Below are 239,943 nucleotides of genomic sequence, written 5' to 3'. Positions count from 1 at the left end.
GATGCACCTGGAAAATTCCTAGAAAACATGGGGCAAACACCAGACAAACTCCTAGGATACACTCAGAAAATACCTAGAAAACAGAAGAGAAAATAGAACATTTCTAGGAATCATTGGCAGAAATTCCTACAAAGCAAGGAAAGAAAACTTTCAGAAAGCACCATGAAAATTTCTATCAAGCCTAAAAAGAAATTGTGAAAATTCCATAATAGCACAAGGGAAATTCCCAGACACTACAGTGGGAATTCCTTGAAAGCATTTGGGAATATTCCTAGGAAGCACTGGGAAAAGCCCTAGAAAGGTGCAAGACCATTCTACATAAACCTACATGGTTTATGTAGAATGAAATTCTACATGAAGTTCTACAGATCTAACATGAACCATGTGATGGATTTCCTCCTTTTCTTTGTTTTGAACAAAGGTCTGAGTAGCATCAGTTGTTCTGGCATTGGAAGAGACCTTTAAAACTGGCATTTCCAATCCAAATTACAATTTTGCAAACCTCTTACACGGCCACCTCAAAGTTTTTCTCCTGTCTTGAGGAGACACAACCTACTTTTAGTCATTTCCTAGATTTAAACCATTCCATACCTTTGATAATTCTTCCTACCTTCTCTGAACCTTTCCCAGTTCTAATATGTATTTTGAGGACACGAGAAGTATAGGGATACCACAAACACAATGGGATTGGGACAGTTTTTGTTATATTCTTGGTTCCTTTTTAAATTAAGGCTAACAAATTATTTGCTTTTTGCACATCAAGCAGTGAGCTGACATTTCCATGGAATCATCTATCCTGATGCTATAAAAGTGACCCTTCCCTTTGACTGTTCTTCCCTTTCTTCCCTTTGTTCTCATAGCTGTATACTGAATTTAACATGCCACTTTGCTGCTAAGTGCCTCAGGTTTGTATGGCCCTTCTCTAATTCTCAGCCAATCCACTCTCATTTCTATACCGAACACAACACAAGGATTTAACTTTTACATATCCAAAAGAAGATTTAGTGAACCACTGGATTTTACATTTTGCTGAAACAGATAACCAAGCATCCCTAGGCAGTAATGAAAAGGTGTTATAGACAAACACTGACAAATTGAAAAATGTACCCTGTTAAATTACCTGTCCATTCTCCCTTCTTTGAAAAGCTTTCACCCCAAAGTTTCAAGAGAAGGGAATGTGCAGTTGGGACCCCAGTTACTCCCAAAGAAATGTAGAGCCTGAGCATAAAATCCTCTCCTTGGCAACTTAAGGGAGTTTCCCCTGGCAGGCTGCAGGTGCAGGCACACATTTTCCTGATGCACCTGCCAGGATGGCAATGACTTCTGCTAGAGATGCACACCAGTGGTGTCCACCCAAGGTGCAGTGACTTCACCAGAGCTTCTGTCAGCAGGCAGAGATTTCCACACTGTGAGGCCTGGCCTGACCCACCCCCTGGGCCTTGCCCATCCAGATTCCTGACTGCAATGGAACTTTTTCCATGTAAAGATACAAGACTGGATGCTCACTAGAAAATTAAGTAAACACATTGAGGGTGGCCCTCCCAGAAAGACATGCAGACATACAAAATGTCTTTCCATTCCATTTTTAAGCATGTCTTTACTATTTATTTATGAGCTTTTTTTATAACAAAGCCTGGTGTTTGAAATGTGCAATATCTGGCCTAAGTGTAACAGAGAACTTATACTTAGTCAAAGAACCTCCACAAATACAAAAATCCCACCCTAAAGAATATACATGCCAGCTACTCATTTTGAACAATCCTTATTTGATTAATAAACAATCAGGCCACGTCTTCAAATCCATCTACCACGAAAAAAGACCGTGTTAAAAACACAGTTAACTTGTCAATTTAAAATGAAAATTTCCATTCCAGCAATAGATAGGGTAAAACCTAAAAAAAGAATCAGTTTAATATTTTATTTACTTTGTATGCAGGGAATTGTTGTAACAAGACAATTATTTTATTTCTTGAGTTATAATAATTGGGAATTTTGAACATTAGTCCACCAAAACCCACTACATATATAAAGGGAAAAAGAACCCAATGTTATTTCTTTTTAGAACCGTTAATAATTGTATGTTCTCCTGTAAAAGAAGTTAGTCTGGTGCACTAAATATGGAAAAAAAAACCCAAAAAAACAAAAAAAAAGGAACATGATTCCCTAGAAATAGAGAGCAACAAGCCCAACAAGAAAAAGTAATGAAGCTGAAAATTATCTGAACATTGACTGTGCCAGTTTCAGTTTTTCAGTTTTGTATTAGAAATGGAGTGAAGACAATGCTGGATAGTATCTGATTTCTCCAAGAACTGATGATTACTCCCTCCAAATTATCAGATCTGAAAGGAGAAATACAGCCATTCTTGAAGATCAGCTGCCATCTAGTGAACAGTGAGAAAACTGTTTAAAACATTACTTTCAAGTTTTTGTCAATTTAAACTAGATTCTTGGAGGAATATTGTTTGCCACTTTGTAAATTTTGGGATCTGTAAATTATTCAGGAGCATGGCTACTAAAAAGGATGCATTTGACATGAGGGCAATGTCACTCAGCAAACTTTTCTAAGAAAATATATGAATAATATACATGTGATTCCACAATTTGTTCAAAATAAGCCAATCCTCTGTCTTTCAATAGGACATAGTAGGTTTTTGGGACCTTCACTATACTAAAAAGAACTAAACTATCAGTGTCTTAAAGTAAAATAATCAGTGTTACAGCAATAAAATACAGTAAAAACTTAAAGAAGTTTAAGTAAAAATTTACTGAAATGTGTTCATCAAGCAACAATAGCAGAGTTTTGACATTGGACACTAACTTTTGTCACCTTGTTACTTAAGATTAGATTTGCAGGTGTTTTCCTTCTCATAAGAAATCAGATATTCCAGATACAATAAGTCTGTTAGAGGGAACCACTATATATGAATATAAACCACAGAACTCATTGCAAATATTCAATTTTCCATACTTTCCTTTCCTAAACACAACTTTCTAAAACCAAGCAGGGAGTCTACCACTTACAGTTTGAAACTCTGAAACAGAAATCTGCCATTTTAAACAGAGTATGTTTTTTGTTTAATCCAGTATGTACTTGAGGGCACTCATGTTTATGAGAACCTTTGATGGAAAGAAATAAAACAAGAGAACATGTTTATAAGACATTGGCTTGAAAATACATTTGCCTTCTTGGAAGGAAAGCTGCTTATAATCTTTTGTCTGTACATTCTCTGGACAGACATTAGTAAGTCCTACACCAAATACCTGGTAAGTCTAAATATTCCAGATGAGCATATTCCATGTAAACATTTGTGTATGTGTGCAGTACAGAACCGTGCCATGAAAAGAAAGATTAAGTAGATATCCAGGAGTAGAGGAATAGAAAATAAACACTGAAATGAGAAAATTTGGTCATGAATTGAAAGGAAGTCTATTACAGGTCCTTTTGCATATAATTAGGCTTAAAGAGAAGGCTTGCTGCTTTTCACACTACACAGCCCTACAAAATTTTGTGAGCTCCTATTCAGCATTTAGAATTATTATGAACTGGTTCTCTTAACACTGCCTGCTTTTATTAATATGGCTTACTTGTGTAGAGCCTTGGTTCAATAAGGCATGTGATTAACCAGGACACCATCACAAAGGTTTTCTTACACTGTCCCTCCTGACACCTTCAGGATACAATGCAGGACAGTTTGTAATTGTGCTGTAAACCCCCTTCTCTGGGTTTTCTGTGAATTTAACTGTGTCAGACTGGCATCAAGCACTTGAGATCCCAATTCTTGTATGTCTGTGGTCTCCAAGTCTGTGTGTAATCAGCACATATGACTTTATTTAAAACAAAGCTACTTTCCAGAATAAAACTATGCACATACTAAATTTTATCTTGTAGCCCACAACGCTGACAGACCTCCTGGAAAGATTTTATAAAAGCATCGCACAATTCATGGCACAATCTAAGAAGGTGGGGGACCAAAACTTTTCTTAAATGCTGACTAAGCATTTGTCAGAGCACATACTGCTACAGGTTTACCAAGTGTTGAATTTGTTTCTGTGTCTTAATTACTTGTATCAACAGTGTCTCAAGGCAATGGTGCGGCTCCCCACGTTCTTTGAACCAGTACTCACAGCTGAATCAATGGCGACTGCTGGTGACAGAGGAGCAGAGGGAAGCACTGGCAGGGGCACAGGGATGGGGATGCCCAACATTTGGGAACATGTTTCAGAAGCCCTGAACAAATGGGCAGTGCTGAGGAGACAAAAAGAAGGCAAAGAAATGAGGGTGGCAAACAAGCCCTGTCATGACCAGCTGCGTGGAGAACGAGCCAGATGACAATTAGAAAGGGGGTCAATGTATTTCATCGATGGGATGAGGGTATAAGAAGTCTCCAGGGCACAGCACTCACCTCACAGGCATTGCTATGTCAGCCCTTCAAAAGGGAAGGCCCAGGGCAGTGGCTGAGGGAGGGCGTGAGGGAGCTGGCGGACATTGAGTACTGTGGCCATTTCTGGGCCCTTCAGTTCAGGAAGGACATTGAGGGCCTGGAGCAGGTCCAGAGAATGCCAAGGAAGATGGTGAAGGGCCTGGAGCACAAGTCCTATGAGGAACGGCTGAGGGAGCTCGGAGGGCTCAGCCTGGAAAAAAAGAGGTCAGGCAGGACCTTAAAGGTCTCCACAACTCTTTGAAAGGAGGCTGAGGCCAGGTGGGGTTTAGCCTCTTCTCCCAGACACGACAAAAGGCCACAGAACTCAAGCCACACCAGGGGAGGTTTAGGTTGAACATTCGGGAATAATCCTTCGCAGGAAGGGCGACTAGCTATTGAATGAACTGCGCAGGAATCCGTCCCGGGCTGTGTTTAAGGACAGACTGGTACTGAGTGCCGCGGTCAGACAGATACGGTGGTTAAACACAGCCTGCATTCGCTGATCTCGGAGCTCCATTCCCACCGAATTCATTCCGCGATGCTCAGGGGGCTGAGGGAGGGCGCAGTGCGCGTGCTCCGCTGCGGCGCATGCGTGGTGCCGGCTGTCAGCGCGCGAGCGGCTCGGCTGTGCTCCGGCCCGTCCGCTCCCTGGCCGGGGTCTCGTCCCTCCCGCCGCGGGTCGGCAATGCCGGGCGGCCGCGGTGCTCCGGGCGGTGGCGGAGCGGGAGCCCCGCGGAAGGGCCAGACGCGGTGAGTAAGGAGCCGACGGGCTCGCGCAGAGCAGGGAGGGTTGCTGCCCTCCCTCTCGGAGGCAGCGATGGAGGCGGCAGTCTTAAAGCTGCTCCCGCTGGACCCGCGAGATGAGGGCACGCAGCGGTGCCGCTTGGGACCTGCCGCGCTTTCCTTGCTGGGAGCCAGGATCGGCGCCCCGCTGAGGGTCTCCTTGCCCGGCGGCTGCTGTGTGTGCACGGCGTGGCCCCGGCACGACCTGGCGGACGGGTACCTGCAGGCCGACCTCAGCTGCAGCACGGCGGGGCTGCCGGGCCGGGAGCTGCGCGGGCTCTCGCTGAGCTTGGACCGACTGCGGCTGCTGCTGCACGGACCCCTGCGAGCAGCGGCCCTCAGAGTGGTCCTCAAGAGCGCCGCGCTGAAAAAGTCCACTCCCAGAGCGGTGTTGCAGGAGACTATCCGAGAACTGCTAAGAAATGTATATGTTTCGCCTGGTTATGTTGTTACTGTCGCCCCAAGTTCCGAAAATCCCGTGGTGTATGTTGAAATACTGTCTGCGTCTCCTTTGGAGGAGGGAGCTGGATTGATAACTCCCCAAACAAGCATAAAAATTAAGGAGGTGATCACTTTAGAATGGTACCGACATCTATCAGAAGACGCTGCCAAAACTCAAATTGCAGGACTGGATGATGTGGGGAAGTCTTTGAAAGAAATGATTGATTTGCCTTTCCGCTTTCCAAAAACTTTCAAGAAGCTGGGTCTTTCTGTCCCGAATGGAGTGCTGTTAATTGGGCCCCCAGGTGTAGGGAAAACGCTCCTGGTAAAGGCAGTAGCAAAAGAGCTGGGTGCGTATCTGCTGGGCATCAGCGGCCCAGCCCTCCATGGTTCAAGACCAGGGGAAGGTGAAGAGAATTTGCGAAGAGTCTTTGAAAAGGGCAGAGAGATGTCAAACGAGGGCCCGACCATTCTGTTTTTTGACGAGATTGATTCTTTATGCCCAAAGCGAGGAAGTTCAAACAATGCTCCTGAGGATCGGATTGTTGCTCAGTTGCTGACGCTGCTGGACGGTGTGGGGAGTGAGGGCAGGATGGTCATTGTGGCAGCCACAAACAGGCCTGATGCCCTGGAGCCTGCGCTGAGGAGACCCGGCAGATTTGACAGAGAGGTAAATAAACCCTGCTGATCATACACTCGCATTTTTCTTTCCTTATTGAGGTGGAAGGGGGCTGTTAATAGTTTTTGTTAATGTCTTCTAGTCATGTTTCATAGTGGGATTTTACAGGTTGGGACAGGTGTCTTGTTTCTGTCTGTAATTTGCTGCAAATTTGGTATGGTTATTTTGGGTTTTTTTACTCAGAACACTGAGAGCTTCATATACGTGAAAATGGATGGGAGGAGTCTTTTTATTTCTTTATCATAGAGACCTTGACCTGATCTTCAGAGGGTTTGTTTGTTTACAGATGCTTAGCTTTACAGGATTGGAATTTTTCCATTTACATCCTAGATTGAACATTTGTGTATTTCTCTGTAAAAATTTATGGTGACAGAGAACTAGTAACCTGTTGTGTCAAAACTTCTATTCAGGTTTCAGTAACAGAGGTTGGGTCTACTCTGGAAAACTTCCATTAGCCTAGTAGTCCAAAGAAGAAAACCACATGCAGTTATACAACACACAGTGCTTGTGCTTGTATTGTTTATTTTCCTGGCTAAACCCACCCCTAGGTCACCAGTTTAATCGAGTTCTTTAATTTTATGGGGTTTCTAGATTGTTGAGATGTATTTTTATGATGAAGTTTTACCAGGTTTTCAATAATATATGAATGATTATCTATTTCATTTTTTCCTATCATATTAGTCTAATTTAGTGCTTGTGATATAAAGAAATTATTATTTCAGTGTTACAGGACTTGATAAATGCTATCTGAATGTCTTATCAAAAACTTTTTATGCAAACACTGTTCCCTTGGAAAGTAAATAGCATTTTAAATACTTTGTATAGTGCTGGCAATAGGTTTCCTGTAAAACTCTTTAGTTGGGATATAAGTATATATAAATTTTCAGTAGCCAGTATAAAGGGACAAAATTGCTTGCTTAGGTCTGTAAGATAAATGCATATGGCAAATTATCTACTTAAAATTTTTGTTTATTCTGTTTGGTTTAGGTTATTATTGGGACCCCAACAGTTACACAGAGAAGATCCATCCTGCAGTTGCTGACATCTGATATGCCCATTTCTGCAGAGGTTGATTTGGCTAAGCTGGCAGAAATGACCACTGGGTATGTTGGAGCTGACCTTACAGCATTCTGCAGAGAAGCTGCCATGCAGGCTGTGTCCCACAGCTCTTGGGTATGCTTGCAAATCAGTCAAGAACAATGTCAGTAATATTGGTACTGCCCTTTCCTCATTAATAATTTACTTGAAAAGCTCGACAAGTTGAATACTCACACCAAGCATATTATAAATATAAATATGTTATTTTTGCTCATCCTGTCAGTTCTCACCTTAGTTCTGTTACTGCATCTGTGGTTTAATAGTAGTATTTCATATGGTTTAATAGTAGTATTTCATAAGCCTGTTTGAGATAAAATTTATTACATTCTTCAGTATGTGGTTAAAATGGATTTTGCAACTTTTTTATTTCTATTCATAAGATTGTAGGATGTGATGTATGTTAACCCTGAAAGCAACTATTTGATTGAGCAGATCACTGCCTAATGGAGCTATAGTTTAGAGACTAGTAGTTTTCTCTGAAACATTAATTTCTGCTAAAATTAGGGGGTTTTCCTGTATAAAAACTTGCTATTAAAGAGGTTATATTTTACTTTATGTTGCATTTTTGTGTCTGCAGTGTTTAAGCTCATTAGGTCAGGAATTTACTTCCTTAATAGTTGCATTTAGCCTTATGTGAAGCTTTTTGCGTATTAATGCAGCATTTAAATATTGTATTAAAATGTTGTTAATATTCTGTATCTGGGCTTATTTTTCAGGATTCAGCTAAAACTGAAAACATGATTACCATGGGAGATTTCCAAGAAGCTTTTAAAAAAATTCAACCATCTTCTTTTCGAAGTGCAGTTGGACTAACAGAGTGTAAACCTGTGACTTGGGAGCAAATTGGTGGTCTTGAAGATGTGAAATTAAAGTTAAAACAGGTAATGTATTAAACTTATTTAGATAAACAACTAATTTCTAAAATGTACTCCAAGGTATTCTGTACCCTACATTATGAAAAGTATTTATTTTGCAAATTACCTGATTATAAATTGTATTTTAAACATTATTACAGTGTAATCTTGTAATCTCAGGATACCACCACCAAGCATAATAATATGGGAAAATAGGCGTGTTTTTAGTAGCTGAAAAATACTTGTAGCCAGATAATTTGTCCATTCCTGAATATTTATCCAGGGATGGCTCTTGGCTGTTATCTCTTCAGGTTTGCTTTTAGTTCTGTTTCAAACTGAAAGTTTAAGCAGGGGGCGTTATTTGAAAAAAGACTAAATCACTATTCTCTGATTTCCAATTAATGTTTGTATCAAGGAGAGGAAATTATGTACTTGGCAGTTTTATTGATTGCTTGTTACTGAGAATTTCATCTCTTTTTTTATGTCCTGCCAGAGTATTGAGTGGCCTATGAAATTTCCTGAGGCATTTGCCAGGATGGGCCTGTCTCATCCCAAGGGGATTCTTCTCTATGGGCCCTCTGGGTGTGCCAAAACCACGCTGGTGAGGGCTGTGGCCACGAGTTGTCACTGTTCCTTTCTCTCTGTAAGTGGTGCTGACCTCTTCTCACCTTATGTTGGAGATTCAGAGAAGATTTTGTCTCAGGTACAGTTTTTAATTTATATAAAGTTCTCTAGTCTGTTTTTGGTTGCTTTTTGTAAAGTATTAGTTAGACCTTAATTTTGTTGTTGAAAAGATGATAGTGCTCTCATCTGATTATAAAATAGAAATGGCTTAGAGATTCACATGTAGATAAAGAGAGAAACTACCCCTAAAATTATACCAATATCAAATTTCAAATTCCTACCCTTTTGTTTTCAGTTCATTCAGAAATATAAACAAGAAGCAGAATTTGCCAAAGGTAAATGTAAGCCAGAACAGCTCTTAAGAATTATTACAAATGTACCTTTAAAGCTAAGTAAAATACAGGGTATATTCTGGGATTCTTTTTTCAGGCATTAATGTTTTATTTTATTACCATTTGTTGAAAAGGTTTTTCGCCAAGCAAGAGCAAATACTCCAGCAATAATATTCCTGGATGAGATTGATTCCATCTTGGGATCTCGGGCACTCTGCAGAACTGGCCATGGTGTCTCAGAGAGGGTTCTCTCTGTGCTTCTCAATGAATTGGATGGGATTGGGCTGAAGGTTACAGAAAGAAGAGGAGGCAAGCTACAGCTTGAGGCTCAGTGCCAAGAGCAAAGTGACGAGGAAAGAAAGGTATTTATGCTCCCTTTTCTGTACAGGAAGAATGAGAAGTGCTGTCCAGTTATTTCAAAAATTTTAGTTGTTTGCATTCACATTTTAATCTTTAAATCTTTGGACTTAAAAACATGCAAGAAGCTGTTTTACACTGTCATAATTACTGGTTTTTAGAGGATACTGTATATAGGCTGCTGATTGTTTTTACATACACTGTTCCTCAGTGAGGCTTTGTTTGACCAAAATACCCACACAGGCATTACTAGTTGAGTGTTCATCTTCTGTCACAAAAATCCTTTTATTGGCACTAAAGTAATTTTTTAGATTGATTGTGTGATTTTTACTCTTAAGTAAGTTCCTCCCTGAGCTTACTTTTTCCAAGTACTTCTCCTACTTCATTTGCAGCTCTTTCTCACACATGATGCATACAAAAGCAGCACAGTTATGATCTGTTAGTTACTTAAACACAAACTTGTACCTTCCCTTGTCAGTGAATTATTCACAACATTTAATATTTAGCTTTTTTGTATATAAATTCTTTCTTATTATGATACTCTTTGGGGGAATAATTGTAGGATACTAATTTTTTTTTGCATATAAAATGTTCTTCATTACAATCTGGCCAAAGGAAAGTCTTTATGTATTGCCAAGGCAGATACTAACTATATTTCTTCTTTGTCATATAATCTGCCCTGCACCAAGGCATTTTTTTACCTCAAAAAAGATAAAATACTAATATTGAAGGGAAAGTAAAATGTAAAATTACATTCTCTTTTTGCCCTTCCCCTCTTCTCATTAGTAGTTAACTAATGTATTTTGATAATATCTATCTCAACCATGTTGCACTAATTTGTTTACATGATCTCTTACTCAGCTAGAGTTTCAGGAAACTTTGAACAAAGATTTCATGGTAGTTGCTGCAACAAATAGACCAGATATGTTGGATGATGCCTTGCTCCGTCCTGGAAGGCTGGACAAGATGATTTATATTCCACCTCCAGATCTGAAGGTATTACACATCCATGCATGGCTTTAAAGGGAGAGGTCTTAATTGCCAGCATGCTTTAAGAGCAAAGGGGGTATATTTCTGTAACATCCTTCACAACTGAGGGGTGTTTCACTGGAGATCAGTCAACAAATTCAAGGTACAATGAAAAAAAATTTAAAAGTAATAAAGATATTTGTATTTTAAACACCAATAACATTTTAACTGGTGTAGGTAGTTATCATATTGCATATGGAAAATAGAGAAAATTTATATTTACAAAATCAAGCTACAGTTAAGGAAATATCAAAATAAGTTCTGTCCTTGCTTCAGATAATTTTTGTATACTGTTCCTAAGGCTAGTGTAGCTATTTGTCCTGAGCTTCACAAAAAAAAGTTGTCCCAAAACATGCCAAATCAGGCCTGTTCAGCCTAAAATACTGTGTTTTCATGAAGCAAGGAGTGACTGTGAATAATAGACCTTAAATATATGAGACAACCAGAAGTGCATTATCTCCATTAATAGCATTTTATTCTTCCACCATAAGCAGGTAGTTTTGGTGCTTTTCTGGATTTTCCTTGGCTCTAATTTCAAGTTTGGTACTGCTTTGGAGAAAGATTTATTTTTAGTTTGTTGGGTTTTTTCTTGCATAATATGCACCATTTTGCAGGGAAGACTTTCCATTTTGAAAATCTGCACTGAGAAAATTCCATTAGAAACTGATGTGTCATTAGAAGATGTGGCAGTCCTGACAGACCTCTTTTCTGGAGCTGATATTGAAAACCTGTGCAAGGAGGTAAGAAATATTCCTGGCTCATCTGTGAAATAAACTCTAAATAACAACTTTGAATGAAAAAAGAGCTAACTCATAGATGTTACTGAGCCATCTGTAGTAGAGATGCTTTGCCAATTTGCATTGAAAATCCAAAGAGAATGGTTAAAACAGAAGAACTGACCAAGGGTTCATTCTTTAAATAAAAAGTTATGGTAACCTTACCTGGATCTTTATCTCTTGTTAAATAACCATAAGTTATACAGTGCTGTTTTCAGATGCTTTAACTAATGATCTGTTCCTTGTAAAATATTTTAGAGTACTTACAGTATTCTTTACAATTTAAAACATGATAAGGGCTAAGTTGTTTTTCTTTTTCTTTTAAAGGCTGCTTTGTTGGCATTGCAAGAGAATGGACTCGAAGCAACTGCTGTAAAACAGGAACATTTTGTGAAATCATTGCAGACTGTAAAACCATCTTTAACCATAAAAGACTTGGAATTTTATGAAAAATTCTCTAATCAAGAATTAACCTCTTGAATCTATAAAGGAGTGGCATAACTCTTTTGAAATATATTACAAAGATTTTGAAAAGGTTTGCATCTTTCCTGCTTTTTAACACTGTACTTACTGTAGTTTTCAGGGAGTGTGAAATACAGTAAAGTGTCACTTTTAAAAAGTTCTGTAATTTAAATAATGAATAATAAATTAAAATCTCGTTTGCTTTGGGTAGGTTTGCATCTGATGAAACAAGTAATTGAAATACTTAGATAAAACACTCTGGAACAGCTTAGTATTACTGTAGATTTCCTACTTTTAAGTACAAAAAATAGCATAATAAGAAAATTTTAAATGTGTTGTGAAGTCTTCAAAAGACAGCAAATACATAGAAAATAGAAATGCCTTCAGGAAATTAAATAGGAAGAAGTTTCACTCTATATAAAATGTGTTTTATATGTGCCTATCTAGGCTTACATTCTTACAAGCAGATTCCAAAATACAGTGGCAGTGAAAGGGGTGCCAGTGCTTAACTCCTTGGTGTAGGTCTGGAAGTCAGGGGTTTGGGGAGTAATTTTGGATTAGTTATTGCTTACTGTACAAACATTTGGATTGAGTAAGCAGATACCAAGTATGTAATCAACTCAGACTATAATTTCTTCTTTAGAAAAGGGAGTTTGCATAATGACGATTTCTGCAGAATTATTTTCCCCACCCAGCCATTCCTGGTCAATACATTTTTGTGGGTTGCCTTCTAAAATACACAGACACTTCTAAGGAAATTGGTATTACATGTAGGTAAGTGTGCATTTTCACTTACTAGAGGGAAGGTTTTTATTATTTTTTATTACCTTTTCTTTTTCCCAGTGAAAATGCTCGAGAACAAAGTACACCACTCTCAAAGACAGTTCCGTATTTTAGCCAAGGTTCAGAAATTATAAGCCCATTAACAATTATTTCTTTCTCATAACAGGCACACTAGGGACTGCACTGAGTGTGGTTTATAGTGAGATGGATCACAAAAGGAACTTCCAAGGCAGTTGGTGGCTGAGCAAGGCGAAAGGCAGTAGTAGAAGCTGTTGTAACCTAGGAAAGGGCTCAGATACAAACAACTGCTCTACAGCTTGGCTTTCATCACCAATTTATAGAAGGGACCATCCTGTAGATTTATTAGTAGCAACAAATAGAGAGTGCTCATAAATACACAGAGGTTTCTCAGCAGCAGTGCTGAGAAAAAGTATGAAAGCTGTTTTGCTTCCCAGTGTTTGAGAGTTTGCATTGGAATTGCTGCATCTCAAAGTTGTTACAGTAAGATGTTGCCAACTCTTCCAAGATGCTGCTGCTGAATTTCCACACCCGCTCCCTAGAAGGACCAGCTGAGCTCCTTGTGCCCTATCATGTCTGTTCCTTACTGCTGGAAGTAGCAGAACATGCAGTGCAGGCAGCCTCTCCTTCCTCTCACTGCTTTCCTGTGGGCAAGGGAGAAGGGGAGAAACCAATGGATGGAGTCACCTGCTCTCACCTCCAGCCTGCCCCTGGTAGTTTTGCTCAGAGAGGGATATTAGGAAATGATATTGGGAAGTGAGAGGAGCTGTGGAACACAGGACAGTGATGAGAACCTGGGCCTGGGTTGAGCTTTTGCTGCAGCGCGAGGGGACGCAGTGACACCGGGCTCCTCTTCTGGTCACTCTAGGCAGCTCTCCGAGCTCTGCAGAGGCAGCTCTGTCATCACCTGGGTGTTTGCCTAGATACCTGTAGGAGGGGACAGGCAGGGGGACAAAGGAGAAGCAGAGAAGCCAGGTTGGAGTGCTGCAGGCACGGGGAGAGAAGGGCTGGGGCGGGACCGGCACGGGCTCTGTCCAGCCGCTCCCTCCGGCACCTGCAGGGGGCGCTGCCGGCCCGCGGGCCCGCTCCGCGCCGTGCTGCCCCTCAGGGCCCGCTCTGTCCGGCCGCCGGCGGGCGCGCTGTCCCCCCCTCAGGGCCCGCTCTGTCCGGCCGCCGGGGGGTGCGCTGTCCCCCCCTCAGGGCCCGCTCTGTCCGGCCGCCGGGGGGCGCGCTGTCCCCCGGGGGTGCGCTGTGCCGCCCCTCAGGGCTTCGGGCTCAAAGAGCGCGGGGCGGGTCCGGCCGGCACCTCCTGCCGCAGCCAGGCAGAGCTGAGAGCTGTCTGAGCCGCTCCGCAGCCGCTGCCAGCATGAGCAAGGGCATCTTGCACACGCTTAGAACGAAAAGAGAAGTGAGTTGGCCTGAGGGGTCGGGGCTGTGGTTACCCGCCCGCCGGGAGGGATGCGGGGGGCTCGGGAGGCTGCACCGGGGTTGCCGCTTGGTTTCCCGAGGAAATGGGACACGCGTAAAGTTCATGTGTTAAAAGTGAGGTGTGGAGAAGGGTAATGTAGAGGTAAAAGTGAAATTCACATATTAAAAGTGAAGTGGTGTAAAGAGGAATATAGAGGAAATAGACAGGAACAGGTAATCCCTGCCGAGTTCTGTGTAACCCTTGCTCCCCTACTCGTGGGTCTGTAGCTGGGACATAAGATCAGCTCTTTTCTCTATTTTATCTTTCAGCTCATTCCCCTGGCCGGAATATTGTCCTTCGCAGCAGCTGGGGCGTTCTCTTTTTGTATCTATTCCCTATTCCGCAAATCTGATGTGATGTAAGCAAAAACTTATTGCTTGGAGCTTACCCTAACTTGTTTTATTCAACCAAATATTTGACTATCATGTTTTACACACAGGGGGAAAAAAAATTGAGAGAAAAAAATGAGCCAGGCACATGTTCCAGAGTACTGGGAGTATTGATAATGACTAAAATATCTGGAGATTGTAAATAGTGAGGAAAATAATTAATTTGGAGTGTAGTCCAAGTTATTTCCTAACTTTTGATTTAATAATTATGGGGGTTTTGCTTTAAGTATAAGAAGTTTTAAATGTTATAATTAAGAATGTCATATAATCACATTGGTAGATGAGATGCACGTATATTGCAACCAGGCTATTGACTTGTATATAAAGAACAGTGTTTGATAGTATTACAATGGTTTGGCTGATAATTGGAGCCAAATCCTATACTCTTAAAGGTTTTGGGAGTATATTTATTTATTTTAAAGTGATTGGAATAAGCATTTAAACTGTTAGGGTAAAAGCGTTAGGGTAAAAGTTCTTTGTGTCTTTATTCAGTTTTGATTTTTCAGCTTGCTTCCCTCACAATGATATGTGAACAGTGCTGGCTTGCTTGGTGCTTTAGAAGCTGCAAATAAAGCAAGCTATCATTGATTCCTATCCAGATTTTAAAATACAGTGCCCAAACCTGTAAACTTGTGTTTTAGGGAGCTCCTTACTAAAGTGAATAGCTCTACTGACAATAGGCTGCTCAAATGAAAATGTGTTCAAGGACACACCTTAAAACATAATGCCTGTTTTATCTTCTTTTAAAGCATTCACAAGATTGGCAGTTCAGAACCATGGGAAACTATTGATCCTGCCAAGCCTCAGAAGGTAATTTGTACATATAATATATGTATAAATAGCATAAATTTCCAACACAATTAATCACTTTTTTCAATGTGTAAGAACTAGTAAAATATGAACAAGAGAACAAGTGTAAAGTTGATGTGTATCTAGTTAAAAGTGGAAACAAATACTTATTTGATTACTTTATGTCTTCACTCTATTAGCTGATGATAGGGACCTCTTACACTGTAGGTCTGATCTTAAATTCATACTGCACTTCTGGTTGTTGTGCTATGTCCATTCCCACCCCAAACATCCATTTACTCCATTCCATTGATAACAGTGGAAACTTGGAGTATAAGGAAGTGCTATTTACTTTTAGCTTGTTCCTGAATTACAGGATTGAGTAAGAATGTTTGGGTACTGTAGCCTGAAGGAAAAATATCTTAATTTATTAGAGCACTTAGGATAAGGAAAAGTAAAATTATTTGTGTGATTACTTAATTAATATCCAAGTGATTTTGTTCAACAAATTATTGTATCATCTCCTGCATATTTCTGAAAGGAAAATGTAAAGCCACTAGAACTTCTTCAGCAGTAAGCTGATCTTTGATATGGGGAGATGTGGGAGTGGAGTAAATGCTCACTGGGATTTTCCTAACTTTCATATTTTCCATTTCTTCCAGCTGGTAACAATCAATCAGCAGTGGCAGCCTATAAAAGAGCTGGAAGAGGTCAAAAAGCTGACGAAGTGAGAAGTTTCTGTTGCCTCCCAAAGGTACCCTATGAATCTAGTGGAATCATTTCTGCACAAACTTGACTACTGAAATCAGTGTGCGGAAATGCTTCTGCTACATTTTTAGGGTCTCCCTACATTTTTTTGGCCTCTGGATGAGGAGTGTGATGTTGCTTTAGAAGCTGGCATACAGCATCCACATAGTCCAAAAATCTGAATCAAAATACTCATTTTCAATAAGCATTTGATGTAAATTTTTGAGTATTCAGATGGTGATTATGGATCAAAAAAGCCTTCATAGTTTTTGTAGAATTTCAGGATTTGTTTCAAAACACATTAGTTTTGCCATTTTATTAATTTTTAATAAAATAAATTCTAAATTTTTACATTTCTTGCAAATTCAAAAGCCTTTCTAAATTGGGAATTCTCATCTCCTTTCAGAGATACAGAACTTTCTGTTCTATACTTCAATGTTGTATGAAGACTAAAGGCATAACCAGAGGATGTCTTTGTATGGCAGCATATGTGGTCATACAGTACACTTCCATTCCTTCTCTCTGTTAGATGTGGGGACTGATTAACAAAACCAATGTTGTGCTGCAAATATTGAAACTTACCCACTGAGGAGTCCAATAGGTTCTTTATCCTTCTTATTTAATTCTTATTGTATTTGAAACTGCAGATTTAGAACCTCAAAACCTAAGGGTTAACCATGGCTAGAAGGAAAATGAAAATCAGGTAAATATTGTTCATTATTAAATTTTTTTGAAGTTACTAGAATTAGAAAATCTGCATCATCCAAAACTACACAGTGTTAATTTCTTCTTTTTGTGCAAGGCTGTTCAAGTGCAAGCTGCAATGTACTGCAGAATTAGCAATATTTTTAAAGATTTCTACATGCTATTAGGAATATCTCTTTTATCAAATAGAAACTAGCTGATTAAAATTAGGAATGATTCTATGAAGAGACTCTTTAAGCTTCTGTGTGTTTGATCATGGGTTGGCCAGGGAAAGAATGTAATGGGCAGGGTCCCAGTAAAATCATGAGACAATAAGTGCATCCAATGGCAGAACAGTCCTTTTGTAGATATTTTCTGTATGTGCTCTCTTCCAAGCAGTTTCTCAATCTATTCCACAGTTTATTTCACAGTGAATGGTCAGAATTCATAATCCTTTCTGTGAGGAAGGGAGCAAAAGTGAAGCAACTGCTAATTGGGAAAAGTCCCCTTAAATGAGTAATAGTCAAGTGCTTTAGTTCATTCTGCTGCAGCAAAGACAAGCTTCATTTAGAAAAGCTGTCTCCTTAATTCCAAGGTAGCTTGGCTTCAGAAGCTGTTTTCTTCAACTGAGAAAAAAATAATCTAAATGTTGCATAAATATTTGTTTATCTAGTAAGGATGACTCAGCAGCATTTATGTTTTAGATGAGAGGATCTACTAGTCTTCAGAATAAGCTTGTGTTTAAGGAATGACATTACAAGAAGATTGAATATCATAGAACCACAAAAATACAGAGCTCTGAGGAATGCAAGTTTTAAGTGTTTTAAAACAGAAAATATTTTAAAATCTTTCTCTGTATTTCCATATTTCTACTGGACTGTAGCAAAAACAAAGTGCCATGCTCCAAGTTGATGCATTAATTGTTCTTCAGTAAGTCACTTTTTTTGGCTCCAAATACTATGGCCTAAGTATCTGTCAACATTGGAATAATAAATGTAAGTAAATTTTAGTTAACTTTTGTATTTAGCCACATTTCAGTGATGTTTCTAGTAGCATATTAAGCAGTGTGACTGCTGTCACACTGTGTGACTGCTGTCATAGGTTGTTGCTTATTTCATCATGTCCTGAAACATAACAGCTGTGCTAATAAATCTGTTTTCCTTTGTAAGCTGTTCTGTTTTTCTTTATTAATATGGATTTCTGGGCAGGGTTTTCACACAGTCTAAGAAATCAAAAAAAATTTTTTGGCAGTTCAAAAAGATTATGAGTATTGTTAAAGCTCTTAGGGTTTTGTGTCTTTTCTGACTGTCCCTAAAAATGTGTCCTGCATAGAATATTTTTTCTTATAAGTAGCATACACCAAGAGCAATTACTGTGTCTCCCCAATCAGCAGCTCAACATAAATCCATAAAGCAATGTACAAGTTATTTCCTTGTTCTGCAAACAGTAAAGATTCAACTGGTTGAATTTTATGAGCTGATGTTTATGAGAACAGTAAGGCTTCCCTGATCTGTGTCATGCAAACCCATGAGTCTTAATTCCATGAACAATTTTGAGGCTGTTGAAATTATTTAACAACTTTCTTATTTCTCTCTATTTCCTTTGCTGTCTTTAGTCTCCTACTCCATTCTGCTCTTGATTTTGGTTTAGTTGATGTTGACTTTTTTAACAATCACTACCTTTGCTCACCCTAGCTAGTACATTTACATGGAACTATATCACTTCCAAATTTCATATTAATTACTAAGTTTAATAAAAATGGTCACTAGTTTGTTAGAGTTTCCAGTATAGATTGGAAGTCATTAGAAATGTGTTTTAATAGTTCTAATCACTATTAGAAATCCACCATTAGAATTTATGGTCATGCTTCTCTAAATTTTTCTATGTAGTCTGTATGTAAATAGCTTTCTGGAAGAAGAGAAGAATAGAAGGCTGCTTTTTGCAGTGTATATACAATGAATTGCTAATTTTTGTTATTACAGTAGTTCTTCAAGGCCTTAAATCTGCAGATCTTGTGGTGGTGTGGCAGAGTGTGTTGGGGTTTTTTGTTTCTTTGCATGTGATAGCCCCAGTGTCAGCATTTCTCCGTCTGCCCCTCTGCATTCCTCTGCCACAAGGTGCTATTAGTGCAGTTCTGCACTGTCTGGTTCCTTCAGTGCTGGCTTTGTGCAGAAAACAGTAACTTACAGAGGGGGCTGATGCACCTGTTGAAGGAAATGGTTCATCCTGCAGTTGTTGTCTGCCTTAGTGCAGAGGGTGGCTGTCCCTAGGACTGGCTGTGGAAAACAAACAAGAGTAATGGGAATGATTCACTGAATCCAGCCAATGTTTGGTGTTGGACACTTCTGGAAAAGCTTTCAGCTTAAACAAACATGGCACAGTTTTCCTTTGCTGTCTGAAGCCTTTGCTGTCTGGCACATCCACATGCCATACAGGAGCACACAGACAATGAAATCCCATAAAAAGTGTAACTGAAATAGAAATCAAAGCACTACAGCTGGCTTGGCCTGGGGCACTGGGTTGGTGGGTGTTTCCCCCCAGTGCTGATGTGAACAGGGAGCAGGCAGCTTGTGTGCCCACAGTTCTCTCCATGGGGCAGCAGCCATGGCAGTAATGGCCCCTGGGAAGCCGTGAGGTGACACCGCATCCAGAGCACCTCGGCCTGTGCGCCGCGCCCGGGCCAAAGATCACACACCCTCACCAAGCTGTGCCAGCCCTATTTATGCTGGACCTTGCCCAGGTGAACAAGGGGTTTAGTTTAATTAGCATTTACTTTTAGATAATTTTGTTGTGCATACGTTCTGGCCAGAGCCATTACTGGGGAGGTGTTGCCCTTCAGGGCTCACCCAGGACATGGGAGAGCCCCTCACAGCACGGGGAGCCTGGGGCTGGGACAGATTTCACCCTAACAAGAGAGAGTTGTCCTACAGCATCACCGCCGTGCCTGTGTGGGGACTGAGGGCCATGTGAGCAAGGTGTGGGAGTGGGGTGGCAGAGCACTGCTTGGGAGCCCTAGAGACAGTTTTTCTGGGTACCAGGATATAGGCCAGTGCTGGCCTTTGCTGCCAGGTTACCAAATAGTTTAAATAAACCCTCATCTCTTACCAACAGGGGTATGACAAAGGGTTTGGTTTGGTGTTGTTTTTCACATTTAAGATTTCCAAGACTTCCTGGTGTGCCAGGCTGGCTCTGTGGCCTCTGTTCAGGGGTTGTGACACTGCACAGCTCTGTCCTTTATCTGATGCTGCTGCTTCACAAACAAGGAAGTAAATGCAGAAAGTCCTGATCCCTGGTAGTAACAGAAAAATCTTATCAGTTTTCCAAAGAAAAGCAGTCATCTACTGCTAATAAATCACCAATTTACTGCATTAAAAGAAAGGGAAACATGTTTAAGCTGTTAAAACTGTTTCATTTAATGATGCATCTTTCCCTTCTGCTGTGACTTTTATAATTCAATAAAGGCTAAATTTTTTTGAAGACTGTTAGCACTGTGCTGCCCATGCTGTTAACATTATTAAATATGTTAGCATTATGCTGCCATTACTGTGTTTAGTTTTCCTCTTGGCAAACTTTGAATGAAGCATGCTATGGTCAGAAAAAATTAATTCATCTTCAAGACTGCAGTATCCACCTCACTCCCTAAAGCAGAAATCCAAATCCACAGCACAATCCCAGTCACAATGACTTGCAGTTCTAGTCATTGCCTCATTGCCAAACTTTTGCCCATAATTTCCATGTTACAATAGCATGTTTTACAAAGTAGATGAAAAAACATCAGTTTGAAGTTAGGTGAATGTTTTATACTGATTTCAGGGAGGCATGAAATTAATACAGTAAAGTTTGCAGTGGTTGTGTATTTGTACTAGTATGTGTTTTTTGAAAATTCTCTCTCAAGAAAAATTAAAACATTTAAGAACTGGGCATGTCTGTGCTCAAGTTCCTGTATTTTTATTAGTTCACAGAGGAGGCGTTTCCACTACACAAATCAGGGTGTTACAGGGAAGTTGGTGTTTGAGGGTGTCACTTCTCAGTAGGTGTAAAGGGCACAGGTGTACACCCTCTGCAATAAACAGAATTACCCCCAAAGTCATAGGTGGGTTCCCTCAATAAAGAACCAAAGTGTTTGACCTTCCTGTCTGCTTTTAGAAATCCCCACACTTGTCTGGCTGGCAGTGCCACAGGTACAACCTGCATTCCTTAAGGAACAGTACAGCACAGGGTATTGCTGTAGCTACAGTACATTTGTTGAAAGGAAGTGTAATCATTTACAAAAAGCAAGGGCTAAATGAAGTTCTTTATCTACTGGGATTTTTTCTTCTTCATTAAACAGATAAAAGAAAGTATGGCAACCCAACAAAGCAGGGCGATGGGGGAAACGCCAATATTCTTTTTTCATACAGTAATGAAAGTCTTTGATGTGGGCTAGACAGGTAAAATATGCCTTGTTTAGGAGAAAAGTGACTGTAAAACCATCAGATGTCTTAGTTGAACTGTAAAGGAAATTAGTATTGATTTCATTTCTGATCACCACAATTTGCTCCAGGTACAGTAGTATGTTCCATACTTGGTTGCATGGTAGTGTGATGAAGTCCAATGTTCCCCAGTTGCTATCTGCACTACCCACATGACCTGGCTTTATATTTTCTTCTCTCCTTCCTTCTTTTGTACACAAACACACCTTGTATAATAAACAAAATATGAACTCTTAAAAAATAAAAAGAAATTTTTAAAAAGCCATGCAAACAACCCTGCAGTATTAATACCCCTGCTTAGCCATAGCAGGGGGTGGGCTGATTAGTAGGGTTTAATTTTGTTATTACTCCAACTCTGTGAGCAGCTTCCTTCTAGCTCTGACAGCTAAAATTAGGAACTAGCTCTTCTCTTGACCCTCTCCTCAGTGCAATCTCAGATGTAATAAGTCTGTGGAAGAAAAATATTCTGCTTTCATTGCTGCTTTACAAAGACAGTTAATAGAGTTAATGTAACGAGATATCCTGCATAGCTATTCACATCTAAAACATATCTTCATTTACAGCTAAATGCCCATGAACCTTTAACATTTGATAAGCCGAGAGTTACTGTACTTTGATTTTTCTATTATATGACTTGAACTTTGCTCTGTGGCAAGTTGAGGAAGCTAGGTTGCTTGAAAACCATCCTCATTAATTCCATCTAGGTTCCGTTTCAAGCAAATAGAAAGAAACCAGTGTGTAACTGGTTGGGCAATTTGTTTCCAGTTTAAGGTGTGTCTCTTCTGCAATAGCTTAGAAAATACAGAATTGCTTAATAGCTTCAAGAAATGAAAGACTTTACTGGAAGGATGTTGTGGTCTGAGTTCATCAGCCTCCCTCATCTGTATTTTCTATCTCTGAAGTCTGTTCCGCTAAATCCAAAACCACCACTGTACTAGCAATTCCAGAATGTAAACACAACAATATTTGTCATTTCTAATTGTACCTGCCTATTTTGAAACAAAATTGTTTCCCTCGGTTTATGTTTTTGATTGAAAGTGTCCTCTGATTCTTCAGAAAAAAGCACAGTCAGGAATGTTTCAGATGGAAGCATCTGTTGTCCTGGAAACATGAATTCAGCACCCCAAAGAAGGAATACTTATTTTCATAGAAACAAAGGGCTTGCATGATAACTTACCTTGTTAAGTATTAATATTAATTAATATAATCTAATTACATTTCAGATATCTGTAGCCTCAAATAATTTCTATTAATATGATTTGTTTCCTTAGATGTTTGTAACTGGAGGAAAGCACTGGGGCTTGTATTCCATGTATTTACCCGTATATGCCTTCAAGAAGCGTCTAAACTCCTTCCCAGTAATTGATCAGGCAGTCTGTGCTAGGTTTGTGCTTTTCCTTATTGCATCCATTAAAAGGTTAAATCCCCTGTGCCTTTTTTAGGAAAAAATAAGAGGGTTTGGTGAGGGTTTATTTTAGGGGGGGGCGGGAGTGTTTTGGAGTTGTGTTGCTGTTTCTTTACTGACTAATAAGACATTTCTAGGATGTGTAATAGAATGTATTCCCTTGGCAGCGGGAAGTGCCCGTGGCTCTGCTCAGCACTCAGCTCTCGGTGAACGCCGGGAGCGCTGCGCCATCGTCTGGAAAAGCCGGGAACGGCCTGGAAACCCAACAGGGGAGGAGAGCCTTTGTCCATACAGGTGTGTCACACTTGTTCTCACAGGGGAAACAGGAGCACGAGAAATCTGTAAAAAAATGCAGAATAATTGTGTGCTACGTTGAACTATAGAGCACCATCATGTTCATGTTCATGTTCATGTTCATGTTCATGTTTCATCAATTTATTTAGGGATTTATTAAATAATTTCTTTGTGTGTGTGCTTTGGGAAAGGAGATAGAAAGATTGCAGGGACTTGGGTGCTCTTCATGCACCTGGGATGAATGCAAATTTTTAGTCTGCTTGCCATCTGAGTCCTTTTGTTTATTCATCAGCTGAACTAAAAATCCCTGTGTGTATCAGGACTTAGTTTGCTATGTAAAACAATGCAAAACACACTCGATACAGACAACACTCATGATTTATATGCCCTCATGTACTGGCTGATAATGGTCCTGGAGAAACAACTTATCTTTTTACCATGTATAATAATAAGGCAATCATGAAACAGTCATCTTAAGGACAAAATTATACTTTTGCTTATGAAATGGCACTTTTTTTCCCCTATATAAATTGATGCCATAAAAGGTATAAATGCTTCATTGCTGTAATAAAGACAGTTATTTTATCCTGCATATTTAGCACCAGTTGCTTTCAAACTGTGCAATACTGAGAGAAAACAGAGATAAAAGAGCAAAAATACTCAAAAGAGCAAATATAATGATGAGGATATCATCATTTTACAGCTTTACACACAGAAGGCAGCTACACGTGTGTTTTAAGAGCAGATTGCTGTGGTGGCTGCAAAACAGAAAATGGAAAGGATCCATAATTATTCTAGTAGCTTCCAAAGTTGTGTCAGGTATTTCAGAGAATGAAGGAGCATGTAGGGTCCTTTCTAGAGCATTCAGCTGTGGAAAATTGAATAAGAGTAGACCAGCAGGGGATTTTCCAGCTCCAGAGCACAGACACTGTCAGTGCCCAGCACGCTTTGTTGGAAAGGGGAGGAGAGGGTGAAACTGGAAAGGAAATTAAGAGTGGAGAATGTGGAGGACGTTTATATTATATTTTATGGTAGAAAGGAAATCTAGAGGCTTTCAAATTAGGTCTTTCCTGTGAATTAGGAACTTGGTTAAAAGGCTTTATTTTATTGATCAAAAAGGAAATGATCTTGGGGCAAAGGCAGGTCTGTATTTGAACAGCAGAGTTCTTGGGGTGTGTTCCACCCCTGGTGCAGTGAGAGAAGCTCCTGGTGACCCTGGAAGCAGCAGTGCCCAGTGTGTGAGCTGGACATTATTAATGAAACTGTGGAGAGGACAGGATATGGCAAGAAAACAGAGAGGGAAACTGAGAGCAGTGGCATAATGCAAAGAGTTTGTGAAAACTGACATTGGAGATATGTGTGCTCACTTGTGGGAAAACTGAATGTGTTTGGAGCAACCAGCAAGAAAAAAGACCTTGGCAATGCCCTTTTGGATAGGGGGAAGTGAGCTGGATACTTCCAGGGGTTGTCCCCTTCTCTTGAGATCCCAAGGGAACTTCTTCTCTGGCAATGGATTCATTTATTGGACTAGGAAGCTGCTGCAGAATGTACTATGTCTTTTACACAAGCACTCACTTTTGTTCATTACACTTACAGTGATTTGTAGAGAGAAACAATGCTTTAACAGCCCTGCCTGTGCAGCATCAGTGCAGTGTCCTCATGAGATCCCACCAAAATACCTGAACAGAATCCTTGCCACTCATTACTTGATGGGTGTCTTCTGGGGCTTTTGCTTCTATGTCAGAAAATTACTTTTAAATGCCAGCCTTCTGCTTTTCTGAGTCACTCTGCCACTTGGGAGTGATTCTGCAAGAAATAGCAGATATGTACAGTAGTGAGATAATTGAAGACCAGATTCAAGTATGACATTTTAAATGGTAATTCTGCTGGTGAAGAAAGAAATGCTGCTGGTATTGGAAAGACAAAATGTCAACACAATTAAAAACAAAAACCAAACCACATAATTAAGCAAGGAAAACATTCAGAAACAAAATATGTTTCTGATAATTTTCTTTTTAGGATAAGAACACTTCAGAAGGGAAGAGTAGGATGTGAGGGTTTGCAGTCTACTCATATGAAAATGTTTAATTGACTCATATGAGTAGGTTGTCATCAAAACTGTATCTATGCTTCAGAAAAGGATGGGTGACAATCACAGATTTAGAAAGGAAAAACCTTCTCCCAGTGTGGACTTTCAGAAGTGGCAGAATTTTCTTGGGATTTCATCTGTTCGGTCAGCAAGAATATTCCAGCACAGCTCTGGAAACCAGGGATGCTGGTTGTGGAAACCTGCTTGGATCTTGGAAGTTTTTTGTTTGGAAAGAAGTTCTGTCAAGTATATGCATTTTCATTTCAGGCAGAGGATTTGTAAGAAGGAAAAGAATAGTGTAAGAGTGTGAAACTATCATAACCACATTAAATAATCTAGCTTGGAAAAACATGAGACCTTATTTATAATAATGCCCCTTTCCTCTAAGCTGATACTGAAAACAATCTTGGAGTATCCATAAAAGCTTACTGATTCTTTTATTCTTTATTCTAATTTTGTCTTCTGTTGCCTTTTCTCTGAACTTCCAGTCTACAGACCTTGGTAGCAAGGGCCCCTCAAGGGTGAATGTAGGGTTTCAGGAATGTTTTGCCAGTTGCTTTATGATAATCCTTCACCATGCTTTGTCAGCTTACACTTTCTGAAGTGCAGTTATTGCATGTGAAATCACAAGTCTTAAGTTGTTCTGACTAAAGGCAGACTTAATTAATTCTATGTATAGCATCTGCAAACTGAGTTGAAGCTGAGTGTTCAGACATTTCAAAACACAGCTGCCCTAAGAATCAGATTGCTGTAAGAATTCAAAGATGATGAGAGAGAGAAATACAAATAAATATTTTATAAGACAATGTGAAGTTTAATAATCGATTTAATAAAACCCACAATAGAACAACACACCTTTTTTCTTCAATTAAACAAATGTATAGTAAATTATTAAAAAACTGCAAATACAATACATGTCTACTGTACTTCAACATCTAATTACATCAACTGTAAACCTCAATTTAATTAAAACCCATTTGAGCATTAGTATGTGCAAAATACCTGTTGTTTGTGGTTTTTGCCAGTAAGTTTGAAAGGATGGGATGCACATTTTTAATGAACTGTGATATGGCTTAATTGATGGTAGTGTTTGTATTGCAGCATTACCTTCCCAAGCACAGTGCTGCTTTTCAGCTGCACACACTCCCATGCTGTACACCAGCCTTCCTGTTCCTTACCCAAACAGATACAATCTGGTGTTCTGTGCACTCTGTCCAGATTCTCAATGTGCTGTCAGCTTTCATCAATAAAAATTCATCATGTGATCCCTACCTCCAGAAAGAGAGGAAAAGAAGCAAAAATTGTTACCTCCAAATCAGCCTTATAAAAATGTGAAACTAGCGAGTTTCAAAACAGAAAATAGCTAAGTATTCACAGCTGAATATCACAATAACCATAACTGGGCAAAAGCTTTCCTTTTTGATCCATACAGAGAACTACTTTCCATGTCAGTGGAAGTTCTGCATAAGGTGAAAGTACAGAATAAACAAAAAATACTTGAAGCCAAGTTCTTGCCATCTTCTGAACTTTGTACATCATGTTCTTGCTGCTCTTAGCTTCTTGAATGCCATTGACGTCAGAAGCAGGTTAAATCTGGCCTTGTAGGTGAATGATAGCTTAGTGTAAAGATTTGTTATCTTGGGTACAATCACAATACAGGGGTTCCACAATGAGGCCAAACAGTTCCATTTTTGGACTCTGAGCTGTCCAGATGAATACACAGTCTTTCAGGTTGCCTCCTCTCTGTAAATACAAAAGGGCCTTTCTGCCACTGTAGGTTGTTATGATATTGTTGTCCAACACCTTCAGGTTACAGAGCTTGCTTGGATTTTGCTTTATCCATAAGCTAAGTAGTGGGAACTGCTGTCACAGTGGCATTCCTGTCAGGATGCTGCCACGCTGTGCTTAAAGATGAAAGGTCAGAGATGGTGATGGATGGAATTGTGCATGTCTAAAACTTCTGCTCCCCACTTTCCTGTTGGATGCACATATCTGTAGATTGCATTTGAGAGTATTTCCAAGTCAAATAGCACTTTTATCATTTGACCTTTCTTTTAAAACAAAACAATCATGGAAAAAATTATCAATTACAGGACATTTATTAATTACAATTAGAACGCATGCTAATCAACTGGTCTTTTAATGTGAATCAAATGATAGTTTAGACATTCAAGATTATTAATAATAAATTCCTCTTACAACTCAAAACTTTATAAAATAAATAACCTGTTTCTAATATATAAATCCTATTCTAAAACACATTAAAGATAACTGATCACTTAAAACACTTTGGGTCCAGTGTTGGGTCTCTAGATAAATACCAGAAGTCTGGGCAAGGATCTTCCTGTCTGGATCTCTGAATGCCCAGATTAAAGCTAACTTTCTGGTCTGGGTACAGTAAATTCTGTAATTTACAGTCTCTCCAAAGAGACAGTTTCCACAAGAATTCAACTTAATGTACATGTTAATAATTTGAGATACTGTGTGAAAATTACTATTGCAAAAATACTGAAGAATGAATTTGGGGATCATGATATATTGTGCAACCCTGGTATGATCAGCTTTAGAGACTTTTGACTGAAATACTGAATGCCTGATGCTCCTTTTGGAGTGCAGGTACTTTGTGGTACATAATGTTTAAAGGACAATATTGGACTGTAATTTGTGAGGTATCTGCAGAGCCACGTTCCAGTTTGTAAACAATAATCCAAACCCAGCTTTGTCTCAAAACCATAATAAATTGAATAAACCAGTACAACGGAGAGAGTGAAATAAATGTTCTGTAGGGCAACCACTGCACTTTTTGCAGCACCACTTCTCCCTGCTGCATGTCCCCCAGTACAAATCCACATATTAATGGTTACTATTGGATAATTTTCATTTTGCATTTATTGCTCTCAGTCTTTGACTACACAAGGTAAAGAATAAGGCAGCAGTTCCCAAAACATATGAAATTAGGCACTGGAACTCTGACAATTCGCACAGGTTTTGCTCATTTCCTGTTTGTAGCTCTGAAGCTGGACAGAGCACTTGTACATTCCAAACGTGTTCAGCAGCAGCTGCCGGGCCTTGGACTGAACGTCCTCCCATTTAGATGAACTACCAGGAACTGCAAAATTAAGAAAAGAATTAATAAATTCACTCCTTGAGAAACCTGAGCAATGCAAATGTTCTCAAACTTATCACAGTGCCACCGTTGAGAATAATTTCTGCTCACACTTTATTAATTTAATATTGTTCTTGTGGTCACTGTGTACTCTCTCTTCATCATTTTATACCTCTCTTGATAGAACTCTGTGTGTATTTGATACTTTCCCCCCAAAAACCTGAGCTTTCCTACTAAGAACTAATATTCATAGTATAGTTAGATGTCTGAATCAGCACACATTTTGGGCAAAACATTTATTTCTCATGTGTTGATTGTTCCACATTAGAACTTCACCCTTTCTTTCCCTAAACATGTAAGAAAATTTCTGAGGAGAAGTTTTATGTTGGTTTTTTTCCCTACCCAAAGAGTCTGCATTAGACATTTTGGTATACACATATTTTATTTGCACAGTTCTCATTTACACCATGTCTTTCTTGGCCAAGGTATTCTATTCCTTGCTGTACAAAACCAGAGTTAGTAGATTTTCCTTCCCCAGAATGGTATTTCTTGGTTCAATTTAAGTAACAATATGAAGAGGAAGTGGTGGGGTTTTCCTAAACTTGGATTTAATTTAGAATTATGCTATCCAGCAGCTTACCTAGTTGCAAGTGGACTATGGCAGTTGTTTTTCCTGCAGTGAGAGACCAAACATTTAAATCTTCTATAGAATAAACATCCTCAATTTTCATCAAGTCTTCTTTGATGCGATCCACATTTAAGTGCCTTGGAACTCCTGTGACACCAAACATGCGTTAAAGTTAATTCTGTCTTCTGCAGAGTCTCAGTAGCCTTTAAAATGTTACAACAGATCTCAATGTCAAAGAAATTAGAATTTGTGCTGTTGGAGGTGATTAGTAACTTCCATGTTATCAACAGAAAACAATATGGAAATGGGCCAGTGAAGTCTGGTATGGATACAGAAGTTGTACAGGAACTGCAGAGCTGTCTCAGTGGAATCTGTCCTGTCCAGAATCCACACTCTGGCAACAGCCAACAATACATCCTTTGCAATGATGTGCTTTTGTTGACAACTTCACTGCACTTCTAACCCTTAGTAACTGCTTAGGTTGGACTGTAGGGTCAAAATCTGTTAAAAAAAAAAAAAAAAAGCTAGGGCCTGTCTCCTGAAGCTGCATTTCAGGTACCTGGGATCATGTTGACAGGCTACAGTAATCTGTGTGCAGTGGTCAACACAGAGGACTGTGTTTTACAGAGTGTCCTCTCTGCAAATCAGAGATCAAGTCCTTTTGGTATTTTCAGCAGCACATCTCTAACTTACCACCATATCCTTTTTCTGTACAAAGGGCAAAATCAAAATTTTAGATTATCAACTTGGGTCAAAAACTAATGCAAGTACTGAATAAACTCTTTCTGAGTAGTTTTGATGCTACAGTAGCTTTTATTGCTTATCTTCTAGATTTATGGAGTTTATGTATACTGTGAGGAGTTCAGCAACTTGCTTCTCAGATTTCTTCAGACTTTGCATAACTTCTCTGAACCTGGTGCCTTACTGTCTCTTAAATTACGTTATTTCCAGCACTGTCTCTTTTGAAAGTTCAGTGTCTAGGACTACCTCACACGAAACAAAATTTTCCTTCTAGTGGAGACCATCAAAAATTATTTAGCTGATAAATAACTAGCTAACTGTCTGGTATTTGTACAGCTTTCTTTTTCCCAAGAAAAATGGACTTAAATTCTAGTATCTACATCATACTTGTGATGAGCTTCCATTCTGCCTTATAAATCTATATTAAAAGCTAGAATCTCATTGCTTGTGTTGGACAGTTATTTATTTAATTTTTTAATTTAGCATTCTTAGTATAATGAGGAAATGGAAGTTAATACCAAAAGTTGATACAACTTCAAGGGCCTTGATGTTGCAGCAGCAGTTTCCAGCATAAATGCAAGTCCATTCTCTGGTGATTCTGAATTTGAGTTGGAAAAGTTTCCTAGCATGCAAACAGCCCACATACCATCACTTTCAATGACTTAATTAATATGGAGATTTTTATGACAACTGGGATGCCGATGCAAACAGCTACAACACAAAATATCTGGAATCTGATACTTCATTAATTTGTCTTATCAGTTTTCTTCAGCTAAATCTGTTGCCTTGGAGCTAATAGAGGATTCTGCAAATTTCATAATTTTTGCTTTCTCAGTGAACTTCTACTTTGTTAGATTTTTTTTTAATCTTATGTGACAGCAAAAGCACTTAACTGAAGATTCTGAGGTTTCTGATTTAAACTTGTTACATAATAAAAGTAAAGTCGATGGTAATTCACATGAGACAGTTAGGAATGTGCAGTTAAAACCTAGGATTTTTCTCCCAGCCCTAACATCTTCATTTTATAAAGTAATAGTACTAGATCAAGCAGTAATAGTTGCCATGTAAGCTGTGATAAAGCAAAGGATGCTGCTGACATGTTTCCCTCTATGTCACACAAGATAAGATCCTTCAGCCCATGTTCAGCTTTTTCTTCTCTTTTTTTTTCTGCATTTTACATCACTCTTAACTTGCAGCTTCCCCTATGGGAAGAGCAGATACACAAGTAATACAAAGGCACTTGTGGGAAAAGGGAAGACAGGACTGGCATGAACCACATGTCCAGCCATTTGCCTGTGCTTGGTGCCTCCTTTTACCTGCATTCACATTCACTTTGACTGTACAAGTAATAGAAGTGAGAGTGTAGAACTGAGTCTGGGCAAATGTTCACTTGATTCAGCTGAGAGTCACTGCAGACACACAAGAAAGTTCTGTACATTTCACATCTGCATCTCCTGATGGTAAAGAGTGTGCAGATACAGGACTTGTGTTGTTCTGGCCACAGTGAAAGACACCTAAAAACTGCTGCAATTTAGAGGAGCCATAAAGAACCACCAGACTAAAGCAGCACCAAGACAGACAGGTCTCCAGGTACAATCCACATAGAGATGGGGATTATGATGTCAAGAAATCTGGTATTTTCCATGTAAAGCACTGCAGATTGGGCACAGATCTTACCTTCCAGAATAATAACTCCCGTGTCACACAGAATTCGAACTGTTGTAAAAACCACCAGTATGGAAAATACATATGTACATATAGGATCAGCAATCTTGTATTCTGGCTGCAAAAGGGAAATTTCACAATGTCAAAGGATGTATGAAAACAAGATCACTTACAAAAATGTGACTCAGAAGACACAGTTACTTCTGGTTCCAAGTTTCCAGGTTTGAATAGTTACAATATATATAGTAGAGACAGTCTTGCTTATTTTGCATGATGTACGAAGCTTATCATAAAATATCATTAAAAAGTTTTTTTTAATAACTTATAAAAACAGGTCCCTTTTGACTTTAACCACCAGAGTGAACCGCCAAGATTCCCCGTGCTCCAGGAGAGGCCTTTCCTTACCTTAAAGCGGATGATGTAGGCAGCTACAAGCACCCCAATGCTCTGCACCAGGTCCCCCAGGGCGTGCACAAAGGCTGCTCTCACTGCCAGGCTGCTGTGCCCGTGGCTGCTGTGCCCGTGGCTGCTGCCCTGGGCTGTGCTTGGAGAGCTCGGCTGAGGTACGTGAGAGTGAGCGTGGGAATGGGAGTGGGAGTGAAGGTGGCCAGATTGATTCAGCAAAAACCCCATTCTGAAAGGGAAAGGAGAGAAATGCTTCAAGAAACAGGCTTTAGGGTTTTTTTCATTTTTAACCAAATAATTGAAAAATAATACCTGGTGTAATTTCTTGTCTTATTTACGAAAATTAAGAGGTCCAGCAAAATTACATCCCATGACAGAGTTACAGGCCATGACTGAATTAGCAGCTTATTGAGAATACATTTATGAGGGTTAATGGAGAGAGAGATCTTACATTAAGTTAACTGCAACACCGACGGCTGCTGTGATGAGCATGATATCACCATTTATTTCATAGTCCATATGGATTGTTCTCTGAACAGCCTCATACAACAGGAATGCCATAAGGATATAGACCAGCAGTACACTAATGATGGCTGACAGTACTTCTGCAAGCAGAAAGGAAAAAACATTATAAAAATGTGCCTCAGATCCATTTCTATTTCCAAATTAGAATGTGGACAGGGCCTCATTTTAACTATTTTATCCATTTCATACCAATATAAACAAACAAGTTGTGTGATATATAAAACTTGTAAAATAGGATTAACCAACTGAGTTTGTTCTAATAAACCCCTTCACATGTCTCTGTCATCAGTATATACCTCAAATTACGTTTTCCCTGCAAACTTCTGCACAGGTAATGATCCTGACTTCTTCAGATACTCAGAACATTTGCCTGAGAATTCACAGGCAAAGGCCTTGTCCAGGGATGAGGAGGACAGGTGATCTCAAACATTACCAGCCTACCCACAAATAAGGGAAACCTTGATTTTAAGTGTCCAGAGTATTAAGCTGGGTTTAGAAATTATTTTTATATATCCTTTTTTTTTTAGTTAGGATGGAGAAGAAATTACAAAAAGTTAAAGAAATCAAACAGTACAAATTTGTCACACACTATACTCTTAAACTCCATGACATATGTGTTCATAAGTGTTATCTGAGGCAGATTTCAGCTACAAAGGCTTGCTTAATGTAAGTTTCTGTATTGCTGTGATATGCTGTTCTAACATTATCTAGTATTTACCAAATACTATTATTTAACAAAAAGCAAAAGCATCAGGACTATTATTTTGGCATAGGAATTTTATCTGATCAGCAGGGACTTTCAAAAGGAAACACATATCTAAATAAAGATAAAAATTGCAAAACTAATAAAAACTAGTATTTCATTGTTCTGTGCTTTCTGCTGCCATTTACGTCTGTGGAATGTGGTTACAGTTCTCTATGAGATTCCTGCTGTTCAGATGGGAGTAAACAGGGCTCAATATTTTATAGGTCGGGACTTCTGTGCTGCCTCAGTACCCAAGTCATGAAATTGTGCTGGTAACAGCACACAAACCTGAGAGGGATGAGTCCACACTACAGTTTTAAGGTCCTACTATAAAGAAAATAGGTATTTCCAAAAAGGCCACTAGATTGCTTTTATCATGAATGTACTTTTACCCTTTAGCTTCATATTCTGAAAACTATCGCCTGCAGCAGCTGAAACTTAAAAAAAAAGGCAACACAGCTGGCAGAGAAAACATTAGCCCAGTTAAAGACTGTCTCAGTTATAATCAAGTTAATACAGGGCTTTACAAAAAGCCCTGGGAAAGCCTTAATGCTTGCTCCATTGTATTGCATATAAATCTGCAGCCATGCCTGAGTAATCTGTAATCATTATGCATAATGCTCATTACTGTCACTTGCCAGATGGATCACTGGGATCTCAGCCTTCCTCTGTGAACTCAAAGATCAGAGGTGGAATTAATTTACTTGGAATTGTAATGGTTGTTCTTCCCCCTAGTTCCACACATGTTGCCCTGATTTATTCCCCAGTAAGGGCAAAATTCTGCCCTTGGCTGTACCATAGTTCTAAGAATACTCATCTGAGAATTGCCTCTCTTCTTCCTCTGCTTTCAATCTGTCAGCCTGAAGTACAACTTGGGTTACTGCAGATGTCTTCTCTAACACAGAAGTGTTTTAATTTTATTTATTGAGTATTACAGCTATATCAGCATTTTAATGTCACCAAAATCAGTTGATCCATGCACTGAATTATTAATATCATTATGGGAGAAGAAACTCACACCAACACATTCAGCTGCTGGGTAGTGTGTCAGTGCCTGGATGAGGAACAGCACTACCAGGCAGTAACAAGGCTCTGAAAGTCAACTGTCATAATCTGAGATGATTTCAGAGCTACTTAAAAATCCTGGAAATAGCCACAGAAATGGAAATTATCTTTACAAAGCTGGCAGATTATTCAGGGCAACAGTCCTAAAAATACACAATACTTCGCTTAAAAGGTTTTCCAGAATGCTTTTTTAAAAACTTGTAAAGCCATAGCACATTAGCATTTACCAGAGAAATAATATAGTGTGCTTTTACAATCTAAATCCATATTTTCTGCAATGGAAACCAGTGTTTTCCTTGCAGTTTCTTCCAGAGTCACTGTCATGTCAGCATTGTAGATTTGTGCTGAGATCTTTCCCTTCTTGTGAAATGAACTGTGCACAGTCTCAGTGGACTGGCTGATTCTGTCATTACTAACATTGTCTCTGCAGCAATGGACGAGTGCCAGGTTCCATATCTGTGCTTAAATCTGCTCAGTGTCTTGCTGAAAAGGAGGTATGGGGAAACTGAACTATTTTTGGCTTCAAGAATTTAATTCTTCTTTAACATGACTGCAGTTTCCATTATTTTGTCTTCACTTTTCTAACCTATTCCTGAATCTGTCAGCTTCCTTTTCACAACTGAAAATGGAATAAAACTGAAGATGGAACTTATATATTATGTATTCAAAGAGAATTCAAATAAATGAGAATTAGTGCTCACTTCCTTCTGGAATTTGACTAGACAACTAACAGGTCTGTTGCTTTTACGAAGTGAAATTTATGGGAATAATTGAAAATTCATCACTCTGCAAACAAAAATAATAACAAGTACCAGAAACATTGTTCATTAGAATGTTTTCATGACTACTGAATGGATGGATTATCTTAAAACCTAATGCAGAGCAGGTCAGTGATGACACAGTTCTTGCACATATTCCCAGCTTTAAAGAAATAAACCACATATTCTTCTGTGACAGATACCCAATCTGTACCCTACTTCTAACATCCTGACATGTTTTAACATCTCTCTTGTGAAGTTTAAACTATTGTTGAGCTGATATTATTTGCTGGCAAGCTTCTTACATATAGGTTACTTGGAAAAATGTGTTACAACAAGGATATACCCTAGAAACTGCTTTGTTCCATTGCCAGCACTCACTGATGTGTGAAACTGGGCCCTCAGGCCACAGCATTCAGACTGGGTGCCTAAAATCAGGCAAATAAATTTCACAAATGTGATTTTTAAAAAGACTGTGTGTAGTAATTTTGAACCATCAGATCTTCTGTACTTTGGGGGTCCCTGGCAAAGCCTTGACTCACTTCCTCTTCCTTCCTGCAGCACAGAAACTCCTTCCCAGCCCCAGGCTCTCCTGCTGCTCATCCAGAGAGCTGCACTGCTGCTGCTCATGCAGGATGGCTGAAGTGGAAAGGAACCCCTGGAACCTGTGCAGTCCTGCTCAAAGCAGGGTCAGCCACAGCAGCTTGCTCAGGGCTGCTTCCACAGGTGGGTTTCATCTATTTCCACTCCACAACCTGTTCTAGTCTTTGACCACCTGCTGGCACTGGGAGCAGAAAAGGAGGAGCAATTGCTGCAGAACTGAGAGGCTGCTCCCTGTAGCTGCTCCTAGAGAGAAGGGCAGTACAGATTAATTTTATGGGCCACATCTGGCCCATGAACCACCACTGGATCAGTCTGGCTCGTTCATGACTAGTATTTTTCCTGGCAGTAAACTGGAAAGGAAAAAACATACAGAAAATGAGGTGGCAGGAATCCTCAGGGATTTCTTCTTTCACATTAATTGAAAAGTCAGCAAAAATTTACAGAACTGAGAATATTTTAATGGTTAAGTAAGATCCTATTATTTTTTTAAGATAAACCCCTGTTTTAAGCTAGGCAGGTTCAAGGTATGTGCTATTTGATTTTAGAAAAGTTACAAAGACATGTAAACTGCCCAAATTATTTTGAAATAGGGTTAAAGTATGTATAAATGCTAACATCCTTCTGGAGAGTATGAGCAAATGCCAGGGGCATACCTGCAAGGTCAGGTTTCAGCATCAGAGGAGCTCCTATCACAAAATTAAAACTTCATGAAAGAAAAGTTTGTAATGGGAAATGCTGGCATTGCTAATGCTTTCTTGCTAGAGCCCCAAAGAGCTTAGCTAGTGTACAGAGTTATGCATTCATGCACTAGTGACTAACTGATGACAAATGACAAGGAGTGATGGAGTTGCTGAATTCTACTGCTGTTCTAGCAGCCAAAATAAGAATTGCAAATATTGACTACACAAGAATGAAATTCCTTGAAAAATGTATGCTATAGAGTGTTATAGAAAACAGGTAGAAAACTGGGACACTAGAAATTATTTCATGAAAAAGATACTTTGAAATTTTTGCTAAAATGTCTACAGACCTGCAGCTGGGTATTATATCCAGTTAGCAACCACATGAAAACACCCTTTATCATCATTACATTTCCAAACATGAAGTAATAAATCCTGAAAATATTCTTCCAAGGGTTAGTCCATAATTCTGTTTATACTTCTTTTTAGAGACACCTAAACTGAACAGAGGTTAAGTAACTTGCTGTATTTTGCAAACCATGGGGCATTTTGACCTCAGCTTTCTGTGGTTTGGGGAATGCAAGAGGAATCCTGATTTATATGAGCTTTGGCAGGGCAGAGCTCTCTAATAATATGTTCTACATAACTTCTTAGCTGTGGATTAAAATGTAATTTTTCACATTGAATAGGACCTTTTTCCAGTATCACAATTCTGCTGAAGTCAACAAGATTTTTTAACTCCTGGGCACTGGCAATAATCTGTTGTGAACAACCACGGGCTGACATGCACAGCTCCTGCACCAACAATGTCACCATGAATTCAATTCCCCAGCCTTCCTCTTCAAGAAGGAAGATGAATCAAGCATTCAGAATTTAACTCAATCTGCTAAGTGCCAGTCCCACAGAAATGGAGGGACTTGCCCTGCTCCCAGTGAATGAAATTCTGCCATCAAACTTTTGGCCGAGTTTGGTTTTTTTAATCTATTCACTTGTAGCAATACAACCTAAGCAGTGTATCCCCAATGGCCAGTGACAGGACTTGGAGAGTCAGTTAAAGCAACTCTTAGGCTTGTTGCTACTTTCTTTCTAGCTACCTGTTCTTCTAGAAGTAGGTGCTCTTTACAGTCTTTGCTTCAAATACTCTTTACCAGCAGAATCTGATAGCTACATACCTAAGCGATGAAATCCAAAAGTGAATCTCTTTGTTGGAGATTTTGCAGACAGCCAGAGAGCCAGGAGGGTCAAAATAATACCACTAAGGTCAGTGAGCATGTGAAGTGCATCTGTCATAATTGCTAGGCTGTTAGCAACATAGCCACCTGAAAACATAATAGGAAAAGTCAGGACATAAGACATTTTTAATTATTTTACATAATATCCTCTTGCACAGCTTACAGTTATTTCTTTTCAGAATAGTATATGAGAGCCCTTCTTATACCCACTAAACATGGAGGGGTGTTTGCCATTACAAGCAAAATGCCATGCTGTAATTTAAAGCTACCATAGTTAAAAGTGCAGTCAAGTGTGCTTTCTATTAAGAGTAACATAAAAAGGATTCACTCCTGTTATTCTAACAGAGACTACTTGCATCATAATGTTTGCAAGATCAGGTCCAAAACAGTTTTGTATCTTTTCTCTTCATATTACTGCACATGTGTTTAATCAACTGATTCTTTTGTTAAACTGTTACATCTGTTAAACACTCTGACATAACAGAACGGGAACAGAACTCCATAGATTCGATGACCATGAAATTTACCCTGTCACCTTTTTATTTTCATTACTTTATCATTTAACGTTAATTATTCCCCATCCTGGCAGAAGTGTGGAAGTTCTTGCAATATCTATTGCAGACAATGACTTTCACTTGTACAGCATTTTTCTTTGTTATTGATTACCATAATTTTTCTTGTAATAATGAGCTGCATTGAGACAAATAACCTGAGATCAGAGGTTAATATCTTTGTTCCAGTTCACTTGCTAGAGCTGCTGCTGGATGAGTGAGAGATTTAAACAATGCACCTCTCACCTAAGTATCCCTTATACAGAGGGGAATCAAGGACAGGCTGTGTTGTCTCCCATATGCTTGAAGGTAAGCCCATTATCTCAGAAAAGATCAAATCTTCAGTGTCAGCTCAGCTAATATTTGGTTTCTCTTTTTACCTTGAGATTGTCATGCAGCCCGTAAATTGTACTGAGCAAAGTGTGCATCTGGTGTGCCATTTGGCAGGCTTCAGGCTCCAACTAACATTTCAAATAAAGAAATCTTCACATACAATTAAAATTGTCTTAGTGAAGAGGCTGACCAGAGGAAATAGCAAAGGGGAATTCACAACTGGCTGATGGCTTTTAAGACTGGTCATAAAACCTCTGTGTGTGTGTGTGGCTGTGGGTGTTCTTATGTACACACCTGCAGACAGAGCTACTCTCTCCTCCCCGGCCAAACACAGAGCACAGCTGCCCTGCAGTACTGTTTGTGCTGTGGCCACCTACCAAATGCACTACATTTCACACAGCTCCTTTCCTCCAGCCCCTTTCTTCCATTGGTCAGAAGTTTCTATGTCAAATTCTTCTGAGGCTGAAATTCTCCAAAAGGCCATCGCAGCTCAAAAACAATGACTTTTTAAGATTTAGAAATTCAGCAGCTTTTTGAGTAAAATGAGTTATGCCTTTCCTTTCTGGATTAATTTGTGTTCTCCCATAACTTAAAAAAAATATTTAGAAAGTGCAACTCAACCTCTCTTATAGTCAACAAAGAAACAATATTTTATATGTAAGGACATTTAGTTCAGCACTTTACATATATCATTATTTACAGTATATATGTTAATTCTTATGTATTATTTTGAGCATCACTTCATCCAAGATGACTTAATTCCACTTCAGCTAGCCTCCCACTTTTAAAGATTTTCAAAACATAAGTATAAGGAAGGAATTCAGATACTGAAGCTAAACATAATGCAGCATGTGGATTAAGAACACATAATTGCCATTTAGGAAACCCTGAAATCAAAGGTTCTCTGTTTCTAAAGGTATCAGTTCATCACGTGGTTAAAGGTATTGCCTAGGGGCTGTTTAGATACAATTGGCAACTTGGAAAAAAATACATCTGTAACCTTTACAAATAGCTTGATGGCTCACCACTGCTTTCAGTGACCCATGAAGGACAGCAGTTCTCCTCATGGATGATCAATTAGAAATCTCTAAACATAGCTGAAAACATCAAAACCCTGTGAGAAAAGCTAATAAGGACTTGCAATATGTTTTTCATTTCTTGATGCACAATGGTTTCCCCAAAGTGTAAATTGTTATCTAGCTGGTCATCAAATGAAGCAACAAACACTGAGATAGGCTGAAGTAATGAGTTTGGAGAAAATATGCCAATCAAGATCTCACAAAAAAAAGCTGCTGAAACAAGATTTCCTTCATCTTGACATTGGTAACAGACGCCAGAAAGATTTTTACTGCAAAAATTTAATTGTCTGATAGAATCTTCTGCCTTTCATTTAGAAACTCAAATCTGTCAGAGATCATAGAAAGAAGTCAGTTAAAATATCCTACACGATCAGAGTATCCCAAATACCTGAGCTTCAGATCAATTAATAAAATTTGGAAATTTCAAACCAACCAAAGACAACACAGTACAGGGCTGGAGTGAAATAAATTAAACAGGTGGGACACTGAGCCAGGACTTGGGGGCTGTATCTCTAATTACTCTTCTGCTCATTATTACTCGCCCTGTGACAAGTCATTCAGGTCAAGATCCACAGAATTACAGAGATATCCAAACCCTCTATTTATTCTCTGTGGAAGATGGATGCCTGAATAGTTGATGGGTCTGAACTTCAGTGCTCTGATTCTGTGTCCAAAGAACGAAATATGGCTGGGAACAGCACACCCAGAGCTGAGGAGGATGAGTCCACAGTACAGCACTAACACCCTGTGCAGACAAATCCAGCCTGCCCAAGCCCTCTGAGGGAAGAACAAAGATGATGTGACAGTGATCAGAGTATTTTTACTCTCAACATCTATTATTTCTAGAGCTCTCCCTGCACTAGCTACGGAGAGGTCTCCAACAGCAAGAATTGGATCCACAGCCCCAAACAGAAACACTCCCAGTGACCTGAGCATCAACCTGCCAACAGCTCAGACATTATTCAGTATGAGGCCCTTCAGATGAACTAAATTCAGTGTACATCAAAATTCTGACACAATCAACTAACATCACTCTCATGTTAAAGGATGTCTAAGCCTAAAATACAACACTATTGCTTATCAAATTTACCTGAATTCATGCTGAACCAAAATCTCAGCCAGAGGAAAAACATGGACAGGGGGCAAATGGAGGCATTCAGCCAAATCCCCACAGGTTTGACACATACTGCCTTAGCCATAATAAGCTGATATATTGTGGCCTGTTATTAATGATCAGCCACACACTGAGACATGCTGAAAGGCAAAGCCACTTTTTTCCATTAACCCACATTCCTGAAATAAGGCCCCAAATAAAACTGCTGCAGACACAGGCAATATTATGGTCTCTCTCTGAAAAATGGAAAATCTATTGTAGGGGTTTTTTCCCCCTACATCTGTGGGACAAACTGCAATAGTTGTCCTCTAGCAATTATTTTGTTCCCTATCCATCTTGCACAAGTTTGTCTTAAGAACACGATTCACAGTTGTCCTAGCAAAAGCATCCAAGAGCATGAGCTCACTTCACACAAGTACTCAATTGACTCAATTTGCAGAAGTCAGGAGGAGGATGTAGATCCCATGCTGCTGTTCTTCACTTCCAGAAAGTTTTTATGATTTGATTTTGTGTGTGTGCTTGAATTATGGCAAGTAATTAATCTGATTAGCTCTGATTCAGACTTGAATGTTGAAATTTAAGACATTTAAAAGCAATTAATTGCTATGGAGAGACCTGGCTCAACATACATATCAAGGTACTGGCAGTGAGCAGTGTTCCTTACAACTTCAAATCAGGGGACAGTGCATGAGAACATTAAAGCATTTTTCAGGAGGCTGAGTCACACCCAACAGACACTTGCACTGCATGGCTGTATCCAAAACACAGATAGCAACAGGACACAGTAAGTGAACAGAGATTAACAGATAAATACTGAACTTTGTAAAAATGATAAGGCAAGGGCATTTGAAATCTTAAAAGGCATAATATTTAACAGCTAATCCATGCATCTCAAGGACACTCATACTTTATTTCAAGTCTATGCTGCTATAGCCTATTTGATAAAGCATAGTTGTATAATGTTGGTGTATAATGCACATGTTCTCCTCATCCTTCATCCTACACAGCATAGCTATTGGGAGGGAGCAATAAAAGCTGAACTTGAGAAATGGGTTCATTCTTCAACAATCAGGTGTTTATATTGGGAACTAATTTTCAGGTAAAACCCCATTATACTTCTGCAAGTACTAACAAAAACCACAAGTAATTTAATGCAACTACTTGGTATTCTTATACGTTGTAGCAGGAAGCATTAAAGTAATAGTCACTTTAAATGACTGTGCTCATATGATTTATGTCTGGATAAAGCACATGCTAGTCCAGAGCACAGCAGGACATCAACAAGTTCTCAAGGGAGTGATGTCTCCACTGGATTGCTGTTGACAGCTCAGGACTTGTCTTTTTAGTTCTAAGTAATAGTGTGTGTTGCTGTATCTGGATAAAGACAAATACCCCCGAGTATTACTTTCATTATTATGGTAAATGTCACATTTAAAACTGTATTTTCCTCTTCTTCTCTTGCTGCAAGCACAGCAAGACTTTATGGCCGTTGATTTAAAAATATTGCAATTGAAATTGTTCATGCCACTTCTCCTTTGTTAAAACAACTTAAAAACTTACAAGAAGAAATAAAATCCATTAGACAAAGAAAAATTTGTATATTTTATGCCACTCCGGGGAATTGATGAGAGATTCGGGTAAGGAAAGTTGCAAATTCTTTCAAGGAAAATACAGGCGGACTTAATTCCCTCTCACTCTCTGCACGTGCAGCTCATCTCTGTGGTGTCTCTAAAGGACTGATGGTTCAAGGCCAAGGCCAGAGCAGCCTAACGAGCTGTGAGGCACCGCAGGCCCCCGACTCACCTATGAGCTCCCCCGTCATGAAGAGGAGGTAGAGGAGGGCAGCGAGCGTCAGCCGCTTCTTCACCTTCCTCTGCTTGGAGCGCTCCCGCCGGCTGCTGCAGCCGCTGCAGGGGTCCGGCCGGCCGGCCCGGGCGCTGCGCAGGGCGATGTCCCGCTCCAGCAGGGACTCGTCGTCGGACGGCAGCCCCGGGGACGCCCCGTTCACCGGCGTCTCCGGGGCCGCCTCGGAGCCGTCGTCCGCCACCACCACGCGCAGCTTGTTAAACCTGGGGAAGTCCTCATCCCCCACCTCGTCCGAGAAGTCAAAGGCACTGGAGTCGTTCAGGAACAGAGGGTCCTCGCTCTTCCCTAGCAGGGACTTGATGCTCGCCCAGAGCCCGGCCCCAGCCATAGCGGCGGCGCTCGGGGGCCTCGCCGGGCGCGGCCGACCCGCCGCGGGCGGCTCCGCTGGCGCAGCTGTGCCCTCGCAGGCGGCGTCCCGACCGCTCGTCGTCCCGTCAGGGCATGTCCCCTACATCGCCCCGCCGGGCCCCGCGCAGGTCGGACGGAAAGGGGCGCGGGGCTCCGCCGCGGAGCGCCCCGGCACCGCCGGCCCGCAGCTCCGCCTCCGCGCCGGGCACCGCGCCGCGAGGCGCTGTCACCGCCCGAGCCCCGGTCACCCCGCGCAGAGCTCAGCCGGCGCGGCCCCGGTCACGCCGCGGCCGGGCAGGCGGCGCCCGGCGCGGGGCCGCCTCCCTGCCGGCGCAGGGGGAGCGCCGCCGCCGCCGCCATGCGCGTCACATCCCTCCGCTCCGCGCTCCGCCGCGGCCGGGCAGCGCGCCGCCCTCGCAATCCCCGCGCGCTCCCGGGGCCGCCCCGCGTGCGGCGGCGGCCGCAGTTGGTGGGAATCGCGTCCCCTGCGCGCCCGCGGACCCCGCCGGTACCGCGCCTGCGCCGCCCGCGCGGGACGGCCGCGGGTTCGAGTCCCGCCGCCGCCGCCCCGCCGCGCCCGCGCTGCCCGCGGAGCGGGGGGACCGCGCTGCGGGCTCGGGGGGCGCAGGGGCCCGCCCGGAGCGGCGGCGGCTCACGCGCGTCCCTCGGGCTGTTCCCGTCCCTCCGTGCCTTTGTGTTCAATGGGTAAATGCCATGCGATGTAGAGGCTAAGAACTGCCAAAGCCATACAATGCAGGTATGGTGGTCCCTGATAGGCAGGAAGCTGTGTTCAGTACGCTGGAAGCCTGAACTGCATAGTTCCGTGCTCTGGCTTCAGATTTTGAACGGCAGAAGTTTGCATTGTATTGCTTTTGTCTTTCTCTTCTGTCACGGCACAGCTCTTTACGTTGTTTCAGTAACTCTGTTAAGGTACAGTCGTAGGAAGTTTCAGATGCCTTTCTGCACATTCCTTAAAGGATGTAAGGAGAAACAAACCTCAGGGACCCTGTTGTTGTATAATTTCTTTCATAGCTGTGCTCTAACAAAATAGCAATTAGATTCTTGCCTTTATTAATTTTTCTGAGAGGTTTTTCCTGCTCCTCATGGTCTGAGTATTTGAAATTTTCTTCTGAGTTTCAGCCTACACGTGTTCTGCATCAGTTTGTACCTATGGTCAAATTCTATTACTGTCTTCAGTCAGTTTGCTAAGCCATAAACGTTTCTGGGAAATCATGCCTGTCAGAGAGAAAGTACATATCTTGCTTTGTTACTGGGTTGAAGGAAGTTACCAAGGGAAGACTTTAGAGCTGTACAGAAGTGCAGGATTTTGGAGAAGGGCACTCCTTTTCTGGCCAAAGGCTGATAGCAGATTCTGGTAGGCATCAGGGTAGTGCTGCAGGACAGGGAGTGAGCCCCTTCTTGGAACTGGCCCCGTGGGGAGTCCTCTGTGGTAAACTGGCCTTGGGTGGAGGTTGCTTATTGTTGTTCTCTTAATGATGTCCAAAAATAGACAGGTATGACTCTTTATCTGAGCTCCCTTGCCACTTTACAATGTGGCTGTCTTCCTGAGCATGAATCTCAGGTTATTTTTCTTCAAGGGGCTAAAGTGGTGCCATCTCCTGCCCTTTGAACCACCTCATGATTCCCCCAGCATTGTTACCAGCACAATTGTTCAGGGGCCAGACAATGCACTGAGTCCCTGAAATGGGTCAGAATTAAACAATGCATATTGGGAGGGTTTTGGATATATTTGTATGTGTAACTGAGACTGCTTGCATGATCTCAGCTTGCACAGACATCCATATGACGAGGGGGCAGCGAACAGTGTGGGAGTCAGAATGAGCAGCCAAGGACGGGAACCAGTTAAGCCAGCCTTGCTGCCCAGGAAAGTGCTCCCAGCTGTGTTCCAGTTCACCCATTTTGGATGTTTCTGTTCTCTCTGCGTGATTTAACTCACTCTGTGTTTCAAGAGTTTCACCACTTGTACCAGCACAAAGTGAGTGAAGGACACACAGGCATGAGCAGCCAGGAGGCACCAAAAGAACTGCATTTAAAACTGTCTTAAAGTGTTGGGCTTTACACTGGAGCTTTGCCACACCTACAGGAACAGAAACTTCCAGCACTGAGGAAGGATATTTAGCTGGGGGGTTGACACAGTAAACCAGGACACCAAGGTTTGCCAGCTCACCTTTTACTGAATAACTAAGACCAGATGTGTTATCAAGTCAAGAACCAGCTCATGCATTGGAAAGATGAGCCTCTGTTCTCTGAACAGAACTGTTTGTACCAGCTACACTCAATTTCTTCATTGTAACAGCCAAGGCTCCACTCTTTCTATAGTCTCATTTACTTAATGAGGACAGAGAGTCTCTGAGAGGTTACCTATTAATGTGAAGTATTTCCTTTTCATGTTGTCATCCCTGAAGTCATGTGGCACCTCCAATGCTGATGGTTTAAAACATCCCATTTGCTATACAGTTCAAGCTAACTTAACTCCATTTTCACTCACACTTCTAGGGTGGGGCATGGTTACAATAGATGTAACTGCTTAAATCAGTTGCAAACAATAAAATCCAAAATGCCTATGTGACAGTGTTCATTAATGGTTTCTGAATACAGTTGCTACAGCATAAAATGAAACACAATTATGTGCTGTTAAAAGTATTACAAACATAGGCACTTGGGAAATAGTTACTGTGAAACAGAGGACATTTTGCAGAAGAAAAGGAACAAGAAAAGTTTTCTATCATTCTCTTTTTTGGAACATTTGGGTTAACAAACAGTTAAATTTTAATTTGTCTAGAAAACCAGATAGCAGTTTTCTATTCCAATCCTTAGTCTATTTCTGCAAGACGTGGGAAGGCCTGGAACAGGCAAAGCAGGAGCACAAATCTGAAACTCCCACATCTCAAGTGAGACTATTTCAGAGTCATTATCTCACTTGTTCTTACTAGAAATTCCATCTGGAAACTGCAAAGTCTTTCCCAGTGAAACTTTCAACAAAAGTTGTGGGTTTTCCCCCCTACCAAAAGAAACTTTTAAGTAAAATGGCTGACCAGTTGGAATTAAGTATTTGAGTCTCTTTGAGTTAATTAACAACTTCCTCTTGTTGCTCCTTTTAAAAAGCAGAAAAATGGGTCTGTAATCTGATGATGGAATAGTGACATAATTGTGAGCAAAAGTTAATTAGAATATGCATAAGAAGAAAAATGCAAATTAATTTGCAACAATCTTGCTGTTAGAAATGTTAGTTTTAAGGTTGCCAGATCACCTCAAAAGGCCCTTTTTTGCCTCAATCTGTTTCTGAAAAGCATTAGGGGGACTGCCTGAATTGAATTTAATCTTTAAGGTTTGGGTATATATTAAAATACAGCATTAATTTTTTTTTTCTGAGTAGTCCTTCAGTTTTTCTATAGTTGCACCTGCATTTCCTGAAAAGACCTTTATAGGTAAAAGAGGAAAAAACCATAAATCCTACCATACAAAACTGATTTTCATTAAAGAATATATATATATACTTGCAAGCTGGTCACGGCAGGGTGCTGATAACACCAAGGTGGCAGTTTGATCCCCGTATGGGCCACTCACTTAAGAGCTAAACCAATGATCCCTCTGGGCCCCTTCCAACTCAGAACATCCTAAGATTCTGCGTGAAGTGATTCTGCTTTTGCACACTGTTGGGGGGATGCAGAGACAGACACACAAAAGCTACAAGTACTATAAAGTCTTTTCACGGTTTCTGGCGAATCCAAATCTATAAAACACAAGAGCAAGGATGTCCCTAGGAAAGGGCACCGGCGGTGAGTGTAGGTGTTTCCTGTGCGGCAGCAGCTCCCTGGGCCGCGCTGCGCTGCTCCCGCCGGGCAGCCGCTGTCCCGGGCAGGCCGGGACGGGGCCATCGCGCCCCGCTCGCTCAGGGCCCGGCACCACGGCGGGGTCTCCGCGGGGCCGGAACCTGCGCAAGGCGAGGCTCGGCCCCGACCCCAGCGGCTGCTCCCGGGGCCAGGCGGCTCCCGACCGCTCCGGGCGAGTCAGGCACCCCAGGGAGCGGCGGCAAGGAGCGCCCGGCACCGCCACTGACACGGCCCCAGCGGGCGGGCGCGGCCCCGCTGCCCGGCGCCATCGTCACTCCGCGTCACTTCCGTGCCCGGCGCGGCCCAGGCCCGGAGCGCGGCGGCGGCGGCGGCTCTATGGTGCGGCGGCGGCGGGGCGCGGGCCGGGGGGCGCCGGGCCGGCCCGCTCGGTGAGGGCAGCCGGACCCGCCTGCCGCGGGCTCGGGCGGCCCTGCCCTGCCGTGCCCTGCTTTGCCCTGCCAGAGGGCGCCGGGAGCGGCGGCGATGAGTGGCGCGGAGGGGAAGGAGGCGGCGGCCGCGGGTGACCCCGTGCGCTCGCTGGGTACGTGAGGGGAGCCCGGGCCGGGCGGGACGCGGGGAGAGCCGGGGAGAGGCGGGAGCCGCGCCGGGCCCAGTCAGAGCGGGGCGCCCACCGAGAGGCTCCCCCACAGCCGGGGTTGCGGGCGGGCTCGCTCCCAGGGCAGGGGCTGCCTCCCGCAGCGATCTCCCCTGTGCGGGGGCCTGTGAAGGGTTTTATCTGCCACCAGAAGACAAAAAATAATCATAGCGTGCCCCTACAAAACTTCCAGGCTGTGAAGTTCAGTTCTTGGAGTTGGGCATGGACTCTTCGTGTTTGGAGTGACAGGTGAAGACCTTTCATAGCCTGGCTTTCAGATTTTGAAAGCAAAGGTTGGGGGCTGTTAATGTTTAGGTACTCTTGATACATAGTTAGAACACTGATGTTGCCCATTTTTTTTTCTTCAGTAGACTGGAATACTCAATTTTTTTTTTAAGATATATATGTAACAGTTATATTTCCCTCTTTCTATTCTGCTGCTGTTCACATAAAAGGGTTTACCAGGAAGCCGCTGATACAGGACTGAGAATGAGGAAGGAATAAAGAAGAGGAGGAAGACGAAAGTCCAGTTTAGTTGAAAAAGTGCAGAGAATTTTAATGTGATTTAATGCATTTCATTTTTTGAAAAGTAAAATATAGTTGCTCTAGGTGAAACTTGAAGTGTGTGCTGACCTGTCACATTACATTCAGCCTTGCTGTTCTTTGGTGTAGGTCCTGGTGATGCGTCTCCAGATGAAGGAGTTGTAGAAGATCTGCCTTTAATCGATGAGAAAGCTGTGGAGCAGCTGACTGAAGGATTGATTTCCCACTATCTGCCTGATCTTCAGCGATCAAAATCAGCACTGCAGGAACTTACGTAAGCAGATTTTTGGAACCAGCTTCATACTTGGTTTGCTGCTCTTTTCAATATAATGTGCCAGCTCCCTTTAACTGGAGGTTAGTTTATCAGCATTTCTGTATCCTGACTAGAGCAGCCTGAATAATGCAGATCTGTGGGAGTAGCAGGGGGTGTGTAAGCTGCAGTGCAGCCTGTGAGCACTATGGCTGAAGAAGTGTAACACTAGAAGAGTAAAATCCCCTAAGCCAGGCAGAACAGAAGACCTAGATTTCTTAAATGATTATTCACTTCTGTAGTGGAAAAGTGTGCTATAAGCTGGATTGATTTTGGTTGGAGACATGCAGTTTGTATTCAGGGAAGCTTGTAGTGAGATATATTATTTATTATTCAGTCTCTAAACCATATTGCAAAACACTTGAAAAATACAAGTAGGGAGCTAAACAGATAAGAGTTCTTTGTACACTGATGTGCTCTTGGGAAGTGTGTATTGATACTGTTTTGATTAAAAGTCTATTTAAAGGGCTGGTTGAAAAGCAAATGTGGTGCTGTACTTTGGGTTTATGCATCTTTTTTTTTTTTTGTTTTAGACAGAACCAAGTGGTACTGCTAGAAACATTAGAACAAGAAATTTCAAAATTCAAAGAGTGTAACTCCATCGTTGATATCAATGCTTTGGTAAGTATCAGGTAATGCCCTTTAAATTCTAGATTAGCATAGATTTTCTTGCTGAAGCATTCCTAGCAACTTGTGTCTTTTCCTTTCTCTTAATGACCTACAGAAAGAAAACCAGCTCAGATATTAGGGACAAACTGGAGAGAGTGGAAAGCAGCATGTTTCCCTTAAATAGGAAGGGCAGTGGGAAGATCCAGGCTCAGGCAGGCAGCATTGGTGGCACTGGCTGTTCATAGGAAGCAGCCAAAGCAAATGTACACATTTTTTCAGTAGGATTGAGATTCCACCATGGGCTCTGTGCACCTCCCCAGACTAGCAGGAATGGTGCATGAAATTGTAATATTTTTGTTCTTTTTCATGAATCTTAACTCAGTAGATTACTGTGTGCAAGTGTTGAGATGTAGTAGTTTTCTATATTAATATATGTGATATGTAAATTTTATATATAAACTTGAACATGTTTGTTCCATTATAAAACTGTTCTGGTAATCACTGTTTTTGATTGCTATTTTACTGTGTAGCTTTAGAAAACAACTGTTCTAACTTGACAGTCAATGCTTTAACAGTTATTATGGTTTTTAAGTTTTCGGAAGCTAAACACTATCACAACAAGTTAGTGAATATTAGAAATGAAATGATGATGCTGCATGAGAAGACATCAAAGTTAAAAGTAAGTGGGATAAATATCTTCACTTTCCAATACAGATACTTACTTACAGATACTTAACTTTTATTTTGGATGCATGCTGAAAATTCTGATTAAAATATAATTTTATCTTAAAATTATGTTTTCAGTAGCTCCAAGCCATGTATGTTTTTGACCTTTCACTTGCTCCTAATGATGCTCAAGCATCTTACACATCTGAACTACTCTTTCAGTGTAATCTTCATGTTTAGGTGGTGTAAGAATCATGCCTTGTTCTGTTGCTGTAGTCCACTCCATTCCAAGCAGTTCTCTTTGTTGTTTCAGTTTCATTTCAATGGAAACTAGATTGTCACCAATGTAAGAATTTCTCCTTTTGTTTAATGTACTATGAACAGTGGCATAAGTTCACTGGTTTCATGCTCTATAGACAGCCTGGTTACATTCTGGCAAGATTAGTCCGTGTGTTCAACAAGAGAATTTTTTCTTGGAGGCAGTAAATTGCATGGTAAGAACTTTTTCAGGTATACCCAAAGGGTGACTTTTAGTGAGACTGAAGGGCTCCAGTTTGTGTTTTCCCAGTGTGGATCACAAACTTCCCATTTCTGAACAGTAAGCTGAAAGTGGGAGGGATGAAGCAAAAAGGAACAGTTTATGCTACATTCAATCATAAGGAGGGTGTGTTGGAGCGAGGCACAATGGGAGGGATTTTGTTTGTTGCTTCAAATTAAATATATCTGTAAAACTTACAGTTATTTTCTTGTCTTTTCTGTTTAGAAAAGGGCACTTAAGCTGCAACAAAAGAGGCAGAAGGAAGAGTTGGAACGGGAGCAGCAACGTGAAAAGGAACTTGAAAGAGAGAAACAGTTAACAGCAAAACCTGCAAAGAGGACCTGAAAACAGAGCATGCAACAACTTGTCTGAATTAATGATTTCTACATTCACTGGAATTAAGGCAGACTTTGCTTAAATGGGGCTACAGCTGTTGCTAGCAACAGTCTACTCTCTGGTATTATAAATTCCAGAATGGTAATAATAGAGTTGGTAACATTCACGTTTTTTAATTTCAGCCATTCAAGTTGCCTTCTTTTGTAATGCTATGCAGTTTGATATTATAACGTAAGTTAATTTTTATATATATGTATATAGGAGAACTAGGCATCACAGTTTTAAGTATCTATCCATTTTTGTTGTCGTCTGTTCTTTTGGTGTTTAGAATTCTGAGAGATTTGATGGCTGGCACATTTTTTTCAGACAAAATGCAGAGAACTTTTTAAAGTTCAGTTGTCACACCAGACTTCAGCAGCTGCATTTTCACTGAAACTGCTTTGTTTCATGCAGTTGGGATCTGTCTTTGATCATAAATACTGATTTCTTGTGCAGCCTCAGTTTGATTCATCTCTAAAGAACTGAGGAAAATAGCAGTGTATTTTCTTAAAAGTTCACTTCATTGCATAAATCTTTTTTTTCTTTTTTTTTTTTGTCGTCAAGTAACTTTAGAACATCTTTAAGGTAACTTCTGAATAAGTTCCTAAGTTCCCAGCTGAAATGATTGGGAGGGGAGAAGCAGAACACTAAAGATTGTCATAATTGATGTGTGCACTATGCAAAGATTTCTGAATTTGTGCTTTCACAAACATTTAAGTCAAACCAGGAAACTTTTGCTTCTCTAATGGTTTATTAGGAAGACTTGTGTGGTCTAAGCATATTTTTGTGGGATTAGAAGTTTTAATTTCTTTATCTTGTGTGACAAAATAAAACATAAACAAAACTAAACTTTTCCACTTCATGTGAAATTCAGCCACTTGTGGGAAAACTACTGCATTTAGTGTTTTTTCCTTAACAAATGAATCATTTGCACTTCAGGGCTATCTAAGAGATTTTTTTAAGAGTCCTCACCCAGAATGATGATCATATTAGTGTCTATTGATGAGAAATTTGGAATGGAGGTTGATACCCATTTCTCTGAATGTAATTCCTATCTTGCAGCACTTGGTGTGGACTCCCATTCAAATGAATGTACAAATTGTCTAGACTAGTGAAAGAGCTTTAAATTATTTGTTCCTACAGGCTAACAAACTAGTTATTTTATAACTGTGTTTCTTTTCAAGTATATCTATGTTTCTTCTTAAGTAATAATGTAAATTATGTGTTTTGAAGTGAGATAAAGGGTAAGCTATGTAAAGTTTTCCTTAAAATATGTATAGCAATGTCTTACAGGGGCACAGTCAATTTTATTTTCCTTCTGTTTTAGATGACTCACACAGTGTGCACCTGCCTGGACTTTCTGTACTATCATTTTCTGAACTCCTAATTTCCTGTTCTTAATGTTTGTTATCTTCTTCTGTGAAAGACATACTCTAACAAGTACCCAGGCATCATGCAAGGTAAACTGGGTTAATGTTTTGGGACAAAGAGAACAAACTGAAATGCTATTAGTGAAGCAGTATTAGATTAAAACTTTCCCCAGGTATTTTTCCCTGAAGTTGACTCATGGCTGTTAATTGCCAGTGGATTGTTGGCCTCTGCTGTGGTTTGTATGTATTTCTAAGAGAAATGTAAAGAATTTCCACAGTCCAGTTTTTGGAGCAGAATGTACATAACTAAATGTTGTCTAAGTATTTTATTTTGTAATGTAATTTCACAAGCAAATTCTGGGAATTAAAATTGTTCTCATTAAACTATAACATGAAAGTGGATGCCTCAGTATCCAAATCAGGATTGAATTCCTTTGATATTTCTTGATTTGTATGCCCTCGTAGAATCCACTTTACTGTATCAAGTCATATTCTCTCTCTCTCTGTCAAGAACTGTGTGGTTTTTTCCGAAGAACTGTGGGGTTTTTTAGTTTTTTCAGTTTTCTTTTGTTTCAAAAAAATCGTTAATTTAATTAAAACTAGAGAATTCTAAGAAATTCATAGAAATTGATACTTTTGAAATTTGGTACATTTCAGCATTTGGATAATTTCCAGTCAAAGGAGTAAAAGCTGACAGTGCTTACTTGAGGAATCACATGCACGTACATAAAAATGAGATAGATTAATTTTCCCATAAAAGCATGGTAAGATCTGGGTTTTCTATGAATAAGGACCTAATTTTATTAAATGACCTTTCTGTAATAAAGGGGGAAAATTAATAAAAATGTATAGGATGAAGTTTGTTCCATTTACATAACTTCCATTAATGTGTTCCTAAATTACTTCAGTGAAAACTATAATTCATTATAGTTTGTTCTATAGTTTGTTCTACATCTATAGGATGTTCTACCAAATACTCTTGTAAGTCTTAATGCATAAAAGTAAATGCTGCATTGGATGAAATTAACAATACTGACGTGTAAAAATATGTGCTTGCATCATCATGCACAGCCTGAGTGAGCAGTTCTGTTGCTGTGTACACTCAGTCATGCTTGATTTTTTAAAAAGTTCCTTATGGAGTAGATAAATGTGGTAGTCCAGGGTTAGGGTTAGGCAGTGTGTGCCCAGCCCTCACAGCAGCTCCCACCCTCTCATCCTGCCTGGACTTTGGAAAGGTTGAGGCAGTGCTTGTTCCCTACGGCTGCTGGAGGCCTCTGTGCTGCAGGTGAGGAGTTTCATCATGTTTGCTTTGTGAGTTTCTGAATTATGGAATTCATCTGAGTAATTTTTAAAATTTAAACTGCAGGCTATATCTGTAAGCAGTCTATGGGGAAATATGCATGGGAGCTTAAAGAAAATACTGCAATGTTTAAAGGCAGTCTTAAAAATACATGTTTAAAAAAACAGGCCAACAATTTTCTCATGAACAGAGATGAGGATCAACCTCTTAGAACAAAAAATGTGGAAAAAAGGCTGCACTATGATTATACAAAGGCAGCTGGAAACAGGAAGTTGAGAAACTCATAAAAATTATAAAATGGTCAGTTTGGGTGTTTTAAAGGGTAGAACTATAAACTCTGGGGCTTTTTTCTCTTTAGAGAAGTCTCTGTATTAACAAAAGGTCTGATCTCTATGACACCCTTTAAAAAGTACTGATTTGTGTCTTCTTTCAGTACATTTTCTGTCCAGTGAAACCCAGGAACTCTGGGTGTTAGCAGCTTTGAAAAGAGAGCCTTTGCCTATCACTGGGGGATGCACTCCATCAGAGCTCATTTATTATTAATTATTGATCTGATCTAGTAAGTGTTTTGGTGTTATTTTACTAAGCTTAGTAATTTTGCTGGTTTTCTATGTCTATGGAAAAGGGCTCCTAGATTATAGCTTAGGGCTGGCGCTCTCAGGTAAGAGAAAGAGATATTGAAGTATCATTGCTCCCTCCATGAAAGTTGAGCTATTGCAGTATCCGTGTTCCCCCCATGGCCGGTACTGTATTAGCGGTGATTCTGCTGTCGGTAACGGCGATGTGAGTGACCCGTCCCGTGCCGTGCCGTGTATGTCCGGGTGGGAGTGCGCTGCTGCCTGGGACGGAGGCCAATGCCCAATGCACGGCTGGGTTACCGGGGATTGGCAGGGGGCCAGGTTAGGGCTGGAGTTTCAAAACTTCGGGAAGCACGGGGTTGGAGCTGCGGGTGCCACCGGTACCTGCCCCGAGCGGAACGCCCGGCTCGGCCGCTCGCGGGGGTTCCGCGACCACCACCGGCTGCGCCACCCGGCCCGGCCCTGCCCTTCCCGGCCGGACCGCGGCCTTTGCCCGCCGCTGGGCAGCACCCGGAGCCCCGAGCTCCGCCCCGCCGCTCCCGGCACCGGCGCCGATCGCACACGGCCGACGGCGCGGTCCGTGCCCGCCCTGCTCGGCGCAAGGAGCGGTGAGTGCGGAGCGGGGAGCGGGCCCGGGGGGTCCGGGCTGCCGTGAGAGAGCGCGGCTGTCGGCTTGGGCCGAGCCGGGAGGCGGCGGGGGCCGTGCCGGTGGGCAGCCTGCGGGGAGCCTGCGGGCCGCAGCGGCCTCGCCCAGCGCGGAGCGGGTCGTGCCCCGGCCCCGGGGTCAGCGCCCTGCTCCCCCGCCGGGCCGGGTGCCTCCGCCGCGGGGCTGCGGAGCAGCAGCGGCCGCTGTGACCGCGGCTGAGGGGCTCGCAGGTCTGGAGCCGGCCGGGAGCTGCCCCCGAGCTCGCACACGTGCATGGGTGGAGTCACTGCTGATCTGGGCTATCTGCTAAAGAATAGTTGCAATGATCTGTACTTCTTGTCAGTAGGACTTGTCTAACTTTATTTGTTCCAACTTCCTTCAATAAACTGGTCCGATAAAGTGGGCAGTCTGAGCAGCTTAGCATACGGTAGGTGCCCTGGAGAGGCAGAAATTGCAGTTGTACTGAGCAAGAACTCTGCAGGAACTGCCGTGCTTGGGTGACGTGTTTGTTTAGGCTCTAGTTGAGATACTGAGGTACTGAGCTCTCCTGCTCAGCCTTAACTATGATTTCTTTAAAGTGCCTTTTCTTCATTATTAAACACACTTATTCTAAAAACATGCAAATAGCCTTAGAGTGAAAGGTAAAAGAGATCTATAAATGGAAGTGCACATTTTTAAATTGCTGTCTGCGCAGATGATAAACAGCCTTCTTAAGTTAAACTAACTTCCCGTGGATTTGGGTGTTTTGTTCTGAATGGGTAGGGGATGAGAAGAAAATATTTGCATCATGTTTTGCATCTGCAAAACAAAATTAGTAACATTTGTTTTACAGTGGAAGCCTCTGAGATTTTTTCCCTCTGTGTCCTAAATTGTAACTATAAGGATTAATAACGGGGCATATATTATAAAGAATTCATGATACGCAGACATGAGGGATGTCAAGATAGCACATAAAGGTGCAGAATGAGTTGCTGAACTACATCTAGTGTAGTGGAGAAGTTTTGAAGCTGACATTGGCAGATTTTCTTGAAAATATTTTAGGTTTCAGGTGTAATTTTGAAATTCCAGTCTGTAAGTAACATAAATGAGTAAATAAATGAAAAAGCTGTAATTCTTGCCTGATGACTTGAAGAATTTATTATTATAATTTTTGCCTTGAAAACTAACCCAGGCATTTAAATAGATATCAGTTCTGTCTCCTGTAATTGTTACTGGTGCCTTTCCTTATCTCCTAGCTTCCCACTTAATGAAAGATGTCAGCAGTTGGAGCAGTGTTCTCCTGCTCCTGTCTCCGTTCTGGTTTGTGGCTGCTGAAACCAGGAATGCAGCAGATGAGCTCCTTACACACAGCAGCCAGGTGTGCTGTCAGGGATTATTATGAAGTTCTTGTGTTGGGCGGAGGCGCTGGTGGCATCTCCATGAGTGCTCGCATGAAGAGGAGAGTGGGGGCAGAAAATGTGGCTGTTGTTGAGCCAAGTAAGGTGAGTGTCCCTCTGCTCTGAAGCACTGTAAAGAATAAGCATTTTACATGTGACCAGATGGGTCTGATTCTCATCCCTCTCCAGCCCTACAAGTTTTTAACTCTGGCAAGTAAGCCAACTAACCATCTTTCAAAAGATTATATATTACACTTTCTTTTTTGTGAGATTTGTGCATCCCTGCAGCTTTGGAATGGAAAAATCTTGGTTGTTCATACAGCTTCTTTTGTTAAGAATTGTACAATGTTTAGAGCACATTGCTCCCATTTGGAGTGATGTGCCTTTAAGTCCCTTTTAACAGTTTTGAAATGTCCATTTGAACTTTTGTTTCAGACTCATTACTATCAGCCCCTGTGGACCCTGGTTGGTGGTGGTGCAAAGCAGCTGGCAGCTTCTGCACGTCCCACGGAAAGTCTAATTCCTTCAGGTGTTGAGTGGATCAAATCTCAAGTTACAGCATTGAATCCAGATAAGAACTATGTCTGTCTGGAGGATGACATCAAGGTAATAATGAATTTTTTTTTTTTTTATTTTATGTCATGAGTTCTGTCCCTTTCCTGCAGATTCCCTTAGAACTGCCTATTGAGCAAGGCCTCCAGCATCTAGGAGGCTGGCAAATTCCAATTAGTCTTATATACTTGATCCTAAAATCTTTTTCTAATAAAAACTGTGGTAGATAACTAGGTTAGAATAACATCAACTTAAAATACTATTATCATAAGCCTTTGCCCTGTTTATGGTGAACTGAAGAGAGAGAATATTTTTGCTCCAGATACCTGGATCTGTGTATAACAGAGGCTGTGTGAGTAACTCATAATGCAGTTAGCATTTTAACTAGAATTTTTAGAGCCTAATTTATGCTACTGATGCTCCCTGTATCTCCTTCCTTGTGACTCTGTTGCTGTCAGGTAACTGAAATTTACTTTGATGTAATGCTTTGGTTTCTTTGTCTAAAATTCTTTTTATTCTTTACACAACAGGTATCTTACAAGTATCTGATAATTGCTCTTGGAATTAGTCTGCATTATGAAAAGGTATTTGTTTTACAGAATCATATATTTACTAATATTAATAGCATCATGTACATTCATAAAAGTAAATGGCTTTTCAGAACTGTTTATACTGCAAGGTATTTGAATACTATGAATTAGAGCTAGAAGGCAGACTAATGTCTTTACTCCTTCCACAGATCCCTGTGTAATAATCCAAATTACCCTTGGGAAAGCCTTTTGTGACAACTTTGTTGCGTCTCTGTAGCAATATCAGCAGATGGGGCAGTAAGCTAAATCCAGAGCTTTAAGGCCGCTGTAATAATGAGATAATAAGGTGTGCTGACTGGAATCTGAGGCATCTCTGATGTACACAGAATGAGGAAAACAGAGCAGTCAGTAGAATCTGACCTGCAGAATTAGTTTGAGCTACCCTCACCTTTCTTAAAGGATGCACTTCAGAAGGAGCCAGCTGAGGTCCCAGGCTTGTGTTTAAATAGGCCCTGGGGCCCTTCCCTTTGAAAGGTTTCCTGTACACTGCACACAGTGACACTCTGAGGAAAATGTTGGTGCAAGAATGACCACAGTGATATGTAGGAGGAGGAAAACACAAAGGCAAGATGTCTGAGCAATTTGACTCTTGTGGTTTTACCCTGACCTGAATATGATGTAGTACCTGACAATATATTTAAGTATCTGTTTGAAAAGCTTTCAAGATATATGTCAAGCAAGAGCTGGTCTCAGTTAGCTACAGTCACAAATAAGCTCTGGTGATTAGGTCAGTGGAATGAGGAGTTGCAGCATGTTCAGTGACCCTCCTCTCAGTCTTCATATCCGTTGGTTCAGTACGAGCTGATAAAAATAAATTCAGTGTTCACTAGTAGAAGCCATGTAACGCAGTTAATCACACTCTAATGCAAACTCATAGTAACTTTAAAACAAAAGTAGACTCTTGAAAAAGGGGGATGGTTTCTCTTCACCAGCAGTGTATTCTGGTGCAGACTGGAAAGCCCCAAACACATGGCAGTGCATGTAACATGACTCCATATTTTCACAGAATTTCTGCAATCCATTGTGTTGAAATGGGTACCACTTCCTTTCTCACAATCACATGCTCAGGTCACAGTAGGAGTATTAGGGAAATAATTACTGGATGGAGATTGGTTAAAACAAAATGATCCTAGGCAAATACAGGTATCTGCAACTGACTACAGAAAAGTTTTATTCATCCCATACATTTTCATAAGGCTTTTTTTTAACACTATTTTTACTTGTGATGATGGGGCAGTGACTTTATATATTCTTACTCTGAATTTCAGTCAACAAAAACTTGGGACTGGGTCTGCACTGAAGACTTAGGCTCAGATGTTGCAGACCAATTTCACTAAATGTACATCTACAAAATCATATACTAAATTCTAAAGGAAATAACTGTTTTATTGCTAGGCCTATTTTTAAAAATACCAAGTATCAAGTAAGTATGGACTTTCCTATTGATAGAAACTTCTTATGTAGTTATTTCTCAGTCTGTATTTAATACTTGTCAATGATGACAAAACTTCTGCCATCCGTACTTGAAACCTTGATTTCTCTTTTTCTAGATCAAAGGCTTGCCTGAAGGTTTTAAACACCCTAAAATAGGTTCCAATTATTCAGTCCAGACAGTAGAGAAAACATGGAGAGCTTTACAAGATTTTAAAGAAGGAAATGCTATCTTCACTTTTCCAAATACTCCAGTGAAATGTGCAGGGGCTCCTCAGAAGATTATGTATTTAGCAGATGCATATCTGAGAAAAGTAAGTCTTTTACCCTCTCTGCCAGTGCTTTTCCTCACAGTTGGAAGGAAGGCTTGTTCTAAGGGTTTCATATTATCTTTAAAACAAATATAAAAGACATGAGAGTGCTGTGACTCAGGATTATTGAAGTGACTGAGTTGGTTTTTCATTTTTAATATGTAAGGAATGCAGGTAAATGGATTGTACATAAATATTTAGCAAATATTTAATACCAGAGAAACTTGTAGAATTCAGAAATTCAGTTCAGAATTTCATAATGAAATAATGGCTTGCCCTGCATCTGGTGAGCAGCAGATACAACTGTTCTCAGCCTAATTTATTACTATAAATGGTGCAGCAAAAGAATGCTGGCTGGAATTACATCATTCTTGTTACTTTAAGTACTTCATACCTGTTGCCATTTGTCTACTAGTCTGAAAAATGGCTATGCTTGTTCCTTGGGGTGCATTGTCTCAGCATCAGGAGGAGTCTTAGCCAGGCTGTTAAAGCAAGCTTAGTGGAAGCAAAAGACAACTTCAGCTTCATATGTGTTTAAGTTTCATGAGCTACCTGGCTGGATGAGTACCTGAATTATGCACAGAAGTGAAGATTTTTGAAAGCTTTTTAACACTAAACTGCTTCAAGAATTTAACCTGCATACAGCAGTTCCTCAGTGCTTTGCAGCCACTTCTCACGAGTTGTTTGTGTGAGGTATCTTCAGTACCTCATGCTGAAAGAGTCTACCTTCTAACATGCTGTGAAATATTAATTAAACATTCATTAATAATTGAACTGCATGAATAGTTCTATCAGCTCTTTAGTAGTGCAGCACAGTTCTTTTGTCTCTTCTTGTCACAGTTTCTTAATAGAAAAGGCTAATTGGATCTCCTCCTGCAGACAGGAAAACGTTCCAAAGCAAACATCATATTCAACACCTCACTTGGTGTGATTTTTGGTGTTAAGAAATATGCTGATGCATTGCTTGAAATAATAAAGGACAAGAACATTGTTGTTAACTACAAGCGCAACCTCATCGAAGTTCGAGCAGACAAGCAAGAAGCTGTGTTTGAAAAGTTGGACATACCTGGAGAGACTGAAATTTTTCAGGTCAGCTTTCAGACCCTTCATTTGGTTCTATTTCTTTTCCTTGTGTATGGCAAAGTAACTTTTACATTGTTAGAACACAGTCTGCCTCATTGTGCATTGCTGTTCCCCCTGAGAGTACTATCTCTAACTTTAGCAGAATATTAAAAATTTTGAAACCAAGGTGGAGAGAAGAAAAAATGTCTCATAAATAATGCCTGAAGTCCTGTATGCCATGGGAATGTCTCAGGTGTGTATGGAGGAAGGCAAATTGCTTCCAAATGGAGTTGCTTGATAAGGTTTATGTTAATTAAAGGATGCACTTGAAATTTGAGGGCAGATTTTCATTCTATATACTTGTGTTTAAAAAACCAAAACAAACACAAACCCAAGAAACCCTCTCTCCACGCTCTGTTTATTGCCTTATACCAACAGGTAGTTTGTTCTGATGAACTAACCATTGTCTTTTCTTTCTGTTCAGTATGAAATGCTTCATGTCACACCCCCAATGGGGCCACCTGCTGTACTCATCGACAGTCCTGTCTCTGATGCAAGTGGCTGGGTGGATGTGGATAAGGAGACTCTACAACATAAAAAATATCCTAATGTCTTTGGTATTGGAGACTGCACCAACCTTCCAACATCAAAAACTGCTGCAGCTGTAGGTAAAGTGGCATGTGTATGTTTGTGTGTATAAGTGCCCACAGCGGAGTCAGTAAGCTTTTTGTTTAGTTTGCTATTCCTGAGGTCATGACTTCAATTTTGAGCTTTCCAAAAGACCAGAGGCTCCTGGGCCAACTGGCTACCTACATACCATGTTGATGCCACTAACCCAACAATTCTGTTGTTCAGATGCCTCACAGATTAACTAATTCTACTTTTTGTGTTCATAGAATGTCACATAATGAATGACGTGTTCTTGTATTACATCATCATTCAGTAATGGCCCATTCTGCTTTATCTTAGCTCCTCATGCATTTGCCACCTAACTGATAAGTCACTATCAAAAAGTCACATGTTCTGGCCTTGTAGCCACAGGTTCCACAATTAAAACACTTTAAGTGTATGGTCTCACAACTGATAAAATCCAAATAAGAGTAGAAAAAACCCCAGGCTATACAGTATGTTCTTGATGTAATCAAAGGGTGGGATACTTAACTTCAGTAAATGGGTCTACAGTTACAGCACTCAAAATGAAACACAACTTCAGTGTGCCAGAATGTCAGTGTTTGATAAGACTGAGCAAGTATAATTTATCATAGCAGAATGAGCATAGGCTAAAAATATCAGCTCAAGTTTCATTAAGCTTTAACATGTTTGAAACAGTGAGGCCAAAGCATTAGTCCTTTTTTTTTTTATCTGGGACAGTAAATTTACATGTAATTTCAATTGCAGCTGAATTGTCCAACAAAATGCCTGGCTAATACTGTTTGCTTTAGTAATGACAATTGTTGGCTGAAATAGTACATTTCTATTTCTTTCTTATTTAGCTGCACAGTCCGGAGTCCTTGACAAAACCATTTCTCTGGTAATGAAGAACAAGTTGCCAGTTAAAAAGGTACTTACAGTTCTTGTCTTAGGGAGAAATTCTCTTGAATGTTTTCTCCCTTATGCAGGAAGTCTTGCAAACAGCTGAGTGTGTGAACCAGAAGGCAGGGAAGGCTTTGCCTCCCTAGTTGTGCTAAATGGTTACTTGCTGCATGTCAGAGTAGTAATGGAATTGCACAGTACATCATACTGCCATTGAAAGTATTACCTCCTTGAAGCCCTGACTTCTGAGTTGAGAGAAGGTTAGAGGCTGATTAGTCAGGGTTTTCATCAGTGCAAGTGATTTACTTACACTGTTGAGGTAATACCTGCTCCAGAAAAACTCTTGCAAACTTGTTTCTCCTGTGAGGATATGATCTTCTAAGGAGGTAAACTGAAGCTTCTGTACGACAGCTGTTAAGCCTAAATTATGTTCAAATTTGTCCTTGAGCCTTTACTTTTATTTTACACATGGCTTCCTTGGGGGCACTAACCTGAATATCCTGAGAACTTCTCTGGAAGTTCTCACTGCAGTTCCCATTGCCTTGTTGAAGCAAACACCAGCTCTCACCCAGATCTGCTGGTCACCAGTTCCACTGGTTACACTGACCAGCCATTAATGACATTATGCCCTGTTTTGTTCTAGGTTATGTCTAATTTAAGCAACGTTAAGCAGATCTAAATTTGAAAGAGTGGCTTAATATTACGGGTAATAAACCAGAACAGGCTTAGCAGCTTTCCAGTTTCACTGATATTTACACTGGAAATGCTGAAACCTCCTAGAAAGTTATTTTGAAATGTGAATGTTAACCATGGCCTTTAGGCTTTGGTCAGAATAATGAGCAGTGGGTATATTTCATTGCAGTATGATGGATACACATCCTGCCCACTAGTGACAGCCTACAACAAGGTGATTCTGGCAGAGTTTGACTACAATGGTCAGCCTTTGGAGACCTTTCCCATTGACCAGAGTAAGGAGAGAACCACCATGTACCACATGAAAGCTGATATGATGCCTCTGCTCTATTGGAATGCACTACTTAAGTAAGTATTGAAAAAAACCCCAATCAGGTATAGACACCTGTCCTGGTTTAGTTCCTTGCTGGAATACAAGCTAAGTACATCCTCAGTTGTGATCAGAGCAACACTCTAATGCTCATCTCTTCACAGTACAGTATCTTATAAGAAAAAAACCCTTTCCCCAGGCCCTACTTTGATAGTATGTGAAAGAACTTTCTGTTTCCAGGGGATACTGGGGAGGACCAGCTCCTGTCAGGAAGATGATGCATCTGAGCTTGAAGTAACTGCTGCTTCTCAGCATTGGTCAAAACTTTCCAAAGAAGTGGACTGGTTTCACATGGGATCAGTACATATCTTCCCTCTTTGAATACCTGGCAGACATTTTTTTTAAAATCAAGCTTTGGTCAATAATTTACTTTTCCTCCTACTATAGATTAAAGCCTCTTTAGTGCTCTTTTCATGCTCTTTTATGTCAACTGAGGCCTTGAACTATTTCTGTATTTGCACAGGAATCTGACCTTGCCTTACCTTACAGATTACTACAGGAATTGCTACAACAATAAATACTTTCAAAGCTATTCTGTATGCAAAATTTTCTTCCTGAACCTAAACTGATTTGTCTGCATCCAAAATCAATGCATGCACTGGATTTAACAGTTATTCAGTGCTAGTAAAATGGCCTGAAAGCCTCCAGTTCTCTTATTTTTGAAGAACATAAATCCTAATCTCTAAGCATACCTGCTACCTAATTCTTAGAGGAATGCATGCTGAGTTTTGAAAGCAAAGAAGTCAAAGCAGTGTGTGTATATAGACACACACACTCTCCTAAGATAGCTGAACCACTTCACATCAGTTCCACTATAATGTTTTAACCTGTGACATTAAGAACATCATGAAGAGTCACCTGAGAAGGCATACTAGACTGAAGCACAATTTAGGATCACAGACAAGGGGGAAGTGCTTTTTAATTATGGCCATACAGAACTCAGTTTTCAAGGGAAAGGTTGAACAAAGTTGAATTTGGGAGTTGAGTCTTCACAGAAGCTGGAACTTTAGAGGCAGTCAGGTAGACAGCGTGGAGCAAACAGGAATTATCTTCACGCACAAGAATCAGCAGCAGCTTATTTCTAAACAGAAAAATAGATGTGAACGTATTTTGAGTTGCAGCTTCATACTTTCCAAAACAGGTTTTAAAAAGTTTGCCTTTGATTTGCAACATAACCTGGACATATACCTGGGTGTTAAGCAGTTCCTCAATCTTATTCTGGATCTGTCCATACACATCATTAAACAGCTCCTCCTTGGATTTTGTCCCATTCAAATGCACTTAAAGAAAGTAAAACAAGAGAACTATAACAATGTCTCTGTAAGCTTGCCAGATCCTCACTTAAAAAGCATGCACCCAGCTGGTATCAGAGAAATATACTCCCTCCACCTGCCTCACCTCCTCTCATGCATCTAACCAGTAGTATTGCACAGGTTTGAAAAAAATCTCATAAAGTGCTTTTGTCATTAAAGACTTACCCACATCAACTCCAAGTTCTTCCATTATCTTCCTGTGCTTGATGTACATAGGCCAAACGTGGCCATCAAACAATCCAGGTGGATCCGGTACAGTGTAATTCCTTGAACTGTAAGGAATTGTAACAATTAAGGCATTGTTACTCACAAGTACTCCAGTAACAATTCAGGGAAATGACAGATCCTTCATTGGGCTTCTCTACACATTAGCCTGAGCCCATTGACTCCAGTTTGGTTTCTGAGCTTATCAGAATTTTGTAGTTAGCAAGAGCTGCAAGCATCAACTTATGCAAATAAATTGAAATTTGATGTGCAGGGCCAAAGTGATTAAAATGCAAAAAGAGTTCCCAAGACAGACTGATCTAAATACTGATCCATAAACTCTTAAAAGCTTTAGCAGAACTTTGGGTAAATTAGCTGTCTTATTCCTCTTGAAATATAATTCAAGTTTTCATTTGCAGTAAGAACAGTGTATGTGTGCAACAACACAGCCAAATGTAAAAGCTCAGATAGTTTGAGACCTGGGAACTGTGTAACTGGAAAACCAGCATGGGAGAAAACTTAGTGGAAGGTGTGTACAGAAACTGAGTGTTACATACACGACACAACAGCTTGGTGTGAAGTCAGAGGAAGCTACAGTATTGTAACTCAGCAGCTACATTTGCCTCTATCCCATCTCATCTAAAAGCTTCAGAGAAACAAAGTCTTGAATGGCTAATACTAAAGTCTAAATTTTAAACTCTTTGAAAAAATTACTTGAATGAGTTAGATGGTATTGGGCTAGAAATCAGGCAAACTTACCTTCTTCTCCTTTTACACTCTTCATATGGAATGGAAAGAAAGTACCGATGGTGGAACACATCAATCAGTGGCCTGAAAGAGACACCTACTTGATTATACCTCAACTAATTAGAAGCAAAACCCAGAAAAGTAAAACTTTATCTGTTTCCTGTACTTAGAGCCACCTTTAGACTTGTGACTCCTAAACTTGGCAGTAGTCAATGCCAGCTACTAACTCTTGGTTTAGAAATGTCTTTTCATTCCCTTGGAGGTTTGCCCATTACATAAAATGTAAAAATCAGAATGTATGAAGGCACAATTGATTACCTGTAGGTGTAAAGTAGGAAGCCTTCAACAATAAGAATGTGGACTGTTTCATCTCCTCCCTCCTTATCGTCCAAGATCTGGGCATCCAGTGTGTTATTGATCCCATGAGAACGTTCAAACTTGACTGGGTTTTTTATCCAAGCATTTATGGTACTCATCATAGCTTCCATATCTAATGCACTAATCACTAAGACAAAAGAGACAACTCTCATTAAGCAGCAATTAAATATCATCTAGTGATAGAGTCAGTACAAAGCAGTGCACATAAAGAATCAATATACTCTAAGATTTTGAGTTATGCTTTGAAAACACTAACAAAGGCTTACCATCATACTGTTTAAACCCATCTTCAACTTCGATCTCATCTTGGGGCTGAAACAGTAACAAGGAAAAAAAAAAACCAAACCAGCTTGGTCAGGACAACTACTGAGAAGCTCAATACCCGTTTCAAAGCAAAATTCAAGATCCAAACCCTGAAGCTTTCAAGGGGAATCTTAACCCTCCACCAGGTTCCTTTGCGTGCAGATAAAAGGAGCGGTACGATAAAGCCGCGTGCTGCTCTATCTTCCCACGGACACGAGCGCGGAAGCCGCGGGGTCCCGCTCAGCGCAGCCTTATCCGGCCCCGCCGGGAGCGCAGAGCCGCGGGCAGGGCGGCGCAGGGCGGGCAGCGCGCCAGCAGCGCGGGCGGAAGCGCAGGGGGTCACCCCGCGCCCTGCCGCGGCCTGCAGGGGCCGGCGGGCCCGCTCACCTTGAAGAAGTCATCCTGGTGCACCACGCTGCAGTTGGGCAGGGCCCGCATCAGCCGGCGGGTCAGCGTGGTCTTGCCGCCGTTGGTGACCCTGCGGCGAGAGCGCGGCCGTCGGGAAGCGCCACGTGCGACCGGTCCACCCCCCCACCCCCACTGCGGCACCGGGAGGGGCCGGGACGAGAGACCCGCGCTCGTCCCGCGGCCCGAGCCGCCGTCCCCGCCCGGTCCCGGCTCTCACCCGCCGATGCCGATGATGATGTTCATGGCGCGTCCGGCGGCCGCCCGGCCCGACTCCTACTGCCTGTTTCTGAGGGGCGGGGGGGACCCGGTGTCTCCGGTACCGGCCGTCTAGGTGCCTGAGCCGGGACCCGGGCAGAGGGAAGGAAGGGGCCGGAGAAAGAGGAGAAGGTGGAGAGGGGAGAAGCCAAACGTCAACTGCTGGGCAACGCCATGGTCGCTCAGAGCAGCAGCAGGGCCGGTCCGCGCCGCGCCGCGCGCTCCGCAAAGGGGGGCGGTGCCCGCGCGCGCGCGCCTTCCCCTCGTGCTCCGCCGCGCCCATTGGGCGGCCGCCTTCGCCGTGCAGCCAATAGGAAGCGGCGTGACGCGAACGGCTCGCGGCCATTGGCTGGGGCGCGCTCAGTCACGTCCGGCCGTGCTAAAGCGCGACCGCTCGGGGACGCTCGACGGCCTCGCGCCGGGGAAGGGCGGAGGCGGGACCGGTGGGGACGCGGCGCCCCCTGCTGGCTCCGGGCTGCGCGCTCCCCTCCCGTGAGGGCGGAGTTGCGGCAATGCCGGGTGCTCGAGCCGCCGGCGGCTCGGACGGGCCCCGCTCCGGACACCGGCCCGGTTCTGCAGTGAGGAGCTGCGCTGGGGCCGAGAGCGGCCGTGGCTCCCCGTGAGGGCGCGCGAGGCTCCTGAGGGAGCGGCCGGGCGGGAAGGCCGCGAGCGCGGGGGGCGCCCCCTGCCGCTGTCCCGGGCAGCCCCGCCAGCATCGCTGGGTCAAGGTCACGGCGCGTCCTCGGGCCAGGCCGGGGCCTCGGGAGGCTCGGGGAACACCGACGGTGAAAGCCACACCGAGGGATTCTGTCCTGCAGCCCTCTCTAAATGGGAGCTATTCCTGCTTTTCCTGCTGCCCTCATAGGCTTTTCCTTGGCCGTCGTGTTTGCTCCTCTGCTGTGCCTGAGGAACTCTGCCTTTTCTTGTTAAGGCTTTTTTTCCTTCTGTAAAGAAGGGAAATTTATGATCATAGCTTTTTTTTAGTAACAGTGAATTTCATAATTTACAAGCCACTTAATCCGTTCAACATGTTTACATTATTGTCGATGTGTTGCCAACCATTTGCTTGTTTTTCTTTGTTTTTACTGGTTTTTCTGGTAAAACTGCAAGCAAACCTTAGTTGATTTCTCTTGCAGTTGTTTTAACTTCCACACAGAACACATACTTTGGTCTCTTGGCATTTCTTCTTATTTTAAGGACAACAGACACTTAGTCGAAAATAAATTTTTATTTTCAAGATTAAGGTAATTTAGCTCATTTTCACTTTTAAACAGAGGGACTGCCTTTGTGGTTTGGGGGGTTTTATGTGTGAGGAGGTTTTTTGGTGTTTCTTTATTTTTGGTTGGTCGGTTAGGTTTTGAAGAATTATTTTTTAAATCTCTGTCTACTTAGCTTTGGGAAGAAGGGTGTCCTCAGAGAGTACATCCCAATTTCTTAGGTTAAAAATCCTACACAGGTAGGATTCTAAAATCCTGCACAGGTAAAACCTTATTCTCAGCTTTCTGCAAAGCTCCAGGCAGGTAGACCAGTATATAAATTTATGATACATAGTGGCATTATTATTATATAGTTTGAGGAATGCATCCCTGTAATCTGTGTTTTACATACACTGGTAAAATCAGAATGCTATTTACAGGCAGCTAAGTTCACTCTATAGCAGCTTTTAGCTGTTTTGGCCCCAAGGTTCTTCCAAATTCTTAATAATTGTTTTGTACTCTTCACCTTTTTACCAAGCAAGATGCACTCTCCAAACTTCATTCTCAAAACTAATGCAAGTTTTGCTGTCTTTTGCCACACCTTGTCATTCAAATACGTAAACGTACAACAGTTTGAGGATTTTAACATGATGTTGATGTCAAGTGAGCAAAGGAGGGATAATGAACAAATTAGAAGCCTGGTGGTTTTTAGAAAGGCACTTAGGCTGAAATACACTGCTCCTTGCATGAACTCGGTACTGACAGAGCTGGAATGAAGTGGGCCCAGCAGTAATCCCAGTTTAACACTGTTGTAGGGCAGGGGGGTGGCAGCCTGAGACAATATTCACTAACTGTACCCTCATTGTCCTGCACTAACAGCTCGAGGCAAGTACTTTGCATGATCTGTCCTTCAGTCTGAAGGCCAGCTGGGAAGAATAAATATGTTTAGTGATGTTATTTACCAACACTACCATGTGTCGCCCCTGTCTATGTAAAGAATCAGGTTTTGGTTTGATTCAGGCCAATATTTTCCGTTGATATTTTACAAGTAAAATACAGCAAGACTTTGAATACTTTTTAATACACAGCAGTGGTAGAAGTTGATTGTTACACTCAGGAAGGTTTATCTCAGCATTCCCAAAGCTCTGGGGCACTTTAAGTCCTGGGCTCCGGCAGGGCTGTTCATCCTGCCAGCACATCCAGGGCCGTGTCTGCGCGTGCTAGCCATTCCCAGGCCCTTTGTCTCCCGGCCTGGATGATACTGCTGCCATGGTGAAAAACAGAGGGAAAGAACAACAGGATATTGTCCCATTCTGGTCTGTGTGCCAACTGTGACAAAATGTTGTTTTCTCCTCGCTTCGGGGATTCTTGTTGGCTTTTACTTGTCTTGGGTGAGCCTGAAAACATTCAGATGTTTTTAAAATTCTTCTGGTTAGTGTGGAAACCTTGAGTCTCTGGGAGCAAGGTGGTGTCCCCTGCCCTGGCACAAACGTTCCTGTCCTGGGGGATGATTCTCTGAGTCATGCAGAGGAAAAGAAGCGTTCTGATGTAAAAGACAACAGGAAGGCGTTCAGCACGCCGTGTGCCAGCAGGACACCTGCAGAGCTGCCGCAGGGTGGAAGTGAGCCACAGGCTGCATGGGGAGTGCTGAGAAAACTGCACGGCTGCACAAATCTGACGCCAGAGCAGGGCTCTATTTTTGGTCTCCTCTCTGCGTTTCTGACACCTGTAGGGACGCGTGAAGCGCACAGGAGACTTGTGCAGCACCTCCCGGAGCGGAGGAGCCGCCGCAGGGCACGGGAGCGCAGCGGAGCGTTCTTGCTTAGCCAACAGGACTAATTATAACCCAGGAATATGAACTGTAAATGTGCTGAAGCTGCCAAGACGGGAGCTGGGAGTGTGCCAGCGCTTGAATGAGGACACACCATCCTGTCAGGACTCTCCGGGAGCAGCAGGCAGCGCCGAGGTACGCACGGAGCCCCACGCAGGGAGATGGACGCGCGCACGGGGGTACGGCAGGAGGACGGTAGGCGTTCAGCTGCTGCTTTGGGAAGGGCAGGGGTCCATCAGTCACTCTGCTTTGCAAATAGGTGATCCCTGTGCACCGACACACTTAAGAAAAGCTTAGCTTTGATGTGGTCTCATTAACATGCAACAAACCCCAGAAATCCGCAGTTAATGTGAAGTGCTGGCAAAAGCTTTGACTTGTGCTTGTCTGTAGGTTGTGTGAACTGCTGTCCCTCCCGGTGGTGATAAAGACCATTGTGAGGGCATGAGGTGAAAAATGATAATTGAGGCAGATAATGAATTGTATTAAAACCACCTAGGACAAACTGGAATAATATAAGACATTCTGCAGAAATGTATCATATAGACTACTTAAAACAAAGGGGCGCACATTGCATGCTTTGAAAGATAAATCGCAGAAATTTTAAAAATCTGCCTGAAGTGAGACATGATGAAATGTTAGAAAACCACAAAAGTGAAAGAAATAGATGTGGTAATTACATAATTGTGGGACTACATAAGAAATGCCTATGAAGGAGGAAATGCCTCTGAAGCTTATGCTGGTTTGCTGTGAAAGCTTTAGTGGGGGTTCAGAAAGACTGAATTGATGAAATTATACTGTTTAACTTCTGTTAAGCTGTAAGCTTCAGAAAAACAACAAAAGTTTCTTTAAATGAACATGTTGTGATATTATTTTAATGATCTGGGGTATGGAACATTTGATAGCAAAGGCTAGTTTGTAACCCAAGGCTTGCTTTGAACAAAGATACATAAAAAAAAAAAGAAGTAACTACTAAAAGTTGGGCTGTGTCACGGTACTTAGAGTCAGTGAGTTTCCTGGTTGTGTCTCCAGTTCATGATTGCTATGTTAATACTTTTATACATTCTGGGAAGCTCTAGGCTCTGATGCATGGTTTTCTTGCTGGTATGCAAGGCTCTTCTTTTCTCTTTTAAGGGCTATTTGGAATTGTAGAAGGCTCTTTGCTTTGAGCTTTTCCCTAAGTAGAGTAACCATATCACATGTAAGGCCTCAGTTTGTTAATGTTAGCAGATAAATCTGTTCAAAGCTGATTTCTTACAGAAAAGTTTCATGACTAAAATTACTTATAAAAATAATTCATAAGTAATGGTTAACTTTGTGTACAATCAGATCACAGACTGTTAAACAAGACTTAATTCTAGTATTGATTTTATCATATTTCTATAAACAACTTGCAGTACTCTCTGTAAATATGCAGGGTTCTTAACCCTGAGTTCTGATGTGAACATAGTAATTTTAAATTGATGCTCCTCTTCTCTACAGGAATGTTTAAGAATGTAACAGGTTTGGTTTAGTCTTAGGAACTGCCTATTGCTCAATAACTGTTACAAAACTTTGATATATTTTAATATAAATTTAAATATTAATCTCTTTGCAGGTATACTTATCAGATGCATTCTGTGATCTCTACCAGTGACCCTGCAAAGCATTTCCTTTCTAAGCTCACTCTAGGAACTGCACTTGTCCTTGTACTGCTCGAACTCCCAGAGAATTACACTCAACAAGACCTTTTTACCTACTGAGAAATATAATGACTGAGTTCCTGGTTTGTTTTAACTGGTGCAATGGTGAACAGCCCCCACCGGTAGGTAGATGCACAACTGCCATCCCTTATTGGATTTGAAATTTTGTCTTCCAGTTACGTGGGAAACACTTCCATTACTGTTGTTTTGATTAGTTTGGGCAAAGTAATGCAAAAGCTAAAACCAGTCCTGTTAAGCTATGTTTGAACTGTGTTCTCTGCCGGAAACTTAGACAGTGTGACTGTTTGCAGTTCTCAGGCCCTGACTTTGCAGCAGTAAAGAAAGCTTCTGCTAGAATTCAATTAGCAGGAATAAAAGTGACTTTCATAGCGTCCTACTGTGAACAGTCTGACACTTCAGCCTGCTTGCCATGAGGTGTCATTTGGGGTCAGTCCTGGCTATCTGTTTTTATCTTGGCTACTTGTTTCTGGCTGAAAGCTGCTGATGTTTTCTGAATAGAGCCCTAAGATATTTTATTTTCTCATAGAAGAGGCGCCGGAGACTGGACCGGAATATGATAGGAGAGCCCATGAACTTTGTGCACACCGCGCACGTCGGGGCCAGGGAGATGAGCAGTGACTATTCCTCAGTAAGTGTGCACCCCTGGGGGGGGAGAGGCACACCTCTCCCCTCAGTAACCTGCAGAGCAGGTAGCTAATAAAATACTAGGTAATTATAACACAGAGAAAAATCTTGAGTTTTTTTTTTTTTTATTAATAGAGTAGCATCAGAACAGAACTGTCTTTTGGTTTGTAAATATGAGATACTGTGGGAGATACTGAGGAAATGAGCATTTCATTCTCAGTGTATCTTTACACGCTATAAGAACCTTTTGGATGCAGATTCTATGGATGCACTTGATGCTAGAACCAAATCACCTTGAAGTCAAAGCTGTGGAGGGTGAGGGATGTAAGAATAAGTGGATTTTGTATAGCAAAGTGGATCTCAAAACTGCCTTAAAATAGTATTTAACAGTCCTGTCTTTAGTTATTATTTCTCCCTACTGTTGGGACTCAGCACTGCAAACATATGGCCCACCTGCCCTTTCAAATTGATGCCTTTAATAATTGCTCTGCCTACCAGAATTTATAAGATGTCTACTAATAAGCTTTTTTTTCCTAGGCTGTGTCAATTCAGGACCACATGAAGTCTAAAGGAGGCTACACAAATGGCACTTCTGCAACTGTTGAAATATAGAAAACTGAGAGAACACTGAAATCTGCTCTGTCTTATGAGGACCCCTTGGACTGTGCTTTCATATTCTCTAAAACCTTGTTGTCATGGAGTAGGGAGAGCACCTGAATTAAAAATAGGTCAGTAAAAGCTTTGGTGTTCTTTGCACAATATCATCTGAAGGACTTATTGTAAATTATCCTTAAAATGGTCTTTCATGGTAGTGTTGTAGTAACAACTGTAATTTGTCACTGTGGATGACTTCCTAGCTCTGTCCCAAAAGCTTCTCAAAGCTTTCATATCAGTTGGAGGTCAGTATGAATTGTCTGGGATTTTGGCATCTTTTTCTCCTCTCAGGAAATGCAGAGGATGTTTAATTGGAAGGTGTCGCATTATTTCACTTCTTACATGGGCTAAACTGAGTTGCTAAGTATGACCTTGTAGCTGTCAGATAACTTTGGATCTAGTTTTTTGATGCTTTACAACTTAATGCATAAATCTTTGGTATTTTTTAATGCCTTTTGATAGTGAATGAACTCTAATGTAGGATACTTAGCTGAGTCTGCAAAACACAGTGAAACTTCTGCCTTGCCGAGATAACACTTTTGTATCTAAAAATGAAACTTTTGCAAACATTCTGACTCTCAAATGAGACTGAGAGCAAGAGCTGTGTCCCTCAGTGACTGGGCTGCCTCCCATCCATGCACACACACTGCTGTGACTGGCAGCTGTTACTGCAGCACAGCTAATTGTACCTGCCAGTTAACTTCCAGTGGTGCTACAATATGCTCACAAGTGTGTGTTAGTTGTGCTTGACTACCATTGAATTTTAAACTAAACACGTTTAAGATCCCTTTCTTTGTTACCTCTCTGTAACAGTAACCACACAAGACTTCAAGGGGTATCTTGCTTGTCTTTCTGGCTCCTTAATTTCAAGATTGTCTGTTTTATATGAAATTAATCTTTTCTTGCATGTGGTGTAAGTGATACGGCCATGTGAAGGACACACATTTAAAGAAACTTGTGAAAAGTTGCAGGAGAGTATTAAATGGGAACAGCATTTTGCAGAGTTCCAGCACTTCATAAATATTTAAATAAATATCCATAAATATTTAGACATACTCAAACTACAGTTTATTACTTAGTTCTTATTCATCTTTCTATTAAGTGACATGACAAAACTGCTGAAGCAGAACTGGGTTTTTCTCTTACCCAATCACTGACAATTGTTCCCCAGCTCAAAATTCTGTATGACTGCTGTTGTAGAAACAGGAAATCTGCTTGCTCTCATGGGATTAACTAATTATAAGTGTTTAAATTGCTGCCATATCAGCACAAGTTATGCTGGAAGTCAGCAAACTCTGCCCTTCTCTCGGCAGAAGATCAGTTACAAACTTTTCTCCATTAAAAAAAAAATATTATATATTATAGCAAATCTTTTAACTTGTATGATTCTGTTTATAGTTGTGATACTTCTTAAATCTAGGCTGCTACCTTTCCTGAATTGTTAGGCTGCCTTTTCTGAGTATACTTGGGAACATAAAACATGAATGGTAGCTCTGTGTTTCTGAATTAGTTCAAAAAAACAGCTTTTCCCCTCCCCCCTATTTTATCTTTTAGTTCCAAAAAGGAAGAGGGAGTATTGCTTTCTGTAACAGTCAACAGCTGATCATAGCATTCTGTAACCACATAAGAGAAATTTAATATCCATGTCTTGCTAGATCCCTATTCTTGAATTAGAATGCACACCAGATATTAATATATTTTAAAATTAGCATTGTTAACTGTACATTTAGCTTTTGCAAATTTTTTACATTTCTGTCTTCTAACTTGAGATATATTCTAACAGCCTAGTTAAGATACAGAGTTTAAAGAATCTAAATCCTGTATTGTGTTGAGGAAGCAGAAAGTGGCCAAGTTGTTTGAAAGAATAGACTCTAATTAATCTGCTATTACACAGAATTAATGCATTCAGTCATCTATACCTGCCCAGAAGAAGTGGGGATAGGGCACTTGTCATGTAGAAAATGGGCTGTGTTTTGTTAACACTGTAAGAAAACACATTGAATGGGAGTTAGGGTTTCTTGAAGACCCATTCAGCAGATTTAAAATTAGTGCTAGAACTAGGAAATAAGGAGTTGGTGAATATTTCAGTTCTTCTCTCTAAAAAGAAATGAACAGAAAATTTGTTATTAAACACTTAATTTAGAGAAAAATCATAGTTTTGATCATGTAAACCAAGTAGCACTATCTTGTGTGAAAGTAACCTATTTTCATCAGGCTATATAGTATTATATAGGATCATAATAAAGTGCAACATTAATAAAAAGAAATGTTTTGCTATTACATTAAAAGTGTCATTACTTTAAAAAATCTAACAAACATAAGACATGTCTTAGGGCTTAGGTATTTTTTGTTCTATATTTAGAAACCTTATGTACCTGTAATCTGTCATGTAACTCATTATGAGCCTATCTTAGCTATAATAAACACTTTGAACTGGGCACTGGTGCTCTTTTCATATAGTGGAAAATGTTGATACTTTCTCTGCACTGAAAATCTGTTGGTTAAGTGGATGGATCAGCATGGCTTGAGTTTTTATTGCACAGAATGAAATTTCTCCACTAGAGAGCACAATTTTACATCAAGTCTTCTCTGTTCTATGCAAGCTCTTACTCCGTTGCGGGGTTTGGTGGATTTTTGAGCTTGAGTGAAATAAAATACAGAAATAATAACAATTGATCAAACTTTTTAATCTACGTTGTAGGCTGTGAAGACCTTACATCAAGACAATCAAGAAACACTGCAGCTCTGACATGATGCCATTTTATGGTTTCCTTTTTTTAGTCAGAAGTAAAATAACTTGCAAGCAGAGCAGGATCAACTGGTTTTTATGTAGTCTGGCAGAATCTTAGCACTGTTTGCTTCCTTGGGAAAAAGAATTTGGGGGAGGTATTTTCAATTCTTGCTGTCTTATTCCTTGATGTTCCTGCTAGGCTTTACTGACTGTTCCATAATAGTGCAGGCACCTGTGGTCAGTATATAGAAAATATATTTGTCTTTTTCACAGCCTAACATGTCTTTTTTTGTTTCCTGCAGAGCAGCTTTATACAATTACAGGGTGTCAGTGCTATGCTCCAAGTTGCCTGTGATATGATGACTTGCAACCCACACACGTGGCACTATTCCTTTGTATGCTCTTGCCATATTGGACTACCTGGTGCTGTTATAGCTTCCACTCTGTAGAGACAAAACATGTTGAGAGATTAATAAATACTTACTCTAACTATGCCAGTAAGAATAAGCACAATTCAACAGTGTTAAAATCCATGTTCATGAAATTCATTATATGCTACTAAATATAGTATCACTGGAAAAAGAAACTCCAATCTGTCAGTGAAAGATGATTAAATGGCTGCTCCTGACCATGCTTGGATTTACTTTGCTGTCAGCACTGTGACATTGCCTTGAAAAGCCAACAGTTGAAGATGAGAACAATCTTGTCTGCCTTTCATAATTGCTGTGGGACTACAGGAAGAAAACAGTGCTGCTTTACAGTGGTGCTAAGATATTCTCTGGTGAGTGGGTTCCTATAAGGCTTCCAGATACTTTGTGGTTAATGCTTAAAATTCAGAATTTTAGCTGCTTACCTATAAAGGTGGAGTCCTGAGTGCCTAAAGAGATGCTGTAAGTGGTTGGTGCCTGGACTTCTACAGATCAACTGCTCTTCCTTCATACACAGAGATTTGTCTGACACAGAAGGCCCAAGGTACTCAGACCAGTAATTCTCCTGTAAATATTTATGTGGTTACACTGTACACATAAAAGGTTTCTCATCCTGTACAGAACAGGTCCTCTCTAACAACTGCTCTGTTGGACAGTTGTTTCCTCAACAGAGCATTAAGCTGTGGAATTAAACTTTTCCTCACACACAGCTCTAAGCCAGTCTTTCTTTGCTATGGGAAAGCATAAAATCCCCTTGTTATTGCTTAACTCTTCCCACTGCAGGGAAGGTGTTGAAGAGCCAACAGGCTGATCAGGAGCTACAGAAAAAATGAGGTATGGAAGTGAGGGAGATTTAGCCACAGAGAGGCAATGTGGTGCACATTAATGAGGAAGGAGCAGAACATGCTCATGTTGACGTTTCTTATCTGCAGTGCACAAGACAGCTTTGATATCAGTTGGAAAATACCCATAATATGTGCATAATTGGTATATGGAGGAAATTAGGCACTTAAATGCATGACTAAGCTGGGACTTTGAGACACAGATTGCCAATATAACTCTAATGAATGGCAGTATCCTCTTCCTGCAGTGGCTTACAAAGCTGTTTTCAGAAAGTACAGAGCCACCCACAAACGTAGCTCTGCTTTCAGCAGTTGCAGACTGATGTCACATTTATGTTTGAAAGACAAGAGGGATTTTTCTCTTTTTTTTTTCTGCTGTCTGTGAGGTTGTAGATGCTCTAAATGGCAAGCCTTGCTGCACCCACTGGAACAGTAGCCAAATAAAAACTAACATTAATACAAATTAGCAGTAGTAAAAGGGTATCTGCCTTTGGTCCACTGCAGTTCCAAAACTTCAGGGAAATGAAGTAGATCCAGCTGATACTCAGATTCCAGGTATTGGGAGGATATGAACAGGTTGGAGTGAAATGTCCTGAAGAATTCCTTGTGCCTGAGGAGGGCTGGGTGACAGTTTGATGGACTCTGCAGACTGAGATGCCAGAAGGTCACCATGGCTATACCAGATTTCCATTAATACTTTTTCTCCTGCTGTTGTGTAGAGAATGGAAAGATGAAACAGAATAGTGAAAGCACTTTGAGTAGACAGGGATGTTACTGGTACGTGTTCTTGTGCCAAAAAATCTCCCAGCTTGAGGTGCTTGATACTGAAGCGCAGCTCCTGTCTGCACCTGGGAGCTCAGAGAGGAACAAGCTCACAACTAAAGCTGTGTCCCTTCAGAGAGGATGAGGCACAGGGCACCCATGGCACGCTCTGCTTTGGCCTCTGCACTGCCTAAACCCAGCTTATCAGGCATTGCACGATGGCTACTGAGCACCTTGTGGCTGTCACTTGCTCCATACATCCTGTTTGTGTGCATCCCATTAGCATGACCAATTCCTAAAATGATACCCAAAACCTTAGTTTAAGTGGAAGTTCTCTTAACCTGCTTTTAATGTAAGAGAGTTGTAATGGTTGGACAAGAACCACAGCTTTGAGGTGTCTATTGAGACCTCTGCAATGAATTACTCATGAAATTAAGGCTACAAAACTGTGTTGAAACTGCTTTATTCAGTGAACCTTTGAAGTTTTTTGTTGTTATTAAAACAATATAAAGGGGAAGAATATTCTAACAAATGTTAAGTTTCCTCTAACATTTGCATATGAATATAAACTGTACAAAATCAAGGTTATTATTACTAAGGGCCTATCCTAATTCAGAGAAAAAAAAAAAGTTGAATCATGTATTTTACTGTTTTAATATATATGTATATATTTAGACCATCTTAAGTAATGTGTAAGGAAATAAGCCATTCTTTTAAACTGCAATTAGTATGATTGCTCTGGCTTACTGAAAAGTTTTAAAATTGACTTAAAATCTACATTTAAATCATTGGAAGAGAATTGAACGTGCTTTTAAAGCTGACATTGGCTTGTACAAGTGGATGACTAATTTTCTATTTCTTCATCAAAAAGCTAGAAAAAGTGGTTACAGGATTCTTTTTATTTTATATATAATAGTGTATTTACATGCATCTGATCTTGCTGTTGCTTAAGAAATAGGTGCACATTTTACATAACTTACATGAGTCTAAATGTGAATGAAGACTGCCCAAATAACTGGTAATTAGTGAGCTGTGCGTTATTAAGGATTCACAGATCTGACAAAACAATGGTATTTATTCCAGTCAGAAATCTGTTCTTAAAAAATTGATCAAATATCTGCAAGTTTGAAAGTCTGGACTCAACATGAGCTGAAGCTGCAGATGAATGGTGAAAGAAATACCCTTTTAAATGCAGTCACCCACATTTACCCCTGCAGTCTCTACCACCAAGGAATATTAAAACCTGACTCAATGCCTTTGAGGGTGTGACTTAAGAATGTAATTCAAAAGTAAGGTTCACAGTGCTTCATTAATGCATGCTAATGGTGCCACATAATGGTATATGAGTCAGGCTTTCACTCATTTCTTTCATCTAGTTGAAACATTACCTTGAAAATACATTTCAATTAGTTATTCTCTCTGCTGCATAATATTCAGTGAACTAGGGTATCTCTTCCTTGCAGAAATTAATATTTACTGGTGTGCAGATAAGGCTGCTGGTACATGGGGAAAAGTTGCTGAACATGTGTTTGTATTAATAAATAGTTCTTAAGTGCTGTCCTTCGTATGTTTTGGATCAGTCTCTTGCCAGGAGATGCAGGTCCCACGGGGCTGTTGCACATGTCCCCATTGCTGCCATGTGTGCCTGTCTCACAGAGACTGCAGGCTTCAGCAACAATGTTTCCTGTACCCATTTCATCAAGAGGTTTCACTGTGCTATTTTGCTGTTTGCCTCCAGACTCCAGCCAAAAAGCTGTGAAAATAATGGGAAGAGTAAAATGTTTTTTGGTTAAGCTATTTACTGAAAAGCCAAGAGGCTGTTTATTATGAAAAAACATAAATGCAACGTTAGAATTAGGAGAACAGCCCTGGAAATGGTGCTATTTTGGATTTCTTTCCTTGTGAATGAAATTATTTGTGTTTAGAAGTGTGTGTAAGTGGTGGAAAACTGCAGAGGGAAGGAATTATTCATTATGCCCATGAAGAAGATTTCAATATATGCATAGTATTTCTAACCCACACAGTCCCACTGGACTGCAGAATACGTGTTTAGTGTAAAAATGTTTTCACAGTATCTTTAAACAAACATCAAGGCGGGGGACATCAAACCAAACATACACTTTTGAGAGAGCAATTTCCTTTTATTCAGAAGAAATTGTATTCCTTTCTCCTTGGCCCATTTTTATTTCCATCTGTAGACAGAGTAAAAATTGCTGTGTTTTCCTGGGGAACACAAGGAGAAGGATTAGTATGTGGCAGGACAGGACATGCTGCCATGGAATCTGATGCTGGGAGCAGCTACGCACTTGTAATTCAAATTAAACACTTCTTCCATTCCCAAAATACAGTGCAATGTACATACCCATAGCCCATAGCTCATTACAGATCACAGAATGGGCAGATTTATTGAAGTAAATCAGTATTCATTTGTCATCCAGATCTTGTTAGACTCAGAAGAAGAGATAGTAGTTGGCGTAAAGTGTCACGGTTACTCTGACAACAGCACCAGAATAGAAACACACAGATGGACAACGTACTAGCCTGTTTTTTAAATACCAGTTCTGCATAGAATATTAATTATTAGCTGTGTCCTCGTGTGCCATTATCTGTTTAACTGTTTAAGCACATGAAATTGTTAGACACACTTTTGCAAGTCAGCAATTCTACAAGATGCACAAGACTGTTCTGTTGCTGATCTAATGATGAATTGCAGATTGTCACTGAGTGAAATAAAAAGCCTGTCTGTTACCATCAAAATATCAGTACTGATCATAGCACTACTTATGTACAGGTATGTAAACATTACTCAGTTTTTACAGCAACAGAACAGCTTCTTGACAATTTGCCATAATGCAGTGGGGGAATGTTCTCTGGAGATGTTCCATATTCCTTTTTCCTTAAATGCAGAGAGAGGGGAAAAACCATGCGCGCAGGAATCTCCTTCCTCAGTCGTAATAACTAATAAACACTTTGTTTGTGAGCAACTCAAAACTGAGTTACCCACTCAAGTCTTTCATTTACTGATGTTGAAGTTGAGCTCAACTCTCCTACTCTCACGTCTCCCTTTCCCTCACACCTCGGCCGTCTCAGTCACAGCCACGTTCCCTTCTTCCTACAACAATCTTTCTTATCTTCACCCCTTCCTGCTCCCTGTGCTGGCTCTTGGGCAGGGGAAGGGGAAGGGGCAGGGCGCGGACCGCGGAACCAGGGCTGGAAAGCCTCCATGAAAAAAGGGATCTTGGGCAACTTCCTTCGCTGGTAAATCACGGAGCTGCTTCAGCCCGTCCCCTTCCTGGAAATCCCTGCTGGTTCCTACATCTGATGCATCACAGCCCTTTTAATACTTTCGAAACCTGGAAGACATCTCTGAAACGCGCTTGTTGGGTTGTTGGTTTTTAGGCGTTTTTTGTTTGTTTGGTTTGGTTTTTTAAGAGCAAACAACGCAACTTCCTCAATCTAGGTCACACTGTTCTGTTTCTCATACTCGTTGCTCTCACGTACGACACCCTGCTATCCTCACCACACCTTTCCCGCGAGGCGAAGCACTCGGGTTGCTTCGTGCGGGGAGACGTGAGGCAAACGCGGCCGTTTCCTGTTACTGATGGGGCTCTGAGGAGTTTCAGCGAGCCCCTCAGTGCCTGCAACACTGGGAGCTGCTGGGCGGATGCCGCTGACAGCCACGGAGCCCCGCGGACCGCAACGAGCGAACGCACTCTGTGCGGGCACCGAGGCACACACGGACACCGGGGGCGGGGACGCGCGGCCCCGAGCCCGCCCGGCTCCCGCAGCACCGCCCCGCCCCGCCCCGCCGGCAGCGCCGCCCCCACCCGCCGTGCCCGCGGCGTCCCGGGACCGGCCGGCAGCGGCGGCCGCCGAGGACGGAACAGGAAGTGGCGCCGCGCCGGGAGCCGGTGAAAGGCTCCGCGGGGGCGTGCGGAGCCCGAGCCCAGGGAGGCCCCTCCCCGAGCAGCCGGCGGAGGACGATGGGGGCGGCCGGGCTGCCGTGGGCCGCGCTGCCGTGGGCCGCGCTGTGGGCCCTGCTGCTCCCGCTGGTAAGGACGGACGCGGGGCCGCGCTGCCGCGCCGGCCGGGCCCGAGCGGCGCCGCTGGGGCCGGCGCTGGCGGATGGCGCTGCTGTCGCTGCTGTTCGCTGCCGTTCGCTGCCGGCCCAGGGGCTCCCTGTGCCCGCCTTCTCCCCCGGGCCCGTTCCCGGGAGCTCGCCTGCCGCGGCGGGCAGGGCCCGCGCAGCTCCCTTCTCCCGCGGCTCGGCCGGGCCGGGCTGGGCTGGACTCCCCCTGCCCCCGAGCTCCTCGGGGTCGGGCCGGAGTGTGGCCAGTGTGGCTCGGGGGCTTTGGGTCTCCTGGGCGCGCCTCGGGCGAGGCTTCTCGGTTCCCCCCACCGGGCCCGGGGAGCTCAGGCCGGGCCAGCTCCGGTCACGCCTTGGGAGCTGAGATAACAAATCTCACGGGTGCCTTCGTGGATAAACACGGTGTTTAAATTCGGATGCGGGGAAGGGGGAAGCTCCTCGTGTGTGTGCGTGTGTATCCTGACTTTTGTCTCGTTCAGCTTCAGTTTTGGTTTCGGTGTGGCACACATTCGCAGCCTCTCCCTCTCCACAGGTGTACATTGCCGTGGAAATCTGGCTGACCACCTTCTGCCAAATGGGGTAGTGAAATGGGGAAGCCAGAAACCTCCATAATCTGCTTAGGCAGTATAAAGGACACGAATGCATTAAATGCTGTTCCATGAAATTGTTTTGTTGTTTGGTTTTGGTTTTTTTTACTTAATTTTAACAGAATTTGTCTTGTTTTAGTATGACAGGATGCAGAATACTTCTTTCCTGTGTAGGAAGTCACCACTGGATATGCTCAGCAACAGGTGCCCAGCAGTCTCTTAGTACCTTGGGAATGCCTGTGGGGGCAGTAACTTGTCTCCCTGGCTTTTCCTGAGTCCCACGTAGCTGTCACTGGCATGTTGGTGTTTGGCTTTGCCCTTTACCCCAATGGTTTGCTGCTGCTGACAAGGGAAGGGGCTTCTGCCCTCTTATAAGAGTCCAGGCCGTGTCCTGCCTCCTTCTTTACTCTACAGATGCAGTTGTAGCGGTGGTGAGCATTGGACCCGGTCATTCTGCCTCAGGAGCAGTCTTGACATGAACAGTGTGGGGAGTTGGGTTTGGGGAAGGGTCACTGCTGCTCTCTGGGCTTGGGCTCCTGTTCTCCTGGGTCACAGTGCCTGGAGGGAGGGAGAAGGGCTGTTTTGTGTGTGTCACAGGGCCACTGTCAGCACAACAACAAAATCATGGTTGTTCTGTTCATGGCTATTTTCCCCCCCTGCCTTTTTATGTTTCTGTGGGTTTTATGTTGTCACTTGCTACATACAGATTACCTTCTCCCTAGTCTGTACCTGTGAGTTTGTCTATGGCTTATTTAGGTACTAATTGTGAGGGATGTTGTAAACATAAGGCTTGGCTTGGTCTCTGTGTCTCCTGGTTCATCTGATTTCTTGTATTCTGTGTGGTGCAGTTACTGGGACGCTCAGCAGTCAGCCCAGGTTTATATCCCTGCAGTGACTGGGACACCTTTGGAAAATTAGGGATTAAGAGACAGAAAGAGACTTCTTCTCTATCAAAGATAAGGAATTATACAACAAAAATTTAAAGGTGATAAGGGAAGGAAATATGATGAGAGAACTACCTGTCAGAAATAGGAAGGAATGTGTTTGGAAGTTATTGGGAATTGTCTGAACCTGAAGGCAAAGGAGATGGTGATGCCCCTTAAGGACAGCTGTCATGCCTCTTCTCCATTGGAATGCTTTTATGCCAGAACAAATCAGCCTAGGGAAGCAAGTTAATCTTTTCAAGAGATGTTTTTGTGATCACACATTTAGTTTTGTTCTTAAGTAACAAAATTGAAAATGTGCTTGGTGAGAAATGTGTGTGTACTGAGAGTAGGATTTGTTCAGTGGCACAGCTGACTGCGAGGCCACCTACCCAAACCTAGCCCTTGTCTGTTGTGAAAGGACACTGAAGCCATTAGAAAGTAACAGGACTTTAGCTGGATGCAAGAGGATTTCCCTGGAGATGTTCCAAGTGAGGCACCACATATCATGTGGTGTTTCTTTTAATTTTTAACTTGTCAGTGCTGTCTCTGGAGCTCAGCATGAATAGGTGTGGCTGCACGTCACGCTCAGGTCCTGCCTCCCTCCACCTGATGAGGATGAATTGTGTGCCCTGATTAATCCCCAGAGCAGGGAAGCTTGCCAAACAAAATATGCATATCATGTAAGCAAGTAATCACTCCTTCTACGTGGATTTATCTTGTGTAGTGTTAACACTTGATTTCCTGGAACCCAGAAAACACTTCTTATTCTACTTGGTGAAGCAGAAAGAGCTTTTAATGGATGTAAACCTCTGGGGCTTGCACCTGTTAGAAGTCTTTACTGCTTTTAATTCACCATTAGCTTGTACTTCTAGGTGAATGCATTTAAGAGGGCAGCTTGATCATTTTTGTGCTGATCATAAATCACAGACCAATTGATTTCAGCTGACAGCTGAAGAGCTGTTCTGTGTTAAACAGTTAATGTGCTCAGGCCCTTTGACACAGTTCTCCCAGCAGATGTTCATGTGCTGAGGCCAATAGAATGGATTCCTCTGAAGAAGGGGTTTTGCTATTCAAACCAGGCAGACATAAACCTCTGAAACAATATTGTCACATGCCTTTATTTTCTCTCCAGCTCTCCCTTGCTGCAGAATACAGATCTTCTAGCTGCAGGAGAAATGCCTCTCTAGCACTGTTAATGCTCAGCATTGTGTATCTAACTGTTTGGGCTTCTCCCCCATACCCCTGCCTACTTCTAGCTTAATATGTTAGTGGTTTTTCTCTATACATCTGAGATTTACAGCAAGATTTTTAAATTTTCTATTTACTCTGATGATGCTTCCTGCTGTTGAGGTCAATTTCAAAACAAACAGTTGAAGTAAGAACATCTTCCAGTTTTTTACGGGTATACTTTTTTGAGATGCAAATAATGTTTATTTCTTTTCACTGCTTTGTAGCTGTAGCTGCATCTAATCTTTAGTCTGTTCATTTATCCACTTAGATACCTGACCTTTATTTATGCCTGGGGAGAAGAATATATTCCGAACATTATCACAAGTTTTAAAATTCAGCTGTATTTGTAAATAAAAGGAATCATATAATGTGAGGGGCTCTAATCTTAAGAAGCACCAGTATTTCCTTGACTACACAAATTCTTCTTAAGGTGCACTATGGTCTCTTTGTGTTTACAGTTATTTGACAAAAAATACTTGGGGAATTGTCATATGATATATACACACACACGCACATATATATATATATTTGTATCATATGACAATTCATATGTTCATATATATATATATATATATATATATATATATACATATTAGTAGGGAAAATTCTAGAGTCTGTGAGGAAGGAAGACTCTAGAACTTCACCTGTTTTCCATATACTCTTCTAATTGCTTTCCATGTAAAATTTTACACTTAATGGAAGGCACAAGATAATCTGAAGTCATTTTCTTTGGTTTATTGCTGGTATTCTGCTTGGTGACATGAACTGTACATGTCATAAATACACTGTATTTGCAAAGAGGATAAGCAGCATTATACAGTAACTAGGTTCTTACTAGATTTCCAACCTGCTCTCAAGCTCCCCCTCTCTCATGGAATCAGTTACTATGTAAAATAATGAGTTTAATAAATTTCTTTTCTAACAGGTCTTTCCCTTCATGTGCTTTTTAGAAGAATGGTTGCTAGCTGATATTCTGAACTTGGTGGAACTCAGAACTCTGTGATCTCTTGCAGGTGGCTGCTGATGAGGGGATCCTGCACGCCTCTGGAAGTGGAGTGCCTCCAGTAACTAAGGATTATTGCATCATTTACAACTCCAATTGGGTATCTCTTCCAAAAACCTTGGACAATGCTGTAAGTAGCTTGTAGTCATACTCTCTAAGAAAACTAGAATGCAGTATGAATTTGAGTCAACTATAAATGGTCTTCAAAACTTTGAGTTAAATACGTGCTACACTGAATATTTGCTGTTTTGCTTCATGTTGTCCCCTTCCCCTCAAATCACCCAAAAAAAAATATCTATAGTCAACATTTCTATCCTTGAAAGAGTTGGTTTCTAGAGTTGACAAAGGGAATACTCTCTCTGTGCTTAGAACCAATTTTTGTATTTGTGTTTATTTATTTATGTGTTTATATATTCATTTTGTCCTGTTAATTTTTTTCCCTTTGAATGTTATCCTTATGTCTGAGTTCTGTATTTGGGAGTTAAATTTCTGTTTATTTGTTTAAAAAAATTGGTAAACTTCTGAAGTTTTTCTTATATTGGCTCATCAGTTTCATGTACTGTTTAATTGTCTTGAAAACAGGTGATTTTTCTGTGTAATCAGTTTCTTATATTTAAATAACAATACCAACTACTGTGAAATTGCACTTAGAAATACCCAGATTATTTCAGCTCTGTGCTGCTCTAAATGTTCCTCACTATTGCAGGCTGCAGAAACTGCTGCTGTGATTTTATATTCCTGAATTATTCTTTTCTGTTGCACCTCTTCCTGGCAAATCTCCAGTTAAAGAGCATAGTAATGTTGTCCTCTGGATGAATTTGTTTGTAATATCAAATTTCCTACTTTAATCACATTCCTTTTGTCCCTCTTTCTCTGCAGACTTTCAGGGCTCTGGAAAACCTGACTTCTACAGTCCTGTGCAGTTCAGCTGAAGTTCCTTCTGGCTCAATGAAAGACAAAGCAGTTGTAGTGATGAGAGGAAACTGCACTTTCTTGGAGAAAGCAAGAATTGCACAAAGCTTGGGTGCTAAAATGCTGCTGATTGCCAGTAAATCTAGGCTGGTAAGTGACAACAAACAGGTTTCTTCTCTACTGAAACAGTGTCTTGTTTTGGTGCCATGCAGTGTTGTGCAGGGTAAGCTGAGAGAGGCCCCAAAAGCAGAGGAGCCTGAGCACGTGTGGGATTGCAGCACAGTCATTTACCCTCCCCACAGAGCTGTGCTGCCTGGGCTGTGCAGTGCTGGCTTCAATCAGCTCAGAGGAGCTGCAGAGCTGGATTTTTAAATGCTCCTTGTAGCTTCAAACATGTTTCTGAATGCAGATACTTGTCTTTATCATTCCCTAATTTAGTGCATTCTGAACTCCATGTAAACTTGGGTGATACTGTTTTATAGATGTGTGTAATTAAAATAAGCTAGGGAAATGTAATCCAAAACTGGAAATTAAAAAAGGTCTTGTGAGATCTCATTGCTTTTTTGTTCTCCATTGCAGCTGCAAAGTGTATGCACAAATATGTACAGTTCATGAATTTGTGTGATCATCACCAAAAGTTCATCTTGTTTTAGAAGTGTAGAAATTAAAACCAGTTTTGATTATCCCTTGTAATACTATAAAAACACAACAGCAGTATGAATCCAGATGTGTTGGTATTATCACCTGTTTGATTTAAGTGCATCTATCTTTTTTAATCTTTGCAAAGGGTGATGAATGAGCTTTTTGGTTTTTACCTTCCTACAAATACACTGAAATTGAAAGAATAATCTGCTTTTAGGGATCTAACCTACTTTGTAAATAGGTTCAACATACTTACCACTTACACTTTCTCTTTTAGTCTGCTATTTCAGATAACAAGACTGATTTTGAAGATGTGACTATTCCAATTGCTCTTATAAGATACAATGACATAGTAGATATGCAACTGGTAAGTAACAGAACTTCAGCATGTTATGGTAGTATAAACTTAGGTATTTGACCACATAGTTTAGTTTCAGGTCAGGTCTGGATGTCTGCCTGATTTCAATGTGCTTAGATGCTGCTTTCATTCCTAACAGAGGATGGACATATAGCTGTGAAAGTACTGGTCTTCCTAATTAGGTGAACAAGAGAGATTGATTGATTAGAACACTGAGAATGGGAAACACAATACCTGACTGGAAATGGGGAACCTTAAAAGTTTCCTGCTGTACAAAATAAGCTGAATTCCAGTAGACATGGGTACAGCTGCAGGTGCCTGATACACATGAAGAGCTGTAGCCTGAGAGTGCAGAAGTTCTTTAGTGCTACAGCTGAGCTTGTAGCTGCTGGCACCAGAGCTTTCAGGCAAGCAGCACCTGGGCAGGTTGGATCTTGAGGAAAGACTGAGAGTTTTTTGCCTTTGCCAGATGCTGTACAATGTGACAGCATTAGCTGAAGAGTGGTTAGGCTGTGTAGTTTGAGTTTCTGCTGGTGAGATGCCAAATGCATATTATTAAAATACAGCATTTATGCTATCTCCTACACTTTATAGGCAGGAGAGTTTGTTTTTGAAGTATTTGGAGTTTATTTTCCTTGGCATGTAATATTAGGATAACAAAACATTGCACAGGGTTTTAAGGAAAACAGTATATTTTCATCAGTGTGGCTTTTTCTGTTGTTATTATATTGTTGTTTTGGGTTTTTTATTTAGTGTTGAATAGTTTTGCTAAGCAGGAGTTGAGTTGCATGTTTTTCTGGGGATAGCAGAGGCTAGCACTGTGTAGTCTTAGCTTCTTGAGTTGAATTTGCAAGCTCACTTCACCATTTCTGCTCTTAACCTTCAGAGCTGCCATGGGAGGTTGTCTTAGGTGAGTATGCAAGCTGGAACTGCCTGATTGGCAGGACTTTGGCTGTTTGCTGTCGTCACTGCAGATAGGCACTGGCATGACTGAAGGTTTGTGCTGTCTCCAGACTGCCACAGCCTTGATAAATGCTCCAGCTGGGTTCAGGCTGTCCTCTGTCAGATTTGTTTCTTCAGTCAGATAGGTGTTGTTTGCTTGCTGGAGTGATTTTAAGATGCTCTCCTGACATGAAAGGGAACTAGAGCAGGTTAGGTCTGGGTCTTCTCTGCACTTCTTTATTGCCCAGTTATGTGTGGAGTGCTGTGATGTGGAATCACTTCTGTACACTGGAGTAACTCACCAAAGCACCTCTGCTGTAGGTTGGTGTGCCAGGTGATGTCTCCTACTGCTGCTGAATCAAATAATTCAGTTTTGTCTTAGAATAAGACTGCCTTCATAAAAGTAGTGAGGAACACAGCCTAGACTACAAGTGATCTTTCCTGGTTCTGCTCTGCTTTTTTGCCAAAGCCTTCTGTCCTGTCACTGGCAGCTGTTATTTTGAATGATATGCACTGTTTGGAGTCCAGCAGCCATTGTACACTTCCAACTACAGTTGTATTTCTTGTTTAACTCTCTTTAAAGCTTCCAGCTTCCTCCTTTTTTTAGAAGAGAGAGACAGCACCAGTCTGAGGGAAGTAGTTTGTATAAGCATTCTTTTTACTTGACAAGTAAATAATCTCTGTTAGCCTTCACCATTAGAGCCAAGTCTGTTACGAGTTTTGATAGCAATAGCAGAGTGTTAGAAACCTTTTAGTCAGTGCACAGCTCTCTTGCAGGTTTGTTACTTGATGCAGTCTGTTTCATTCTAGTGCTCCCTGTGGTGGGAGTTGAGACTTAGGAAGTTTTTAGTGAAGAGAGGAACAATAGGAGCAAAAGGAAACAATTGCCCTAGATTCTAATGTGAATTATACTTTGTAAGATTTATGAAACTTCAAGGAAAAACTGGATTAAGATATATTGGAATGGAATACTAAAAATGTATAAGCCTCTTAGGGTTTTTAGCCTCTTTTTGATTCTTTGTGGTGTGTGTTTGGGGTTTTGTGTGTATGTGGTTTGTTTTTTTGTTTGGCTTTTTTTTACATAGAGGATGCTGTAATTTGAATAGGTTTTTTTTTTCCCTTTAATGTTATGTTCCACTTCATACAACTACAGTGTTTCACTAGAATTTAATTTTATTCCTTGTTTTCTGAACTTCCATAACTTCAGGCAAAAGGAATGATTCTGACTTCTTTAGCCTGCAGAAAGGTTATTATCTGTAATTAGAAAATTTAGATGTTGAAATGATTCAGCTTTCTTCATCTGTGGCCACTGTATTCCATTCTACCACTGGCCTTCCCATTCAGCCTTTTTAGTGCCAGTTTGATCTTTCTGAAGCCAGACCCATCTGGCATGTTCTTCTCCCTCTTGCTTTTATCTCACATGCAGACTGTAAACAAATCTGGGGTTTTTTTCTGCATCTCTGAAGTCTGTTCTCACTGCACAATTACTTATGATGTCTGGACTTACTTTGACTGCAAACTTGTCTTCCCTACTACTTTCCATTTCCTGTCAAATTATCATCCATTCTTTGTTTTTTTAAATCTCACCTTTCAGTTAAATGGAAGCACCTTGGTTTTGCTTTCAGGGTTTTTGTACAATTCAGTACCAGTTACATCTCAGTGTTCTCTCCCATTTTCTTTTGTGTACTTCAGCTGATTGGTTTTTTTCCTTAGCTCTTAAATTTTTAAAATAGTGTGAAATTGCTTTCTTTTCTTTTGAATCCATCTCAACACATGTTTGTGTTAAGCTGTTGGTAAATAACTTCCTGCCACCTCGAGCTGTCACTGGTGTTCTGTCTGAAGCCTCTTGTCAGGCTCTGAACTGGATTCTGTGGGTTTGAGAGCCAGAGGTAGATCTGCTGGTACCTCAGTGGAACTGTGAGTTGTGTTTCAAGGTGATTGAGTTAGGTGTGCTTTCCTGCAGAGCAGATGTCTTCAGTAGCACTTGGTGTATTTTGGGGAGGTGTTTGGGTTAGAGGCACAACCTCTCAGAGGTGTGGGAAGAATGCAAATAGGTTCCATTTTCTCTTGTGGTATCTCTGGATTTGCACAGTGGTAGATTTGTTTCCAAACCTGACCACCCTGAAAGGCAGCATGGGAAACATTGTGCAGTGAGTTAAAAATTTCCTCTCAGCATTGTGTAGATTAAGAGTAGGCAATCATGATGTACATCTTGTTGGAAAATAAGCAATATAATTTCTTTGTTCCCTTTATGAACCAACATGTGTGTTATATTTCAGGTGCTTGGAAATGAAGTTAATGTGACTCTGTATTCACCACCTTTGCCAGAGTTTGACTACAGTATGGTTGTCATCTTCCTAATTGCTGTGTTTACAGTGGCACTGGGAGGCTACTGGAGTGGAGTAGCAGAACTGTAAGTTGGTTAAATGGAACTGCTTAAATTACATGGACTGCAGAGCTTGTGAAAACTGTCACTATGATCAGTGAGAAATTACTTTCTTGTAGGTTGGTAGTTAAAAAACTAGAAGACCTAAGTGCAATTAGCTGCTTTGTCATTAAATGTTTGAGCACTGTAACCTTTGAAAAATCACCAGAGGACTTTGAGGAACCTCAAGCACAGATTGTAAAAGTTCCTGAGGGATAGTGCAGCTCTTGGGAGGAGGCATGAGTTAACATTTTGACAAATTACCAAACACTCTGTAACTAGCATTATAATTCTCCAATATCCACAACAGAAATTAGGTATTTTAGTTACACTTTCAAGTGCAGTGATTCAGGAGGTAAGTACATATTGTTTGTAGTGTCTGCATTGGTAGGGATATGTTCAGCTGCTCCATCCCAGCTGGCTGTGCAGCACTGCTGTCACTGGGAGCAATGGGAAGCACAGTTTGGGTGTCTGGCTGGCTCCAGATAAAGTCCAGCCTGGCTTATCTGCTTCAGCTTTTTATTTTATCTGCTGGAGCAGCAGAGCTGGGGCAGCAGCTCTAGGACTGGGCAAGGACAAGGAGGCAGCAGCAGTCCCTGAGCAGGGAGGAGGGAGTGGCAGTGCACAGTGTGGCAAAGGCAGAGGAAACTGGGGGTACTGGGGGTTTCTACTCTGTGCTTGAGGGGTGTGCAGCTCTAAGTTATTACTCTGGGGTTAAACTGGTTGTAGCTGGCCTTTGAGAGCATGGCATTATTCTGCAGTATTTCTTAAGGGGCTGTGTATGCTAAATGTGTTGCTACCTTCAGGGTCTCAGTGGTGTTGTGGTGCTTTGCTCCCCAGCACAACAAGGAGAGGATTGTATGTGATAACAACAGCTTCCTTTTTCCCACAGTTATGCAAATGAGCTATTTTAAAGAGATTAAAGAAGTAGGAGGAGGGGAGGTGTGTGTGTTTCTTTTTTTAAAGGTTGGATCTGATTATGCTTCTTTTTCACCCTGCAGTGCTGCAGGGTGTGGCTGTACTGAATGCTAAAATAACAAAATGTGGTGCTGTCTCCCATATTAAAAATACCTAGATGTAATTTATTAAACTGGTTAAAGTGCTCTTTCATAAATCTGGGACAAGCTTTTTTTTTAAAAAAAAAAACTGCTTATTCAAAGCATGTCTTCTGAGAAGGTGATTCATCTAACAAGGTGCCTTGCTCCTGTGGGTTGCTCTCTTTTGAAGGTAGCTGTTTCAGTGCTGAATTCAGCATTTGGCAGGTAGGTCTTGGGATTCCTCAGGAGCACACTATCTGATGGGCAATTTGCACCACGTCTGTACTAAAGAGTAGAAGGGCTCTCTGCTCAAAGAACAAACACAGCAATTTAAGTCTCCTTATTTTGCATGGTGAGGTGTAAATATGGAGTATGCACAGGAATCTTATTCCCAGTGAAAAATCCCCAGTTATACCACCTCTCTTTCACTTACTCTGCAATTATGAGGTCTAAGAGTAAAAGAACTAGTACTTAGCACGGTTCATTCTCTAACATAAATGGGTTTTGCAGACACTTAATGTCTAGATGAGGTTTTAAGAGTGTGCAATACCTCTGGTTTTGACTTATTGTGGACATATTTATCAGATTCTCCACATTTAGCCCAATAAATTTTCTAGTCAGAGGTGATGCACTAATTGAACTCAGTGTGTGCATCCTGAAAAGCAGTTTAAGAGTGCAGTACTACTTTTCTTCACATGGGTCAGGGTTTTGGTTGGGGATGCTCCCTTAAAGTTGGCAATTACCACACCGTTGGAAAGGAGCACAGTTAAGAATCTTTTCTTTGTGATCTGTGCTAGGTTGGAGGTGCTTATCTTCCTTAAAAATGGAGAGAAATTCAAACAATAACCATACAATTTTCTCTGGGTTTAAGTCTAATGATAATGTGCGGGACTAAACTGAAACCTTGTCAGTCTAAATGTTCTATAACCATCAAATCTGGTCATAGCAAAACATTTTCATAATCTGTCATCTGAGGTAAATGTGTTTGTTGTTTTCTTATAACAGTGAGAATCTGAAAGCAGTAGCAAGTCCAGGGGAGAGAGAAACACGATGGAAAAAGGAAGAAAATGTTACTTTCACTCCTGTAACAGTTATCTTGTTTGTTGTCATCTGTTGTGTCATGCTGGTCTTACTTTATTTCTTCTACAAATGGTTAGGTAAGAAACAATAAATAATCTCATTTGACTTACTTTTCTACATGATATTATGAAGTGTTTAAGTCTAAAAAGCTCGATTTCTAAACTAAAATGAATATAACTTTTAAAATTATTCTCTCCATGCATGAGTTCAGGGTTGAAAGGATGCAGTTGCTACTTAAAGGAAAGGTTTCTTCAGCTGTCTTTCAAAGACTGCCTTGACAGTGCTTGTTCTGAATGAGGTCATGTGGGAGAGAGGTGACTAATGATGAGCAAAAAAAAAGAAAAAAATTTATGTCAACATTCTTGGGAGGATGGCAGTGACAACCTAGTAGTGTTAAGAGTTTGCTTGATGGGAGCATTTTTTGCTAGTCGGGGTTTGGTGTTTGGTTTTAGTTTTTTGGTGAGGATCTGGCTAGAAAGCAATTCTGACACTTCTGAGTGAAGTTTTTGCTTGATGAGAACTTTGTCATGGCAGAGACACTCAGAATTCAGCATTTTCTGTACTCAGGAGCTGACTGTGGTCTCCAATGACTGTTGAGCACTGCTCTAACTGTTAGCAGTTTATAGTATGGAATTATAGAATCCTCAAGGTTGAGAGAGACATTGAAGATCATCCAGTCCAGCTGTCTACTCAGTACTGTCACTGTAACCCTTAAACCACATCACCCAGTGCCAGTCAGACACCTCCTGAACACAAAATATCACATGTATGTTATTGTGTTTATTTGCTGTTTTCTATTTTTTGGCCCTGATTCCTGCCTTCATTGTTTTGATTTAGTTTATGTCATAATATCAGTCTTCTGCCTGGCATCTGCAATGAGCCTGTACAACTGTCTTGCAGCATTAATAGGAGAGATCCCATTTGGGCAGTGCAGGTATTGTGCACCTTTCACTTATTAAAAATGACAGGCTTCCTCTGGGTATTTTCTGGTTGCTACACAAGGCACCATGGAAATACAAGAACAGTTTGAGTTGTTTCCTGTTTTAGTGTGTGGGGTAGTTACAAAATAAAATTACAAGTTGCTTTAATAAATATTAAAGGTATCTGTAGCATAATCAACAGTTAAAATAGTTGTAGATTTGCTGCATTACCTTTATTTGAAAGCATTCTGTAATAGAATTTGCAAAACTCTGGTTGGCTGTCTGAGCTTGGTTTCACAAAATTCTGGTTGCCTGTCATGTGTGCTTACTGTGTTCATCAAGGGGCTCTGTAAGGGGAGGATCCTGCACATTTGACCCTGTTTGGAGCAAGTACTGCGCTACAGGCAGCAGAGGAGTTGGGTTGAGAACACCCTGTCAGCTTAAGGATGTGTGATAGCACAGGCATGTGTCTTGGCTGTTGCAGGCCTTCTCTTTTAATTCAATTATTTTCTTTTAGGATTACGTGTTCCAACAAAACCATTGAAGTGAGGCTTATTTTCCTTGCTATATTCTGCATAGCAGCAGCTGTTGTCTGGGCAGTATTTCGAAATGAAGACAGGTAAGTTGTGCATTCTACCTTAAGAGTAAGGTGAATAATTGGTGTTAATGAACTTCCCAGCATACAGCTAATCCTGGAGTGCAGCACCCTTCTTAACTCCAGTGCCAATTTCAAAAAAAGTCATGAAAGTATTTTGAAGCTTAACAAGCATGGGAGTAATAGAGAACAAAGCAATGCAAATGAGCTGTGTGGTAATTTGAAGTTATAAAAAACTATGAAGATGAGGAAGAACTAGCTCGATTACTAATGATTGCCACAGAAGAGGTGCAGAATAAATAGCACAGGGAATAGCTCTGCTCAGCAGTAGCTACAACATCCCTGTGATATCAACAATGTTCCCAGCACAAATCCAAAACAGCCCTTACCGCCCTTACCAGCTATTGTGAAGAAAATTATCTATCCCAGCCATTACCAGCACAGTTACCTGTTTATGATCAGAGGTTGGTATAAATTGACCATCTTGAAACTAGGACTTTTGTGGTTTTGGTAGCAGTAATTCTGAAAAACTAATTAACTTCTGAGAAATTTTCCTTGCTATTTCCAGAAAAATCTAGATTCCAGCAGCAGTTTGAACAACCTGTAAAATGTTTTGTGTTTTTTTTCAGGTGGGCTTGGATTTTGCAAGATATTTTGGGAGTTGCTTTCTGCCTAAACTTCATTAAAACACTGAAAATGCCCAACTTTAAGGTACTGTAAGTTGCATAACTTAAGATAATATTCTACTGCCATGAATCTGCAAGTTTACTATCAGGAAATACTGTCTTTTCAATATGCAAGAAATATGTTAAAAAACATAAACTATACCATTTTTAATAATTATTAAAAGAAACTAATCCTGTTCTAAATGTTATGCCAGATTAAACCACATGGTACTGCAATGGTTTCAGAGTCTAGCTGTGTGATACTTGAAAACCCACAGTAATATTTTCTTCTCTTTTTTTTGCCAGTCCTGTGTAATACTTCTAGGCCTCCTCCTTCTATATGATGTGTTTTTTGTCTTCATAACACCATTTATCACAAAGGTATGTCTGAGTTTACAGTAAGAACAAAAATGTCTGCTCATTGGGAGAATATTTTTGTTTAACAGGTCAGTGTGTGCAGTGTTCTCAAGGTGGAAAAGCTGATTTCCAGTTTTCCCATGTAAGACAACAGTGGCCTGAATTTTTATGGCAATCACATGGTCAAAAGTAAACCATTCCCACTTCATGTGAGGGCTGGTGTGATCATGAGAAATTACTGCCCTCCAGTTTTTGTCCTTCTTTTGCTTTAAACACCCATTTATTGGAATATGCTCTAGTACTTTCTGCAGTGATCACTTGCAGTGTGGTATGAACTGTGTGCAAGTGTAACCTGCTTTTATTTTGAAGCTGAAAGCTCATGGCAGAAAAAGCTGACATGTTTTTACCTAAATTCCAGCTACATCTAGTGGACTTGTTGTTTGGGGTTTTTTTAACATTATTTTAGGCTGGACTACATGTTTTTATTGTCAAACAATGCAGTATAATACTGTACAATACCAGGGCATTCCCTTTGATATTCAGGATTTTTCCAATCCTGAATTGTAAGTGGAGGTACAAGCAGCTTTTGTCAATGTAGTATGAAAGTTTTGGTTCATTAAACCACTAATTTTGAAAAATAACTTTAATTTCAGAATGGGGCAAGTATAATGGTTGAAGTTGCAGCTGGTCCCTTTGGAAACAGTGAAAAGGTATGAACAGTCATTGTAATAAGTGCAGCAACAAAGTACTGACTCTGTGTAGCTAATTCATAGTGTGCTTTTCAGCATAACTTTCTCACAAAATATAGCCAGCTTCTGCTATTTTCTTATAAGTATTAAATGCCTGTTGACTTGGGTTTGATCCTAGAGTGATGGAAACTTGGTGGATGTCCCTACTGAACGCTCAGCTCCCCATGAGAAAGTAAGGATTGTATTTCAGATACTGGATTTTTAAATTATTTCCTCTGAAAAGACTGTTCTTTTGGGGAAAACCTTACTGTCCAAATTTCTCTTTAGGGCCTGGATATCATTGATCAGTATTCTATAGTTAGGTTAATAATCAAGATTTGTTACTCCTGTTACATGGTTAAATATTGTTTTAACTTTTTTTTTGTGTGTTCATATTATTTGTAAATCTGAAATTCCAGCTTACCAGTTGCCTTAAGCTTTATCTACTTTCTGTGTTGGTTTCTGGTTTTTACTTCAGGTTCTACCTATTTTGAAGTCTGCATTAACAAGAAATTAATTATATTTACTGGTTATTAATTGTTTATTGTTTATTTACTGTTTATTAATAACTGTTTATTAATTCAAGCAACCAAAAATACCCAGAACATCAGAATGCTTTAGATGAGATTTATGTGGCTTCTGCAATAATGTTTTCCAGTTACCCGTGGTTATTAGAGTGCCTAGACTTGAACACTCTGCATCAACACTCTGTGATTTGCCCTTTTCATTGTTGGGTTTTGGAGACATCATTGTCCCAGGTGAGCAAATGGCTTTGGTAACCAACTTATGAATAAATATTTTGGGTTTTATTCTTAGCTGGCTTGCAGAGTTTATTCACAGGGTAATTACTGAATCAAGTGCAGCAGTTTGCCTTGATCAATCAGTGCAGAACACAACAAAAGCCATAGGAGAAGAAGCTCACTATGCTGTAGAATAATTAAATAGTGAAAGGTTTTTCATTTTCTGTTGTACTGGATTGAGTAAACACAAGTCCTGTAGGTAAATCCAGTTGTCATCCAGTTGTCAGTTGTAGGTAAATCCAGTTATTAACTAAATATCATTAAAATCTCAGGAAGCAAATAATCTGTGACTTTGTAGGATTTTCATATCCTAGACTTATGTAATTAGAGGTGAGGTAATGTAAAATATTTTGCCAAGTTTTTCCATCTTTCTCAGAAGAACTGAATTTGACCATAATTGGAGTCTTGAGCAAATTGCTTTAATCAAGAATGTGCAGACAAAATTGCTGAATGTTAAGAGTGAGCATTAGAATCCTATTGAAGAAATTAAAAATAGGTTGTTACACTTCTGTGTTAGAAAGCTGAAAATAGCACAATGTAATTAGGTTGCTTGAAAACCCCAAACCTCTAATTCCAAACTTGCTTGGCTCATGTTTCCATTATGTTTTTTACTACATTTACTGTAGGATTTCTTAAACTGGTTCTTGCCTTTACAGAAAAGATATTGGAAGAAGATAAAATACCATAATGTGAAGTCTTACTATAAATTCTTTTATGCTGCTTTCATTTGGATAATTGGGGAGGAAAAAAATAATGACTAAACATTTCATTAATCCTCTTCCTTTTTAATTTTTTTTCTCTTCAAGGCCTTCTGGTTGCCTATTGTCGAAGATTTGATGTTCAAACAAGATCATCTTCTATATACTACATTTCCTGCACAATAGGTAAATTGTGATATTTCAGCATGCTTGATCTTCATGGTAGCTTTTTTAGAATGGCAGATCTAGATGGTTTTCTTCAGGTAAGGTTCAATGTTGTCAAGAATCTCAGTAGAAACTCTTTTTAGTGTTCCTACTTGTACTTAAGGTGACTTCTTTATGGCAGTGAGTTGCTCACAAATATAGAGCAACTTATTGTGTCTCTTCAGTTATATTAATGAGGAAAATACTGCTTAAAAAGAAATTGTCTTACTAATCTGAAAATTCTCCTGTTCCTGACTGTGTATGTATGAATGTCCCTTTATAGCTTATGCTGTTGGCATGGTGCTGACTTTCATTGTTTTGGCACTGATGAAGATGGGGCAGCCTGCCCTCCTCTACCTTGTACCATGTACACTCATCACGAGCTCCCTGGTTGCCTGGAGGCGCAAAGAGATGAAGAAGTTTTGGAAAGGAAGCAATTACCAGGTAGGCTGGAGGCCTGGAGCATTCTATTTATTCTCTTGGTAATTCCTTTGAGTATATGCTTCTCTGAGAACTTGGTGATAGATCACCTGCAACCCAGTTTTTGCAAGTTTTCCTGTGGTCTTCTGGAACTAATAAGGAAAAGTAGTCTTTACTCTTAGAAAATCTTAGTCTAGTGGTTGACATGGCAGGGGAAAGCTCGAGGGAGATGAAATAGCTGCTTCAGTCCTCAGGGAGGAAAAGTAACTTGTTCTATTTACTTGGAAATGTTTTCTTGTATTTTAACATTCCCCATCTATCATCTTGATGTGGTATAACATGAGTCACTGAACTAAGCATGCAGACTCCAAACTGCACTAGTTCTGTATTTAGAGACAGTTCCAAAAAATTGGTGATAACTAGAACTTGAGAAACTTTCCATGCATCACTGATGGCCTATCAGGATTGTATGGAGCATTCAGAAACAAAATAGCTGGGTTCTGTAGCTGTTTCCTGTCACAGCACACACTGTGGGCACTCTGCCTTGGATATTCTGTATGACCCCTTGGTTATGTCTAACACTGCCCAGGAATTGCAGTTTTTAAACTCTCACCTGTTGACATGTGCACGTTTTCCCTCATGAGATGTGCTGTAGTAACTGGGTGTGCCAGTAACCCTTGTGAGTTGGCATTTGTCATCAGACAGAGCAGTCTCAAGGTTATTCTGTGTTTTGCTTGAGACCTAAGTTCAGTATTGTTTGAATTTACCATCACCTATATCTAGGGCATGTTGAACTTGGAGCTTGGATAGTCTGTTCTGGGAAAAGGTGGGTGTCATGTTCATGGTGGATAGAAGCAGCTCCTGCTTTTTCAGCATTGGAAAATTTAAGTGGATCAATGGAAGTCAAGAGTAATTCTTGTAAAACTACAGGCACCAGCTCCTAAAGTATTATCAGCAAAATGCTACCTTTTATTGATCGAATACACTACACCTGCTTCAGCTGGAGGTTGGCCTAGGTGTGAAATTACTCAGATTTTCAGCTTTAACTAAATACCCTGTCTTTTTGTTTACAAAATCAACTCCTCCTTTCATAGGTCCAGTGAATAGAAATGTTCCTCTGTAGGTCAGAATGAATTTGGTTTACTGTGCATTTATATATAAATTGGTCACTATTTGCTCTTGTAAAATAAACAGAGTCACATTTATGAAGCCCAGTAACTCTGGGTTTGTTGTGGGGAAAACACTTTGCAATTTATTTTCCTCACTTGAGTTCTGAGTAAGATTGGCCTAAGTAAATTTGGCAGGTCTCCTTAGCAACAAAAATTTCTTGTACTTCTTGTAGCAAAACTCATACTTGAAAGAATTATGTTGCCATAGTAGTTATTTCATGTCCTTTCAACTGGTTTCTTGAAGGATTAAAACTACTCTGAACTTCAGCTTGTTTTGAGTTAGATTACTTCATTTCTAGCAGAATTTAAAATGTTGATTTCAACCCCCCACTCCACCATCTCTGAGTTAGACTTGTCTGAGCCTGCAGTTGAGCTCTGTGTAACTTTACTAACTTCTATTTTTCTATAACTTTGTGAAGAATATTTTTATATTAATTTTTTGTTCTCAGAGAGTATTATTCAAGTGTCACTCTTGAAAAGCTGCAGGGTCGATCTTTCTCATGTGTTGTCCTTCTTATCTAAAACTGTATTTTGAGCTGTCCTTACTGAACTTACAAACATGCAAAAAAATCCAAGCAAACAAACAAAACCCCAAACAGCCCCAGCTCACACAGCTCCAGGGTTGAAATCCCTAGCTTTCAGTGCTCACTTTGAGGAGGAAAGACATGGAAAGGTGTCAGAAGACAATTTTTTTGCTACATCAGTGGTTGAGGCTCAGGCAGAGCTGCTCTTTTTGTAGAGGTTTGCTTTGCCCTCATGGGAACAGAAAAACCTTGCAGAGTTGTTAGAGCAGAGTGTCCTAAGAATAGGGGTAGAAGAGCATGTAGAGTGTGTCAGGTGACTAAACTTCATAATAATAGTCCATTAGTTACCTTTTTGGAGTTTGGGGTTTTTCTGATTTTTTTTGTTGGTTTTGTTGTATATGATTTTAATAATGGAATGAATTTTATTTAGGTATCGGACTCCTCCAGGACGCCTTTACTACAAGGTGTGATTATGGCCTTCTTTTAATGCAACTTTATTAATTGTCTTACAGTTCCTTTTTTCTTCTTTTTCCCCTTCTGCTTCCTCTTTTCAGTCTTTTTTTGCATCTAGCTCTTAATTTTGTTTAAATTACTTGGTAGAAGAGGGTAGAACTGAAGACAAGATACAAATCTGTATTGACACTTAGGTGTGAATAGGGGTCACACTTAGCTCTTCTGGGGTTTTTCTTTTTTAAAGGAGTGCAGGAAAACATAATATTGAGTAGCAATGAAGCTGTGATTCCTAAGCCTGAAGGCAGATTTTGTTTGCTTCTCTACCCTCCAGCTTCCCAAACCCTAGGACTGTCTTCAAATATTTGCAGTTGGTGTTAGTTGCTCTTCTGTTACCTGTGTTGCAGTCCTTCGGCTGATTTTTCTGTCATAGCATAGATGTGAAAACCTGCTTAGTGCTAATCAGCAATTTTGTTGTCTTGTGTTACAACGCTGAGCATTATGAATTTGCCTTCAGTAATCACGTCTGCAGCTCTTGTGTCACCCTCCTGCTCCACAGTGTCCTCCCTGCTGTCCTGTGTGTCCCTGGGCTGGGGAGCAGGGGCTGGGGCCGGCTCCCTGCCACAGCTCGTCTGGGCTGCAGTGAGCTTTGACCTTTCTTGGCAGCAGCTCCTGACTGCTAACACTGATGCCATTTATTTTTGCTGTCCACACAGCTTGCAGAGAGCAGTGCAAGCTTTCAAATTTCAGCTTCTCGTGGAATCTAAGCACTTAAGTATAATCTTGAATTATAGTTGCTGGAGTTATACATCTATTTATAAAGCGTAGGGTGTCTGCTCTGCAGACAGTTTGAGCTGGTGAATTCTGCCTGACTGTATCTTAAATTCTCAAATAAAAAGTACTTTTCTCATTAGCTCCTTTCTTCTAAGAAAGAGTACTTTAATAATCTAAGTTTTGTTAAAAAGCCTTAATAATAAAGAAATTAGGTATAAACCAAAGATGATATTAGGAAGTGGGAGGGGTTAAGTGCAAATTAAAAGCAGATGGCCAGACTATTTTTATAACTTAGAATTCTTCTGTCCTGCTGTGCACACTCCAGTTCTTGGATAGGTTGGTTAAAATCACTTTGTTAGTTTCTGCTTTACACGTATGACAAATGCTTGACTCCCCATGATAGCTCTAAGGTCCCATAATTCATAGCTGAGGTAATTTCTGTTTCTGCATAATGATGCAGTCTTAAATTCTAGTTATGTTCAGTGTGGCTCTTTTATGGTGTAGTCTTGAGCTGTAAAGAGTTGCAGCACAGAAAACATTTTAACTATTCACTAAAGTGCAGAGATTTCTTGAAAGAGTAATGTACTTACTTTCCTGACATCTAACTGGCAGTATTGCTGCTGTGAAGTGTAAAATAATTCTGGATTGCTTATACTCCTCATGGATGCTTTCATGATAAATTAATTTCATACTTATTTTGAGAGTTATTGATTTAATTTTAGAATACTGGGTTTTGTATCAGTGCAATCTTTGAAATAATTTTAGCAAAATCATGGAAAATCTAGTGGCCTAAGGCAACTTTGAAGTCTTCTACATGGAGTAGTCTTGAAACTTGTTGGAGTTTGTCAGTTTGAAGTGTTTAGCGCTTCTTATCTGTCTTTGAAGTAATAAATCAACAGATTTGTCACTGGCATGTTATACAGCATGCACCTGCTATTTAGTAAGTTTTATAATCACTTTTTTAGATTCTTGAAAATTCATCATAACTGGGAGTTGTTAAGAATTCCATGAATGCAACATTATTGCCATGAATCTTGAAAGCAACTGTGTGCATAGGTGTCCATACTGTGTGCTCTTGCAGGGAGAGACTTGTACTGCCATTTCTAGTTTGGCTCTGTGGAAGTGGATTTTTGGGGGGTGAGTTTGCTGGTTTTAGTTTTTAATGATTCACCATGTTAGTAGATAGGTTAAACAAAAATGGTTTTGTTGCAAAGCTGTCTTAACACCTCCCCCTTAAAAACTGTCAGAAATTCAGATGTGAGAGCAAAGCTTCTAAGTCTCCTCCACTTCAGAGATGTTCATGAGCTCTCCACAATGTACAATCAGATTGCTTTGCCTCATTCTTAGCTTAAAACAGCAGCTTTGTCCAGGAGTGTAGCCAGGTGCCTCCATCCTGCAGCTGGGTATTGTAAAGATTCCTGCAGCTTCTGCTGAGGCTTTGAGGAAGGGGCTGTCCTGAGAGCATCCACAGTGGAGACACCTGAGTGGACAAAGCTGCTCAAATGCCACCTTGTACTTTGAGAGAGGCACCTGTTGTCCCCAGCTTGAAGTTGTGGGCTGTCCTTCTGTGTGGAGGAGAGATTAAAAGTGGGGTGGGGTGGCTTTTTTAGCCTTGAAACATTTATAGAAAAGACACCCCCCTCCCCTCCCCAACACCTTTAGAGTTTTACAAGGCATTTGGTTTTAAATTTAACTTCAAAATCTGAATATTAAGTGGAGATTTAGATACAGGTGCTATCTCCAGCATTTGTACAAAAAAGAACATTTTTACTGCTTAGTGTTGTAGGATTACCAGAAGAATCTTTGACTTTGGAATACACTGAATTATTGCAAGTATTTTTACCTCTCATTTCTAGAAGCATCTTGTCAATTGCATAGGAAAAGACTGTACAAAAATGCTTAGCAAGATTACTTTCTCTATGCCAGCCATTAGATGATCCTCCCTAGGCTGAAGGGAGATATATGGCATGACTTGATGTAATATGGTACTGTGGGGAGAGGTTGTTCTTGTTTTATCCTGGAAATGAATACTTTAATCCTCATTCAAAGGGATGGTTTGAGTTCTGTAATTGTAGGGAGTGTTTTGATTTTGGTGACTTTTGATGTGGATTTTGGGTCAATGTAGAGGAAAATTCTGGATATACTGAAATAAATGCAAGATTGTCATTAGCACAAGAGCTGGGCATTCACTGCTGGACTGAGTGTGTGCTGCTGTAACTCGGTCCTTAAGCCTATTGGCAAGACTGGTGCCTGCCTTAGTTCTTACTGTCATTATTGTGGAACATGAAGGGAGGGTTGTGAAAGGCCTTTTCTGGTCTTAGAGGGATATTGTGGCCACTGGGCTCTCCTAAACATTCCCCAATCCCACTGACTTCTTTTTTGGAACTGTCATCTTGGTTTAACTGCACAGCGTGCTGGTGTGGCTGGACTGTGAAACAGCTTATTTAAGCAAAAGTGCTTTTGATAAGGTATGTTTGTGTACTTTCCATGAAACAATTCTGGTGGCATAAAAGAAGGAATGGCACAGAGCTGGGTCATAACTAGAGGAGAAGAGAAAAGTTAATGGAACAAGTCTTTTTACCCTGTACATAGAGTTATACCACACTAAGTGTGTACAACACAGCAGTCTCAGAGCCTGCCTTTGTCCTGGCAAGGATTCTGAGCAGGTGCTAGTAAGACAAGAAAATAATTGTGTGGAAATCTGCCCACCTTAGATCAGAAACCACACAGTGAGCAGCTGTTGCACAGAAAGACAGGCAGGATATGCCACTATGGAAGAACAGAAGTAGGGTTTTCTACCTTTTGATGCTTAAAGCATTATCTCGTGTCCTAATAATCCTGCCACTCTGGGTATGAGATCCTTGGCACATTTTGTTTTTTCAGCCTTAATTGTACCATTCTGTGTCTTCTGTCTCTGGCTGTCAGCTACCCAAACTGTGCAGTTCTTGGCCCCTTGTTAATTATGCTCAATTCTGAAGCCCTCAAACTGATGGGCTCAGTTTGTCACACTAACAAATGTGTGTATTACCTCTGTCATTCATTCAATGCCTTGTCCCAGGAGAAAAACCAGAACCTTCATTGCTTCCAGCAGTACAACAGTGGATAGGGAAACAGGCTGCTTTTTAGTCAGGGCAACTACAAATTTGGTTTGAGTTATTCAGGCAATCCAATCAGTTACATCAATGCCAAGTAGAATCAGTCTATTTAATAGTCTAGTTTGGATTCTCTCCTGATGCAGGACTTTAGTTCCATTTCCTTTATCCTTTCTGAAATAAAAGGAAAATTTACAAAGAAATGTGACACTACAGTTAGTTTTGACTAAGTGTAATATAGGTAGCCTTTACAGCCATGGCAAGAGAAAGTCTTTTCTGATCAAGCTATTGCTTGAATTAAATTCTGTAAATGTCAGGTAAGCTCCTAGAGTTTACTTCCAGTTTTGCAAGCCATATCTTTGAAAAATTTGCTTAACCTCAATTGTTTTTTGTTCTCTGTATTTAATAATTGAGATGCTTGTGACTCACAAGTTCATTTTCTTGTAGAGGACTCGTGTCCTTGGTTGGAGACTCCTTTTGTAGTGGAAAGCATTAGCTAATATAGCTTTGATTATTTGGCTTAAATACTTCTCTGATCTATAAAGGACCTCCTAAATGTACGCTGCTAAAATGCACTCTAACACATGTTTAATTATATTTCTCTTAGCTAACAAATACTTTAGATCAATGGGGTAAAGCAGTATTTCTTTATAAAGAGCCATCTCTTTTCCCTTTTTTTTTCCTTTTTTAGATGATGGAGCACCTGGATTACACAGGCAATGAAGAAAGCACAGCATCAGCCACTGAACAGCCTGGAGGACAATAATATGTGGGATATCCTGAAGTAAAATAGCATTTGAATTTTTGACAGCTGAATTACAGTAAATTTGGTGAAATTTTACAATAGAGTGTTTCCCACTCTGTGTAAAAGGGTTTTTTATTCCTGCACCTATATTTTTATGGAAAATACTGTTAATAACATAAAAGTAATCAAAATAGAGTTGCATTTTTACAGCCAAACCATAGCTAGTAAAACCGTGCCTTATTTCAATTTAAATAAAAGGATATTTTCTATGCAATTTTCCAACTGTGTTTCTATACAGTATATTTTTATAAAAGTTGTTTGCCCATATCATCATAAGTGAAATGTTCTTTTAAAGTTTTGATTAAAACTAGTTAGGTTTCTTTGAAAAAAAAAATAAAAAATAAAGTACCCTTCATATGTTTTCATTCCAGATTTTGAATGCAAAGTTGGATAGTAATGTAACTATAGCAACTGAAGAATGAAACTATAGTTCCATTACTACAAGTACTTCAGTAAACAGTGTGTATGTTGATGTACATTGTGAGCCATGAAATAAATAACAGGGCAAATTAAGTGTGGGGCTGTGAACTCTTCCTCCCCACTTCCCCTCATTGTATCACTGGCTTATGCCTTAATTGTGAAATTTGTTAAGCTTTGATGCAAGTGTTTGGATTATATACATGTCCAAACATTTAAAAATAATAAAAGAGGGGAGGCACTTACACATAATCCTGAATACTTCTGTGCAGCTCCTGGAGTAGTTGACAGACAAGATGGTGTGGCAGGCAAGAGGTTTTTTGCTCAGAAGGTGCTATTTTAAGGGATGGGATAAAATGTTAAGCACTGGCCTGGTTCTCTCACCTGTTGAGAGTTGGTGTGTATTTGTGGTCTTCATTTGGCTGTGGATCAGTTCAGAGGGATAGGGGAAAACAGGACAGGATTTTTTTTGTTGGTTTTTTTTTAACCTTTTGCATCTGCACCATACTTTTTTTAAAAGTATTTTTGAAAATTCTTTGCAACTGATAGACAAAACAGGTTTGAATAGTGCAAAGTAGTACTTGTGTTAGCTAAGGCAAATGCATGTGTTTAACTTGTTTAATCTTAATTTGTTTTTGCTTTTGAAGACTTGGAAAAAGGATAAGTAGTTTAAATCATTAGTTTGCATTTAGAAGAGTTTGAGTTTGTTTGACACCTGGTCTTTTTTCAGGAAACTGCAAATTGAGGGGATTAGGCATAGAAAATTTGTATAGCTGTAATGCTAACACTTGACACCAAAGAAAACTGGAGAAGGCAACAAGGGGAGACCACTGAGTTCACTTAGTGCTCATGTCAGGTAGTTGTTAAAACATTTTTCCTATTCTTTAAATGAATGTCATTCCTATAGCAAGGACAAGTTCAAGAACCCTGGAGAAAAAAACTGAGTAAGCACATGCTGGGCAGTGGCCATGGAGGCTTCCCTGCAGTGCCTCCTTTGTTTGAAGGTCACCTCTAGACATTTCTAGTCAGTTTGGGGCATGTCAGCTCAGGAAAATTTACCCTGATTGAATCTAGTTTAGCTAGATTTACTTTGGAAGTATGCTAATTAAGACAACTGAAAATCTATATTGGCAGTTAACAAAGGCTAACTGCAAATTTACCTAATTTATATCAAGTTTAAAGTTTTGTTTGCAAGAGTCAGGAGCAGACAGAGGACAGCCTGGATATCAGTTGTTGCCATTCACAGAGATTGAGTGTGGTGCCAGTTGATACGGGTAAGATAACTCACCTTGTTTGCAGCTTCCCTAAGAAAATAGAAATTAAAAGCAGTTTTTGTATGTCAGTAGTTCCCCCCTTGACTCGAGCTTGAACTGACAGCCTCAGAGTACAGTGGTCATCTTCTGTTTTATTTAACTGGCATTTCATAATAAATTAAAGCATACCTCAGTGTTTTAATAGCAGACTGAAAATGTGTCTTCTGATGTGTTATGCTTTTTGACAAGCCCAGTATCTGCCAACGTTCAGTGGTTTTGAAGAAGTTTCTGGAAATTCCTGAAGCAGATAAAGAAGTCATAACTCGTTCAAAATCATGTACAATTGAAAATCCTCAGAAGCTTCACAAACCTATGTAAGATGACTTCTTTGTCTCTTTGAAATCTTCCACATGGAGCATTTATTAAATTTTCAGCTGTAAGTGATAATGGAATTAGTATAAATAAAAAAGACCTTTGGCAACATAAGTGTATTCAGCAGCTGGCTGTGGAAGCTGTGTCTTGTTCTGTGCCTAATAATACTCCATGCCTGATCATGCCTGAGGTTTCACACACGTGTTGCCATTTAGTGGGATGTAAACTAACTTTTTTTTCTTTCAGATGCTTAGGTGCTTTGTTTACAAAAATTATGAATGGAGTTTAAAATTTTTTATAAATAGTAGGTTAGTATTGACTACTGAAATGAGGTTTTTATAAGTTCAGTAGAACTGATTGCAACACTTCTAGCAATTTTGAATGTTTTTAATATTATATTTGGTTGAGCTAAACACTGTTAAAAGCCTTGTTAGTCATACTTTAATAGAAAAATCTTACTACCTTTTCATTGTATGTTTACTGACAACTGCCCCCTTCCTTATGACTCTTAAGTTATCACCTTAAAAATGTTATTAATAAATGTTACTTGGAAAAAAATAGTTGAGTAATTGCTTTGTTCTAACTCATCCTTTTCCTACTATGAATGTTCATGGCAGAACAATTAACACTTCATAATACCAAGTTAAAAATCCATAATGCACCCCCATGGATTTGTAGTTGCAGTTTTTCTCAATGTATCAAAGTTATGATTCCACTTGTAAGTACCTGTGTGATGCATTTGGTACATTGCTTTTCTCTGTTTTCTCCCCTGGGATGAAGAGGGAGGAAGTGAAGTGAATTGAGCTACATCAGTTTTCCTGGTGTGCATCAGGAAATGCTTGTTGTACATTTGTTAGTGCTGAGGATCCCTGGAAGTACACCTGAGAAACAGTGAGCTGGAGACTTCACAGCTGCCACGTTCTTGATGGAAACAAGTTCCCTGCAGTCAGCCAGGAACGGGTGCTGCAGAGGCATGGCTCAGCTGAAGGTGCTTAGCCATGAGGGCAGGAAACAGCCAAGCCTCAAATTTTGAAACCCAGGCTGGGTTGGGAGTGTTGGCAAGGAAAGAGAAAAAATCACTGAACCTGAGTGCACTTGATGTGTGATCCTTGAGCCATCTCTACCGCCCTGCATACAGTGCTTTGGATGTAACATGTTCTTAGGTATTTAAAGTCTCTTTTGCTTGTACACTGGAGGTTCCAGTAGCTTTGAGTCACAGTAAGGGAGTGCTTAATGGGGAGAGAACACTCCAAAATGTTCTTTGAATTTACTTATTTTAAAAAGTAGAAGTTAAGAAGAACAGACATAGCTGCAATCAGCAAACTTGTTTTTCACTGTCTCTTCCCCATGCAGTCCATTATTAAGGCTGCTCCCTCTGACACACTGGCTAAACTGTAAATCTCAAAATTGCAAGTAGAAGAGACAGTTTCTTCTAAACTTGACAGTTTAGATCAGTCCAATCTTTACAATACAATTCCATTTAGACACAAAAATAAACTTTCCCCTGTGAGTTTGGTCAAGCACTGGCACAGGTTGCACACAGAGGTGGTAGAGTCTCCATCCTTGGAGACAGACAAAATACAAGTGGCCACAGACCTTGGCAGCCTGCTGGAACTAGGCAACCCACAGAGGAGCATTCCACCTCTACTGGTCTGGTTATAAAGTGGTTGTTTTTTTTTTTTTTCCCTTGTTTTCCAGCTCCAATGATCTGCATTTTTTTTTTTTTAATTCATGGACAAACTCAAATTTTATCACCCCAACATGAGTTTGAGGAGTTTTTTTTTGGTTTTTTTTTTTTCCATTTGGAATAATTTATACTAAACTGTCAGATTGAAATATATTTAAAAGTTGTCTTTGGATTTCTAATGCTATCAGAAGCTAAAGTTTTGTTTTCAAGTAGCCCATACAGCACATTTTCTGGGTGAATGCTTTATCTCTACAGTTTTTGAGGAAAGAAGAAGGGCAACTCAGCCTGTTATCCTTTTTGTCAGTGGTGAGCAATCAAAGTTCAAGGTTTTGTGTTCTTGAGAAAGGTTGATGGTGGAAGCTCAGGTATCTCTGGAATTCCTCTTACTGATAAAGAATGTGCAAGATCCTGTTTCTCTGAATACTCAGGACATCAAATAGCTGAGAATAGGTTTTTGCTTGCAGCTCAAAGACCTTTTAACCAAGAAGGTGCTTAGATCAAAGAGCTTTCAGCTTTTTTTAGGGGTGTGCTCCTGGGTATTCTGCTGTCTGGTTTCTGTGCTCTCTCCTTGCCCATGAACATAGGACCTCCTTTATTTCCTCTTTTCTATTTGGAGCAGTACCAACATGATTTGAAGTGACTTTGCACATAATCTTGGACAATAATATATTCCTCTGCTCCAGTATGGAGACCATTAATGAGGAGGTTTGATCTTTTGGGCTCTGTGAAAACAAACACGGCCATCGTGCCCACCAGCTCAAGCCACCAGTAACAGGAACTTGAAACAAGCTGATCTTTTGCATGTGATGGTCCCACTGACTTTCTGGGGTTCCATTAATGGTGGTGTAACTGCCAGGCTTAGATTTGGAAACAAAAAAAGTAAGGGTTTTTGCAATTTCATCAGGCTGAAATGTGTTCATGCTGGTTCTCCCGATATTTTGCGAAAAGGCTGTTGGAATTTGTGAACTTGGGTAAAGTAAATTTAAGTAAATTTACGTTATAGTAACAATGGAACCAAGAGCAAATTGCATGCCCACTGGTACCTCTTTCTCTAAGAAATGGAGGAGCAAGCTTCTGCAGGACAAAGTGACATTTTTGTCATGGTCACGATCTCGTAAGAATTTCGAATTGTACAATTATGACCTGTCCCATTTATAGAGTCACATAAAATTTTACGTTTTGACTATGGGTTACCTATCCTTGGATTTAAAAAAACCCCAAAACATCAAGAAGCAGAGCTCTGTGAACTTTCTCTTTTTGTATTGGTAAAATTCAGGTACCTTCAGCTGCTGTTGCTTTCCCTGCTCAAGGTTCAAGCAGCACGGTCCTGGAAGGAGGTGCTGCACCTCTGTGTCTTGCACCTGGATCATCTCTGTGCAAAGGCCACCTCACTGCTGACCATCTGCTCAGCTGCCAATAAAAACACAAGAATTTACAGGCTCAAAGATTGCAGCAGAAACAATTTTCACAGGGAAGCTTTTCTAAAACACTAAAGGGAGGAGAAGGTTCAGAAGGAATGAAACTGAGATAAAGTCATTTTCTTGTATTTTTAAAGGCAGGCAGTGATAAAATCTTGCAAAGGGTCACCATTATGTTGTAAATGCACCCATATAGTTCCTGGCAGCTACTGATTTTACACATCTAAATAGAGATGTGTGGAGGCACACCCTTGGCAGTTCTGTGCAAGGCTGTGGCCTATGTTGGTTAAGCTCTCACTATTTTCTGAGCAGGAAGTAACATATCATATTCCCAAATACAGGATCTGCTTACATTCTGCTTTAGATGATGGGTTGGGTAATGTATCTCTTTTTGTGCACTCATGGAGCATGTAAAAGAACATTCTGAATTGCCTGTGCTCAATAAACCTCATTAACTTGATATCCCTTGCTATTACTATGGAATATCTTTAATGCAGGTTTTTAAACTGAAAACCCACACTCTCTGTTGCCTAATTTGGATGTGAGGAGTCCTAGCACAAAGTCGAACTGGAGTTACTGGTTTTGCATTCTGAGCTCCGTGTGTTTGGTCATCGAGCCCTTTGTGCAGCCATCAGAAAGCAGAAATCAGAAAGCCACCCTCCAGTCCTTCCCTGGGTTAGTGGGGATTTGCCATTCCCAGCAAAGCACCGGACAACTGAGAATCCTCAGGTGCCATTCCCTGCATCTGTGTCCCCAAGCCTCTGTCTGACTTTGCCTTTTGCTCTGGCCCTTAGTTAACACTTACATGCAGTTGACAGAGAGGAGCTGAACTGCACTGGTGGCCTTCAGGTGACAGCAGATCAGCTCTCTTATCTCCAAAGCCATGCCCCCCTCTCTGGGGCTGTGTGGTACAGAGATGCCAATGTTTTAAGATTTTAACACCTGATCAGTTTTGTTACTTGAATTTAAAGACATCTATTGTCTGTGAGATTGGAGTCTGAATCAGTCACAGGGGATAATTTGTTTAATGACTGTTAAATATACAAAATTAACTTTTTGTACATTATTCTCCTGGTGTATCTTGAATTTACCTTGCATTTTATGACCTATTTCTGTATGTCTGTTTCTTTTGAGGGAATATATCTCAGCTGTAAAAGCTAACACATTGCTTAGCCTAACTGCTTTTTGCTTTTAAGGAACCTTGATATAATGCAGAGAGATTACTAAAACTTCAGGAGCTCTTCAGAAGATGTGTGACTCTGAGTTGTACCACAAACCAACAAAGTAACTGAAATAACTAAACCATTTAAAAACTGTGAAGTTACAAATTTTCTAACTTTTATTTTCCCCAGTTTCAATGGCAAGAAGCCTCCTCCTGGCTGTTTTTACTTCATCCCATTCTGAAATGTTATATTTTGAATTGTTGCCAAGTTATGTGATTGTGATGTTATTTGGTATATTATATGAAAGGTATTGGACAAATGTTGTCACAAAAAATCAGCAACTTCAGCACAAAACATCTCCACAGATAATGGAGGGGACCTACAGATCCCATTAATCTGTGTCATTGTATGTTTTTTGCCTTACTTGACAAACTTTAAACTTCCATGTGGGGGAAAAAAAAGTTATCTTCAGTTTTTAGGAGTAGCAGTCTGAATGTAAACTGCTGAGTTACCACTACAGCTGTAGCTGGAGAAATTATTTACCTGGGTAAATCAGAAAAGGACAAACCTGTGGCCATAGAAAAAATAAGGCATTTGGGAGAATTCACCCCTGTTTCAAAAATATGAAAATATGAAAAGTGAATAAATAATAACTCTCTTCTGCCACAGATTACTTCACTGTGGGACCAAAAAAAAAAGTTTTCTACAGAGAATCTGTTTGGCTTTGAGTGGGACATTAACTAGATCTCCTTATCAGTTAGCATTTGCAACTTGTTTAACTGCTTGAACTGCAGAACTTATTTTGAACAACTACAGAGTTATAGCACACATCTAGTAAAACTTCCAATAGTGTCAAACAAACAAAATCAAAACCAGGTCACTTTCATTTAATGGTAACTCATTCAGTTTCCCATCAAATGGAATGCTGTGGTTTTTTTTCCCAAGCATGAGTCAGTGTTTAATCCATGTGAGGGTGAGCAATCAAAGGGCAGCATCCTGGCTACTGGGCATTGCAATATTGAGATAAGAGCTTCCCAAGAAAAGTTTCTTATCCTTTAGCACTTACATTGAAATCCAGTTACAGTTGGTTTAATGGGATATAAAACCTATTGCAGCTGACATCACAAACTCTACTAGGTCTAGTGATGATTACACCATAAATGTGTCAAGGACAGACTGATAGCTTGATTTGAGATATCAAAATAAGATATGAGAACTGCTGGAACCACATAACAAAAGGAGTTTTTTAAAAAAACAGTTATTTTCGATCTGAGATAGCAGAAGCTTGCTTCAGGTTAATGGCCCTTAAATGCCATAAGGTATAAAATAATATACCTTCATTATTTCCTTGTCATTCACAGCTGACAGATGTTGATTTGGAAGGAGATAGAGGAATTTTGAGTTGACTTTTGGTGAGAATGAAAGGTAACACTTAGAAGTCAAGTAGCAAATACAAGATTTAACATCTGAATGTACAAGAATTCACCTTTTGAATGACTAACTGCTAGTTTAGGGTCAAATCATGCCATGTTCTGCACGGGCTGATCAAGGTAGGAGGATATGAGGTGACTGTGCCTCAGTGCCGGGTCACAGGGATGTGTGTCACTGCTGCCGTGTCCTTGCCTCCACAGCACTGAAGGCTCACGCTCCCCCAGACAGCACGAGGCACAGAGGATGTTGATGACTCATTTTCCTTTCATTTTCATCCCAAGCTGTTCCTGAAACAATGTGCTCTTTCCAACTGAGCTTATCGCAGCTGAACTCTGAAACAGTTTGATGTTGATCTCAATTTTGCAGGATCAACAGGAAAACAAGGCATGGAAATTCCTCACCTTACACACATTCTCCTAAACTAATAGCTTGTACCAGAGAAGACTAATATCCAGGTTGGTCTTCAGCTATTTTTTCCTAATTTCCTTGCTTCTTCTAGCTCTTGGATTTACAAATATGAAACTTAGAGGCCAACATGATAATCATGAGAATCAAGTCAGTGTAGCCCAAGTATTGCTGTGAGATGAGGTGAAGAATCTTGTAACAGAAGAACTGACTCATTCATCTAATGTGGGATGTGAGCTTTAGATCAATTAATTAGAAAGGGAAAAAGAGGGAGAGGGAGAAGGAATGAGGTGATTTCTCATAAATGCTTAATGGTATCAACTGAAGAATTCAAAAATCCCCCATTTTCTCTAATTTGGAAGATTCTTGAACCATTTAAAAAAAAAATTCTACTGGTCTTCCACTGCTCCTTCTGTTCCTGCTCCCTAAGCCAAGAACTAGCACATGGGAATCTGGGCAGGAACAAGTAGTGGCAGATCAGCAGGCTTGGGACTTCTACACAGTAAGAGAGTGAATGGAGCCTCTTTGTTGTGTGATCTTGTACTCAGAACAGTTTTTCCTGGAAAAGCCTAATTTTCCATTTCTATGGAAATTGAGAGTCCTAAGAGCCTAATTTTCATATCTATGTAAGATAGCAGGAATTCTTCTGAAGTTAACTTAAAACAAGCATTAGGAGCTCCCCTGCAGCTGAGGAACTCCCTGCAACACCCTAATTTGAGCTGGATGCCTCAGCTGCTGGGGCTTCCCAAATTTGCACCTATTGTCTGCAGCAAAGGTGTTCTGACACAGAATTTACAACTGGACTTGCCCTGCTAAATGGCTGTTAATGCAAGAATGCTTTGTTTCTTGTTAGCTACAGTTGTGTTAAAAAAAAAAGGCTAAAAATGCTGCAAATTAATGCGGGGTTTGATTTCTGATCGTGCCTGTCTGATCATTGGAGTGGACTCTGTTACCCTATGATGCACAAGCCCAGGGTCCAGGTGAGAGCACACGTCAGCTCAGCCCAACATTAATGCTGGCATTCTGCAGCAATGGGAGAGAGATAACTCACAGCTGAAAATTACGAAACCTGAGTATGAAAAACCAAAGGTTTTAAATAACTTTGAATGTTTGGATTGAGTTTATATATAATTACTGCTCTTGTATGGTCATGGTATTTCAGAAAGAGATGAGAGATTTTTCTAGGATCTCTTTTTTTTTTTTTTTTTTTAATATAAGGGACACAAATAATTTACGCCAAATCCAATCTCTTATTCTTCCGTTACAAATGCCGTTTACTCTAGCACAGAGGTTGTTGCAAAAGCTGTATAATGACATATATAGCAGAAATTATTGTATGAAGCTTTTCATTTGTGGAACTGATTCTCCTAGTTTGCAGATTGCACACAGGGACAAAGAAGACAAGGTTCCTCCCCTGGGCACTTCCTAATTTAAACGGGAAAGTGAGTTGACTGAAGTGGAAGAAAAGCATCCTCGTTTTCCCTCCCAAGCGGAATTTCCTCCAGTTTGGCTCAGGCCTGTTAGAAGATGCCTCCGACGCGGAGCTAATGGCGGCAGTGCCATGTGCGAGCAGGGCTGGCAAGAAAAGCGTGAACTAATGTGAGCTGAGACTGCTCGCTGCCCTGCGGCTCTGACAGGAGCAAGGCCGGGTCCCCTCAGGGGGCAGAGCCCACGGGATGGAGCCGGGCCGAAGTGTGCGGTCCTGCGGGCTCCGTGCCCTCGGGAACACGCACGGCAGCCCCACGCGAGCGAAGCCGCGGGGCCCCTCTGCGAGCCGCGCCTCCCCAGCCAGCCGGGTTTCTCTCTCGGAAGCTCCATTTTTAACATCTCCGCCTTCACCTCACCGGCAGCACAGGGCGGCACGGCCGCCTGCCCGCCCGCAGCCGCTGACGCCTTCTCCGGGTCTCTCGGGACCCCGCTCGGGGCTCACCGGTGCTGCGGAGCGGCCGAGCGCCCCCCCACACACCCCCGGCCGGTCCGGCCCGCCCCGAGGGGACCCGGGCGGGCAGCACCGCCCCGCCAGCCCCCTCCTCCTGCCGGGGGCGGTGCGCGCTGACGCGGCAGCGCCGCGGCTCCTCCGCCGGCCGAGTCGCACAATTATGAGAAAGAGGCGCCGGGCCGAGACCGCCGCCAGCCCTGAGTCCCGGTGCGGAGCCGAACCAGCGCCGTCCTCCGCGTCCCGCGCCTCCCTTCGTCCCCGGAGCGTCGTCCTCGCCCGGCCGCTCCCCACCCAGCCCTCCGCTGCCGCCGAGCCCAGCCCCGATAGATGGAGACAGGCCCCGCCACCGCCGACGCCGAACCACGAGCAGGAGCTGCCCGGCGGGAGGAGAACCAGAGTCGGCGCCGAGACCCAGCCCGGCCCTGAGGAGAATGGTGAGAGCCGCGGGCTGCGGGGGTGCCGGGGCGGCGGAGCCGGGCGCGCCCGGCGGGGAGGGGGCAGGGACGGGGCCGCCGGATCAGACCTGTCCCAGCCGGCTGCTGCGGGTCCCGGCCGCCTCCCGCCGCCGCCGCGCTGCCCGGGCCGGAGGGGACGCTCGGGCTCCGCGCTGCCGGCCCCCGCTGCTCTCCCGCCCGCGGGCCCGGAGCTGCCGGCCGGGAATGCCCCGCGCCGCCGGGCGAGGCTCCCGCCGCCGCCCTCATCGCCGTGCCCGGGGCAGCCGCCGCTCCCGCCGCCGCTCCCGCGCACCCTCCGCGCCCCGAGCGGAGGCACCGCAGCGCTTAGAAACGAGAGCTCCCCGTTAGTGCTGCCTCTGTTCGCCGTGGTGGTCTGGTCTGAAACCGGAATTCGCACGGTGTATTCTCTGGGCTGCAGCAGTCCTTCCCTTCTCATCCTTACACCTATTTCATTTTTGCAGTTACAACGTGTTATGCATAAGGGAACATATATATACTTAGAGATGTATGAGTGCCTGCAAAGAAAACAATTTAAAATCCAGCTCTATATTCTGGCTGTTAAACGGTTGTTCATCCCTAGAAGTTTGTTCCGTAATATTTAAAAAATTTAGGGTGGTTTATCGCATCAAGTACTTTCAAGTAATTTTGAAAATATAAGCGACAAGTCTAAATATATGGATTTCTACAGTCTGCTTGAACTTCTAGTAAGATGCTTTGTTTCATTTTAAATATAGGTGTTTTATTTCACGGCGTTTTCTTAAAAACCATGGGGATTCGTGCCTACGAATCTTTCATTTCTGAGTATATCTGTGAACTGTGTGGAAATGTGGGTTGTGTTCTTCTAGAATCTGCAAATCCAGCACTCTTCTAGGAAGAAGCTGCAAATGCAACCTTCCATTCTGACTTGGAAGAGTGCTTGGCATCTGCCACTTGCGTGGTACTTGCTCTTCTCACCTGAAGTGGTTTGGTGTTGGGTTTAATTTTGAGGAGTGGAGGATTTGGGTTCTTTTATTTCATTTTTTTAAATTTATCTCTGGTAGATGTTTTTTTTTGGTGCTGACATAGCCTAGAAATGTACAGATTGATTTAAACCATCATGGTTCTGTAAATTTGAGGCTCAGCAGCCTTTCTGGCAATGTAGTGTGTTTGCAGGGTTTAATATTTGCTGTGTGTTTACCAAATGTTTTGAAACCTCTGTTAAACAGGTGCTTTGGTTGAGATGAATATAGGACATTTTATGCAAGCTCATTTTGCTAAAAATTTCCCTGCTGCTCCATGACTATTTAGCAACTTTGAATAATTGCTGGACGGTGTCCAACATTAAATCAGGAATTATTCTAAGGAATGAGTCGTTCAATGTGGCAATTCCGGCTGTTCAGTCTTAAAAAAAATGTGTCTGTGTGGGTGAGATAAATGTCTGCTAGATCATCCTTCATACCTTCTGGTAGGAGGCCATTCTTGACTTTGCTATTTCAAGGCAAGAGGGGGGAACCTTTGTGCATGTGGAGCTCTTTAGGCTGAGTTTGGACTGTTTGTACCTTGGTTTCCTGATGTTGTACTTTGATACTTTTTTGCTTGCTTGAGCTCAGCAGTGGAAGGGTAATGTTCACTTGTCATACAAAGGCACCTTGAAACATCACCTTGCATTTGACAGTTATCTCACACTATCTGTATCAGATCATCTATCTCCCCACGTGGATTGTCTTGGAGAGAGTTGCTCCATTGTGTTTTGAACTTTCATTTATTTTCTTGTCCCTTGAGGCTCTGCCTAACTAGTCTTGCTGCATTACCATTTTCTCTTACCACACCAGCCCAGCTTTCTCTGCTCTGCTGGTGATAGACTGCAGCATCTAAAGTCCTCTCTTTTTCTCATCCTTATCTTTGCCACTTGCTGTGCTTCCTTTTCCTGGAAACTTTGGACCAACACCCAAATTTTTCATGCCTCTCTTTCATGGCCCATTCATGAGGTGCATTTCTGTTAACCATTCAATCCTTGTGGACAGTCATGACAGATGAACTTTTTCTAAATAGAAAACGATTGTTTTGAACTTCAGTAACTGACTCTGGCACAATAGAGTTTGGTTCTACTGTTTTGCTCTTTGACACTAGAAATGTTGCAAATAAATCTCTAAGAGGACTTGTCAAAAATTGTGTGTGAAGAGAGATGCTTGATAGAATTTTGCAGTCTTGAAAGGCTTCACAATGGATTTCTATATTGTAAGGCTTTGAAATACTAAGACAGTATGAAATCATCCTTCTCATGCCAAAATATTTAACCTGAAAAATGTCTTTGTCTTTTTTTTTTTTTTTTTAGCTGATATTTATTTCTTTTGGAATTTCAAGTTTCTTTCAGCAACGTCTAAGTTGGCTGTGATATTTACATGCCCCGTTTATTTCATGAAACTGTGATATTTTACATGCCCTGTTTATTTCATGAAACGGTGATATTTACATGCCCTGTTTATTTCATGAAACGGTGATATTTACATGCCCTGTTTATTTCATGAAACTGTGATATTTTACATGCCCTGTTTATTTCCTGAAACAAGCAACATTAGTTCTGTTTCCTTTCCTCACTTTTTTAAGGGCAGACTGATAGTAAAATCAGTGTGTGTGTTTTTCAGAATTGAGATTTTGGTTTTGGGGTGAGGTTCATTGTGTCTGTGAGTAATTCTGTCTTGGTGCATTTTACCTTCAGTGGTTGAAATTTCAGCAGCTGACTTTTCATCAGATAAATTACTGATTAATCTCATTCTCTGTGTGTATTTGGATAAGATACTTGCATAATTATTAAAGCTATGTCACTTTTTACCTCTGATACTGACAAATGGCTGTGGCCCCTGGCCAGTGAGTCTGTGCTTCATTGGTTCTACAAAAAATACTCCACTTGACCTGTGGTAAACTTGAACTTTTGTTGCACACTTTCTTTGTATTCTCTGGCCTGAAGCCCTCTTTCCTCTATTGTAATCTCTGCAGTCTTGTTATTGTCTTTTTTTAAAATTTAATCCCTTTGCTTTCCTCACATAATGAGAACATAGAGGTGGTGGTGTCATGTATTGTGATACAGCCAGTACTGAAAGTGGTCTGTCTAATCTTTGCGTTCTGTTATTTTTATTATGGGAAGCTTGGCTTTTCTTATGCTTAAATTGTAGGTGTTTTTGTGTTTTAAGTAACAGAAAACGAATCTAACAAAAGAACAGAAAAAGTAAACTCCCAAAACCTTAGTGTTGGCCAGCTTTGCTCCCCGTCCTGGCTCAGCACAGGATTAGCTGGGCATCCCTGCTGCTGTGCAGGGGGGCAGGGAGGATGGGCAGGAGGGCAGGGAGGATGTGCAGGTGGTTATTTGAGTTTTTGGTAGCAGCCAGTCATTAAGCAGCTGAGCAGCTGCACCTTTACTGGGTGGGACCACAGCCCTGAGCAGCAGTGGGGCGCCAGGAGCAGTCTCCATCACAGCTGTTCCACTGATGGAAGGAATGCTGGCTTTCTTGAGGAGTGGTGAGTTTCTTTCAGCCTTTACACCTATATTTTGCTTAGCATGTAGAGTGTGAGCCACTTTCTTTAACTGAGCCACTTCCTTTAACTGCCAGGTGTGCTGGACCCACAGAACAACCTGAGTTTGATTTTTTTCCCCAGCTATTATAATTTTTTGCATAGAAGAAGGGACCGCACAGGTAGTCTAATTGCTGCTAGGTGAGCAGAGGACAGTTTTTACTCCTGTGTTCTTTCCAAGAAGGAAAGACCAGTGAACTCCTGATGGGATAATGAAATATAAAAATACAAGAGAGAAACTGTATACGACTTCTTTTTCCTTCCCAAAATTGGGTGAAAAGTGTCCTGAACATATGGGGAATACAGGGAGTAAAATAACTGTATTGGTAATAGTGGTGCTGGTAGTTCTGAAAACTGCTTTATGAAAGGGCAGAATATTTAGCTGTGGCAGGTGGTTTGACAGCTTATGGTATAAGGATGTTGCAGGATTAGTCTGTAAGATAGATGTGGTTAATTGCCAAGGAGAAGTTTAAGTATGGTACCAAACCAACAGCACATTCAAGCTTGGTTTATAAGTTGTGCAGTTTTTGCCCCTTAATTAAGCCAAAGTTCAAATTCTACTGAAATTGTAGGCTTGGATTGAATCTCAATTATGGGGATTTCTGTGTTTCTTAAGAAAAATCCTAAGAGTTGCATCACAGTTAGTTTATTTAATCTTTATGTTATTAAGAGCAGTATAAGTTTTTTTTCCTGAAGATTTGTACAAACTCATTCTAGCTTGAGCATTTTGTTGTCACGATTTCTGCAGTGTTTGAACCCTGTGTGTATTGCAAATGTGCAATTGCTGAGTTAATGTATGTCAAGCCATCTTTGTTTCATTTGTTCTCAGCTCAAAGAGGATGGAGTAAGATTTGTGTGATGGTATATCTGTTGATTTTCTATAGCTGGAAAATCAGAATTGTAGAGGCTGATTCAGTAATCAAGTTAGTACTCTGCTGCATGTAGTTGGACAACTGATGTTTTTAGGTCATCTAACTTCAGAAACAGCTATGGTAAACCCTCTGTGAAGCTTTAATGGGACTTCATCTTCAGCCTGTCTGTGGAGAGCCCTGATTTACATCAAATACAGTCCAACACCAAGTGCTTATTTTGTTTAAATGCAAATCATGTGTTTTGCAAGGAGCATGCACCAGGCCAATACCCAGGTTCAATGAGTGTAGTTGTGTGTTAATAGTTTTTGAAAACTATGCACCTGTATGTGAGTCTTACCAATGTCTACACTTACTGGTAGGAATTTACTAGCAATTTACCAGCTCCTCTTTGATTTGGTGAGTATTGCACCTCTTTTTCAAGATCTGTAACAGCCTGGTCTAGTTTTTTTTCTTTGTCATGACTCCCAGTGCTATTGGATTCTGCCTTTAATTGTTTACTGCTAAACTGAGGAGATGTAAAAAAAAAAAAAAAATAAAAGAAATTGTAGTTTTGAGAATTGGCATATAGCGATTAAGTTCTGGTTTGCTGATTTTAATTTTTTTGTTTGATTTTTTTACTGACAACCTTTTGGGTGATTAATGAAGTATTTTTTGCTGTTTTACACTAAATCATTCTTGCTTGAGAATATTGTCTCAGTTACAACTGTAAATGAGTTTAATCTAGGTGTTCAGCCTTTCACCATAACTCTGTAATCCTCAAAGCCTGGGAAAGTGTCTGTTACAGCTCAGTCAGTAGTAGCACAATGGTTTTTGTAATTGAATCCCAGCTTTTGTGCCCTGTTTTGTTCCCACTTACCTCTACTCATTTTCTTTACCTTATCTACTTGATTCTTGTCACCTCTGCTCAGAACTTTCACTTTGTAGTCCTTGTCCCCTGGCTTATGCTGAGTTGAATTTTGCAGGCTATCCCTGGCTGATGATTCTTACCCAAATGTCTGCTATTTTTTTTTCTCTAATGCTGCAGTTTTTGGAGCATTAGATGTGAGATGTGGACTTGAAAAATTTGGCTGTAAAAGTTTAAGTTTAATAGACAAATCTACATTTATGCCTTCTGCAAATGGATTTCCAGATGCTTTTTAAGGAAAACTTAATTACACAAGCACTTGTGCTTAAAAATTTCTAGAGTTGGGCTGTCCTAGAGCTAGTGTTATTTAGCAGCCCAGTCCTTCCCACTCTTACTCATTTTATTGGCAATATATTTTCTGACTGACCTGGAGTGCTCGAGATGTGTTGCAGGGTAATTACCTCAGGGTAAGGGTTGCTGTTCAAGCCCTTTGCTAGCTGTCCCCATACGTGCCAAAGCTCTTCTTAAAGGTGTGTTGTAATCCAGTCAAAACTCCTATAAAACCTGGCTGTGTCCCTTTCACCTGTCCCTTTGTGCTTCCTTGTGCTCAGTCACTGGGGATCTGAATTGAATAAACTTCCCATCACCTCCTTTCCTTTTTTTTTTTTTTGGTGGATTATTTTGTCGGTCATTTCCCTGAACCAGCTTCCATGTGACTGCACAAATGCTGGTGCTGGTATTAGATAGGTTGGGATCATGTGCAGAGGCTTAGGAAAATGGGCTTGTGGCACCCCAGGCTTGACAGGAGCTGTGAGGCTGGATTGAAGCTTGCTCCCAGGTGCCTGGGATTTGGTTTGTGCTATTGCATTAGGGAGTGTTCAGTTCCTCTGTGCATCACCCACGGCACATGGGTGTTTTCTGGGTTTCCGCCTTGTGCACAGGCATGGATGGAGCTGTACCAACACAAGTCAGGTTCCATGGCCTCTTCAAAGTACAAACCAAATTGCTTTGTAGCCTTAATTGTACTGTGAGCACTTGGTGGCTATTCATGAGTACTCCTGTATCTAAATTATCTAAATCATTGTTCACAGAGGATGTTTTTCTTGACCTGCTTTTCTGAATGTGTGCTAGCAGATTCAGGATCACTTGTTTTTACCAGATGTGCTGTGCTCCATTCTGTCTCTGGACTGAGCTGCACCAAGATGACTTTGATCCCTCCCATCAGGTTTTTTCTGTTGGGAAATGATTTACTGCTGGTAACTTGTCTCGTGTAACAGAATATTGCTGGATTTTTTTCCAGTGTTCTTAGCATGCAGCATATTTGATTTTTGTGCTGTTCCCATTCTTGTTTGACTTTCTCAGGAGGCTGAACCTGTTTCTTTTGAGTTAGGAGAAACCAAAGCTGCATTCTACTAATGTATGTGCCAGGGCTCAGCACAACAGCCATGTGGACAGGTTCAAAGGCAGTCATGGTGCTGTAAACATTATTAAAATTGCACGTAGAGTGGCTTTGTGTTGTGAGTGTAATGCAGTATTCTAGATTGTGGCTAGATCCACTCTGAAAAAACTGTTTCCTTTCAAAGCCTGTCCCTGGTGCTGCTGCAGGTCATGCAAGTCTTTAGGCATAACTTCAGTCACCTGGCTAGGTGAAATTATGCATGTGCTTAAGTGACACATGATTAGAGACTAAAAATACCAGTTGTGTAATTACAGAACTGTTAATCAACTTTCTCTTCAATTATAAAAATCAGTTAATCTACACGAGTAGGTGCAGTTAATGATGTTTTAAATGTCAAACTCTTACCAGTTTCTCCTGTGTTCCCTGGCTGCATTATTGTCTGTAGTTTGCAGAATCCTGTTAAACAGAAAGTTTTAACTTCAGCTGTAGTTTATGAAGGAGATTAGAAGAGTGTATATGGCTGAAGGTGATCTTTTGGATGAAGAGTTTGAGAGATTTATCTTGAAGGAACTCCTGCTTGTGGTAGTAACCTTGCACTAGGGAAAGAGCAATGAATGACTGATACCTTAGCTGACAAATGTCCCAGAGAGCTGTCCAGGAGCGTGGCAGTGTCTGGTGAGGAATGGCTCTGGCTGCAGAGCTGGAAGAGGCTCAGTCCCCCTGATTTCACAGGCTCCTCTTTGCTGACCCTGTTACTGCTGCAGGTGTTCCTGGTTTGCTGCCCTGGGGACAGCCCTGTGAGCCCTCACCTGGCCTCAGCCAGGGCCACTAAGCACAGATGTGGAGGTTGGGATGGACTTTTACCTCTTAAACTGGCATCAACTGGCTTTGCAGCCAGAGGCACTGAAAAAACAGAAATAGCCACTTGAATAACCTTTGCCCTTCTCCTTTGTGCAACTTCAGAAATGCTCTTGATGAGGATTTATGCCCATGCCTCATTAAGCAATTGGTCTGTCTTAGTCTTGGTTTCTTTTATAAAGGTCTTGTGCAGAAAAATGATTGTTGAATTTTCAGCTGTAGAAAACCCATGGTTTCTGTGCATGCAGTTTTCAGTGTAAATTTTACTGCTCCATGTGCAACTCCGTGACTCTTCACCATTAAATTCCCTGTAATTGTTTCAAATGCTTTAGTGAAACAAAGTGGCCTTTTATGTTGCTGATGTAGGGAAAGAGGGCAGAAACCTCTCATCACTCTTGTCCTGGTTTGGGCTGCCAGCTTGAGTTACAGGTGAGCCTTCTGCGGGGCTGAGGGCTGCTAACAAACCAGTCATTGTGTGCATGTGTCCTCTGCCTTGCCCCGTGTTCCCTGGCCCTCCAGAGGAATATTTGGTACTGTAACATCACAGCTCTCTGCTGGACAGCACAATGCAGTCAGCTTCAGGCCACTGTGCTTTCTTCCTGGTGGAGAAAATGTGCAAGAACAAAGCTTTTCTGCCTTCAGATGAGTCCTGTTCTAGGCTGTAGGAGGAGGTTTTCTGGTCACAGGCAATCTGCCGCATCCAGGTAGACTGTGCAGAGAGGGGAGGATTATTCACAAGAGCTAATTAGGCACTGAGTCCCCAGGCTGGCTCAGTGGAGACCAGGGGGTTTCAGAGCAGCTCTTTTCTCTCTGCAAGGAGGATGTAGAAAAATTAGCACAACTGAGATAAAGCTAGTCATTTTGACTGTCCTCTTGAGTGTCATTACTGGGGTTTTGGGGGTTTTCTGACAAATATAAAGATCTTGCATGTAGGACAAGAAAAATCTTTAGTAATTAATGTATTAGAAGTTGGATGTTAATTATACCATGAATTAGAACAAATCTTCAATGCCAGATGAGAATGGTGTTCTTAAACACAGGGTATCTGCCCCTCCAAAATGTGACCTTAGGCAATATGTTCTTGCTTCATTGGCACCTCTCTGAGAAATAAAAAATACAGTCTTAATTTCCTTTCCTTGCTGAATGTCAGGATGTGTGTGCATTAAAAAAAATGAATCTTTTTGTGTGATAGATCTGTAGTCTCTCCCTGTGTGCCTAGAGCCTGTGTGCTTTTGGGGATTATTTTGATGTACTTTGGCAATATGCTTAGATCAGCTCAGCTCCTCTGCCAACCCAGTGTCTTTCTGCTACCAAAGGGGATGTCCTACTTCCCTTCTCCCCACCCTGATCATGGCTATGTGATTCTGTCTTGTGCTTTAGTTTTCTGTCCAATTTACATCTGAATCTGTTCATTCTGACATTAAAGCTACCTGTTTTTTTCCCCTGAGGGTAGTTTGCTGCTTTGGGGAGCCCAATCAATTTCCCAGAGGCAGAATGCACAACTGCAGGTGGGGGAGAAGTAGCAGGAGAATGGGTGGGAGGGCAGAGCAGGAATTTCCTCAGCTTGTCTTCTCTGACTGCACCCTCACTTTATCATTTGAAGAACTGCATCTATGAAAGCCAATATTTCTCCTGTGTTTCTTGGCTTCGCCAGGACCTCCACCTCCCTGCTGCTGTCTTTTGTTTCTCTAGAATGATTGTCTTCACTCTTCTCCCAGCAGGCCAGGGAGGAGCCTGTCCCAGGTATTAGTCCAGAACAGCTTGGACAGGCCTTTGTGCCACATACCACACAGCATTGGTGAGTTTTACTGGCTTTTAGTATGCTGGAAGAAATTGCCATAAATAGAAAACATTTTCCATGTGAAGTCGTGTTGTGGTCTGTCAATATTATTTAATTAGTTGTTTCCACTATGCTGGAAAAAAAGAGACAGAAAATCAAAAAAACCCAACAAACCAAACAAAAAAAAAGAAGGTACTTTATTTCTAAAAATAATATATTTAGTTTCTGAGTAATTATTTAGACTTGTGGTATTTAACATAGAAGAGCCTCTGAAAGCATCAAAAGCTCAAACAACTCTCAAAAACAGGGTGGAATTTTTTAAAAGTGCCTAAATACACATTGTATATTATTTCAAACAGTAATTAGCTGCTTTCACATTTCTTTAACAAACCCGGTTAAGTTTCTTCTTTGCACTTTTCTAGTGTAGAAAACAGAAACCACTTGAATAGTTTCAGTGGGGAGCTTTATCTGCTGACAAGTGTTTAGGTTCATGGGTGTCTCTCTCATGCTGTCAGGGTTCTTGTGCCCCGAGGTGGGGCTGCAGTCAGCACTGGGCAGCTGCAGGCTGAGGGAGGGGAGCTGCTGCTTTGTCTTGACAGGAGTGCAAGTGTAACTGAATCCAGCAGCTCTTTGTTATGAGCTGCATTTAAAAATGCTTAAGTCTTTGTAATTCAGCAGTAGGTGAGCTATAGCAAATTCTTGTTTTGGCTTGCTTTGATGCCGGCTCATCCTACTTTCTCCAGTTTATTCTAATTGTTCAAGAACTCTGATCACTTCAGAGCTGACCAAAACGTTTGCTTCCTCTCCTGTGCCTAACAAATACTGGCACATTGGTGTGCACGTGTGCACGGGCAAGGAGAATCCAAACTTCCAGACCTGTTTCAGCTGGGTCTTTGGTTGTGTGTTTGCAGATGGGTCTCTTTCCTAGTTTCAGTAGTTTTGATTATAACAATAAAGTTGTTTTCCTAGATACTGTGTCTACACATAGGTTCTGTGAAATTTCATAATCCTTAGCAGTGTTCTGCTTCCATCTCCTATATCATGTGCCCACTAGTATGTTCTGTTGCTCTTCCTTCTCACTCATGCTGTTCAGAGAAATATTATTGATCTGCCATAATTAATGTGGGCATAGGCTTCCTTTTATTTCTTTAATAGATGTTCAAAGAGTTGTCTGAGGCCAGCTATGTCAAAAATTCCTTAGTGATAACAAGTTTCCATTTCTCTAGTGAGTTAATAATAGCCTACTTAAGTCAGGAGGCACCAGAATCTTTGCTGTGATGATAGAGAAGTGTCTTTCTTTGTACGACATGAAAAATCAGTCAGATCTGTAAATTGAACAGCTAAGAAAGTGGTAGAGCAGGACAAACAGCATCCACCCTTCCAGTCTTCTTTTGTAGTTGTAATGTGCTTCAGCACATACTGAATTAATCAGATGTTCATGCACTTCATGAACTGGAAAGGGAGGACTTTGCTTAAATCTGCGGCTCAGATATGGCTGGAGTACATCCTTTGCACGAGGTGAGGGGTTTGCAGCCTCTAAAGCTGTCTAGGAACAGCGGCTGCCAGAGCCGAGGTTTCTCAGCAGGGAACAGAGCAGAAGCAAATTGAGGGCAGGATTAATTATTTGTCTGGTCACAGGAGCCCTTTCCCACTGCTCTGTTTCCCGAGGTGGCCACCACTGCCGCCTTTCTTGCACCTGTGACTTGTATTCCCTGTGTGAGTGGGGAAGGCACTGGAGGAGGACAGCAACTGCATCCAGACTGTGTGAGTGGCTTCACTGCTGAAACCATGCCCCAAGCCTCATTCCTTGCAAAAATAAATCCAGAGTTTATAGGATTGTCTGTTCCTACACCCTCTGTGGCACGTGCAAGGTAAGCCCAGCACTTGCCAGAAATGTGAGGTTTGAGCCAAACGAGAGCTTTGATGTAGATCTGGGGTTCAGCAGGCAGCACAGAGTGTCCATCTGTCCCTGCAGAAAGGACCAGGGACAGGCACCAGCCCTCAAACCCACAGAGATGTTTTGAGTGACTTAAAAAGACTTGGCACCGTTCTGTGTGTGTGGTGAGTAGGAATGCTGACTCTGCCTTCCTGCTGCTCCTATTTGAGAGAGTGTGTAGGCTTGCAATCTGCATCTGGTAGGGTCAGAATGATCACAGACTGCAGCAAAATCTCTGGTGCTGCGAGAGGTGAGGAGCATGCAGACTGTCATTTGTATCACTGGATGAGGAAGGGAAAGGAGGCTGGATGTTTGAAAATGCAAGAGATCTGAGGTTGGTTTATATGGGTCATTCAGCATTATTAAAAGTGGATTTTAAGTGAGGATCCCTATCAGAAAGAAGCAGGGACTGTATGACAGGCTTGCAGACATTCCTATGTACTTTGCCATGATTTTTTTGTTTGGTTTTTATTTTGTTTTGAACAAAGTGAATATTAGAGTGAAAATGTTGGCTGAAAAGCTGTAGCTATATTTCTTGTAGTTACAACCACACACTCTATCCTTTTCTTTCATCCATGGAGTTAAGTTTTAGGGAGTAAAGAATTATTTTCATCTCCTTTGTAAATTCACTAGTTTGTTGCTTCTAGGTCATAAATTCAGTATATGCTTTGAAATATTTTATGGAATGCGTCAAAATGTGATTGGTCTGTGAACTCAGAGGAAGTAATTTATAGATTCTTTAGCAGGAGTGAAATTTTTTAGCTTGGTATTTTATTAGCTGGGGAGACTGTGAATGTAAACTATTTAGAAATCAATTTACTTCAGCTCACAGCAATGAAACTGGTTTACCTTCTGTTGTATCTTCTTTTTCCTACCAAAATTCCAAATTCTGTCAATGAAAGTTGTTGGAAAATAAAAATGAAAATGCATTTCTCTCCTTGCTTCCCCTCGGCTTTTCCGAAGGCATGTTCAGGAACAGTTTGCCATCTGCTGTGCTGACACAGTCTCAGGGAGTCTCTGGTTTTGGCAAGTTTAATTACTGTAGCTGGTATAGTTGGACACTTAACCCTGAAGGTGTTTATTGTTACATCAGCTGAGAAAAAGCCAGTGTGAAATTACACCAGTGGGTGATTGTCTTCTGAAATCAACTGCTGGTTCATCCCATAGTGACCTGAGCCATCTCATACTGTAGAATAAGTGGTGAAATATTTTCTAGGTGCATATTAATATTTATTTTATGCCTTGTGTGGATGGTGTATGCATTTTCAAATTTAATACTTTCTGAAAAAGAGGAGTGATTTTATGGCTGGTCTAACTGCAGAACAGCACAGACCTTAAACTATTAAGTAAATAAATTTATTATTTATTTTAAAATATGCATTTACTCTGAGCTTTCCACTGAAAGACCTGTATTGCAGTTAGAAGATAACTTTCCCAACAAGATGGGTAAAGTTGGTTGAGTTTGAATGTAGTAAAAATATACCAAAAATATTGGGTCTGTGGATTCTATTCTGTGCATCAGGGTTAAAAGGCACCAATTCATAGTGCTAAATGCTGTTCATGAATTTAGGGTATTCTTAATTAAATGAATCTGCAGAAAAATATTATCCCTAAACAACTGAATTATGTGCTTTGTAATTGTACAGTGAAATAATTCTCTCAAAACCAGCCTGTTCTCCAAATAGCAGATTGGAATAATTTTTGTCAAGTTTGAGAGAGCTGTAAAAATCCCTTTTGACAAATCCTGATTACCCTTTGCATCCAGATCTGCACGTGGACTCAGGGAGTTCTGTGGTGGCTTCATTACATCAGAGAAGAACTTGATGAAACAATAGCTGCTCTGTTACAGACCTGGATTGCTGTGAAATCTGTTCAGGGCAAATCTCCTGAACTGTTTAATAAAAAATAGGATTGTTGAAGGTTTGTTTTCAGCACTAAGGGAGCCATTGAGAGGAAGATCCTTATCTTTGCTCTCTGGCTCACTTGAGATCTGCTTCCCATGTGCAGAATTGACAGAGGGCTTTCTCTGACTGCCCTCTTTCCTTGCCTGCTTCAACAGTTTTTTATTTAACGTAAACCCAGTCTTTTTTTTTTTGCTGTCAAACAATCTATTTTCAGGACTGTGGTGGTATTTTCACTAGAAAAGTTTTTCAATCCAGAAAATGGGAGCTGTTTGCTTTCTTAGGAGTCCATTGAAGCCTGGTGAGCTGTTCTGTTCAGAGCAGGACCCCTTTTGTGCATGATGGGTCTGTCTGTCTGTCTGAGCTGGGCACATTCTAGGACAAGAGATGCCCCAATGCATGTGGGGAAAAAAGAAAAGAACCAACATCTTGTAAATGAAGCTGGTTTTAGACTAATAAGTAATCCTGATGAAGCAGGTAAAATATCCTTGCAAAAATTTTCATTTGTAGTGGATTAAACAACAATTAAGATCACAGCACAGTCCTTGTCATTAGGGTGACATTCTTCACAGGGATACATTAAAGCACGGCAGAAATATCTTCTGGCATTGGGATCATGTCTGAGCCTCTGTCTTTTGAGTATTGCACATATCCATACTTTCTATAGAAGTTAGTACAAAAAGTTGAGGTTGACTGATACTGTAGATACCGATTCAGGTGCTCTGTGTGTGTTGTGCCTTGTCTGGACAGATTGCACTGTTATTCTCTGTCAAAGTCTTTTAAATATAGTTCATAATACTAGCTGGCCAAATGCTTTGTTTTCTCCACTCTCTTTTAAAAAAGAAAACAAAAACCCCCAAGCTAAAATTATAGAAGTATGTAACTTTAAATTGAAGGGAGAGCCAGTAAATTAAATGCCTGGGGTTTGACAGAGCCAAGAGTTTAAAACAAGTGGTAGCAAATATATGGCATTAAAGTATCTAACTTTTTTTTCCCTTCCATCTGCTTATTTGCTTAGTTAGCTGAAGTTTTGAAGAGTTTACTCAAGTGATAAATATTTCCTTGAGGAACTGAGATGTGCTCTGCTGATGTCTTTAATACAAAATTATAAGTGTTTTCTTTGGTAGATAGATGTAAATGTCTTTCAGCTAGCTCTGCCCCCCATACACATTGGCTTGGCTACTCAGCTCATCCTGGGGTGCACATTTTCAGTATCATTCAGTTAATTTGTCCTAAAAACAAGTCCAGGTGCTTTACATGCAGTGTGGTTCTTACTGCCTTAAGGATTTGAAGCACTTCCTAGAAATCTTTTCAGTGAGCTATTGATGTAGATGAGGCTCTGTAACATTATTAAAACATACTTGAAACTTTTCATTTGGTGCATTTTATTTATGGCTCCTCTTCCCACAAGAGGCTTTCTGAATTCTAAACTTCTTGGTACGCATTAACCTAATTGAATGTGGTATTTATCAGGGCTGTTTGGCTTTATTCAATGTATCTAGCATAAAAGCAATGAGATAGAGGTTTGTCTGGAATTTCTGCCTTTCAGCTATAGCTGCAGGAGCCCAGTGCCTGGCTGGGGCTGGTTGTCTGGGCAGGGATCACAGGTCAGTCCCATGGTGTAGCACGTGCTTGGATAATGGAGTGGGTTTCTCAGATAAGAGATCCTCTGGTAAGTCACGAAGGGTGCTGTGGTATGTATAGTTACATAAGGAGCAGTAACTTCAAGTTGGAACAATGTCAGTGGACAATTCCTTGAATAGACAAGATAAAGGACATTGTTAGTACAGTATGTCTCTTAGAAATGTTTTGAAATTTATCTGGTTGGCTGTGAGTGACCTGGGCAGACAGGACTGCTCTGCAGCAGCGTTAGCACGACGGTTCCTGCTGCACATAGTTTCCACTGTGCCTTCTTGTTTTCAGGCTTGAGACTGAAAACTCTCCTGTATTTTCTTCTGTCCAGATGGAAAATAAACATTTTGGAAAATTTGAGGTGGTGGAGAAAGAATATAGAGTCTATATTAGCTTTTAAATAAAGGATAAATGAAATTGTCGGATCTTTTCCTTGAGGAAGTATTGCGTGTATTGAACTGCCATATGCCATATGCCATACTGCAATCTCAAGCAGAGATTTGAAAGATGAAATATGAGACTGTGTGGAAAGTGATATGATTTCTAAATTTGAAGCTCAGTTTATGCTATCAGTAACTAAAATCCCCTTTACCAGCCCTCCAAAAAGGTCACGGTTTAGCAAATTATTTATTAATTCAGGTCACTTTGCTGATTCAGTGGGGAGCTTTATTGAAAAACTGTACGGAGAACTGCTGGGCTGGTATGCACTGTGGCAGGCTGCAGGGCAATATAGTTGGGAAAAGTGAAATTTTAGTTTTGTAACAAACATTGTTACAATATTGTAACTTTTTATCTTACAACAGTACACAGTATCACAAAAGAGTAGGAAAAAATAAACCGGGATCCCTTTGTGCATGAAGTAGTTCAGGATTGCCAGCTACAAATATTATTTATACCTGCCATATTTATGTTACTTGAAAATCATGAAAGTAATTTTGAGATCTTGGCAAGCAGGCAGACTTACTTTCTATAGAGAAAATAATTCAGACCAAACTTGTTGAATAAACTTTGAGAATTTCACAATGGCTTGATAAGGCTTTGCCATATTGCCAATGTATCAATTGCTAGAACTTAATTGTCCTTTTATTTTAATATATTAAATGAGAGGCTCTTAGAACACATGAGCTGAAGGGAGTAGAGTGGTAGGGGTTGTTTTTTATTTCTGAGACCTGATCTCATACTGTTCTTCAGGGATGGTTTCTCTTTTTTTATAAATTTTCTTTTTTTACCTGCTGTATACAAAACCTGATTGTGGTAAAAATTTCATTCTACCAAGAGACTTGCTGAAGTTATCCAGTGTGAATTTCAGTAAAGATAACACATGAATCTTGAGCAGGTACATTTAAATAATCTCTGTTATTGGGGCTTTGGAGTGCTAATGCTATTGGTATGTCAAACATAGTTAATAATAAATGGCAAAGGTAAAACTTCCACCTTTTACAAAAGGCCATGGGATTATCTTGGCATTTAAATACTTCCAGAAGTTGGAAATAATTGGGCATGTTCTCTTGAGTTTGTAGTTCAGCAAGTACTTGTGTAAGTTGTTTCACATAGCAATTAGAATTATTTCACTACTGCTGAAACTGTTGGAAGAGAACGTATTTCTTTAAAATAGTGTTTTATTTAGCTTGAGATATTGAGAATGCACAAGGAAGAATATGGGAAGCTAAGGTTTTTTCTTCCACAATTTTGAAAAGAAAGAAAGTAAATAGTTGAAAAGTAGATCTTTCTATGTTGATGCTGCTTGTGCCTTTTGCTGAAAGGCTGCTCACCCATGTTACCCAGAGCCATGGTGTAAAGTGCATCTTCTAAAAATACACTGGGAAAACAGAGCACTTGGAGCAGCAGGAGCTGCCTCTTACTGGAAACAGTTTGGGGGTGGGGTTGTGTATCCTGTTCAGATGATGAAAAAGCTTTAATAAGAGTTGGCAATTTTTCTTAAACAGTCTGATAACTTGCATATTGATTTTTGACTTGAGACTGGATCTCCTATTTGAACTTAATCGTTAGCTCATGAGGAGTATTTCTTAGAGGTAACTGCTGCAACTAATTTATACTCAACAGTGTCCTCATAGCATCTTCCTTTTTCTGGTCATCACAGGAAGATTATGTAATAATTGTTCTTATTTACATGAAAGGCAATACTTCCTGCATTTTTAATGTGATTTTTACCCATTTATGGGAATTGTCTTTCACTCAGTTCTCTTCTCTTCTTGGTTTGTATTTTCTTTTTTTTTTTTTTCTTTTTTTTCTTTTCCTCTCTCAAAAGAAAACAAGACTCTGGAATTAGCAAATTCTGTATAAAATCTTCTGCAATAAAGATTAATTAGCATACAGGCATGCTTCTAGAGGGAGTCTAATTTTACCAAGAAGCTTCAAGTACATTTTAATAACATTACAGAGCTTCTACATAAGTAACTGACTTGGGGTGACTTTGGGGTGACTGATAAAATAGTAGTGATGTGACAGTAGTTGCACTGTTGAGAAATTGAGAGAAATCCTTGATAAGGGGTTAAAACTACGTTCTTTAAGAGGAAAATTGATGAATGGTTAGTTGTTTTATTTTGGGGGATTTTTCTTTTTTCTTTTCTGTTTTGGGGAAGTGTTTATTATTGTTATTATTATGAAAAGTGGTGTTGCACATTGTGAACCAGAGTTCCTTGTCCCCAGCTTTGATCACCACTCAATAATAAAACAATATTGCGTGGAGCAATTGACGCAATTGCTTGTGGTTTATGTTCTTTGGATTTTAACATCTAGCGTGTTATGCCTGTGATCTCTTGCTTCAAGGTGTGGTTTTAGCCAGCTGGCTGAAACATCTAAGTATTGAATTACCCTTCTGGATCTTTTTATATTCTGCAGGACCTGCAGAGTTAAGCTTAAACTACTGCAGTTTTAAAGTAATGCTCTGTTATTATCTAAACTGATAATGTTTTACTGTTATAATCTTAAACTGATGTTGAAGTTACAGTGAGTGAAAAATTCATCCATCTTTGCTTAAGCTTCTTTTATAATCTAAAAAAATAAAATCTTAATTTCTTCATCACTTCTGCAGACCTCTGATTAGATACCTGTGAATAATATCCATCAGTCTTTCCCCTTTCTTGTAAAATAAAACTGTGAAATAAATAAAAGTTTTCTAAAGGTAAAATGTAAATGTAGAGCATTGCTGTTAGCAATGAAGTAATTTTTATGTCATCTCAGTAAGGATTTAAAGTAATGTTGCATAAGATGCAAATTAGCATTCCAAGATTTTTTCATGTTTTTAATTTCTAAAAGTCCTGTCTGTCTTTCCCAATGTATTGCTGAAACGTGACATAGACGTTACACATTATGATGTTGTTTAGCAGCTAACTTAAGATTATTATGTGAGATAATGTTCATGTGGTTGTTTAAAGCAACTGAAAGAAATTATGTCCAGTGATTAGAATAGTAAGCATTTGAAGTAGTGAACATCCTTAATTTCATGTTTCAGAACATGTTTCAAGTTTAACCTTAGAATGCAGTTCAGAGATCCCAATTAATTTTACTTACTAGAATGAAAAGTGTTTTGATGAAGAACAAAGGTTATGACCTATTTATTGTAGTTGAAAAGATTGCCTGTGTTGTTAGAAAGCTTCCTTACCCACAATTTCAAGATGAAAATTTTACTTCATTAAAGAGATAAATAAATAATATTAGTGTTATCTCAGTTTAGTGCACGTAATTTTTTTAAATTTTACCTGATTTTTTTTTTCTTAGCAAGATAGAGTAACAGTGTGTCTTAAAATTGTTTATGGGTTGGTTTTTTTTGGGTATATATTTATTTATGTATTAAATTTTTGCTATTTATGTTAGCTTTGAAAAATATTACTTCTAATTTTAGGTGATTTATGTATAAATTACATAATGATTTTGGTTGTCTCAACTTTTGGAGAGTTGTGTGAGATGCTTTTATAAGGTCATACATGGTTTTGTTAGTTTTTGAGAGAGCAAACCCCTCATATTCTAGCTCTTGCTTCCTTAAAAAGCATTTTTCATTGCAAAGGTATGTGATTTGTATTTTATAATACTATTGAATTCTTTGTTTTTCAGTCCCAGAAATCCTGGATAGAAAATACTTTCACAAAGAGGGAGTGTGTGTACATTATACCGAGTTCAAAAGACCCCCACAGGTAAATGAGAAATGATGCAAGAACTCATTGCTGCTCTTTAATATTTAAAAAGTCAGTATTTTCTTGAGTGTTGGACTGGTTTTTTGTATGAAATACTGTCTTGGGTTTGTGCATTTGTGGCTGGACATTGTTGCTCTGTGAATTGGATTTTCTTTTTCTGGAAGGACTTTGGCATTGCAGAAATCTCCAAAAAATGTTCTCCTGTTCCCTTTGCTGCTTCTTACCACTCCTACTGATGTCTGTGATCTGTTTATAGTGAGGGCGGTGTGACAAAGACATTTCTGAAGTCAGAGAGTCTCATAAAGATGTCCTCTACTGGAATTTAAAATACACCATTGTAAGTGTAGGGTGAAGTGTGAAAATCAACCTGACAGTGTAGAAAAAAAGGGTGAAGAATTCATTGAAGAATTCATAGAAGAATAAAGGAAACCAAGAATTGGGGTGGGCAGAAAATTACAAAAAAATAATAAAGGCTGAAAAAAATACTTGCTTCTAGGGAAAACAGATAAATGGGAACTGTTCAGATTTCATATGATGTGTAATAATATTTCATCCTTAAGTTCTTAAAGGAGAAAAAACTAGGCTGAAAAATGGGGTAATATATTTCTAGAGGGGAGGCTGAGGCTAAGAATATTTAGCATATCTCACATGCTGTTTTTACCTTATCTTAACTTAGAGGTGTGAAATCAAGCAAGTTAGTGCTAACTCTAGTGCATATCTAGCTGACTTTCACCAAGTGTTATAGGTATAATTTAAGAGTTCCTACAGGGATTGAGTTTGACATGCATAGTCATGACATTTGTGTCACAGATAAAATAAAGACAAAATGGAAATAGACTTAAAGTTGGTATTTTAGGCAGTTTTGTCGCCCTGTAATATTTACTGTTATAATTATGGATTTCAAATCACCATTTTTTCTTAAACTTCACATTTGTGACAGCAGCTGAGAACCCTTTTCTGAGATTGAGAAAACTTCTATTTCACTCTTTTCCTTAAAAAACACTTGTAAATCTCTTTTGTTATACTGGGGCAGGTTACTTTTTTTCATTTAAGTACATTGTTTATAAACAGAAAAGGAACTAAATGCTGTAGAATTTTCAAATTATTGTAAATAATTCACCACATTCCTTGAAATCATGTGACATTAAAAGCTTTTAGAATTTATAGCCACAATTGCAGCACATGGAAAATTTGCAAATGCAAACAAAGTAATTAGGAAGCTGTTAAAATTTCCAGAGCATTTAACAAGGAACAGAATGGTCTTCAACACTTGCCCTTTCAGTTTAAGCTATTTGTAGCTTACAATGGACTTTACAACTTTCCCACTACAATTTGTCCTTCAGTTTCTAAGGATGGCCTATGGTTGTTGGTGAATTACTGTGTGAATTATGTGAGAAGTTTAAGTCATATCTTTAAATATTTCTTACAGATGCCTTCCAGGATGTCAGATTTGTCAGCAACTTGTCAGGTAAAAAGGTCTTTGTAATTACAATATTTATGAGTATTTTCTCATTAAGTGCTTTCATAGTAGGGTTTTCAAAAGTTTTGATCAATATTATGAGTGACAAGTTGGTGAAAGGTTAGCTGTAAAATAAATATAACTAATGTTTAAAGAACTGTCTGCAATAAGTAGGTCACAGATTTATAAATGTTATATAAATTACTTGGCTTCAAAGAAGTAATTTCTCCTGGCCTGCAGCTCGCTGCCTTAGTGAGCTTCAGTATTTTGCATAATAATATGTATTGTAATTGACTATTGCTGTAAATATTTATGACAACAAGGCTCGCTGTGGAAAAGAGGTTTATGTAATGTCTAGAATCTTTGCTTTCTGAATCTGTTCTGTTGCTGTTCTCAATAAAGGCAGTTTTCTCCTGCAATGGCAGTATTTACCAAGCATTGTCCCTGATGTGGGTGCAGGTGCTGCTGTGGCCGCCTGGTCAGACAACATGCTTGTTTCACTGCCAGCCTGGCCATGAAATACTCCGATGTGAAGCTGGGTGAAAACTACAACCAGGACATAGAAGAGTGGTCCGTGGAAAAACACACAGAACAGACCTCTACTGATGCTTATGGTGTCATCAACTTTCAAGGCGGCTCTCATTCTTACAGGGCTAAGGCATGTATGATGTTTTGTTGTTTCTTTTTTTCTTACTCTCACCATGCTTAATTCAACTTCTGAAATTGAAGGCTGAAAATATTAATACTTCTATTGTGACGAACCAGTGCCCTCTTCTATTCTAGCATTTTTTTTGTGATTTGAATTCTTTCTAATTTCTATTTGTAAAAGATTTTTAGTTGTGGTAGGAATTATTTAAGTTTATGCAGTTACAGGCTACAGGGAGTGCTTGTACAGTGTGACTTCTGTGGTCAAACCAAAGTGCTTGAGTGAGGAGCTGTGTTCTTTCTGCAGCTGGCAGAAGCCCCAAGGACAGTCCAGTGCTCCAGGTCAGATCATCTCTTGTGAGAAGAGGGCCCTTGGCACAGTTCTTTCATATTCTTAATAGCAGTGTATGGTTCCTTTGTACTAAGTGTAGCTTAAAATTGCTGTGAACTCTTTTCTAGGAGCACAGAAACACCAGGCTGCCCACTCTTATTCTGCTTCCTTCTGCAGAGTGCAAGTGGGATTGCTCAAACCAGTTTAATGGAGTAGTGTTGTTTTGTAATTTAGAACTTTATTCAGGAAGGGTTCTATTTCTGCCTGTTGTCCCCATCCCTATTCAATAGCTCAAACTGAAAATGTGGCAGCATTGTAGCTGATCAACCATCTACTTAATCTTATGCTGTTAAACATAGAGTGTTAAAAAGCTGCCAGTTTTGAAGTTTTCTGTTGAAAAGTGTAGGTTTCCTTCCCACCAGGAACAGGGAAGGAAAACCAAGCAATTGGTTTGCAACTCTTTGCAGGGGACACAAAAACCTCTCCCAGCAGATGGCAGAGCTTTATAGATACTTCTGAATTTCATCTAGTTTAGAGATCATCCAGTGCTTTCATAGAGTCATTTTATAGGTCAACTTGCCAGTAGGATGGAATACCATGATCTTTCTGTAGCTGTTTCCTTTCCAAAGCTTGCTTTCAAAACTGTCACATCTGGACTACAGAGGATATAAAGGAAGCTTGTGCATTTATTGCATCTGCTGCGTTTTGAGAAAGTGAATTACAGTTTCCATAGCCAGGAGTAGGATAATATATCCTGAAATGCATCCTGGTTCCTCTTTTTACACATCTGAACCTTTTAACTCTGTTCTTGTGCCTGCAGTATGTGCGGTTGTCATATGACACTAAGCCTGAAGCTATTCTACAACTTATGCTCAAGGAATGGCAGATGGAGTTGCCAAAGCTTGTTATATCTGTCCATGGGGGCATGCAGAAATTTGAACTTCACCCACGCATCAAACAGTTGCTTGGCAAAGGTCTTATCAAAGCTGCAGTGACCACAGGGGCCTGGATTATAACTGGAGGAGTGAACACAGGTAAGGAACTAGCAAAGGTTGTGCACAATTAACTGGATTGCAGTTTTATAAGAGCCAAAAGATTTAATGTATGGATGCATTGCTACATCCTAAAACAAAGAAATTTGAATGAGTTTGGTCAAATGAAATTTAATATAATATGTTTTGAACATATGTATTTGAAAGTGGGCTACTGTTTTGTATTGAAAAGAGAAATAAGATATAGAGGGACTGGGTTTTGGGATTTGATTTTTTTTTTGTTTGATTGTTTTCTGGGTTTTGATTTTGAAACAAGGAAGAGTGTAATGTGATTAAAAGGTACAGTAGTGTGCTGGAAACTCTTTAGTTCTTGCTAGGCTAATATTTGTTTTGTTGAATGACTTGGTTTCCTCCTAGTAGATGTAGCACAGTGCCTTTTCTTTGGTAGTGTGTCACTAAGTTTCCAGCTTCTTAAAGGCCCGGTTATCTAAATAAAACAGTTAAACACCTAAATAAATATTTGTATTCTTAGTAAGATGTACCATTCAATGCACTGGAATCTTTTTTATGCACGAACAGGTGTTGCAAAACATGTTGGTGATGCTCTAAGAGAACACGCTTCCAGATCATCTCGAAAGATTTGCACTATTGGGATTGCTCCGTGGGGAGTGATTGAAAACAGAAACGACCTTGTTGGAAGAGATGTAAGGAGGAATTACCTAACTGAAATAATGATTTACCTCATTTACTTCTGACACATCTGCTCAAGCATGTTTTTCCCTTGCTTTGCATCATTGGAATACTTGCTTTGCTATGAAGATACGCTGACATCTGTGACTTGTGCAAGATCGTTACTGTAAACAAGTTGCAAAATGCAAATGTGCTACAGGAGGAGCTTGTTCTTAAGTACAATCCTTTTTCCTCCCCCACTGATACTATTGAATCAAATAACAAATATGCCAAAGTATTACAGAGAATTCATGTTTAGAGAAGCTAATAAGTTGAAAAATTTTGATGTGGAGTCTTTAGAAGTCACAAATTTTCCCCAAAGACATCCTTTTCAAAGGATCTTTGTTACCCTTCAGAACAGCATCCTTTAGTGATACAATTATCTGCTTCCCTGCACCAAGTTCAGAGCTGCAGCTGTTGGTGTATCCTGATCCAAGGCATGCTTATATGTGTCAGTGCTTCCTTATATGTGTCAGTGCTTCTTGTTGAGCCACCAGTTCTTGTGTCTAGTTAAGTTTCACAGAAACAAGTGTGAATCTTTGCAAGTAAAAGACATTTGTTGTGTGCTTGCACTTAGGTGGTTGCTCCATATCAGACCTTGTTAAATCCATTAAGTAAACTAAACGTCCTAAATAACCTCCATTCCCATTTCATTCTGGTGGATGATGGAACAGTTGGAAAGTATGGAGCAGAAGTTAAACTGCGAAGAGAACTGGAAAAAACTATTAATTTGCAACGGATCCATGCAAGTAAGTAATTCTGGTGCCTGAGGGTTGTTACTATGGCTTAATGAAAAAGGTGTTTGCACCAAACTTCTGAATGAGAAAATAAAATAAATTAAACTGTTGTTTACACTTCAAGTCTTAAACTGCAAATTTCAGCAGCTGCTCTGGACCCTAGTTATTGCTGGTAGATTGATGATTTCTCTGGGTCCACAGAGGAATCCTTTATGAATGAAGTTGTCTATTTACTTTGTAAAAACAAATATAAGTCACTTCAGGTCTTGTCACCAAATGCTGATTGGTCTGATTAATTAATGGTGTTGTCACCAAGTCCTGATTGGTCTGATTAATTAATGGTTTTGACGCTGGCAGTTTCAGAGTTTGCAGTATGGTGTTTTCCCAGTTGTGGAGCAACACATGTACTTTGACCCTTACAGGAATGCTCTTGCAATATTTCCCATCAGTACAGGGTTCCCATGTACCTGTGTTCAAACTGTGTATGTGTTGTCACCTTTGGAAATTATGGGGGGAAGTTGGAAGAGGAGATTCAAAAAGAAAAATTCTTCAGTTTTCTGCATTAGTTCATGGATGTTTCTGTGAGGAATCTCTTCTGTTTTGTAGATTGTATCCTGTTGTATTGACCAGCTTGGCAGTGCTTGTGTCCCAGCCCAGAACATAAAGTGCTTGAAACTGTGCATTACCAACAGCTAATGTCTGGCAGACAATATTTTAATGCTAATTTAATAGGACAAACCTAATTTATTAAATATGTAAAACTGGCCTTAGTGTTCACTATACACTTACAGCATTGTCTGGATTTTATCTTTGCCATTTTCCAGGAATTGGCCAAGGCGTGCCTGTGGTGGCCCTTGTGTTTGAAGGTGGCCCCAACGTCATCCTGACAGTTCTAGACTTCCTTCAGGAGAGCCCTCCCGTGCCCGTGGTGGTGTGTGAAGGGACTGGCAGGGCTGCAGACATCCTGGCCTATGTTCACAAGCAGACAGAGGAGGGGGGGTAAGTGCCAGCAGTGCCAGACTGGACAGAAGCACTGAACAGGTCAGGTGTGAAGGGACCCCACAGTGGGTCATCCCAGAGCACATGGCACAGGATTGTGTCCAGACAGTTTTTGTCATACACACATAAATGACAAGATGTACGGATCCATGGCACCTATATGTGTCATCCACAGATGAGTTTTGAGACCATTTCTTCCTGAATCTGTACAAAAGCTTTTTCTGTTTAGTGCAGAAAACACATGCCTGTTTTGAGTGTAGCTTCAAATAATAAAAAGGATGTGCTTGAGCTCCACAGTACTTGGTGATTTGGTGATTTCTTGTTAGTTGTCAGGCTTGCATAAGTCCCTTAAACACACTGGGTCCTTGTTGCAGGGGCTGCCTCTGAACCTTGGGAGGCAGGGATCTAATGTAGCTGTAAACCAAACAGCTTTGTCCAGGCTGAGATCACAAATGTGTCTTACTCAGATGACTGACTGCTTATTATTTTGTGCCAAAATCTTCTGGTTGAGAATATCTCAGAACTCAATATAGGAAGAAAAAGGAGAGAGAGTTGAGTTACTTTTAGGAGGCAGTAGTATAGAACTTGTAGGTCAAGTAGCTTGTAGTTCTTTCTAAAGGTTACTCAAGGTTTTGCCACAGCAACAGTAATAAGCTTATAGATAGCAGGACTTCGAATGGACATGTTGAAACTAATTAAATGCATTGTTGTTATTACTGTTCATCTAAAACAATTGTTTTCCTGTGTGTTTGTTTCAATCTCAGGAATGTTCCTGAGGGTGCTGAGCCTGAAATCATTTCAACCATCAAAAAGACATTTAACTTTGGTCAAAGTGAAGCAGTTCATTTGTTTCAGACACTGCTGGAGTGCATGAAAAAAAAAGAACTTGTAAGTAGATCTTGCCATAAACTTTTCTATGCAATGTGCATGCATTTGTGGATATATGATATGATTTTCTTCTTTTATTGGATCTTTTAGTTCTGACTACTAATAAATGTATAGTATCACTGCATGCTTAAAGCAAAACCACTTTATAGAGGTAATGTGTAGCCTGAGTTCAGGGACTGGTGTCTCATTTGAACATCACATTGTGCTGTTCTGAGATAAAAAAAATGCCTTATTCAGCTAACCATGTCTGCTGGCAGGTTAATCTCATGATCTGTAATGGACTGGAGAGGTAAACAGGATGCTGTGTTATAGAGAGCAGTGAATTGTAATCGTGGGAGGAAAAGAAGTTCAAATTAATTGAAGATTCCCACAGAATGCACACTAAAAGTTTAATTTGAACATAGGCTTCAAGTTGCAGTGAAGATGAGGTGTCTTTTATGTCAGGAATTAAAAAAGATTTAAAAGACTGAATAACTTTTGCCTGAAAATAACTTTAAATATTTTTTCCCATTTTGCTATTTTGGACAGATTACAGTATTTCATATTGGGTCAGATGAGCATCAGGATATTGATGTTGCAATACTTACAGCATTGTTAAAAGGTGAGACTTAATTTTTTAAAATGATTTGGAACCTCCAGCTATTATTGATTACTGTTTATGTGATGGATTTATAAAATATCAATAGGAATCGTCAGTTTTTAAAAAAATATCTGTGTTCTCATTGTATCAAGCTATAACATGACATAAATGATGACATATACAGCATAATTCCGTGGTGGATTGCTTGATTTGGCCTTTTTAGGAAGCAAGAATGTTTATTATCTTATAATTAATTTTAAATTTTCTTCATTGTGTTTGTTTCTTAAGGCACGAATGCATCTGCATTTGACCAGCTTGTTCTTACACTGGCATGGGACAGAGTTGACATAGCCAAAAATCATGTTTTTGTTTATGGGCAACAATGGCTGGTATGTAATGGTCTCCTAATAGAGAGAAGCACAGTTTAGTGTAAAAGATTAATCTTCACTTTTGTAGGGAGACACTATGGAATACTGATGCATTTATTTTGAGACAGTAATTTGGGTGTACTGCATAGCCTTAAAGCTGTTTTGCTGTATTTGAAAATAGTGAAAAATTTATAGAAATGTGCTAACTGTTCTGAATAACTGGCAGAGAAAACACATTACAAAAGGTGGAAGCTGAATTCATGTTAGTCAGATGCTCTTCCTTCATTACAGTTGCATGGCCCTAGAAAGTTCTTAAGAAGCATCTGGTAAAATGCACTCTTGGCAGCACTGCAGTGTCTTTTGAGGGAGGGACAAAATGTCTGGGTTTTGTAATTTGAAAATGAGTTTAAGAACTACCTGGTGGCTCTTGCCTTTTCTCCCTGTGTAAAAATAAAACATGAGCTTACTGAGTGTGCATTCAGAAGTACATACTGTGTAAGGCTTGTTGATTGCCATGATGGTTCTGACATCTTCGAACCAAATTGAGCTTTAGAAATTTTGTCTTTTTTTCTTTTATCCAATATCAGCCTATGAGAACACTTCAGTTATGTTAAACCAAATGTCTCCTTAGTCCCGCTGACTCAGTAGGCAGTACCTAGAGAACAGTTCAAGTCTTCAGGGTATTCTCCCATCTGTAATTGTGTGAAGTTCAGGGGATATTCTGAACAGAGGGTGACATCTGTACGGACATGTGAGGTTTTTCCTGCCCTCTAAATGAAGGAGGTTGATACAGTATCTAAGTTCACTTTTTTGCTGGCTCTCTCTAGGCTCCACCTTTTTGCTTCTTTCTTGTAGGTTGGCTCCCTGGAGCAGGCTATGCTGGATGCCCTTGTGATGGACAGAGTTGCATTTGTGAAACTTCTGATTGAAAATGGAGTAAGCATGCACAAATTTCTTACAATTCCCCGGCTGGAAGAACTTTATAACACAGTAAGTAAATGATTGCTTTTTAAGCTGTTTTTAGAGCAGCATTTTAGTTGCTCAGCCTGTTGTGTCCTGGCTCTTGTGCAGCAGTCTGGAGGTTGTGGGGTGTTGGTAGGCACAGCCCCAGCAGCACCAGAATTGTCTGTCAGCACCAGAATTGTCTGTCAGCAGGGTGTTCATCTGTGTGTGATGGTGGGGATGGACACTAAAAGGAAAATTGCAGCTCTGTGGACACACAAAGTGTGCAAAACGCAGTGGGGAAGAGAACAAGAGAAAGTGACGTGGGTGAAACTTGTGCCCAGAATCTGAGCTCTATAGGGCTTCATTGGATGGGTTCTGTCTGTAGCAGCTAACATCGTAAGAGTTCTAGGAAGAGTTTAATTTGCCAACCTGCATAGTTATAATTATTACTTAGAAAAACTTTGTTGCTGTAGGTGTTGATTTAAGAATTCCAAGGTAATTTTGATAACAGTATCCCAAGACAGAACAAAGCACCTTCCACAAAAATTAGCTGATGTGATTAGTACACAAATATGGCTTAGGCTTGTGTTAACAGTTTTAGTGTCTGCTTTGACAAAAAAAAAAAAAAAAAGAAAAACATAATTCTTTAGCTAATAAAGCTCTGTAGAGAAGCCTCCTTGAGAAGTTTATTTATTACATTTATTTATATTTTATTATGTTTTTATATTCTAAATGAGTTTTTAAAATTAACCTCTTATGGGGCTGCTCTTGCATGCTAATGTCTCATTCCAAATTTTCCCTCTCTTTTGTTATAAAGAAACAAGGCCCAACCAACCCAACACTATTTCATCTTGTTCGGGACGTCAAGCAGGTATGCTCTCAATGTAAAAATCTGTCAAACTAGCAGTTATTTTTTGTTAATAATTTCTTGTGTTTGACTGTCAATTTCAGTTGCAGCTTATTAATTGAGTTTTATTTAAAGTATTAAGCTACCTCTGCAGACATTTTGGTAGTTTTCAATATTCCTGTTCTATGCTTGGTGCCCTGCTGCCTAAAAGATGTTAAACCCAGAGTGTTGTCTTTCATTTTTCTTTTGATTGTTTTCCTTCTTGGGGGGATTGAAAGCTGATGCTTCCAGCATGGAGAAATTTTGGCTGGTAAAACAATAGACAAAAAACCCCAGTGCCTCCTCCACCAATGGAATAAGTATCTGTTCTGTTAGGGGAGTTCATGAAGAAAAGATATAACCTGGACTTTCTTTAAAAATAATAACTGTTGAGTCATGTAGATACTTTTTGGGTTTTATGTTGGAGGGTTTTTTAATCATGAAAGGCTTATTTTTTTAAAAATTATTATTTAGAGCTGTGATAAAACATGTAGAAACACTCTAAGCAAGTTTACTATTATACATTGAAAAAGTAAAAACACCTTTTGTATTCCTAGGGAAATCTTCCTCCAGGGTATAAAATCAACCTGATTGATGTGGGACTGGTTATTGAGTATCTGATGGGAGGAACCTACAGATGCACATACACCAGGAAGCGCTTTAGGGCGATATACAACAGCCTCAGTGGGAACAACCGGGTACGTGCACTGGGGAACAGCCATCTGTTCCCAACTGGAAACCCCAAACCTTCGTGTTTTGTGCAGTGATTGAATCCATGTTGGTTTGTTCTTCTTGTCAATGGACTGGTTCTTTTAAATGCAGTAGTAAGGTCTATGCATTTAGACCTTATCTAAAGGTCTAAATGCATAGACCTTACAACTATGCATTTAGCATGTAGTTAACTTCCTGGGGTTGAGGGCAAACAACAGGTTTTGTTCCCCTCAACCTTATTCTAGCATATCATAATTCCTTCTCTGTGATTTCCTCTTTTCCTGCTCGTAGGGAAAGAAAGGACACTACACATGCAGATTCACCGTGGCTTGGGATTCAGATATTTTAGCTTCTTGTGCAAGCTACGCTAACCAACAAGTGTAACTGCCCATTTAGTGACTTCTTAAAAGCAATGAAAACAAGCAACAAACCATGTTAATATCCAGTGAGAATTCTGGTTGTGCTGTTTAAGTTCATCCATGTTTCAGTAACCAGACCCCTTTTCCTTGTTGCAGAGATCTGGGCGAAATCCTTCAAGTACCACTCCTCAGATGTGTAAAAGCCATGAGTCTTTTGGTAATAGGGCAGACAAGAAAGAAAAGATGCGCCACAATCATTTCATCAAAACAGCGCAGCCGTACAAACCAAAGGTGAGGGCTGTGAGGGGAGCACAGTGGGGTTTATTTCAAGGAGCTGAGTGGGGAGCCTGCTGGAAAGCCAAGTGCCACTGGGGTATGAGTAGCAGCAATTGCATTGACTTTGGTAAAGCTGGAATTTCAGCCTTGCTTTTGTACTGTTTCTAAACTGCAGATTTTTTACAGGATTCTGTAAAGGTGTTTCTCTTTCTGTATAGGAGTCTTGTGGATAAGCTTTGATATGTTAGGGACCAAAAAGTTTCTCTTTGACAGAGTTCTAGGTGGGACTCACACAGCTTGGTAGATAGGGCAAGATTTGGCCATGCGTTACTTCTACAAGCAGTTACCGTGAATTTTTTTATTTGTATGTAGGTGTATTACAGCTTTTCTTTGACCTATAATTCAAATTAATTCAGTCTCACAGTTATTAAAATGAATTGTACTCAACTGAAGTTTTCGAACAAAAGTTCCAGCTGCTTTTCAAGTTCTCAAAAATTTTCTTTTTTCTTTTTATAATTATAATTTATAATCTGGCATTTGATCACTCAGCATTTTATTTCAATTTACATAATGACCAAGTATAGCGATTTAAAATGTGACTTTGTGATTTTATTTTAAAGATTGACACTGGTGCAGAAGAGGGAAAAAAGAAAAGAACCAAAGATGAAATAGTTGACATAGATGATCCTGAAACGAGACGTTTTGCTTATCCTCTGAACGAGCTGCTGCTGTGGGCAGTGCTGATGAAGAGGCAGAAGATGGCTCTGTTCTTCTGGCAGCACGGCGAGGAGTCCATGGCCAAAGCCTTGGTGGCCTGCAAAGTCTATCGGTCCATGGCATACGAGGCCAAACAAAGTGACCTTGTTGATGATACTTCAGAAGAACTGAAACAGTATTCCAAGTAAATTACATTCCTGTTGTTCAAAATATTTTCTTGACCTCTGCGATAAAAGTAGTGGGCTACTTATGAACAAGACACAAATTGTGGTGTTAGCACACTTGAAGACAATTCTGTTTTGCAAAAAGGTTTAAGTAGAACTCTAGTAGAAGCTTTATATTAGATATTGCTCTTTCTTGAGGTCTTGTTAAAAGTCTTGATTTATAGTCAAATTAGGAGGAAACTCAGTGTACCATTTTCTTCTGTGTAGTTTCTGTACATGTTTTAATAGCTGTTCTAGCTTGCATATGTTTTTAACAGAAGTCACAGATTGATGTGTTATGGTTACAAATTACAGCATATCTGTACAGGAGGGACAAATAATAGTCCCTTCAAGTTGGGAATTTGTGCAGAAAAATTCTTGCTAAACTCATGGCCATTTCTATAGATAATATTTTGTTTTGTTGTTTTTTTCTTCATTTTAGCGAGTTTGGTCAGCTGGCAGTTGAGCTGTTAGAGCAGTCCTTCCGACAAGATGAAACTATGGCCATGAAATTACTGACTTATGAACTTAAGAACTGGAGCAACTCCACTTGTCTGAAGCTGGCCGTGTCCTCGAGGCTCCGTCCGTTCGTCGCACACACTTGCACACAGATGTTGCTGTCGGATATGTGGATGGGGAGGCTGAACATGAGGAAGAATTCGTGGTACAAAGTAAGCACTGTTGCAGTTTATTCATGTAAAAATGGTCAGTGGAGTTTATGTTTAAAGGGTAGAAAAGTGTGTGTTTAAATGCTGTTAGTGTAAAGCTTTCACAGCTATAGCTTTTATTAATAAATCCTGTAAACCAGTCTCCTATAACATAATCAAAACTGGAATATTTGTTGTAAACTTGCTTCTTTTGACACTCTATTATCTTTTCAAATAAGGTACAGAAATATAGAAGGCAAAAACCAGGCAAGTAGCCTTTAATCAGAGGCTTAAAGAGATCATGTGAATACTAATCCACTACTAAAAACATAGTAGTAACAATCCTTAACAGATGGAAAACCTGTTGTAAGACTGTAGTTTCATGCATTTTGGCTTTTTACAGGGAGCACATAAGACTTGATGTAAAAAAGCTTTGTGAATATCCTATTTTGGAGGAACTGAGCAAAAGCAGGGCACAGAATGAAACAAGGGTAGGCAAATTTGGGACAGGTTTTCCAGTGGTGCCCTTTGTGTGATATAGATCAATTATGATCTAGACAGAGGTAACTGATATAGATCAATTGAACCAAAATATTTCCTTGAGAAATTAGGTACCAAAACTTAAATGTTGCTAGAAATAAAATGAAAGAAAACTTTCCTACAAAATACCTACAAGCATCATTTAACTTGTGACCTACTAAAATCCTCTTTGATAACTGATTAACTGTTTTCTTGCTTGCTTTGTAACAGGCTAATGACAGTAAATAGCTTTCACTTACTCTCTTCATCTGTACCTTAGCTCATTTTTTTACCATAAATTGAAAAAAAAACCTCCAAACAAAGCATACACCACTCCCCTCTCCCCCCACAAACCACAGTCTGGTACAGGTTTTTAAAATACACTTTAACAATACACCGTTCCAAAGCTTCTGGGAGTGGATTAAATAACAGAGTGTGAACAGAACATCTCTGTCTTCAGGCTTGGAGTACATTCTTTCTAGTAGCTTTGAATTTTGGAATTTGTTGGTTTTTCCCATTTCCTATGTCTTCAAGTCAAGAAACACTCTGTATATGTGATCCTAAGCTCTTAGGTGTTTATACAAGTAATAACAACTAATTATTTTCTACATTTTCCCCCTCAATAGCAAGCAAGTGAAATTTAGATAATACATTTCCAAAGGCTATTCTGTGTGTTGGTGTGTTCTGATGCTTTAATGGAGTTGTGAACTATTTACGCTTAGTCTTCATCTTTTCCAGGTGATACTGAGTATTCTACTCCCTCCTGCTATACTGCTGTTGGAATATAAGACCAAGGCTGAAATGTCACACATTCCTCAGTCTCAAGATGCACATCAAATGGCAATGGATGACAGTGAGAACAACTTCCAGACTGCAGCAGATGAAATACCTATGGTAAAGTGGGGCAGAGGGAGATATTAAAAACAATATTCCTTGCTTAAATAATTACATTTTTAAGTCAAAGAAGTGAAATTTAGTGCCAGAAAGCATTCATTTTTTGTGTGGGAAGTTAACAGTTTTTTTGTTTTAGGAGGTTTTTAAAGAAGTGAGGATCTTGGACAGTACTTATGAAAAGCATGACATGGAGACTCCAGCAAAACCTAAAAGACTCCCAATAACACAGAAGTTTTATGCATTTTATCATGCTCCAATCGTGAAGTTTTGGTTTAATACGGTGAGTTTTCTTTTGTACAATGTGTATTTTATTTGGAAATGTAGCACAGATTTTTGGGTTATTTTCCCAACATGTAGCTCTGATTGAGTCAATGTTAAGCACTATCCAAAATGCAGACAGAAAACCCCTTACCTTGCTGAGCTGGAAGTGAGAAATACTTCATTTTATGAAACTGCATAAGCACATGCTGTGCCCTGTGGTTTGGGGTTTTTTAATACTGTTTTGAGTAATTCTTTTCATCAGTTGCTAGCAGGAGCTCTATAACCATGTATTAGTCTCAAGTGCATGCACAGCTTCGTTTCAATCATTGTAATAGAAATGCTAGAATTTGTTTTAAAGGAAAATAGCTGTAATAAGTGCAAAGCTTTGCTAACAATAAATAGCTTATTACAGCTATTTTTCCTTTTCTAGGATGAAAATGTTTGTATCCCCTTATAAATAATAACTTGTCTGTTAAAAAGGGTAAATATAGCCTTGTAATGCAACTTGAAACTTTTATTGTATACCACATCAAAAGATTCCATGTACATCTTGAAAGGATCCTTCAGTAATTATATGTATATGTTTTATTTCATTTTTTAGTTGGCATACTTAGGATTCCTCATGCTCTACACGTTTGTGGTTCTTGTAAAAATGGAAGAATTACCATCTGTTCAGGAGTGGATTGTTATTGCTTACATTTTCACATCAGCAATTGAGAAAATTCGTGAGGTATGGCTGTAACAATCTGGGATTTTGGCCTCTTGGTGTCAGTTAAAACAGTATGCTCTAAACTATGATTCTGTAAACAAGAAAACTGAAGAAACTTCAAGCATCAGAGTACCAGAGTACAGCTTTATCTTAAAGCTTGGTATAAATTGTTAGATGGAGGCCTTGTAAAATGTGTATTTATTTGTCAGGCAGGCTCTACCACTGTGCTATGACAAAGATATCAAAACAAAAAAAAAAGGCTTTAGTGACACAGGAGAGCCATCATAACTACAATGTTCCTGGTCAGCAAGAGACTGTATGGAAGTTCTGTAATCATTTTTGAATGGGAGAGATGAAGTTAGTCCCTTAACCTGGTACCTCAGGCTCAATTGAAGGCTGATAGGGTTCATTTTTGTCACAGTAACTGCCTCAAAAGAAGTAAAAACATCACCAAAACCCACTAAATCCAAAATTCCTTAATAAATTGTTAAGTCAGAGCAAAGCCCTCCTTTCCCTGTTGTGAAGCTGGCACAGTTAAACACTGGTTTTGATTGCTCAGCGTTTAAGAGTTCTCTATTTGAATAGCTATTTTATTTTTGCAAGTATAAAAATGCTGGTGATTCACCTATTTTACTGTTGATCCCTGTGCAATAAATATGAGCTGTCCTGACCTCCATTTCTTTTACAGATTTTTATGTCAGAGGCTGGGAAGATTAATCAGAAGATCAAAGTGTGGTTCAGTGATTACTTCAATATCAGTGACACAGTTGCCATTGTCACTTTCTTCATCGGGTTTGCGCTAAGATTTGGAGCCAAGGGGAATTTTGGAGAAAACACTTACAGGGAAAATTACATCTTTGTTGCTGGAAGAATAACATACTGTCTCAATATCATTTTTTGGTATGTGCGATTACTGGATTTTCTAGCTGTAAATCAACAGGCTGGCCCTTATGTTATGATGATTGGGAAAATGGTAAGTACTATGTTTGTTACTGTTTTTTTTTTTTCCCCCCAACTGAATCCATTTACAACTTCTCTCAATAGTTTTATTTAGTTAGAAGTTTCTTTTCCTTCTGTACTAGGATAACAACTTGATGTGCAGAATTAGCCAGCTGGAATATACCTTAAAGGGTTTCAAAAGAAGCACTGATTAGAAGGCTTCCTTTATGGAGCTATCCCTGTTACATAAATGTAAAAAATAGCAAATCTTCCTTCTCTGGTCTGTTTTGTTCTCAGATGTCAGAGACTTAAATGAATATGATGAAACCTGTCTTGATTCAGCTTCCCATTTAGGTCTGAAATCTGTAGCCTTTGTGTTCTTTAGGCCAAAAGTTTTAACTTTAGTGTCCTGAAGCACCTTCATTGTTTTGTGCCATGGAAAACTGGGAATAGATTGTGCTTCTTGTCATCTCCCACAAAAAATACTAAAATTGTGTAAACTTAAAATTAAATAACCTATCTCTACTGTAAGTAGCTATTGTAAATGTTAAAAACCATTTTAAGGCTTCAGAGCTGTGTATATGAATGTGGAAGGGGCTTTTGTGTTTCTTCCCTCTATACAATTGTTCTTACAAATACCACCCTCTCATTCCTTAAAAACAAGAGCATCAAGTTGCTAATTTCTCACTTTCATTTCTTACAAGAGGTATAGGTTCTCTGTTCCTGCCCTTGGAAATCTACCTCTGTTTTTTATGCAACTGTTGAGTACCTTTATGAAGGAATATTTCCTTGTGTACCTAGTAGTGTTCAACTTGAAAGGGAAAAATGCTCAGTTGCCTTTGGCCAAGGGTACTAGATACATGATAAAAAAGGACAGGAAAAATGTGGGTTTTTAAAATTATTTAACAAAATTTTCTGAGTGAAATATTTGTGTCCTGGACTCTTTTCTTTATATAATACATAGAATTTCTCAAGTGTAACCTGTCACTGTAAAAGTTTTTAGCATTCTGAGATCAAATTTATGGCCTTTTGGATTAACTGACTTTTTTTGTGTTAACAGGTGGCCAACATGTTTTACATTGTGGTGATTATGGCACTTGTACTACTTAGTTTTGGTGTTCCCAGGAAGGCGATACTCTATCCTGATGAGGCACCCTCTTGGACTCTTGCTAGAGATATTGTGTTTCATCCATACTGGATGATTTTTGGTGAAGTCTATGCCTATGAAATTGATGGTAAGAGACTGCAATTATGAAGCAAGTAAAGAGAGAACTTACTCTGATAAGGTCTTATCAAAATCATATGAAATTCCAATTTTATCAAAGTCCCAGTACTGTTAGTATTGATTCCATTCTATGGAATATTTCCCTTTTGTGGATTGCAGCTGTATAACTATGTGACCCGATTCTTCATTTTCTTTTTAAAAACTTGTTTGGCTAAGAATGAAAATTACATAATTACAATTTCTCTCAAGGCTATTCCTAGCAAGATTTTGGAATTCTGCCCCACAGCTATCATGACAAAATTCTGGCTGTGATGATGTACTATGCTTTTTTTGAAAAGCCAATAATATGATTACAGCATAGTATCAGCCAAAAACATTGTCTCTGGTATTTTTCTACCATGTTCCTAAATGCCTGGAGACATTTCAAACTGCAGAACCACTGCATGATAGTTGCTTGTTGCAAAATGTAAGTGACCTTTGGGGGTCTTTTTGTGTCTGTACCTGCTGGGAGTTCTAAAAGATGTAGGTGTCTTCTCTGTGTCTTTTTTTCCCAACACAGTGTGTGCAAATAATTCTGATGAAAAGGTTGCTCATCTCTGTGGCCCAGGAACATGGCTGACCCCATTTCTTCAAGCTGTCTACCTCTTTGTACAGTACATAATCATGGTTAATCTCCTGATTGCATTTTTCAAGTAAGTGTGTAGATAGTAGTTAATTTTTGCTAATAATTGGACAAGTGTCTATCTCACTGCAATAAGATAAGATCTGATTCCAGATCAAAGCAAGCCAATTTCCTGGAAGTTTTTTCATGTTCTAAGGCTGGTCTTTGTGTCTTCCTCACTGCAAGCCCATGACTGAGTTAGGGAAGTGTGTGATGTGACCGGTTTATGTCACATCTGTGAGCTCAGGGGAATCAGAAGTTCGAGGAAATTTGAAGGCATTTTGTACCTTCTCTTTGTCAGAAAACAAACAAAACAAACTTGTTTGTTTGTCTTAATTGACTGTTGTTCCTAAATTCATTTATTGTTCTCCAGTTGGTTGGGTTTAATTGTAGTTTATAGTTCTCTGAAAGTGTTTGATTTATGGGCATAAGCAGCATATGGGCACAAACGCTGAAGAAGGCAGACTGCAGAATTAACATGGTGTGATATAAAATTCTGTGTTTAGTTAGAAATAATTAATTTTTTTGTTCAGCAAATTTAAAATTTGATCTCAGTGTAACTTATTTCTGAGTAAAGATACCGAGCTGTTACCTGATGGGAGAATTTCTTTAGCCCTCTCCTTGCTCTGGATCATGGTGCTCTCTTGAATGTGTTTCCAACTTGCATAAAAATAATTTTGCAGCAAGAAACGAGTTTATGCTTTCGTCTCTTAACTGGCTTCAGAATTCAAGATTGTTATCAAAGTGTTAAAAACCAAACAATCCAACAACCACTAAAGAAACACCAACAACTCCCCACCACCCCAAAAACACCTTGATGTGTTAATATTGTTCTGTTCCCTTTCAGCAATGTGTATTTACAAGTCAAGGCAATTTCAAACATCGTGTGGAAGTATCAGCGCTATCATTTCATTATGGCCTACCATGAAAAACCTGTTCTGCCTCCACCACTGATCATTCTCAGCCACATGGCTTCCCTCTTCTGCTGTATATGTAAAAGAAGAAAGACAGACAAGGCTTCAGATGGGCCAAGTATGAACAGTTACCCAAAAAATTCAGTAATGTTTTCGATATGGTTAAAGCCAACTGTCAGAAAAGCACCATGTTCTTGACTATAATGTGTATTGTAAAGAAAGTCAAAGTGGGTCTTAATTTTATGTGTTTTCAATATTGGTAATTTTTTTTAAAATCACCATGGTTTTCTCAAGAGTTTAATGCTAACCCCTAGAAATCTCCACTAAAACTAACCTATCACACAAACAAATAGATTAGATTTCTTGTTATTTGTAATTGAGAAATATTTTTTTTCTTTCTGCAAAACTTCTTTGAAACTTTAAAAATAAAATCCAGCTAAGGAATCTAGCTTCTGCCTCAAAGGGAGATTAAAGGGTAGAGTGTAAGGATTGATAATATTGTGTACAGATCCTCTCAGAATTACTATTTTCATTTTATTTTATTGTCAATCTTTGACCTTGAACTTATTTTTGCAATGAGAGAGGAAGGATCTTAGGTGGCCCTCTGGTAGGATTTTTTGTGATTTTTTTTTTAAGTTTTATTTTTTATTTTATTGCAGAGTTTTATTGTTAACATCTTTTTTAGAGTTATGACTATTAGTTTTCAGCACCTATACAACTTCACTACATATGTCATCTTAAATGTTGATCTCTCTTTAGAACTCTACCTGACAGAAGAAGATCAGAAGAAACTTCATGATTTTGAAGAGCTGTGTGTTGAGATGTATTTCAATGAAAAGGATGATAAATTTCATTCTGGAAGTGAGGAGAGGATTCGAGTCACATTTGAACGGTAGAATATTTACAATTATAATTTCTGAATAGAGAATTAGAACTTTTACAGGTTTTTTTTTTTTATGTACTTTAAAGGGGGAGAAATGCAGCTCAAGAAAATAAAGTGTTTATGCAAATTTTATATGGTATCTTTCCATTGCTGTGCAGAAACTGATAATGTGATTGATTCTTCTTGATGTATGGGAGCACTCAGTAAACTGAGGCAATTGTATTATTTAATTTCTCATGAAGTTTTAAGAAACTGATAGATTTCAGAAAGTGCTGTAGGCCCTCAATTGATAGCTATTTTCATTCTGTGATTCAGAAGTATGTACAAATGTTGTATTACAAAACAGTCCAATGCTATCGTATTATTGTGACATTTAAAAGTTATTTTTCCTCCTGATTAAATGGACAGAAAGGGGTTTTTGTATATTGAGAAAAATACAATTCATATCTACTTCATAATTTGATTTTTCTTAGGGTGGAACAAATGTGCATTCAGATAAAGGAAGTTGGTGATCGTGTCAACTACATTAAAAGGTCATTACAGTCTTTAGATTCACAGATTGGCCACCTCCAGGATCTGTCTGCTCTAACTGTGGATACTCTGAAAACACTGACTGCCCAGAAAGCTTCAGAAGCCAGCAAGGTTCATAATGAAATCACCCGGGAACTGAGCATTTCAAAGCATTTGGCACAAAACCTCATTGAGGATGGCTCTCTCAGATCATCTGTGTGGAAAAAGCACAGCATTGGAAACGTCTTTGGTTCTTTTCCACAAGGAGGCCTTGAGAGTAACAATGCTTTACTCTGTAACATTTCCATCCGTGATGACAAAGAAGTCCAGCATAAGACAATTGGTCAGGAGTTGGCTCTGGCTCCCCGAAGAGAAGAAAAAAACTTCCAAGAGGCAGGTTCCTCAGGCAGTGCCTTATTTTCAAATGCTGTTTCCCCTCCAGAACTTCGCCAACGAATACAGGCTGCAGAGATCTCAAAATCCACTAGTAAAAGTAAAAAATTAGGCAACTCATCCAACAGCATGCCACATGTAACATCCCCAGCAACAAAGTTTTTTGTTAGCACTCCATCTCGACCCAGTTGCAAAAGTCAGCTGGATTCTTCAGCAAAGCATGAAGAGACTGTTTTCTCTAAGGCTACAGAAGGAGATAATAATGTAGAATTTGGTGCATTTGTGGGTAAGTATAACAAAGTAGATTCTGAATGTCCTGAAGTCATTTTTAGCTGCTCTTATCCTCTTGCTTCTGGCTCTGCTTGCCTTGCTTTCACCCAACCTTGTGTTGAAAATGGAGGATACGTTAATTGTGGTTTTATTCATGATGAGAGTGACACTAATGATAACTACAGCTGCAGAGTTGACAAAAGTGCTCACCAGTCCCCTGCCAAGTTAGAGAAGAACAAGCCCCAAATGAAGTTCTCTTTGTCAACGGGCGACTTGATGGCAACAGTCAACCGTGGCGGCTCGCATGGAAAATTGAATATTAAAGATGGACTTTCCCAAAGTCAGCATGTCCATGCAATGGAACTGCAAACCCGAGATTTATGTTCTAACATCCTTATGGGACTGCTTCATAAACTGTGGACCAAATCTAAGCCACAAGGTTTGACTTATCAAGAATTGTATGGTATTTTGGGTGTATTCCGGTTGCAGGTGACTTTATTCTACCATTTTGCTCTGCTTTTTTTGCATTTAACATCTCTAATTTCCCTATGTTGCTTGAATGTTTTTTTTAACTGAAATGATAATTTCTCCATAATTCTGTCACATAGACAATATTTTTCTGAAAAACATTATCCAGTTGTTGAGTCTAGCAGTTTTGGGCAATTAGCAGCTCTACAACTTGGTACGGGCGCTGTAGACAAACCTTTTGTGGCTCATTATAAAGCTCCTGCCTTCTGATTGCATAAATCAAAAATATTGTCTATTCCTTGACGTAATACAGAACACTACTCAGGCTGATGGAGTCCTGGACAAATATCTTTGTGGTATCTGTGTCAAGCTGAGGGTTCCTCCTATACTTTATTTCTAAACACTGTTACAGCTGGGATCTTCCACTGTTGCCTAGGCTAACCTGGGTTGGGGCTGGCATTTTGGAAGCTTCCAAAGTCCTTTAGTTCAATACAACATTTTGCCTCCCCTCAAGTTCTGCTTAACAGTAAAAAGGTGGATGGTTTTGGTTAGTTACTTATCTATTTTAATGGTAAAACAGTGGCAGATTCATTGCAAAACACAGGTGTGGGTTTACTAACTGGTCCCTGTAAAGTACATAATGCTTTAAATATGCTTAGTGTTTAGTAGAAGATCGTAATCTGGAATTGTCAGGTTGTCTGCAGAGGTGTTGTCTTGCTAAAGTTCTTTAGGGATGTCTCAGTGTTTTTCAGAGATTTGCTGAGGTTGTATAAATTTAAATCTCTAGACAAGAATTTATTCTACTGCTGTGAAACTTGGATTTCTAAGTTACCTACATTAGCTATTTGTGTATAAATGCCTCATGGTTGAAAAAAGAAAGCAAGGCTAAACAGAAGTTATGGACAGTGATTGTACAACTCTTATCTAATCTTTAAATGTAGTTCACCACTAATAACTTTGAATACTAACTATACTTATTTACTGGAGCCAGATTTTTTTGTATATGGTCCTCTGACATCTCTAGCATTTAGAACATACCCTTCATTCTTACTGTCCACAATTTGCATCACTTGTGATACCATGCAGGTTTCAATTGTGAAGCCAAGTAGATTTTCGTTTTGTGTAAAACCACATGAATGGGAAAATTCTGAAAAGTATTCTTTCAACTGGGAGGATGAAGGGTATATTGTAAAAGCTACCTCCAGGAAACTGTCTACTTTCCCTTCATTTGTCAAGGATACGTGAAAGTGCCGTAATCCAGGCCTTGTTCCTTTCCTGTGAGGAGCATACACTTGAGTGAAAATTTAAAATATTAGCTTTACTTTCTGAATGGTGGTGCTCCACACCTCAGTGCAGGAAAGGCAGTAGTTTGATGTTGTTACTCTGATCTTCACTTTAGCATGTTTGTAATGTCTTTCCTAGTGCAAACAGGCGCACAGACCCTAGGTGGTTTGTAACCCTTTGCTATGGTGATGCAGACTGTTGGCATGGTCAGAACGTTGGAGGTTGCCTTTGATTTTGAATACTGTTTTTGAATTCACTGTGTCAAAGGTCACAGAGACAGCATGGACCTACAGCGGTTCAAAGAGGCAGCCAGCAAAATGAGGGAGAGAAGTGCTGATATTGAGGTGAGCATGAAAGGCTTTGTCAAATGTGTTAATGGGGATCATTTTCTTTTAAACTCTGATGTCACAGTATGTTTGGAAAAAGGCTAAGACCAAATATAATCAAAAAACTTACACAATCATTACAGACTGCACTTTGCATCTGTTTCATGATTAAAAAAAAAAAAATCCAGTGAAAACTCATGTAACCTTAACTGCCATCAAGTACTGTTGCTTCATAATAGGATACTAGTGAAATAAACAAGCTCTGAGGTTATGAAAGCTAAGATGACTACAACTGTGAATGGAGATAAAATTAAGTATCCCATAATTAATGTTTAACTAAATATTTTACACGCATAAATTTGAAGATCAGCCTTAAGACTAGAGTAATTTATGTTATAATTTATAGAGCAAGGTGACAGTGAATATAATTTTCAAAAGTGACAAAAATTGTTCATTATGCTTCCAAGAAGAAAAAGCTCTTTAATAAACTAAAATGAGTCATTTCCATTTCCTTAAAGAAATTTCCTTAGAGAATAATAAAAATTACTCAAATGCAAAGTAATTAATCATAAACCTACCTTCCAAGTATTATAGTGTGTGTGTCTATATATATGTATATCAACACAGTTTTTGCCATGTAGCTGTTGAGTTAGTACATACAAATTTGCAGTTATGCATTCAGGGGAGAATACCCCCGAGAACTGCATTATGACCATTTGAAATGCTTCTATTCTGCTAAGCTGCTGCTTCTGAACCTTTCAATGAGTATAATGTGTGACCAAAAAGCTTTTTGTATGTATTTTTGGCACAGTTTTTTTGGTGTTATTCTTAAAAATTTGCTTTGTTTCTTTGATAGGAGCAGCAGGAAGACTTCAAAAAAGCTATATTGGAGGGTATAGAGACAACCAGACTTCAAGTAAGTAAAGTTAGTTTCCATTTATTAGGAATCTTATTTTCAACAGGTACTAAAAGTATTCTTTCCAGTAAAGACAAGGGTCTCTGTTCTTTTCTGTAAACTGGATGTCTCCTTGGCAGAGGTCTAAGACATTCTAGTGTTTAGGGATGTAAAGAAATAGTTTTTATGCACACAACCACACACCAGAAAGGCATTTTGGGCACACACACTCAGAGGTCTGTGTATGTTTATGAGTGTGGGTATATTCTGTAAGAGGAAGGGTGAAAAAGGGTGGCAACAATCCTAACTGTTATGATTTCAGGAATCAAAAGCAGGGCACAATGAATTTTTACATTTTATTCACCACTGGAGTTAACAGATGAGTAAGCCCTGTGCCACTCTACACACAGTCCTAGTTTGTGATGAAACTACCTTTCTCCTTTTTTGCTAAAGAAATATTTTCTTGTCAAACACTGACCACCTCAGTACATATTCCAACAGTGTGTAATTGCTATGGAGGAGTATGTCCATAAGGAAGTTGCATTCATAACCCACAGGTTTTTACCTGACAGGAGTTCACTACATTTTGTTGCTCTTTTAAGTGGGTGCAAATTGAAATTTAGTTTCTGCCAGAGCCATATAATTGTATAAGAATTCATAGCCAACAAAAGCACAAAACAGATGAGCAGAACATGGTACTTGTAGGAGCTCAGTGTAATTGACATTTCTGTAGTTCTATGCTATTGTAACATTGCCTTGCAAAGAACTCTTTTGGTGTGGGTCAAGAGTCTTAATGTGTGTCTGAAAATATTACAGCTGGTGGCTACTGTGAGAAGAGCATTTTAATTGTGCATACACAGTTGAATTCATGCACTCAACTTGTGCATTTCTGTGCAGTGAGGTATTTGAAGTACGTCCAGAAGTTTTGAAGAATCCTGGCCAGTCCTAAAAAGAAAAGAAAAACTGGGCAGATTGTGTTCCCAGAGTAGTAGTTGAAAGCAATAATGGTAATGATGACTGATGGTAAATGTCATTTTTTTTGTAGGGTCTTCAGACTGACAGTGATCTACAGCAATCCAGTTCTTGTGGTGGCTTCACTGACCCTCTGACAGCCCACGCAGAGCAGTGTAAGTCTGGGCTCTGCTCAGGTCCCCTAATGTTGTCTCTAACTTGCCTTGCTAATGGGTATCCTAAGAAGATGCAAAGGGAACACAAATGGTTAAATAATCTTGAAATATTTTCATGTTTGGTAGTACTTGAATCTTCTGCTTCTTGTGGTTCTCCTAGCCCATGCCAGCTCAGTCCTGTTACCGTGGATTTACCACGTACAGCCAGAGCTGTAAAACACCAAGTGCTCCAGTTAGGACTGCAAACTTCTGCTAAGCTGTGGGTCTGCCTTGTTTCATGAGAGCTTTGTTGAGCTGTCTGTTTGTTCACTGTTAGGAAATGGGTGACAGTGACAGCTGCCATTCTTTGTCCAGTTACAAATCTCCTTCATTTGCAGTGTACAGCAAGAGCAGGAGAGCATCCAGTGAAGACACACAGCAAGTTGACTCCAAAGCAGCTTTACTGACGGTTTGTATCAACCTTTTGTGACATTCTAGAGCAGAACTAGAAGATGAACAAATAAAGGAGAAGAAACAGATAGAGCAATACTGATTTGTGGACTTGCTTGTTCTAGGAGGCAACAGGAGACCTGTTTTCACTAAGGGAAGAAGTTGTGTATGTTCTCACTATGAAAATCTGTGCTGTTTTCTGTTTGTAGAAATAAAATCAAAATTCTTTTCTTATAAGGAAAAGAATTACTTATATAATCTATAAACAGTAGTGAATATAGAGCCTTATTTATTCTTTTAATTGTAGTTACCATTTCTTGGTTGTATTTGGGTCTCTCCATTCAACTGCAGTTCAGTACAGCCTGGTTTATTTCCAATAAACAGGCTGTACTCCAAGTGCTTAAAACACATTATACACATTACCACTCCACCTCCAACTGAGTAAACTGTGCTTTCCTTACAAAACTGAAGCCCTCTTTGTTTTTCCTCTCCTTTGTTTTTAAGGATTGGCTACAGGGCAGACCTTCAAATAGCAGTCAAATGTAAGTAAGCTTTCTACTAATGGAGCAATTTTATCACTCTGTCTGTTGATCTGTTTTTCTCTTTGGCTATAATGGTATTTAGTTGCATTTAATGAGAAAAAAACCCATGAAGTTTGATTTTTTTTTTTCTTCTGATAAATAACCGAATGTATTCATTGGAATCATAGGATTGTCATAGAATGGTTTTGGTTGAAAGGCTCTCCCAGCCTGTCTCTGGAGCAGAGGGGCTCCAGCCCTCCCAGTATCTTTGTGGCCCCTCTGGGCTCTCCCCAACACGTCCTTCTTTCCTTGGGGGTCCCAGGGGTGGCCCCAGCTCCAGCTGGGTCTCTTGCAGAGTCCCCCCCTCAGCCTGCTGGCCACTCTTTGGGATGCAGCCCAGGGCTGGGTTGGCTCCCTGGGCTGCAGGGGCTCATGGAGGGTCAGGCTGAGCTCTCACCATGCTTTAGCAGGTTCTGTTTAGATTAATGGTGTCACACATTGGAGGGCAAGCATGAGAATGTGTGGACACATAGTGAGCAGCTCCCTTCCTGGTAAAGGTCTTTACCCAGCCTTTTCAGCTGTAACCACCTCTGAAATTATGCATTGTTAACAATTACCCCCTGAGTTAACTGTTAAAGCCATTACCTTATTATTTATCTGATAACAGAAGGGTAAACTGTTATGAACAAGTTTTAATTAAAGCACCTCTGTGGGAACGAGCTCTTGTGATTCAAACTTAGCATAATGTTGTGCATGACTTGGAGGTATTTAAAGTGTAGCTGTAAAAACATGAGATTACTTAACAGCTTTCCATTACTATTTAGTAATTAAGAAACTTGTACTGCCCTTGAAAAATAGGATAACAGGATAAAAGTGGTACTGTGAGGTTAACAAGGTGACCTAGGATGAGGTGTCAAAATCAGGGAATGCAGAGTAAGTTTGAAGGTGACTGTTGTGTTTGGCATTTGACAGGCCATCAGAAGAAGATGCATTGAATGGTAAGTTTTCTTTCTGCTCTGAAGGTGAGAGATTTTTATGTATAACCAACTGCTTGGGTTTGTATGGGAATGTATTTAATTGATGGTAATTTGGAATTTATTGGACACACAATACTGTGATTTTAAAAAAAATTTTAAATAAGCAGCCAAGCTTTAAGCACTACATTTTTCCCCCCCTGAGGTACCATAGACTTAAGCGCAATATTTCATTATCTTCACAGCAGATCCTTTTCAAACTGTAGTGTGGTATTTTAGTACATAAATTAGTAGCTAGAGTATCTCTTTTTTTCTTTTTTTCACCTTAATCTCTTTTCAGGCATTGCTTCTCCTTTCAAGCCTATCATGGATATCAATTACTATTACTCAGGTCAGTCCCTCTTACAAACTAATGCTTGTATTTTTATTGGCATTTATAAGATCCTTAAACTTCAACAAATGCTGTCATTTTCCTCTAGCTGTAGAAAGAAATAACCTGATGAGATTATCACAGAGCATTCCATTCACTCCTGTGCCTCCAAGAGGTAAGAATTGTATTTCTTCTTGCTGGTTCACTGTGGTCTTTTGGGGAAGAAAAGCAAACCTTATATGGATTCTAATTTGGTTGGATCCTTCTAATATAGAAGGATCAAGGATATATATTATATATATCTAATATAGAAGGATCAAGAAGGATCTGATATAGAAGGATCAAGGCAAAGTTCACAGTTTGTCACAGCAACTGTGAAACTGAAGTCTTAATGAACTAAAAGAAGTCTGTCTTAGAACACTCAGAAATATATGTGAGTATGACACCTTTTCTAGGGCAACTCACTTGATTATGAAATGTGGATTTAATTATAGTTGTCCTCAGAAATGGTGTTACAGTGATGGGAATATTGTACTAACAGTTTTATAACAAACTCTTCTGGAAGGATTGCTTTAAATTGTCTTCACTTGTTTAAACTTTGAACATTTATTCAGTATTCTTAGTGCTGTTTGAACAGGGTCCTTAATAGTTCTAAACAGGAGGACAAATTTTGCAGCTCTGTGAGAAAAGCTGCAGAGGGGTCATCCCACTGGGCAATTTAAATTTTTTGTTAATTCAAGATGTTTGTAATGACTTAACACTGCAGCTTGTTGTAAGAAGTGGTGTGTTTTCAGTGCTTTTAATTTCAAACTTGGCAAGTTCAGCTCAGTGATGGCTTTTGTGCTGTCTGCAGGTGAACCAGTCACTGTGTATCGCCTTGAAGAGAGTTCTCCCAGCATCCTGAACAACAGCATGTCCTCCTGGTCACAGCTGGGGCTCTGTGCTAAAATCGAATTCTTAAGTAAAGAGGAGATGGGAGGAGGTTTACGCCGAGCTCTCAAAGTTGTGTGCACGTGGTCAGAATATGATATCCTGAAATCAGGACATCTTTACATCATCAAGTCTTTTCTTCCTGAAGTTGTGAACACTTGGTCAAGCATTTATAAGGAGGACACTGTGTTGCACTTGTGCTTGAGAGTAAGTTCTGTCTTTTGTCAATTATTAAACATGGACAGGCATTGTATGTTAAACAGGAATTATTTTCCCACCTGTAAACTAGTATATACTTATTAGAATAAGAAAAAAAGTTAGTGTGGGGTTCTGTATGAGCAAAAGTGTTAAAAACTCTGCTCCAGGTTGGCTTATTTAATCAAAGAGCTCAAATTCTTAAAATATAGATATAATTTAAAAAGCAAGTAATCTGTTACTCTGCCTTGGGGGAATAGACACTGTTCCCACTGCTGGTCCCTGTTCTGTTAAGCAGCTAATGAGGTGTGGGTTTGACTCACAGGAAATTCAGCAGCAGAGAGCAGCACAGAAGCTCACCTTTGCATTCAACCAGATGAAGCCCAAATCCATCCCATACTCTCCAAGGTGAGTGTGTTTAAAATGCCATTGTATTGCATGCTTTTGGCTCAGGGCGATGCCTACAGGATGTGAATAGATGCATCACATATATTAAAATACTGATATGTAGACATGTCCTGGAATATTGCTGTGAATGTGGCAAGCAGAATTGTCCCATGCAGTATTTTCCACTGATATTTTCTGCACTGATTCTAATCTAGTGAGATAATCTAAATGGCTTTGTGTAATAGTTTAAAAGTATTTAAATTGTTAGTAAAACAAATAAAAATCTAATAGTAATGCTAGATTCCTATTTTGGAACTATATTAATTAAGTGTATTTTTTCCAGGTTCTTGGAAGTTTTCCTGTTATATTGCCACTCTGCTGGCCAGTGGTTTGCAGTTGAAGAGTGCATGACTGGAGAGTTTAGAAAATACAATAACAATAATGGGGATGAAATTATCCCAACTAACATGCTGGAGGAGGTAATGCTGGCTTTCAGCCACTGGACATATGAGTATACAAGAGGAGAACTGTTGGTATTAGATCTGCAAGGTAAGGCCCTGACTTTGAAACTTGCATTGGGGCCAAGGTCTATGGGTTTTTCTTTTGATAGCATTTTGTTAAGGATTTGTATATTTGTAATAAACAGCATTACTTAGTGCTGCTTCTTCTAGTTAGTTAGGATCTATGATTTTCTTATTTAATCATATTATGATAAAGATTGGAAAGGACCTCTAAAAGCATTGAGTCCAACTTTACCCAGCACTGCCAAATCCAGCACACTCCATGTGCCCTGGGGCCACCCCAAACAGCTTTAAAATCCCTGCAGGGATGGTGACTGCACCACTACCTGGGCAGCTGCTCCAGGGCTTGGCAGCCTTTTCAGTGAATATGTTTTACCTCATATCCAACCTAAATGTCCCCTAGTGCAACTTCAGGCCATTTGCTTGTCCTCCTGGTGGGGACTGGCCCCCACCTGGCTACAGTGTCCTTTCAGGTAGTTCTAGACAGTGATGGGGTCTCCTCTGAGTCTCTTCTTCCCCAGGAGAAACATCCCCAGCTCCCTCAGCTGCTCCTCACAGGACCTGTGCTCCAGCTTTTTAGTTCTAATATAGTATTAAATCTTACAGCAACACAGAAACTATAAATATATACATTTTCCTAATGAAATGTGCCGTAAAAAATGCTATTTTTTGGCACATTTGTGTAGTGCCAATGTGGGAAGCTGGTTTTATCCTGAATTCTGTGCCAGATATTCTGCAGTGAGAACTGTATAGGAGATTTTTCTCATGGGTGAAAACTCAAGCTAGGAAATGCAAAAAATAGATAGAAGAAATCTGAGAAGCACTGAGTGCTTGCTTAGGAGCAATTTTCTAAGGGTAGAGAATCATGTTTAGTTTGGGTTGTGTTTGTTGTGGGTTTTTTCTTGTTTTATTCTTGGAAAAGCTGAAAAGTCATAGCTAAGGATTCAAGGCTTTTTAATATTAATATATTTATGTAATCAGAAGTGTATCAGATTTAACTTTTTCTTCATGTGCTGTCTGAAGGTGTTGGTGAAAATTTGACAGATCCCTCTGTGATAAAAGCTGGGGAAAAAAGGTAAGGGTTAAGAAAGACTGGAAGTATTACATAAAACTTTCCCTGGAAAGAGAACACATGCCAAGTGATGTTTATGTGCACTTTCTTTTCAAGGTCATATGATATGGTGTTTGGGCCAGCCAATCTGGGAGAGGATGCAATAAAAAACTTCAGAGCAAAGCACCACTGTAATTCCTGCTGCAGGAAACTGAAACTTCCTGGTAAGAGCTGCAGGACCCTCCTTCTGAGACACTGATGTCATGAGATGTTGTGTGATACATAATGAAATAGTCAAGGCATGCTGTGAAAGTTTAACAAGTCATAAACAGCAATTATGTAATTTGACTTTAGGCTTCTGATTGCACCTATGATTAAAAAATCCCTGTTTTGATAGTGCATATCCTGAAATTCCTCTTCAAAAGTGCATTTGCATATCCAAATCTTTGCTAGACATTTATGCCCCATTGATTCTACTAGCTCAAGAAATAGTAATCATTATGACTTTGTTCTGTTTGTACAGATCTGAAGAGGAATGACTACACACCTGACAAGATCATATTTCCTCAGGACGATGCCCCTGAACTGACAATTCAGCCTGGAAGCTGCACCAAAGATTCTGATCCGGCCAATTCCATCCGTCTGATGCTCTGATGATGTGACCAACTCAGTGGCTTCGCTCAAACTTCCTGGAACCTCACCAAGTTGTCACTTACCTTTCCCTCACTATAATGAAAAGAAAGACTTGTCAAAACAAGGATTACTGTATCATAAGTGGAATTTTGGCTGGTCCATAATCTAAGGATTTTACCTTGTGATAACCATCTACAGAGCAGCTTGGCAGCTGATCCTTCTAAAGGTGGAATAATGACAAGTATTTAAGATGTGTTTTTAAAGGGGCTTTTTAAGCAGAAAGTTTTATTTTTTATTTTATTTTGGTTTAGTGGAGGATTTTCTTCCTGTAGTCCTGTGGTGGGAAATATGCCTTCCACCAAAAGGATTTTGGTAGTTGATGTTTTAAGGTAAAGCATTTGTCTTTTTGGCATTTGTCTTACTGTCAATGAGCAAAACCAGGAGAAAGCACCTACCTCTGTAAAGCCAGAGTATTCTTAGAGTGTTTTCGGAAGTGTTCCACTAATATTTTCTCACCAGGTGTCTTTTAATCTGACCTTTTGAAGAGGACAGAGCCAAATGAGGTGTATATAGGATGCCAATAGACTGAAGTTGAAGGTAGGAACGTGATCTGTTCCAAAAGAGAGAGAGTCTCCTGAATCAGGATTCTTTCAGCTTCATGACTGTACAACTGGGCTTGGTTGCTTTTGTTTTGTGAAATAGAGCCTGAATTGTGCATAATGAAATTTCTTGTTTTACACATTTCAATTTTATCAAGTCACTGTCAAATAGTAACAAAGCCATGATAGACTGGTATAATCATATTTAATAGAAGAATTAGTTTGTGCTGGTCCAAATAAGTTGCCTTGTAAGAACACAAGTTGGAAGTGCTTTCCCTTGTACGTACGTAGTGACTGCTTCAGAAGTTCTGCCTTCCAAAGATCTCCTAAAACCAGTGTATCAAAGCCGAATGTACACATAACTTGTAAATGTATTTAAAATTGTGTAGAAAACATCTTTAATGTTATGTTATTTGTGGTACTTACTTAAGAGAGACTAGGGTTGGATTACCATTGTGTAAAGTACGGGAGATTGCAATGCACCTTCATGCCAATAAAATGTAATTTAACTGTCCCAAATATTGTTGAGCATTCAGCAAGAAAAGAACCTGTTGTCCAACTGAAGTTTCATGCTGCGATTTTTTTTTTTTTGTTACATAGGTACTAATTTGTAATTTTTAATTAAAAGGGCAGTATATAGCTCTATAAATTTTTTATTCAGTAGTGTATCTTATAGATACAGACCTAAGGCACGAACACAATAGTTGTTTAAATGGTGTTTTATGTTTGATGGGGAAAGGTAAAATGTTATAAGGATATAATACTGTATACATTTTGTATATCATTAAATCTTTAAAGAATCTAAAATAAATTTATTCTTGTTTACAGACTTCTGCTCTCCGTCTCAGTCTGAAGGGTTATTTTGGTGAATTTAAGTAACTCTTTATGCAGAAAAGTAGAATTTGCCACGCTGGATCAAAGTAGCTCTTAGCCTTTGAGGTATCACAACTTGGGCCAACACCAGAAACTAGGGAGGTAAAAAAGTGAAAACTGTCATAGCTGCCAAACACATGTGAGGGGATTCATGAGTAAATCAGTCAAAAATAGCTCTTCACAATGTTTAATTCTTCTGACTGCATCACCTCCTGTTGCTGGGAGGGAATGGGCAGATACTCCAAATGTACGTGCGCCTTTCTAAAGTAACAGCAGCACTGAGTCTGTAAGCGTGACTGGCTCTGCAAATTGAGAGAGATTTCTAGAGGAGTCTCTGGTGTTTTGAAAATGTGACCAGATTTCAGTGTATGAAAGAAGAAAAACATTTTGAGAAAATTGCAAGTAAAACCTGGGAAACTTTGTTTCTTGACAAACACTTAACTACGCACAGTTATTTTGTAGCTGTGTTAACTGCTCTTCAGTAGTTCTGCTTGTGACTCATTTCTTAGCAAAATAAACAGATGTGACCACCTTGTGATGGGTGTGAGTGATTATGGGGAGTGCTCCTTCTGCTCAGTCTTGCAGTGACTCAGGCCTGAAGCTTTTTCAAGGCCAAAAGGGACAAAAGTGGTTGGGAAATGCCTGTAAGATTTGGAGTGGTTACCACTGTTCACATTTCTGTACATCTGCCTGGCATGAGCTGTAGCTTACTCTGTGTGATTTACAGCTTGAATTACATGAGAAGTGTTCGTCTAAACTGACTGAGAGGGGAGGAATGTGTAACTTCCAGAAGTGATCTGCCTCATACTTGCTGGGGAAAAAATCATAAATGTCAAGTACCCTTTAGGGAAGGAATTGGAAAACTGTGGTGGCAAAGGACAAAAACAAGTTGGTTTGAAAAAGAAGCCTGACTCTGTTTGAACAGTGCCACATCCTGCTGATGTTGGGCAGTAGGAACATGAAAACTATTCCATGGAATTCTATTTGTCTGAGAAGATCAAGTGTGGCACCTCTGCTGAAACCTCATCAATCTAAAAATGCTCTATAAATAGGGAAGTGTTGTGATCCTTTAGCTTATAAATTTTCTTTACCAAAAAGGAGGAAAGTGATGGAACTGGAACTTCTGATAACTATTCAAGAACAAAAGTATTGGCATATCTTCTTAGAACCTAGCTTTTAAATAGAGGGATATAATTCAAACCCTCTCTAATTATTTTTTAGTCAAAATCTGAAATGCTTTAGTGAATTTCCAACTAGGAGGGTATTTAAAAGGGTATTTTTCCTATAGAGAAATTTATATGCTTCATAATTTAGACTTTGGTGGATTAATTAAAAGTCATTTGTTGACTGCTTTCTTGCAGTATTTAGGTGGTGAAACATTTCAGAGAAAACCAATCCTAAATGCACTGTGGCAAAATATATACAACCAGCTCCTGGGGAACTGGTTTTTTAGCTGCTGCTCAGCAGCCTTGTGGTTTGGAAAAGGAGGGGTTTGGTTTTTATGCCTGACAGTGATTTCCTACATGTTAAATCTTTGTGGTTGCATTTCACTTAATGCCGTAACTCTTAACAGTGTAGGAATTTGGAGAGGGGAAAAATACTACAGCTGTAGATTTGGTAGTATCAGTTCATATTAAATGTTCCTAAAAGACCAGTTGGGAAAAAAATAGGACTTTTCAATATGTAACAAGGCCTCTGAAAAAAGTTCTGATGATTTAATATTTCTTGATTAAGACTTTTCCTTGCAATAATTTACTTTGTGGTGAGAGTGGTGGCAAAAGTTAATTCTCAGCTGCAGACCTTGCAGGTGGTGGCACCCATGTGGATTTGTGTATTGTGCTACATCAAAATAGTAAGTCAAAGTCTTGATTCAGATTGCACAAAATGTGGGAATAAACATATCCAGTTCCATTTACAAAACTGAACCAGATTTTGAGGGGTCAATAGCAGTGACACCTGTCCCAGGAGTGCTGGAGACATCCCTTGAAGTTTTACAAGATGATTAGGAGGTGTTTTACATCACTTCATGGGCCTCTTCTGTGGGTACTTGTTACATTCCAGGTTGTCTGTTACAAAGAGGGAAAAACTGCTGCTCTTCAGTGGCATATGGAATTTAGAGATGAACTGCATTAACATAGCTAATTAAAAGCCATCTGCCATACCTTTTTATCTTTCCTCAGGAAAATCCTCATAACACCAAGAAGCTAATTCATTATGATGTTTTGAGGTAGTTCCATCCCTTTATGATCAACACCCTTGGTCATCACTGCCCTTCCAGCAGAGCATGGCAATAATAAATCCTAATCCAAGTGAGCAAACACGGATAAAGGTGTTGGGCCAAAGTTCCCTGCTCAGTGGAATGGAGCTCTCTTCCCAAAGTTTTCTGTTCTGGCTGGCACAGAAGGACACAGAGGCAGGTCTGGCCAGGTGTGTTCCCTGGCCAGTGTTACCAGGTGACATCACAAGGCGCTGGGGCAGGAGATGCTGGGGTGACAGGATGGAACACGGGACTGAACACAGGGCACTGCTCGTGTTTTTTCTACGGAGATTGCTGCGGGTTTAGAGTTCTCTGCCCTGCCTCAGAATACAACATCAGCCTCTAAACAAGAACAGCAACATTGGTGAGCAGGTGTGGGTGGTGTAGATTCTGTGTTCAGCATCTCAACTGTCTGATTGGGGATGGGGACACTTTGGCCCAGGACAGACTTATGCAGCCAGAAAACAAAAGTACTAAAATTTTCCTAACATGAATTAAGTAACATTATATAGCAAAAATCTGAAGAACAACCTGCTTCTAGTAGCATCTGGACTGCAACCTATGGTTTTAGAAAACAGGTGAGTACTGTACCCAAGGAAATGAAATATAATGTAATATGCAGTATTAAGCATTTTGCCCTAAAAATGGCTATTCACAAGTGGTGGTAGTTTTTGAGTAATTGTGTATGGAGTAAAAGAGTGAATAGAATATTAGGAATAACTCTTAAAACCTTAGGTGTTTAAATAACACCTCATAATGATGCCTCTTACCATACTGGAAAGAGCTTAGTGGGGAAGATGAAGAGTCTTTGCCACTATAAACCTGGTGAAAATAAATGTGAACGTAATTTTTAAAGAAGAAACTGTAGCATTTTAGATTCCCACTGGTGTGGATTTTTCTCACAGTAGGTGGAAGGATGGCATGGAAATGGAAGTACTCCCCCAAGGAACAGCTGGAGGATATGAGCAGCCTGCACCCGGGGCTCACAGGGCTGCAGAACCTGGAGAACACGTGCTACATGAACGCGGTGCTGCAGTGCCTCTGCAGCCTCACCCCGCTCGTGCAGTATTTCCTCTCAGGGAAGTGGAACACAGCCCTGCACCAGTGAGTCGGTTTGTTCTCAGTGCTGAGGGCTCTCTGCTTGGCACTATTTTACTGCCAAAGGATATGTGCTGTCATGAGACTGTCCAAGGCACCTGCCAGCTTCCCCCAGGCAGTTCCAGTCAGATTGACCACCAGCTGGTTTCCTTCTCCTTTGAGAGCCCAGCCCTTTTCCTTGCTGGTCCTTCAGCATTTCTTCCCATATTGATGGTAATACCTGTTACTGTTGTCTTGATCATGATTCCTACCACTTTCTGGGATCTGCAGAGTCCCTCAAGCCAAGTGACAGCTGCCAAAGCTGTACTGTACCAGCATCTGTTTTCTCAGTTTCTGTATTGTGCTTCCATTTGAAGGCAGGCACTCTTTTTTCATCCATCACCTGAAACTCTCCCCTTTTTTCCAAGGGAGATCGGAGAGTCTGCGACTGCCTTTGGCTGTTTGGTGTCTGACATGTGGCTTGGAGAGTTTGACTTTGTTTCCCCTGAGGCTTTTCACTCCGTCTTTGGGAAGCGGCACCCAGCTTTTAGCAGCAAGACTCAGCATGATGCACAGGAGTTCCTCATCTGTGTGCTGGATGACCTCCATGAGGCTTTCAAGCAGGTGAGAGCCCAGCTGTGGTGTTTTGGGAACTACAGCTGTTTCCTCTGCATGACTTGGCATTCCATGTAATAATTGCCTATCATCCTCTTCTGAACTCTATGATGGGGCCACTAATAACTTTCCTTTTCTACCTTTATTTCAGACCCATGGACACACAATTATTAATTTGCTTCTTGTCTAATGCTCCATCAAATTGCAGCCCCATCTAAATGACAATGCTGGTGTAGCTTCACTGTCCTAACCTCTGCCTCTCCTTTCTCCTTCCACAGTTAACGTTCATCCACTTTCTCATCTGCCTGAAAACTTCACATCTGCCATGCACCCATGACTTTCTCCCCTCCAGAGCCACTGATAAAGAGCTTTTCAAGCAATTAATGCTATCAAATGTCTGACTTGTTGTATTTTTGTTACTTTTCTCTCAGAAAATGAATCAATCTTACTCTACATGTATGAACCATCAAGTAAAGTAACAGCATTTTAGAGCCATGTTCTGTGGCACGACTAACAACTGATCAACCCAGGGAGTGGGCAGCATGTACTGAAACTCAGTTGAAGGCACTTAACAAAACAATTGCTTATCTACATTTTGTCAATCTTTCTCCTTCTGTATAGCCAAGCCAAGAAAGACGGAGCGCTGCTGCAGGAGCAAGCACAAGGAGTAGCAGTGGCACATCTATTATAACACACTTATTTGAGGGACAGCTCAGTTATGCCATCAGGTGTCTGACATGCAAAGCCCTCAGTGACAAACCCGAGAGCTTCACCGTCCTCTCCCTGCCCATCCCCTCCACCAGAGTGTGCTCTCTGCAGGTACAACAGCCAGCACCTTCCTGCTGCTTTCTGCTTCAGCTGGGAGTAGAGCCTTAGACTAAAAGGTTTTATTGGAAAAATGCAGGGCTTGCTTTAGTTACTTTGGTCTCCTGAGCACTAATGGATATTCTTGGATCTGGTCCCTAGAGAAGTGGGGTGTCTTTACTGGTCTCAGAACCATGGAGGCTGGTAAGGTTATAAGACCAATGCTCAAGAGTTGCCAGGGGATGAAGGATATTAAGATTATTCAATAGCAGACGTGAAGGTTTTATTCCAATTATCCAAGTATTTCTGCCTTGGTGGGGAGAATGGAAGCCAATGCTGGCTGCTTTGTCTTGTGAATTTGTAATGTCAGCCTTGCTGCATCACACTTCAGTTAGGGGGAGCAAATTCATCTCTTATTGCTTAACACCTCTATGGGTGGAGGAAGATCTGTTCAGTCAAGTCATGATTGGATTTTTTTCCTTTGACAGGACTGCCTGGAATGCTTTTTTCAGCCAGACACACTGACTCGGAACAACCAAATCTACTGCCACTGGTGTGGAAGCAACCAAGATGCAACAGTAACAGCCTCCATAACCAAGGCACCACAGATCATAATTTTTCATCTAAAGAGGTATAGTCTAAGTGAGGTAGGACATGGCCAGCCCCTGGGCAATGTGAGTCATGAAGGACAGTCACTTGTGTTTGCCTGAATGGAAACAAATCACTGCAAATAAGTGGGTTTAGTACTTTAGATACCTGAAAGCTAAAAGGGCCTTTACAGAAATACACCTGTCAAACATGCAAGTTGCAGTCCTGAATTTCATGTACGGTGCTCTGTCCTGCAGCCCAGCAAATTTCTCCCCATACTTGGGATCCCCTCTCCAGAGGGAAGAGAACAGCACCAGGCAGTGACTGACTACAGCCCAGTGCAGGGGCTCATCCAGTCCCTGAATGATCCCTGTGAATCAATTCCTGTGCCTTGGGTTCCAAAAGCAGGACTGACAGTGGTCTGCTTGCTGCTGCTGCAGTTGAGACACTCTGCTTTTGTTTATCCCTTTACTAAATCAGTCCTAAAGAGAGTGGTGCCTCAGCAAAGGAGCACCTGGGTTAGCAGATTTCACTAGCCACACATAGCCAGGCGCTGAATTTATTCTAAAGAAATTTTTTTCTTAACAACTTTCCACCTATAAAGAAAACTACTCTGGGATGATTTGACTTCCCAGAACTATGTTATCTGAAGTTCTTTTTTAATTTTCCATTCAGCATCTGCTTTTCTCAACATTCTCAAAGGACGTGGTCCCCAGCTGCAGCTCTTGGCCACACTGTGAATGTTTAAAAGTGCAGTGATGTACTCAACGTTACAGAGGGAAGAGGGATGAAGTCTGGCATGAGAGAAGAGCTGACACTGGCACTGCAGTCCAGTCCAAAATGTTTAGGACACAGAGAGACTGATGGAAAGATATGACTTCAGGCTTTGACTGAAGGATCAGGAAGCAAGAGCTTTGCTTTTCTTGCTGGACATGTCATGAGGGTTTGGTGCATTTTTTGTGAGTTTACTACAATACAAAACATTACCAGAGATCTTTCTTTCAAATGCTGGGCAGTCAGTTGTTGGCTTTCCCTCCTCCCAGGAAAGTCAGTTAAGCAATGACCACAACACAAACAGAAGTTGAGGGTCATTTAAAATCGTCCAAAAATTCATTTCAGGTTTGCCTGGCAGGACAAGAACAGAAGGAAACTCTCAACCACTGTCTGCTATCCATTCAGCGATCTGGATCTCTCTCCCTACATCTCCACATCGTGTAACAACAATACAGAGTACAGCCTGTGTGCTGTAGTGGTAAGCTTTGCCCTTCCAGCTTTTATTGGGAATGCCCTGGCTCATGGAGCAGATGAAGTCTGTGTTGGTGTGGACTGAATGTATAATGAATTATAATTTAATGTATGTTTTGTTGTACGCTTTTTTCTACCAGCCATGGACGTAATCCAGTAACAGTATGTAACTGAAGGACAGAGACATTATTTCTCCTTCTTCCCCAACATCTCAATTTTAAAAGAATGCTCTCCTGGCACATAATGCCTCTTCGGAGTAAACTTGCAGGCTGATCCAGCATGAATCCTGGTTTTAAATAAGGCCATAGCTCACAACAATGGGGTCCTCTTGTAGTGTCCTGTATTAGGGCTAATAGTTGGATTGCAAATGTAATTGCAACATAAATAAGCATGATCATAATCCATTAACTCTGGTTGAATGAATTTATTTGAATTAACATTCCCTGTCCTAGGCCAAAAGGGGCTAGAACCCTCCGTGCCATCTTTTCCAAGTGCACACATGAAACCATTGCCAGTTCCTAGCTTTGCCTGAAAGGAGACAGAACAGGAGTCTGGTTTTAACAGACTGTGTTGTTTGTTACAGAACCATGCTGGAGATCTGGATTATGGCCACTACACGGCCTTCTGCAAGCACTCAATCACCCAGCACTGGTACAGCTTTGATGATGCACAGGTCACCAAGATCCCAGACTCTGCAGTGCAGGCTGACACAGCTTACCTCCTCTTCTACATCTCCCAAGGCTACTGACACCCTGTTAGTCTTGAAAAGGAACACTAGGTAGGGCAGCACCTAGAATTCACCAGCAGCATTAGCCAACTCCTGTTTCATCAATAAACTAGAGCATGTGCACCCTGATCAGCTGTTGTGGTCTTTCAGGAAGTGACTCCTAGAAAGGACAGTTACAGCCCTAAGCCATGAAGGAATGTGCATCTGCTCCATGTGCACAAGGGCCAGGGTTGTTTTCCATGACACCCTTCTTGCACCCCTCAAAACAACATGGATGTTGAGCACACGGATGCACTTACTTGGAAATTCTTGTTTTTCTGCTGGCTAAGTACAGTAGGTTGTTCTAAGCTGCCTTTCAGGAACTAACAGAAGGATACCAAAGTGAAAGCACACAACCAGACCAGACTGTGCTACAGAAGAGCGGATGGAGTCACCATTAATACAGAAGAAAGAAAAAGGCATTGCTCTACTGATGTCATTTTTGTTTCTCCAGCACTTTAAACTTGTTTGCAGCTTGCAAGCTTCTGGAAAACAATCAATATTGGTCTTAATTCCACCAGCAAGACAGACACAGACAGACAGGTAAAAGCTCAGAATGTAAGACTTTTGAATGCCAACCTTATCAGAAAAGGAAAACTAACCCTAATCCATAGTAGAGAAATATGTAAGATGCAACTAAAAGAAGTTTTTAAACTAATCAGCTCTATGCAAAACAGCATTTTTATCTGGAGAACCTTTAAACTGTGTGAGTATGAGTCAGACTGTTATTATGTACAATCTTGATCATTACATAACAGCTGAGAAAGAAAAACCAAACCCAAACATACATTTAACAGGATATATTTTTAAATAATTTCTTCATTAAGGTTTTTAATGCATGTGTACATGAAAATTTATATTAAAAAATTAAAAAGGAAAATCTTGTTTAGAATAACTCTGAAGTGCACAAATATTGACAAAAGCTAACAGAAAAAGTAATACAGCTCTGCTTTTTTATTAAGTAGTGTTGCAATTACTTAGAGCTGGCAAATAAATGCAATCCTCTGAGTTTTAGAGATTCTCACAAAAAGGACAACATTTTATTATATACATAATTCTGATGTGCAAGTATGCAATCAATATGTACACTTACATTCCTAACTGTTTACATCGTTCTAGAGTATTCACAGTAGAGTCAAGCTTAAGGTTAGAAATGTGAAAAGGCCATTAACAGTGAAAGAAAAAAATAAACCAAGATATGCCTTGGGATTTTAAGACATTTTAAACTACTTGTTAATAGATTTCAGATGACTAAGCTAGAATTTAATTTTGGAGCAGACTAAAAATATAGTTCTTTTTTAAATAAACAGTAATGCAAGTATGCTTGTAAATGGTTCCACAGATGGCAGTATGACCACAAGCACTGCCCATCAGTCTGATTGTGAAGCACTGCCACGGCCCCAGCGAGCCCTGCTGGCAGACACCCTGCTCCTCCCACTCCAGTGACTGTGTCTGCTGCACTTCTGCATATTTGTGTGCATTCCCAGGCCTACTCTGCTCTTGAAGAAAGAAAACCAGTTTCCTTAAGCCACATCCCTTTACGTGGCCATGTCTACTGCTCGCTGTTCATAGGAAGTATAAAAGAGAATGTAAGCAGCTGAGGACTTCACCGAGGACGCCGAGATCTCGGACACTTCGTGGTCATCAAACTTAAACCAGCGCTGTTTTGAAGCGTTTTTGCAGTAGGCTGTGTAGTGCCCCCCGTCCAGCCCACCGTAATGATTCTGTGAATGTAAGGCAAGGGTTAGTGGCCTTCAAAGCTGCCATTTCTTCCCTGCTTAGGGAAATAATCTAGAATGTGAAATTTTTACTAAATTGTTCTTTTTCAGAATGCAACTTAATCTGTAACTACAATGCAGCCTGGCTGAATCACACAGGCCACCCTGAGTCCTGGCATAAAGTGCAGCTGGAGTTTGAAATGTGACTGGTTACTCACCGATACTGAGAACAGATTGTATCTCTTCAAGGAAGTCTTTGGACCAATAACATACTGAGAGAGGTCAAGAGTTTCCAGGGGAAAATCTACTGAAGTTTGAAGCTTTTGTTTCCATCTTCCATCATAGGAAAATCTAGAGAATTAAAAAGCACCATGAAAAGCTACAGGCTGTTCAGAAGCTATTCCACTGTATTAAGCATGTTCGTTTTCCCTGTTTTTAACCAGGATGTGATCTCAACTAAAGTCCCCAGTTCTGTTAACATTTGCTCATGTGTTTCTTAGCAAAAATAACAAGAGATCACTTGTGAAAGTGCCTTGGGAGTTACAGCCTTATAAAAGAAGCATCAGATGAAAATCAAATTCTTGCAACATTACAACTGGTAATGTATCTGTGACCTTCTCTAAGGTAAAACGCTCAGCCACTGCCATGGAACAATCCAGTTCCATCAAAGCCTGGTCATTTAATCCCCAGTAATATCCACCAATCACCATTTCCTTACCGTTTCAAGTGCACAAGAAGAACAGGCGGTAATTTCCAAATTTCTATTTTTTTCAAAGAATCCCTTCGAGTTTTGCAATGGCTACAGTAAAATCTATTGTTATCAGTGAGCTTTTCTTCTTTGGAGAACAATCTAAGGCATTCCTAAAACAAAATACAGAGATTGTGAATAGTAGGTGTTTTTGCAAGTATAACAAAAATGATTGTTTCCCATTTGGGTTGTTAACCTGCATTGGTTATCTGCATCCTACATTTCACTGAGGAAAAGTGACTTAAATCTATGTGTGGAAGCAAGTTTTACTGCAGATATTAATTAGTGTCCTTCAAAATGTACAGACAATATTTTGTTTAAAACCACAGAATACTTACATTGTGACCTACCAAAGCAAATAATATACATGCTGCTATTGCAGCTTCAGTATTTCCATCCTGCTTCTAACTTAAAACTTTTAAGTTTATTTCTTTAAACTTTAGAAAAAATTTCAAAAAATGCAGATTCGGATCTGTTCATGTTTCAGGTCAATGCAAATTAAGCAGAATGCTGACCAACCCCTCTAGCAGAGAGTGAACAGCAGCAGCACCACAATGAAGTGGCACTTTGCACTGCAGGAGCAGTTTCTCTCCAGTTGCCCATACCTGCAGAGTGCATTTGCTGGAGGATGCAAGTGGCAATGACAGATACATGAAAGCCTCGAAGGTTCGGGACCGCTTGTGACACGTCAGACACTGCACGGTGGATTTGAACTGCCCTTGGAACAGCGCCACAATGATGGACTCGTTGAGCTGCTTGTGCTTGTGCCAGGCTATTTCTGCTGCACTTGAGTCATCCAGGTGATCGTTATTTTCTTCCTTGTATCTTTTCCTGTTGTCAGCCTGGGTAGCAGAAGTTTAAATACCACAGCAATATATTAACATGTATGTAAGTAAGAAATCTCACACAGGCAAGCATATGATTGATTATTCACAAGAATATTTAAACATGTCAGTGTTGCCATCCAGTTCTTGTCTAGTGAGGCTTCTTCTGTGACTCCCTCCACCACCTGATACCTACTACTTCAGAATTCCTACTTTAATTCTGAATAATCACATCTCTTTCTATACAAGGTTGCAGTACCATAATCTTATGGAATAGGAAAGTATTTTAAAAATTTCTCTTGATCTTCTGACAGATATATAATTTGTTTTAAGTGTATTGCTTACTTTATTTAGGTCCTCATGCAAGCCATCCATTAGAAAGAGAAGCAATTCTTGGGAGTCCTGTTGGCTATATCCTGCAAATTGGTCATTAATTTTCCCAATTGTAATTTTGAAGTCTTTTGGACTGATATATTTATACTGTCCTGCCCATAAAGCTTTCATTATTACACCAAACTCTTCAGCCACTTCACCTTTATGCCCCAGGAAATTTGACCTATAAAATAAGAAACAAAAAAAAATCTGAGCCATTCAAATAACTGGGTTTTAATATGAATGTTTTTAATTCAAAACATGATCCCAATTTTAAAATATTTCTTTAGACTAAGGAAAACTGGCTATTAGACTGAGTTAAATTTTCATCTATGTCAGCCCTGTAATTTGGTACCATATTCCAGATGGAAGGTACAGTATGTTTTGTGAACTATTTAAATATTCAGTTTGGTTTTAAGAGACTCTAGCACACATGTATTTTATGAATGTGGTGACCATAATTTAATTATCACAATCAAGTAAAACCTATTTAGTGGCACACATGAATTTTGAAAATGTCAAGGTGCCTAAAGTTACCATTTGCCTCCTACTTAAAAAAACAGCCCCATTAAGTCATCTTATCTTCTTGAATTGGCAAGTATAAAGGCAGGTGAGAGACTGCTACCTGTTAATATCAGCTTGATACAAGTTTCTGTTGAAATACTCAGCCAGGTGAGGAGCATTGCACAGACACTGCAATATGGAATTCATGTAGCAAGTGTTCCCTAGATTACGAAGTCCGGTCAGAGCTGGTCCCGATCCCCCAAACACGGGATTGAGATTGCGAATCTGCGATGCAGAGAGCCTGGAAATTTCTGCTTTAGTGTAACACGCAGGTCTATAAGCAAAAAATTATTTTTTAGGAGTTTCAGACTTGATAAAGTTGTTCACATAAACCAACAGACAGCACACCTCACCCCACCACCCACAGTGATTGGACCATCCTGGCACCAAACACCATCATTTAGGGCACTCAAAATCAGCCAATGCAACAGTGAGAAATCCATATACACTGGCCTATAATGAGGCTGAGTTTTAGGCACCATCAGCTGTGAGACTGATATATTTTCTTCCTTTATTTCTTTAATTCACAGATGAAGAATTAGCTGTTTAATACAGTCTAAAATGTGAAAACTCGCATTTCACAAACTGCCAGAAGACAGACTTTTACTATGATAACACAAATAACAGAACTCAAAAAGCAACTGTCATCCAATTAATAGACTGTAACCTCTGAAATTCCTGCTAATACATAACTATGATGAGAGAACTGCTCTATACTCTGTACTATATAACTGCTCTATTGAACTTCTAGCAATGAAATTTCAGTCTATTACTCATGCATCCTTTCAAACCCACTTAGAAAACAGTAAGGAATTTCAGCTGGTTAAATACCAAGAAAGTCCTTTGTGCTGTCACACTGCCTGAGCTGTGATCTAAGTTATCAAACAAACATACTTATTGTCACGATTGACTGCAGGAGTGACAGGAATTCTTTTCTTGTCTTCCTCCTGGATGGCCTGGGTGATATCTGGGGACGAGTAGGAGCGCTTGAGCTTGGAGTGCTCCCTCTCCCGCTCAGCTGCCACCTTTGCCTTGGCTTTGCGCGTGGGAGGGGTGGATGGAGGAGTGGCTGCAGGAGCCATTTCTGGTGGGTACATCTGAACAGTGTTGGTTGGAGAGTGATAGTAACGATAGGTTCCAGTGATGTCATCCAGGAACTTGGGGGAAAAAAACCAAATAGTTTCAAACTCAAGTGAAAATCCATCATTAACTTACCTATTAACAACAGCACGAGTTTTTCAGACATTGGGATATTAAGTTGTGACTGGCCTCAACATTCAATGGATTAAATTTAGTAGAAGGGGAATTTTCACCAAAATGCCTATTAAACAGCAAAAACCAGGAACAGCACATGAACTGTCCTAGTTTCATTAGAAATAATATTAAAATTCAGAAAGTAAATGTGTGGAAGTTAAAGGGGAGTAAAAAAAAATGAAACAAGATCTAACTTAGAAGTAAGACACAACTGAAATACAGGACAAAACGACACAGAACAGTTTGATTTTCATTTCAGAAGAGGAGTTACCTTTACCCAACCTGCAGGCAGCCCTGGGACTATCCTTCCCATTTCCTCACTTCGTGCTCTCATTAATGGCTCCCGCTGGGACTAATAAACAAAGAGAAAAATAAGGTATGTACAGTTCCCTATGCACAGCAACGAGCTGCCTGTGACTTCTCTATGGAGTTACATGATTCAGTGCAAACAGTACAATAAATCCTTGATTACAGATAGAAATAAAATGTATTGTAATGGTAATTTAGTATTTTCTATTGCTCAATCTAAACAAAAAACACAGGAACCTAAACAAAACATTTTCTGACACATTCCAAAAAAACAAGAAACAAACCAACCATTTAGTCTCATGAAAGTCATAAAACTCAATTTTTTCCCTGAAGAATCAGGAAACAGTAGGAGTATAAGCTTCTGTTAAATTCATAAGGCTGAGCTTTTTTCTCTCTTAAAGTAGCACTTGAAGGTGTGTGCATGAGATGATGAATGCATGGAGAATGTTTGTTAGTGCCACCAGAAACACATCAAGACTTCTAATGGAAGTTTCAAGTATTTTTCATTCAAATTTGACAAGTGGAAAAAAAGCAAATGAACACTGTGAACATGGCATAGTCTTAAGATGGTGACTTTAAAAACTGAAATGAAATGGAGTTTAACATAAGAATCATTTAGCATCTGTGCTTAATTATTTTGACTACATACAATACATTTGTATTTACTTTAAGTCTTTCAGTATCTTGTTCAGAATCCTCTCTAAGGGGTCCTGGCATTTGAGCTTCACTGTCTGGTTGTCCTTTAACCCCCATTTGCTGCAAAAGATTTTGAAAGAAGGCTTCAATTTTCATCTGGCATGTCAGTAAAGAATGCTGATAAAGCAGAGTTACACTTTCTTTTTTGGTTGTTAAATGCATGTACCACAACAAAGTGGTTAAAGCAGGTGATTTTTATTCCTTCTGCATACTCTAGACAATTCACTGGAATAGTTTTTGAAACTGAATGTTGTATTACAGTTTGTTCTGTAGTTTCAGCAGCTCAGAAATAAAATGCAGATATTCCACCTATGCTACTTTCCACCCTAAAAGTTGTGAGGTTTATAATTTGTTGTTAAACTTCAGGCTTTTTTCCCTTTTGCTCCTCACTTATCAAACCTCTCCATGGAAAAGGCAAACTGTGAAGCCAACATGAATTTGGTTGATCATAGGTCATCATTTTGGGATTATGTGACATTTCTCTGTCAGTCAAAAGCTCATGAATGACTGTGCTAAATTTGCACAGGAAGATTTATTTTTGCTTTTTTGTGCATCTGGATTAAACAAACATCAGAATATGATCAAATCACAACTGCAATCACAAAAGCAGAGAAAAATATCCTAATTCAACTTCTTGAGAAGTGGTTGTAAAGACATCTGTTCCATTGTTAACTTAAAAGTGGCTTCTGTTCTATGATCAGTTGATTTGTGCATTGAGAAATTTTGCAGTTTTTTTCAAGAATGGGGAAAGTAAGAATTGTGACTCTCCTCCCTTCCCCCCAAGGTTTGGAACTGGACTGTTTTCAGCAAAAATCCTAGATGAGGATGTTGCTTTGCTTCCTGTGTCAGGTAACAAAATCCTGTTCTGTCAGAGTTTCTACAGCTGGGGGCACTAAAGGGTTCCTTATGACACCATCGTATCCTTAACACCACATACAGGACCAAGCTGGCACAAGAGATTAAATACCACCAGGCTTCTATTTTTGAAACAGAGGGTTGCAGTCTATGAACCATCATCCCTTCTAGCTCCATGTGAGTGGGAAGTTTTGTTATCCCGTGGGGATTACATGCTGCCCTCCTACAAGAAAGAAACAAGCTTGTCTTGGGGAAAAAAAAATCTATTTGTGTCTTGGTTTTAACTCTCTCCTCTACTTTTATGTAAAATGTGGTCTAAGTACACATCCAATTATGTATTTCAAATTGCTAGATTAAAACTGGACTATTCAGAATGATTTAAGTGCATAACTACTTCAACATGTGATGATGATTTTCTTTTCACTGACCTTGCCTGGAACAGTCACAAAGGTCTGAGATGCATCACCCAGTGCCCGTTTCTGTGTTTCTGGTGTTCGAGTTCCCTTTTCTCTTTCTTCCATGGATATTTTGTCAATCTCAATCCTTTTTGCACCAATGTTTTCTGGTTCATTTTTATTTTGCTTTTTTGCTTCTACTGCTTCTCTGTGTGCTCTTTCTTGTTCCTTTTCCTCCTGCTCTCTTTTTATTTGTTCATCCCTCTCCTTCTGCTCTCTGTCCTCTTTAGATTGCTGTAGCTTTTCTTTGTGTTCCTTCTCCTTCTGTTCCTCTTTTGCCTTTTGTTCTTGTTCTTTTTCTTTTCGTTCTTGTTCTTCTTTTTCTCTCCTGAGCCTCTCTCTCTGTTCGTGCTGCTGCCTCTCCCGCAGTTCCTTTTCCCGTCTGTTTTTCTCTAACAGAGCAGCAGTTTCTGCATGGACCCGACTTTTTTCTTCTTCTGTCAGAGTGCTCCTTCCATCATGCGCAGGCTTTGTGGAGCGGTCTGGAACTATTCTTCCACTCTCACCAGACTGGCTGTCACTGATTGTACTTGCAGGTTTTGCTCTGTTATCACCGAGGATTTTTAGTGAAGGCTTTTTAGAACGATCCACCTGTAACACAGGTGCAGAACACAGAGTGCAGAACAATTCACTACAGCTACCACTACTCTCTTTGCTAAGCTCTTCCTGAGTGAGATTTGTAACAGAATAAAGATTATATCAAGTTGACTTCAGCCAGAGAGAGAGATCTTTCAATTTCATTACATCTTCTCATTCAAAGTGCTTGTTAGTAAAATTAGGTATTCATTCCAGGTGTGAACTAATAAACAAGCCCTGAAGAACCATAAGGACAGCATTATGCACTGATTACCACAACCCTCTATTTTTGAGCTTTCAAAGGTAAACATTTTGGGGCAATCAGGCAGCCTAATTTGGGCTTGGCCCTCTCAATCATGTGACAAAGCACATGTTTAAGGCAGATCTGCTTGATGGGAAGGGGTATTTAAGAATGGCTTATACTCAACTGTTGCCAGTAGGTTGTTTTTGAGGTTGGAGTGAGTGCTCTGAAGAAATAAAAGCTCATCTGGTTCAGGGACAAACAGAAATAAGATCTCTAAATTTTACAGTATAGGGTCTCTTGAATGAGAGCTATATTAAAGGCTGCATCTAGAAAATGAAGAGCTTTTAGCCATGTCTACTAAGGTAAGTACTATTTTAGTGTAAGAATTCTACAAAGGTGTTTTTATGAAGTCTTATTCACATGAAAGGAAGAAACAAATTCCTATACTTTCACTACTGGGCCCAGAGTGACAAAACACCTAATGTTTTATTATTTGAATGAAGATGCAGTGGCTGGAAATCAGACCTGTGGAACAGCTAAGGTAAACCATGGCTTGTCCTCTCTGTATTTCATCCTATGTTGCTTTAAGTAGAAAGGTTACTTATAAACTTTCTGAATTAGTGATCAATTGCTGACCTTGAATTTCTCACATGCTCATATAAAAACATTTATGAAAAGTTCTGCTATTCTGTTGAATGTATTTAGTTCCATATAATTCTGTAGATCAGTTACCACAGCTTCACAGACCACCAAGAGTCTCTGTACCAATATACTCATGTACAAGGCTTAAACAAATGTATTGGGTATGTTTACTTGTGGATTTCAAGTTCTGGGTGCGGTGGGCCTCTAACACATTAACCATATACTAACTGAAAAAAAGGAACAGGTCAAAAAGCTTACCTCAGGGATACTTCTTGTAACTGACATGGGATTAACTACAAAGGAACTGTCAGATTTTGGAACAGCAGCATCTTGTGTGTTTGGTCTGTTAAGTGATTTTAGTCTCTCTTCCAAATTATCTCCCATTTCTTCATTTTCAGCAACAACAGGTAGCACAGGAGCTGGCTCTTCCAGAGATGGATATGTAAAATCCACTGCAGGAGGGGGGACAGGAGGGAACCATAAGAGAATTCTCAAAACAAAAGCAAAATAAACCCTCCATTCCAATCCAAAATTTAGCTTTTAGCCATAACAAGACTTTCCTAAAAACACCTGAATGAATGAAAGACTCATCCAGTAAGTAAAAATGCTTGCTGGAGTGTTATCCTTTGTACTTACAAGAAACAGTCACTGCTTCAGTCCTGCCATGCTGGGGTGGAGTTACTTTAGCATTTGTTGTGTACTGGGGAAAACAAAGGAGCCAGTTTTCATAACCTCCCTCTAGAATTAAAGGTTCATTCTGCAGGATGGTTTTGCTTTCCCACTGCATGGAAAAAAAAGTTTAAAGTTAATTGATTTAAAAATAGAAAGTAGACTTTTACAGCTTAATAGTGTTGTTTCAATTCCTGTGCCTAGACATTGAGAGATTGTTTTTTGAGATTTTTAAACAAGAATTAGTGGTTGCAAAAATAGGGATCCTCTCTGTGTTTGGAGAAGGCCCAGCACAGTTGGTTCCTGGCTTTGTCTACAACAGGGTGTGAGTATTTCCAGTAGAGAAAGAACTGCTTACTGCTACTTCACATAACAATCTTCCATGCAGAAAAGTATTTTTATTACAGTATTTGCTTCAGTTTCTTATCTGGTATGTTTGCTGAGGGATTAGTGATTTAGAAAGCATAACACTGACTTTCTGAAACCCCTTGAGAGTTCAGGGTTCAGACTGCCCTCCTCCTGCTGTCCTCAGTACTTGTTCAGTACTAGTACATGAACAAGACAGTCTAGAGAACAGTCTCTAAAGCAATTAAGAAGGAGAACTGCTGAACTATCTCTGAATCCCAGTGCTGAATGTCAAGGTAACAGAAAGATTTGCAGTCTTTCACAAGAGCCACCACTGTACAGAGGAGGGACAACACAGGCACAGAGAATTTGACTCGAATGTTGGGCATCTGCTCACTGTGGAGTCTATAAGCTTCCTGCACTGATGAAACTCAAATTTAAATTGATGTTTACCTAAAAGTTATATTCAAAAATGCAGAAAAGTGAACTTTGCTGAAAATATTTCTGGAGCCTCCTTCATTGCAGCCCATCCACTGTGGGAAGTACCTGGCTGATAGGACTGCAATGTAGGTGGCCAACCAGTTTCCAGGGATAAGGAATTACTGTTGCTAATATGGGAGGGAAGGTGACTGTTCCTGGGAAACAGGGCTAAAAGTATTTTCCCAAAGAACTGTAAGTTGATGAGCTGCTTGTTGAGGAAGTGAGTTGAATCATTCTGCTGTTTACCTGTTTAATAAATTATACTGTCATCTACTAGAGTACAGTATGAAACTTCAAACTACACTTCTGCTATCAAAACAAGCAGGCTTTGAAAACTCAACCAAGTGTCATTAAATATAAGTGCTTCAAGGCCTTATTTACTAAGATGAATTAATTAATGAATTAAAAGATGAAATTTGCCAACCTTAAAAAGTGCATCTTTCAGGCTCTGTAGAGTTGTTCCCAGCTTTAAGTCTTCAGCAGAACTAAACCAGTCTAGCAGTATAACATAATGGAACTGTCCTCTCCTCTTCCATGCATCCCTAGACTCCTCTGGGAGTCTAGCTTCAATCAGGTAAGCAGTATCTCTGAAATGAAATAACATGCATTCAAAGATTCATGTACAAGTAACATTCTGTCCAACAATATATAATCTATAGATGTTTATGTGCTTGGATAAAATAAATATACATTATGTTGAAGTCAGTACATGCAAGAACAGAGCTGTGCAGATACATCTCACCCACTGGTACGCAGCAGGGATTCTGACACTAGGTGTACAAGTTTAAAAGCATGTACTTTTTTAGAAAATTAAATATTTTACTCTCATTTAACATCATATCTTACCCAGGATGGATAGCTTCTTCTGGGACACTGATGGATTTTGGAATACAGGATTCCTGATAATCCTTTGATTTTCGAGCATCCATTATAAGCAATTCAATATTTTTGTCTGACATCATTGCAAACAGTCTCTCAGGTGTGACTGCTCCTTGAGAGAGAGAAATAATTACATGTAAGAAGCCACATTATAAATGAAGATAGCTATGAAGGGCTATGGTATCTGACTGGTGCAATCAAGACTGCAAACAGATGAAACAGAACTAAGAATTCCCACAAAGTCATGGAGGTGAGACATTACAGCATGGGCCTTTTGCTCCCACTGCTGTAGTGATCAGCACCTGATCTGTTAGATTAGACAATACTGAATATTTCAGTGATAAACAAGTTTAATGTACTGTGGTCTCATTTAAATCAAGCTACATAGGCAAGCATTTGTGAACTACATGCTGCAGATATTCCTCTTAAGAACTCCAGAGAACATTTTCATATACTCATTACAAGAACAAAAAGCAGAAGGTTGTAAGGAGAATGGAAAAATTTTGTATTTAGCTGAGTAAGCTGTCATATTTCATCCTTGCCTATCAGCAGTAGAGCTGTTTTTCTTTCTAACCTGACCAATTCAGGACTAGTTCATCTTCCATTACTGAACAGTTGAAAAACTAACTACAGATCTCTAAGTTTATGAGAAGTAATGAAGGCTTTAATACAGAGTTTAACGAATTACTGATTTGTTATAACTGAAATGCAGGATACTAGAATTTAATCTAAATATTTTAACTGTGAAATAACTCCTGAGAAGGACTGCAGCTGTGAGGTGATTAGTGCACAGTCATACAGAAATCTTTTTCACATTAGTGCAAGCACTGCATCTCTTACCACTCAGGCTATCAGACTGATCTTTTCTTTCCAGTGAATGCTTTGTCTCACCATTGATCTGGATAAGGGGAAAAAAAAATTAGCATGTAATACTGAGAACTGAGGTGGCCAACAGGCAATGACTCTCACAGAGCCTGAAGGAAACTTGTCAGACAATTAAGCCACAGGAACAAACACAGCACAAGGGAGCTGCATCTGAAGATGTGCTCACAAATGATACTCAAAAGATACTGAGGTTGCTGGCCTGCCTAGACAGAAAATAGTTACAAAGGTAACACAACCTAGGACACCATCATCTAGCAGAAGAAATTCTTTAAGTATTTGTTGAGAATTAAGTGTTAATTGTTTCCACACTACCGCTAAAAAGTCAACCTTCCCCTAAAATGGGGACATGTTATCCTTAGTATCAGTTTGTCAACATTACCTCGGGTTTCTTGCACTAATTCTGGCATAAAACAGAATTTGACTTAGTCATTCAGCTCAGTCTATCTTAAACCAGACTTGGAGGCTACAAGGACTTCACATATTCCAAAGAAATGTCAAAGAAAGGTTATGGAGAGTGTACATTACTTCAAAAAACTCCCACCTTGATTCTGAACTGGAAATAGCTACTAGTAGAGACTAAATTGAAACTATACATTCAGATTGAATTAGAGTTTGTAAACATCTTCACTTACCCTTTGGCTTTTTCCTTTGGAATCCACAGCACTTTCTGAGGAGTTTTTGGCTGAGCTCTTTCCATCATCTTTTGGTTCTTGCTTTTTCTGCAGCTCTTGTCTGTCCCTCTCTTCAAGTTTTTTCCTAACTTCAGCTTCCTCGTATCTATTGGGGGCAAAAAAATGCCTTTTTTTCAGTATTGTGGTTTTGGCTAACCTTGGATTATTAAAATCAAAATCACTAAGTCTTCGGTCAAAAACTTTAAAAGAAGGATTTAGAATTTTAAAAAGTTAAAGTATTGCCAGTTTTTGTATTCTGACGAACTCCATATTGCTTCCTAACTATGTGGTCTTATTTCTCCAACTTTTGGGTAGGTCTTCTTATTGCTAAATCTTGCTTTGAGTCCTATTACATAGCCACTGATTGTAAAGCTATTTTTTCTTCAAACCTGGTGTCATGCTTAGCTATGGTGTCTCTGAATGTTTTTCACTTTCCATTGACAACTGTATGTACTGGCAACTTACAGGTAAACTCCAATATATTATAACAGTGATCCCAGGTATTTTATTTCATTTTGCAATGGAGCCAGTGAAGAGTAAGTTAGCTCAGATATCTAAATTTGCGTTTTCTGGGAAGTTGGATCAGAACTACTTGTACAGTAATCACCTTCAGACTGTAAGCTGACTCTGTGATGTGCTCACCTGTGTGCCTGGTGCTTGTTTCAAACACTGGGCCTACAGGGAAGCCAATGCAAGAACTGTGTTCACTCAGGAGTTTTGGGGGATGAGGTCTTGCATACAACTGTCCTTTTCATAAAGCCTCAGATTTGAAAATTACCCTCCCAGCCTTTCACCACTGGAAGGACAATCATGGTATTGTAAAGCAGTGATCTCCAAACTACAGTTTTCAGATCACCCACTGGAGGTTTCTACAGTCACATCATTGTTCAATAGTATTCACTTATATTTAACATAACTGAGTAGTTTAAGGGTTACTAGTATCATAAAACAAAAAGAGAATGTTTGACCTAACAATTTGGATCTGAAGCAAGAAGTAAAACATGAACTCAGAATTGTGTTAGTAAGTGCTCATTTTAACCAGATGTTGTATAATGAGGGTTAAAATAACAATGACAATACAGCTGTATGTTAATAACCTAGATCATTCAAATTCCACCTCCAAGTCTACTAATTGCCCACTAAGAGGAAGGAGGCAGCAAGTCTGTAATTTTATTTTTAAACAGGTTTCTTGATTTGGCACAGGCGTTATAAGTTAGAACTGAGCATTTTGTTCCCACTTGGAGTTAATGACACTAAAGCATATTTCAGATTTTAGTTTAATTTGGTCAGTATGAAATATTTACCCATCAATTTCCTATCTATACCTCTGAAGCACGTAGTAGGTCATTCATGCAAGCATTCCTGCCCCTATACAAGTTTCATCACCTCTACTTTTAGTTAACAATTAACATTCAAACTATTTGCTGGCCTACTGCCTGGGGAAGAAATTATACAAATAATTTCCTTGAAACTACTTCTGTAGTTACACAGGAGTCATGTTTCATTTCTGTTACCTTTAAATATTTACACATTTTGCCAGAGTAGTTAAAAGTTACTGCATCAACTCCAAAACTCTGTTCCTTTCATAAAAAGACATAAGTTACTTAAACAAGTCTCTACATTTTGGGTTTCTCTGACTCTATCAATGTTTACTTTTAGAGTGAATTTATAGTTGTGTTTAATTGTAAGACTCACCTAAACAAAGAAAATCTAAAGATTGTTTCATACACAGCGTCATGAGATCTTTGTGAAGTCAGTCTTCACATACATGTAACTACACTCACAGTTCACCTAAACGAACTTTATAGATTTAGCAGTTTGGAGGTATAAAATACACTTTCACAAGAATACTTGGGAGGAGGGGCTGGGACAAGACACTTGTGAAGGGAAATGTGCCCAGCTGCAGAAAGAGAGTTAAAAGAGTGAGAACATCGCTAAGGATGCAAGAAGCAGAGAAAGCTGGAAATAAGAACTACTGTGCTAAATATCACCTAAAGATAGACCCTACCTTACAACTTCTTACTAACACAATTTCATGGCTTATGGCACAAAGATGTAACTTGTCAGCTGATAATCAGGTACCCAAAAGGCCATTAGCATCTGCTCATTTACATACTGGCAGAACTGTGCATTCCACACACATATCTGCAAGTGGCTAAAGAATCAAAGCCTGGCATTTCTTAGTGGAAACTACATCCAGACTAGGGGGACTTTTTAGCATATCTGATGATTAGGAATGTTCATTAATGTATTATGTTAAAAGGTTGAGGAAGAAATTGCTCTTGATCATCTGTCCTGTTTATGTACTTCAGACCTTGCGGTTTCTTTTTATTAGTCAATTAACAAAACCCGGAGGCACTGTCAACAAACAAAGGAATTAGCAGAAAGTGTACAAAATGACAAGTTATTGGAGTGTGTGGCAGTGAAAATTATCTCTAGTAAAAGACTTCTGGGAATAAATTTAGGCTCTCAAGAGTTTCAGGTACCTATGGTTTACTCAAGTGCAATTGCTTACTACTAAAGAGCACGAAAATCTGCACTTGGCACAGATACAGGCTCGAGGTAAAAGGAATAAAGTCTTAGCCATCAACTATATTACATACCTGAGTTTAAGGCTGTCTGACAGTATTTCAGCTTCATCAAGAGCTTTTTTTAAATTTGTAGGTCCCAGAATTGAATGAAAATAATCCTAAAATGACAAGCATCACATAATATAAATATGCAGTTTAACAATGCTTACTTCTATGCATGTCAAGAGTCACTAATGTATGGAGAGCTGATATTATAATATTAATGCTAAAAAAAGAACTAGTTTGAATCAAAACATTTTCCATTCAAATATGAGTTTGTAAGAAAGACTGAAGTCTAAGTCTAAGACTTACTAAAGTCTTACTTGTCTAGTCTAAAGACTAGACAAGGCAACTTCACCAAAGAAGTCTGACTGATAAAAATTATGGGAATACCTTTCCATGAAAAAATATTCACAGATCTGACAATTTGTATAGTTCATACATAAAAAAGAAAACTGTAAAAAAAATTAACATCAGACTTCTCAAAATCAAGAAAGAAAAAAATAGCACCATAAGTGAGACAGTTTACTTAATATCAGTGTGATCCTTTGAATGTGTTTTAGTGTAATTCTCTGTACTTCTCATACTTTGACCAATGCAGAAGAGATCAGACAGAAATCTTTTATACCTGCTGCTGCTTAAAATCAGGTCTCTTTCTAATAAGGTTATAAACAGCCACATATTTCATGTATAGGATGTAAGCTTTTTCTTCATCTCCATCCAGTCTGCTTTCCTCTGCTGCCTTGAAAATCTTAAGGGCACTCTGCACATAACTGAAAGCAAAGAAGAGGAGTAAAGCACGTAATTGTTGACTTGTCCTCAAACACCTTTTCATTACAAGATGCCATCTTAAGTGTTTACAGACTTCATCCATATATTAAGCATTTGCTTTTACCACCTTAATATCAAGCTTTCATTAAATATGAATTGCAATCATGTTCTTCCAAATAATGTTTATCTTTGCTAGTCTGTTTACCAGCCTTATTTAAAGTCTTCCATAATTAAATACCATAGTGAGATATGGAAAAAGGTACTTTCCCCTTCTAAGAATAACTTTCTTTCTAGGAAAAATTAAGTTATAGTAAGACAAAATTAAATCATCAATTTTCTAAAAATGCTAGAGGCAAAGCATTCAGACACTTGCAAAAGATTTTGTCATTTTTACAGGTCTGCATTTATGTAGCCTTTCCTCTAAGCATGTGAATTTTCACGGGCATTGTGCTCTGTCCAAGTCATGTTTTGGCAGTATGCCAAGTGGCTTCTGAAGGCAGTAAGCACATCCAATGTGACAGTCGAGAGCCACATATAAGACTATTGGAGATTTTGTATCTAGCAGAAATAACGAAGGAAATTTAGATCCTCAACAAATTTGTTCTGGGACCACAAATATTTTAAGTATTAATTCAAAATCAATTATAACATATATACCTTTTTGTACTGGTCTTTTCAGGTTTTACTTCTGTCTTCTTGTTGAGATCTTTCAATGAAGTAGAGAGGTACAGCTCCTTAGGTACGGATGCCACAGCAGGCATGTTAATATTGTTACTTATGTCCCTTCTAGGATGTTACAGCTTCTTAGAAGTTTCTACCAGTATTTTTCTGGAGGAGGAAAAAAGGCAGGAAGAGCCAAATTATATTCCAATTCCTTTTAGTACAGTAGTTATAGTTACCTGTGTAGGTTTATTACCTAATTTATCTCACCTTATGTGAGCTAGCAGAGTGTCGGAACAATTAATAGTATAAATTAATATTTCAAAGTGACAGAATTATTTGAAATCACTTCATGTAATTGATCAAGAATGTTCAGCAATATCCGTGCTAACAGGAAAATTTAAAAAAAAATGCTGACTCATGAATGTTCAAAATCATCATATCCAGCAAATTTATTCTACTGAAATGCCAGCAAGTATACTATCAAAAAATAGCTGACTCCTCTGTACTCTGCAAATACACATTACTCCCCCTGAAAAATGAGACTTCTAAAGTCTTGCTAAGAGATAAGCTGAGAACAGGGAGGCTGCTACCATTAAAGTCCACTGAAACATCTTGGACATTCTGTAGGTCTTCAACCCCTTGGTGCCATTGACTTTGTGCTTTCATTTGAAAGTGGTTTCCAGGCAGCCATGAAATAGTTAAGCAGAATTTGGTCACAAGGGACTGTTACATCATGTTATCTGAGACAGGGAAGTCCAGGAAGTCTCCTGCAGACAGTCCAAAACTCTTTGCATCTAGTACACAGTGAGCTATTTTATTTTAGCCTTGGGGGTGGCAGGGGAGGAACTGAGCTCCCTCACAAGGAAGAGGGGAGACATTCAGATGTGAGCAATACTGAAGGAATGAAGGGGGACTCAGTAGAAGACAGACACTCAAATGGTATCAGCAAGGAAGTTATTTCCTAGTAGAGAAAAGCCACATGGCTTTTGAGAAGATGAAGGTAGAGCATTTCTCTTGTACTCTCAATGCGATCAGCATCAAGTGTGACCAAAAAAAAACAGACAGTGACCTCAGAGGGAAGCTTCACCTGACCAAATTGATCAGTAGCCACTCAATGAAGTAGTCCCAATTTCCCTCCCTCTTTCTCATGCTGGTCTGGTACTTCTCCAATCTCTTCTTGGGCCAATTCATCCTGCTGAAGAAGCAGAAAGGCGACACAGCTTGTGCAAGGGCAGCAGCTGGGATGTGCAGTCAAGAATGAGAGGCTAAGGTGGGAATGGGATCCTTCCCAAGGCTCAGAGCTGCTTACTCCCTGAAGTATTGCTGCACAGAGTATTGCCAGGCCGACTCTTGTTGGGCTGGGAATTGGTTATCAGACAAAACACTGAGTTAACACAAGCCTTTGGTCTAAGGTCTGGTATGCCAAGGTCAGACTAAACAATATCCAGCAAAATAACTTACTGCTTCAACACAGATGCTGTACTTGCTATTTTCCTTGATAACTAGCTATCAGCTTTTTAAAACTGAAAAGTTTGTTAAAAATCCTCTCTTAGTGGACTGATTTCCAGATAATTCTATAACGTAAGTACTGAAGTCCTCAAATACTATCTTTTAATACATACAATTAAAAACATATCCCATACCTAACTCATCTTAAAACCTTGTCTTTTCTATATGATGTGTCATTCATCCAATTGTGACTTTCAGGGGGATACTTAAGAGCTGAAAACAAGGCAGATAATTCATTAGAACTGCATGCAGTAGAAACAAAACACAGACATTCCCTGCCCCAACGAAGACCTTTCCAGTACAAAAGCCTTTTAGCCTAAAACAAAGACATACTTTTTGCAACCTCATAGAGAGAGGCTCGCTCTTATGAAGATTTTAGTATTGCTTCTCTCATTCTACATTCAGAGCATGTCTTTACCTGGCTTTTTTTTTTCACCATGGAACTGTAAATAGACTTTTCCTTTGAAGCTTTTAAGTCCTTTCCAAATATATCTTCAATGTTTGCTCTGTTATGTAACCAGTATTTTCTTAATCTTAAGTGGCAGCATTTGGTTGTGTTCTGACAGAATATTGTAACTAAATACGCAGTCTGAATAAGATATGCACATAGCATTAGAGTGCTGTGTGCATATGAGCAAAAAAAGCTCAAGATTATGTGGAAGATGAACCATTTAATGATGTCAGTAAATTCTCAAGTGTTGCTGACACACCTTGAAAAGGGCAGATCTTCTGGAACATCATCTATACAAATGCAGAACTAGTAAGTAAAAGCCACCTCTGAACTTTGGCCTGAAACAAAAATTGTCTTTCCACATTTTTCTGTGGTCACTAAATTATAACTGCAGGTCTTTAAACTGCCATGCAAGTTCACTGCTGAACTTTTATTTTCTGATTATAAGAAATTTCTATACCTTTCTTAAAACATGAGCTTCTAACCACAGCAGCTGATGAATGAGGTATTACCCTTTGACCTCCCACAACATCACAATTCATACAATATGCTGCAGTGAAATGAGAAAGAATGGATAAGGAATAGCATTTTCTAAACTTTTTAAAAAATCAAATTCTCAACCACATACTTAATTGAAATACACACAGCATATGTGATAAGTTGATATGAGATTTCAATTGTAGTTTCTAAAACATTTTTCTATGCAGAATTTTAATTCTGGATCTGTAACTAACATTTTCAGGTTTATGCATCACAAATGCCCCAAGTGGATTTTAGTTACTACATACTGACCATTGCTGACTGCTCAGTCTTAGCTCCTAAGGACACTTAAAATTTCTTAAGCTTCTAGTAAGTTTTAAGATGTGCATTACCTTAATTTTCCTCATACCCAAATGAACATGGTTTATTTCCTTAATTTTTGAGCAAGCTTTGGAAGACTATAATTTCAGAGTCCAAATCAGCTCCTTCACTGATAAATATTGCCATCTGATTTTGAACACAATTTTTTTGCAGATATCAGATTCCTAACTGGCCTAGTCTCAGTGGAGGAATCCAGCAAAATCCAGTTGCACAAAACCAGTTTGGAACTAGTCGGCATCAAAGAAAACTGGATCATAAAACCATGAATAGAAGGGACTGAAAAAGTTGTAATAGCTAAATCTACTATTAGTCGACCCTATGAGGAAGAAGCAACAACCTATTTCAGGTTTGTCAACTTTTATCTTAAAAATTAAGATCAAACTCAAAACCTGAGATCTGTTCTACCCCCAGCTGAAGTATTATCTCTGGCTCTTTTTTCATACCTATGAGTGTTGAAAACAAGGCCAATATCCCAAAATATAAGTGAAATCATGCTTGTATGATTATAGGCATTTGACATACTTAGAATGGATAGTTTTACCCTGACAGAGAAACATACCTGTTGGTAACAGGTTTTTCAACATGTAATTATCATGCCAGTTTTACTAAGGATGTGAGTAAGCTTTAAGTGGAATGACTACAGAAAGAACAATGCACTGAAGCAGTTACACTGCAAGCACTGCACACACTAACACATTGAGAAATAGACACAAGTAATGTGCATCACCAATTCAGGTATGTAATAATGTATTATTCACTTATTTTTCTCTCTAGCACTTGAGCAAGTGAGAAATGGATTTCTCATGAGCATTAAACTGCTCAGCCTTCTCAGAATTAAGCTGTACTGTCTGCACTTAGTACACAAGAGTTGGTTTTCTTTAGGATTATCAGTTTGAGTGTAGAGCCTGAGAATCTGTCAATGACTGAACTACACAATCAATCAGCATATTGAGTTCTGGGAGTCCTCCAGCTCTCTTCCAGGTACTGTTAATACTACAGGCCTTGGTCCTGTCACCTAATGTGCATAGGATGATTATAACTATTGGGGCTTCTTATGGCAAGTTCATTATGCTCACAGAGAGTACCCAAACTTTCACTGTTCTGTTTCCAGGGCAGTAACCCATCACGGGTCTCTCTCGGCCATGTACCCTGCTGGAACCCGCACCAGCCCGCACTGCCAAGCCTCGCAGGGACTCTGTCCACGCAGTGAGAAAACGCTTTGACAGACAACCATCCCACACTATAAAGTTTCTCAAATACACTGCATTTTCTGCAGTAAGTTTCGAAGTTATTCTAAGTAAAACCACAAATAGTTCCACTTGTTATTTAGATAAATGAACATTTGCAAGGCGTAGGCAAACAGCAGAGGTGATAAGAAGCCGGGGAGGTGACAGGGAGGCAGAAAACTCCTTCAAGTTTCCGAGCGGGCGGTCAATAGCGCTGCGGCGGCCCGGCCGGGCTGTGGCGATCTCCATGACACCGCAGCTCGCCGGCCGCAGGAGTGCGGCACTCTGGGAAGCGCCGCTTCCCTGCCATCTTCCTCCGGCCGCTCTCGGGCTCCGCCGGCCCCGCTCGCTCCTCACTCGGCCGGGTAAGGCTGGGCGGCTGCGGGCCGCCCAAGGTCACAGCGCCGGCTCCCCGCTGGGCCAGGCCCGATCCTCCCCGCGCGGCCCAGACCGGCTCCCTGCCCTCCGCAGCCCCTCGAGGGCCGCTCCCCCCGCACGGCGGGGATGGGCCCGGGGATCCTCCAAGGGCGCCCGCCCCTCCCGTCACTGCCGGACTCCCCCTGCCCCGCAGGCCATGCTCCCCGCCGGCCCAGAGCCGCCCCGGCCCCGCACTCACCGCCGCGGGGACTCGCTGCCTCCGCCCGCCGGCCCGGGGCAGGCCCATGTCCGAGCGCGGCTGCCGAGGAGACGCTACGCGGCCATGGCTGCTAGGGCGGAACTCGGCGGCGTCCCTCCCTCCCCGCTTCCCTCCCTCCTGCCGGCCTCCGCTCCCCGCGGGGGCGGGGACTGTCACGGCCCTATCCGTGCCGCGGGGCCGGCTCGGGCCGTGCGGTGCGGGACGGCCCTGCGGCTGTCCTGCGGGCCCTGCGGGGGCAGCAGCGCTGGGGCGGCCGGGGGACGCAGACCCACACGCCGTGGAGCCGCCTCGGAGCTGGGGTGGCTCCAGGGGCGGTGTGAGGAGGGAGATGCCGTGACCTCGCCCAGCAGCACCGTCGGCCCTGGAGAGCGCTCCGGGTTACCTGCCGTTACCCGCCGTGCCCCGCCGGCCTCCACGGGCTGCTGCCCGCCGGAGCTCGCTCCTTGCCTCGGGAGCGCGAGATTTGTCACTGTGGCCAGGGCACTAACAGCGGGCTCTGGGGGCTGTCACAGTCTGTAGGACATGCCAGCGTTTGTATGGGGTGTTAAACTGCCACTGCACTGTGCAATCTGGTGTAGGAATGCGAGACACCTCGCTTTATAAAAATATCCTATTTTTAGTTTAGAGAAAACTGGATTGCTAGGGGACACTCCAAGTTTTCTGTTGATGGCAGTGTTTTCTGTGCACCTTGTGTTACTACCAAGCATCGTGTCTCAGGGATAGCAGGTATGTGTGGACGTGCTGGTACAGTCGTGCTGGGAAAAGGGGAGAGGCTGGTCCTGCTGTGGAGATCTTACACAAATGGAGGAGATGATCTGTGCTGCCACAATCCTGACCTGTCCCCTAACTGTGTTGGAGGGTGAGGGGATTCAACAACTACATTTCAACTCAGTTTTGCCAATGGAAATGTCTTGTGAGCTGGAGCAGTTTCCATCAGTGACTTTAGAAAACAGGGAGGTCTTGGAGCCTAAACAGGGAAGTTTAGAAAACATGGAGATGCCTGTCTTCATGTAGCCTTCCCAAATACTTCTGATCCCTTGCCCAGGAAGCTGAATTATATCACAGCCCCTCGCACAGTAACGTTGGTTGGTACTAGCCACATGAAAGGCACAGACAATTTATCTTTGCAGGGTGTGTGAGTGATCAGGCATGTGAAAGGTTCTGGGAGCAATGAGAACAGTGATATGTCTCCTTTATTGTGCAGAAAGGTGAATACCAAAGTAAGTCAATAGATTCCAATAGCTCTGAGCTGAACTGAGTATCAATAACACCATGCTCTCGTAAGTGCTTTTTCAGACCTGCTCTATGTGTTTTAGCCAGGGTGGGTGATGCCAAAAAGTTATGACAAGATGGAAGGGGTGAGTCCACTGATGCCAGAGCTTGAGATGTACAAATTAATGTTGACTCTCATACTCACTGCTGTCCAAACTGGACTCAGAGAACCCTTTTATTGTTTCTCTTATATGAAAAAATTGTGTGATACAATCTTTGGTTTTACTTGTATGGGCACACCCCAGCCATATATAGAAAAGTATTTGGGGAAGAGTTGCCTATGCAATTAGCTTTACCCCACTCCAGAGCTTGTTAAAACATGCTAATAATGTTGTTTAAGTTATAACATGCTGTGGTTGCCTCAGGTTAGAACACATTTCCCTATCAGCACATGTTCTTGTGTAGCAGTATAAAATAAATAAAGAAATTAATTTTAGTAGAAATTGGTGTGCTTTTTAGTAGAATGTATTAGATTTTTAGCTAAAAAACATTTACATTTTCTAAAGCAGGGTAAAATAGAAACCATGCTTTACAGATGTGAAAGATGTTCTGACTGCCTACATCAGACATCCAATGTCTCTCTCTTACAATGGAGTTTTGGTGAATGCCTTAAAAACCTAGACATGATTATTTTGGGATCATAATAATGAACTGATACACAGTGCTAATGGACTAAATGTAGACTGCATTGTTCACCTCCATGAGAGATTGTCATTAATATGGAAAGCTTGGCTTTTCTGTAGCACTGCTGCTAACACCACAGTCTTCCTGTTTTGCTGGCACACGCCTGTGAGGACATTGTAACATTTTCTGTGTCTACCGCTACTGCGTAAATGAAAGCCATAACATGACACCCTAAATCCTTGTTGAGAGACACAGACACTTGTCAGCAACAAAAGAGAAGTGTGCTGAAGGTTGGATTCAAGGGTTCCATGCCCTGCGTGACCAGTGGCAGCCCTGAGGTGCTTGGATTTGTTCTCTAGTGCCGCCTTCTGGCTGAGCATGCCCAGAAAAACCAGTCCACAGGTGACAGGAAGAAATGGTTACTGCTTGGAATAATGTTATTTGTATTTTATGCAAAGCTGCATTAGGTAGGTCAAAGGCAAATAATAATGGCTCTGTAAACAGCATTATAACAGGTATTCCTCTAATTATCTAGTGGGTATTATAATCTCCAAAATAACAGGCTGGAATTTTGTCGTTGGTATGTTTTCCTGAAGGATGACGATTATGAGATCCATGCTTCACAGTAGCAGATGTATGACTTGGAACAGCTTTGGGGAGAATGTGAGCACAGCCATTTTGCATTGTTGAAGCAAAACTGGGAGAGAAATGTTTTGGGGCCTGAGCTGTCAGGTTCAGTATGAGCCTGGGACTGAGGGCCAGAGCCCTCTGAAAGAGCAGCAACAACCAAAGGCTAGTTTGGAGCTGTCATCCTATCAAGTTGTATTTCTATGATCCCAAAGTGGAGCTTCCTCTGTATTTGCAACTGGTGAGGCCACACCTTGAATACTGAATCCAGTTCTTAGACTCTTAATTTAAGGACATTTTGGGGCTGGAGCAGGTCCAGAGAAAGGCAATGAAGCTGGTAAGGGACCTGGGACACAAATTCAGTGAGGAGCAGCTGAGGGAGCTGGGAGTTCAGTCTGGAGGAGGCTCAGGGGTGACTTTATGCTCTCTACAACTCCCATATTGGAGGCTGTGGCCATGTGGGAAGGAGTTGGTCTCTCTCAGGTAACCATCACAAAAACAGGAGGATAGAGTTTGGAGTTCCACCAGGGAAGGTTTAGGTTGGACATTAGGAATTTGTCCACAGACAGGGTGATTAGACATTGGAACGGGCTGCCCAGGAACGTGATGGAGTCACCGTCCCTGGGGGTGTTGAAGGAAAGACCGGACCTGGCACTCAGTACCGTGGCTCTAAGCTGACACAGTGGTGTTGGGTCACACGTTGGACTCATGATCTCTGAGGCCTTCTCCAACAGACTTGATTCCGTGATTATCTCCACAGCTCTGCCTCACACAGGCAAGGCAGGCAAGTCCATGCTCAGAGATTGTACCCTCGCCTGGGAGCACAAGAAGAGCTCCAGCAGCCACGAGGCGGGAAACGCAAGCTCCACCACCCTGTGTCACAGAGTAACCCGGGACAGCGACCCCTGTCCTTATTCCATAAGCTGCCTCTAGGGAGGCCACCCGGGCCCGCCGAGAGTGCCGGGCCGGCCCTGCCCCCGCCGGGCGGGCAGCGGAACGGAACATGGCGGGGCCCCTCCAGCCCGCGCTTCCCCGCCTTTCCCCGCGGCGGCGCGCATGCGCGCTGTGCGGCGGTGAGGCCGTATCCCTCCGCGCGCCCCTTTTCCCTCGATGTCTGTGTTAATAAGGTAATTCCCGCGCCCATGGTAAGTGCCGGGCGCCCCTCCGGGCCCGCCCGGGGCGCCCCGCGCCGCCTCGCGCCCGCCCGCGCGCCCGCGGCGGGGCAGAGCCGCGCGGAGCCGCGCCACTCCCCTCCGCCCGCCGTGTCCCTCCGCCGGGCGCGGCGCGGACTCTCGTGTGGGGCTCTCGGCCTGCGGAGCCCCGGGTCGGTGCGGCGGCGGCGGCGGCGGCCGGGCCGGCAGCACGGTAAGGGCCCGTCCCCGCGCCCCGTCTCTCCCTCACCCCCCCCGGGCCGGCCAAGCTTTTCCAGGTCAGTCTGCGCCTTTGTATAGGGCCCTGTTACCGGATGTGGAAGTTGATCTCTTCGCTGGTAAAAAATAATTCCACTTCCCCCGGAACCCGGCGCCGCGGCTCCCTCCGCAGCGCCCAGCCCAGCCAGGATTTCCTGTCGGGGAGAGCGGGCGGCCGGCCGGCCTTCCGGGGACCCCGCCGCGCGGGGGGCGCGGGCGGCGCGCTGGGCCCCGGCGGCGGCCTGGGCGGCCCGCGGGGCGCGGGCGAGCGCGACGCGCCCGGCGAGGGACCCGGGAGCTGCGGGGCAGAGCGCGGCCGGGCTCGTCCCGCGGGTTTCTCCGGCGGGCAGCGCGGTGCGGGCCGCGTGGGCACGGTCCCGAGCCCCGCGTGGGCCGGGGGGGGCCGGCGGGGCCGCGGCCCGGGCTCCTGAGGCGGCGGGGCTGCGTGCGCGAGCTTGGCGCCAAAGGTGCCCTGGGGAGAGGCGGCTCGGGCGGGAAGGGAGCGGCTTCCCCTCCGCAGTGCCCCTCGCCCGGAGTCTGTAACTCTTGCTTTGGACTCTTAATAAAGCGTACCATGGGAGCATAACAGTGGGATGCGATGTGTTAGTGCGGATTGTCGTTTTTTTGTTCTGATTTCCCCAAATAGTCGAAGTAGTTTCCGTTGGTGGGACGCTGGTGGCACGTCGGTGAAATCCCCTGTAGGAAGTCGTCTGTGGTGGTTCTCAAGGCATTTGTGTATTTTCCTTTGACCTGCTTGCTAAGGTGGCTTTAGATTTAACGGCGAATCCTTCATAGTAGGGTTAAATGTGCTCAGACTTGTGAATGCATACCCTGTAGTTCTTCAGCCTATTTTAAGTTAGTTACTTCTGAATTATTAGCAAGACTGTGCAGTTAGTTGAGTTTTGTATGCATACAAGTATTTGCAAGAGAACATAACTGTGCCATGTAAGTAAGGTTAAGAGTATATGTGGCAGATCAGCATACTCTAAATAGAGACTCTTGTTCATGACCTACTTTTTTTTGCTGAAAACACTTTGTTTTCTGGTTGCATTTTTTTTTTAGGCCTGTGTGCCAGACAGAAACTGTCGAGGAAGATTCCTCATGATAAAATGGATGTTGTTGGTAGGAGGTGGATGATTTTGATTTGATGGTGTTTTCAAGCTTAATCAACCTGAGACATTCTCCTAAGGCTGTGGTACAGTTCAAAGGCTACATCACAAGCCCTTGGATGCTTCATATCAATCACAGCTGCTGCAAATTAACCTTTTTGGTATCTAGTGCCAAATTTATTTGTGAAAACTGTAGGTTGTTGGCAGTGCCAATCCAAATCTTGGTGCCAGTGGTTCACCCTTGTTGCATAACACTCTTTAGATGTTACAGATCATGGCCAAATCTGTGCTCTCCTATGTAAAAAAAGATGTAGAAAAGTCTTTTTTTTATTTGAGTTATTTGAGTTCATTGCTGATTGGTGCTTAAGTTAATGTGTGAGCCTAATAGGAGGACAGACCTGCATTACTGACAGGCCTGGCTGTCTTTGCCACTAAGCTATTCAACGATGTTTGCTTTTCTCAGATCAGGTATTTTTCATCTGATGCATGTCTGACATGAAGGTCATGTTGCTGTTCAAGCAAACTAGAGAGAATTTAATTAGAAATAAAACAGAGGAAAGCAGAAAGCACTGGAATTAAAGCTGACTGCAATTAACACATTAGTGTAATTTGCACTATCATGATAGCAGTGGGGATAAGTCTATGATATCTATATCAATATTTGAAGTATTGCTTGTGAAGTCATTGTCAAAAGATGTTTGATTCATGTAGGAAACAGGAGCTTTTTGAGTTTGTAAGTTGCTATAATCACTGGTAATTGGTAATGCACATTAAAGTGATATCAAAGTGTTCATGAGATTCTAACTACTCTATGCTGAACTTCAAAATATTATTGACCTTGGTATGGACAGGCACATAAAATTAGCTAGAAATGGCTATTCTGAATTTCTAGCAATAGTGTGAGATGTTGAAATCAGTAGGGTGGTAGCATTTTTGAAGGTCAGGTCTGGGGAAGCAGGTTAAATTGGTTTTTTCTTCAGTAGTGGGGAGAAAAAGACATTCTCAAAGGGTGTTATTTTTCTAGATGTAATGGATGTGAGAGATGATGGGTCTCCAGCCATCTTCTCAGTGCAATTCTGCCATCTGTCACTTGAGCAGGGAAAAGTGTTTAATGAGCCTTTAATGGAACTTGGTGATTTCAAGCCCTTATCAGAGACACTCTGTGTGTTGATTCAGGTACCTGTGATAAGCTGCACTGCTGCAGTCCATGCTCCTCCAGAGGAAGGGTGTCCCTTTCAGGGGTGCACCTGGGGCAGACACTGGGCTGGGAGATCTCCGTGCTGCCAGATGTTCTGCAGCAGCTGGTCTGGGCCTGTTGATCTTGCCCAGCTGATGCTCAGCACTGAGGAGCAGGTCTGGGCTCTGGGGGGCAGGACACCACCCTGAGAGACGCTGCGACATTTGGAGCCAAACTTGATTTTAATTTGGGCTGCAGTCTCTGCTGCTCTGTTGTCTGTAGACTCTGGTGTGGTAGCCAGGCATCCCAAGCTGCCAGGTTTTAGCTCCACTTGCTTCCCACAGAGCCTGTTTCACACACAGCTCCACCTAAACTCCTGTTGAGTGCTATCCTGCACCCTTCTGGTAACAGTGTCATCTTCAGAGTTTTATAGAGGGTATAAAAACCTGAATCTAAGATGGATGCGAAAAAGTAGTATCATTTTCCTTTGAACATAAGTAAAATAGCAATAATAATTTGATGTTATTTTTAATTGCCAGCTAATTGTGGCATCTGGCTAATGAGACTGTGCAGAATACATTGCAGTAATGTGGAAGTTCAGGAGCTGATTGAATCAGGGAAGTCTAAACCCAGCAGAAGCTCTTCCCTATTTACTCACTTGTAGACAAAACCCTCTCTTCACACATTTGTGTAGGAGCTCTTAGAAGTCTGAAAACATTATCACATTGCCATAACAGTAACTCCAACAGTCTCAAGTCTTTATTTCAGAGCCAGTGATGCTTTTATTCTCCCAAAAAGTCCTCATGCAAAGTGTTACACAGCTGTCATGCTAGCAGAGCTTGATGGAAATGACACAGTGAAGAGAACCCTCAAACACTGTTCAGCAGAGTTGATTTTAGCACTGTGGAGTAGCAGCAGACTGCTCTTTGAAATAGCAATCTCATTTCAATTTTAAATGTATTATTGTATCTTGCTTGTGACAGTATCACTGCACTATTGTAGAGTTGCTGAGCCATCTTGAGGGAGCAGCTGGAAGGGTTTTGTGGGATGGGAGGCTGGGGCTCTGCAGACCCTTCTCACTCTGTCCAGGACTGTGGGTGAGTGTAGGGGACGTTGGATGTTGTCACCGGGGGGTTTCTTACAGTGCCAGTCCTTGGGATGGGCTGCCAAGTGGAAATCAGCCTTGGGTTGACAACTCTTCAGAAATTTTGTGAGTGCTGGTATTCGTTGGTTAAAAGTAAATAAACGTGCATGAGTTTTGTTGGGAATGCCTCTTTGTTTGCTGCTGTTAGTGCATTAGTGGTGTGCAATGGGATTTTTATTATTTTAGTTGAACAGTGGAATTTTGTGAGTTTTTTCTTTTTTCCACTAGATGGCCCAAGCACGCTTCCAAGTACCCCATGAGAACTGAAACTTGATTCATTTCTCTTTTAACTGAAGTAAAAACTCTGCATTGAGAGGCATATACCAACCTGTGTGATGCTTTGTGTTTGTTTAAAATACAAACACCTATTTACCAAGAGAATGTTGGTCAATGGAAGGAATATGCAGTAATGAAATGTTGTTTTAGAACATTTTTTATCAAGTGTAGTGTAAAGCTATTTAGTCTTGTGTTGAAAAGAGAACTGGTGTGCTTTCATTGACTGCTCCACAGTAATTCAGGGAGTTCAGGGAGCCTCTGAAAAGGTGTTGATCTGAAGTTTGTCCCTAACATCTCCTGGGACTGAGACTGGGATTTTGCAAGTCACCATAATTGATTTTTTTTTTTGAGGGGTGGCTTGAGTTTTGCTGCACAGGGTGACAGCTTTGCAGTTCATTTCAGTAGTGTATAGATGTGGGCAGTGGGTTCTGCATAGGCTGCTAAATGTACAGACCAATTCAGTTTAACAGACATGAAGTGTAACTTGTTATCATGAGTGTCTTTCTGGTTAGTGGAGGAAGATGGATATACACTGAAGGCAGCTCCTCCATGGGGGTGGTTGGACACTGGAATGAGGCTGAAGAAGTGGTGGGATGTTCATCCATAGAGAGACATTCAGAACTCAACAGGACTGAGCCCTGGGCCAGCTCTGGCTGGGATATTGAACTATGTGATCTTGACAGGTCTCCTTCAGCCTTAATTATTCAGCAATTCCAAAATGGGATTTTATTAGTTCCTTTGCTCCACTGCTGTTTAAACCAAAAATAAATGGAAAATGGATAGTTGTGTTTCTGAGCGAGTTGTAACCTCAGTAACTCCCAGCTTGCCTTTGCTTCTGAGGGCCTTGATGTGGTGGTATTAGACCACCAGAAGAAGGATGTCTGTCTGTGAGCGTGCTTTTCCTCCTTGACTTGCAATCCCCACTGGGGAAAAAAAGCCATTTAAAGGGAGTGCTCTATTGCTTCATTTCACTGCTGCACTTGCCAAGTGCCAGCTCTTGCCTTATGTTTGGTATTATTACTTCTAGTGTCTCTTTTTAACAGGTATAACAGATTATTTCTTACTCCATTTCTTAGGATCTTTCCTAGGTTTTCTCTTTTGCTCTTTTCCTTCATGGGAAAGAGACAGCTGTTGTCCCTTCCTCTGCATCTGACTGTATTCCTTTTTTCCTTCCTTTTCCCATTGTTAGTATTTGTCCTGTCCTGTCCCCTTCCTGCTTCTCTTCCCTTTTCTGGCTGGAGACAAATCAGTGTGTTCACATGTGCCGGAAGGATGGACATAAATGGAGTATTTTGGTGGCAGGAATATTGCTGCCTGCAGTCAGTTCTGCAGACAGAGGTGATCTGCCCTAGTTCACAGCCCTACTGATCTGTGTTCAGTACTGCTTTTGCAGTATTTTGGTCTCCTTTCTTGTTTCTTCCAAAGTCAACAGCTTTCAGTTTATTGAGCAATGTGCCAGTTGAGCCAGGTTCAGAGAAATTTGTAAAGATACTGTTTTTGTGATAGATTTGTATGTTCAATGGGATTTCTTTCCTGGACTGATGCACTCTTCACTTTGTGTAGGACATTGGCTGCATGGCCTCACAACTGCTGTTATTAGTAATCAGGCTTAACTTTGTTTGTGACTGGAAACTGATGAAAGCAATTCCATTTTTGACATCCTGATAGTAGAAAACATAGCTATAGGAATACTAAAATGTTAGTAGCAGTATTTTCTGGTTAGTAGCATAAGTTATGGTTTAGTTCTAATTTTTTTTACCAAACAAATTTAATAGCAAGTATGAAATGGGGTAATTAAAAAAAAGTTGTGTTTCTAGCAAATCTTTGATGCAACAGAAACAGGTGTAATTTGTGTACATATATTATTGCAAGTATTATATGGAACCTTGATGTGAAAGGGATGTTATCCAATCATCATGTGAATGTTTTTCAGCTAGTGTCTCAGTCAGGTCTCAAAACTTTGCACTTCACATGGTTTTAGTAACTGTAGACAGTTTAAGCAGGCAGTAATATTTGTTTTCAGGCAAGGGTTTTATTTCATGTACCTGTTGTATATAGGACAATAATATGCTTATTGTGTAGTTTTGCATCTAGGGATACAGAAATTAAATTTTAGGGTGAACAAAACTAGTGGTGGACAAGATGTCAGAAAGATGCTGTGTTTCATACCTATCTCAGTGCATTTACATAGTGGTACCCCCTAAATACATGTAGGCATTTTGGATAAGTGGATATAATGCCTTTGGGTGCATGATCCAGCAGCCAAGATGTAGAACTGTGTGAAAGCTGGACCAAGCTGCACAAGGTTGCAGTATCAGGTGAGAGCTTTGAAACTGCCTTCTGCTGTAAGAAATGTTCTTCCAGTTCAGTTTAAATTTTGTTTAACTTTACAGCTGGGTGTTGGTTACATCATTGTCATACTGAAATCTTCAGACTAATATCAGTTCTGTTTGGCTGGCAAAAGTAATTCTAAAACCAAACTGCTTATTGCAATTAATAAAGCTTGTTCTCATGGCTAAAATACCAACTCCAGTTTCTAAACTTTTCAGAGTAGTTCAGAAATAATAATTTTTAAAAAAAAGGCAACATGTATATATTTAAAACAGTGTTAATGTTTTTATTTTGTCTTTATATTCCTTTATGTTCTTCACTAGATGTCACTAGTAGATTTGGGAAAGAAACTTTTAGAAGCTGCACGAGCAGGTCAAGATGATGAAGTTCGCATTTTGATGGCAAATGGAGCACCTTTCACCACAGACTGGGTAATGACAACTTTTACAGTGGAGAAAGTAAATCTTACTTTTCTCACCTGAAGAAAGAAATACTATTCTTACAATTCAGCATTTATATAACAGTTTTTCTTGGAATTCTGCATTCATATCATCTAATGTCTAATTCAAAATTAAACATGTCTGTTTCTTCATATGACCTCCTACTGATTTTAGTAACAGACTGTGAATGAGCTCATTGTGGTCACTTTCAAGATGAACTTTGGAATGGTTAATGAGGAAAAGCAGCAATCATCCTCCTCATTACTGTGTTCATGCACTTAGTGTAGTAAGAGGTCTGAATTATGAAAACAGTCCTAACTACCTAATATGTGCAGCTGAGAGTTCCCTGACATAGGGGTACTGAGCTGTCTTTTGGGTGTGCTGATTTTTGAATAGGTTGTAGAGAGAGGTCAGGTACCCAAAATTCCTAGGGCGTTTACAAGCTCTTAAGAGCCTTAATCTGCTTAGTGACCTCACTTCCAAATTAACTCTGTTTTAAGCAGAAGGTTGGACTTAATTGACTTCCAAAGGTCCCTGTTCACCAACACTAAAAATGGGGTTAGACCCCTTGAAATGTTACAAAAAGGTAAAAAAAACAGAGTAAAAAGAAAGCAACAACAAACTTCCATCCCCCATTCATAATCTGTAAAAGCCTCAACATCTTCTCTTCTTGAGACTACAAGGGGAAATGGTTTTGAAATGGCAGCTTGACACCTGTGTTTGGTATCTTCAGAGTAAGAAGAAATGCTTTGTTCTGCCATCTGTTGGAGCTGCATGTTTTGTGTTCATTGCAGCTGGGAACATCTCCACTTCATCTAGCAGCACAGTATGGACATTACTCCACCACAGAAGTGTTGCTGCGGGCAGGTGTGAGTCGGGATGCCAGAACCAAAGTGGACAGAACTCCATTACATATGGCAGCATCAGAAGGCCATGCCAGCATAGTAGAAGTCTTACTTAAGGTACAAACTGCTGAAACAGGTCTGAAGAGGGGTTATTGCAATGGTTTATGATCAGATATTTGCAATTAATATGGTCATGAAGCCAGCATTCAAATTACATGAATAGTTAAACTGTGTGCATTGGGAGCTTTGTTTTCCAATTGGACTGTAATTTATTTTACATTAAAATCATCATTATTTCAGGTGAATTATTTACTGCTGTTTCAAAATAAGAATACTCCCTAATTTGATATTGTGTTTAGTAATAGATTTTAGAAGTAACATGTACTTTAGAGAATCTGTAATTCTTTTGGAATAAATAATGTATGTAGTAGATAGATTGAATTACTTAAAAAAAATATGTGATTGTAAGATAGCAGGGCATTCCTCATGGAGAAAAACAATTTAGGGCTTCATTCTGTGACCAGCATTATTTAATTGAGATATTTGTAATGACATAATTTATGCAATGATCTTGTTTGTAGCATGGTGCTGATGTCAATGCCAAGGACATGCTCAAAATGACTGCACTTCACTGGGCTACTGAACATCACCACCAAGAAGTTGTAGAACTCTTGATAAAGTATGGAGCAGATGTTCATGCTCAGAGTAAATTTTGCAAAACGGCATTAGATATTGCAGTAGACAATGGAAACGAAGACATTGCAGAAATATTACAGGTAACTTTTAATTGCTCATGTTAAGGGAACTTGCAGCAAAGTACTTGATTACCCATGCCATAAAATCAGCTTTTACTGTAGCAGCTGTGACACCATCTATTGATAATGCCACACTCCAGTCTAGTTCATTACATGAAATGAGATTAATGTTAGTAAACATTACTTGGTCAAAGAACATTTTCACCACCTACAAAGTCAAGGATAAGTATTCTTTATTTTCTTAAGTATGAGTGATGTAATACCCAGAGGTAGGTGGACTCCTTAAAATTGAGGTGTAAAAAAAAGACTCCATTCTCTGACAGTATATTCTGACTATCCCCTAGTATTCAGTTAGCTTTTTATATGGATAATAATTTCCTGGTTGGAGTTCAGACAGGACAGAAGAGATGCCAATTTTTCCAGAATTAGAAAAGCTAAGATTGAATTGTTGGAGAATTGATTTTAATAGATAATTCCATGGAAATGTGTGCTCCTTGTTCAATAGTGTTGTTAAAAGCAAAGTGATAAATCTTACTGAGGTAGAATGCAAAGCAAATGAAAAATATCCACTGTATGAATTAGGCCAGTGCATAAATCTGTAACCTCCCTGTGTCTTTAAATGTCTGAACTTCTGATGTGTTCCTTTAGCCTCCTGATTGCAGAAAGGGTGGAGTAAACAGAAGTTAGTGATAATTCATAGAAAGACACAAAGACTGCCACATCTATTTCGTAGCAATTGCAGAGCTGTCAGAGTAGCTTTCCATGACATGTATCTGCCCCAGCAGTCTTGGTTCTTCAGACTTCTCTTTCAGATAAGCGAGCTTGCATATCTGCAAAAGAACCTTGTCCTCATTGTTCACATAACTGGTAGGGAGAAGTAGTGGTGTGTTGTTAAACTCTTTCACTCTAACAGATTTTCTATCTTTAGATTTCAACCAAAAAAAAAGTTTCTTATGTACTTGGAGATAGGACACGATGTATGTGTATTGCAGGGGTGCAGTAATGGAACTCCTCCTTGTTTGTGTGAAGCATGCAAGAACTGTAGCTCTTGCACAAGCCAGCAGCTCCTTTGTAGCTGCAGTGGGGATGATGTTGTTCCCTTTGTGTCCCAGATTGCAATGCAGAACCAAATCAATACGAACCCCGAGAGTCCGGACACTGTGACGATACACGCAGCCACGCCGCAGTTCATCATCGGGCCTGGAGGGGTGGTCAACCTAACAGGTCTGGTATCTTCTGCACACCCATCCACTAGAACAGCTATTTAGGTGCCTAAAGGATAGCTGTGGGATTTTATACTTTCACTGATTTTCACCATTTAGTGGAAAGGTGTGAGGAAAAACAGTGGTAAGAAGAGTTGCCATATTCTTTGTCAGAGGTTTTTGTGTGTTGTAAATATGTACATACCTAAAACAACGATCTCCACAGGCATAAATGATCAGAAATTCTATTTGCTTAACAAACCTCACTTCAGAATAGCACTTTGGTTCAGCAGAATGCTGCTGAAAATGGAGTGTGTGCTAGAAGCTTCAGTGCAATAAAAATAGAAAAAAGGACTTTGCTGGTTTTAAATTTGTCAGCTATTTTTTTTTTCATCCTTCTAGATGAAACAGGAGTGTCTGCTGTACAGTTTGGAAATTCGTCAACCTCAGTATTAGCTACGTTGGCAGCTTTGGCAGAAGCATCAGCTCCACTGTCTAATTCTTCAGAAACACCAGGTTAGAAAGCTAAGTCATTTAAACTAATTTAATAAATTTAATGTACACAACTTCAAGTTTCTGTCAGCTCATGAAGTAGTGCAGTAAATAATGATTCTATGGGTATAGATAAGGAAGGAGAGCAAGGAAGGAATAATGACCATATTTCTGGGGCTATTTTTTCTTTTTATATAGAATAGCTTCTTTTTAGAGAAAATCTTCCCTTTTCTTTCAAGATTTGAAGAAGTTCTAGCCATGTTTCCTTCCAGAAATAAAATCCAACACTGAGTTTGACATTTGAAGATCAGAGCTGTTTGCCAGAGCACCTAGTATTGGCACTTCCAATTGAGACTTTTTTGTGACAGTGGCCTTTCTTACTGCTGAGCCTGTACTTGGAAGCCAAATCAAGTTCAATACAACACCACTTATTCATGTGGGAGTTGCTGTTTTGGTTTCCTGAATAAACACTCTGTGAATATTTAAGCAGTGTTATAGGACAGTAATCTCTAAACATAAAGATCTTCAGAAGACAATGTCTGCAATCATTATTTCAATTACAGAGTGATTTTTCTGTGTATGTTACATTGTAATTAACTTAAAAGATGAAAGCTTCAGAGTTTTATCTACCTTCTGTCATCTTGAACATCACAACACAGTCTATAGGGTTTTAATTTCATCTCTGCAGATAGAGAACATTCTAATGTCTGTTATTTAAATCAAAGGCTTTGCTTTTACCATGACAAATTGAAAATAAAATACAGAGCTAGTGTTCTTGAGTTTCCCTGATTGTGGTACCAGTGGTTTTGCTCTTTGTCTCAGTGTCCTGTTGGATGGTAGCACAGCACCCCATTTGCAGCAGACAGTGCAAGCTGGGCTATGTGCTGTAGCTCTGAATGCAGGCTTTCCTTGTCCTGCCTTGATTTGTAGAAGTGATACAGAACTGTGGGAGTTCACTGCTTCATACTCATTATTGAATCATGAATTTGAAATAGTTGAGCTGGAATTTTTCACTCTTACCTATAAAATTATATACATACAAGGTTTATTTTACTTCTTAAGGTTTATTTTACTTCTTAAGCTTTGTCTTTCTTCTTCGAAGGTGTGAAAGTGTCAGCTCTGCAGAACTTTTCCTTTAGTCTTGTTTCATACTTTGTATAAGAAATAAAGTTGTTTGAAGTACTCATGGGGTACAGACAAAACTTAAGATTCTCTAGGGGTCCTTTAGTCTTGAAGACCATTATATTAATAGAGAAATCTAAGCTGGGTCCTGACATACAGTTGCAAGGCATTGCTTCAAGGTAGTATTACAAGTTAATTTTTTTTCATTCTGCTATTAGTATAACTTAGTCCAGCTTGTGTACAATGCAGAAGTTCATTGTGTTGTTAAAAGCAGCTGCTGTTCTTGCTGACCTGTTAACACTGACCCCAATTTTGAGTGGGGTATATCAATATTATTGTATTAAGCAAGGATGGTGTTGCATGTAAATGTCAAAATGTGAGTGCTTTATGTTGGCCTGATAAAAGACTCTTATTTAAAATATAATACATAGTAAAGTCTATTACTGTGGGGGGGGTCAAGTTATCAGGGGGTCAAGTTATGAAAGCCATGGAATTAATGTTTCTTTAGTTGTACCAAAATGCATTTTAAGTTATAAAATTTCATTTATAAATTGACTTAATTCCTTTACTAATCTGTTGCTAGTTGTGGCCACAGAAGAAGTTGTGACTGCAGAATCTGTGGATGGGGCCATTCAGCAGGTGGTCAGTTCTGGAGGGCAGCAGGTTATTACCATAGTTACAGATGGCATTCAGCTGGGCAACCTGCATTCCATTCCAACCAGTGGCATAGGGCAGCCCATCATTGTGACCATGCCAGATGGGCAGCAAGGTGAGTGCACACTTGTGTGATTCCAGCTTGAGGAACTGTTTTAGCTGTAATAGTAACAGTAATAGTAATGACTTTTTAGGTGCAAATAGCTTGGACCATTTTGTGTACATCTATGAATTCTTGTATTAGAGAAGGCTCAGACATAAGCCTCTGTAATTCAGTGGGTTAACATGTCAGCTGAGCCTCTGCTTTAGGAGACAGAGTAGAAGAGTTACTAAACTGTGGAGGAAACATGGGACATTTAAGATTGCTTTGCCTTCAGTAAGTTTGATTTTTGCAAACTTGTTACAGAAACTAAATGATGGAGTAAAACAAAAACCTTCTTCTAATTCTTACACTGTTGCATTGCTGGAAGTACTGTGGAGAGGTGAGGCTTGGATTTAGAAATCTGATGCATGAAGCAACCTCTGCAAGTTCCATGGATGTCAGTACACTGGCACAACTGACCTGACAGATGTCAGCTCTTACATGCCTGAAGTTTAGAGCAGCACTGGCAGAACCAGTGAAGCCAGAGTGACACAACTTTTTTTTTGGGCCATATGTACTGCTAGTGTGCCAAGTCCTTTTTTGTGATGTGTATGCTTTGGGTGGTTTCTTTTAAAACCCTGACATTATTTAGATAAAAATGATCCCTTCTCTGGTTTCTTCATGAGGACTCCCAGTGTGAAGCTTGAAGAGTTGTACACAGGAGGCAAATAATTTGGTTCACAGGCTGCCTGAGCTAGTACACCTTGTTATCATTATGAGTGAGTGGCTGTAGATGGCAACTGAGGTGACAGTTACATTTATTTGTCTGATGGCTGTGTGAGGAATTAGAGTATGACTTTACTGAGAACCCCGATTTTCTTATTCATGGCTAATAACTACTGGATTTTTAGGTTACTTAATGTGTATTAAAACAAAAGCAAGATTTGTATTTAGCTTTTATTCAAGAAATATTATATAAATAGTCTGCTAACACAAGTTAGAGTTGACAGGCTGGTGACTCTGCTGCAGTTCTCTGCCGTGTCTGTTTACTCAGAAAAATGGCAGTGTTATTCCAGAGCTAATTACTGTAGGCTTTAATAATGAGGAATTTTAAAGTTCTTAAGTAGCATACAAGCAACTAAAGTTTTTAGTAGATTTTCACCGAGCTTATTGTGCACTTTATTATACAGATGTGTTTTCACAAGCAAAAGTATTTGTATTTTTGCTGTTAATAAAATTACTTAAATAATGCAAGTTTTATGTGGTGCAAATATTGTTGGAAATAAATGTATTTACACGTACAAATACATTTTCAGTGCTAACAGTTCCAGCAACAGACATTGCTGAAGAAACTGTAATAAGTGAAGAACCGCCAGTGAAGAGACAGTGCATTGAGATTGTTGAAAATCGTGTGGAGTCTGCAGAAATAGAAGTAAGGAGTATATTACGTGATCTGTGTTGAACAGTGCTCAGGACTGAGATCTGGTTATGGTTTTTGTATTGTTCAGGAGGTTAATTTCTGTGTCACCACAGAATGAAGTGTGTGAAATGTTCAACTTGTTCAGTCTCTCCTGTAACTGAAACTCATCTTTTACAAAGTTGTAAAAAGAAAATAGGAGGGCTGTTGGCTTGATTCTCTGGTCACGCATGTAAAAGTGACACTTGTTTAGGTATATGAGAACATTGTTTTTCTTGAAGATCACTAGCTGGTTTTTCAAACTGGGTGCTGATACGTTATCGAGTGACTTGACTCTTTCCGCTAGGAGTGAATGAGAGCGCTGTGCCCTCATCCTTCTGTTACAGCCACATGCTTCTGATTGTGAGATCATTTTTAGCAATGTTTCCTTTCCATTCATGGTATCTAGATAACTGTTGATGGAAGTGTGAAACAGTAAGATTCTGTGTTTGTTAATTTTTATCTGTGTGGTGTCCTCCACCTTTTTTTTAAATTCTGAAGCAGTTTGTTATTACACAACTTTGCACCATCTGTTTTTTTAAAAACTATGCTGCAAAAGACCTAAGAATGTTGAGAGCTCTTTCCTTTTTATATGACAAATGGTTCAGTTTAAAATTGTAGCTTTTTTTATATTAGCCACAAAAGGTCAACCATCTCATTCCTTTTCCGGTTACTTCTAACTGTGCTGACCAGTTTTGGTCAAAAGTTTATGAAAATTGCTGTCTGCTTTGACTAGACTGTAAGTTCTCATTTTGTCAACTCCATGATATTTCATTTATCCAAGGTTGTATTCTCCAACTTCTGTTCATATTATCAAATTGTGCCTAATTGAATACTTTTTGTTGTACAGTATGTGCTATATGTTATCCATGTCTAATAACAATAATTACCACCTCTCATCATTTACTTTCCATGTCCCTAAGTTGTTGCATCAAATACTTTTGGCCTTTGCAGCTTTGTGGTCATTACAGATTATCCTGACAGTTGAAATTTTCTTGCTGCATTTTTTAAAATGTATGACTGTTAAAATAAAAGCATTTCTTTTGTTCACACTTCTAAAAATCTGCCTGAATTATTCATAAAGGAAATTACATTTCCTTAAGCTTTTTAGTAATTCTGTTAAATTAATTTTTAAAAAATCCAGATTGGTTAAGGGATAAATTGATGTGTTCTTAAGTACAGATAATTGGTATAAAAATACCAATAATTCTTTTTAAGGGAATTACCAGTTTTATTTATATATGTTAAACATATTTCTTAAATATTGAAAGAAGTAGATTTACATGAGTTACTTGGTCTTTTACTTTTAAGTGGAAGTTTTGATGACTTTCTTGTCTCTGCTTGTACAACTGGAAATGCACATACAGACCTCTGCCTCTGTGTGAAGGCCTTGTGGAGGTTCACAGGGGTATACTGCTACTAAAGAAGTGCACACAAAATTGGTTCACTTAAAATTTCTTCATCACAGACAGTAGTAGGTATTTAAATTTGGAGTGGGACCCTTCCCCTCATTAAAACATTTTAAAAAATATTTTAGAATGTGGAAATACAGAAAATGTTTGTTTTCTTTGCCTCACTCTAATTCATTCCTTTATTTTATTATGAAGGTTGATTCAAGGCTGAATGCTTTTTTCAGCTGTTTTAAGTTCATAGTGTGTGAACAGTTTACTGTAGTTGTAAAGTTTTTGTAGTTGAAAATCCTCTCATCCATGTGAGGTGACAAACTTTCCTGTGAAAGTATTGTGGAACAACTAAAGCTGTAGTGGTGTTTTTAAATTTTCTATTCTGGGTCTGTTAAGTTAAAGCATTTCAGCTCATTTTGTAGATTGACAGCAGTTTTCCTAAGCAGTTTGATATTTTAAACATGGGATGGCAGCAAAAAAACCCTGTCACACAGATACTCTGTTTTTCATTTTCATGCATAATTCATTAACATATATTGATCTTTATTTTCATTCTTTAATTTGACTGTTTCTCCCATGTTCCATGTTTGAAAGATGACATGCATTAGAACCAGGACAATCATTTGATTAGACTAAAAAATAATCATAATTGTAAACTAATTATATTCATTGATTCATATCCTGTGTGTTTGTGTTGTTTAAAAGAGTGGTTGATTATTTTAGTTATAGGTATTCCTATTGTCAATGAAAAGTTACATGTATGAAGAAAATTCCCTGGTAAAATGGAAGATTTCTTTAGAGCACTGAGCATCCTCTAATTTGATTTTTGTCGGGGTAGATGATATAAAAGGACTCCAAATCTCTAGAACACTTCTGGTTGTGTTCTGAAGAATGTCCCAAGAACGCCTTCTGGGTTTGATTAAATTGGTAGATGAGATACAGTCCTCCTCCCTAGATGTCAAAGATAACTTCTAGATGTCAAAGACTTCTAGATGCCAAAGTTAGAGAGCCAGTTTTGACCATTGAGTCCACAGTAGATATGTGTGGCTCCTCCAGAAGCATTGGGCTCTTTCCCCTGCCAAGCCACACAGCCAACAATAGTTGGCTTCATGTCCTTAACTCATTCTGTTTGTTGGGACTGTGACAGTCTAAAAACTACACCTGTTAGCTGCTGGACTAATCCCTGTGCTTTGAATTGCTAGTCTGTCTGGTAGATACTGGTTTTATCTTCTGGCCATGCCTTGGAGGCTTGAGTTTTTTCTTCCATTTTTCTTACCCTTTCTGTAATGTGCTGTACTACTTTTGGATATGCAGCTCTAGTTCTCTCTTCTGTGGGAAATACTCTTAAAATGTTGTTCAAGAACCTCCCCACCCCCAAATGTTTGCAGGGTGCACATTCCACAGCAGTGATTCCATCCCCAGATGTTTGCAGGGTGCACACTCCACAGCAGTGATTCCATCCCCAAATGTTTGCAGGGTGCACACTCCACAGCAGTGATTCCATCCCCAGATGTTTGCAGGGTGCACACTCCACAGCAGTGATTCCATCCCCAGATGTTTGCACACATTCCATAGCAGGGATAGCCCCTTGCTGTTTGTAATGCACCACAGACTTCTTGCCAGTGAACTACCACTGGTTCCTATTTCTATGCAGGCCAGCAGATAGAGCAGCTTTGTTTCTTGACAGTATTAGGTTTTTGATGGTTTTTATAGGACCAATTAATGGGATAGATAATGTCCAGCTCAGTACTTCCCAGCCTTCAAAAAGGAAAGGCTGCTTTCCAGGTGTGGAAGGATCAACTGTTTTGACTAATTCACTGGGATTGTCTTGTAGCTCTGCTCACCAAGGCTCTAATTCATGAGGCAGTTTTACATAAGCTGTTGGTCCCCTCATACTACAGACAGAACTTTAGGCTGGGCTGGTGCTGGAGGATCATTGGTGTGTTTCACATCCTCTGGGGTGTAGGCTCTGCTGTTCATTTGGCATCTGCCATGTTAGCTGCTACATGAGCAGACCATCCTTAAAGTTGCCTTAAAAGCAGAATCCAAATTTTCAGAGATGGAAGCTGAACTTCCTTTTCAAATAAGTAGGCAAAATCAGATAAGCTCTCATTTTATCAGCATATACTCCAAATGAAGCAAACCCTAGCCTGCTGCCTTCAGCTCTTAAAATCCATTTGAAAATCAAGTTGCACTTACTGGAGTTTGTTCTGTGTCTAGCTAATCTCTTTATAACCTGTTAATATCATCTCCTTCACCTGTTGGTTTTGCTGTTAGCAGTGATCTGACCACCTGTGTCATTGTATTTAAGCACATTCAGCTGACATGTGACTGCTCAGTGTGACTGTGATAAGTACTGAGAACAGGAGCAAGCAGAAGGGAGGCAGAGTATTTTTCTATTTTTCTTACCATGAGAATATGTGAGTGAAGAAGAATTGGGATGCTGTTATCTGAGTGTGGGGGGCTGAAACTTCTGACAACTGTTAGAGGTATTAAATGGGAATGTGATATTGAACTGCTGGGAATATGGTGAAAAGAGTACTTGCTTTCACTGGACCTCAGTTTTTTGATAAGTTGTTTCTCTGGGAGATGGCTTGTTTCTCTGGCAACGTTCCTTACTGTTCCTACTTAACTACAGTGGAAAGAATGATTTTTTAAATCCAATACTACCTTACTCATAAAAGTATGATGCACTTCAATGAAATGGTATTTGATTGAATATTTGATCAAAACAAAACTATTTCCTAAGCAAATTGCTTTTTCAATTGGGCTCAGAGAAAATCAGACAAAATGACAGCCAGTACTTACATCACTGGAGATGGAAATGCATTCTCCTCAGTTCCTAAGGCAGCTTCAGAGGATGTGGCATTTCCCCTGTCATTTTGCTTGAAAACCATTTTATATCCACCCTCAGCAAACTTGTATGCAGGATTTTTGCAGCGACTTAAGAATTTCTTAACTAGCTGCTTTTAAAAGGAAAAAAAGCTTATCTGGCTAATTGCCTGTTAATTGATAAAGATACAGTGTCCTTGGGGATGTGGTTAGACCTCTGGATTGCAGAGTATCAATCCCTGTTTGGAAACAGTTAAGTTTATGCTTTGGTCAGTGGGCAGCTGACACTCTCCAGTGCAGATGGCTGATAGGTAACAGCTTGTCATTTTTACTGTTTGATTAGATATAAAACAGCAAGGGACAAGCCTGTTAGATTGAATGATTGGGGAAATGTTCATATATTCTGTTAGTATTTAATCACCACACTTCTGCTTTTTTCATTTAGCTCTTTTTTGGTGAAGATTTGCATGGTGCCTTTGCAGCTCAGTAGACTGGGGTTTGGTGTCTCCACAGCCCTCTGTGGGGAGTTGGCTGCTTGCTAATTGGGGTCTAATTTGCACAGCAGCATTCACACAGGTTTGCCCGAGTAAGAACTGAACTGAACAGCTTCTCCATGATACCCTAACACTTGAACTGCATGTAAAGGAAAAGTATTTGCCATTTTAGCTTGTATTTGATACTTGTTTGACAAAATATTGCTGGTTCTGTTTCTAATAGGAAAGAGAAACTCTTCAGAAACAGCTGGATGAGGCAAACAGAGAAGCACAAAAATATCGTCAGCAGCTTCTAAAGAAGGAACAAGAAGCAGAGGCCTATCGGCAGAAGTTAGAGGCAATGAACCGCCTCCAGACTAATAAAGAAGCTGTTTAATAAAAAATGAACACACTGCAAAGCCTGTTACTTTCAAAAATCTGCAGTACAATCTTGAACTGTACACTATATAGGTACAGCCATGGGATTTCATGATAGAGAAGATGCTACAAGTTGATAACTGGACTTAAGCCGTGAGCTCTGATTGATTTCTTGTAACATAAAAACTTTGAATTTAGAAATTGTGAAAAGTATTTAAAATTAAATACTGTAAATAGTTGGTTTTTTTACAGTTTCAAAATGAGTTGATAAATCTTTTTGAAGGGATCCAGAAACATGAAAAGCCAATGTTTTTGTGAAATTTTTGATTTTAGTATGAATCTAACTTCTGAAAAACAGAACAGTTTTAAGGGTGATGTTGATTTAAGCTGACAATTTGAAATTTGATTATGTGACAAAATTAATTAACAGTTATTTCTACATGATAACAGCTCAACTTCTCTGAATAAGACATTTCCAGGTGGAAATCTTTGTACAGCTTTAAGTAGTTGTCTCAGATTCTCTGAAAACCATTTTTGGTTTTTTTTTTTATTTTAGGTGGTGAAATTTTTATATTTAATTTCAGATATATCCAAGTAGATTTACATGTATATGAAGCTAATATTTTTTAAACTTTTCAGTTTGTACATATGCTGCATGTTTTTATAATTTCTACACATACATCTTGCATAGGTATTTTTCAGCAAAGATGAGAAAAATTATGAGAAAAATGTTTAGCCTATAGGTCATTTGAAGTAAGCTAGCAGCCAGTTTTATTGTGGATGGTATATTTCTTGGAAGAATGTAATTTGTAATTAAGGAGAACAAAAAAGTATCTTAATTTACATATTAAGAAGCAAAATTTGGTAGTGGAGGCGTCGAAACTTCACTTTGTGTGTCTTATGATTTTCCTGTACAAACATTTTAAAGTTCAGTAATGACTAGAAAGGAATGTCTCCACTGGAACACAAATAGTAGCTATTTTAGACTATCCCTGTTGGTCTCTCTTCCCCAATAGCCTTGAAATGACTTCAGTGATACATTTTTTAACGGACTTTTGCATTTTAATTACGCAATTGGACGAGTAATTTTTTTTTTATGTTGTAGTGATGCTCTTCCTAGCCAGCATCATTGTTCCTCACTGTGATACTGTGTTTGTGTGTGTCTGTGCAGTGATCTATTATGCTTAAAATTTATATGGCACGTTACATCTTCAGAGCATTGTAAAATCTTTTAAAGAACCCTTACTGCTCTGCCTGAGGCAGGTAAGTGAGTGTTATTGTCTCAGTTTTATAACTGGTTTAAGTGCAACATGAGGGAGTTAAATGACTTACCACCACGTGAACCTGTGGTCACCTGGGAATGGATCTCAGGAGTTCCTGGCTTCTAGTCCTGTGCTTAGACTGAGCTGCCTTAAGATTGTTCAGTGCTGTGTTACATTAAATTTTGAACTACTGTGCAGATCCGTTTTTTGTAAGATAAAACTCTTTGTGCTTTGCTTTGTTGTTCCATGTTCACTGCTTTTATGGAATTGTTTATATAAACTTAAGCAAAACGTCTGGTTTATCTATACTGTACACGGAAGAATTACCCTTAAAACTGTACTCTGGCCTACTTTTTCTATTTTACAATTAAATATCTTTTCCACATATATAAAGTGTAGAATCACTTCAATTGGTTTGTGTGTGAATGAGAAGGTCAAAGCTGTTCTGTATTAGACATCTGGAAAAACAAGAAAAAACAGTTTTGGGTATAAAATGGCTTTAAATGGTAGGAGGGAGGAATGGGAAAAGAATTGCATTGTACCGTACAAAACTTCATCAAACTGGTCAAAATCTGACTTGGGTTTATAGATTTGGCAGTTAGGAAAAATTCTAAATATATTTGTATTGTTATATGGTTGATAAATTTGATTTTGATTGGCAAATTCAAAGTAGAAATAATCAAAAGATAGAAATGGGAAATCTATGGTGATGAGTTTTAGAAGAATTATTTTCAAGGACATCATCATCATGTTAGTACTAGGACTTGAAGCAAATCTTGTGCAGTGGTTAACTGGAAATTGCTCTATTTTAGGGATTATTTCAGGAACTATCCATTATGTCATTAGCAGATTGAGGAACCAATTAACCAAGGGAAATGTGCTGCTTAGGCATTGCTGCAGTGAATTATGTTGTGATGAAAATAATGTTTGTGTCCTCACATCCCACAAATTTAACAACAGTGTAATCTCAGTGATTTCTTAATAATGATAAGAGTGGCACTGTTTGAGTGGTGATAGTGGCAACATCCAAGTGGAGAGTTTCCCACGGTTGTGACAGCAGATGTTGGCAGCAAACAATGAAATGAACCTTTTCTATTCATTCTGTTTCCTGTGAGCAAATATTCTATTCCTCATTGTCCATAACAAAACCCTTCTGAGTGCAGTGTAGCTATAACAAAACCTTATTTATCACCAGCAATATTTACCTTGCCTGTAATCCATTATCAGCTATTTTATTTTAGTTCTGAACAGGACCTGCTGTTTGTTCTCTTCTGCACAGAACAAGAGATGAACCCAATGAAGCCATCACCTGTGAGCTCAAGTGTAGGGTATATGAAATATTTCTTATATAGTTTAGCTCTGAAAACATTGTTAAAAATATTGTTCCTTATTTGCTGTTCCAAATTAAAAATATAAATGTAATTAGCTACCATCTGTTTCTTTGAAACATATTTCAAAGAAATTAATCACTTGTAATGAGCTAAAATCAGGATTTTTGAGAACTTTGGGCTCATTTGGATGCTTTGAGAACTTTGGTCCTGTGCTTGATGCCTGTCCCTTCTTAGCTTGTTCCCCTTTATGGGATCATTTACAGTGCAGCCAAGAGATGTTCATAAATTCCTATTAAGCACGTTGACAGCTTGTTACTTTTTTCCTAATGTTTCCAGAGCAATGTGAGATAAAACAAATATGCATATAGTAGTTTTTTGCACTTTTCTCAATGCCTTTTTATCAATTTGGGGTTTTTTATTTCAGTACATTAATCTGATGTGTGTGTGTCAGAGCATCTTTCTCATATCTATAAAACAGTTCCTTCTCAAGTATCTATTTGCAGCAGAAGCTAGAAAAGGTTCCACACTGTTCTGTAGAGAGTGTGTGTGAGAAAAATGTAAAAACTTTCTAGAACTATGTAAGTGGTTGTGCTGCATTACAGTACCTGGGGCAGAGAATCAAAGCTGCTCTGGCAGCCAGTTCTCTCCTGTGACAGAACAGCAAAACTGCTGGGAGGTATCAGACGCAGGGTCCAGCCTGGCATCCTGTCTCCAGCAGTGCCAGCCCCAGGCAGGAGCCTAAGGTATGGCAAGAATTTATTGTATGGGAAATAATTTCCTTTTCTGGTGCTTAATCCACAAGTCCTACCTCTTGTCTTTTCCCAGGGCTGCCTGGTGCAGTGTGGAGCAAGTGAAGATGGATAAGGATTCAACATTGAGTAGTGTCAAAGACTGTGCTGCCAGAGAGAGGTCAGAATGTGTTCTCAGGTCCTAAAACTGGAACAAGAGGCAATCTATAAGGCTGTTCTTTCAAACTGAGAATGATCCAAGTGGAGGACTTGGAGGAATTCTGGAGAGACAAGACTAAATCCCAGTGCTTATGCATATCATACAGGAGAAAGGAAAGCACAGAGAGGGAAGAGGTGCCTTTTCCCAGCTCAGTGGTCTAGGGTGATACCCTTGGAGGAACATCACCCTGATTAGTGTAACCTGCTCTGCTCTGATCTGAAGGGCAGGATATCCACAGAGGATCACTGCTACTTCACATTGTGGTTCTGGAGCTGGCAAGAGCTGTGGAGCCTTTCCTTTTAGCAGCATGGACTGACAGCATAAGGACTGAACACTTGTGGGGATGTAGGTATATCCTCTTTTTGGGGAAAAAAGAGTTCTCAAAACAATTCTTAGGAAAAGTTCCTGTCTCCCATATCAAATCTGTTCTGTGCCGGTACCTTGTTTTCATGGCTGCTGCTAGCACAATGGCTGGCATAACATCTTTTAGCTTTTATTTGGTTTTGAAAGCTCTTGAACTTTTTCTCTCCCACAAGTCTTATGTTAATATGCCTTGTATTCATGTCATGGATTACTGTGAGACTTCTGAAAAATTGATTGAAAATGGGAAAGTGCAGAGGCAGCTCCTCTTAGTGATACACTATCTTACACATCAAAAGAGCACAGATGAGAACATGAGAGATTGTAAAAACCCTCAGCTGGGAGGAGTTAGATAAACACTCACCAATGACCTGCCTGTTAAACCTTTTCCAGAATGTGTGAGTCTGAGAGATAAAGGGAGCTATAAAGGGGGAAGCAGCTGGCAGGGCACCAGACCAAACTGACCACAGCTCCCAAAAGGTTGTGGCCCAGGTTTGAAGAGGTGCATTCCTAAGGAATCAGTATGGAGCCTGAGGAGTACAGACAGAGAGGTGAGTGATCTGTGCCTCTTGCAAATAGGTAACGTCTGCTCATGGAGATCAGCTGTTGTGGGGCTGGGAGTGATACCCAAAATTAGGATGGGCTATATCCTCTTTAAATGTGCATTTGGCCTTGAGACTTGGATCTGCTGAGGCAAAAATGTGTCCCAGGGTTGAGTTTAAATTAATGGATTTAGTGTCTGAGGGTAACTTAGCCTTTTTGGTCTTACATCTAAGATGCTGTGGGAAAGCTGCAAAACTGTAATTCTGAATAAACTTGTGCTAAGGGGTTGTCCACAATAGCTTTTCACTGGCTTCACATCCTGAGACTCCAGACTTGGACAGTTCTGGAGATGGAGAGCCAACCTTGGTTCCAGGGCTGCGGGAGATTGCCTTAAAAAGTGGAGAAAGGGTGTGGAGCAATGCAGCTGATTTCAGAGGATACAAAAGCAGGTTTGCTATAATGACAAGGAAGTGTAGGACATGAAAATTTAATACCTGTGAAATGCAGTTTCAGTTAATTTGTAGGCAAGAAAATCTAACCTTTCAGTAACCAAACAAACTGTACTTGTACCATGATTGTGTTTTAAAGGTACATTTGAACTATTCAATAATGGCACTGAAAAGACCCTGTGAGGCTGTTTTAGAACATTATTGGATGGGACAAGTAGGGTGTAGGAGGGAGGAGCTGGGAGCAGTATTCCAATGCTATTGGAATCTCTGCCCAATACTAAGGACAGATTGTGTGGAGTGTCTGTACTGCTAGTTAGTGTTGCCATAACTGAAGCTGAAACCACTGGTTTGCCTCTTGCAGGGAAAGAGATGGTGGATTACATTTGCCAGTACCTGAGCAATGTGAGAGAGAGACGGGTGACTCCTGATGTACAGCCAGGTTACATGAGAGCCCAGCTGCCAGACTCTGCCCCAATGGACCCAGACAGCTGGGACAACATCTTTGGAGATATAGAGAAGATTATTATGCCAGGGGTAAGAAATAAAGTATAATCATAGCAGGAAAAAGCCATTACTACCTGGGGTGAACACCAAATCCTGGGAATGCACAACTTCTGCAGAACATTGTTCTAAATAAGTAAAGTACCCAAAAATGTAGCATTAATCTTGTAGATGTTATCTCCACAGTTGTGTTCCTAACAAATTTTAAGTGTTAAATTGTGAATGTATTTTTAAACTACTTTGTATATAACTCATATTTGCTTATAGGGAAACAAATTCAGCAGTATGAGAAAATCATTAGCTTCACAATGTCTCTACCTGCTGAACCATATAATCTTAATTTCAGAGATGTGGAAACTGGGCATAGCAAGGTGAAACAACTCTTGCCCAGCTTCATGCACATGCAAAGCTTGTTTCCTGTGCTTTGAATGTAAAAGTCTACTTCCTCTTGTACATAAATACTGCAGATTCTGCTAAGAGAATTCATATTACCAAATTGCATGTTTTATGTAAGAAGCTCTTTCAAAGCCCGTTCTCAAATTTTTTTGTAGATGTTTGCAGAAACTTGATCTGATGTAGGAGGGGCAATCAGATTACATGCACTTATGCTGATGTCCCACACACCAGCTCATTCAGGTGTATAGAAGGGTTTATATAGTTGTAAATTGCTGTGTGTGGCTAAAGGTAACTTGTTATTTGACAAAATGAGCAATGTTGTTGCAAGGATTCCCTTTATAAAGATAAATATTTTGATAAATTTTTCTGCCTCTGGTCTTTCAAACACGGCACAACATTCTTTCCTGTTCAGAATCTTTGTCTGCCTGTTTAATTCAGATAAATGCTTTTGCTGTTATTTGTAATTTATCTGTTAATAATGCAGTGTTATTATCTGCTAGTGCTGCTCCCCTGTTGATATTATCTCTGCAGCTCTCTGCTGCAGATATATAGTTGCATGTATTATGTTGCTGTAATCCTTTTCTCTCATTTTAAACAGATAGGAACCACTACACCTCATGGAAAGTTTTGTGACATTTTCAGACTGAACTTCTCCATAATTCTGTTCTAGGTAGTCCATTGGCAAAGTCCACACATGCATGCCTACTTTCCAGCTCTAACTTCCTGGCCTTCACTCCTTGGAGATATGTTGGCTGATGCAATTAACTGCTTGGGATTCACATGGGTAAATTTTTTAGGGCTATTTTAGACATTCCTCTCCTGTGTGTAACATGCAAGAGCAGGTCTTAGTCATTCTTTCTTGTTCTCTGAGTCAGTATAATTATTTGTTTTAACCAACTGTATGTTGTTGCATAAATGAAAATTGTCACTTAAAAAAAAAAACAACCCAAAAGAACATATACGAACAAGCATTACCTAGTAGTAAGAGGTGAATGAAGAAAATATACCAGAAATGTCTGTTTTCAAATTCTTTGCATATCCCACTGAGCATTGTTCCTTGTCATCTGGTCTCAGTGCCAAAACTCTTACACAAGCAGTGTAAGCAGTAGAGCAGCCACCATCCATGACTGCAGGCTAGATTGGGCTCCATTCCAGTTCTCCTGCTCCTTTGAGAGAACACACTTCCTATTTTTCCTCTTGTGAAAATAATTGTTTGGTATCCTGGGCCAGAATATCTGCGTGTTTTGTATCCTCCTGCAGCAGCTACAGAGCACTACTTGCTTACGACTCTGCACACCACAGTAGTTTCTGAAGCCAGTGCTTTCCACAGTGCCAAAGTTGCCCAGATTTTTAGATATGTGTCTCTGTGTAAGAAAGTAGAAGCTCATAAACCTGTAAGAAATTGGTTGGTGTGGTCTCCATGTAGCTGTATCAGATTAGCTCATTGCCTCTCTTAGCTCTCAGTTGGACAAGGGATCAGTGCCCAGCGTGAATTACAGCCTGATTCTCCTTTTTCAATTTTTTCTAGGCCTCCAGCCCAGCCTGTACAGAACTGGAAATGAATGTGATGGATTGGTTGGCTAAAATGCTGGGCCTTCCAGATAAATTCCTGCACCACCATCCTGACAGTGTGGGTGGAGGAGTATTACAGGTAGGGGAGATTAGAGACGGTTTTATCAACATCTGTTTTCAAGTGAATTTCTCTCTAGGTGATAGTTTTCTTAGAGACAAAACCAACAAAATTTTCTATATGGCTCTGAATCCAAATTTGGCATTATTTTCCCAAACTTTAGTATTAAATGTGGTAGATTATAGAATAGAAACTGCTGTTGCTTTTAGTACTGTGTTATGGACAAACAGCAGGTATTCTTGTGGTCTTTTTAAGGATAAATGAGTCAGATTTCATTTCTTTAATCTGTTTCCAATCTTTCACATCACCAAATTTTGCACTAAAATGATTCTTACTTAATTGGAGAAGGAATCCTTGTCACTATCCTTCTGCCACAGTCCTTAGCCACACAAGAAGTTTCTTTTCCTTTTTCTCATGTCTACTTTTTGTCTCTGAGAGGTGCAAGGTCAAGGCCTGAACTGTTACCTCCTTCCAGAAAGTGTAAGCAAGAGTTCCCTGGAACCAGTGCTGTTTTGTTATTATAAGGGACTTTGATCATGTTTGTAATTTATGGGAAATACTATGTTTTATTTGTAGGACAAAAGGAAAATGTGGTTTATTTACTGCCCAGAACTCAGTGCTGAATATTAAAATCTACAGCAGTTAAAGTGCTTTGTTTTGTGTTGCTGGCCCAGAGAGCTGCTCATCAGCTAATGACTCTCCACTGCGTCAGAGAAAAGCAGGAGTAGCAATGAAAGAGGGGGTGGGCACTGGGCACTTCACTGATTTCAGCAGATCCCTGGCAAAACAGCAATGAAGTAGCAGTTGCAGTAAATGAGCAATGTCTTTGCAGAGCACTGTGAGTGAATCAACCTTGGTTGCACTGCTGGCAGCAAGGAAGAACAAAATTCTGGAGCTGAAGATTTCTGAGCCAGACACTGATGAGTCCTCGCTCAATTCTCGCCTTGTCGCTTACGCGTCTGATCAAGTAGGTTCTGATGGTTCCAAGGAGGACAAATTGCTTCTGTTGTCTCACTCAGCCTTTGCCATGTGAAGTCACATTTCTGTGCAACAACACAGGAATGCCTCACAAGCATGGAGCAGTTCCCCTGCTGCTGCTTTCTGCAGATGGGGAAATGGAATCAGTGTGAGGCGAGGTTTTTAGGGCCTTGGCAGTCCTCAAGAGATTGTTTCACATGACTGAGTTCTGCATTTCCTTCCTGTTTTTCACAAAGCCTTGATCCAGGAACTATGTGCTGAGCTCACGCTGCTGCATCTCGTGTTTCTTCCCAGCCTCTTCCCCTCAGAGACAGGCATGCTCAAGGCACTGTTACCTGAATGCTGCTCCTGGCTGTGGGCTCCACTGGCTTTTGCTAGCAAACTTGTTCTGTCCTTGGCCTCCTGAACTGGGCATTACATTCCCCTGGGAAAACTACCACAGGAGAGACATCATGCTCATTCTGTCTTAGTCTAACTAAAAGGACTGTATCTTCTAAGGTGTTTTGCTCCATCCAGAAGTAAACACACTTCAGGGGATTTATCTTCTTATGGCAGGGAGGAGGGAATAAACTGAGGTTGATTTATTTCTAGAGGCTCCTTTAAGAGCTGAGTTTTGATAAATGTCCCTCCAAACACAAGATGAGGATGCCTATTATTATATTTTAGAAACCAGTACCCAAGTAAATGAAGCATTCTTTGGAATTACAGGGTACAGTTTCTTACAGTTACTCACAAAGAAGATGCTTTCAGACTTGTATTAATAGGGATTACAATAAGGTTGTTATCTGTATTTCTTGCCACCGCTGTCTTTAATAAAGCCATAATTTATCGCAGCTGTTCAGCCTCAGAGCTTGAATTCTTACTGTTTTTCTTATTTTAAAGGCGCATTCCTCTGTAGAAAAGGCTGGCTTGATTTCTCTTGTGAAGATAAAATTTCTGCCTGTGGATGAGAACTTTTCCCTCAGAGGTGAAACTTTGAAGAAAGCCATTGCAGAAGACAAAAAGAAAGGCTTAGTGCCAGTCTTTGTATGTTCAACTTTCTGGTTGGGGGTATTGACATAGTGTTATATTCTTAATGTCAAAATGAAATTACATATAAAAAATTTCTTATTGTGTTGAAATACATTAGCTGAAGATTCATATGTATACAGGAATTTCTATTTATATTAAATAAAAAGTTTTAATGTTTTGACTGCTTGCAATAAACTGCCCACTTTTAAAGTGCTGCATCCATATATTAAAAGAAACCAAATCCATTTTAACAGATTTGCTTTTTTCCTAGGTTTGTGCAACTTTGGGTACAACTGGTGTCTGTGCTTTTGACAATCTCTCAGAACTGGGTCCAGTTTGTAAGTATCTTTTTTTTCCCCCTGATTTTGCTCTATGAAAGAATCTAGATGATACTCTAGTATCTAGAAGATACTCTTAGATTTTTCATGCCAAAATGAAGGAGAGCAGAGTGTTTCAGACATGTTTTAGGGATGGCTGAAGTCAGTACAAGACTGCAGTGATTTCTGTAAGATTAGATTAGGATGCTAAAATACATTCTATTAGAGATGGATGAAATTTGCCAACTGATAAATCTTTAATGTGGTTATTCAGGAAATACAGACTGTGTGGTACTGTTGTAGGATGGATACATTAATATTTAATCTAGCAAAGGAGTTTTGAAGGTAGATTCTGGTAGGACATCCTCTGGATCAATCAGTATCACAGGTAAATTTGACGTGGTTGCAAAGTCTATTCCAGTGTAAATTCTGACCAGCAGCTGCTGAAGACCTGAGGAGCTTTCTCTTATGGGTCAGAATGTGGCTTCTATTTCTGGGTCCTTTTTGCTTGCCACTATATCTTTATTTTGGCTTTGTGCAGCTGAGGGGTACTGGGGAATTTCACTTAGTGAAAGGGCAGGTGAGAGAAATCAAATGTTAAAAAGACAGCATTATCCTATATTTTAGCATTATGGATCCACACCTTTAGAATAAAACTAGATTGTCAATTGCTTGTCAGCCTCCTCCAAATCACTGCACCTGGTTTGCAGAGAGGAGAGATTAGCATGCACTTTGATTCTCTATATCCCTTACATAACAACAGTCTCAATTCCAACAGGTGATGCTGAGGGACTCTGGCTTCATGTTGATGCTGCATATGCAGGAACAGCATTTGTATGTCCTGAATTTCGGTTGTTTTTGGATGGAATTGAATATGCAGATTCCTTTACTTTTAATCCTTCTAAGTGGATGATGGTCCATTTTGACTGCACTGGATTTTGGTGAGTGTAGTCAAAACACAAACAACACCAAAAGGATAACATGCAAATTGCAAAGTTTTTCTCTGCACTTACTTTGCTAAATCTACTTCTTTCTACAATCATAGGGTTAAAGATAAATACAAGTTGCATCAAACCTTCAGTGTTAATCCTGTCTACCTCAGGCATGCCAATTCAGGAGCTGCAATTGACTTCATGGTAAGTTATTATTTAAGCTGATATTTTGTATTGCCTATAAAATTTTCAATCAGACTGTGAAATTCCTCTCACATTCTGGAGTATGTTTATCTTATTGCTGGTCTTACTATGTAAACCAATTTATACTGAGATCCTAATGCAGAGAAAGTAGCAAAACTTTGCAGTAAGCTCTGGTTATGAGGATTAACTATAAAATTGCTTTCAGATTGAAGTACTTAAGATTTTTACACAGGTGCAGATCCAGCCTTGCCTTTCTAATGCAAAGGGTCATTTCTGTTTATTGTGTTGCTGAAGTAATTCCTACTGATGCCATTTTGGCTGGATTTCTTTTATCTGCATATGTAACAAAAGACAGAAAGGAGTAAGCAATGGAAAAGCCATGCTCTGAAACAGCACGAGAATTAATTACATTTTTTCTTCAGATTAAAGAATTCATAGGAAAGCTAAGAGGCATTTCACTGCAGATACATCTTACAGCAGATTTCAGTACAGTAATACAAAGGAATATTCACTGCCAATTATTTCTGCTATGATCTCACCCTAGTCCTGAAAAGATAATTGTTTTCTTGAAATCAATAGTGCTTTTCACTAGAGTGGAGACAGGGAGGGATGGAAAAAAGGATATTGAGTCCCTCTTGTGGTGAAATTGGATTCTGCACGTGGTTGTGCAGCTTCCCTGAAATATTCCTTTACATGTTTTCTCACTCTTTTCCTTGGAATAGGTGTTACTTTGTTTGGAACTGCCTACCCCAGTATCAAATCTTGCTGTTTATAATTGATTTGGGAAAATGTTGAGGAAATTACAGGAGCTGAAGCCAGCACTAGTCAGTCCTAAAGTGTAAATGGCCACATCTTGAATTGATTATGCTCTTAAATGCAAAAAGTTGTTATAAGCTTGTAATTAATTTAAAATTCTAAGCATATCTAAGCCATAAATTAAGGGGAATAGCCAAAATCTTATTTTTGCAAATAATTTGAAAATATGGGGACCCAGTGTTTCTTTGATGGCTGTTTCCTAGGCTTAGCAGATTTTCAGTAATATGACACTATTCATCTCGAGAGAGGTCTCTGACCTGAGTCTGAAGCAGGAGATGTAGCAGTGGAAGGAGAACTCTCCTTTCTGTTGTTTCTGCACTCACTGATGTTCTGTTTCCACAGCACTGGCAAATTCCACTGAGCCGTCGATTTCGTTCTCTCAAGCTGTGGTTTGTGCTTCGTTCCTTTGGCGTGAAAAAGCTTCAAGCTCATGTCAGACAGGTGTGTGAGTTACCAGAGTGTTTTATGTTCAGTTCTTGGTGGGTGAGATTAGTACACTCAGAGATGCAGAGAGGAGTAACAGGAATCCTCTCACATGCAAAGCTTGTGTGAATTCTAAATGCCTGCTGGTTTTACTCTAAAATAATCTGTAAAGATTGACTGTGCAGACAAAACATTTCCTGTCCCCTTCCTGACAGCACTGGACAATGGAAAGGCACTTGATCACTGCCTTCTGCACTTTACTGAGCCATAATTTGCAGAAGCTTTCTTTGAGGTCAAGTGGCAGCTGTTTGGGGCAGGCTATGATGAATAACTGAGCCCACCACTAAGAAAATGTACAGGCTTAAGTCTCTGACGGAGTGTAAATAGGAAGGGTCACATTGTGGATCAGTGGTTGCTGCAAAAGGACTCTCATATGAGAAGGCACATTCTCTTTTCAAACCTCCAATAGAAAATCCCTATGTATAGGCCAGTTACTCATATTCATTGTCAAGGCTTTGGGCAAATAGAAACAGACTTTAAAATTCTTAGCTTTGATGTCATTTTTCTGTTTGCTCTTATTCATGCATTGGAGTGATGTGTTTTAGTGAGGAAAGGAATTCCTTTTAACTACCCAGTTTAGCATCTTACCAGCGGGTTTGTGACAAACAGATAACTTTTTTTCCTCCCTTAATTGTAGGGTACAGAAACAGCCAAATTCTTTGAATCCTTGGTTAAAAGTGACCCACTCTTTGAAATTCCTGCCAAGAGACATCTTGGGCTGGTTGTATTTCGCCTAAAGGTAAAGATTGGCCCTTTTGCATGTCCTTTTGGAATGAGCTGACCACAGCTGACCTCTCCCCAGACATTAATAACTGTAAATGTATTTCCATTTAAGAATTTGTGATTGCAATTCTGAGATATGTTTGGATGTCACTGGAAATTCTAACTATAGTATTTTTTTATTATTCATATTTAAAACAGGGTCCCAATTGGCTGACAGAAAAACTCCTGAAAGAACTGAGCAGTTCTGGCAGGCTCTTCCTCATTCCAGCAACCATCCATGACAAGTTCATCATTCGCTTTACTGTGACATCTCAGTTCACAACCAGGGAAGATATTCTGCAGGACTGGAGCATCATTCAACACACTGCAGCCCAAATCATCAGCCAGAATTATGGCTTGCACTGCATCAATTCTGGCGATGGGGCAGGAATCCCCACCACAATAATTCAGCCTACTTCTGATGCCATTAGCAATGTTCCTCAGCTTTACTTAGATGGAGGGAAATACAAAACACCTCCCAGAAAAACAGTAGTACAGCCTAAGAAATTATCAGTAAGTCCCAGTAAGTGTGTGATTAGTCAGCAGGTGAAAGGTCAAGAGGATCCTCTGGATGACTGTTTTCCAGAAGATGTCCAAAATGTTACCAAACATAAGTTAACCTCTTTTTTATTCAGTTATTTATCTGTTCAAGGCAAGAAAAAGACAGCACGTTCCCTTAGCTGCACCAGTGTGCCAGTGAGTGGTAATCTGGAGCAGTGTAACCCCAAAGCAGCAGCCACTGACAAGAAAGAGCCTCGTGCAAATGCCAGAGTTCTTTCCAGGCTGCCTGAAGACATGATGATGTTCAAAAAAGGTGCCTTCAAAAAACTAATTAAATTCTACAGTGTCCCAAGTTTTCCAGAGTGTAGCTTTCAGTGTGGCCTTCAGCTGCCTTGTTGTCCTCTGCAGGCCCTTGTTTAACAAGTAAGAGAGCTTGGTCCTTAGAAAGAGAACCAAAGTTTGCTTATTCACATGCAATACTACATGTTCTTTTGCTCAAAATGTAAGCTGTGGCAATGACCACTGAGAAAATGCCTGTGCTTTTACTGGTGAAACCCTCATGTATTTATAGATTAAAATATCAAATAAACCTTATAGGCCTATAACATGAAACCTTCTGTTTTGTGGACTATGGTAAAGAAAATGCCAATTTCTACCTTACCAGAGCTGGTAATGGACAGTTTCCAGTTGGTAGGCTGGAACCACTTTGACAGAGAATGCTGGCTCCAGGAGGTGATAAACAATCCAGGTCTCTACTTGCACCACTGGTTTTTGGTTTTGTGGTGGTGGTTTGGTTTCTTTTTTTCTATTGTTTTTTTTAGAGGGGAGGGTATTGATACCTTGACTTTAACTCTCTAGACTGATGTGAGGATCTGTGTGTGCAGTGCCAACATCAGTTTTGGACAGTGCAAAAAGAAGGATATAACCTCTCTAAGAGATTTTGCTGCAGCAGGGCAAATTCCCCAGAGTTAAGCACAGCAGCCCTTCCAGTTCACGGGTTCTAATCAGCTGAGGGAGGCTTTGTGCAACCATGTTACAAAACAGTTGCCCTTGCAAAGCACCTGTGGCCTTTCTCAGCATTACCTAAGGTCTGTAAACCACAAATGCAGGAGGAAAGAGAGCAGGAATGATATTTCCTTCTCTCTCATAACAAAGAACTAAGGGGCATTATAATAAAGGGTCTTCATACAGCAAACAAATGTTTTTGTACAAGAGACCAGTGATTCATTTTTCTCCCCCCCCCCCTCCCCCCCCAAAAATTCGGGGGGGGGGAGAAAAATCTATTAAGGACAGCTTTAAATTTAGGAATAGTACAGTTGAGCCAGGAACCATGTTGATTGATTCATTCTGGGAAAGCACTGCTAGATGCTCAATGCTTTCCTTGTAGCTGTTTCCAGACACCTACAGTCACCCTGTCTTGAAGGCAATGCACTCAGACAGATGGATCTTCCCTCTGATCCAGAACTATTTCCAGGTTATATAAAAAATGAGCCTGGTTAATATCTAGGCCCTTATACAAAACCAGCTAAGATTCAGGTGGAGTTGCAGTACTTTTGCTTCATTATGACAATCTCTTATTCACACTTTATTTCTGCTAAAAATCAATAACCATGTTGCATATCACTTTTAATAGTGCTATTAAACCTTTCTGTTTACACAATAAAGCAATAAACACACAGTGAGGATGGCAGTCCCTTTGTGCCTAGTCTTACATGTTTAAATTTATATTCAGCAATAGGAAGTACTGCCCTGAGTCAGACACTTGTAATTTATAAACATATCTAATGTGCTAGTGAGTAACAAAAGTGTGATAGAATTTTAGAAAATTATGGAAAGGCTTTTTCCCCACTTCCCGTCCTTTCCTCCACCTGTTTCTTTCATTATGTAATTTTATTAGACACTAAGAATCTTTCAAAATGTATATTGGCTTTTTAATTTGGAATACTTCCTTGAAAGGATTAGACTTTTCTGTCAGCAACAGACTAGAATGTGTATTTATGCAGAATAAGTATGTTGGCTCTATGGCTTTTAGGAAATACAGGGCAGAGGGCAATGCAGTAGATGGTAGAAGTCAAAGATGAACATGAAATGCTGGAATTGCAAAACACTGTTTCAAGGAGTGATTCAAGAAAGAAATCTGAAGCATTGAGCAAAGATAAATAATGTGCATAAATTGCAAGGAGACTGTGGACCTGGTTCTCTGTCCTGGCTTATGGTTATCATAAGGCGCTACAGAGACTGGCTGATCCCTCTTTCCTTACTAAATTCTAACTGCAGTTCTACTGCTGTGACATTCACTTTATGCAAAAATATTTTTGGAATGAAGGAGGAATTGATATAATTGCAGTGATCCAAACCATCTATGAAGCACCTATGAGTAGTTACCCCATGCAAACAAGTGCATCACTCTTTAAACACTCACATTAACACTTTTACCTGGGATCACCTGGCTTGGGTTAGGATATTTTGGTTACAAAACCCTCAAAACTCACACTACCCAAACCACAGGTCCATAGGTTTCTGGAGAACTCCTTTTTGGTGAGCAGCTGAAGTGCTCACATAAGGTAAATGTTTTCTCTATCCATTGTAACAGAACGTCAGCTAATGGATTGCCATTGCTCCCCTATGCAAAGGAATGATTAATTCAAGCCAAAAGCTCCTTTGTTTTCCTTGAAAAAAGTTAATGTCAGTAGGCAGTGAGAGATTACAGACCTCATTAGGAGAGGTTTTTGTTGGTCTTCCCCCTTTCCTTTATGGTTAGATTTTCAGCAAAATGTAACAAATGATCCCTGTTATTTAGTTAGCAAACAACAAGAAAAGTTGTTTAATGATGCCTGAGGCACACTGTGTAGCCTATGCAAATATCTAATGACCTGGCACCCTAGAGGTAAATAACCCCCAATAAACTTTCACTGAGATAAATAACCCTTCAATAAACTTTGAAATCCATATTTTATCGTAGAGATAAGTTACTTTAATGACATAAAAAACTGTATTATTGAGTTCAGTGTAGTTATATCCTTAGTTACTCAGACAATCTTGAAGCAAACTGCAGGAATTTCACCCTTCTGACTGGACCTAATGATCAGGGCTCTGTCCTTCTTGGTTCTAAACAGCCATTACTGTGAATAAGGATGGCTTTTCCTTTCTTACTTTTTAAAAAAATAATTATTTTTCATTTTATATCTTGCTATATGCCACTAAGGGGACAAATTCCTTCTCTCTTGTTCAGCCTTCTACTGCCTTCTTATGTCAAATCTGATACCTTCCAGCAAAAGGTGAGCAGATTCAGGTCATTGATCTGCCAGGAAACTTTTCCACTGCAGATTTTCTTTCCCCTGCAGGATAAATTCCCTTAGCTGTTGGTGAGCTGTGGCCAGCTCTGGTGCAGCCCCAGCCCTGGGTGTGTGAGCAGGGTGGGAGGGAGCAGATCCCTGCACTTCAGAGCTGCTCAGAGCTCCCTGCAGCTGGAACCTGAACCTGGGGATTTGGGTGGCCCAGCCAGGGCTGCCTCCCCTGCTCCCAGGAGCCAGCCTGAGAAAATCATCTGCTTTATGTCTAGGATAAATTTGGACTATCACTAGACCTTGGCATTTGGATAAATTAGAGGGGTTTTGCACTTCTCCTGTATCAGAGCCCTGGTGCCACAGGAATTTTTTAGAAGTTGCTGCACAGCTGTAAACACTACAGAACATATTTGAAGCTTCATATGTGATGGCAACTGCCTGGGAAAAGTAGGAGAAATTAGTAGGCCCTGTTAGCTAGGATCACAGTATTTCCAAAGCATTGCTGAACTTCCATAACTAATTCCAGCTTCCTGCTCAGAGTGTGTAGCAGTTTTGTGCTATGGTCCTTCAATGGGCTTTCTGAAGTTTTGGTGTGTAACCTTTTCTTCTTCAGTAACATCTCTGACTTTCTAAGATGGGATGTAGCATTAGTTCTGTGACTTCAGTAGGGAGTTGTAATCACCAGCCTGGAGAGCTGAAACCCTCAGGTTTATTGATTGTGAATGTGACATTTTTAAGGACCATTATCTGCCTTATTATTCAGGGCTAATTTGTTTTAAAACATGTAAATCTTCACATATAAATACTTGGTTTGCTTACCAGCTTTTGCACAATATGTGCAATGTTTTTCTAAGCTATTCCTTGACATAAACATTTTCCACTGTTCTCCAGCTACGTTTCTCACAAAGGTTTTCAGCTCAAGGCTTTGCAGGTTTTGCCAAGAGGCAAAGACATCTTGCTGTGATCCACGAGATGCCACCAGAGGGCAACAAGTAACTGGAAGTTTGTGTTAAATTTGGATTCAGGCTCAATGTACAGTTAATTAAGAGAAAGGTACTTAGAAAGAGAGTATGGGAAAGCCCAGCACTCCTCATGCTGGCTGACGTGGGATGCTCTAGGCTGCAGCATTTTCTGTGCAGAGAGCCTCTTCTCTTCTTTCTGTTTTGTTACGGTGTAACAGGAGCCTTCACTGCTCAAATCAGGATGCACCATTCCAGCCAGTTCAAGGGACAATAATCACAGCACAAAGCAACACTTACATAATTGCTGATGAATGGCAGAGAGATGGGACTCAGACTGGTGGCTTCAGTGAACCTGTGTAACAGGTCAGCTGGGTTTGTTTTTCTTTGTTTGTTTCACCTGACCATTCCCATGGAAAATCCCAGCTGGGTATTTTTCAGGACTGCTAAACTGAAGCCTTCAAGCTTCATTTTTCAGTTTCAAATGTCCTTCTGTCACTTTTTAAATTAATAGCTACTACAGTTTCTACTAAAGGTTTATTTGCAGATTTACCACAGTTTTTCTCTAAGGTTTCAATCAGATGAGACAGGCTGACCTGATCTAATTAATTGGTGCTGCCAAAAGGGGTCATTTTGTTCCCCTGTCCTCCTTATGTGACCTTCTAGTTCCACTGCCTCCCTTGCTCCAGCTCTGATGCCCTTCTGACAGTTTTGTGATGGATTCAGCTCACTAAGGCAGCAAAACCCTGTATTTTTAGGGTGAGTTGAATCACTGAGTAGAACTGGCTTATTGAGGAATCATACTAGCACCAATACTAGGACTAATACAAAGGAAGGAATAAGGAAACAATAAGCTTAATCTCCCTTTCCTACATGCCTACATCTCAAATTCTTCTTCTGTTCCCTTCCCACTTGGGAAGGAGTGTAAAGTATCTCTTGACCAAAATAATTTTTGTAAATGTAAGAAGCAGGTTTGCAGTCTGTGCAGAGATAAATCAATGAATCTACTCACAGCAGAGTTCAAGCAATTCCATTTTCCCCCTTGGTGGCTGGCAGAGGTTCAGGAGATGAAGGTCAGTACATACATGCTCTGGCACTACTGAAACTGTGCTTACATCAGCAGTTTATTGGTATTTTTCCATATCTTTCCCCACTTCTGAGAATGATGCTCACAAATCTGTAATGCATCAGGATTTCTAGGAGGTCAGCAAGGGGAGTTGACTTGCTGGTCCAGTTGCAGCTGATTTGACATCACTGGAATACTTTGCAATCGCCAACCTCAAAAAAGTCTCCTTCTAAAGGAGTGAGCCCCTCCTGTGACTAGAATTTCCAAGGAAGCCTTGTCTAGTGGATTACCCAGATCCCTCCTAAAATGTAGAAATTTAGATGTTACAGGGTGCCTTTACTGTGCTGCACTCTGTTACAAGCTCTTTTATGTTCCTTTATGTTAATTACATAAAATGGTGTAACATGGCTGGGAATAAACATGTCATGACTCAGTAGATAAAGTCATATAGACAGTCCAGATTTGTGTGTTAAAAGTGGAGACAGACAGGCAATCTGCTACACTCCACAGAGATGGGAGGTGTGTGACTAGGGTAGCACAAAATGGCAATGCTATTACTGAGTATGCATTTACTGACTATGGATCTCAGCTACTCCATTTAGCCCACTGCTCAGAGGATGGAATCTTTGATACTGTGGTAGTTTCTAGGCTATTGAAACTAAAATTCTTCAACTATTTTAGATTGAGTGGAGAGCTCAGATTCAGCTCTCTGCTCTTTTATGACTGGCTAAAGAAATTCTGGGTGAAGCTGAGTCACAGTGAGACTCATCTTTCTGTTGCAGAGGTGTTAGAAGTAACTGCTACGAAATTCTAGGAATAAAATTTTACTATTCTGCTGTGACATGTGGGAGATTCCTGGTGCTGGATGATAACTAAATTCTTGGCACGGAGCCCATCCTCATCTTTCTTGGATAGACATTGTTTGGATTCATCAGAACAGATGTGCTCTACAGGATCAGAGGAGGGAGCTGTGAAAGCTCAGGAATTATCTCCTCTCCTTGTAGAGAACCTACTAAAGGAGCCTTTATCAATTCTCTTTCATGAAGTTCAGAAAATGTTTCCATCCCATGAGCAGATTTTGAATTCTGTTTGTTCCTCACAGACACACAGTGAAGCTCATTCCAGAGCTACAGCAGCAGAGTTAGCTCAGAGCTCAGTCAGCTGGGTTAGTACAGGCACCACAGTCACAGCAAACTCTTTGCTCTCTTGGCTGCTGAGAAATTCCCTGTCAAGAACTGGAGTGACCATGGGGACATGAAAGGGTAAGGATTAAGCAGAAAGCTTAGCTGAGAATTTTAAAGTATTAATTTCCACCAAATTTTGACTTTGCCATTTTTTCTTCATTTATGATGGAAGAGTAATTGACATCCATGTGTCCAAATCCAGTGTTGTTTTTTTTAACCACTCACTTAAGCTTGACTCAGATTCAGCATAAAACTCTCCATGAATTTATTAAATCCTCTGAAGGAGACACTCAAATCAAATATATATGCATAATTTGTTGCCATCCTACCATCAAGGCAAGATTATACTCAGCAAACTTTTCAAAGGCAGTGCAGTATGAGCAATGTTCCCAGCTGCTGCCAACAGCAGCATCAAATGACAGGGTGTGCTTATCAAAGAGCAGTGATTTCCTAGAAAGAGGGGTGGAGGAAGAGGCTTTGCTCTCACAGCCTTATTGCCTGGGCAGCAGCAAAGTGAATAGACAAGCTCTGCCATCAGGTTTAGTGCAAGGGTTCTTCAGTCTCTTTCACATGAACAAACACCTTCAAATTATGAGAGCAGCAGCTTGCTTGCAGCTGCCACTCACACAATGGTTAAAGGAGTCAGAATTTGTATAATATGATATGGCTGCAATTCCAACTAGTGTGAGTGAGCAGAAAACTGAATGCAGTTGTTATTTCAGGGGCACAGCAAAGCTATATTAACAATTTCTATAAATATTCTTTAAGAAATATGTGAAGCAGTTTTCAAATTTTAAATGCTTACGTACAACAGGCTGCACTGCACTACCATAAATTTGAGATTAAAGAAATTTCATATTTCCTGAAGCCATGAAGTTCACTTGGCAGCCCTGAGAGAAAGTATTGTCACAGTACTGACCCTAGAAAATGTTGGCAGATCGTGTTACTGTATGCATGGAAATGCTGGGCTGAAGGAAATCTATCCCACCAAGTGATGTGCCTCTTGCTGCATGAACCTCCAGCATTTTTCAGTAGTCAGCACTGCACTGCCTCTGGAAATGACAGCCTGTAAAATGTCAGGGATTACGGCCACCAAATTCTTTGCCTTCATAGAACTTCATTCAGCTCTGTCACCTTTCTATAATAGAAACATGACATCCAAAATTAAAACAGGTATTTATATGTATGCTGAAACTCATCTTTACATGCACATACAGTGAAGCTAATCAGGATGTAGATTTCTGCAAACTCAGGGAGGAAAAGAAATTAATTATTAAGTCAGTAATTTCTTTGATGTAACATAGTTTATGATTGGCCAGAAGGACAGTGGAAACTCTTATCTTCCTGAAATCAGGTGGATTCAGTCAACAAGGACTATTTCATTTGCTCAAAGTCCCAAACTGGTTTTTTACTACTTTTAAGCCAAAAATTTTGTCTAACAATCATCTCACCATGGCTCTGTCTTTGTGTTTTCTATTTCATTGCAACTTTTATCTCCTCACTGGCTGATGTCCTGCCCCTCATGTTTATGCATTTCTACTACCTGTTCTGTCTCCTTGGCTCAGTAACTGAGCCTTACTTTGAGTGGGGCTACATAACTGCATGGCTCTCTATCCTTTCAGTATTCCAGCTACTTGGATCCCAAAAAAGGAGTTAAATTATTTCCTAAGTTATCAGGCATGCTTGAAATTCAGTGCAATGCATATTAACATTGATATATTATTTTGAATTATATATGTTGAAATGTGTTATATATGTTTTTGAGTGCATTTTGCAATTAATTTCTAAAGAAATTTTAACAGGTATGAAGAACAATGTTTGATTATATAAAATAGAAAAATGCACTAAGAATTGCCTCATACCAACAGACTTAAAAAAATTTGATCTATTGCTACCTAAGTTTTCTGTAGAAAGCATCTACAGAAGCAATCTACTTTCACCAAAGGAGGTTTGATTTCTCAAAGACAAGGAAGGTTTTGGCCTTGCTTCCAGGAACAGGAGGTTACATGGCCATGGGTTGTGTATGTGCATCTATATGTGTCTGTTCTTCCCTCCCTGCAACTTGAACCTGCTGGCTGCTTTCAGGCACGTTTGGGAAAGGGTCATAGGTCTCAATAGTATTAGGTTTCATGAATTTCATGATAATAGCTAGCTGGATAGGAATAAAGAGATTCTTTAAATCCCCTAGCAAAAAGGGGCAGAGTTATTAGATACCAGTGTATCCATATAATGGAGATTTCTTTTAAACTCTCATCTGTGATTTCAGTGAATGTGAACGCAGGAAATAAAAGTTGATGTTTCTGATTTAGCATTTACCATATGAGTTGTACGAAAATATAGGAGCTCAGTTTCATCTTAGCTCTTGTGCTCACAGGGGTGTTTCATTCTGTACTCAAAACTGCATTGTAGCAGATGGTGTCCAGTCTGATGGACAATCTAGCATTAGCATGTCACACAGGAAGGATGTCCTGACAAGGAAGAACAGAAAATCTTCCAAGTATCCAGAACTGGCATTTGGGAAAAACTACAGGACCCTTCAATAACTACAAAAGATAAATAGGCAGAAGCTATGTAGAGTTTATTACAACTTTTAAAAATTAAATAGGGTTTGTTGAAGCTGGAATTAGGGAGAAGGAATTTCCTGCCATTTAATATATATGTAGCTTGTTTAGTTGGATACATTTAATTTTATCTTTTGAATGTAAAGAATGATAAAGCAAGATTTGTATTATTAAATTAGAATAGAAATATTTTTTAAAGTACTTGACAATAGTATGCTGCTTTAACTCTATAACAAGTCACAAGTTAAAGATATTTCAAATTAGTGAAAATGTTTTAATTGTGTATAATAATATTTTACTGATTTAGAGCTCAGAGTTAACTACAAAATTATAAACTTAAAGGAAGGGGGAAGTAATTTTAATGTTTTGAGGTGCATTTATTCTTTCCATTTGGAACAGTTCAGACTTTTGAACTTCAGGAAGTTTGAAACTTGCTTTCTAAGAAGCATACTGGACTCTTCTGTGTTGTTTCTGATACCTGACAGATAAGACTTGCTGGGCCAAATTCTCTTCCTGGGGGTGATAGTCTGTTGGAATTTAGCAAGCAATATCCTTGACAAGGCAGTAGAAGGAAGGAACTGAAGTCTCTTATGTTTGTATTTTTGAGCAGATTAAGTTTCTGTAAGTAACATAAAAACTGTTGAGTAGATGTAAATGTTGAGTCAGCTAACACTAGATTTCCCAATTTTTTAAAAATCAGTAATATAGCGGAAATCCTGGTAAGAAAGGGTAAGCTGTTCCTTAGCCTTTAATATCATATATCCCAAGTCACAGATGTTGCTGTACCACACTACAAATCGAAACAACAATTTAGGACCTCAATTGCTGGGCAGATGGAAATTCATATCTAAGCAGTAATAAAATCCATTGAGACTTCTGTTTCTCTAAC

The 239,943-nt window shown here is 40.2% G+C and overlaps 14 protein-coding genes across 21 annotated transcripts; 11 read left to right on the top strand and 3 right to left on the bottom strand.

Moving 5' to 3' along the window:
• The first annotated feature begins 5,205 nt into the window (after positions 1–5,205).
• Positions 5,206–12,074, top strand: SPATA5L1 (spermatogenesis associated 5 like 1). Its single transcript, XM_054272625.1, has 8 exons — positions 5,206–6,315; positions 7,312–7,497; positions 8,139–8,303; positions 8,770–8,979; positions 9,367–9,594; positions 10,451–10,585; positions 11,233–11,358; positions 11,722–12,074. Exons 1-8 carry the CDS (start codon positions 5,239–5,241, stop codon positions 11,872–11,874), a joined length of 2,280 nt encoding a protein of 759 aa, XP_054128600.1. The 5' UTR covers positions 5,206–5,238; the 3' UTR covers positions 11,875–12,074.
• Positions 12,075–13,978: 1,904 nt separating this feature from the next.
• On the top strand, positions 13,979–17,038 carry CUNH15orf48 (chromosome unknown C15orf48 homolog). Its single transcript, XM_054272626.1, has 4 exons — positions 13,979–14,065; positions 14,395–14,483; positions 15,264–15,324; positions 15,966–17,038. Exons 1-4 carry the CDS (start codon positions 14,024–14,026, stop codon positions 16,032–16,034), a joined length of 261 nt encoding a protein of 86 aa, XP_054128601.1. The 5' UTR covers positions 13,979–14,023; the 3' UTR covers positions 16,035–17,038.
• A 9,191-nt stretch (positions 17,039–26,229) lies between these two features.
• On the bottom strand, positions 26,230–42,432 carry SLC30A4 (solute carrier family 30 member 4). Its single transcript, XM_054272968.1, has 7 exons — positions 42,028–42,432; positions 37,088–37,234; positions 31,991–32,144; positions 31,540–31,768; positions 31,147–31,252; positions 28,741–28,875; positions 26,230–28,103 (listed from the first exon to the last, which is right to left on the bottom strand). Exons 1-7 carry the CDS (start codon positions 42,416–42,418, stop codon positions 27,949–27,951), a joined length of 1,317 nt encoding a protein of 438 aa, XP_054128943.1. The 5' UTR covers positions 42,419–42,432; the 3' UTR covers positions 26,230–27,948.
• A 4,267-nt stretch (positions 42,433–46,699) lies between these two features.
• BLOC1S6 (biogenesis of lysosomal organelles complex 1 subunit 6) lies at positions 46,700–51,727 on the top strand. Its single transcript, XM_054272685.1, has 5 exons — positions 46,700–46,833; positions 47,560–47,704; positions 48,274–48,361; positions 48,942–49,028; positions 49,779–51,727. Exons 1-5 carry the CDS (start codon positions 46,776–46,778, stop codon positions 49,896–49,898), a joined length of 498 nt encoding a protein of 165 aa, XP_054128660.1. The 5' UTR covers positions 46,700–46,775; the 3' UTR covers positions 49,899–51,727.
• A 788-nt stretch (positions 51,728–52,515) lies between these two features.
• Positions 52,516–62,539, top strand: SQOR (sulfide quinone oxidoreductase). Of its 3 annotated transcripts, none has more exons than XM_054272713.1 (10): positions 52,516–52,583; positions 55,058–55,303; positions 55,634–55,804; positions 56,281–56,334; positions 57,891–58,085; positions 58,962–59,171; positions 59,629–59,812; positions 60,638–60,705; positions 61,540–61,718; positions 61,921–62,539. In XM_054272713.1, exons 2-10 carry the CDS (start codon positions 55,076–55,078, stop codon positions 61,976–61,978), a joined length of 1,347 nt encoding a protein of 448 aa, XP_054128688.1. In that variant the 5' UTR covers positions 52,516–52,583; positions 55,058–55,075; the 3' UTR covers positions 61,979–62,539. The 3 variants fall into 3 exon arrangements, with proteins under 3 accessions (XP_054128688.1, XP_054128687.1, XP_054128689.1); XM_054272712.1 differs by lacking the exon at positions 52,516–52,583 and adding an exon at positions 53,768–53,784; XM_054272714.1 differs by lacking the exons at positions 52,516–52,583; positions 61,540–61,718; positions 61,921–62,539 and adding an exon at positions 53,768–53,784 and having other exon boundaries at positions 60,638–61,351.
• An 88-nt stretch (positions 62,540–62,627) lies between these two features.
• On the bottom strand, positions 62,628–65,431 carry LOC128934823 (nicotinamide riboside kinase 2-like). Its single transcript, XM_054272716.1, has 8 exons — positions 65,311–65,431; positions 65,073–65,163; positions 64,649–64,694; positions 64,323–64,509; positions 64,017–64,088; positions 63,219–63,325; positions 62,929–63,020; positions 62,628–62,821 (listed from the first exon to the last, which is right to left on the bottom strand). The coding sequence occupies exons 1-8, from the start codon at positions 65,334–65,336 to the stop codon at positions 62,816–62,818; spliced, it is 627 nt and encodes a 208-aa protein (XP_054128691.1). The 5' UTR covers positions 65,337–65,431; the 3' UTR covers positions 62,628–62,815.
• A 985-nt stretch (positions 65,432–66,416) lies between these two features.
• On the top strand, positions 66,417–73,791 carry LOC128934914 (CDC42 small effector protein 2-B-like). Of its 2 annotated transcripts, none has more exons than XM_054272843.1 (5): positions 66,417–66,592; positions 67,981–68,510; positions 69,970–70,176; positions 70,602–70,703; positions 71,237–73,791. In XM_054272843.1, the coding sequence occupies exons 3-5, from the start codon at positions 70,123–70,125 to the stop codon at positions 71,309–71,311; spliced, it is 231 nt and encodes a 76-aa protein (XP_054128818.1). In that variant the 5' UTR covers positions 66,417–66,592; positions 67,981–68,510; positions 69,970–70,122; the 3' UTR covers positions 71,312–73,791. The 2 variants fall into 2 exon arrangements, with proteins under 2 accessions (XP_054128818.1, XP_054128817.1); XM_054272842.1 differs by having other exon boundaries at positions 67,981–68,570.
• A 6,218-nt stretch (positions 73,792–80,009) lies between these two features.
• Positions 80,010–106,148, top strand: SPPL2A (signal peptide peptidase like 2A). The gene is made up of 16 exons (XM_054272795.1): positions 80,010–80,168; positions 83,960–84,079; positions 84,829–85,011; positions 85,781–85,870; positions 89,083–89,216; positions 91,271–91,422; positions 92,183–92,279; positions 92,783–92,884; positions 93,490–93,571; positions 93,832–93,906; positions 94,536–94,592; positions 94,750–94,803; positions 95,269–95,368; positions 96,217–96,294; positions 96,596–96,756; positions 103,433–106,148. The coding sequence occupies exons 1-16, from the start codon at positions 80,100–80,102 to the stop codon at positions 103,505–103,507; spliced, it is 1,629 nt and encodes a 542-aa protein (XP_054128770.1). The 5' UTR covers positions 80,010–80,099; the 3' UTR covers positions 103,508–106,148.
• Positions 106,149–113,981: 7,833 nt separating this feature from the next.
• Positions 113,982–165,613, top strand: TRPM7 (transient receptor potential cation channel subfamily M member 7). Its single transcript, XM_054272492.1, has 40 exons — positions 113,982–114,065; positions 132,932–133,011; positions 134,441–134,479; positions 134,930–135,128; positions 136,267–136,480; positions 137,018–137,142; positions 137,745–137,916; positions 138,729–138,903; positions 139,668–139,791; positions 140,320–140,392; positions 140,660–140,760; positions 141,595–141,729; positions 142,502–142,555; positions 143,128–143,268; positions 143,797–143,931; positions 144,537–144,817; positions 145,279–145,507; positions 146,741–146,896; positions 147,033–147,176; positions 147,759–147,887; positions 148,555–148,839; positions 149,866–150,040; positions 150,590–150,722; positions 151,539–151,723; positions 152,365–152,497; positions 152,962–153,677; positions 155,681–155,757; positions 156,596–156,655; positions 157,680–157,761; positions 158,139–158,209; positions 158,695–158,732; positions 159,684–159,709; positions 160,026–160,076; positions 160,165–160,230; positions 160,909–161,192; positions 161,506–161,588; positions 161,911–162,116; positions 163,112–163,163; positions 163,257–163,363; positions 163,663–165,613. The coding sequence occupies exons 1-40, from the start codon at positions 114,063–114,065 to the stop codon at positions 163,791–163,793; spliced, it is 5,670 nt and encodes a 1,889-aa protein (XP_054128467.1). The 5' UTR covers positions 113,982–114,062; the 3' UTR covers positions 163,794–165,613.
• A 2,804-nt stretch (positions 165,614–168,417) lies between these two features.
• Positions 168,418–173,298, top strand: USP50 (ubiquitin specific peptidase 50). Its single transcript, XM_054273001.1, has 6 exons — positions 168,418–168,605; positions 169,007–169,219; positions 169,820–170,012; positions 170,486–170,628; positions 171,705–171,837; positions 172,414–173,298. Exons 1-6 carry the CDS (start codon positions 168,418–168,420, stop codon positions 172,576–172,578), a joined length of 1,035 nt encoding a protein of 344 aa, XP_054128976.1. The 3' UTR covers positions 172,579–173,298.
• Positions 173,299–173,381: 83 nt separating this feature from the next.
• USP8 (ubiquitin specific peptidase 8) lies at positions 173,382–194,552 on the bottom strand. Of its 2 annotated transcripts, XM_054272460.1 has the most exons (20): positions 194,450–194,552; positions 189,781–189,951; positions 188,981–189,125; positions 188,386–188,471; positions 185,744–185,888; positions 185,067–185,124; positions 184,194–184,338; positions 183,772–183,934; positions 182,490–182,634; positions 182,112–182,305; positions 180,365–180,982; positions 179,052–179,141; positions 178,348–178,428; positions 177,717–177,979; positions 176,884–177,096; positions 176,232–176,442; positions 175,668–175,904; positions 175,033–175,175; positions 174,533–174,665; positions 173,382–174,320 (listed from the first exon to the last, which is right to left on the bottom strand). In XM_054272460.1, the coding sequence occupies exons 2-20, from the start codon at positions 189,882–189,884 to the stop codon at positions 174,135–174,137; spliced, it is 3,360 nt and encodes a 1,119-aa protein (XP_054128435.1). In that variant the 5' UTR covers positions 189,885–189,951; positions 194,450–194,552; the 3' UTR covers positions 173,382–174,134. The 2 variants fall into 2 exon arrangements, with proteins under 2 accessions (XP_054128435.1, XP_054128436.1); XM_054272461.1 differs by lacking the exon at positions 179,052–179,141.
• On the top strand, positions 194,534–198,444 carry LOC128935025 (translation initiation factor IF-2-like). Its single transcript, XM_054272999.1, has 2 exons — positions 194,534–194,985; positions 197,754–198,444. Exons 1-2 carry the CDS (start codon positions 194,534–194,536, stop codon positions 198,442–198,444), a joined length of 1,143 nt encoding a protein of 380 aa, XP_054128974.1.
• Positions 198,078–218,211, top strand: GABPB1 (GA binding protein transcription factor subunit beta 1). Of its 3 annotated transcripts, none has more exons than XM_054272464.1 (9): positions 198,078–198,120; positions 204,763–204,870; positions 205,674–205,841; positions 206,306–206,500; positions 207,592–207,703; positions 208,084–208,197; positions 209,879–210,064; positions 211,348–211,463; positions 216,440–218,211. In XM_054272464.1, the coding sequence occupies exons 2-9, from the start codon at positions 204,763–204,765 to the stop codon at positions 216,590–216,592; spliced, it is 1,152 nt and encodes a 383-aa protein (XP_054128439.1). In that variant the 5' UTR covers positions 198,078–198,120; the 3' UTR covers positions 216,593–218,211. The 3 variants fall into 3 exon arrangements, with proteins under 3 accessions (XP_054128439.1, XP_054128438.1, XP_054128440.1); XM_054272463.1 differs by lacking the exon at positions 198,078–198,120 and adding an exon at positions 198,284–198,358; XM_054272465.1 differs by lacking the exon at positions 198,078–198,120 and adding an exon at positions 204,340–204,426.
• A 2,786-nt stretch (positions 218,212–220,997) lies between these two features.
• Positions 220,998–230,417, top strand: HDC (histidine decarboxylase). Of its 2 annotated transcripts, XM_054272809.1 has the most exons (12): positions 220,998–221,025; positions 221,828–222,000; positions 223,034–223,147; positions 223,892–224,014; positions 224,826–224,960; positions 225,854–225,997; positions 226,254–226,320; positions 227,078–227,240; positions 227,345–227,435; positions 228,594–228,692; positions 229,372–229,473; positions 229,656–230,417. In XM_054272809.1, exons 1-12 carry the CDS (start codon positions 220,998–221,000, stop codon positions 230,415–230,417), a joined length of 2,001 nt encoding a protein of 666 aa, XP_054128784.1. The 2 variants fall into 2 exon arrangements, with proteins under 2 accessions (XP_054128784.1, XP_054128785.1); XM_054272810.1 differs by lacking the exon at positions 228,594–228,692.
• The last annotated feature ends 9,526 nt before the right edge of the window (positions 230,418–239,943 follow it).

The sequence above is a fragment of the Melozone crissalis genome, unplaced genomic scaffold, assembly GCF_028551555.1.
Source record: "Melozone crissalis strain CALT ecotype California unplaced genomic scaffold, PUWL_Pcris_2 ptg000014l_1, whole genome shotgun sequence".
Taxonomy (NCBI): Eukaryota; Metazoa; Chordata; class Aves; order Passeriformes; family Passerellidae; genus Melozone; species Melozone crissalis.
The sequence above is the reverse complement of the archived record's forward strand: the minus strand, read 5'-3'. Positions and strand labels throughout refer to the sequence as shown.

What these genes read in the sequence shown, in the direction of transcription:
- SPATA5L1 (XM_054272625.1), top strand. Translation starts at nt 5,239, where the DNA reads ATGGAGGCGGCAGTCTTAAAGCTGCTCCCGCTGGACCCGCGAGATGAG. An exon ending in TGAAATTAAAGTTAAAACAG is followed by an intron (nt 8,304 to 8,769) that starts GTAATGTATTAA and finishes ATGTCCTGCCAG; the next exon opens with AGTATTGAGTGGCCTATGAA. An exon ending in TTGAAAACCTGTGCAAGGAG is followed by an intron (nt 11,359 to 11,721) that starts GTAAGAAATATT and finishes TTTCTTTTAAAG; the next exon opens with GCTGCTTTGTTGGCATTGCA.
- CUNH15orf48 (XM_054272626.1), top strand. Translation starts at nt 14,024, where the DNA reads ATGAGCAAGGGCATCTTGCACACGCTTAGAACGAAAAGAGAA. An exon ending in CGCTTAGAACGAAAAGAGAA is followed by an intron (nt 14,066 to 14,394) that starts GTGAGTTGGCCT and finishes TTTATCTTTCAG; the next exon opens with CTCATTCCCCTGGCCGGAAT. An exon ending in ATCCTGCCAAGCCTCAGAAG is followed by an intron (nt 15,325 to 15,965) that starts GTAATTTGTACA and finishes CATTTCTTCCAG; the next exon opens with CTGGTAACAATCAATCAGCA.
- SLC30A4 (XM_054272968.1), bottom strand. Translation starts at nt 42,418, where the DNA reads ATGGCTGGGGCCGGGCTCTGGGCGAGCATCAAGTCCCTGCTAGGGAAG. An exon ending in CCTACATCATCCGCTTTAAG is followed by an intron (nt 31,253 to 31,539) that starts GTAAGGAAAGGC and finishes TCCCTTTTGCAG; the next exon opens with CCAGAATACAAGATTGCTGA. An exon ending in GGGAGTTATTATTCTGGAAG is followed by an intron (nt 28,876 to 31,146) that starts GTAAGATCTGTG and finishes TTGGTGTCACAG; the next exon opens with GAGTTCCAAGGCACTTAAAT.
- BLOC1S6 (XM_054272685.1), top strand. Translation starts at nt 46,776, where the DNA reads ATGAGTGGCGCGGAGGGGAAGGAGGCGGCGGCCGCGGGTGACCCCGTG. An exon ending in TGACCCCGTGCGCTCGCTGG is followed by an intron (nt 46,834 to 47,559) that starts GTACGTGAGGGG and finishes TCTTTGGTGTAG; the next exon opens with GTCCTGGTGATGCGTCTCCA. An exon ending in TCAGCACTGCAGGAACTTAC is followed by an intron (nt 47,705 to 48,273) that starts GTAAGCAGATTT and finishes TTTTTGTTTTAG; the next exon opens with ACAGAACCAAGTGGTACTGC.
- SQOR (XM_054272713.1), top strand. Translation starts at nt 55,076, where the DNA reads ATGTCAGCAGTTGGAGCAGTGTTCTCCTGCTCCTGTCTCCGTTCTGGT. An exon ending in CTGTTGTTGAGCCAAGTAAG is followed by an intron (nt 55,304 to 55,633) that starts GTGAGTGTCCCT and finishes CTTTTGTTTCAG; the next exon opens with ACTCATTACTATCAGCCCCT. An exon ending in CAGATGCATATCTGAGAAAA is followed by an intron (nt 58,086 to 58,961) that starts GTAAGTCTTTTA and finishes CTCCTCCTGCAG; the next exon opens with ACAGGAAAACGTTCCAAAGC.
- LOC128934823 (XM_054272716.1), bottom strand. Translation starts at nt 65,336, where the DNA reads ATGAACATCATCATCGGCATCGGCGG. An exon ending in ACCAGGATGACTTCTTCAAG is followed by an intron (nt 64,695 to 65,072) that starts GTGAGCGGGCCC and finishes TTACTGTTTCAG; the next exon opens with CCCCAAGATGAGATCGAAGT. An exon ending in AGAACTTGGAGTTGATGTGG is followed by an intron (nt 63,021 to 63,218) that starts GTAAGTCTTTAA and finishes ACTTTCTTTAAG; the next exon opens with TGCATTTGAATGGGACAAAA.
- LOC128934914 (XM_054272843.1), top strand. Translation starts at nt 70,123, where the DNA reads ATGACTGAGTTCCTGGTTTGTTTTAACTGGTGCAATGGTGAACAGCCC. An exon ending in ATGGTGAACAGCCCCCACCG is followed by an intron (nt 70,177 to 70,601) that starts GTAGGTAGATGC and finishes ATTTTCTCATAG; the next exon opens with AAGAGGCGCCGGAGACTGGA. An exon ending in TGAGCAGTGACTATTCCTCA is followed by an intron (nt 70,704 to 71,236) that starts GTAAGTGTGCAC and finishes TTTTTTTCCTAG; the next exon opens with GCTGTGTCAATTCAGGACCA.
- SPPL2A (XM_054272795.1), top strand. Translation starts at nt 80,100, where the DNA reads ATGGGGGCGGCCGGGCTGCCGTGGGCCGCGCTGCCGTGGGCCGCGCTG. An exon ending in TTTCTTCTACAAATGGTTAG is followed by an intron (nt 91,423 to 92,182) that starts GTAAGAAACAAT and finishes GTTTTGATTTAG; the next exon opens with TTTATGTCATAATATCAGTC. An exon ending in TGAAAATGCCCAACTTTAAG is followed by an intron (nt 93,572 to 93,831) that starts GTACTGTAAGTT and finishes TTTTTTTGCCAG; the next exon opens with TCCTGTGTAATACTTCTAGG.
- TRPM7 (XM_054272492.1), top strand. An exon ending in AACTGGAGGAGTGAACACAG is followed by an intron (nt 136,481 to 137,017) that starts GTAAGGAACTAG and finishes ATGCACGAACAG; the next exon opens with GTGTTGCAAAACATGTTGGT. An exon ending in ACGACCTTGTTGGAAGAGAT is followed by an intron (nt 137,143 to 137,744) that starts GTAAGGAGGAAT and finishes GCTTGCACTTAG; the next exon opens with GTGGTTGCTCCATATCAGAC.
- USP50 (XM_054273001.1), top strand. Translation starts at nt 168,418, where the DNA reads ATGGCATGGAAATGGAAGTACTCCCCCAAGGAACAGCTGGAGGATATG. An exon ending in TGGAACACAGCCCTGCACCA is followed by an intron (nt 168,606 to 169,006) that starts GTGAGTCGGTTT and finishes CTTTTTTCCAAG; the next exon opens with GGAGATCGGAGAGTCTGCGA. An exon ending in ACAGCCTGTGTGCTGTAGTG is followed by an intron (nt 171,838 to 172,413) that starts GTAAGCTTTGCC and finishes TGTTTGTTACAG; the next exon opens with AACCATGCTGGAGATCTGGA.
- USP8 (XM_054272460.1), bottom strand. Translation starts at nt 189,884, where the DNA reads ATGCCTGCTGTGGCATCCGTACCTAAGGAGCTGTACCTCTCTACTTCA. An exon ending in AAGATACTGAAAGACTTAAA is followed by an intron (nt 178,429 to 179,051) that starts GTAAATACAAAT and finishes TTTGTTTATTAG; the next exon opens with TCCCAGCGGGAGCCATTAAT. An exon ending in TGCATGAGGACCTAAATAAA is followed by an intron (nt 175,905 to 176,231) that starts GTAAGCAATACA and finishes TCTGCTACCCAG; the next exon opens with GCTGACAACAGGAAAAGATA.
- LOC128935025 (XM_054272999.1), top strand. Translation starts at nt 194,534, where the DNA reads ATGGCTGCTAGGGCGGAACTCGGCGGCGTCCCTCCCTCCCCGCTTCCC. An exon ending in TCTGGGGGCTGTCACAGTCT is followed by an intron (nt 194,986 to 197,753) that starts GTAGGACATGCC and finishes TTATCTCCACAG; the next exon opens with CTCTGCCTCACACAGGCAAG.
- GABPB1 (XM_054272464.1), top strand. Translation starts at nt 204,763, where the DNA reads ATGTCACTAGTAGATTTGGGAAAGAAACTTTTAGAAGCTGCACGAGCA. An exon ending in TAATTCTTCAGAAACACCAG is followed by an intron (nt 208,198 to 209,878) that starts GTTAGAAAGCTA and finishes ATCTGTTGCTAG; the next exon opens with TTGTGGCCACAGAAGAAGTT. An exon ending in TGGAGTCTGCAGAAATAGAA is followed by an intron (nt 211,464 to 216,439) that starts GTAAGGAGTATA and finishes TGTTTCTAATAG; the next exon opens with GAAAGAGAAACTCTTCAGAA.
- HDC (XM_054272809.1), top strand. Translation starts at nt 220,998, where the DNA reads ATGGAGCCTGAGGAGTACAGACAGAGAG. An exon ending in TCGCTTACGCGTCTGATCAA is followed by an intron (nt 224,961 to 225,853) that starts GTAGGTTCTGAT and finishes CTTATTTTAAAG; the next exon opens with GCGCATTCCTCTGTAGAAAA. An exon ending in TTCAAGCTCATGTCAGACAG is followed by an intron (nt 228,693 to 229,371) that starts GTGTGTGAGTTA and finishes CCTTAATTGTAG; the next exon opens with GGTACAGAAACAGCCAAATT.